The following is a 206,386-nucleotide window of genomic DNA, read 5'->3' as shown; positions in this document are numbered from 1 at the left end:
GAAAATTTTCGCCAAAAATACAAAGGGGTTAGCCTTGCTGTTTTTTTGGGCGAAAAACTTTTAGTCTCCGATTCGATTTGTATGACCCTTTTCTGACCAATTGGACCCCCAGGAACTCAGAAAACGCAGCGAAAACAGCGTGGCATCGACAGCAGAGAAATGACGAAAAAAAAAGCACCTGCTGAAAAAGGTCGAAAATTCAGGTTTTCGTTTTTTGGCCGTAACTTTCGATGCGTTGATCGCAGCGTATTGGGACTGCGCCCGATCGATTTCTCTCGCAAAATTACGTCGGAATATTGCTTGAAAGAATTGATTTCAGCACTTTTCAAAATCGCGAAAATTTTCGCCAAAAATACAAAGGGGTTAGCCTTGCTGTTTTTTTGGGCGAAAAACTTTTAGTCTCCGATTCGATTTGTATGACCCTTTTCTGACCAATTGGACCCCCAGGAACTCAGAAAACGCAGCGAAAACAGCGTGGCATCAACAGCAGAGAAATGACGAAGAAAAAAGCACCTGCTGAAAAAGGTCGAAAATTCAGGTTTTCGTTTTTTGGCCGTAACTTTCGATGCGTTGATCGCAGCGTATTGGGACTGCGCCCAATCGATTTCTCTCGCAAAATTACGTCGGAATATTGCCTGAAAGAATTGATTTCAGCACTTTTCAAAATCGCGAAAATTTTCGCCAAAAATACAAAGGGGTTAGCCTTGCTGTTTTTTTGGGCGAAAAACTTTTAGTCTCCGATTCGATTTGTATGACCCTTTTCTGACCAATTGGACCCCCAGGAACTCAGAAAACGCAGCGAAAACAGCGTGGGATCAACAGCAGAGAAATGACGAAGAAAAAAGCACCTGCTGAAAAAGGTCGAAAATTCAGGTTTTCGTTTTTTGGCCGTAACTTTCGATGCGTTGATCGCAGCGTATTGGGACTGCGCCCAATCGATTTCTCTCGCAAAATTACGTCGGAATATTGCCTGAAAGAATTGATTTCAGCACTTTTCAAAATCGCGAAAATTTTCGCCAAAAATACAAAGGGGTTAGCCTTGCTGTTTTTTTGGGCGAAAAACTTTTAGTCTCCGATTCGATTTGTATGACCCTTTTCTGACCAATTGGACCCCCAGGAACTCAGAAAACGCAGCGAAAACAGCGTGGCATCAACAGCAGAGAAATGACGAAGAAAAAAGCACCTGCTGAAAAAGGTCGAAAATTCAGGTTTTCGTTTTTTGGCCGTAACTTTCGATGCGTTGATCGCAGCGTATTGGGACTGCGCCCAATCGATTTCTCTCGCAAAATTACGTCGGAATATTGCCTGAAAGAATTGATTTCAGCACTTTTCAAAATCGCGAAAATTTTCGCCAAAAATACAAAGGGGTTAGCCTTGCTGTTTTTTTGGGCGAAAAACTTTTAGTCTCCGATTTGATTTGTATGACCCTTTTCTGACCAATTGGACCCCCAGGAACTCAGAAAACGCAGCGAAAACAGCGTGGGATCGACAGCAGAGAAATGACGAAGGAAAAAGCACCTGCTGAAAAAGGTCGAAAATTCGGGTTTTCGTTTTTTGGCCGTAACTTTCGATGCGTTGATCGCAGCGTATTGGGACTGCGCCCAATCGATTTCTCTCGCAAAATTACGTCGGAATATTGCCTGGAAGAATTGATTTCAGCACTTTTCAAACTCGCGAGAATTTTCGCCAAAAATACAAAGGGGTTAGCCTTGCTGTTTTTTTGGGCGAAAAACTTTTAGTCTCCGATTTGATTTGTATGACCCTTTTCTGACCAATTGGACCCCCAGGGACTCAGAAAACGCAGCGAAACCAGCGTGGGATCAACAGCAGAGAAATGACGAAGAAAAAAGCACCTGCTGAAAAAGGTCGAAAATTCAGGTTTTCGTTTTTTGGCCGTAACTTTCGATGCGTTGATCGCAGCGTATTGGGACTGCGCCCAATCGATTTCTCTCGCAAAATTACGTCGGAATATTGCCTGAAAGAATTGATTTCAGCACTTTTCAAAATCGCGAAAATTTTCGCCAAAAATACAAAGGGGTTAGCCTTGCTGTTTTTTTGGGCGAAAAACTTTTAGTCTCCGATTTGATTTGTATGACCCTTTTCTGACCAATTGGACCCCCAGGAACTCAGAAAACGCAGCGAAAACAGCGTGGGATCGACAGCAGAGAAATGACGAAGGAAAAAGGACCTGCTGAAAAAGGTCGAAAATTCGGGTTTTCGTTTTTTGGCCGTAACTTTCGATGCGTTGATCGCAGCGTATTGGGACTGCGCCCAATCGATTTCTCTCGCAAAATTACGTCGGAATATTGCCTGAAAGAATTGATTTCAGCACTTTTCAAAATCGCGAAAATTTTCGCCAAAAATACAAAGGGGTTAGCCTTGCTGTTTTTTTGGGCGAAAAACTTTTAGTCTCCGATTCGATTTGTATGACCCTTTTCTGACCAATTGGACCCCCAGGAACTCAGAAAACGCAGCGAAAACAGCGTGGCATCGACAGCAGAGAAATGACGAAAAAAAAAGCACCTGCTGAAAAAGGTCGAAAATTCAGGTTTTCGTTTTTTGGCCGTAACTTTCGATGCGTTGATCGCAGCGTATTGGGACTGCGCCCAATCGATTTCTCTCGCAAAATTACGTCGGAATATTGCTTGAAAGAATTGATTTCAGCACTTTTCAAAATCGCGAAAATTTTCGCCAAAAATACAAAGGGGTTAGCCTTGCTGTTTTTTTGGGCGAAAAACTTTTAGTCTCCGATTCGATTTGTATGACCCTTTTCTGACCAATTGGACCCCCAGGAACTCAGAAAACGCAGCGAAAACAGCGTGGCATCAACAGCAGAGAAATGACGAAGAAAAAAGCACCTGCTGAAAAAGGTCGAAAATTCAGGTTTTCGTTTTTTGGCCGTAACTTTCGATGCGTTGATCGCAGCGTATTGGGACTGCGCCCAATCGATTTCTCTCGCAAAATTACGTCGGAATATTGCCTGAAAGAATTGATTTCAGCACTTTTCAAAATCGCGAAAATTTTCGCCAAAAATACAAAGGGGTTAGCCTTGCTGTTTTTTTGGGCGAAAAACTTTTAGTCTCCGATTCGATTTGTATGACCCTTTTCTGACCAATTGGACCCCCAGGAACTCAGAAAACGCAGCGAAAACAGCGTGGGATCAACAGCAGAGAAATGACGAAGAAAAAAGCACCTGCTGAAAAAGGTCGAAAATTCAGGTTTTCGTTTTTTGGCCGTAACTTTCGATGCGTTGATCGCAGCGTATTGGGACTGCGCCCAATCGATTTCTCTCGCAAAATTACGTCGGAATATTGCTTGAAAGAATTGATTTCAGCACTTTTCAAAATCGCGAAAATTTTCGCCAAAAATACGAAGGGGTTAGCCTTGCTGTTTTTTTGGGCGAAAAACTTTTAGTCTCCGATTCGATTTGTATGACCCTTTTCTGACCAATTGGACCCCCAGGAACTCAGAAAACGCAGCGAAAACAGCGTGGCATCAACAGCAGAGAAATGACGAAGAAAAAAGCACCTGCTGAAAAAGGTCGAAAATTCAGGTTTTCGTTTTTTGGCCGTAACTTTCGATGCGTTGATCGCAGCGTATTGGGACTGCGCCCAATCGATTTCTCTCGCAAAATTACGTCGGAATATTGCCTGAAAGAATTGATTTCAGCACTTTTCAAAATCGCGAAAATTTTCGCCAAAAATACAAAGGGGTTAGCCTTGCTGTTTTTTTGGGCGAAAAACTTTTAGTCTCCGATTTGATTTGTATGACCCTTTTCTGACCAATTGGACCCCCAGGAACTCAGAAAACGCAGCGAAAACAGCGTGGCATCAACAGCAGAGAAATGACGAAGAAAAAAGCACCTGCTGAAAAAGGTCGAAAATTCAGGTTTTCGTTTTTTGGCCGTAACTTTCGATGCGTTGATCGCAGCGTATTGGGACTGCGCCCAATCGATTTCTCTCGCAAAATTACGTCGGAATATTGCCTGAAAGAATTGATTTCAGCACTTTTCAAAATCGCGAAAATTTTCGCCAAAAATACAAAGGGGTTAGCCTTGCTGTTTTTTTGGGCGAAAAACTTTTAGTCTCCGATTCGATTTGTATGACCCTTTTCTGACCAATTGGACCCCCAGGAACTCAGAAAACGCAGCGAAAACAGCGTGGCATCAACAGCAGAGAAATGACGAAAAAAAAAGCACCTGCTGAAAAAGGTCGAAAATTCAGGTTTTCGTTTTTTGGCCGTAACTTTCGATGCGTTGATCGCAGCGTATTGGGACTGCGCTCAATCGATTTCTCTCGCAAAATTACGTCGGAATATTGCTTGAAAGAATTGATTTCAGCACTTTTCAAAATCGCGAAAATTTTCGCCAAAAATACAAAGGGGTTAGCCTTGCTGTTTTTTTGGGCGAAAAACTTTTAGTCTCCGATTCGATTTGTATGACCCTTTTCTGACCAATTGGACCCCCAGGAACTCAGAAAACGCAGCGAAAACAGCGTGGCATCAACAGCAGAGAAATGACGAAGAAAAAAGCACCTGCTGAAAAAGGTCGAAAATTCAGGTTTTCGTTTTTTGGCCGTAACTTTCGATGCGTTGATCGCAGCGTATTGGGACTGCGCCCAATCGATTTCTCTCGCAAAATTACGTCGGAATATTGCCTGAAAGAATTGATTTCAGCACTTTTCAAAATCGCGAAAATTTTCGCCAAAAATACAAAGGGGTTAGCCTTGCTGTTTTTTTGGGCGAAAAACTTTTAGTCTCCGATTTGATTTGTATGACCCTTTTCTGACCAATTGGACCCCCAGGAACTCAGAAAACGCAGCGAAAACAGCGTGGCATCAACAGCAGAGAAATGACGAAGAAAAAAGCACCTGCTGAAAAAGGTCGAAAATTCAGGTTTTCGTTTTTTGGCCGTAACTTTCGATGCGTTGATCGCAGCGTATTGGGACTGCGCCCAATCGATTTCTCTCGCAAAATTACGTCGGAATATTGCCTGAAAGAATTGATTTCAGCACTTTTCAAAATCGCGAAAATTTTCGCCAAAAATACAAAGGGGTTAGCCTTGCTGTTTTTTTGGGCGAAAAACTTTTAGTCTCCGATTCGATTTGTATGACCCTTTTCTGACCAATTGGACCCCCAGGAACTCAGAAAACGCAGCGAAAACAGCGTGGCATCAACAGCAGAGAAATGACGAAAAAAAAAGCACCTGCTGAAAAAGGTCGAAAATTCAGGTTTTCGTTTTTTGGCCGTAACTTTCGATGCGTTGATCGCAGCGTATTGGGACTGCGCCCAATCGATTTCTCTCGCAAAATTACGTCGGAATATTGCTTGAAAGAATTGATTTCAGCACTTTTCAAAATCGCGAAAATTTTCGCCAAAAATACAAAGGGGTTAGCCTTGCTGTTTTTTTGGGCGAAAAACTTTTAGTCTCCGATTCGATTTGTATGACCCTTTTCTGACCAATTGGACCCCCAGGAACTCAGAAAACGCAGCGAAAACAGCGTGGCATCAACAGCAGAGAAATGACGAAGAAAAAAGCACCTGCTGAAAAAGGTCGAAAATTCAGGTTTTCGTTTTTTGGCCGTAACTTTCGATGCGTTGATCGCAGCGTATTGGGACTGCGCCCAATCGATTTCTCTCGCAAAATTACGTCGGAATATTGCCTGAAAGAATTGATTTCAGCACTTTTCAAAATCGCGAAAATTTTCGCCAAAAATACAAAGGGGTTAGCCTTGCTGTTTTTTTGGGCGAAAAACTTTTAGTCTCCGATTTGATTTGTATGACCCTTTTCTGACCAATTGGACCCCCAGGAACTCAGAAAACGCAGCGAAAACAGCGTGGCATCAACAGCAGAGAAATGACGAAGAAAAAAGCACCTGCTGAAAAAGGTCGAAAATTCAGGTTTTCGTTTTTTGGCCGTAACTTTCGATGCGTTGATCGCAGCGTATTGGGACTGCGCCCAATCGATTTCTCTCGCAAAATTACGTCGGAATATTGCTTGAAAGAATTGATTTCAGCACTTTTCAAAATCGCGAAAATTTTCGCCAAAAATACAAAGGGGTTAGCCTTGCTGTTTTTTTGGGCGAAAAACTTTTAGTCTCCGATTCGATTTGTATGACCCTTTTCTGACCAATTGGACCCCCAGGAACTCAGAAAACGCAGCGAAAACAGCGTGGCATCAACAGCAGAGAAATGACGAAGAAAAAAGCACCTGCAGAAAAAGGTCGAAAATTCAGGTTTTCGTTTTTTGGCCGTAACTTTCGATGCGTTGATCGCAGCGTATTGGGACTGCGCCCAATCGATTTCTCTCGCAAAATTACGTCGGAATATTGCCTGAAAGAATTGATTTCAGCACTTTTCAAAATCGCGAAAATTTTCGCCAAAAATACAAAGGGGTTAGCCTTGCTGTTTTTTTGGGCGAAAAACTTTTAGTCTCCGATTCGATTTGTATGACCCTTTTCTGACCAATTGGACCTTCAGGAACTCAGAAAACGCAGCGAAAACAGCGTGGCATCAACAGCAGAGAAATGACGGAGAAAAAAGCACCTGCTGAAAAAGGTCGAAAATTCAGGTTTTCGTTTTTTGGCCGTAACTTTCGATGCGTTGATCGCAGCGTATTGGGACTGCGCCCAATCGATTTCTCTCGCAAAATTACGTCGGAATATTGCTTGAAAGAATTGATTTCAGCACTTTTCAAAATCGCGAAAATTTTCGCCAAAAATACAAAGGGGTTAGCCTTGCTGTTTTTTTGGGCGAAAAACTTTTAGTCTCCGATTCGATTTGTATGACCCTTTTCTGACCAATTGGACCCCCAGGAACTCAGAAAACGCAGCGAAAACAGCGTGGGATCAACAGCAGAGAAATGACGAAGAAAAAAGCACCTGCTGAAAAAGGTCGAAAATTCAGGTTTTCGTTTTTTGGCCGTAACTTTCGATGCGTTGATCGCAGCGTATTGGGACTGCGCCCAATCGATTTCTCTCGCAAAATTACGTCGGAATATTGCCTGAAAGAATTGATTTCAGCACTTTTCAAACTCGCGAAAATTTTCGCCAAAAATACAAAGGGGTTAGCCTTGCTGTTTTTTTGGGCGAAAAACTTTTAGTCTCCGATTCGATTTGTATGACCCTTTTCTGACCAATTGGACCCCCAGGAACTCAGAAAACGCAGCGAAAACAGCGTGGGATCAACAGCAGAGAAATGACGAAGAAAAAAGCACCTGCTGAAAAAGGTCGAAAATTCAGGTTTTCGTTTTTTGGCCGTAACTTTCGATGCGTTGATCGCAGCGTATTGGGACTGCGCCCAATCGATTTCTCTCGCAAAATTACGTCGGAATATTGCTTGAAAGAATTGATTTCAGCACTTTTCAAAATCGCGAAAATTTTCGCCAAAAATACAAAGGGGTTGGCCTTGCTGTTTTTTTGGGCGAAAAACTTTTAGTCTCCGATTCGATTTGTATGACCCTTTTCTGACCAATTGGACCCCCAGGAACTCAGAAAACGCAGCGAAAACAGCGTGGCATCAACAGCAGAGAAATGACGAAGAAAAAAGCACCTGCTGAAAAAGGTCGAAAATTCAGGTTTTCGTTTTTTGGCCGTAACTTTCGATGCGTTGATCGCAGCGTATTGGGACTGCGCCCAATCGATTTCTCTCGCAAAATTACGTCGGAATATTGCCTGAAAGAATTGATTTCAGCACTTTTCAAAATCGCGAAAATTTTCGCCAAAAATACAAAGGGGTTAGCCTTGCTGTTTTTTTGGGCGAAAAACTTTTAGTCTCCGATTTGATTTGTATGACCCTTTTCTGACCAATTGGACCCCCAGGAACTCAGAAAACGCAGCGAAAACAGCGTGGCATCAACAGCAGAGAAATGACGAAGAAAAAAGCACCTGCTGAAAAAGGTCGAAAATTCAGGTTTTCGTTTTTTGGCCGTAACTTTCGATGCGTTGATCGCAGCGTATTGGGACTGCGCCCAATCGATTTCTCTCGCAAAATTACGTCGGAATATTGCCTGAAAGAATTGATTTCAGCACTTTTCAAAATCGCGAAAATTTTCGCCAAAAATACAAAGGGGTTAGCCTTGCTGTTTTTTTGGGCGAAAAACTTTTAGTCTCCGATTTGATTTGTATGACCCTTTTCTGACCAATTGGACCCCCAGGAACTCAGAAAACGCAGCGAAAACAGCGTGGCATCAACAGCAGAGAAATGACGAAGAAAAAAGCACCTGCTGAAAAAGGTCGAAAATTCAGGTTTTCGTTTTTTGGCCGTAACTTTCGATGCGTTGATCGCAGCGTATTGGGACTGCGCCCAATCGATTTCTCTCGCAAAATTACGTCGGAATATTGCTTGAAAGAATTGATTTCAGCACTTTTCAAAATCGCGAAAATTTTCGCCAAAAATACAAAGGGGTTAGCCTTGCTGTTTTTTTGGGCGAAAAACTTTTAGTCTCCGATTCGATTTGTATGACCCTTTTCTGACCAATTGGACCCCCAGGAACTCAGAAAACGCAGCGAAAACAGCGTGGCATCAACAGCAGAGAAATGACGAAGAAAAAAGCACCTGCTGAAAAAGGTCGAAAATTCAGGTTTTCGTTTTTTGGCCGTAACTTTCGATGCGTTGATCGCAGCGTATTGGGACTGCGCCCAATCGATTTCTCTCGCAAAATTACGTCGGAATATTGCTTGAAAGAATTGATTTCAGCACTTTTCAAAATCGCGAAAATTTTCGCCAAAAATACAAAGGGGTTAGCCTTGCTGTTTTTTTGGGCGAAAAACTTTTAGTCTCCGATTCGATTTGTATGACCCTTTTCTGACCAATTGGACCCCCAGGAACTCAGAAAACGCAGCGAAAACAGCGTGGCATCAACAGCAGAGAAATGACGAAGAAAAAAGCACCTGCTGAAAAAGGTCGAAAATTCAGGTTTTGGTTTTTTGGCCGTAACTTTCGATGCGTTGATCGCAGCGTATTGGGACTGCGCCCAATCGATTTCTCTCGCAAAATTACGTCGGAATATTGCCTGAAAGAATTGATTTCAGCACTTTTCAAACTCGCGAAAATTTTCGCCAAAAATACAAAGGGGTTAGCCTTGCTGTTTTTTTGGGCGAAAAACTTTTAGTCTCCGATTCGATTTGTATGACCCTTTTCTGACCAATTGGACCCCCAGGAACTCAGAAAACGCAGCGAAAACAGCGTGGGATCAACAGCAGAGAAATGACGAAGAAAAAAGCACCTGCTGAAAAAGGTCGAAAATTCAGGTTTTCGTTTTTTGGCCGTAACTTTCGATGCGTTGATCGCAGCGTATTGGGACTGCGCCCAATCGATTTCTCTCGCAAAATTACGTCGGAATATTGCGTGAAAGAATTGATTTCAGCACTTTTCAAAATCGCGAAAATTTTCGCCAAAAATACAAAGGGGTTAGCCTTGCTGTTTTTTTGGGCGAAAAACTTTTAGTCTCCGATTCGATTTGTATGACCCTTTTCTGACCAATTGGACCCCCAGGAACTCAGAAAACGCAGCGAAAACAGCGTGGCATCAACAGCAGAGAAATGACGAAGAAAAAAGCACCTGCTGAAAAAGGTCGAAAGTTCAGGTTTTCGTTTTTTGGCCGTAACTTTCGATACGTTGATCGCAGCGTATTGGGACTGCGCCCAATCGATTTCTCTCGCAAAATTACGCCGGAATATTGCCTGAAAGAATTGATTTCAGCACTTTTCAAAATCGCGAAAATTTTCGCCAAAAATACAAAGGGGTTAGCCTTGCTGTTTTTTTGGGCGAAAAACTTTTAGTCTCCGATTTGATTTGTATGACCCTTTTCTGACCAATTGGACCCCCAGGAACTCAGAAAACGCAGCGAAAACAGCGTGGGATCGACAGCAGAGAAATGACGAAGGAAAAAGCACCTGCTGAAAAAGGTCGAAAATTCGGGTTTTCGTTTTTTGGCCGTAACTTTCGATGCGTTGATCGCAGCGTATTGGGACTGCGCCCAATCGATTTCTCTCGCAAAATTACGTCGGAATATTGCCTGGAAGAATTGATTTCAGCACTTTTCAAACTCGCGAGAATTTTCGCCAAAAATACAAAGGGGTTAGCCTTGCTGTTTTTTTGGGCGAAAAACTTTTAGTCTCCGATTTGATTTGTATGACCCTTTTCTGACCAATTGGACCCCCAGGGACTCAGAAAACGCAGCGAAAACAGCGTGGCATCAACAGCAGAGAAATGACGAAGAAAAAAGCACCTGCTGAAAAAGGTCGAAAGTTCAGGTTTTCGTTTTTTGGCCGTAACTTTCGATACGTTGATCGCAGCGTATTGGGACTGCGCCCAATCGATTTCTCTCGCAAAATTACGCCGGAATATTGCCTGAAAGAATTGATTTCAGCACTTTTCAAAATCGCGAAAATTTTCGCCAAAAATACAAAGGGGTTAGCCTTGCTGTTTTTTTGGGCGAAAAACTTTTAGTCTCCGATTCGATTTGTATGACCCTTTTCTGACCAATTGGACCCCCAGGAACTCAGAAAACGCAGCGAAAACAGCGTGGCATCAACAGCAGAGAAATGACGAAGAAAAAAGCACCTGCTGAAAAAGGTCGAAAGTTCAGGTTTTCGTTTTTTGGCCGTAACTTTCGATACGTTGATCGCAGCGTATTGGGACTGCGCCCAATCGATTTCTCTCGCAAAATTACGCCGGAATATTGCCTGAAAGAATTGATTTCAGCACTTTTCAAAATCGCGAAAATTTTCGCCAAAAATACAAAGGGGTTAGCCTTGCTGTTTTTTTGGGCGAAAAACTTTTAGTCTCCGATCTGATTTGTATGACCCTTTTCTGACCAATTGGACCCCCAGGAACTCAGAAAACGCAGCGAAAACAGCGTGGGATCGACAGCAGAGAAATGACGAAGGAAAAAGCACCTGCTGAAAAAGGTCGAAAATTCGGGTTTTCGTTTTTTGGCCGTAACTTTCGATGCGTTGATCGCAGCGTATTGGGACTGCGCCCAATCGATTTCTCTCGCAAAATTACGTCGGAATATTGCCTGGAAGAATTGATTTCAGCACTTTTCAAACTCGCGAGAATTTTCGCCAAAAATACAAAGGGGTTAGCCTTGCTGTTTTTTTGGGCGAAAAACTTTTAGTCTCCGATTTGATTTGTATGACCCTTTTCTGACCAATTGGACCCCCAGGGACTCAGAAAACGCAGCGAAACCAGCGTGGGATCAACAGCAGAGAAATGACGAAGAAAAAAGCACCTGCTGAAAAAGGTCGAAAATTCAGGTTTTCGTTTTTTGGCCGTAACTTTCGATGCGTTGATCGCAGCGTATTGGGACTGCGCCCAATCGATTTCTCTCGCAAAATTACGTCGGAATATTGCCTGAAAGAATTGATTTCAGCACTTTTCAAAATCGCGAAAATTTTCGCCAAAAATACAAAGGGGTTAGCCTTGCTGTTTTTTTGGGCGAAAAACTTTTAGTCTCCGATTTGATTTGTATGACCCTTTTCTGACCAATTGGACCCCCAGGAACTCAGAAAACGCAGCGAAAACAGCGTGGGATCGACAGCAGAGAAATGACGAAGGAAAAAGGACCTGCTGAAAAAGGTCGAAAATTCGGGTTTTCGTTTTTTGGCCGTAACTTTCGATGCGTTGATCGCAGCGTATTGGGACTGCGCCCAATCGATTTCTCTCGCAAAATTACGTCGGAATATTGCTTGAAAGAATTGATTTCAGCACTTTTCAAAATCGCGAAAATTTTCGCCAAAAATACAAAGGGGTTAGCCTTGCTGTTTTTTTGGGCGAAAAACTTTTAGTCTCCGATTCGATTTGTATGACCCTTTTCTGACCAATTGGACCCCCAGGAACTCAGAAAACGCAGCGAAAACAGCGTGGCATCAACAGCAGAGAAATGACGAAGAAAAAAGCACCTGCTGAAAAAGGTCGAAAATTCAGGTTTTCGTTTTTTGGCCGTAACTTTCGATGCGTTGATCGCAGCGTATTGGGACTGCGCCCAATCGATTTCTCTCGCAAAATTACGTCGGAATATTGCCTGAAAGAATTGATTTCAGCACTTTTCAAAATCGCGAAAATTTTCGCCAAAAATACAAAGGGGTTAGCCTTGCTGTTTTTTTGGGCGAAAAACTTTTAGTCTCCGATTCGATTTGTATGACCCTTTTCTGACCAATTGGACCCCCAGGAACTCAGAAAACGCAGCGAAAACAGCGTGGGATCAACAGCAGAGAAATGACGAAGAAAAAAGCACCTGCTGAAAAAGGTCGAAAATTCAGGTTTTCGTTTTTTGGCCGTAACTTTCGATGCGTTGATCGCAGCGTATTGGGACTGCGCCCAATCGATTTCTCTCGCAAAATTACGTCGGAATATTGCTTGAAAGAATTGATTTCAGCACTTTTCAAAATCGCGAAAATTTTCGCCAAAAATACGAAGGGGTTAGCCTTGCTGTTTTTTTGGGCGAAAAACTTTTAGTCTCCGATTCGATTTGTATGACCCTTTTCTGACCAATTGGACCCCCAGGAACTCAGAAAACGCAGCGAAAACAGCGTGGCATCAACAGCAGAGAAATGACGAAGAAAAAAGCACCTGCTGAAAAAGGTCGAAAATTCAGGTTTTCGTTTTTTGGCCGTAACTTTCGATGCGTTGATCGCAGCGTATTGGGACTGCGCCCAATCGATTTCTCTCGCAAAATTACGTCGGAATATTGCCTGAAAGAATTGATTTCAGCACTTTTCAAAATCGCGAAAATTTTCGCCAAAAATACAAAGGGGTTAGCCTTGCTGTTTTTTTGGGCGAAAAACTTTTAGTCTCCGATTTGATTTGTATGACCCTTTTCTGACCAATTGGACCCCCAGGAACTCAGAAAACGCAGCGAAAACAGCGTGGCATCAACAGCAGAGAAATGACGAAGAAAAAAGCACCTGCTGAAAAAGGTCGAAAATTCAGGTTTTCGTTTTTTGGCCGTAACTTTCGATGCGTTGATCGCAGCGTATTGGGACTGCGCCCAATCGATTTCTCTCGCAAAATTACGTCGGAATATTGCCTGAAAGAATTGATTTCAGCACTTTTCAAAATCGCGAAAATTTTCGCCAAAAATACAAAGGGGTTAGCCTTGCTGTTTTTTTGGGCGAAAAACTTTTAGTCTCCGATTCGATTTGTATGACCCTTTTCTGACCAATTGGACCCCCAGGAACTCAGAAAACGCAGCGAAAACAGCGTGGCATCAACAGCAGAGAAATGACGAAAAAAAAAGCACCTGCTGAAAAAGGTCGAAAATTCAGGTTTTCGTTTTTTGGCCGTAACTTTCGATGCGTTGATCGCAGCGTATTGGGACTGCGCCCAATCGATTTCTCTCGCAAAATTACGTCGGAATATTGCTTGAAAGAATTGATTTCAGCACTTTTCAAAATCGCGAAAATTTTCGCCAAAAATACAAAGGGGTTAGCCTTGCTGTTTTTTTGGGCGAAAAACTTTTAGTCTCCGATTCGATTTGTATGACCCTTTTCTGACCAATTGGACCCCCAGGAACTCAGAAAACGCAGCGAAAACAGCGTGGCATCAACAGCAGAGAAATGACGAAGAAAAAAGCACCTGCTGAAAAAGGTCGAAAATTCAGGTTTTCGTTTTTTGGCCGTAACTTTCGATGCGTTGATCGCAGCGTATTGGGACTGCGCCCAATCGATTTCTCTCGCAAAATTACGTCGGAATATTGCCTGAAAGAATTGATTTCAGCACTTTTCAAAATCGCGAAAATTTTCGCCAAAAATACAAAGGGGTTAGCCTTGCTGTTTTTTTGGGCGAAAAACTTTTAGTCTCCGATTTGATTTGTATGACCCTTTTCTGACCAATTGGACCCCCAGGAACTCAGAAAACGCAGCGAAAACAGCGTGGCATCAACAGCAGAGAAATGACGAAGAAAAAAGCACCTGCTGAAAAAGGTCGAAAATTCAGGTTTTCGTTTTTTGGCCGTAACTTTCGATGCGTTGATCGCAGCGTATTGGGACTGCGCCCAATCGATTTCTCTCGCAAAATTACGTCGGAATATTGCTTGAAAGAATTGATTTCAGCACTTTTCAAAATCGCGAAAATTTTCGCCAAAAATACAAAGGGGTTAGCCTTGCTGTTTTTTTGGGCGAAAAACTTTTAGTCTCCGATTCGATTTGTATGACCCTTTTCTGACCAATTGGACCCCCAGGAACTCAGAAAACGCAGCGAAAACAGCGTGGCATCAACAGCAGAGAAATGACGAAGAAAAAAGCACCTGCAGAAAAAGGTCGAAAATTCAGGTTTTCGTTTTTTGGCCGTAACTTTCGATGCGTTGATCGCAGCGTATTGGGACTGCGCCCAATCGATTTCTCTCGCAAAATTACGTCGGAATATTGCCTGAAAGAATTGATTTCAGCACTTTTCAAAATCGCGAAAATTTTCGCCAAAAATACAAAGGGGTTAGCCTTGCTGTTTTTTTGGGCGAAAAACTTTTAGTCTCCGATTCGATTTGTATGACCCTTTTCTGACCAATTGGACCTTCAGGAACTCAGAAAACGCAGCGAAAACAGCGTGGCATCAACAGCAGAGAAATGACGTAGAAAAAAGCACCTGCTGAAAAAGGTCGAAAATTCAGGTTTTCGTTTTTTGGCCGTAACTTTCGATGCGTTGATCGCAGCGTATTGGGACTGCGCCCAATCGATTTCTCTCGCCAAATTACGTCGGAATATTGCTTGAAAGAATTGATTTCAGCACTTTTCAAAATCGCGAAAATTTTCGCCAAAAATACAAAGGGGTTAGCCTTGCTGTTTTTTTGGGCGAAAAACTTTTAGTCTCCGATTCGATTTGTATGACCCTTTTCTGACCAATTGGACCCCCAGGAACTCAGAAAACGCAGCGAAAACAGCGTGGGATCAACAGCAGAGAAATGACGAAGAAAAAAGCACCTGCTGAAAAAGGTCGAAAATTCAGGTTTTCGTTTTTTGGCCGTAACTTTCGATGCGTTGATCGCAGCGTATTGGGACTGCGCCCAATCGATTTCTCTCGCAAAATTACGTCGGAATATTGCTTGAAAGAATTGATTTCAGCACTTTTCAAAATCGCGAAAATTTTCGCCAAAAATACGAAGGGGTTAGCCTTGCTGTTTTTTTGGGCGAAAAACTTTTAGTCTCCGATTCGATTTGTATGACCCTTTTCTGACCAATTGGACCCCCAGGAACTCAGAAAACGCAGCGAAAACAGCGTGGCATCAACAGCAGAGAAATGACGAAAAAAAAAGCACCTGCTGAAAAAGGTCGAAAATCCAGGTTTTCGTTTTTTGGCCGTAACTTTCGATGCGTTGATCGCAGCGTATTGGGACTGCGCCCAATCGATTTCTCTCGCAAAATTACGTCGGAATATTGCCTAAAAGAATTGATTTCAGCACTTTTCAAAATCGCGAAAATTTTCGCCAAAAATACAAAGGGGTTAGCCTTGCTGTTTTTTTGGGCGAAAAACTTTTAGTCTCCGATTCGATTTGTATGACCCTTTTCTGACCAATTGGACCCCCAGGAACTCAGAAAACGCAGCGAAAACAGCGTGGCATCAACAGCAGAGAAATGACGAAGAAAAAAGCACCTGCTGAAAAAGGTCGAAAATTCAGGTTTTCGTTTTTTGGCCGTAACTTTCGATGCGTTGATCGCAGCGTATTGGGACTGCGCCCAATCGATTTCTCTCGCAAAATTACGTCGGAATATTGCCTGAAAGAATTGATTTCAGCACTTTTCAAAATCGCGAAAATTTTCGCCAAAAATACAAAGGGGTTAGCCTTGCTGTTTTTTTGGGCGAAAAACTTTTAGTCTCCGATTTGATTTGTATGACCCTTTTCTGACCAATTGGACCCCCAGGAACTCAGAAAACGCAGCGAAAACAGCGTGGCATCAACAGCAGAGAAATGACGAAGAAAAAAGCACCTGCTGAAAAAGGTCGAAAATTCAGGTTTTCGTTTTTTGGCCGTAACTTTCGATGCGTTGATCGCAGCGTATTGGGACTGCGCCCAATCGATTTCTCTCGCAAAATTACGTCGGAATATTGCTTGAAAGAATTGATTTCAGCACTTTTCAAAATCGCGAAAATTTTCGCCAAAAATACAAAGGGGTTAGCCTTGCTGTTTTTTTGGGCGAAAAACTTTTAGTCTCCGATTCGATTTGTATGACCCTTTTCTGACCAATTGGACCCCCAGGAACTCAGAAAACGCAGCGAAAACAGCGTGGCATCAACAGCAGAGAAATGACGAAGAAAAAAGCACCTGCTGAAAAAGGTCGAAAATTCAGGTTTTCGTTTTTTGGCCGTAACTTTCGATGCGTTGATCGCAGCGTATTGGGACTGCGCCCAATCGATTTCTCTCGCAAAATTACGTCGGAATATTGCTTGAAAGAATTGATTTCAGCACTTTTCAAAATCGCGAAAATTTTCGCCAAAAATACAAAGGGGTTAGCCTTGCTGTTTTTTTGGGCGAAAAACTTTTAGTCTCCGATTCGATTTGTATGACCCTTTTCTGACCAATTGGACCCCCAGGAACTCAGAAAACGCAGCGAAAACAGCGTGGCATCAACAGCAGAGAAATGACGAAGAAAAAAGCACCTGCTGAAAAAGGTCGAAAATTCAGGTTTTCGTTTTTTGGCCGTAACTTTCGATGCGTTGATCGCAGCGTATTGGGACTGCGCCCAATCGATTTCTCTCGCAAAATTACGTCGGAATATTGCCTGAAAGAATTGATTTCAGCACTTTTCAAACTCGCGAAAATTTTCGCCAAAAATACAAAGGGGTTAGCCTTGCTGTTTTTTTGGGCGAAAAACTTTTAGTCTCCGATTCGATTTGTATGACCCTTTTCTGACCAATTGGACCCCCAGGAACTCAGAAAACGCAGCGAAAACAGCGTGGGATCAACAGCAGAGAAATGACGAAGAAAAAAGCACCTGCTGAAAAAGGTCGAAAATTCAGGTTTTCGTTTTTTGGCCGTAACTTTCGATGCGTTGATCGCAGCGTATTGGGACTGCGCCCAATCGATTTCTCTCGCAAAATTACGTCGGAATATTGCTTGAAAGAATTGATTTCAGCACTTTTCAAAATCGCGAAAATTTTCGCCAAAAATACAAAGGGGTTAGCCTTGCTGTTTTTTTGGGCGAAAAACTTTTAGTCTCCGATTCGATTTGTATGACCCTTTTCTGACCAATTGGACCCCCAGGAACTCAGAAAACGCAGCGAAAACAGCGTGGCATCAACAGCAGAGAAATGACGAAGAAAAAAGCACCTGCTGAAAAAGGTCGAAAATTCAGGTTTTCGTTTTTTGGCCGTAACTTTCGATGCGTTGATCGCAGCGTATTGGGACTGCGCCCAATCGATTTCTCTCGCAAAATTACGTCGGAATATTGCTTGAAAGAATTGATTTCAGCACTTTTCAAAATCGCGAAAATTTTCGCCAAAAATACAAAGGGGTTAGCCTTGCTGTTTTTTTGGGCGAAAAACTTTTAGTCTCCGATTCGATTTGTATGACCCTTTTCTGACCAATTGGACCCCCAGGAACTCAGAAAACGCAGCGAAAACAGCGTGGCATCAACAGCAGAGAAATGACGAAGAAAAAAGCACCTGCTGAAAAAGGTCGAAAATTCAGGTTTTCGTTTTTTGGCCGTAACTTTCGATGCGTTGATCGCAGCGTATTGGGACTGCGCCCAATCGATTTCTCTCGCAAAATTCCGTCGGAATATTGCTTGAAAGAATTGATTTCAGCACTTTTCAAAATCGCGAAAATTTTCGCCAAAAATACAACGGGGTTAGCCTTGCTGTTTTTTTGGGCGAAAAACTTTTAGTCTCCGATTCGATTTGTATGACCCTTTTCTGACCAATTGGACCCCCAGGAACTCAGAAAACGCAGCGAAAACAGCGTGGCATCAACAGCAGAGAAATGACGAAGAAAAAAGCACCTGCTGAAAAAGGTCGAAAATTCAGGTTTTCGTTTTTTGGCCGTAACTTTCGATGCGTTGATCGCAGCGTATTGGGACTGCGCCCAATCGATTTCTCTCGCAAAATTACGTCGGAATATTGCCTGAAAGAATTGATTTCAGCACTTTTCAAACTCGCGAAAATTTTCGCCAAAAATACAAAGGGGTTAGCCTTGCTGTTTTTTTGGGCGAAAAACTTTTAGTCTCCGATTCGATTTGTATGACCCTTTTCTGACCAATTGGACCCCCAGGAACTCAGAAAACGCAGCGAAAACAGCGTGGGATCAACAGCAGAGAAATGACGAAGAAAAAAGCACCTGCTGAAAAAGGTCGAAAATTCAGGTTTTCGTTTTTTGGCCGTAACTTTCGATGCGTTGATCGCAGCGTATTGGGACTGCGCCCAATCGATTTCTCTCGCAAAATTACGTCGGAATATTGCTTGAAAGAATTGATTTCAGCACTTTTCAAAATCGCGAAAATTTTCGCCAAAAATACAAAGGGGTTAGCCTTGCTGTTTTTTTGGGCGAAAAACTTTTAGTCTCCGATTCGATTTGTATGACCCTTTTCTGACCAATTGGACCCCCAGGAACTCAGAAAACGCAGCGAAAACAGCGTGGGATCAACAGCAGAGAAATGACGAAGAAAAAAGCACCTGCTGAAAAAGGTCGAAAATTCAGGTTTTCGTTTTTTGGCCGTAACTTTCGATGCGTTGATCGCAGCGTATTGGGACTGCGCCCAATCGATTTCTCTCGCAAAATTACGTCGGAATATTGCTTGAAAGAATTGATTTCAGCACTTTTCAAAATCGCGAAAATTTTCGCCAAAAATACAAAGGGGTTAGCCTTGCTGTTTTTTTGGGCGAAAAACTTTTAGTCTCCGATTCGATTTGTATGACCCTTTTCTGACCAATTGGACCCCCAGGAACTCAGAAAACGCAGCGAAAACAGCGTGGCATCAACAGCAGAGAAATGACGAAGAAAAAAGCACCTGCTGAAAAAGGTCGAAAGTTCAGGTTTTCGTTTTTTGGCCGTAACTTTCGATACGTTGATCGCAGCGTATTGGGACTGCGCCCAATCGATTTCTCTCGCAAAATTACGCCGGAATATTGCCTGAAAGAATTGATTTCAGCACTTTTCAAAATCGCGAAAATTTTCGCCAAAAATACAAAGGGGTTAGCCTTGCTGTTTTTTTGGGCGAAAAACTTTTAGTCTCCGATTTGATTTGTATGACCCTTTTCTGACCAATTGGACCCCCAGGAACTCAGAAAACGCAGCGAAAACAGCGTGGGATCAACAGCAGAGAAATGACGAAGAAAAAAGCTCCTGGTCTGGTTTTTTGGCTGTAACGTTTGATCCGCTGCACGCAGCGTATCAGGACTGCGCTTAATCGATTATTCTCGCAAAATAACGTCGGAATAGTGCTAGAACGAAATTATTCCAGCACTTTCTAAATTCGCGAAAATTTTTACCAAAAATGCAAAGGGGTTAGCCTTACGTACTCTTCATTATTCACCCCATGCCCTATTTCACCTCACCCTACCCTACCCTACCCTCCCCTACCGTACCCCACTCTACATTACCCCACCCTACCTTACCCTACCCCATACCCTACCCTACCCAGCCCTACCCTACCCTACCCTCCCCTTCTTTTCTCTCAGTAGGGTACGGTAGGGTAGGGCAGGGTATTCCTACTCCTACTTCTTATCCTAAATTACACGTCTTCTCCTACTCCCGATTCTACTCACACTCTCACTTTTGATCCCATTTTTACTCCCACTCCGACTCCCGATCCTCCTCTTACTTCTACTGCTAATCCTATTGCTGATCCTCCTACTACTTGTCATTCTCCTTCTACCCTCGATCTTACTAATTAATATTCCAAGTATTACAACACAACACAAATATTATGCAAGTATTAATATAATTTTTTTATTGACATATTCAACTAAGATGATTATGAGAAAATTTTAAAAAATCATAGAAATCGTATGAGCACATTGATAGCTACTGAATTTGTGCTCGCGCGAAAAGTCCTCCTCGTTCACCTCGTCCTCCTTGTTCTTCGTGTCTTCCTCCATCGCCTTGTCCTCCTCATCCTTTCTTCGAAGTCGAGTTTTGCCGGGTAGCGGACCTGGAGCGCAGGAACTACGGAGCGCTTGTCCTGAATGTCAAGCTTCACCAGGTCGTGGGCCTTGAGCGATGAAATTACGGTGCGCTTGTCCTGGAATTCGAGTGTCACCAGCAAGCGGACCTGGAGCGCAGAAACCACGCGGCGCTTGGTCAAAAATCGGCAGGTCAAGATCCTGGACAGCCAGAATTACGGAGCTCTTCACCTGGATGTCAAAATTGATCAGGTCAAGGACCTGGACAGCCAGAACTACGAAAAATTAGTCCTGAAGGTCAAAACTCACCAGGTCAAGGACCTGAACAGCCAGAACTACGGAGCGCTTGTTCCGGAAGTCGAGTTTCACCAGGTAGCGGACCTAGAGCGCAGAAACTACGGAGCGCTTGACCCGGAAGTCGAGTTTCACCAGGTAGCGGACCTGGAGCATAGAAACTACGGAGCGCTTGTCCCGGAAGTCGAGTTCCACAAGGTAGCGGACCTGGAGCATAGAAACTACGGAGCGCTTGTCCCGGAAGTCGAGTTCCACCAGGTAGCAGACCCGGAGTGCAGGAACCACGGAGGTAGAGAACCCGGTACTCGAAATCTGCAGCGCGGGATTCTCATACGTCCACTCTACTGCGCGGTTGTTTTCAGACTGAGAAATTCGGCCAGCTGATTTTCGTCTATATAGATTTATGACGTCAGGAGAAAAAAAATTTCGGGTGACGTCACTTTCTGAACATCCGAAGATCCGACATCCGTACTTTGGTTTCGAACTTTAATGCTATGTATGATGTAGGATGTACGATGCCGTATGATGATATGACATGATGTATAATGATTTTAGTTTTTCAGACAAGAAATACGTACCTCATCTATTCTCCCGATTCCAGACTCAAGCGGCTGGGTCTTTCGATGTGCAGCCGTTGACTGAAGATATATTCTTCAGTTCGGGTCAGCTAATAACGCTGCCCTTCTGCGACAGTTGAATGATAAAAATATTTGGTCCTTCCTTTCAAACGTGTGTTATAATACATCCGAAGTTTTAAGAAGCTTCGTTTTATCTCTCCTTATCGAAAAAAAAATCGCCGACAATTACCTCTTAGGTCTTTCGATTCGATGCCTACGATAATTCAACATCGAGAGAGCAAATTAAAAGGTGTCGGAATAATTATGAATATTAAGGTTATGGAATACAACAAGCGCGTGTCGAATAGACTCCCATTTCGAAATGAATAATTCTTCTATTTTCATATCACAGCCGTATTATTGTAGATAATCTAGTTTGTCTCCTGGAAAATTATAAAATTTGTAGCATGCATCACGTATTAATCGTAAATGGATCATATTATATTAGTATCGTACGTGGACCGCATAATACTTCTTGGTCCCTGCATCATTATCACATCTGATATATTATTATCTATGATCTACGTCTACATTCTTCTCTCGGGTACCTATACTTTAATTAAATCACTGTTTTGCTGCGAATTTTGGAAGAAATTCATTCTCATTATTAATTTTTTATATTGCCGACAAGTCGGTAAGTACACACAGGCCAAGTACTGGCTTGGGCATACCAATGCGAAGACTGTGTTGCTCGGAAGGTGAATGTAGCCAGCATCATGTCGAAATCGGTAACCAGAGACTGCGGTAACTCTCTGATGCTTTGCAATAAGTTCTCAACTCTATCATGGGTACATTTCAGGGAGCGCAAGCGTACGATGATTTTAGGTTGTCACACCAAAGCCCATTAGGGCAACCGTTTTTATACACATACTTCAGACAACGTTGGAGGTGTTTGGCGGTTGTAGGTCGAGGAAGACGACGACGCCGAAGATGACGTCGGCGGCGCGGCGGAGCAGCATGTTGACGAGGCGGTCGAGGAGGACGAAGCTGCTTGGCGGTAGTTGGTGTGGTTGGCGGTGGATGTGGCGGTCGTTGGCGGCGGCTGGGCCCGGGCGTGGTTACGCGTCTTTTTAGGGGGATGATCGAGCTGATCGACATTTCTAAGTCGCAGTCGACATGTAGACTTACGTACTTTGACCGACTGAATCTCAAGCTTCCATACCGACATTACTTTGGCTGCTACGAATGTCGGTGCGAGCCCGTTAGGTAGAGTCGATAGAGCAGAACCCTTCTACGCTCCCAGGCCCACCTGGGCCCATTTGCCCGCCGAAAACTGGTCGGGAAAATTTACCGAGGGGTATCCATCTCTACATTCTTCAGTCAACGCTATTGATGCATGCCCATTCTCACCTACACATTGACTATCCATCCAACGGTCGTAGTTGGGTTTATGGCCGAGAGTTAGCAGTGATGAATTAAAATGTTGAGAGCTCGGGAAGTTTGGATCTTGCGTGCATAAATTGTCGCTATGTATTTTTTTCTGACTTTTAATAGATAATTTGCATACTGAATTTTGTACGTTACAACGTCTCACCAGCAAGAATTCCTTTCATGTTCCTTGATCTAATAGGTGAGTAGCCCAATTTACTTATATTCTTCTCAATGTTTCATTCTGAAACGGACTTTTAGTCGTTTGCCGGTTCGCAAATGTCAATCGTTGCAAGACTTTATCGGTACACCCTGATTCGAATGTGCTGTTCGATCTGCAGAATGCGTATATACTTACGTAGTTATTAAAAGTGTAAGTTTTCCACTGTTATCAAAGTCATATCATTTAAACCTGGCTAGGAATTTGACTGGAGTTTGTAATTTTATGGACATTTGTTTACACTTTTTTCAGTTGCAAATGCTGTATCTGTAGAATGTGACATATTCTAACTGTGGAAATAGAACAACGGGAATATAAAAATGAACTCGCCACGCACACCCCAGAAAACACTGAGTGTTGAACTCAGAAATATTATCAATGATAGGAATATTTTGACTACAAGAACAAGAATGAAAGGTAGGAAATAAATAGTTACGCCGATGGTATATATTTACACAAAAACATGAGTATAAATACTCGTAAATTTATTATAAATACAGTTTTGAGCGCCTTGGACGATATTAACAAAGAAAGCACTATTGAGAGGGAGAAAAATTTGAGAGCTCAAGCTGTCCAAGAAATTCTGATGTCTGAAGTCGCTTATTTGCACCAGCTTGAGCTTATCATGCAGGTAAATCAATTTTTCTTAACATAGGTACATATAATTTTTTTACATACTTGATCAGATACAACAAAAATTTGTTATTGGCGCGAGTGCATATATGTGAGATAGTAACTTGTGCTATTTCTGTTCAATTGCCATTAGTTTTTTATGCTCCCGATGAATGAAAAGAAGATTATCACCCATGCATCGTATATTGCACTGTTTGGGAACATTGAAACGATTTACAATGTCAATGGAGAACTACTCAGGGAGCTGAAGCAAGATCCGGACAATGTAGCGAGAGCGTTTTACAAGCTGGCTCCATTTTTTAAACTATATTCGGTTTATGCTTACGACTATAAACAAGCATTAATGCTACTGCAGGTTTGTACTTAAATTGAACTAGAGTTTTCCCTGTTTTCTTTGAAGATTCTTTATCTCGACTTTCAAAGTTGATGAATATGTATATTTCAATACAGTCTTTTACAGTAATACTGTTCACAGGGCACTCAGAAAAACGATCAGGAGGTAAGGAACTTCATAATAAAACAAGAGACCCGGCCTGAGGTTGGTAGGAAATTGTCATCTTTATTGATTACTCCGATCCAAAGAATACCTAGGTATAGGCTGCTTCTGAAGGAAGTTCTTCAGCATACTTCTACCAAGGATAAGGATTACAAAATTCTACAAGGTAAATTTAATTTAAGTTTTTTATTTGTCATTACCATTTAAAAATCTGTGAGCATGAGTTTATCTTTGCTAACGCACAAATACTCTTGTTTACGAAGATTTGAATCAGTGATTATATTTGGTCTTTACGTTTGATGCAGCATCGTTAGCTGAAGTCGAAAAAGCAGCAGCACACATCAACGCCTTGGTTGCTGAGCATGAAGATATGCAGAAACTATTGGAATTTCAAAAGCACATCAACGGAACACTCAATCTGGTAAAACCAGGTCGAAAATTGATAAGGCAAGGAGCACTGATGCGCGTTTCCAGAGGCGGTAGTGCTTCGTATCGAAGGCACTTCGTACTATTGAGTGATACCTTATTGTATTGCAAAGGAGATCCTGAAAGTTCTTTGACAGTATGTTGTTTACTACCGTTAAACAAGTGCACTATACAAAGGGTACTCAGTGGTGGGTTATTTAGGGTCACCTGCTTGCAAGAAAGCTTGTTACTCTATTCTGAAAATGGGGATAGCGAAGATTGGATTAAATCGTTACAGGAGACAGTGAAAAAGGTATTGTATATCCTTAGTAGCTTTTTGTTTTCACTGTATAGTTTTCGCATGCAAAGGTAATGTGTTTTAATTTCTAGTAAATGATTACCACCATTCTGTATTTATTTTCTAGTACATTGAATGTCGCCAGACATTGAGGAAAGATAGCAGCTCAAGAAGACCTCTTCGTAAGAATCAAATAAATGAATTCCCATCTGAAAGTATTCCTACAAAGCGATTTAAAAGAAAACGGTCTACAGAAGATAAATCAGTATTGGTAAGCTGATCAAATTGACTATTGATTCAAATAATTAAGTCTTCCTAAGTATGCAAGTGTTTCATAACAAGTTTGTAGAAAAATCGAATGATTGGTTGTTCCTTAAATTAGGAGGATCCAAATCTTTCTACTATAATATACATAAATCGCGATCGTGAGGGTGAAGGAAATAATGATGATGAAGGAGATTGCTTTTGGTTTCGACGATTTAAAAGACTGAGGAGAAACGATACTGGCAACAAAGAAGATAGAAAATCATGGATGGAAAAGCTTATTTTTAAGGAATCAAAGGCGTGTAATGTAGAGCAAGAAACGGATCCTTACTTGGACTCTCTCTATCCGCTACGTTACAGTAATTCGGACAAACCTGACATCAAGCAAAGGGTGAGTATCTGTTGGATTTTTCTCACGGCAGTCAATAATGCTCCAAGAAACAAGTCCTTTTTCACGTCAACTTATTGCTATAATATCATTAATCGTTCGAAGCCTCATTCCATATTCAGGGCACGTTGCGAAAATATCAAATAATAGATATTCACTGTTTTATTTACAGAATCCAATAGACCTTACAACTACTGCATACAGTAGTGGACCAAGACTGAGGCTCAATGATTGCGGAGATTCACTGTTGACCACAAATTTAGATGCAATCGAAGAGGTTCCAGATTCACCAACGCACATAAAAAAAAACCTTCAGTCTTCTGGTAGCAGTTCTACTCAAAACTCGCCGCAGCAAGAGTGGTCTTCCATGAAACTTGTGTCCCAATTCATATTAGGTGTTGGTTCATCCCTAAGAGATTTGTTTAGATTAAAGTAGTTCAGAAAAGGAGTTCTGCCTGATTTTTTTTTGTACAGCATATGGATAATGTCTTAATTTGATGTAATTATTTTTTTAGATGTTGAAAATATAAGGTTTGCAAGGAATGCATTTCGAAAATCCCATTTATATGCCACTAGTATGTTTCATATACGACTTTGTTTTAGCAATTACTGTTGAAATTATCGGTATTCCTATGTGAATGACTATCGTGAGAAAAAATTATGATGATAGAATTTCTTTTCATAGCTGAAAGTGTGCAAACTGTTTAAAGTTAAGCATAGCTGATATTATGATGAAAAGACTGAATAAGATATGTATTTTTAACCAACCCTGAGACTACTCGTAGATACGTAATTATGTGAGTGTACGCAAATATGTTTATAGTGATACTGCACACAATGTTTACCACAGTTTGCGACTCTGCACGCCATTATAATTCATATTATTGTGAAATATTTCAAGGTTCTCGCATTGTGTGGAGCCTCAGAAACTATTTTTTTTAACAGAAATAAAGAAAAAGTGTATGTTAAAAAATTATATATTGATTGATTTATCCATTACCATATTATTTCAAATATGAGCTGAGGTTTTTTATCCTTAACAACGTCCGCCAAAATCATCCTCGTCTTGTACGCGACCCCGTGTTATGTGCGGGTAACTGATTGTGAGAAAAACACCATTAAATACTTTCTCACAATTGAGAGTCGGCTTGTACTTGAAACATTACGATACTTTGCGCTTACCCATATCTGCAGTGCATGATGGCATCCAATCTGATCAATTGTGGGATGAACAATGTTCCGTTTAGTAAACGTGCGAAAAGATAGTGCATAAGAAGTACAAGTAGTAACAAAAAACTTGTGGATGGCTGTATTTTTCGCACCTGTAATGTTACTGACTACGGACTATGCACAATCGATTTCTCTCGCAAAATTACGTCGGAATGTTTCGTCAAAGAATCAAGTCTAGGATTTTCCAAATTCCTCTAATTTTCAACTAAAATCCAAAGGGGTTAGCTTTATTTATTTTTTGACCGAAAAACCTTTGGTCTCTGAATTAGTTTGTACGACCCCTACCCGACTAATTGGAGTCCCAGGAATGCAGAAAACGTAGCAAAAATAGCGTAGGAATAGCAGCAAATAAATTGAGAAGGAAAGACCAGCACCTGATAAATGATAAAAAATAAAGTTTTTCGTTTTTCGGCCGTTACTCTTGATCCGTTGGGATTTTGCTATCTTTTGGAAACTGCCACTGCAAATGTTCATTCAACACGTGGAACTGCAGTGTATGAAAAAAAATGGAGGGCATGATTTCTTCTTCGCTCCAAGTGTCAAAAGATCTTGTTACGGTGCTGTTTTCGATTGCTGGTAAGTTCCGTTCACCACTGTCACGACGTAGGTAACTGAGGCAGTAGCTTGCTAGAAGTTTCGTCCTTACCAGCTACCATTACATTGCCTTCTAGATTCCTGGAATCAATACCACATGCACAAAATATTATATGGAAATCCCGAGCTTGTAAATTTTGGATTGAAAAATTTGTAATTCAATAAATAATGTAATACCATAATATTTAATTAACTGATCAGGAGAAGAAAATCTCTCGAAACTCTGTCTAAACCTAATACCGAACGTTAATTGACACTATTTTCGACGAATGCATTACTCCCTTTCTCACTTCAACCGATCTCGAATTTCAGCTATTAGTAGTTTCACTCCTCGAGGATCTCGTCCTTGAGTTAGGGCGACCGGGTATCAATCCTAATTTCGGAACCGCAAGTTAATTTTAGTACACCTGAGGGTGCCCGAGATATCATGATTGATAGTGGGCGTAGATGAGACCGTTGCTACCCAGACCGCGGCGTGTCGTTTTCGGGTCTCAACCCAGGTATTCTCGATGCTTCTTCGCCCGGCCTTCGTGTCCCAGGAAATATACGAGACCTACGCGACGAGGAAGCCTAGGGAAATTGAACGCTCAAAATTTCGAATGGTGTGAAATGATTTACGATTGACGCTACGCATGCATGTTTATAGGAAAGATTCGGGTTTCACATCCCCGGAAAAATTCGGCAGTCCATTCTGATCAACTCGACGGTGGTTCGGATCGGTCGGTATATTTTCATTTAAGAACACAGTAATAATTCAAATTGACGACGTTCTTCCGATATACGAAAGGAAAAATCGAAACTGCTGTTATAGTCTCGAGCAGCGCTAATTATCTGCTACAATTTGCGAAAAACAATTTTAAAATTGCGCGATTTTCTATCTTCTGTGCTTTGCAATTTATCGAATCACGATTGCTGCAGTTTAAACCGCAGCGAAGATTATTGCAAGAGCGATTTCCTGTTTTCGTGACTCGGAGTTTGCGCCTGTGCCAAATCGTTTCTAAAACTCGGTTGTGGAACGAGCTTAGCGCCAACTTTGCGCTGCTATGTGCGGAAGATAGTTTTCTGGTCGCTTCTGTTTTCTTGTTTTTATTTTTCCCGCGTCGACTAAGTTTTTCTTTTACCTCTATCCCCTGGAAAATCGCTCGGCTTACACAGAGAACCTAGGGACGGTGAATCGTCGCCGCAATAGCGAGTGGGTGGTATACACCAGTACGGAAGCAAAGTCAGAGAACAAAATACAATAACATATAACTATGAAAGGTTGAACTAAGGCTAAACGTTGGGGGATGCAGTCAGATTTATCCGTAAAACGATCTCGATCGGTGAATGAAAGTTGTCAAACTTTCACCGCGATCCGAGTAAGTACGATCTGAATCACGAGCGGAGCCGGCTCTCGGCGTTTTTATATACATTCCAATGCAGCTGTAAGTCCGTGGCTGAAATGCAGGCTGTCGAGAAGATGCGAAGAAGAAAGCGAAACTTATAAGGCGGGAATGCGAGAGGCTGCGTAGCCTCGCGATCGAGGAGCAAGGATTTAAGCGTCGACTCGACGGCCGCGGCCAAGGCTTACGACCAAGCCCCACTTGCAACTTGCGGGGTGCGCAGGTCCGAATTCGCTGAGGGATGTGCGCGGGCGCACGTGTGTGTGTGTGTGTGTGTGTGTGTGTGTGTGTGTGCGTGCGTCGGGCGACGTCGCGGCGCTCGGCGTCGGCCCCAGCATCCCGAGAGGACCGCGCGCCCCGTGACGTCACATGCGCGTTAAGCGTACGCGAAGCCCAAGGGTGGTTTGCGGGGGTGCGAGAGAGACGGTGACGCGGGGTGGAGAGAAGAAGAGAGAGAAAGAGATCAGCCCGAAACAGAACGGAGGGTAGTCTGTGTCAGACACCGGAGCTAGGAAGATGTCGCCGGCTCCCGGTAGATTTGACCGCGAGTCGGTATCGCCCCGGAAGTTCCGGGGACCGCGACGCCGCGTTTTTCACATTGCCAATTTCCCCGCCGCCACCGCTGCAGTGATCCTTGTTTTTCTCGTGCTCGTGCCCGCGGTCACCCCCGACACGATTCCCATAGGTGAGTAAGATGCCCGGAAGACGGTACAAGGTTCGCGTAAAAAACACGCGCCAAAGGGGATAACGTTCATGGTTCGCAGGATAACGATTCCGCTACGCTCGAACATCGGTTTCAAGCTTCGGCGTTCCCGACTTCGAAAAGCTCATATTTTTTTTTTGAGCATTTCGCACGGGTGTACCATGTACTACGATACACTTTGGTTACAGTTCATAGACTATATGCAAAAAATAAATCTCACACTCGCTTCGCAGCGATCGCGATATTTAGCCTCGAAGCCTTTACTTTCTGCGAACCATTTCTTGAATTTCCAGTGATTCTCCTTACCACGGGCAGCCTGTTCTCTCTATTTTCGGCTCGTCGTTACGAAATCCCTGGACTGAGATAGAGTCGTCAGATAAAAACGACGGTGATGTAGAACAGGAGAGGCTAGAGTGAGAGGAATATTCTGAGATCGGGTGGGTGAGAAATATGAGTTGGGAACAGCAGACATGGTAAGTCTGCAAACATCACCGAAAAAAAAAATCAAGCGGGTGGACGCCGGCTGTCACGCGTAGGCTAGTAAATTATGTTATCGTGTGGGTGTAGCCGAAATCTGCGAAGGTCAAGGTTCACTCGGGGATGTCAATCACGTATAAAATGGTTCGAGGAGGTCGATCTTGCCTCCACCATCTCGAACCCTCGATTACAAGATTCCTCAAGCCATACGTTACCCGCGGACACGTTAGACGCATTGGTTTGAAAAATCAGATCACATATGATAGAAATGAAAGATGATTAAAAAACTAAACAAAATGGCCGACGCGTTCTCCAAAACGTACAACGTACGATGCCGACAACACGCGTGCATACATGCGTCTCTCTTTCGTACGTGCAAAGTTTCTCGCGAGCGCAGAGCATGACAATCTCGCCGGCAATTGTGATAGGAATTGTTACACGTAGTTGTGCTATTTATGATCGTTGGTAAATTCCCCTTGTGAAAATTATCTGTAAATCGTGTACACACGCACGTATAGGTGTGTATATGCATGCATAAACGAGCGTGTATCCCCCCTTGTATACAATATACATATTATCCTGCAGGAAATGGAATAGCGTGAGTCGCGCAAGGCGAAATGGAGTGTGAAATATTAAACGTGCTCGCGTCTGGAAGTTAACTTGTTAGGTGTATATTCGGGGGTGATATACCCGAGTAAAATTTGAGGTGAAATTTTTTCACGGATATTTATTCTCGCGTTTTCTTTTCACTGTATCGTCGCACACGTATACTTTATCCTGTACGTCGGTATAACGTATATTCCCGTGTACCAAGGCACAACGGATACGTATACCTACCTGTAATATGCGATACGAAGGAAAGAAGGCGCGCATTGAATAACGCGAAAAATACACGCACATTGATTTCGTTTGCGATGAAACCGGAAATACGCCTAACAAAATTCTTCACACACGGCTTTGCTATTCGGCAAGACGCGTTTTATTGGATATTTCGGTTGCGACGTGAGAAGTAGATTAAGCGAACAGTGCCGTACGTATTTTGGGGATGTGTATGATATTCGCAAATTTTTCGCCGAGGGTTCGACCCAGATGCCCATCGAGGGGACGGTTCTTACTCGAAGAATAAGGATGTGATCCTTCGTTACGGAAAACCTGCGTTTCTCGGGGGTCGAAAACCTAATTCCGTTTACTCGAATCGGCTTCCGGTGAGAGGAAGTCAGGTGACTTCTATCATTCAAAGCTCCTCGGTATTATACGGAGTCCGTTCGTTATTTTAAACCCGTTTCTTCAGAGATTCTCGGAAACGTTTCAAAGACTAAAAGATCTTCGGATTTAAGAGCGAACATTTCTTTCGAGTAGCCCATTCCGGACTCAACAGAAGAATTCTCCCTCGATTTAATTAACGCTTTTTTCATGCCCTATTTCTTGGAAACCATTGCCGGCATCACATTTTTACAAAACGATCATTGACATATTTCTGGAATCGATAAAATTGTCTTGACTGACTCCTGAGATTTACAACTGCATTGAGAAAAAAATCACCCAGGACCTCGTCACCTGTTTCCGCATTGCAAAGTTCGACTTAAATTAACTGTAAGATCCAAGTTTAATGGAAAAGTTCTCGTCGCGGGGACGAAAAATTGTCCGCACATAGAATGTCTGAATTGTTTTTCGGACACTTTAACCCATTTTTTGTAAAATTATGGTAATCAAAGAAAAAAAGAGTTCCCCTGGGAATGCGCGAATATTGTGTACACGCATATGCTTTTTAAATATGGGACCACCACAAGGCGAGAACGGTGATATTTGGTCAAAAGCCTTGCAGATTACCGTCGTGAAACAGATTTGAGCGCGCGGAGGCTGCGGAAAATGAGTTGAGAGCACATTGCGAGTATATATAGAGTAAACGATGAATGCCTATAGAAATGTGGCGTCTCTCTCGTTCTCTCGCCGCCTTTCCGTCTCTTTCGTATCCTCGAGCGAGATTGCGGGAGAATAAGGGAGAGAGAGAGAGAGGGGGGGCGAGAGAATCTGGGGCGAGAAGAGAAGAGACGAGAGAGTTGCCAGGGTCGTTTCAATCTGTATCCACGACTCCGCGATAGAAGCGTTTCTGCATAAAGGTAGATTTACACGGGTCGGCGGTATACCGTCGCTCGCAAACTAGGGTACATAACATATACACACCTTGGATCGGCACCCCCAACGGAATGGCATATATACCTCGTTTAAATCCCTTGTGTGTTGAATGCGTAAATGCGTGGCCGTGAGTTTTCCGAATTGCAATCCAGACGACGAGGAACGTCTTCTCCACTCGACGTCTCGCCCCTCGGCGTCTCACTGTAAACATCAATTTTTTCTTATTGTTAGAAATGGCACTTTCTTCGAAATTCACACGTTTTACATATTGCTAAATTGAACAGAGAATCCGAAATTTTTACCCTGTACTTCTTATATTTCATTAATAAGCGGCGCGCAATTGTCGAGTCGAGTATTTTTTTATTTTTTTGTTTTTCTTCGGTAATATTGAAGTATAACATTCAACCATTACGCGTATGTTTGCAGTCGATGTTAATTTCCCAGTCAATGTTCTGGAAAAACAACTCCTATGTTCGATCCAATATTCGTGTAGGTACATTAAAGTTTACGTCTGTTCCTCGATTTCAATACTCGTTACGAAGTACAATATAACAAATGAACTTATCGCGAGAATTTGATGAAGCCACATTCAAAGTTAATTCTCTTCAGCTAATCAGTATCAACGAACGGGAGTGAAACGTACAATACATATAGAAGCTCAGTTTATTAATTAGCGAAACGGAATGATGTACCTGGATCGGGCTTAAGCTTTGGCTTCGCTGCGGGGGGTTTCGCATTACACGGACCTGCAGTACCTATGCAAATGAAATTTCAAACAGCGTTGTTAGCGGCTGTGCTAAACTTGGTGTACGCTGCAGGTAGATATAAGCCCGTACCTCAATATATTGTATTTCAAATGACGTTCCAGTAAAACCAATCTAATCCTAATTACAGTAAATTATAGATCGCGGCTTATCGTTAGACGCCAACAACATGATGTCTGCCAGGTGAGAAGGGAATCGAATAGCAAAAATCACGTGTGCGATAATGCAGAGAGCCGATCTCGCTTGCCGTTTTTTTTTTTCACATCTCGATATGTAAAAATCAAACTAATAAAGTAAAATTATAAAAAAAATCTTTATTATATCGTAAAACTTTCGTCGGGACCCCAGAATCGCAGGTTGATTTTAGTTTGACCAGTAATTATTAATCTGCTTAATAACATTATAGTATATTGTATGAACACAGTATTGCTATATGTAATTGAAAAAATTGACCGGTACTATCGGGAGTAGCAAAATTGTAGTCTAATAAGACTTTGACATGGAAATTAAACGATGGTTCGTTAACGCTCGATCGCTTTAATATACGATACGTCCACGTGCGTACGTGATACCGCATTGTATGCACACACATTTATTCAATTTCACCGTAAATTTATTATACACAGCCTGCAATGAAATGGTGCGTTGCCGACGGCGAATGTTCTGCATCAAAACGTCTGTGTACTTTGTTAAAATATGCAGGTGTGGTGGTGATAAATTCGAAATTGGGTACACAGGATACGAAACGCATACTTTGACTTTCGGGAACGACAAACAACTGTGTTAACACACCGTACAGGATCGTACGTTTCAATGCGTCGACAAATTTTCGGCGAACCATCATACCTATGTCTACATACGTATGTAATATACATATCTTATACCTTATATGGGTGTCCAGAGAACGAGGGAGAGGCTGACGCACGTTTTCACGTCCACTCTTACCCTCTTAGTCCCAGAAACAACCCCCCAATGAATCGTTCCGGTATAACGCAACGTTCGCAGAGTTCCCGGTTCCTACGGTCGAAAACCGCGAGAGTCATTCGCTATTTTTACCTCGGTTTGTCGCGCCGAGACGACCGCACCATGTTTGCACGTTTCTGGTTTATAGCCTCACTTTCAACACCCGCCTGTGAAAGCGCCCTGCAGATGGACTGTTTAATAATTTTCTCAATTTTTTTTCCGGCGTTGTTTTGCACACTTATAACAACCCTCGAAAGTTTGTTTTCCGCACAGGGAGAAGCTTCGGTATGATAAAGATTGCTAATATGTCGGTTGGAAACTTTTTAGAGTAAGTATTGCTCGACTACATGCATGAATATTTCCGAACAGAGAGGCAGGAAATTAATAATACGAAGAATTATTGGTCGCGTTGGGTATATCGGCGTAGCTGGAACCCCGATCGAGATTCACCTCGCGGAGGTTGGCGCTGTTTGATTGATTTCGTCTAAGGTCGGAGGTCGGCCCTTTGTAGTTTGCGGTACCCGGACCACTCAGCACTACCTGCCGTTCGGCAAATACGATTAATGGCTGCGAGGTGCGGTAATGGCGGCGGTGAGTACGTACGTCTTCTTGGATGGTGATGCGGGATCGAGAGCCGAGCTTCGAGACGCGAAGGCCTCGCTTGATTATGATAAGCCCGAGAGAGAGAGAGAGAGAGAGAGAGAGAGAGAGAGAGAAAGAAACCATCCGACTACGTACCCAGGGAAAATATGTCTGCAGAATTCCAACCGGCAGCTCGCCTCGGTTATAAAATACGACGCGTGTAGCGCCGCTATTGTAACTCGACGAATCGATCGGTTCGCGTATTGCACGCTGCAGCGGCGCGATTAATTTGTTATTCGCATAATCCCTGCCAAAAGCGCTTTGTACGCTAGGCGCGAAAGCCTCGGAGCTGAATGAGCCCGCAAAGTAGGGCGCAGGGCGGGCTTACAGGGCTAGCTGTTTCTATAATTGATGCATCGGCCGAGCCACCCTTCCACCTCTTTCGTTTCAACGGCAAAACCACAGCTGCCGACGTTACGCCGCGGTGCTTTAGAATTATCACCGTCGACGCATGACGCGAACCGGCGGGAATACAAGAGCCGACGTTTCACGGCGGAGCCGAAAATCATCGAATCGTTGGCGAAGCTGCAAGTCCGGAGGAAAATATCCCTTCCAGATCGCATTCATTTCCTCTTCCCGTTGTTACAGGTGTCAACGGACAGGCGTCTGAATCGATCGCGCGGGCACCGCGGTCTCTAGGGAATAAAACGATGAGGCTCGAATCAACCGTTCATAAATATCACATGCGCGCAATCTGCAGATTTGAATTGCGAGTTACGCGTCACGAGCTGCCTTTTCATCAGTCATTTCCGCACTACGATTCACCAATTCCGAAGTGTGTCCCGTTTTTCCCAACGTGCCTCGACGATAATCCGGTGCACATACACCTCCTGGTGTATATCGTTGTACCGACACCGTTCTCCGGATCGCTGAATTTTTTTTTTCATTTTTTCCCAACACGGTGCAATTGTTCCCATAAAATTCTCCCGCGTCGTTTCAAATGTCACACGTCTAACACCGAGCCTCATATCTCGGGAGCAACAAGCCCGAATTCATGGGAGTTTTGGCCGCGACGTCGGCGTATATTTGAAAGGATCAGACTCGGCTATCGCCCCATCAGCAGCACAGCTCCTGGATCTCGTCTGTAACACTATGAACCACGTTGGGTTGAGGTCACGGGTTGCGTGGAACGCATGTCGGCTTCTACGCATCCACCCAACAAACACGTTATATCTAGGTACCTACACCCGGCATATGTCCACGTAGCGTAGAAACCGCGCCTGCAAACCGGAGAACCCGTATCGCGACATAATAGATCCTCCCTCCTCCCTTGTGCCTTGGTATATACTCCGAAGTTAAACCCCTCGGCTGTGTGTGCAGGAGCTCAATGTACCGGCCGCCTTTGAGTAATTAAATAATTAACATTGACGGTCGTCCTCGGGGTGCCGGAAGAGCGCGTTGAATTATTTCTTCAAAAGATAAAAGTGACAAAGACATTGAGAGAAAGAGGGCAAGGGAAAGAAAAATGTGCGCAGGGAGGGTGAGAAGCCGCGACCGTGGCTGGGTCGAGTCATTCATATTAAGCTGAGTTGGTTAGTTTCGAAAAATTTCGCAGAGCGTATTTATTCGATGTAATTATAATATGTAACGACACGAGCGATTATCTCTCGGACCACTCTGATTCCTGGAGTAGACTTTTTGTGTTACTTATCATTGGCCCGCAGAACGGGTTAGCGGCTGAGGTCGAAGTTCGCGAGCGTTTGCTGCTATTAAAGCTTTAAACGCTGCGCGTATCAACTTACAGTTGAAAGTAGGTAGGGTAGCTTCTGCTCCACGGGGTTAAGCCCGAAATTCGTAACTCGTAGGAGCGTGATTGCCGTTCGAACTTTGAATTGAGGAGGTCGGTTGGCCAGGAATCGATATTTTTTACTAATTTTATTACGAACCAATAAGTTGTCAGTTGAAAAAAATAGAAAATATTGGAATGATAAATAAAAGCTTGACGGCAATGTTTCATTTCGAATCACGCTTCAAGATTGTTGAAAGTCTCATAGATTAGTTAGGCTCTCTCTCTTAGCGATGAATAATTCTAAACAGAAGACCATTTTTTGTCGACATGAAATTTCCACCATTTTACGAAACGACGATTCTTCCGCTTGTTACCGAAATAAATCTGCAAGCTCTTCCGACGCGTCTCCTTAACGTTTATAAGTACGGTGAAAAATGTTTCCCGTATACGAGAGAATAGGCATATAACTTCTCTGCTTTGTTTATATTTCCACTGTACTGCAAACACAATCACGTCAAAGCTGCACTGGTCCCACTAATGGTGCGTTTCGGACTGCAGTGGTGCGGGTCAGCGTTCCGTTAGACGGTCTGCGCCGCGTCGCTGACGGCATGTTTCACGTTCCATTCGGGGAAATGTGCGGGTGAGTGAGACGTGATATCATAGACTCTCTTCGCGTGTGGTGCGGGTTTTGAGAGACGAGGGACGCAGGACCAAAGTGGTGGGAAAGGGAGAAAGAGAGACGAGGGAGAGAGAGGGAGAGAAAGAGAAAGAGACGGGAACAGGGGAGCGAGACAGGGGAGGACGGTCGGAGCGGGATCAATGCTCGGCTCTCTGGGAGAAGCAGGCGAGAAGCCCGCTGCTCCTCTATCCGCCATCAGCGACGACTTACACGACCGGCATTAGAGCCATTTCGTGGTTTCTCGCGGGATCCGCGACGCTGCAGGTTATTACAAAATCGGTGCGAAGCCGGGCTCAGTTTGTTGTTTGCACTTCGGCGGAGTTCCGCGGCGGTGAGAAACGACGCGAGGGGGAGAAACGGAGGGGGTCTGCATATTGTGCGGGGGAAATTCCGAAGGGTATAGTGCGGAAAGGAGATGAAGAGAGACAGAGAGAGAGAGGTAGAGAGAGAGAGAGAGAGAGACTCGATCCTTCACGGAACCTTCGACATCGTAATTCAATTATCGGTGACTGATAGGGAAAAAATTTCGAAGCTATGTCGCTGCCATTTGTCACCGAACCTTGACTTCTTTTCGCTTTGCAAATATATATATATATGAATTATACGTACGCAGTATACTAAATAAAATACCAACGAAACCCGCGTCGTGGAACGAAATACTTTGTTTCCTCATTTCTTATGTCGCGCAACGTGGCTATGCGTATATATCCAAACTTTTTTCCTCTCCATGACACTTGTCAAATCACCGGTAGCAAAAACTAGAATGCTCGAAGAGAGAAAAAAGGGTAGGTATAAGAAGAAAACCATCCTCAACACGCTTGACATTCAATGAGCGAGATAACTATAACTGTCGAATGAATGGAAAAATCGTCAATAAAAACGCCCCGGTCGTACAGTCGAAAACTTTTTCCATATAAATCTGCTGTAGGTATATTCGTTGTATATACAGGTACACATACATATGTACAATACGCGAATACTTTAGGTCAGCGTATCTTTGTCTTATTGTTAGATACTAGATCAAGAATTTCACTCCTTATTACACTCCTAGAATTTCCATTGTTACTTACATTCTCTGATAGTTCTTGATTAACCGAATTCACGGGTTGATGCCGTCAAACTTTCTTGAGCTTGCGCACAGACACGCACAAGTATGTATACACGTTATACGTAATACACACACATATATATATATATATATATATACAGTATATTATATTCATTTTGTGGTGGTGAATGTTGGAGAAGGCATTCGGTCCCTCGGTGGCGTAGAGCTGCCAGCACCGACCCGTTTCGACTGTTCAACGCAGCTCGAGGCGCCGAAACTTTCTGACGATTAGTCTGCAAGACGCAACGGCAAGGTGTATATAACTATGGTGGTGAAAATGGGGTAACCATCGTGCACATTAACCACCCTGCGGAATAATTAGCTGTTGAATGGCTTTCACGTAATTACGCATCCAATATTTTAAAACGGAAAATCAGCGCCGCGCTGAGTAACGATCGAGCCGTATTCCAGGTATAATAATTAAGGCTTACGTCTATATTAGCTGCAGCTTCGAGGGTAAGAATTTCCTCACCGTGGCAGACCGGATCTTTAATTCTCAAAAAAAGGAAGAAAAAAAAAAAGATTGAATCATAAAGGTAATCAACGTTGCCGGGTTTGAGACCGTACGGTATTGTAAAAAAATTCATCAACGCTAACTGATCGCTAATTCGGCTCAGCGACGTGGTTCGTTTGAAATTCTGCGAGACGATCCGGCCTTTGAATTACCATCAGCATAGATCCGGACCATCGGCCACGCCGGGGAGGCATCCCTTTCATTTGCGGTTTCTGCTCGCTCCGCATCATTGATAGTAATAATAATAATAATAATAATAATAATAATAATAATAATAATAACGGTCAGCGTGCGCAGATATTAGCGATTTGTTATTACTTTCGTCTGAAGTTGGAGGCGCTGAAATTTTGCAATCCGAGGAAGGTTCGTCAACCCTTCAAGACTTGGTTCTATCGTGAAATATTCGGAATGGAATCCGCCGTTTCGGCGAAGGCTGCAGAGCTTGAAGACTCGAGGCTCGCCCTAATTATAATCGTCGAAGAATTCTCGCGGCATGGGAAATTGGCGCGCGTCAGATCGCGGGCGAGGAGGAGGTACGTGACCCAGAGCGAATGCCAACCCCGAGCTGCCGGGGGAGGTGTAAACGACCGAACGAAGGTCGAGCCAAGGGCCGTGGGCGCGAGATGTTGTGGTTCCATCAAGTTCCCACCGCACCAACCCGCCAAGTGGGATTCTACGAGTCCCCTAACTCTCTCTCTCTCGTTGCTAACTCACAAACGAGAGCTCCTGACGTGAGAATTATCCGCGGGATAACGCTGTTCGAGCCTCGGCGGAACCCGGTTTTGAAACTCGCTCGGCTTAACGGTACGAACTTTGTCTAGAAGAGGGAACTTCTCGCCTGAGGTTCCCCTCTTCCTACACGCGCGTATATGCGTATGTTTGTGTGTGTGTGTGTGTGTGCGCGCTTACTACGGTATCTTTGCACACCTAAGCCTGAATGGTATGCGAGCGCGCCCGACTCGACGATGAAGATGTTTTGTCATCCGTCATTGGTCGAGATACTCACCGAAGAAAACACCCCGCGTCGTAACGACTCGATGGTTAAGGAAAATGTAATCACCGTTTAATTGCGCGATAAAGTACCGAGTTGAATTCACCGTACATGTTCATTGCAATCATCGTTTCACCCGAGGAGCCCACCTCGAATATCGCTCGAAGGAATAGAAAAAACATTTTAAAAAAGTCGTTAATCCTCACGTTTTACCGCGTGCTTTCATATTCGCGTGTAAATTTTATCAAGCTATATAATGTCGCGCCGTGAGTCGAGCTCGCGCAACGTTTATTGCCTGATGATTTATTGTACAATGTCTTATGTTAAGAACAAATCTGTTTTTCCCCTTTGTTTGCTACCGCTGCATCACTGCAGTATCTTTCCCGCACCTCTCGCTGATCCCAAAGCTTATACGGCGAGAACTAAGAACTGAAAAATGAAAGCAGGGCTTTCTATTAATTAATCAAGGAGCTTGTCTCAGGTTTTCTCTATACGTATTCATTTGCGAAAGCAATTTCACCGCCGTAAAAGCTCCTGAGAGAATATTACACTGCTCTGGTTACAAACGATCGTATAAGCCAGTAAAAGTTTTCTGCGTTTTTCTCAACGAAAAAAACACTCACACACATACACCTTTATTTGAAAAGTAAAAAGACAAGTTTTACTTTCACTGCCCACAGATTTGTTCGTAAAGCTGATCTCCGCTATTATCCTCAAGCCTGAATCAAGAATCTTCTGAGATCAAAGCAATGCCTAATCAGTTTGTTTTGTCTCTCACTGCAGCTGATCGCATTGTGAAATTGTACAAGTTTTAAAGCTGAATTAATTTTCACTACTATTCTACTTTTGTTCCGTTTGTTCTTTGTTGCCGCGCCGGGCTGCAGGGAAATCTCCGTTGCTGAATAAATAACAATTACGAAGTGAAAGTTAATAACTCTGCTCTGCTTCGCTGCAAATGAAGAATACAAAACAAACTATAAGTTCTAATGCAACGCGCACACAGTGCATCCCTTTGTACGCGGTCATTACATCATGAGTGTATCATTATTCTTCAAACTGAATTCGTCAAAATATTTACAAGTTATTTAAGGTACAAACAGCGTAAGAACACTCGTCTACCGTAGGTGATTCCACGTATAATATCATTCACCCAACTACACTAATTGTAAGTCCTAATCATTTTCCGTCTAAATGCAGAATACTACCTGCAGCTCGTCGTGGTTGATAGTCGTATGCATGCATAACGGTACACAGAAATCGATCACCCCACTTTTCCACAATTCATCTCGATCATTGTTACTATCCATATTCGCAAATAAAATCGCCGAGTCGTTATTCGGGTTAGAAAAATCGCTTACTCGAGTCCAAATTTTTTTCTTCTTTATCTTCTTCTGCTTCTTCGTCCCAATCGTCTTAGGGTCACATCTCGCGGGGCTTGGATAGGGCTGTAATAAAATCTTGCGCTCTCTCCGACCTATACCTAACCGTCGGTGAGATGAAATAAAGATTGGAGACACGGATGGGTCGGTCTTTGAATGTGGTTAACCAAAACCGCTCACCACCTGAGTGAGTTGTTTCGTTTGTACCCGGATAGCTCCGTTCTGCAAATTAGGCTATAGTCCTTAACAGGGTTAAGCTCTAATTTTGTTGCTCCTCTCGGTTAAAGTGTTTCGAAAAAAGATGTGAAAAATAAAGCGAGAACTTCAGGCTTCTGTATCCTAAGAGATAGGTAGGAGATTTGAGAAGTTTCTAATTTTTACGCAATGATAGGGAATAAAAATTAACCGCGAAGTGCCAAAAATCATATCGTAGGATTCAAATGGGAAAGTTCAAAGGCCTTGCGGCAGAAGTTAGAGTCGAGATGAGAGCCTAGGGTTTTCGCTCCATACATGTTTAAATTCATTTCGAGACATTTTAGCCCACGGGAGTAACGAAATTCGAGAATAACTACATTAAGGACTGCACAATAGGACACGCGATATATCTATATCAGTACACGAAAATCGAGTCTCAGGTACACAGGCATAAACTTGGAAACTCTCAAGTGGCGAAGTTGAAAATTATCCAGGTAACTTCTGCCCGTCGCGAATCTTCAAGAAATTTGTATCATAAGTTTTGTTCGCGCTCTATAAACTCGCGCCCTTTCTATTCCCTCTTACATTATTACAGGTATTTAGGTGTACTTACGAAGCTCCGTTTTATCATCGAATCGTTTCATTATTCGGACACGCGCCGACGCAGGGCAATGTTTTTCTTGTTTCAACTGCTTTCAAGTTCCCTCGCAAAGGCAGGCACATTCTCCTGCAGCTACTATGGGATAAATATTTTTCACCGAGAGTAGCACGCGTTTATACATCGATTTTCGATCCGCTAGGGGCGTTTCTACATCCCGCTTCAAACGGTTAACGCTAACGTACCTTCGATTATACCCGTCTCTATCTATATACACCTATCCTACTCGATGATAACGATTTGCAGGGTCGGCTGTATCTACCCTGGAAGAGAGATACGACCACGACGCGACGCCCGAAATGGCACGCGTGGGACTTCGCAATGACTTCCCACGTGTGCCGGTAATTATCCCACGGTGCAATTGACGCTTCTTTACTCCGAGGCTTCAGTCGAAATTTGGAATTTGAGGAAAAGCGAATGATCTCTTTGTTACAGGGTAGCCTAACACTCGTTATAGACGCTGCAAAATAATGGAATCGTCATGGAATTTCCCACAGCGATTTCACGATGGATTTGTTTATACTTTTTATTTTTCTCATAAATTGCAGATCAATTCGTTCGAAAAGTCCCCTGAAATTTGAACTGCGCTGTTCGCTTGCTCGGAAATTAATTAAATTCTGTCAGGCGATTCGATTTCCAATAAGGAAAGTGAGCTTCTTCTCATTTCACAGATGATGCTAGGAAACAACCGGTACACACACCTACCCTGTAATTTTCATCCGGACTGTTAACGCCGGTTCCATTTGGCGTTGGTTTTCTTGCCACGGGTTGAACGAGCGGGTATTCAGCGAGGCTCATCCAGGGAGTTGAACATTTATAGTTCGTCAATGTTTTATAAGTTTGGGTCGAGTAGCTGAGCGTTCCAAGCTCGAGGCTTAAGGCTTCGGTGGATTGCGAAATAGCTCTCCTAATGGCTTTGGGATTGAAATAAATATTGCAAGATTGTTATGGACCGGGCAGGGGCGCACGTGTGTTGGTATTTATGTTATCCACGTCCTTTACTGCACTCCATCAATTCCCAAATCCCTTCCAGCATCCCCCGCGAGTCCCGATGTTTTCCTTTTTCTACGGGAGGAATTTAATTCCTGCAGCTCGCCTCTTTCGAAGATGGCTTTAGAAACGGCGCTTCGAGTGGTTTCGGGCTTTAGCCTCCGGCGTATACTTCCCCAAAAGTTGTTCTATTTTATATCATAATCGGCATGCCGCCATTATACGGGATAACCGGCCTGATCCCACATCCTCTCACGGCTCACTTGTGCGCTCTGATCCTTGATGGATTCGTCGGAGCTTCACGGCCGTCGTTGTTGCCTGCGATATAACCCAGTTCTACTTTCGAAATCGAAAACTCGTACACACGTATACACGTTGTACGGAGCCGCGTGATCGTACGTGTCGTTTTGCCTAATTGCTTCAGAATCAGCGATGCTAATTTCCACGAAATTACCACCCCTGTAACCCCGGTCAATTCCGCAACTGAATTGAAAACACGGAATTGAGCCCATAGAAATCACCCCGCCGCAACAACCATCGTCGAAACAAATTTACAATTACATTCTCCCGCGGTTCGGCGCGCTCCGGTTCTCGTTGCCGCGTCGCAGGTATTCCAAATTGATTATCGAGTTCCTTCACCTGCGTCATTCGTCCGAAGTTGGGCCTCACCGTTCCAACTACCATTCCCGGGAACACGCCGCGACGATCGGAAAATTGCAAGGGCTGAGAATCTGTTCTTCGGCGGGATACAGAGTGGTTTTGAAAACGGAAGTATACCGCGGTATTTCCGCGACCGAATTTATCCGCTGTTGAATATTCACAATGTTTTATTCGGGCAAACAAATTTTTGAATATCCATCAACGAGGGCTGTCCGGCGTCCACCCTCCTCTGCACCTGTGCTGCAGGGTAAACATCGAATTATTCGACAGTGTCCATTACTTTGGCGATACGAGACAACCGGGGATGTGGACGCGCGTACGTACAGAGGGATTCCAGATTCCCTCTCCGACATACAGGACCGATCAAGCCCTGTCAACACCCGTTTTTATCCGTGCAGCTGAGTAATTCAATATTTTTGAAAGAGCTTTTCAGTCCACGCAGCCAAGGATTATTGTACCTACCTACCTTCGTACATTTCTGATCCACCTCTTTTTCATCCGTGACGTGCAATATCAGATTCAATTTTCACTCTCCGAGATGCGATATGGATTGAATACGGGAAATTTTTACCCTCGCGATATACGAGCGCCGAGCAGTTGGATTGTAATTTTTAGCTTTGCGGATCCGTGCAGGGGATGAATACGGTCGTCTTGGTTATTAAATTTCTATTAAATTGTCGCGCATCCGGGGTCTCAATGTACAAGGATAATTGTCGAGTAGGAATTGGAATCTTCTCGGGCAATGTCAAGCGTTCGCACGATTTGTTTCACGGCACTTTGCAATTATTGAAAGAGGCCGAACGTTCTCTTTTACGATTCGTGCCAGGCAGGCGCCGCGACCACGTCGTCGACCTCGGTTTGTCACTCGGAAGGGTTGCAATATTCCATTCGTTAAATTCCTGACCCGTTTCTTCGCGAAAATAGAAAAAAAAAACCCTTGGAGAATATATTCTGTATGCAAAGTGGGATCAGTTTTTGCTGCGTACGTTTCGCGCCGCGTTTCATAGCTAATGTGGTTTTGGCAGCTATAACTAGGAGAATACACCGGAGTAAAGCTCAACGTGCACGTTGATCTTTGTCTTCTCGTTTTTCCATCGGTCTTGATTCCCCGCGTTCCGTTTTTTTGCTGCCTCAGACCTTTGGAGACACGCGTTTTTTAGGGATCCGCGTTTCTCTCGCGCCCCAACCGTCTCGGTATTTTTTGCACGCGGTTAGAACGCGAAATGCGTTCCAGGCACGAAAAAAACATACATGATTTATAAAAACACATGAATAAAAATACATTCTCTGAAAGGCTTAGATTATGCATGAACTTGAGGCGAGATTTATGAATCATGTTTAGCCAACTATTTTCAGTCCACTGCGGGGGGAAGAAAACGCTTCTGAATTCAAATTTATCTCGGTGGGCAATATCGCCATGTTTGGAAAGGTGAACAAATAGGTTCGCAGAAAATATACGTATAAAAATCTCGAAAATTGAAAAGGCTAGGCGTGCACGCGAGCGAGGGCAAATTGTATCACAGTCGAAATTTCGTCGAAAAAACTTCTATTTTACATTATGCTACCTTTGTCGCGTGAAATTCAAACAAGATATGACGTTTATCAGCGTTCACATGGAATATTGTGTCTGTATGGTCGTTGGTCGATATTCGTTACACAAAGGACGTCGACCGAAATGGTCAATTTTTTTTCTGATGACCCTTTGATTCCCTGTGCAGAGCATCCGAGTATAAAAAAATGTATTAACTCCGAACTTTTAACGTTTCAAAGCTCGATGCGTGCCTGGTTGAATTTACATTTATCATCTCGATTGATCGAACGCTGAGTGTTATTCGAAAGAATGTGAAAATTGAACTTTCTCACAAAAAATTCCAATTTGTTGAATTTGAGAGATAATCCCGTAGTCTGGGGAAGTTGATGCGATTGCGAGCGTGATTTCGGGGATGTAACCGAGGGGTGGACGGGTTCCGGGATGTGATTAGATGCTGTATCTAGATTCGGAGGTTTCACTGCCGGGGCGAAGCCATCGAAACTCCCCGGCGTTCCTGGTCCCCTTACCGTTATTGAATGATAATTCCCGATCACTCCCTCGGGAGGATTCCGCCCTCTCTCCCACCCCCGCCTTCCCCCCTTCGTTCCGACCTGCCCAAATGCCCCTTGGCGCTAACGCCGCGTAATATAAGCTGGATCGCGTCGGTATTCCCACCCTCCGCGACTACGTCGATACATGGACAGTGGCACACGCGGGAATTTCGGCATACATGCGTATAACACATTTGCCAAGATGGCAGCGCAAGTGCTTATGGGTCAGTTTATATTCTACGTGCGTAGGCCGACGGCCAGCAATGATTTACCGTCTGGCTCGCACAAGCAGGGCCAACTTCCTTTTGCCCATCTGCGATCGAGCCTCGCTGCGTAAACGTTTTAAGTCTGTGCCAAAATTTCTCACGGCAGAGACGAGCGATGTAGGAAATATCGGATGCATTTGAAGGCTGGGGTGCGGTACGATAAAGATTCAAATTCGAGTCGAGCCACGTCGCTTACGGTTAATGATAATTTTACGGAAAAGAACAGTGAGCCATAATTTAACAGGAACATGATTCCGATTTCAGTAATCGCATTCAAATCCGGTAATATAAATCATTCGGCTTCCGATTGTTTACGAGTTTAAAACGAATTTGACGTCAACGGTTTTTTTCTCTTTACAGATTATGTATAAATGATTGTTATAAGTTTGATACATTTGTCAGAAAATTATTTTCCATCCACGAGGCTCGATGATTTTCTGCACATTTTTCTTTTCACATACAAGATATTTAAATTACACCCATGTAGATCAGCGTTGAACATCGTACTTACTCAGGTATACGCGTATTTATTACAGGCTTAATTTCCCGAGGTACATGAGCTTGATTTCCGTCTCCTTTTCATCCCTCGTTTTATTATTCCCCCCGAATCTCTCCGTCTCCCTTTTTCTCTATCTCTCCTTTCCGCTCTTACTCGGACTCCCTGGAAAGTAAATTCTGCAGCATCCGCTCCTTGAGGAATATAAAATTTCATTTCTCGGTAGTACCGATAAGGTTCAACGAAGATACTTGACTCCCTGGAGAAGCTGGGCGATTGTTTCGGGATTACATTTGCGAAGAGCGGGATATTAGGAGATTGCTTACGTGTTTTATTATTATACCGCGTGTACGTATCCGACTCAGCGACCCCGAAAATCCACCTAATGACGAGAAACACATGTTCCGGACAGGCTTCTTTTTTCCCAGAGAAAAAAACCCTTCGAGATCTGTTCTCGATCATCCTTCCCTTATCAATCCCGTGAAGATAAAAATCCTCCGGCGGACATTTCGCACCACCGCGGCTGGTGTAATTTACCGGAGTAAGCGTTATAATTCCCGCGGACGCTTTCTCAGCGGCCTCAAGAAGTCGGGCTGCGAACTATGACGTAGCAGAAGCGAGAAAAAGAACGGAAGAAAAAGAAGAAAATACGACGAGGGTAAGAACACACCCCCGAGATTTCATTTCGAGGGAAATGCTGTGTAAATAGTGGCAAAGGGTGAGGCCTTGGGGAGTTTGGGGCGTTTTTTTCTACCCTCAAATCTTGCGGGGGTTGGACGGAGAGGGGACGTAACTTCTCTCTTCGCAGAAAAAGCAATTTTTATTCTGAAATTGTAGGTAAATACGCAAAGGCCTATGAAATCTTGACGAATTTACAACGGGATACATACATGCACGACGTCATATACTTTCGCGTCTATGTTTAGACATTATACTCGTTATAGGTATAATGTAACACATATTGTTTCAAAGTTTTAACGCGCGGCTACTACGACAAAAAAATTCGGTAATCAAACGACCATCATCCACGTATAGTAGTATAATACAGGACTGAAAGTATGTTTATTTAATTTGGCGAAAGAAAATTTCTGCCCAAACCTCGATATGGTTTAGTTACATACAAAAAAAACAAAACAGATCTTATTACTAATGAAATTCGAATTTATGGGATATAGGTGAAAGATGTGTGAATTTTTAATTAAAAATTTTACTAGTGACACGAAGGTTGTTAATTGCATAGAATAGAGCCTGCACTTCGGCATGTAAGTTATACGTATAACCTGAGATTGTGCCTGAGCGTGTTTTTGTAATGAGGTAACGTGGTTTTTTATACGTGTATATATATATATACGAGTAAGTTCCTATATACATATATACCTGCTCTCTCTCTCTCTCTCTCTCTCTCTCTCTCTCTCTCTCTCTCTCTCTCTCTCTCTCTCTCTCTCTCTCTCTCTCTCTCTCTCTCTCTCTCTCCCTCACAGCTATTTGAATATTCATTCGGGTACCTCTATACTCTATAGCTATTTTGATTCTTAGCCATTTCTGCGGGCTGCACGCGTTACCGCTGCGGCTGCGATTCCGACACGGCAGTTTGGAAAGGGACCAGGAGATTTATCCCCTCGAAGCCGCGGGTTTCGCAGTCACGTTTTCCCAACCTCGCCGGCAACTTGCGGCGCCGGCTTGTCAAAAATGCCCCGTATCTCTTTGGTACATCGAAACCAGAGTTGAAAGGAATTCTCTATTTAAGAGCGTACAATTCGTACGAGTGTATGACAGCTATCAATAAATAGGAATCACGTGGGCAAAGCGAAGCACATTTTATTTTTCAAAAATTCAACCCGTCGGGTTTATTGCGTATGTGTATATATGTATGTATACCGACGTTTCAGCATCGATCATAAATATAACGAAATGACCGAAACTCAAACGCTAGACAAAAGTTTGATCGATAGCCGTGCAGTGAAGCAAAAATTATTTCCACTCTTTGCGAATGGGAAAAAAAAGGAAAATGAACGGGACGAAAAACTTATGAAAAATAGATGAAAGGAAACATTCGAAATGCTAGATAATCACAGGCGAGACGTCCCGGGTAGTATCGCATTTCCGAGTGGTCTGCTATAACGTCTGACGAGGGTGGGCAGGTCGAAAAGTAAGACAGTGTTGGCACTAGAACGATAATTGCGTCTCACTGGAGCGCTTTGAAAGCGGGAATTTAGCAGGGTCGCGGAACATCTTGAGAACTTTCACAGGGACGCCAGGATCGCTGCAGGATCCGGTCGCAAACGAATTTCATGGAGATTTCTTGAACGGTTGATCTCCGGCTGTCTCCGGTTAGCATGGCGGCAGGAATACGTTACGTATATTACACAAACGCAGCTCTTGTACAACCCGGCGAATCGAGGGGCTCTGGATCCGTCCTCCGTTTTTGTGGCTGAAAATTAACAAGTTCCGTCACGTAGCAGATTTAGTACACGGCTAGACCCCGAGCTCTCACTCAGACTCGGTTTTTAAGTCCTTTTCACCGAATCCCTCCGCGGGGTGCAATTCCGTTTCCTACGAGTTAGGCGGGCATGCCTGCGTAAAATTCGACCCCCCGATAATCGAGTTTCGACTTCGAACTCCGTTGCCTGTAAGGCACGGTGAATTTGATCAGCTACGTTACGTCTAGTTTCGATTCGTACGTAGAGCTAATCGCGATGCAGGTGCGAATTGAATTGTCTCATGGTATGCTTAATAAGCAGCGTCACGCGTCGTACGTGAAAACGGCGTTAATGGGACAGCCGGGCACATGCTTGGTAGTAATTAGCGGGTAATTTCGAAAATCGTAACAACGATATCCGCCCCTGCAGACACGGCCGGCTAATGAACTGAAAAAGACGGCGTGCCGGCGTGATTGTCTAATAACTTTTTGCCGTTTTCTCCATCCGAGCCGGTTTGGTCCGTAAGGGAGAGAGCCTAGAGCCCTTTAGCGCCCAATTAACTGTCACGCTCCTGCAATTACGTATGATAATCGTTGCCCTGATACCGTAGGAACGTACGAATAACCGGCAGGCGCGACGGCGACTTCCTCGATTAGATATTGCAGCTCAAATAGCTCGAGGCTCTTTCCTCGATAGCGAACGAGTCGAGGCTGGAAACATCCTGTCAGCATAATTCCCTGGAGAGTTGCAGAGGGACTGGAAAACGGTGATGAGGTGGAGAGGTGAGAGGAGACTTCGGGGGAAAGATTGGCCGGCTGTAGAAGACGAGGAAGAGGGAAAGGAAAAGGTCCGGGATGGCAAAAGAAAATTGGTCCGAGCTCGGGACCAGGATTATAATTAAATCTAATTACAGTGGTACGTGTGCGGTACACAGAAATTCACACGGATTTCAGCCGATCGTAGGAATTGCTGTCTTCCTTCTTACGCGAAATACGTCGTCCAACCCGTCCGAAGGTTTTTAATTGTTGGAAATCACTTTCAGGTCACGTTAGCATCGTCGTGTCCCTAGGGCAAAATCATTATCATCCTTATCGTGTTTGTCATTTATCAGAATTGAAAGTATAACATACGTATCCAGTCGGTCAATGTGAAGATTGTTTCTCGACCGTGTGTGATGAATGTATAGGGTTCTTGGTGTCATCGGTCGTTATGTATTAAAAAACACATATTGACGTTTTCTTCCTTTGGGGGGGTTGTGTGAATAGAAAGTTGTAACTTGAAGGGCCGATTAATCAGAACATAACCAGCCAGCCAATTATTAAACCAATTACTGAACTTAAAAATACACTATTACTCAACCAAGATAGAAAGAAAAGGATGGCAAACTTAACTTTACCGAAGTTTAAAGCGGCATAAAAACCGTTAATTAACGTATATGAATAAAATCGTGTTAAAAATGGTCACCAAGGTCGTCGTTGGCCAAGAAAGAACAGAGTTTGGAAAATCATCAAAATACAATCAAAAGGGTGAAAATTACCAACAATAGTAGAGAACAGCATTTATAACTTGTCTGGTTCTTTAGGCGTCGTTGCTCTTATTTTATTTAAACAAGTAACAATTTCAGGAATGAGTGTAGGAAGTCCGTCAATTTTTGCAAACGTCAATTTCGCAAGTTCACGGATTTTTATGGGGATTTGAGATACGTATCTGACGAATTACATACATTCGCTTCGTTGAGAGAGACAGCAAAGAAAATGTTTGAGAATAACATTAAATGACAAAATTGTAGAGTACACGTCATTATACTCTGATTCGCTGTATTGATTTTTTTTATCTATGTTAAGAAATCTCTCTATTGCTAGCGGTTAATTCGGCGCTGTTTGTTAAAAAATGAAGATAAAGAGAGAACATTTACAACAGATTAAAAATCCTGTCAAAAATTCCTGACCCCCCCCCGGTAGATAAATCACGGTTTGCGAGTTAATTACGTACGTATAAAACGACGAGGCTTAATTCTAGGCCGGGAGGAGGATGGTAAAAGAGAAGCAAAAAAAAAAAAAATATCGTCTTCGAATAACAGTACACGTGATTTGAGCCATCCCAACAGTTGGCTAATGTTCAAATTTAAACCACCAATTAAATAATCCCCGAGAATATGGTGGGTACGTGTCACTGCATAGCACCGGCCGTGTAATGAAGCCCATACTGGCAAGCCAAGAAGCTGGCGAAAGAGGGGCAGAAGGGCTGGGACAAGCTCCTGGGGTTTGTTTCAGCGCGTAGAAACCAGCTGGGGAAGTCCCTGAGCGGATGACTTCGTTCAACTTCGCTCCCGCTCTTCCACGTGACTTTCGTTATAACGAGCAACGCCCTCTACCTTCGGCTCTCGTCCCGACGGTGTGCTTTCGAAATACAAAATTTTGGCGAAATTGTTCACGTCGTCACGAGAAAATCTTAGTCTCGAACATGTTTCATTCATTTTACGGAGGAATGACGTTGTTCAGGGGATACACTGAATTCTCGCCACGAAATCCAACGATTTAAACGATTGTCTGAATATGTCTTGAAATGTTTCTGAATGTTTCGTTTGATATACTTTGATCAAAGATACACAAGTAAACGAAAAAAAAAAAGAAAAAAAATGAAGAAAGAGGCTTTATACCGAGTCATTTTGAAAATCCAGCAAGCACTTTGTAAAGTGGAAACGTGATTATTTCTCCATTTCACCTGTTTTGGACGAGGAAGTAATTGCCGAGTCACTTGGAGTGTAGGAAAACATACAAGTTTTCTTCGCTGAGCTGAGTTTCCTCATTCGCGAGTCTTAAGTACCTACAGAGCAGAGGATTACCCCGTTTCTGAGTACAAAACGTTGGGACGTTTCAGAAGTGCGAAGTGAAACAGTACGAAGGATCATCTTTCAAGTTCGATAATACGAATACAGTGGTTGCGGAAAACAGAAATAACGGACAAGGGACATGTCCAACTCACGTTTTCCTACGAGGTATATTTAAAGACGCAGAGATATTTCCGGGGTGAAAATCATCATCCTGCAAGTTTAAACGGCCCTGCAGGCAATCCCTCGCCCCTCGTGTACCCCACGTTGATTATCTGAGGTACGACACGTCGGCGATCGTCTGCGGTCTGGTTGATTAAGGCGTCGCCCTGCAGGGTCTTCGACTTTTCCACTAAGCACTTAGTATAATATGGCCAAGGGATTACCCGCCTAGACACACGCGGGTTCACTCGGCCGGGAAGCCCGAGTTCCAGAGAGAGAGCGAGGACGTGATATCTAGTCGCTCGATGGCATTATATAATATACAAACTTGACACTTTGGTCGATATACATTCGTCTGGTATAAACTTCGCGAAACGTGACTTGACGGTAACGGAAACACGGATTCCTCGAGTCTGAACTCCGAACCTCGTTTCATGGGAAGAAAAAACGCTGCGCCAGTTCCGCCTGGTTCAGTTTCAAAGAATGACGAGTGGAGGCGTCTGACATCTTCTCATCAAACGGACTTTGAAGCGAGTTTCAGGTGCATTGTACAGGCGCCTCGAAAGTCGTCGGTGCTTTTCAACCAGGTTTCAGAGGGTGAATTTTCTTCGGATTTGTTTTTACCGTTTCCTTTTGTTCCTACAAACGTAGTTTTATTACGCCAGTTTACTGCTGCTTTCGACGTGTAATCAGTCAAAACTCCGCGACTCCTGCGACACGCCTCTCGTAGTTAGACGTTCCGATTGAAGAGTAAAAGCCGTTCTCGCGTAATTAAATTGTGCCCCAGACCGCACTGCGATTCGCCAAATAACGTTGACAATTTTTTCGAATACATCGTTATGGTCAATTTGTGCGACGCGGCAGGTTCAAATATGCAATATGTGTGCGTTAATTTTGTATTTCTACTTTTGGTTTTCAATGTCGTTTCAATATTTGAAAAAATTATTCATTCGAGATTTCTGCACGGCGATATCGTGAAGTTGGCTTCAAAAGCTCTTTAATTAACTACGCGATCTAGATTTTGAGTTATTTTTCAACCTTGCTGACAAATCTTGGGCTGATTCCTCGTCATTCTGTTCAATAATATCACAGGTTCGAGTTTTTTTTTTTTCTTTGAAAGTTCTTCTACCAGAGTATTAATATACGTAAAAGTAGTCCTGAGTGTAATATAAAACGACATTCATATTATATACAGGTACACCACGTCACATTCAGCAGATTTAGATGAAACCGTGTTTAAATGGAAAATAGGTAAAAAATACAGGTTGAATGAAACAAAACTACCTATGTCTAAAGTTTGATGATACTGGTCAACAGTGGTTTTGTTGCCCTTGAGGTTTGAATAGTCTCAGTAAGATTTGATGTCAACGACAATAGGAGTAAGCTTACTTTTTCTAAATTGACTTTGGTTATTTATTTAATCGACATTTTCATACATGACTTAAAAAAACAATACTTAGATGCAAAATTTGACTTTTTTCCATATCTAAAGCTTGTATAAAAAGAAAGAAAAAAAAAATACTACACAGCTTGAGAAAAAGAAAATTTTTTTTTTGTTGCTTTAATTTTTTCCGTAAATTTTGGTGTCTGAGTATGTTCAAAACAACCCCGCTCCCCTCTGCAACACTACAATGACATAAAAACTAGCGCCAATTTAATATAAAGTGAACTTTCAGACTCATACCACACCGCAAGTTTTTATAGCTGCTTAACGTTTCTCGGACAAATTTTTATAATTAGGGTCTTTTACGTTGCTTAAAAATTTAGAAACTAAAGTTTTCAAGGAATTCCAGACATTTTTTCTGAGCTTGTCATGACATTCTGAAAGTCTGCACCTTCATACGAACGAAGTAAACATGAATTTACTAGATTACTACTTTAAAACTGCTAAGAATATTTATTTTAATAACGTTATTCTAAGAAAAGTATCTCTCCGTGTATGTATGAATTTAAAAAAATCACGACGTGATACGTAAAAACGGAGCTGCTATTCCGAATCAGCAGACCAAAATCTATATGTATCGTGTAGGAGTATTCAGAAAACTTTTTCATCGCCGAACTGTGTAATTGCTCGGTTGAAGAGTACGCATATAATCGGTAACCGTGCAGCGAGACAAGAGCAATTGACTGGGAAAAAATTGCACGATAGATATGCCGCAAGTACCGTCGACTATTAATTATCGCTAATATAGGAGAAAGCTGGATAGGCAGGTATACATAAAGGTGTAGAGCTTGAACGGGGCTTTGCGTTCACAATCAGTCCTGCTACCTTTTACTTTGACAGATATACACGTGAAAATGGCAGGAAACTTCTGGGTTAATTATAATTAAATTATGTTACAGTTGTCACCACGCGTTGTGGAACCGGTTGGCACGGATTTCTCTCTTCGTGGAATAACAATTTTGATGATCATCTTGACAAGCCTTGTTGTTGTACCCTTATTACGTCGAAATTCATTTCAGCATGGTTGATTTAATCAACCTATTAATTTATACGGGAATTAGAAGGTTCCAGAAATGATGCCGTTCAATTATATTAGCCGTATGGTCCCCGCAGGTATTTTCAATTATATACCGAACTATATAATGTATTATACTAGTTGAACGGAAACCGCAACGGCAAAACCGCACGGTATAGTTTCGAGCCTAAGCTCCGAACCATGTTTTATTGAATTCTGATAATTATTCAAATTCCTGTCTCGATCACGAGACTGCAACGTTGAATTCCCCAAGTTCCAGAATCAAACAACGCTGGTATGCGGCTTGAATAGGGATAATTTTTTCGTACCATTCCCTAAGGACAAATGGAAAACAAACAAATCATGAACATTTCTGCCCCGTATCAGTGAACAGCGCTCGTCGACGGAATATCGGAAATAAAAGCAGTGTCGAGCTTGAAATTCATCGTTGAAGTTTTTCATTCGTAACGTTACGCAATCAGCACTGCAGGTTTCGCTAATGGGCGCGTTGCTTTCGAGCAGATTACACGAACAAAATGACGCTGCATATTTAGTACCGTGATACGAAGAATTATCCTCAATTTCATTCGAATACGGGGAAATATATCCAGCTTGTTAACTCGCGAATTAAAACCGCCAGCATTTGAAGCAAACAATAATCGGCTTTGTCGAAACTATCATGAAGCTATACACGTAATACAAAGGATGAAATTTCATACCTGGAACGAATTTCGAACAACTACGTGCTATAACGGCGAGTATCTTGAAAAGCTTGCGGAGGGTAAAAATCTATGAAAATTCACCGGCGTACTTTATGCTCGCGTGCTGGATACGAGGTATCCGTAAGCCAGGTTTTCCCGGCTGAAGGGATTCTCGTGGGTGAAAGCGCGGCTAAGATGAATATTCCATGCTAAATCCGCCCTGAAATCACGGAGGAACTTCTCGCCGCTCCTTCTGCTCCTGTGCTATTCTTGCCGCTTCATGCCGCCGCCGCCGCTGCTGCTGCAGGAGCTGGTTTGTGCGTTCGCATTTTCCGAGAGATTTCACTTACCAGATTACCCTTCTGTTTGCGACTTTTTACGAATTCGCTTTTATACTATTCTCGTTTCGCCGTTCACGTCTTCGCCTTCTCACCTAGTTTTCCACTCGCCCGATCTCACTGCTGCAGTTAAGGAGAATGGCGAGCAGAAAGGTGAGAGAGAGAGAGAGAGAGAGGAGAGGGAGTCTGATGTGATGCCTCTGAGTTCAACACTGCAGCGCGGCATTAGAGAAATCATCTTCCTCTGTAATCAAAGACAGCTTTACCGTGTTGCAAAATTCCTGATATTTATACAGGAATTAGTTATAAAAGCGGCTATTCATTCCGTGAACGTATCAGCCTATGTTCCGCACAACGCAGACGATTTAATTAATTGGTTAGATTCGTAAAGAGTGATCGATTTTTTTTTTTTTCTACTTCTTTCCCAGCGAATGCAAATGCACTCTACACGCGATTCATTTTCCCGAGTGCTGTTTGTAGAAAAGGGTGAAAATAGACGGTAGGTGTACAAAAGAAGAAAAAGAAAGAATCACGCTTTCCGCAAAGAAGGGCGGCAGGATTAAGTCGCTCCACTGTTTAAAGCACTTTAAACTTTTGGGGCTGAGCTTAATTTCGGATAGGCGTTTGTATTAATTACTCCGGGAAGTTAACGAGACGAGGGAGTATAGTGGCGTGAGGCTCAAGTTCCTCTGCGCCGTACATGCATACATGCATACATGCGTACGTACGTAGGTGCATACACACGTCGTGCGCTATTCGATAAACCGGGCGTAATGAATTTCCTGGGTAAATAAGGAATACATTTCGGTTAGCACGTCAGTCTACTTCCAGTTCGTCAGATATATCCTTAATTAACGTCATGTCAGCTAGCTTTCGCAACAAAACAAACCAAACGAACCAACGAACGTACGCGATTTTCCCCGGCTCGTTCGACAACGGCTGCACCCTGCATACTGTCAACGTACATGGAGACCTCGGTTCGCCTCGTCGTTCGTTAGTTCCGGTTGCCGGGGTGTATAATTTCGGATTTCAAGTCTCGTCGTCTGCCGTCGCCCTCGACCACCCCTGGACATTCGTTAGAATTCGTTTTATTTTAAACCTGGGGGTATTTTATTTCCGAGGTCAGGCGGGTCGAGGCATCGTGTTTATCATCCCTTTAATCAAACGCGAATTACGATTCTCACTTAATCTCTCTCCGATATTACGGGGTTGTTTCAAATCTTTCCTGCGACACGCCGTTGACCACCAGTGTTTTTTTTTGTTTTTATATCTTTTAGGTCTCCCAATTGGAGATGGAAAAAAGTGTAGCGAGTGCCCGGTTCGAACGTGAACAAATATTCAACCAAACGTTTTGAGAGTTTTCCTCATATCTGCAGGCACTATCTATTTTTAGCGTATTTATCCAGGTGAAATTATAACCGAATGAATTTTGCCACCGCCCTGTTTCACCCCACATTGATTCCGATCACCGAAAAACGCTGGAAGCGATCATAGAGCCGAAAGAAAATCCCAAGCGTATAAACGGCGGCCATATTGATTTTGTGAAATGAAATTCGGCTGTAATATGTTTTCATCACACAAGTTTATTTTGCAATTTATTGATAAATGTTTTCGATTCAGTCTTGGCATGTCTAAAATCTGCAGTTATGCCTTATGTCTGTCATTTACGTGTACAATGGCCAGGTGAAAAGGTCGTAGCGCGGTAGGGAGCATTTCACGCAATAAGATTACGCCGCCGGGTCCTAATTGAACTCCGGGCCATTGTTTCAGGGTGGGATGGTAAATGCGGTGAAAAAAGAGGGTTGTTTCACTCAGTTCCTCGGTGACGTTAACGATTGTTGATCCCCGTGTCTACAGTCCGTTCCGATTTTTGCGAACCAATTTACCTCGCACGAAGCTGCGAGGGGAAAAAAAATTATCAACTTAATTAAATCCATTTCTCCTCTACTTTGTTTCAGGTAAGCCTTCCGAATTACACCGCATATATAACGTCGCTGATGCCTGATACGTGAGTAAAAAGTGCAGGAGATCCGCGATCCCCGCGACACGTTTTTGCTTATTTTATCTGATTTCTATGGGTTCAAGGGTAGGTTTTCATCCCTCGAAGGACTTTTTCACGCCAACTGCACACGCTAAGCCCGGGAAGATTCCTTCTTTGCGAGGAAATCCTCCTTTTTGGTTTTCATATTCAGGTATGAGTTTTTCAAGGGTAAAATTCATCTCCATAAGTCTCCACAACATCTCCTCTTCTGTAAATAAATTTCGGTTCCGGCACTTCGCTCTCGCACGTATGTGCTCGTGAGCAAATCCACTTATTCATGAGTATTTGATTTATTCAAGAAGCGGGACTCTTGTCTCGGTATGCAAAAGGTCGCGATCATGCTGCCCCCGGTAGTTATATTATGAACGGATCGCGCGTGCGTTCTAAATTCTTCAACCTGCATCGTTTCGCTGACTTCCTTGCATATCTCGCCCCGAAAAGCACTGCACTTTAATTCCCGGCAGTTACAAGATTTCCTTCGAAGGGTCACCGTTGTTATTTCTTTTCACTCTCTCCAAACGCCCCCTAGTTGTTTCCGCACAGGGATGCACCATCGAGTTTCGTTGCAAGTTTGCTTTAAATTAGTTATTCGTTTTCAACAACCTCCAGGTATTACCGGCTGGCTGCAAGTGCAGTTCACTACTCACCGTATTCACGTGTTGTACGGACAGAAGCGAAGACGTATATAATGCGTATTATGTATTTGCGAGCTCGTTAGCTCGTGCTCAATTGTCACAGGTGCCTTAAGCTGCGGCAGCTTGCTCCGCTTGCAGGGTGCGACGAGGAGCACAATGTCAAGATATGCAATTGTTACAGGAATTCATTCAAGTGGCATTGCGATGCACTTTCGACAATGTTTCGAAAAATTTCACTGCAATCGCATTGCCGATCAAATTGAACGAATCGACATAAATATTCGGTGCGTCATTTCGAATTGTGATGATTTGTGTAAAATATGACGATTTAATAAAGATTTGACGTTTGTTTATTAAACGAAGGGTGAACCGCCGCGTACGTTGAGAATAATTTCGACCACTTTGAGGCTGGAATCTGTCAGTGTAACGGGCGAGTTTAAAAACCACTTCTCATTTATAAACTGCACACGACCGTTTTCCGTTTGGTAGGTACGCCAGTGTCAACCCTCGGCTAGCCGGTGCGGCAGTGGTAGCAATTTGCAGTTAAATTCGCGTGTCCGAAATTTATTGCCGGAATAAAAATCACGCCCATTATACTTGTCAGCGGCTGCAGGGACGGCCTCACCAGCGTTTAAATTAAAAAATAGAAGGGCAGAAAATAAGAGACAGAGGGAAAGAGAGGGAGGAAATGCGGGACTGGGTAGATCCGATTTTGCTTTTTGTTTCTAACTCGAGGTTGGACTGTTTTAATCCCGAGGGATCTTAAGTTGATCGAATTCAAATTGCACGATTGCTTTAATTTCAACGCTGATCGAACGTTTTTTTTCTCTACTTCTATTTTGTATTCTTCAAGACACGGCATTTGTGAAATCCGTTATCATTGCAGGTGAAAATTAGAAGCTGAAATAAGTGAACCGAAGAAACGCAATACTCAGCAATTCTGTTTCGTCTAATCTAAAAGACGCCTACGCATCGAGACACATTGATATTTGATACTTTCGACTTGCCCTTTATTTTAGTTTGACGAAAATGTCCAAGCCTTGGAACGAGTGCGATCTTTTGTCTTTGTTACGGTTTCAAGTGAAACGTCTTTATCGCTCGGCTCGTGTTTATAGCCGAGAGACTCAAGACTCACGGCGCGTAAATGAAGTAATTTCGATCCCCTGCATAAATTCTCGGGTACAATTAATAATCCAAGCTACGTATTAATTTACGTCCTTTGCTCCAAGATTAAAATTTCCGATTCTGGCGAGGTTTCTATCCATTTACGGCACACGCACGGTTCACCCTCCGAGCCTTTGGAAATCAATGATTCTGCATCAGCCAGCAAGGGAGTCGGAGCTGACGGATACAAACGTTTGCACGAACGAACGGGTATTCAGACGCGATTTTGCCGTTTGAACAAACGCCGTTGAAAGCAACACAGGTGAAAAAAAAAAAACGAAACGCGAGAGATCGTCCGATCTTGTGTTTACTCTGTATAAAATATATAGCGACATATCGTCTGCTCCTTATTTGCTTACCAGACACTAGTCATTCCCTTTTACCGGTACCGACTACACACTTCGGGCACCAGGTGCTCTCTGCAGAAACGGCGAGTAAAAGTGTAGCCATTAAAGTTGGAAGTCCGTTACCTCGGAGGATTTTTACTGCAGCACCGCATTTCATATTCGCTGCAGTAAGCTCAAGTGGCGGCTGAAGGATGAAGGAACGAGGCGCCTCTGCTGCTTTTCATGTGAAAAGCAATGATTCAAGACTAACGGCTCGTTTATAAGCAGACGGTGAAAAAATGTCCGGCACCCCTGCCGTGCTCTTCGCCCTTGATTGTTTGGCGAAACAAGAATGAAAGTCTACACTGAATTTGTAACGATTTTGTGCTCACGCATCCATGTACGCTCAGAACTTAGACGTTGGAGTTTTATACGATTTTAAGAAAAATTTGCGGTCCAGTGAAACATTAATCGCGACGAAAAATACAACGGAATTGAGGCTAATTGGTGTGATCGAAATGCTTGTTCGCGGTCCGGTTGCCCCGACTTTCGACCGTAAATAAAACGAAGAAATGAAAAACAAAAGACGATGGACGAATTATTTTACAAGTAATCTTAATTGCGAATAAGGCGCGTTATGAATATGAAGAAATTACAAATATTGTTACACTCTTAGACGTTGATAAGATTCGAGGCAGAATATTGTGAACGGGGTAGGAATTCAGCGGAGAAAAGTGAAAAAATGTAGTACTAATGATATAAACGAAATTCGCAACGCCAACAACGATGATCATAATAACGCAAAGGTCGAAAACGTGCGTATATAATTTAGCGCTGAAATTCTTGCAAAAGAAGCTCTATCAATCTTCTGTCAGTTCAATTTCCGAGTAATGTTTTACCGGGCGGCGAGCCCGGGTGTAGAGCATCATTCATGACTGGGGGGGACAAACAAACGCATCGGAAGAAAACTCGGACTAAAAAGGAAAATAAGAAAAAGAGAGACAGAGAGAGAAAGAAAAAAAAAACAATCACGCACTGCCAGCACGAACGACTGTTTCAAACTATCAGCTTCTTTTTGCCTCAGATACTCCACACATCTGTCCCAGCAGGGGCATCTAGCCCAAAATAATAGATCAGCTTTTTGCGTACTCTTCCGGTGATACGCGAGTCTCGCAAAAAAGGATGAAAATTTTTTATTTTTTTCCGACAGTCCCTTTCTTTCGGCGTTATCTCACACCGTCAACGAAATATGAACGTTTTTAACATTTGTCGGTGGTTTCAACTCTTCCGTGCCTGGAAAAAGTACCTCGTACACACCGTGTATTACGCTATAAAAATAATCATTATTATCCGTACTGACTTAATGCCTGCAGAAACTACGAACTCGGTAGCGTTGTTTGCCTCCGACTGCCGGAAGTTTGGCGAATGTAAGTTGCGCGTTCCAGGTTCAACAATACATATATGTACTTAAGTTTGCTTTCCTCGAGACTACTTTCGCACTCACTATATCATTCTTCGTATTTTGTATCCTCTACGGGAGAAATGTTTATGCTTTGCATCGGCAAAATATGCAACGTATTTTAGTCCCGACACTTTTGAAACGAAAACCGCGCCTCAACGTCTCCGCGAGTTCCGGGTAGCAGCGCAAAGACGACGATTACAACCATTAATTCGAGGGCCTAAAGCGGTTCGCGTCCCGCGCCTCGAACCGAGTGATGAAACCTTGTTAAATACTTGCTACCGGAAAATCGTCGGGAATATTTTCATTGGCTTCGCTCACCGTCGCTCACTAAAGTCAACGCATTTAAAAAGCACTACCATTCAATTTGTTGCCGAGCTCGGGTTTCCGATTTTCAACGATTGCACGTGAGTTTTTGGTTCGCTTGACATCGCTAGACGCAACGATATTCAGCCGGTAAGCCTGAAATGGAAACGCTGAAAGAGTATTCGCGGCGTCTATAAACTCACGTCGAAAGCAGCTGACTGGAAAACAAATTCTTTACAACTCTACCGTACAGAGTTTCTCTGAAATTGAGCGATAACCCAGAAGGCTAAAAGATCACGAAAAAAGTGTTGAAAGAGTTAGGGGGAAAAAAGTTGCAACGATTCGCTGAAAGAGCGATGATAAAAATTAAGTACAAATAAACGAGACTCCGCAGGCAGCTTGACTTCTTCGCGTATAAACAATTCCATAGACCGAGCTTGACAGCAGAACGCACTTGGCAAGCAAAACTCGATCACCGTCAAGGAGCTCGTCTACCGAGACATCCGGAAGCGGCTTCGTGGTTCCTAATTATGGTCCGATATAATGGCCTTCCATGTCGTCCGCGCAACTTCGTATACCGAGTCCCAGTCGATAATATCCTGTTTAGGTACTCTGTCCATGTGCAGCGCGAACAGGAGCGAGAAGCATTGAGATATCCGAGCACGGGGACCTGAATACACCCGGAGCACTTTGCACATTGATGTCCGTAATGTGGTTGGCGAACGAGGGCCGATATACAAGCATCTCGAGTGCACTCCATTGCCTCCGTCACCGGCACCTTATCGCCCGCTTCTGCTTTCCGCGGTGCTCCGCTGCCCTCTTCTCACCTGCTGCAGCGGAAGCTGCTGGTCCCCAGCGACACGGCGGGAGGAAAGAGGGGTCGAATTTCCCCGGCCATTGTCCGCAGTCAAGAGCGAGGAGATCCGCAGCGCCCCGTTGCTCTTCTCCTATTTGTACCAAGTCGCCCCCGCCTTCCATCTCTCCCTTTCGCTCGTGGTGGAAACAATAAGCTCGGGGTAACAAATTCGCGTCGCGACCCGCAGGTTCGAGCGTCGACGGATCGCTGAGAATTGAGGCCGGTAACCGGGGACGCGCGAGAAAGTCAGGAAATTATGAGCAATCTGGCGGAAGGCTGAGGACGTTAAAGAGGGTTCGTGCGGGAGGAGCTTGAGGGACGACGAGGGTGTAGCAGCCCATAATAATCCGCGAGATGGTGTTACCCGGCTGAAGGATTGAGGTGACAAAACTGTAATCAGTGGGGGAGGATTCCTGGCCTCGCACCGCGGAGGAAAGACGCATCGACGTCGAGGGGTGTGGTTCAAATTCGCGGAGCATTCGCGAGGCGGTGGAGTCTCAGGATTTTTAGCGCCCCTTGGGAGCGGAGGCGAGGACCTCGGACGTTTGGTGTCGTCAAATTGTGCTTCGCAGTGTCGCCGACGCACTCGAGGAAGCTTATTTAAAACAGAGACAATGAGGAATGCCGTATTGTCCAGGTGGGGTAGTTAAAACTTGTCTCATAATTACGCTCATTTACCGGCTCCCCTTCTTCCCCGCTCTCGGGTCGCGTTTCCCCGAGGAACCGCGTCCAACTCCGCCTCACGACCCGGACTTTATCACGGGACGTTACAAATCTGTACCTTAGTTTAACCGGAATAAAAAGTGAAATAATTATTCTCGTTGCCACGTCGACGTATTCAGCCGGGACAACCGTAAAAGGCGAGGCCGATTTTCGCCTCCTGCGGGGCAGATTCGAAATAACGACGCTGAACAAACGGATCCTTTCGTATTCTCCGGACGGATAAGTATTAGAATTTTCTGCACCGGCATAGGTCGAAATCCAATATCCACGAGGATCGAGTTTCTTCGTCTCCTTACACCGCCCGAGTGAAAATCCAGTGAATCGCGAGCGTGGATTTCGCCCGCGGTGATCGAGTGATTATTTTTTTTCGCGGCGAGGGGACGAATGTACAGCGTCTATAGAACCAGTGTTTTCGTTAATCCAAGAAGAACGGAAAACAAATGGTGTAGCGTGACGTTGGCAGGCAAAAAACACCCCTATAATTTCCTCGCTCCATTAACTTTGTCAAAGCTCGGTTCCGCGGCGGTCGGTATATAAGGTAAGGCAACCCTCGCCTGCACGAGACTCGCCGTCCTTGGATATCCGGCCGCAATCCGCGGTCGACCAACGTCTGCGCTTTATTAGCCCCGCTTATACGTGGCAATTAATAATCGGCCTTGCAAGTGCAACACCGATATCCGCCTCCCTCGGGAATTACCGAGAAACTAAGAGAAATCTGGGAAACTGAGCCGCTAGGTACGGAACTTATTAACAACCATCGGGGGATAAAAGGAAAACCGGGAGTTCCCAGGGTAAACGATGCACCTGCCAAAGACATAAACACCGGCAAAAAGCACCGACAAGGACAAGGCCGGGCGATGGATGGTTTTAGCGACGCGCAGCCCCAAGTACAAGGGTAGATGTACACGCTGCTTCGGGATAAAACTCGCGAATTGCAGTCCTTTGGACGCTTTTGGACTTAATTGTTCTGTTGCAACTTTCGCCTCGAGACAATGACTCAATTTCACTGAAAAAATACTAAATCTGTACAGATTTTGGCGAAGAAATTTTATATTTCCGTAGGAGACTTCGACATCAGCGAAGGCAAAAACAACGTTTCCGCAGCGCGTTCTCGACCACCGTGAACTTCGTCGAGGTACGTAACCTACATCGCGTTTTACGTTAAGTTTTTACAGGAAATGGCGGCGGCTTTGCCCGGGCAAGGTGTCCTCGGGTCGGGGTTTCGGTCACGGCGATGACCAGGTTAGCTATAGTAACCATTTCCGTTATCAACGGGTTTACGTGTCGTAAGTTAAACGACCGATTTCGGAGCGGGGGGCGCTTCGGCCGGTTTGCGCGGAGCCGCGGCTGCGGCCGTGCGGAGGGAAGTTCGGCCGGCGATAAGGGAAAATAAAAATGTAACGCGGGGCGAAGTTGCCGACAGACTTCCCCGGCAGAGGGTAAATTTTTTTCAACTCTAATCGCACCCCCAGCTATGTACCCATACATAGGTATATATCCACGTAGCGACGTGGACTCCCTTAATCTTTCTCGCAAAAGCGGTTCGCATTCCGGAACTTATACGATCCGATTTAATGTTGAGTGTAAAATTAACGACCACCTCACCGAGTTATTTATCAAAGAACGTATACGGAGCGCGGGGCAAAGCGAACCCAAGAAGAGAGGACCCCTCGTTTCGACAATTATCAAACCCCCGCAGAATCTTTGCCGGAATTTAATTCCGGTTATTTACCGAATAATCCTGCCGTCGTTGCACCTGCAGGATCGACCTAAGCTCGGTCAAACGGTCCGTGATCTTTCAAGATATTACTGCCCCATTATACACTTTGCGACATTATGTCCCGTATAATAAGTTCCGGAGGTTTATCTTATAGTTCTTTCACATCTTGAGAAGTTATTGCGTATAACGTTTCACCTTCGTATCTCGCCGGCAACATCAATTCGAAGGTTATAGGATTCTCGTGCGTAGATTTCTTCGTCCCCGATCAATCGGAAGACGCGCCTTGACCGGATATGCGGTCGGCTTTAAGATGAAACGAAAATTGTCTGAACGATGACGTTTCTTTCGTCGACATTTTTGATATCTTTGCAACTTTGGTTAATCGGTGTTCTCATTTCTTTTGGAAAAGGAAAGTTTACCGTTCGCGCCAAGAAGAAATATTTCACCGTTAGATTTTGGATAATAGAGTTTTCGGATATGCCAAGTTCAATCTTTGGGAATTGGGAAGAAGTGTTTCAAGAAAGGTAAGCTGAAGGTAGAGCTTTCACCAGTATGCTGATATTTCGGTCGCCACGATTCTCGTAAAGCGTACGCGGTTCGAGGCGAGTGAAGAAGATGCACGCGAGTCGGAATTGCATTTGTTGAATTTTCATACAAACGTAATTCCGGCATTACCAGAATCTAGTGCGGGTACATAGAGAGTCGGAAAGGCAGTCGCGCATGGATTCTGTTGTGAACTAAGCTTGAAATCGCCTTAGCTTCGAGTCGGAGCATTATCCCGTTATACGGACTGTGGGATAGGTGCCCTGCAGCGTCTGGGAGGCGCCGTTTCCTCCCTTATACGCGAGCAACGCGCTGGTCGTGGAACATGTAAGGCAAGATGAGAAATGGAGAACGTAAGGGGACCAGTATCAGTTGACTTTGACAAATGGGGAAAAATACAGATCACGTCGGTCACGTTCAAGTTATTTTCCTGACAAAACTCCGTTTTCTGGAATAACGAAAGAAATCGGTGGTACAAATTGCCGTTCAGCTTTTATCAGAGTAATTATTCTTCATTAATCGACAGCATATCACCCGAAATATGGTTTCGAATTCATCACTCTTCTGGGTTTTACTTCAGAAAGGGACGGATTTTCCATCACGTGGATAGAGAAAATCACGGTACAATTTTCAGTGCCGATTTCTGGCTAATAAGTATTCGGTATATTTCGAAACTGTGATCACTCCTCGTTGACAAACCCAGCTAAATAAAACGAATTTGAAGAAACCTGAAGCCTCATTTCCATTTCCATCCATCACCTGCTTAAGGCTGAGAAATTAGGTTTCTCGGCAAATAATTACCGCATAACTCAACGCGTATTTTTCCCATTTGTCAAAGTTAACTCGTACACTGGCTCTCTTGGGCTCTAGCGAGTGTAACGCAAATTTAAGAGGCCTATCACACCCCATTCTCATCTAAATCAAGCCGAGGCCGTCCAAGATCGCGCGGGCATAAATACATGGCCGCTACAGGCACTGCAGGTGAAAGTGAAAACCTCTTGCGCTCACCTTACTTCCCGAGGCCCAAGGGCAACGCGATAGGGATGGAAAATTGGCCCATCCATTTCCGGAGCCAAGGATGTTCGGATCGTTGAATAAATGCATGTACTTCAAAACCGTTGCAGTATCGGGCTGCTGCTTCCTGGGTCCCGAACTCGACTCGAATCATTCCCTCCTTCCCGCGGCGGTTACCCCCGGGACCTCTGGCTGGTGCCAAGTCTGCGGAGAGAAATACTTTTAACGCGTCTCGGACCAGGCCGATAACTAAACTGCCGTTATAATAATATTCAAAAATCTGGCACTGGACAGCGCTTTACTTCAGATTAAGACCGTTTTGGCCGACTTCAGGGGGAGAATTCGCAGTTGTCCGAGATAGAAGGGTTGAACATCCCCTGAGAGTATAAGTTGCAATACCGTTTTTTTTTTTTTTTTGAAAATGGTGATAAAATAATGACTCATCACGATGACGCAATTTGAAGAAGTAAGTGGAACTCGAAGGGAAAAGTTCGCTCTTTACTGACCTTTTAACTGAATTTTTCGAGGCGAACTAAACGCCACACTTGGTGCCGGATTTGGGCGAAAAAAAGTGAACCAACGGTTTCTGGTTACATTTAGAATTCGTCGAGTTACAGTCGTCCCGTCGCGTAAGCCCATTTGTGCCGAGCTCGTTGTTAGTCTGACTGAAGTTCATCTCGGGCTCGTTTGCCTAATGATAATTGATTGTAGGTACGTCAGCTGGGAGTCGCGAGGCACCTAATTGACGGCAAAGGGCGAGGATCCTGAGGGTTCGTCGATCGAGTGCGGCCCCTGGCCCTTGGCCCGAGTGGCAAGTAGACTCAGACCTTTTCCACGGCAACTAATTCGACCGGCAGAACCTTCGATTTATCTCAACGGATCTTTTGTACAAGGTCCATTCCGCGGCGCCGTGGCCGCTTCCACCCCTCGCCACCCTCCAAGGGCGATCCCTGTAGCCGAGCGAATTCGAGCGCTTAGCTCTATTGGTCGAAGCCCAAGGAGCTCGAGCACGAAACGCCGTGCCGGACCATTACAGACTGATATATTATCAGCGCGAAAGTATAATCGACCGGCAGCCGGCTGGCCGTGGTTTCTCTTAATCCTTCTTCTTTCCGGCGTTGAACGGACCTTCATTCCTTACGGCGAGGAGACGCGGCATGTCGGCGGAGCTCGACGGAGAAGGAATTCAACTGCAGCGAAGTACGGAGAGCTCGAGGATCGTGCGAGGTGGTGGAGAGAAAAGGGGAAAAAGTGGCTAGAGAACACCGGCCCGTAATCGAACGACTCCTTCGCAAGGTGACTCTCCGCTCTCTATCTCTCCGAGTGGCGCATGCGGAGCCCCATGACGGCCGGAGCACTTTGAGATTGAAACATCAGCCGCGAAGGAAATGGAGCAATAGCCTGCCGGGCGTAGCATCAACCACCATCGACTGTTGGGAGTAAATTTTTAAGGGTTGTTTCACGTCGGAAGTGGGAGCCCGGCGTTCTCCGGTTGGCTGCCGTGCAGCCGGGTTAAGGCAGTGGATATATAATAGAATCGCAGGCGAAGAAGAACTCGGGGAGAATCGAACCGGCAAACCAAATCCCATTTTGCAAAGACTCGTAAACGCGAATTTCTCGCGTACAATGCATCCGCGTAATTGCGAACACGCGGGGAGCCACGTCTGCGATGGTGATACGCGAATGGAAAATACGAAAGGCCTGCAGGGAACATTTTTTTCATATTCGTATAACACAAAAGTGGGCGTCGCGGCTTGTATTTTTCCGCCAGGGTACGTCACAATCGACAACGAATTTCGCGGAGAGGTTCGGGCTTCTGCTGTGCGAGTACTCCCGGCGTAATCGATACTCGATGGACGAGGAAACCTTGTCTCGAGTTCCTCCGCCCTTCTGATCGTGTATGCTTACGCGTGTACCTACATACGCGGTATAACCGCATGCATGCTTCCGCCGGTTGATGTATTCCGCAGGCAGGTAGGCACTTTGTATTCCGCGCAGTACCCGCGTATCCGCGTATGGTTCTCCTGTCCTACCCTACTCAATGGCACTCAACACCGCGGCCAATAATGTTACCCGGTCCCGTCGCGACGGTATTCTACGAGTTAAATGTAGGGGCGGACCGTCCCAAGGTAAGAGGGCTCTTCTGAGTCCACTTCCGAACCGATTTGCTCACTCCCCAATCTGACAAACAGAGGTTCGGCCCGAGTTCAGGTCAACCGAGGGAACGTGAAATTTCCGCGTCTCGCTGCGGATGAGCAGCTTCCGAAACTGCGCCCCGCACGAAAAGTTTGTCGGTGCATTTTCTCATTGATCGTCGTTAAACTCGAACGGCCAAGGAAGCGAGGGCGGACAGTTCGAAACGGTAAAAGTCGATGGGGCATTGCGAATCCGAGAGATGGCATGTGGAGTACGAGGTGCAGAGCGGGCAGCATCCATATTCAGAACGGGCGATAAATTGCGTAGATGTTCGAAACGGTTCCATGCCTGTAATTGAATGATGGCCCGGTGAATGATATTAACGCATGGAAATGACCGGGCGGTAACGCCCGCAACCACCATCAACCAGCGGCCTCGATGCAGGGGCTGCATTCTCGCACATCGCGGAACGCCGCGTCAAACCATCCTGCGGCAGTCGGTGCGCGTCGTTGGTTCGTCATTCGAGCCGGAGGGCTCGATCCAGGAGGTTCAAGCTCCGTGGTTGGTAGGAGGCTCGGTAATGATCGCGACCTGCGAGGTTCGGCTGCGAGAGACGACGTGCTTGGCTAACGATTCGCTTCCGAGCGGAACGGACCGCACCTGCTTTAATGCATGCCAATGATAACCGCCGCAGCGGTGCAAATCTGACCTCGTGTCAGCGGGTTTAAAATAACGATGCGTAATTGTTATTATCCACATTCACGAGTCCGTGATCTGAACGGGTTTCGAGGTTTCAACCCGTATGCTCCCGGTGGCCGAGCCACACGCCCGAATTAACGCCACTGCGGTGCCTTGCAGGGTTAAACGGTGAACGCGAGCAAGGAAAACCTCGAGAATTTCATGCTCGCGATACTTCCGCTGGCATTGCTCCGATTTTGGTAGACTGTATTCACGCCTCGGAAGGTACGGCGACTGTAACGTATCGCTCAAACATTCTGGCTAAATGAACGCTACGAATGGCTGAGGCTTGTCTCAGATTTTCAATATTTTAAATTAGCGTTCGAGGTTTTTGTTGCTTGAAAATTCGAGGGACGAAACATCTCTGTGAGCCGTTTGTAATCAAGTGCAAAACGGGTATGTGAGTCACAATGCGCGTTGTGGGGGTACTGCAGGGATCGAGTAAAAAAATCCTAAATCATGAAAAGTGTAAGGAATGTAGGTACCTGTTATTTCCACCAGTAAACTGTACGTGCTCCGTTAAACTGTATTATATGAAAATTTATGCAGAGCTTGCATTCTTCCATCATGTTTCCACGAATAACAATCCGTTCACGTTTATCGTCATGTAGGTTGGCGGTCTACGCTGATGTGCATGAAAACATTATGCCTCGGTACGTACGCGTACGACAAACGGCAGAGCTCTATTCCGCGAACGTTAACGCGATGCAATAACGCTAGATACTCTGGATATGACGTAACAGAAGACGGCTGGCCGACTAGCACCTGCTATTTTGAGCACAGCTACGGTCGACTTCCTACTTGGAAGTGGAAGAACCGGAAACCAGCTTTTTCTTTACCTTTCATCTCGTCCTGCAGCGTCGAATGGCAGCCACCCTTCACCCTTGCAGGTGAAACGTGGCCTCGGGTTGCCATCTTCTGCAGGCATTTTCCTCCCTTTGTTTTCGTTTTTCTTTCACCGATCTCCTCTCTACTCAAACAGCTATAACGCACACCTGAACTCCCATCGGCCAATCGTGATTCAGCTGTTTGCAGACATCCGCAAACACTACACGCGGCATCAACGCGAGACGTGCCTACAGACTCAACCTTTATCTTACAATTAGTTCAGAACCACCGCAATAATGCGGGACAGTTATACGTGCGGCGGTAGAAATCTAGGTGAGGTAGGATCGTTTTTGAAAAATTGCTTGTTGGAATGCGAAGGCTTTAAACGTCTTCCACTTTTCACAGTATTCACGATTCACCCGCAGTTGTAGAAAATTCAACGACTTAATTTTTTATCGGTGAATTGTCGTGCAACACAAGTTTTTCTTCGTATCTTAGGAGCCAATTTCACCGATCGTGCCAGGGTCTCTTGCGCATCCATGGCTCCGCTTTGCGAAACTGGGTCGTTCGTGCGATATCGCGAACCAGGGTACCCGAGGGGAACCACTTTCCAGCTCCTATAGCTGAGCAAGGAGGCGTTCTCGAGGATTATTGGACCAACAGGACAGAGCGAGCCAGTTTGGATAGCGGTTCTATGTTTCCAGGGTGTTCGGATCGAAATATTACTGCACTTTCACGCGTATATAGATAAGTGCTCTAGTCGCGGATTGCAATAAACCGCAGAATAGCGTCTAAGACGCATTCGAAATTGTCCACCGAGTCGCTGAGTTCCTCCCGGATTACTCCCATAGCTTAAGTCGTAAATTCTATTCGAATTCGAATTCGCCCTTCCACACAGCGGGCTTCTTAAACCTCGTCCACGAATTTCTGCATTACCCTGTACACGCGGGGTGACGAGGCTCCTCGAGCGACGTCGCTAATCATCATCAATCAATCAGCCCGCCGTAACACAGACATATGCATACGTCTAATTCTATTCATCATCATAGTCCTCGCTACCATCGGCTTCCGTCCCGGCTTTGATGCTTCCCTCCGCAGTGCGGCAAAGGACGTGGCGTCTTTCGCTTCCCGTTTCCGGGGCATGACTAATTTCACCATCCCGCCACGTCTGGGCTAATTCGACAATCATCGCTGATGCGAGGTGAGGTCGAATGATCTTCTGCAGTATGGTTTCGGTTCACGTATAACGTGGCGGTGCACGTACAGGTAAACTAAGTATTTCCCATTTTTTTTAACTTACAAACGCATAAAATCGGACAGCAATATTGAGTGCAATGCTAAGCCCGTAAACCCTTACATTCTCGATCAATCCCATAAAACAAAGGTATAATAAATCTATACAACCAGCAATAACACCGCGGGTTTCACTCAACGCGTGGAGCTCGAGGGCTCAACGAAATATATGTATTCAAATAATTTCATTCGACGTACCAAGAAGCGGGGCTGTGATAAGAAAACGAAGAGCCAAGAAAGAAAGAGAAGGAAATGAATAAGATGAAGAAAAATATGACCCCAATCCTATTTAAGTTACATTTGACATTTGCGAATTAAAGTGACCTGGATATCATTGATACGGGGATTTGTGAATACATTGTATATCCAGGTAAACATACGGGGTGCGATAGACTATCGAAAAGAGCCACTTTTCCCCGGATTCGGTAATATACAAGGAAGAGAAATTCCTACTTTATTTCACGTGTACTAGATGAAACGCCTCTCATTCACTGTTCTCTTTGCCAGAATCAAATTATCTCGAAGCTAATAGTGTAATTGACAGTTTAAAACCGTCGCAGGAGCTGGATGGCTGGCGCGGAGGATTCCCGGTGGGAACGAAAGCAATTCGATGAAACTAGCTACTCTGGCAACGGGGGAGGGGGGGGGGGGGGTGATTAGCGAATCATCGCGATTTCTCAGACGAATCCACCTCGTGGTATACAACGTGCAAACGCCGCTGGTTCATACAAAAATTACCCGATCTAATATTTGTTTTGACAATTATGACAAATCCCTCCAGCTGTTGATAAATTGCGCGTAACAATTCGGGCAGAAAAAGTTTTGTCATTCCATCGGAAATTAACAATCAGCGAAATATCATCGCGGCGTGAAGTAAATTACGGATGAATATTTATGGGGGGATGAGAATTTACCGCTTGTTAGATGATTATTGAAGTTGTACAAATTCAAGGAATAATCGTACAATCGCGAGGATGAAAATTGATACGAATCCAGCATCCCTAGCCAGAGACGAGACGACTTCTTTCATTTTATGTTATTCCATTTCTGAAAATCGTTTCGCCGGAGAACCCGACTAAGTCTTGTCAGACTTGCGACGCGACGATAACGATTTCCGGGTGACGTTACTTCGAGACGGAAGAAAAGAAGGTAGGTAGGTGGCTAGGTAGGCGGGAAATAGGAAAAATGGGACGAGAACAGTTTAACGCCGGTGAAATTCGTAGATTCAAGAATAGGGAGTAAACGAGGCAGAAAATGTCAGTGGTACACAAGAGAGAGGTGTACTACGATTTTTCGGAATGTTACCCGCGCGCATATTCGTCACCACGCATACTTCCGATTTTATTTTATACTTTCTTCTTCACTCTGGTTCGTTTTCTTTGACATTTCGTCTCCCGCGATACCGTCGATCACCGAGGAATTGAGATCAGAGGATTACCGCTTCGGTGATTCAAATATACTTTGGATCCGGAAAAATCAACCCCATCCACTCGAACGCAACCGGGCTTCTCTTGTGCCGGCAAGTTTTCCGCCTCCTCGGCAGGGATTCGAGTCTGTTGGTTGGCTCTTGCCTGCCAGCTCGGCGCTGCAGGCTCTCGCTAATATTTGAACACAATTAATCTGGATTTAGGTACCCACTTCACTATTTGCACGGCGCATGCTACTTTATTAAAGAGATGCCGGCGGTCGCATTAGCAGCTCACTAATGTAACTGCCGCCGAATTTGCTCGTCTCTCAATTATTCCCTTTATCTGCAGCGATTTCCTATTTATACGTATATGGGATAATTCAGCTCCACCGGTACTTTGCAATATCGACTGCGGGGGGAAGTTTTTTATGAAACAAAACTTCCGCGTAAAATTCAGTTCTCGATATTGAATTTCCGAAATATACAATCGCGTCGCGCTGGATCGTGAGAAACGGAAGAAAAGTTCAAGTCCCGCTCTGTTTGGGTTTTCATAAAGAAATTCCAATATTCTTTAGCAATCTCCTTTCACCTTCTTACATTTTTTTCACCCAAAGTACCGCATTTCTTCGCGATTCAATTTTACGGTGAAAGGAAAACGTGGTGGTATATGTGTGACAAAGATGAAAGACGATTTGGGAGCAAAGCGTGAAACACGTTCTGCGATTAGATCGAGAGGAACCTCACGGCGAGAATATTCGAGACAATGAAGCGCCGGGGAAGGGAGAGAGGATGTATGCACGCATTGTGTAGGTCTACACATACGCCTACGATATAACTATCGAGAAACGAAGGAAATAATGTAGGGAATATTGGTACAGAACTGGTCCGATTAAATATACATCCGTGCAGCGGTGGCAGATATTTTGCATGGATTTACATAACGGATAAAATAGTCCGCGATTCTATTGTTGAAATGTTTCTACGATATATTTTCGCCCGGTGCACACACGTTATTCACATTCAAATATTTCCAGTATAATATTGTTTTAGCTGGACATACTGCCCTGACTACGTACACCGCAGGTATTCCATAACTTTACCGAACGTTCGACGAAAAATTCTTGAAATACGATTGAAATCATTACAGCGAAATTATTCTCTCCAGCAGGCGATAATCGCTGGCAAACTTTTTCCAAGTCATTTCATTCTAGTTTATAACCAATCTATCGACGAATTATCGACGTGGAATTTCGTACTGATTGATGATCGGTGGAATATCGAATGGCTTTTATTTCAGTTGGTGTAATATCCGATAGGTTGATAATCTCCACCAACTGTCCGTATTATTTGACAACGGCATTGTACGAGGATGGTAATTTTTATTATTATATATTTGGACCGCAGCTTTCAAACTTTTTTCCCGCGGTATAGTCGGGACGGCGTTTTACAGTTTGAGCAAGCAGCGCGACGCGGTCGAGGGGAAAGTTCGACGTTTTATTTCAGCGAACCTCCCGCCAGCGTGTCATGTTCTTTGAACCGTAACTTCTATGTGCAAATATCCCGCGGAATTTTCACGAACGAATAAACGAACGAACGAACGAACGAAGTATGAACGGTAGAGCGCACACGTGGCAAGCTAGTCGAGAGCTGATAAGCCGCAGGAAGTAACGCTCAAAATTTCGCTGCTCAGCTATCCGGCTGCAGTACGTATAATAATATTTGAGGAATAAATAAGCTCGGGCTCAAGGAATCGAGACATCAAAAGCCTCCGATAATACCTAATTCGTTTGGTAAGATCAAGAAAATATTTTCGCCTGCCCGTATATAAATTTACGGAGCTGCATGTTAAGTGTACTCGCCTATTTAGAATTCAAAGTCGTGGTGTTTCAAAGCTGGCGATTAACGATTGAAGAATAATCATGACCGACCATTATTTACATATAATATCCCTGAAGCGGATTCGCATTCCCTGATATCCCCCCCCCCCCCCTCCCTTCCCAGCTTCGACTTCCGCTTTTCCGTAAACGGCAGCAACGCTCTCTCCGTAATTTCCACCTTTCGTACCCCACCGTTGATCGATTTTTAACCCGGTTCCGTTATTCGACATGAAATTTGGAGGGTAGACAGGTTAATAGACGCCCGCGGCTCGGCGTTGATGCCGCGGGAATGGCGTCCCGACGCTTCCGGCAAGGATCGACCCGCGGCGCACAGTCGGAGAAGGAAATGCCCGAGACCACGGCAATCAGCAGGGTTTTTCCTTCCACTTCGGAATTCCACCCCCTTCCGCCCCCCTCCTGCGACGGGCACTTCTTTCATCCCCCCCGCATCTCGTTCCCAGCTCCTGAAACCCCGATCCCGACGGTCTCTAAGCTCTCGGCTCGTCCAAACTCAACCCCTTGTCCCATCGCTATCCGATGACCCGTGTTAAATCGGCCATTACCCAATTGCTACGGTACATCTTTCGGCCGGCACCCTGCAGGACTCCGATTGCCGTTGATGTGTTTCGCCACCAGAAACGCGATTCTCATCTTCTTTGGTATTCAGACCGCATTGATTCGCCTCATAGAGTTAGCTGGCTGGCATACAACGCATTCTCTTCCCTTTGACAACAGCTTCGGATCACTTATATGATACACGACACCGCTCGTCTCGTTGTTCAATTCAGAAATACCCCGTGTTTGCGAAAATCACTATTAAACGTTTCGAAAGTTTTTCAAGCAAGGGCAATTTTTTGATGATCAATATTTTGCTCAATGATAAAGCATCGGTATATTATGCTAGCTTTACCATTAATATACAAATATTTTTTTAGGAGCCAATCAAAAATAATTTAATGTCAAACGTCAAGCGTTTTTGTTCACAGCCCTGAGGTTTAGGAAATCGAAGTATTCAACTTCGAGCTATTCTAAATAGATTTCTGCAGCGTCGTACGTAAAGAAGATGTGCAGGCCTGATTATAGAACGAATGCGTGTATTTCGGCAGACTAAAGTAAATGCTGTCGAGAAGTTATACTGAATTTTATTATTTGAGTAATTTTGTGTTATCTTCTAAATTACACATGTTCCGGACTACATTGTCCCTCTCACAAATTATAAATTTAAAATGCATATCTAAGATGTATCAATCAACTTGCCAGTTGGCTTCATTATGCAACGAAATTATTACACTTGTGTATAAACATACCAGCGTTTGTCTACAACGGTACAATAAGGTATTGTACGATCTCGGAGTTTTTATTACAAGCGAAATGCGAGAGAAAGCTGTGTACAAAAAAAGCCACAATGCGTAGCGCAGTCGTGTATTCGAAACTGATTGTGAGATGAACGTAACACGATATAATCTGATAAGAATAAGAGGAGGAAAAGATGGAGAAAGTTCGCGACAATATTATAGGCAGATCGTAGAACGACGATCGAGGCGAGATTGCGCGTCAGAAGAGAACAATAAGAAAGAAATAGACAAATAAAAGAAGGCAAATTCTTGAAGGATCATGATCGAAGGTGGGCGAGAGGTGACGATGTCTTTCAGCGAATTTTACGGCTGGTGGAAGAGCCACACACGGCGTAATTGTTGGAAACTTGTTTTTCATGGTTATCACTTGTTTTTTGCACTAGACTCGTAAATGTCAGCCACCAGGGATCCGCCCTTGGCGGTTTTTCTCGCGTCTGTTTCCTTCCTTTCAAAGACTGCGCAGAAAAAAATACGTCTCAGTTTTTTTTACCCCGTTTCCATGCTGTCATCCTTCCCTTATTGTAAGGAAGAGGCGATACGTTTATTATCTTTGAAACTTTTCTCTTCGTTAAGATTAACCAGTTAACGCTGCTCGTGTATAGAATAATACGGTTTGCGCTGGCGTCTGGAAGCACAGTGCATCCACTTTACCATTGCGAAAAGCGTCCTCCAACTACTACTCATAAATAGGTCCAGGGTAACACTGCTGCAACAGCGGAAGAATGCTTCGCCGGAATAATTCAGCCTTCGTGTGTTTTTCGTACTGTTTTTTTTATTTACTTAATAAATAGTTCGTTTAAAAATCAACGCAATGACAGCCCGACGTTTCGACGTCGAAGACAGATTTTATTATAGAAAGAGTAAAAGAAAAATGGAAATTATTCTTTATCGTAACACAGAAATATATTTTTATATTCGTTTAATTGCCCGCTAAAGATTGTTGAAATAAATATATCGTTCTTGAATTTAACGAGGCTTTTTTCTCTGTGTGGTTAATGAAACGCACCGTAATTGCGTTTTGTTTCGAAGTTGACTTGAGAAATTTGTTGAGAGGTAAGCTGTCCCTTACTCGAGGAACTCGGCGAAATCCGAGTAAAAGTTGGCGGAACCTTGTCGATATCAATTATTATTGTTTGAGGTTATATATCCGCGGTACATACGCATATACATAAACATGTATGAGAACGCTCTCTCGGCGCCTTATATTCGCGTTCAGACTTCGAGGAGGGTTTAGTATTGTTGCGAACCGTCGTTCGGACATAACAGAGGCGCCGGCGCTCGATATTGAAATTGTAATTTCAATATCTTGTGTCCAAAACACACTCAATATCGATGCATCGATAACCGAAAGACTCTCTAGGTGCAAGATCCGAAAATCAATTTAAATAATACAATCGTATATGCCACAGAGATATAGAACGGAATAGAATTTTGCGATAGCAAATTTTTTCTCAATTATGCCAACGGTATACAAGAGAAAGTGAAAACAAATTACCTTTATATGCAAAAAAAAAAAAAACTACAACATATATTACAGTACTTATTCACGGAACGTTGAATAATAATCTAAATGCATTGAAGGTTTGAAGTGTAATTTTGTCAAATTAAACAACCGAGGGTGCGGCAATACCCTGCTGTCTGTACAGTTGCCTAACGAAAGGAAAATTAATTAACACAGAATAAATAAGGTATTTCTCGCGAAGAGGTAGGTTTGTTTAACGCTTCGCTAGTCATTTCCTCTAATGTACCTACACACACGTTCTTTACTAGGAAAAGATAAATTCTGAAGTTAAGCGGTGAGACCACTGTAAAAACAAAAGAAACGCGTTTTTTTACCCACTTTTTTTTTGGTTGGAAGAAAAGGTGATAAGATAATAATATTTAAAGAAGTTATTACGCGTATATTTAAGTATAATACAAAAAGTTATTATAAGAAAATGTTAAAAAATGGCGACACTGGAGTTGATTTTTTTTTGCATTATATTCAAATATATGCCTGATAACTTCCTCGAATCTTACTTATTACCTTTTTTCCATCCAAAAAAAAAATTGTGCATTTTTTAGGGTTTGACGGTGGTGTTACCCCTTAATTTCGCACGCTTAAGATAACGAGATACATGTCACGTTTACTCTTTTGTTGCGTGAGTATCGGACGTCACGTAAACTCCTGCTGTACTAACAATAAGTAAAAGATTACAGAAAGGTACTTGGGTTCGAATAATATCGATATTGATTAATCCTCCGTTGGCCGTGTGCTGTCTTGTATGCGTCGGTGGCCATCGTATACAAATTCATCCACAGCTGTTTTTACCCACTTAAAAGAAAAAAAAAAATACCTCCCTAATCATTTGGGTACGTATTTTGAGGTTTCTTTTTGATTTGCCGATAGTTAGGTTGAGACAATATTTAGCAATTTATAATACTTACAAAGTAATTAAGAATAAGAAATCGAGTCGAGTGACCATTTAGCAGAAAGTCAGACCGGACGAATTTGTATACGTTGGCCAGCGGAGGGCTCAAAGTAATAATGACTATATTTAACATGTTGGCATTATAATAGACAGGTTGTTGACATGAAGTTCGGACTGCTATTGTTACACGAGTGGATTGAAAATGATTGAGAATAACTGGCGAGTGAAGACGTCTGATCTGTTGAAGGGTGCGTGGAAAACCAAAGTTATTTGAAATAGAAGAAAAGCTCGAGAGAGGTAAAGGTTGTGGGAAAGGGTGGAGAATATACAGAACAGGGTCGCAAATTAGCAGGATGCGGACGTAAGAAAAAATACAGCTTGGTAGGTAATTGAAAGGTCGAACATAGCATTAAGGATAGGAAACAGAAGGACCTAAATGAAAGTTAACAGGAAGCATTTGAGAACCATATGTGTGGTTGTAAACTATCTTTTAAAATCCAGCGAGAATTTTGCGACGCAACACCGCACGCATACGCGTATTCGCATCTGTACCTAAATGCGAACGCATTCGGTGAGAATCGAATTTGGAGTATGTACGCAGGTATTACAAGATACGATGAAGCATCCGCGCGTTTCGCGTATCGAATATCAAACGAAAGAACATCAGATATCCGGGCTTCTCCCGTTAGAATTTACGTAATTGCATTTTATCAGAAGTATCGCGCGACGCTCGGCTACTCGGATATTCCAGAGGCTCTCTCCAGCTACCAGCCGTTTATAGTCCGGCGTTAACTCGTCTTGCCTCTCTTCTGAATATCCAATATCCCAGACACTCGCCGTATTATTATATACTCGGCGCGGGGTGACGCGAAACTCGGGGTCATCTCGCCAAATAATCGAGCCGGCGCTAAGCCATCGCTGAGCGAGGTGGATCCCCCCTCCCTTCGCCCCTGTTCCACGCCACTTCCGCTCCGTTTGGCTCTTCTCGAATTCTCCTCTTCGCCAGGGTGAAACACGAAACAAGGAGAACGCTTCCGACGACGTGACTCTCCTGATCGAGCGGATGGAACGTTTATCGAGGAAAAAAATACCCCGTTGTCTCCTGGGTCACTTCTCATCGGAATACGCGACGCGCCTTTGCGCCGAACGTTTTCATCCGAAAGGGTTTTACCTGCGCTGTTTTCACACCCACTTCCGGAGAAACGCTTATGGAAATTTTTTATAAAACATTCACACTGTCGGTGGAAAAAGATACATTTGTTTTTACAAATAGTGTCGTCGAACAAGATGACGGAGTGATTGTAATAGGTTCGATAATGGAATGGAATGTTGAAAGAAGCTTCGCGTCATTTTTTCGAGAGAATGCGTCTTTTTAACCCAACTTATATGACGCTGAAGGATTTGACAATTATGAAATTTACTGGTAATGCTCAAGGCTCAACTCATTAATCTTTTGTTGCGCGAATGCACTCGTGTGACATTTAGTTTACGAGTTTTTTCACGATTCTTTGTTTTAAACCTCAAAGGGTTAAAAGATTTTCCTGACATTGTCTCTATCCGCATTTTGCTGCTGCGTGGTATAAATTGATTAAAGATAATTTCAGATGAAATGGAGTGCAAATTCTGTTGTTGTTTTTCCTACCTTTACTGACATAAAGTTCTACCAGTTTCTCGATACCAAGACGTCCACTTCTTCGCTTCGCGTGGCCAAAGATCCTGTAACATAAAATTGGTTTCATTACGTACTGGATAAATTTAATCAAGGGTACGTAAACTTCAATCCACCGTACCTGGTGCTTATTTCGGTTTGCGAGATTAAGAACGAGGCAATTTACGCCAGACGAATAAAGCTAGTCGCTGGGTATGAATTGGATGACAAAAAAATGGGCGATAAATTGTTTTTCTGCCTGGTGATTCTGGCGTAGAACATTCGTGTCTTGGCGTCCCTCGATCAGACTTTGAAACGTACGTGACTTATCGGCTGTCATTGCTGACAGAATTGAACGGTTGATCCCGAACCTGACCGGATTGTACAAGTTCCGTATGAAAGCTGCCAGGGCAGCAGAAAGGACGAAAAATGTTGATCCTGAAACTGAGAGTTGGCAGGCCGGAAAAGCTCGAAGGACGCGCTTGCGAATCGGTAATTAGAAAAAATTCAACCGCGGTCAGTGAAGCTTTGAAAAACATTCTCTGTCACGGTATAAAAGGTGTTTCTTTGGTGGAAAAGTTTACAAGCGTGCCGGGTGTTTCAGGACCGTTCATTCCTCGCGCATTTCCACCCTCGCAGGTCGCGGTTCCGGAGGAACAGAGACAAGCGACAAAATTTTCCCCGAGATATTCTCATCCAGCTCCTCGCCTCGCGCTCGCTTTTATTTTATATACTTACTCTCCGGTCTGGCTGTATACGTACAAGCGCACGTATATTCTTTCGGTTTCGTACCGGGGATCTCCTAGATAAAAGCTTCGGGCATCCGAGACAAAGGCATACCTAGTGCTCCCGGGCACGTTGTAGGTTGAGGCGACGTAGACGACGCGGCAGTGGCGCTTGATGCACGCTGGCTTGGCGAGGTCGGGCGGTAGGAAGCTATATTGGATCCCGAAGTCCGCACTCTCGCATCAGGCTGAGCGCCGAGTGGCAAAAAACTACCTCATATTTTTCACCCCCTCTCTCTTTTTCTTCTTTTCTACCGAGCGCGCACTCCGGGCCAAAAATCCACCTCGCGGAATCTGCAAGACGCGGACGCGTTGCTCGGATTCCGCGACTCTGGACATTCCTTGAAAATATCTAACCAACTTTTAGAAATTCGTATACAATTTCTGTCTGTAAAATTGATAATGCATACATTACTCGACATTTACCGTAGCTAAGAAATTGAAAGCGATTGGTTGCGCGTGAATAAAAGAAAAGAAAAATATAAATCTTCCGAACCTGTTCGAGATTGTATACTTTTACAAGTCAGGCTACTGCCGGATACAATGTCGCAGGTACCTGTGCATGGGAATGATTCAAGTTATGCCTGAAAGGTATTCGCGAAAAGATGGAAAAATGGATGAACACAGAAAGGCAATTTCAACCCCCGTAGTATCTTGTGCACGATCCGCAACCTTCAAATTTACATGATACAGGAAAATACGATGGACGAGGCAAAGGCGATAGGAGCAGTTAATATATGTACATCGATACTGTACATATACGTATACATAGAGTAAGATAATTGATTGGACGTGAAGGTGGTGGGCACTTTGATAGAAGGTATAGATAGACGACAGACTAGCTCGAGGTAGACTTCAAAGTGGGTGCAAAATTTGATCAGGTACTCGTCCTGCGCCGTCTAAAAATATAATCAAACTCCAAGAGAGGGTCCGGGGGTGCAGGAGCCGTGTTGCACGCTAGGTTGACTTCTATTTTTGCCTTCGGGGTCTATGAGCCCCTTTCATCTTTCTCCTATCACCCCCGACACGTCGCATCGCGCCGCTGCCTCCTCCTTTCCTTTCCATTCCTTTCCTTTCCTTTCCTCTCCCGGCACCCGTCGCGCTGTTTTCTTCCGTGCTGTATAATGCTATACCGAACTACAAGTGTAAGTGCCACCGTACGTATAAGGTATGCTGCATATACCCGGCGATGTACCGACTCACCCTCGCGCCCCTCCAGCGAGGGGCGTAAATTGGAGCATAAAAGGTGACATAGAGGGTTGATAACGCGGGCCGCACGATAAGAAGTTTTTCAACCCGTAGGTATATGCGCATAGTTTATTCGCCCGTTCCCAGGTGTCACGTGACGAGGCAACTTTTATTTCACAACAACTTTCAACCGGCGCAGGCTTCCCTCACACTCTCCGCGATACACGTAATTCCGGAATACCCGCATGTGAGCAGCGAGGTCCTCGGGTTTTGTACTTCAAGGTCTTTACCCTTCGGTAACGGAGGGTCGCCCTCGCCCCGGAACTTCGGCTTCGAACTGCGGAAATGAAACCGTTCTCGCGAATCCCGTCGCCGTCGCGGTAGCGAAATTAAAATGAATTTTGAGGTTGCCAATAATTCAACCCCTACCGGGATGTAAAACCGCTTTGCCGAGTGTTCCGCACACCCCCGCGAAACGTTAGGAATTCAATGTTTCGACCTGAGACGTTTTCCACCATGACGAGTACATGTAAAAGAGGTAAGTAGGAGGGGCGTAAAAGAGGTTGAATCAGATCCTGGTCCTTGGGCAGATTTAAAACGTCCCTTCGCCTTCAATTTCAAGCTCAACTCTGCGCCGAGTGGCGAGCGCACACCCCCGTTTATAATGTACCCCCTCAATACTTGGAATCACAATGGCAAATCCATCCCTCGAATGGTCCGAGAAAATCTACGGGGCCATCAAAGCGGCCAAGGATCATTGTGCGGAAAGTCTTGTATTATAGGTATACGTATATCCCGCGTCAGATTTCCTTATTGCAAGGTACGCGGTCGGCAGCCCAGGGTAGGCTTTAGCGGCCAGACCGCATCCGTCACGGGGCTTTACGGGCTCTTCCTCGGTTCCCGCAATGCTTTTCAATATCAGCGCCAACCTCCTCGGCAAGGCGCGAGGAAAGGCACGAGCTTCGAGGCTTGCGACGTCTTGCGCGAGGCGCGAACGAGGGGCGGACGGGAATATCGCGGGGATGATTTTGTCCTCGGTGTTTCTCGCCCCGGTTGTTTTTAACACGAGCGTTCGAGAAATTTCAGGATCGGCTAATCTCGGCTCCCCGGAGGCGAGGCGAAGCTCTCAACAATAAGTGGCGCGGTTGACAAGTCGGGAAACTCCGGGAGGGATAAAGCGTAAGTCCGCTTAAACTAGGACTTCGGGGCAAGAGTTTCGGTTCAGTTCGACGACGAGACGGACTTGCAAATTAAGGGTCGAATTGAGATTCAAATGGTCTCTTACGGCCAATTTCGGGAGGCGGTAGGTATTGTCTGACGCTGAGTGACCATCTCAACCGCGGAACGTAACCGCCGCAAAACCGCAGTCTTAGCTGCCACAATGGTCGAATGATATCCGGTAATCCCACTCCGTTGTATAATCATGCCCGCCCAAGACTACCGCGCCCCCATAACCCGCCCCTGCTCTCCGCCAATTACAAAGCCAATCTACCTCGACCCAAGAATCTTCGTTGCCCCGCAGCTTCGTAGCTTCTCCTCGTAGGCGATAGCGGACAAATCCTGGACCGACGGCTGCACGTTCATCCTCTTCCTCTTCCTCGTTGCCCTGTCCCTCGACCCCTTATAGCTCAACAGGCAAAGTTCCCGCCTCTCGCGATATCCCGGAACGCGATTCCTCCCGTCTTTTTTCAACTCTCGAAATGACGTGACTGCTGCGTGTCTTCGGAGTACGTGGAACAGCGAAAGGATGAAAGGCGTGAATAAACTAGGTGGAAAAATGATAGGTATACAAGGTATACGGTTGCGTTTCCTCCGTGAAATGCGAATCGTGAAAACGGTGCAGTAAATTTGACAAGGAATACGGTTATCCCTGTGGCTCTGAATTGACGTTAGTGTCACTCGAGCGACCCTGTAAAATGCCTTGCAAAGGTGCGGAAAATTCGTTCTTGTCATCTTTTCAACTTCAATATAACGGTCCTAGTAATATTGGTTCGAAGGTACCGCGCGAGCCGTATACCTTAAGGGGGGGGTAACGTATTAAATTTTTTTTTTTTTCAATTTTTTTTTATTTTTCTAATTGATTGCACAATATGTCAAGAATATTGTGTTAAAATTTCAAGTCGATTGAAGCAAAATTGAGGAAGTTATGAGTAAGCGTCCGTTGCTCCGGGATGAGGTTTTATACCTGACCGACAGTTACGCGACGCGCTCACCCGGCCCAATTAAAACCGAACGGGTCTGTTCAGGTAGAGTCAAGAATATTCGAGGCATGGTATATACATCAGTTAAACACTACGCCGTGCTGAGCAGTAACAAGTGACGCTAAAATTTTGACTCTGTTTTCCTTCAATTCGTACATCGAAAGTGTTACTTTGTTATCGTTCGTGTTCGTACATCGAAAAATGCCCCGAAAAATGCCCCGAAAAATTAGCCAAAGTCTGTCAGTGGCACCGCTACAATCGTTGAAATTGCAGCTCATGTAGCTGCATGTACTTTCAATGAAGGTTCTTTTGCGTTGCTGGCCTTTATGCAAGAGATGCACATCCCGACAGGGCCAAGTTCTCACGAATGGGCACGACAAGCTGACGAGTTGCGAATTAGTAAAGCAGAGTAGCAAGCAGCGCGTGACAGTAAAGAAGAAAGAGTTTTGCGTAGACAAATGCAAAAAGATGCTCTAGACCATCTTGATGGAAGCCTTTTGCTCTACGGACCTGGCATCGACGACTCTGTGGGAGTATAGAAAAATTATCGAATTTTATGTTGAATTTTTCAGTACGCAAAACTCTAAAGCGTTTTTCTGAGACTTGTCATTTTTGAAGTCCGTGCCCACCATAACTAAAAATCTACTGGACCAATCGTTTTGAAATTTTGCACAGTGTTTCTTCACATTATTCACCAGGTATTGTCGGGAGCTTTTTTTTTTTTTTTCAATAATTATCAATTTTACAACAACAAATTAGACGTTTTTTTTAGCGAAAATCTGGTTTTTGGCTTCCAAGTGCTACGAAAAATCGAAAAATCGAAAAAAAAAAAAATCCTCCCGTGAATACCTCGACAAAGATCTCCTTTAGCAAATGCATTTTGATTTTTTCGTTTCACATGATTTGGTTGCGAGTTATGATGGGCACCGCAAAACAACTTTTTCTCGAGGCGCCTCCGGAGATTCATCGTCAGTCGCTCAATTTTTGATATTTTGCAATGAAAATTTAGGGAAATATTGTTCAGATGTTACATTATCATGTATGGATTGCCTGAATAAACTAACACCATCCGTATTGCCAAAAAAAAATCTTAAAAACATGCTTTTTTTTCACCGAATTAACCTTACCCCCCCCTTAACGGCGTATACGTGACCCGGAGATCGCTTATCGCACGCGTCTGCTATCCAAGTTGTGGATATCTCACGTGGGGTCAAAGGTTTCGAATAATCAAAATTCCGAGTGACTCTGATTCACTGAGATAAGATTCCCTCACGGTGTTGGGCTGATTCGTCTCGGAAAATTTTGAGATACGGAATCGTTCGGCGATTCAACCGTACGGACAATTTTCAACACGGCGCTTAATCCGAATGATTTACGATTGGGAATAACGACCGGCTCTTCCTCTCCCAAAATTTTAGCGACACACGCGAAAGAGACGCAAGCTCGGCGAACGAGCCCTTGGCGAGAATGGAAATCGAGTCGGCGATAGGGTGAAGCGGTGAACTCCTGAAACAAGAGTCGACAGTTTGAATCCCCGGGAGTGCCATTAGGAAGTCGTTGGTCGGCCGTTGCCTATCTCGCGTTATATATCTGGCCCATGTAAATCGCAGCGCGTCGCTAACGACAGGCTGTAGTGAAACTTTTCAACCGGTGAAACCATCGGCGGTCGAAACTCGCCCAAACGGCACTCGATAGCTCCGAGCCATCACGATGATCGCGCCAGGGGTACGTAAGCTGGGAATCCGGGGAAACATGGGTCCCGGGAAAAAAAAAAGAAACGCCCTCCGTTAAGATTTCGATACATCCCCGTGGCGGTGATATCGGGACTCCGGCCGGCGCTGCGCGCTTACCTCGTTTTTTCCGCAGACGATTTATGGGATTGCAGGACGTACGGGAACCGACTATCCCTCTCTCTGGAAGTAATGCCTCACCCTCTCTTCCTCTTCTCCCTTCAGCCAGGCGATACGCGACGATCTCTTTCGATCGCCGCTTTCTTTTCGCTGAATTTTCACCCGCCTATCTGTGCCGCACGCATGCATTATATATACACCAGACGACGCGTCTCTCCGCGCAGCAGCACGGGTTGCGGAACACCTCCGCGGCGTCGCTTAAACTTATAGAAGTTCGCCCCGCGGTACCGAGGTGTATCGCAATAGCGAAAGTAGATACCCACCTAGCCCGGAGGGAATGGCAGCTCGGGTGTTCGTAGAACGGGGACGTTTCATAGCGTAGTCGGTGAGGGGTCGGGGTGTGTCGGTGTCTCGGCGGGGATGAGGATCGGAGGGGCGAGGGTGCCGGAGAAGGCAAGACGACTAAACTAAATTACAAAAGTTACAGCCAACGCTCTCCGGAGCTCCGACCATTCCGCTCTTTTTTCGCTTTACTTTTATTGCGATGAGCTTCGCGCCGTCGGAGTGGAGGCATTTTAATATGCAAGACGCGAACGGTGCAGGACAATATGAGGGAGAAATGGATAGGAAAACGGAAGGCGAGGAGGAGGGGAAAAGAGCGGCGGAGAAGTGGTGGGAGTTTGTCATGTCCGGTGTGGAGATGACAGTTCCGTTTGTCTTAAACTTTGTTGTCTCTGTGGCGCGGTGAGGGGGGAGGGGGGGGGGGGGGGAAGATCAAGACGTGACGAAACTGCGGTATCCATTCACCCGGTAATGAGATTCACCGGCTCCTCCCCCGCCCCAAGAGTCAATATTACCACCGCCCCCCGTTACGCGAGGTCGTCGAGGGCTAGTCGCTGGAGTGGGAAAAATTCCAGGACCCGGAATAGCCGAGTCCCGACTTTGAGGACCAATTTGGCTCCTGATCGCTAAGAGCTTTATCGAGGACATGCCATATTCGGGCTCGGAATCGGGTCCGGCTGGTATATTTACCGTTGTGTCCTTGTCAAAATACGATCGGGCTCGTGAAGTCGAAATTAAACATCGGTCAACTCGACCGTGTGTCCATCGTAAAACAATCGGCTGCAGGTCATATTTGCCTTGGATCTATGGGTCTCCTCTCCGCGAGCCTCGATAAGCCCGGCTTCAAGATTAGCCGAGGAATCTCTACGAGACACGTTCGGCACATCTGGACTCGGGGACAGAATATCCCTTAAGCTGGAGACGAGATCCGCGCGAACAGAGAAAGGTGAGAGTTGGCTGCACCGAGAGGAGCGGTTTAATTGGCACCGCACTCGCGTTGCGTTGACACTGGTGAGCCGATTGTATAAGCGGTTAATTGGCGCGTCCAGAAGCCGGCTGAGATTGCGAGGAACTCGGGATTTCGAAGGCGAGCTTCAATCTTCGAGTCGCCTTCGATACGGGGTAGAAATATTCTCTCGAAAATAGAAACGACGGTTTGGATAATGTTGACATTGTCCGCGGGTCTCGATTCAAGCAGTTTATTCCTTGTCAGAGAAGTTATACGAGCGTTGCGCAAATTAAATGAAACTTTATACTGTACTTTATATATGTATGTGTTATACAGTTACGATATAACGACTGCAGTTAGTTTGCAACATTTGAACTTGGACAAAACGTTGTATCATAATTCTACGGTGAATTTAATATCATTTAAAGCTTCTGTGCATCAAGGCAAAGTCGTAAACGTATAAAAATGGGCTTCTGCCACGCGTAAAAAAACAAACGAACGATAACTGTTATTCAATTTGTTTTGAACGGGTTAAATCACAATTTTAAATCAAGTCAAATCGTTAATTATAACGCAGAGATTTAATCCTGCAAATTAAAATTAAGGTGTACGTACAAATAAAAAAATTTGAGAATCTAATTGGATTTAATGCATCTCGAAATGTGAACATCAGTCACATCCTTCTCGAGCTTTCGGTTGCAGGCAATAACGCGTTTCGGCGAAGCTTTAGACTGTGCGGTACAGGCTTTAGCCAAACGCTCTCGAGGCACGGCAGCGTGATTGCAGCCGCCAAATTGGCCGAATATGATTAACCGTTCCGTCCTTCGGGAGACGCCTGTATTCGGGAGGCAGCGAAGGCATCGATTCATCAAGTGGATTGGTTTACATCTACAAATTCATTCTGACTCGTGTTCCGTCAAAGATCGCATTGGCAATGGGTATCGGCTGCGTACAGGCAGCCTATCGATCTACGATATGCAGGCATCGGAGCCGGTCCGTAAGAAATGTCTGCAGTTTTTCTCCACCGCGCAAAGACTTTATTTCATAGAGAAATATTCGAACGGCATTCGACCAGCAAGAATTCAACGCGCACCGTTCGTATTGCAATTGATCAAGGGAACAATACCTGCAGATCGGCGGTATAACTTCCGACAGATAAGTTTTTAATTGCGAAATTATGCCCGGCAAGAACGCTGCCATAGCGATTCGGTACGTATATATATATATATTGGCGCACTGGTTGTACCTAGCTTGCAGGTATTGACCGGTTTAAGAGGGGAAATAAATTAGCGAGGAAAATCTCGGGTCGCCGAAGGCGCAAAGCGACTACTGAAAATAATGTGACATGGGACTTTAATTCATCGCGTAACTTGGCCGAAGACAAATGTTCAAAGTCGCGACCAGTGGCGAGCGGTGTGAGTTTCAGTTTTATTATCGCTGTCATATTTTCTACGGGCTTTATTTTTATTCGCTCCTTTTTTCCTTTCCGCGCCACAGTTCCAACATTTTTCATAAATTTTTCCCACACCGGGTTACAATCCCGAATCGCGCGTCGATCTTCGCCCCATTTTCACATTCTCAGAAAGTGCGATGCCGGGGATTTGATTGAGCAAGGAAATGCCTCGCGGAGGGAAAGTGTTTTGTCACATTTCCAATACCCTTCTTGAGAGATAAACGCGTTAAATCGACTGCAAGTTCCAATTTGGATTCCCCGACGATTAACCACCCCGAGGCATCAATCCGAGTCATCTATTCAATGACCCAGATCCTAATTATATATTCCCGCGGCATCCTCACTGTTCAAACTTCATTTCAAATTTTATATTGCTCCACGGGGCCAATCGAGAATCGGATATTCGCCGATCCGTCGCAAGTCCGGTTTTTCACCACGAGTTCCGAGCTTTTTCCTTTTACCTTCAAAGCTCACCGTGAAGGGACGCTGAATGCTGTTTGTAACCGCTCGATTTCGGCACGTGTCAAATCGCTGTAGGCCGAGAACACCTTTACACCTTTTCCTCGAAGTCTTTGCCGGCACAAAAGCCGATGCGAAACACGAGGGGACTTGATCATGGCTTCGTTATTTAGGCGAGAGCGCGAGCTGTTTCGACATAAATTCAGCAGGGATGTTGGGGGGAGGGGGCGCGGCGACGCCGACATGCGAAAATAACGTCGACAAGGAATTACTTCCTCCCTTTATTTCGCCTCCTTATTTTATCTTGCTCGGAGCGAGAATTAGGCAACAAACAAAAGGAAGCTCGAGGTGCTCCAGCAGGAAGGCTTCAAGAGCTGCGGAGCCGGTTGTTCGGATGTTGAACCGACAACGTTACGGCCAGGGGCATTTCACCCCTCGGTATTGGCAAGCCTTTTGGGGATGCGGAAAGGCCTGCAGGATCATCTTGGCGGGTGCGCCACCCCCGCATTTTGCTCCGCTCTATGGATTCAATGTGCAGTCGAGCCGAACAGCTAATTTGGAACGTGCGACGACTCGGAATGTTCTACAAGACGGCCCCGTACCCCGGTGGGACTTTCGCCGAGTCTCGGGGGCCGTTACTCAGCGTTGATCTTCGTTCACCCCACCCCCGTCCACCAGCCTCGTCGTCGGCCCGGTTTTCGATGATGCTCGGCCGCCTAGTTGCTATTCAATAAGCGTTCCGCCGAACAGAAGCTTCGTTCGAAACGAGCGGAGAACCTCCGCGGCGTTATAGGTACGGACATGTGTTTGTTGTTTGGAAAAACGGGCTCGTACCTCGTCCGGCATAAAATTCGTATATAAACTGTGAACGCAATAAATTTCCCACCGGATCGCTGGCGTAAGCCGGAATAAAAACAAGGACCAAGGGCAACAACGCGGGAAAAAAATGGGCGGAAGACAAACAATAAGAGCGAACGAGCGAGCGATCATCTTTCGACATCCTGACACGCCACTTCGCGGAAGGGATAGGGATGGTAGTTAATTTAGTTGTCAATAACGGTGGTTCGACTGACGGCAAGTGCCGTACGCCCTGTGTGATTTTCCCTTCCCTCAAAGAGGCCCAAACTCGCCCTCTCTCTCTTTCTCTCTCTCTTTCTCTCTCTATTTCTCTCTTCCTCTTGCTCGTCGACGAGTGGGATAAGTTCGGCTGGCTGATGTAATTCGGCAGAAGGGTTTAACTGTTCGTCAGTTCAAAGGTCAGGTTGGCTCCGCGCTGGTCGGGGAAATGCTGCGAATGGAGTGATAAGCCAAAGCCCCTTCAATCCTCCGGCCAACAACAACACGCGTCTGCAACAGGCAATTCTCGAAACAACGCAAGTCCCATTTCCCGTAACATAAGACAAAAGTTAGCTGAAATTTTCTGACGCGATTACAGGATATGTGGAGAGCGGCCCTCGGCCGTTAGGAATGAAAACCAGCTGCTGAAGTAAAACGAAGTATCACGTCGATAGAAAAGTTGCGAAAATTCAGGCTCGCCAAGTGATCATTTTATACCTGACAGATCCAACGGCCTGTTTCTTCAAGGTGTTCGGAAGAAATCTGGAGTTCCAGAAACTTTCAGGATAACCGACGTACCTTTTCCGTACATTTATACGAAAGCTTCCCCGATTCGGAGAGTATCGCAAAAGCCAGCGGCAGCGATGTAGGAGGTGGTGATAATTTTTTCCCCGTCGTTTTCGTCAAAGTGGAGCTCGGGAATATCAACCCTTTCCAATATTTGCCGGATCAAAGCCCGCTTAAAGCTCAAGTTGCAATCGCTGGCTCTTCTCCTCCAGCTGCGTCGCCATTGGCGCCATCGCTCTATTTCCCGGTTCTCTGTTTTCTCTTTCCTCGACGCGCACTCTGCGCCAAAAGATTGTTCGCACAAAGGCTACTACGCCTGTAACAATCCTCGAGTGATTTTCGAGTGGATGCAAGCCGAGGATTAATAAAAGAGAGAAAGAAGGAGAGCGAGCGTCGCGTTGATAGCTTTAACTGCGGAGTCTGAAGCGGCGCGGTATCTGTCCGTATAATTGTATTGCTATCGAATTAAACGCAGCGTGTGAATCAGAAGTGAATTATGGGAGGACTTTAAACCGGGTCAGTGGTGCACGTCTCGCTATCTTCCAATAGAGATTGATGAGAGAGAGTTCCGTCAAATGGCTTTGGGATTGGCGAGCCGAGAGCAGGATAATCCTTTAATTGTACCGATCAACTTCCACGAGAACATCGCGAAGGCAACGTGTAATATGTATGTGTCCGGGTTGCCAAGAGAGCGGCAAAGAAGCTTTGTACACTCTATTTACCCGGCAGGTATTCTTCCCCAGCTTTTCAGGGAGCCTTCACTCTTCGCTCCTCGGAGTTTTCCACCTCATTCCCTGGAGGCGAAACGCACACAAACACATTAGCCGACGTAGCTAACACAGCTGCGGGAGGTGGCGGCAGACGAGGGGACGGGGACGAGGCAATCGTGGCGGCGGGAGGGGGGGGGGGGGGGTGGGAGAGGAACGAGGAGGGGAGACGTAGCTGCCGGCGGTTTGTTTCTGATCGGCCTCGATCAAGCGGCAAATTCGATCGATGATAGACCAAGGGAAGTCGAGAGTGTGGGAGAGCGGAGGGCGGAGGGTCGACGGAGGTAACGGAGATGGTCGGACTTTCCTCGAAGTAGGAGATGACGACGAAATCGAATTAAAGAAATGAGGCGAGAGAGACAAATGTAAATGCGATTAGGATGGCCCTGTAGCGTGGAGAGGAAAGAACCCTCCGCGCTCTTTCTTTCTGTCGGAGCGAGTCCGCCGTCTAACCGTTTTCTCTCATCGCCTTCCGATCGGCGAATTCCGTTCTACGGAGAATCGAATTATTTAGGCGATGTCAAAAGCAACGGGTACGCGCACCTATGCGGTATGTATGCGATAAAAAAGCCTCGCGAGGATCAACGAACTGCAGGATTCAACCGGGCGTCTATAAATGCGAATATATGTCGATGATTGATGAAAGGGGAGTTCGTCCCCGGGGGTTGGAAAAAAAGGGGGAAAAAATGAAGGTAATTAATTCCGACCTTCACGGTTCGTCTAGTCGCGAAACAAACGAAACCAACTCCAAGTCACCGGATTACCGTACTCGCGGTGCTTAGAGTCGGCTTTCGATGGGTGGCAAGAGGCCCAGGGTAAAAGCCGAAGAGATAATATTACGCTAGAAGAGCAGTTCTCATCCTCTGTCTAAAGCCGCGCGTGAATTCAGACGCTGCACCCCGCCGGCACGAAAGCTGCGGAGAAGTGGGATATGAGACCGGTGAAAACAATGTTTCAACTCCCAAGTAAATAAGTAAGTAACCACCCAGCTCCCGGACCGGCTATAGGGTACAATCTGCGAACGTAAGGAGAAGCCAGGAAGCCAGCCAACTTCTCTCTCCTTGCCGCCTTCCGCCAGCCTGTAGCCCGCGTAATCCCGCGGATTATCTGACAGCTTGGATTTAATTCCATCCTTTTTACTTGTACATACTAACGAGACAAGGGTACAAAAAGGGGGTCTAATGGAGTCGCTTCGTCGTGATGATCGGGCGCGTGGGGTGGGAAAATAAAAATAGAAACGCCCTTGTCATCTCGGGAGAAAATCGAGATGAGTATAATCTCTGAAATTATTCTTGCCTCGCAAGAATGTTTACGTATAAGAACATTAAGCTTCTTGTTGGAGCTGAATTTTGTCTCTTGGTGCAAAAGTATTTCTATTCAAGCGTAATCTGAACATCATATCATCGGACAAAAATCTTTACCGAGCTTTTTCTTTTCTATGCCAGTATAATAAGCGAGTTGAGCCCCGCTTGAGAACAAGCTTAAGTTAGGCACAAATGTAAAAAAAAAAAATCATCAAACGTTGCCCCGTAACGATAGAGAGACTGTAATGTATTGCAGTATCATTTTACGAGATACTTTTCGAGGCATGCATAACGCAGCCGGGGGACTTTGAAGGCTGAAAAAGCTCAAAGTTCTCAGTGCGGCGACGTAGAGCGTGAATGAGGAATAAAAAGAGAGAGAAACTCGTGTTTACAATATAATTATGTCGCGAAACAAACGAAGAGCTGTAAAAAGGTAAAGAGAGGTGACCAGGAGTAGGGAAACGGGGCGAGACGAGTAACCATTGTCGCGTTGAATTTCGTGAAAGACCAGTTGAAAAACAGTACTTAACGCTGCATCGTAGGGGGGGGGCTTAGAGGTTTTATACAGCGAGGACAGAGACCCCCCTCTTCCTCAAAGGCCGACAGGGTGGTTGTTACTTCTCTAACCACCAAGAAACCTGACCCGAAACTTGCGCAAGCCAGGTTGAAAGCTCGTCGCACTGCGGCTAGTAGCTGGACAATGCCATTCCTCGTTTGCCCAATGCAGAGTCCACCTTTGTAACTACCGCGTTGAAACAACTCAGCGCATCGCCTTTTACTGTGTTCCTCACACCCGCCCGCCATGGCCACTAAAGCCCGTTGGAAACTGCAGCGATCGCTTCTTTCGCCGAGAATTACCTGCGGCTATTGCGAGAAGAGCGAGTAACGCGCGCGAAGGAAATGTTGCGATTCAGTCAAAGCTGTAAGCTCGCTTCTCATTCTTTTTTTTAACCTTCATCTCGGTTTTTCACCGGCACAGATTTTTTCTTCGAGGTGGTGGCTAGTACCGTCACTTGAATTGCCGTAGTTTCGTGCTGAGTTTTCCGTATTGTCAGTTCTGATTGGAATCGCTCCTGGGACCCCCGGGGCTTTTTCAAAATTTCCCAGATCCCCCAGCGCGTGATATTGCGGGATGATTTCGGGGAATTGTGCGTTTCGCCCCGGGCAAAACGCTGTCACGCCGGTAACGTCTCGCGGTTTTCTACACGATATTTATCGGTCCGATTTCGCGAATACAGGCGTGTGAGAAAGGTGTTACACTCGCCCACGCTCGTAATTCTTGCGGGATTTTCATTTCCGTTTTTCTCCCCTCCCCTCCCTCTATTCTTTACCGTTGTATTCCGCGTACATTTTCATCGCCGCATTCGCGCGTGTAAGGTTCGCTCTGACCGCAGGGTCAAAGGGAAAATTACAATTAATGCAAATGGTCCCGGACTTCGGTAAGCGATTAGAGAATGTACCTGTAATTTTTCGTCTCATTCAAGGACCGGCAATTTGTCCTCATCTTCTAATTGCGCGCTGTACCGTCGAATCAACCAGGTTGTCGCGTATCCGGCACGTTTACCGCGCTCAAAAGGCGGAAGGCGAAAGCCGTTTCTTACTATTTACCACGACCTTCCGGCAGCCGGTTTTCCCTGACTTTGAGACTCCCTTTTCCCCGCCGGGCCGCCTTTGCCGTTCGCTCTGCACTCCCCCGGGGGTTGAAAGGCAGAAATTAAACGGCCCGCGTCACGCCACATCCGGGGCGTCTATGCGTCTAGGGAAAAATCTCTTTGCTTGATAATAGATTCTTCCGGTCTAAGGGAAAAACTGGTTTCCTCTTTTTCCCCGCCGCCCCACCGTCATTATCCCGAATTTATCACTTTCGCGAATCTCTCTATTCCGACTACCCTTTTTGCCTCATCTTTATCGTTCCATTCTTCTGCTTCTCTTTTCTTCCCTCTTATATTCTCTCTCCCTCAACCACAATACCCTTCCGCAAACTTCGAGAATGCCTCAGGGGCTGCAGCGGCGGCCGGATGCTACAAATATTTCCACAACACTTTCGATCTTGTTACACTTCTATCTTTCCTCTCTTTCCTGATTATTATCCGATATCTCGGTAGAGCGAACTTCATACCCACTTTCGATGCGAGTAGGCTGATCCTCCTGCATTCAGCTGAGTTAGAAAAGCTCGACAAGCTTATTGAAATTTTTCATTCTTAAATTCATTGACGCACTTCGTGGCCTTATCATCGCACGAAACAATAAAGTTTTTCGATATTTTTGTTTGGCATTACATGTAGAATTGCGCTTGCCTTGGTATTTTCACATCAGTGATGTGTACGGTTTGATAATAATCAAAACGGGTGAAACTTCACCCTGTCGGTAAAGACTGATTATATGACATCCTCTTAATATGGTTTGACGAGTTTCTTGTTTTAACATTTAATATCATACTTATTTCTACAGTTTTTGTACGGGTATTATATTATACCTTTGTTCTGTTATACATAAAATAATATATCAAAATAGAAACGCGCAAAGAAATTTCACCAGCTTACAATAAATGGAGCTTTGCTTTCCCTCGCTTTGCTCTGTGAACATAACACGAAATATAAAGTACGCCCAGAATGGCGTAACGTGTTTAACGCTGCAGCCCGACTGCACTCTCCTCGCAATCCTCGCGAGTTTTCAGCGCACCGATAGATACACAGGTATACACCACCAGCCTCGTCCCGTCTTTCTCGTTAGCGTAGTTTCTTTTTTTTCTGTTTTTTTTTTTTTGCGCGTCGGTGTCCGTGTTTGTTACGTTAACTCCGTATTACTCCTGCATTTTTTTTTCAATTATTTCTTTTCCATTCGTTCAAACGGATTTTTGCCGTTTTTCCGTCGTTTTAACTTTGCGTAACGAGGTCTTGAACGACTTCTCCGTTCACCATTGTTCGCAACCGCACCGATCAAGAAAACTGCAAACTATCGTTCTTGTTCGCTTTTTTTCACACTCCACTGATTTGACGTAAGCAATTCACTTCCATTAATCCGATAATTATGAGTGTGCATCAACGTTGTTTTTCTGGAACTTTTGCAGGAACGTTCATCACAATGACTTGGAAATGTGCGTAATTCCTTTTTTTTCAAAATTATATGCCAATATTGCTTATGAAACAATTGATTTGAGCATTTTTCAATAACGGTCTAAAATTTTGAAACGAAACGATCCGAATATCTCTAGTTTTTTTTCCGTGACGTTTGGGGTCTAAGATATTTTTCCGTCAGAAAATTTCGAATTCGTAGTCTTCTCGCGTACGGAAGCAGTGATCCAACGATATTGGTTAAAAAATACCATCACGTGATTAAGAAACAGAATAACAGAAATAAATATGCCTAATCTCATCACAGTTTGCGCTTTCGAATTTTGACTGAGAGTTATAAAAGAAAAAATAAAAAAAAAAACGAATGAATTTAAACTGAATCAAGTTGGTTCTCTCTGATCCAACGTTGGTATTGTTTTTTCCTCTCTTTCCCGTTAATTTCCCCATTTGGATCGTGTGTACCCGACGCATCTTCAAGGATATCGCGTCGCACTTGACACCAGGATCGAGGTACCCGAATAAAGTTGAGTGCAAGTGGGTGCTCGAGGGTAATGATAATTGGACGTCTGGCGGCTCGAGTATCCCCGAGTAACGCGTCAGGGTTCGTTTCCATCCCTTGCTCGTCCATCTGTGACGAGTTGGGCCGGTTGTTCGCACCTTCGTGTCGCAGCAAAGCCACGCGACAGCGTGTGACCTCGCGGGGTGGGGGGGGGGAGGGAGGGGATAATCCTGGACCCGGAATACTAGCCGGGATAGGTTGCGGGAAAGAGCTTTATCCCGAACCATGTAACTGGGCAGGTATTCCGTGCGTCGATGTCGTAACTTCGCCCGGCATTTACGGGCATGGCGATGGTTTGGCTCCCGTGGGAGAAAAAGCCCGAGGTCATAACCCCGCCTTTACTTATTGTCGGACCCACGCATCTCATCCTGTATATGTCCATCCGCGCCGAGCTGCCCGGAGACAAAAGCTTTTCGAAATTTGCTGACCGCGGAAATTGTGCAGCGTAGAAATATTGGATAAGATGCATTTTTCGTTATTTATTAATCACTTCAATTTCTTCCAGAATAATCAAATATCGAAAAAATTATAGCTGTCGATAGAAACTTATTCTGTTTTGTTTTAATCGTACATTCTGCTGGTTAAAAATTGACGCGGTAAGAAGCAAGAATATGCGCATTTTTGGAAACTGTTCTTATTCTAAAGCTGTGTGCATTTTGAATTGGTACTGCCAATTTAAAGTGAATCGGTTTATGTTGGATATCCATTGAACCTTTCGAAACAACAACGATGGGCTAGTTTCCAAAGACTATTTCACGAACCAGTGTCCAGAATAGCGCACATAAAAATCTTGTAATATCATCGAACGGATGTGAACCGTTAATGTGGAGATTGTGAGTAAACGGTGAGTATAATTATAGTTTAGAGAGTTGCAAATTAATCCCAGAAATTCACCTGAGAAGTGAATCAAGGAGATGAAAGCTCGGGGTATTCGAGAGATGCAGCTTACAACCGAAGACCGTGTATCTCACAAGTTTAAGCTCCCACATGTGCAGCACTTCGAGTTTAGAAATCAGTCTTCGCAACTCTCGAGGCTATAAAAAGACAAGGAGAAGGAAGATCTTATTGTTAGGACGGGTCATAGATACCCACATCCAAAGCCGCAAGGAGCGACAAGAGAAAGCTTTTAACTCTCGATTTTATCACTTTCTAAAAATCTTTCGCCGCTGGGTGAAAAGTAGGTTATACGACATTTCAATACGCGGAGCGAGCTGTAACGCGTTACTTTACCCGAGCGAAAAAAAAAGGGGTGACATCCACGCTACGGCGACATAAATTCCACGTAGGTATACACGCGACGACGCGCGTAATTCGTACGCGTGCGACTTGGGGCACCCTTGAGAGTAAAAAGTAAATCGAAAACGGAGGCGCGGACTTTACTCTGTTTGGAAAAAGTTGCCGGTCCCGTAGAGCCTCACGCGATCCGAACCAGCGAAGGATTTGCGCCTGAATCTCGATCCCCCTGCGTGTTCACCCTGAGGTATCGAACTCCGCGTGTAGTACATCTATTAGCGTGGTTTTTCCCTGTATCTCATTTTCAATTTTCATCAGTCTTCTTCCCCCGAGTTAGCTATACTCTCAAGTCAGAACCGGCGAATTTCCACCGTTCAACAACACAAAGGCTTCCCTTCTCTCTATGATTCCCCAGTTGACTCCAATGTCTCAATCACCGCGGTCGCGGAATCAGACAGGTATTAACGTTATGTAGCAACCATGCACCATGCACCGTGTACGCTGTATACGTGTGTCGCGTTCACACCAACGGTGAGAACCCTCCGTTTCAAGCACGAGCATCTCTCCCTTGCGAATTGAGGCACTCATCGTCACAGAACCAAAGAGGAAAACCATCGCGTTGGACGACTCATCGTAAAACTGTTGTATCCATTTACCAGACTCACCAGGCACTCAACGCTTTGCACACGCCCGCCGTGTCGGGAAGAGTGCGTTCGTTCGACCAGCGTTTATCGATACTGCGGAACTTTATTTTCTCACTCCCCGTGGTATCGCTTGCATACTCTTTTACGCATTGCGAGAACCTCGGATATTTTCGTCTATTGCCAAGGTCGAATTTCGATTTGGATATTATCATCCTTGAATACACACATCGAACTACTCGGGCAGGGTTACTTCTTTCTCGATTTAATCCAGACTATCCGTGGATTACATCGAAAACTCTTGGCTATTCGAGCGTGACTTCCGTTTCGATTGAAATTTATCCGAACGAATGAAAGTTTTATGAGCTGGTTATAGTTTATTTTTACTGTTTACCGGCTATAAGGATCCGCTGTTGTTCCTTTTGTCCGTCTAGATTCGAGCAGACGAATTGGAAATTAGAAAAAAATTGTCTTGGCGAAGGATTTAACGCTCGAGAAACATGATGATAGCGATGTGTGTATTTCTCTGTGACATAACTGTACGATCCATATATACATGTATATATGTATATTTCCACACCTTACACCCTTATACTCCCTGTATTAAAAAGTTTATAACTGTGAAATAAAAGTTTAAAGAATTTCATTCAACTTTTCCAATATTCTCTCATTAGCGAGAGCTTTTCCCGGGTCATTCAATATTGAGCCGTACTTACCTTCCAGCGAGGCGATATATAAATATGAAAAATGCGTTTAATACATGAAGAGGTGAAAAGCACGAGTACCTACCCTAAAAGTGCAGCAGTTTCTCTTCGTCTTCCGTTTTTCGGGCAAAAAATAAAAGGGTCGTAATAAAACAAAACTCGCGCGTAACCATACTTACGAGAAAAGGGCTGACGGGTATCTGAAATAAATTTCGGATGCGAACGACGCGTGCGACCTGCATGGGAGAGAATATTAGCGTCTGGCCTGCGACGTTAGTTCCGCAGGGTCAATCGAGGTCATTTGACCAATCCTATTCCGAGCCCCATGTTCCGCCATTTGCGAACAACCACGCGGCACCCCGGGTATTACAGGCAGTAATCTCGGTTTTATGATTAATAACGAAAAATCCCCTCCCGCAGAGGCGGAGGTCGGGGGTCGGTGCGCTTGCGGAGGGATGGTGGTACAGAGCCGGTTGTCGGGTTGTCGGTGTTTCTCGCACCGACGGGGTACGCGGTCCGACCAACCGTTTCTGACAGCCGCGCGCCCATTCCTCGGATTAATTTATTAAAGCCCGCCACGGTCCGTCGCAACCCACCGCGACCGACGGCGACCCCCCTGCACCGGAACCAACGTCGCGGCGCTAACTCTTCTAATGAGCGCCAATGTTTGTCGGCCTCACGGACGAAGGGGTGAAAAAGTTTTTTAATTGAAAGTGACCTAGTTAATGTATGCGGAATTTATACCGTGCCCAGGTTTCACCCTCCGGGTTCGCCGATGTAACGACCGTTTATTTTATTAGCCTGCAGGGGAAGGAAAAGAAAAATATTAACGGAGACAGAGCCGCGATGATTTTCGTAGTTATACCGGAGCTTTCCACTCGGCACAGCTCGTCTAGCTAAAAGACCTGAAAACTTTCTTCGCGGAACATCGTCTAGTAGCACGGAAGGAATAGGAGACGTTTGTCGAAATTAATGTGTAACGGTGATTGATTCTGAGATTATGAAGAATATGAACTTTTGCACGGTCAATTGTCTCGAGTATATTATATACATGCTCTACGGCAAGAAAAGTCATACAAAGGTTGATCAAATCGGACCAGTCTGGTTGCAATTACGTTTTCGGGGTTGTTTCTTAATGAATTTAATTTTATCATCATTTACAAAGGTTAATATTTCTGGTTATTCTAAAATATCCCACGTCTTAATTTGTACAAAGAGTATAATATAATCGCAGTTGACGCAATATGCAGATGAGCTATACCGTTTCACGGTCTGTTTCACGGCTGCAAATGCATGAATTACTTGCGCGCCATTATCGTCCCCTCGTCAAGGAGAAAGCGAGAAAAGAAAACCCGTTGCCAAGGATAGGTCGAAATTTTTATATACAGCCTTAGTAGAGTTTAACTTGCTCCTTGAACAGCGCCGACGTGTCGTTCTGAGGCAGCTCGTACCGCGCCAATTATACTACGAAGATAGTTACAAGTTTTTTCCGAAGGCAGTACAATGAAGCAATTGAGATTAGTCGAGGTCGTAGGGAGAATCAGAGATGATTTGTTAACGGCGCCTACAGCCGGGGGGTGAAATCCAATGATAATAGCTTAGACTTCTTCACCCCCTCGTTCAGTACCGTACAAACACTGCAAATGGACTTTCGCTGGAGGGTATAGCGTAGACGTAAACGGCTGTCATATCAATGAAGTCCCCCGGTGACCCCCGGGCGAACAAGGGTGGATTTCAGCCCTCAACCCCCTCCCCCCGCTATGCTTCATCTCTCCCTCGGCAGTGACACGTAAAATATCACGTAATTGTTGGCCAAGCCATAAAATACTTCCGCCAGTCGCTTTCGACTTCGGCGTTTCTCCCTCATGTGCATGTCTAGGTATACATACGTACCAACTAAACTCCGACAACCAATCACGGCGGTGCACATTTCGGGTTGTCGTGGTTTTACGTCACTCCCGCCGTTCGGCGGCTTCTGTTACCCGCCGCCCGCCGGCATTCCCGCCAGTTTCAGTCTGCTCGCGGTCGTAACTCAGCTTCTGGAATGTCGTCGACTTCCCCAGTCGTAACTCACGCTACCCGCGTCCGGTTCCTTACCGATAAATTCGATATTGTTTCAACTTTCGCCCGGTCTTCGTCTATCCTGCGATGTGTCGATGTGTTCTGGTTACACGATTTCTTCCACCTATAAAGGTAGCTGGTAGTCCGGCTTAGGCGTAATCAGAGGCGTTCCGCCTGGCGCAGAACCCGATAGTCATTGACAGGAAAAGAAGAAGAAAAAGAAGAAGAAGAAGAAGTTATTGCCGAGGTGGGTTAAATCTCGAGAGAAATACTCGAGCTAATCGAATGAAAAATTTACTACCGAAGAAATCTTCAGCTTTCCGTTAGCTTTGATCCCAATATTTTCGGGGTGCGAATGCGTAAGGTGAGTTAGTCGACACACCGGCTATGCGGGATGTCCACCTCGTAAATATTTTATGTCTCTCAAAGTTGGCGACACGCTGCCGGAAACGTTCGACCCTTAGCGCCGGCCAATCGTTGGGGTCCAGGAGTAAAAGTTATACGGTGGTAAAGAAGGGCGCGAAGTGCTAAAGATTTAAGGATTCCCCTGCTCACCTCCCTCCCCCCCCCTGTCGCTGTACGCGATCAGATCGTCCGAGTGAGTTTTCTTTTTGCCGATGACGGTGACCGATCTGTTTTTACCATCGTTTGGATCAACTCTTCAGCTGCCGCAGTTTTACGCAACCGATGGAGAAAAAGGAGCGAGAAGGAACGGGAAGGCGGAAGACTGCCACGCGGTGCAGAGGCAGGATTAAGAAGGAGACGTCGCTCAGTCCCAGCTCAATGACGAGAGAGGTTTTTGTATCTCACGCCGTGTCGAGGACGCCCTCGCAATAATAAAAAGCCCCTCGGTGTTGCGAATCACGTCAATCCTCGGGACCCCTTCGCGGATAGAATTCAAATTTACCTCCCAAACGAATCTATTCTTCGCCGACGAGAAAATCGAGGAACCGTCCGTTTCGCCGACAAAAACGACGCTCGTTCCTCTTCGCTTACCGCCTCGCCGAAACGATCCCGCCGACCCGGCTCTACCGTTTTCTCATTTTCAACCCGCCAATGTTATGTATACGAATATTTATATAATCCATAATACAACACATATTTGGATAACTCCGTTAACTCTAATTCCGAAGTGAATAAAGAAACATTTGTTTCGGGGGATGAATTTAAGGATTCGGAAAAACGAAACGTGTCGCGTCAGATACATTATTTCATCCTCCTTTTTTCGCAGCAATTCGTACTGCATTATTCAAATTGACGGTGTTTTCGACACGACGAGGACTATTTCTTGGATTCCTACGGGATGAACCGGGAAAAGCAGCGGCGGGTCAGGCGGAGGGGACGCGCGGTTTGCGACGAGTTTATCTCGTTGGTGAATCTCACCCCCTCGCAGATACACCTCGGAGGTATTAATCACGGGAAGAAAGGTCATGTGTCATAGCTGGCTAGTGAAGCGTCTGTAACCAACGACCCGGGCTGCGCGGGCTTGTCTGTCCTCTCGCTATCTGGAGGCAACATTCATCACATAACCAGCAGCACGCGGTAGCCCACGAGCCCCAATACCAATCCGAGAGAACTGGACGACGCCGCGACGCGACGCCCGTTTCCTAGGTGTGTAAGTACAGGACGAGGGGAAGTCTCTAATAGAGTCAAATGTCCGATGGTTCCGCGTGACAGTCGTATGAGAGCCGGGAGAGACTTTTCCCGGATTTGACGGATCCCTTTTCGCCGCGGCGAAGATATACCTTGCACCATAAAAAAAAGTTCGTCCTCATTCCCATCCTCTCGGAGTGACGCCGCGGGCGGGATCGCCGTTAATGTCTTTTATTGCGCATCTACTTTCCCCTATTTCAACGACCTCGAAGTTGATACTTCCCGAAGACGCGGGGGTCGCTTTCGGTCTATCCGATGATCTGCGGTGTAAAAGCTTATGCCTTCCGGCGCTCTTTCCTATGTTCTCATGACAGCCGTGTTTTCTGAACTTCTTGAATCCATCTTGAACGGCTTTCGGTTCAACTGGTGCGGAGAGAAAAACTAACAACTTTAAAAAAGTGTCGGAGGAAAGTCAATGATTCTCAAACCTTATACACGTATAATAACTGTCATCATGTGAGGAAATATACTTGAGACTTAGGTGGAAAATCATCACCTTAGATCGTAGACTGTGGACCTGGAGATGATATTGCCAAATGAAAAGATGATATATTTGCATAAGAACTTTAAGTTTTGTATTACCAATTAACGAATACGAAAAATCGTCATTGAGAAATACCGAATAATAAGGAAATAAAAAAATATTCTCGAAGCACTCATAATTGGAGTAACTGTTATACCTCTTGTACCAGAAAAAAAACGAAGATCGTATTTCCTTTCCGTTTCAACGTAGGTATTTATAAAAAGATCCCCCTACCCGATCATTATATTTTACTTCGAGAGATTAAATTACGCTGTCTACCACGATTAGCTAAATCTGCAGTTATAATTAGGTGATGAAATAATACGACGTGGAAAGGTTAAACGAACAATGCAGTGACTTGATGGAGCGAAATACGATTTCACTCAACTCGACTTTGCAGAGAGTAAGTAAAAAATTTTTCAATTTTTACACCTCAGCGAGGCGCTTTTTCCCCAATAGAAAATTACTACAGAGCGATGAACTTTTTATTTGGTCAACTTGTGTAATGCAACAGGTTAGCCGAGAGTAAAACAATAGTGAAAATAAAAAAGCCGATTCAAACAATCTTGCAAACAAAATGCAATTCTATTCATAGTTGCAGGCAGGTCTGAGCTATCCATTCTGTAAAAATATTTATTATCTTCAGCGCTCTGTATTCACGGCTACGCTCAAACGTTGTTCATACGAGCATCGCGACTAGCTTGACTTTCGGTCTAAGCCCACCGACTAGACCATATAAACTCCAGATCATATCTGTTCCGCAATATTTCACAACGTCATAACTCATCCTTAGCCCACTTTCATAGTGCAGAGCATAGGGAAGCCGACACGGAAGCTCGGGCGGAAGATATTCCCCTGCACGAAGACCGATGCACTTTTACACCTAGGTAAAACTCACCGGTAAAGTTGCAACTTATTTTCCCCAGAGGATGAAACGCGTCGCTCTCACTTTACGCTCTGCTCATTTCTGCACATAGTCGTAAGATTGAAAATTTTTGCACCCGCCTATCCGGACTCTTGAGTTTTCCAATATGGCGCCGAACGAAACAATCAGCTGATCGTTTCAGGCTCTTGTCTTGGCTTTTAAACGCGATTAGTATACCTACCGTATTTCGTCACTGGAGACGGTGGCTGCGAATAAAATCTTGTCGGATTCAAATGCCGAAAGGCGTCGTCAAAGGGGTTTTCAAATAAATACGAGCGCCTGGATAAATCTTTCTTTCGTCACCCGCAGGCGGAGTTTTACGACCGATGAAGCCGACGCGGAGGTCGCGGTATCGGGCGCGTGCATCGTAGGACGTAAGTAGGACGTATCCGTACACGTAATATAGGCAAAGTATTTACTGGTGCGAGATGAGGCTCGGGGGTGAGCCAAGGGGATTTCCGCCGAGGTCGAGGCGGGGTGTTTACCGCGTATTAGGTGAGTTACTGCTTGAGCTCAGCTTCCCCACGTCCCTTGGGTCGTCGCGGGGCGCAACCAGACGCACATTTTTGCTTCCCTTTCGCGGCGTGTCCCGCGATGGGGGAGCGCAAAGCAGTTGATGGCGGAAAAACAATTACGAAGCTGTAAAAGGCGGCGAGGACAAGGGGCGCGAGAGGGAGGAGGATAGACGTCAGAGGACGAGGAACGGCCAAGGGGTGCCGGTGAGATATGGATTCGGATGGTACGAGCGTAACAGGTAAGTTACAGCCGATACTCCGAGGCTCTGGACTCCGGAGGAGTCGCCGATGCAGTCGGACACGCGCCGATCAGCCCGATAGCCATAAATTGAGGGATAAGTTGAGGGTGCGCTGAAGGATCGTGCGACTTCAACTGGTAGAAGGAACTTATACAGAGACTAGACGTTGGATATAAGCCTGGCGGACTCCCCGTCGCGAACGCCGAGTGTTTAGTAAAACTTTTTAGCGCGGTGAAGTGGGAAAATTTATATAAATGTGTACATGCGTAGTATATATACAATATATATATATATATGTCTCTGCGAAGACGAGGACTTCGAAAAGCAACCAGGCAAGCTGTAGTAATGACTTTCGCGATAGTCTGAGTCCCTTCGCCGAACTTTACTCGGCAGACAAAAACCGTTGGGAGTTAAACCAGCCCCGCACCTTCTCGGAGTTGGGATTCACTTTGAACGATTCAGGGTGGGAGGGGGACAAAAAATAATACAGAAAAAAACTTAACCCGATGTTTTATTTCTATCGCTATACAGCATTGCTGATGATAAATCAATTCTTCCATACTGTTTTGCAATATAAGCTATTGGACAAAGGACAGACAGTTCAATACCGTGAAATATAACGCTTCTTCGGTGAAAATTAATAACAAAGGTGTATATTTCAGACGGTCTCAAATACGAAACACCCGATTCAGTCTGTGTTTTTTTTTTTTTTTTTTAATTTTTTTTTTTAAATCTAATTGTTCATTTTTTTTATATCATCGAGTAGGTAGCCATTATTTTTTTCTTCAGGGGCCACATGTGGGGGAGGTAAATTTTTTTCCACGACTTCGGGTTTGATTGCCGCATTAAATATCGCTATGAGACGACAAAAAATCGGGTCGATAAGACTCGGGGGATTTCCTCGCTCGATACAGCGATCCGGAGCGAACGTTTAATTCAATATCGTAACTCGGAAGATTTATATGAGGGAAAATTGCGTTCGCAACAGCTGCTAGCTCGCCGTACTTACCTAGACGTTGTCTGTGATCGTGTGCGTGCACGGCGTGCCTATAAATGCTCACTCGCTCACGCACACTCCCGGGGAATACGCCATGGCTAGATATTCGTAGGCACGCTTTAGCCGAGCCCCTAGTCACGGCCCTGGGGCCGCGATAATAAAGCAATGGATGTCGGCGCGGCGTTCGTCCCAGTATGTGAGGGGCTCATTTCGGTCACCGCTAAGGATCGGAGGGTGAGCGAGTGCTCATCGCCGAGTCGGCCCAACAACTGTTTCCAACCCCTGCAGAAGCGATTCCGCCAAGGTATCGCTCAATCCGTGCGACGCACCTTTACTCGCGATTATCGAAAACTTTCGCGCCATGCGATATTTGGCCATCGCTGACGAGTGACGGTCACCTTCTTCGAAGGTAAACCAGTACTCAGTCAAATTCTACTTATACTTCGACGACGACCCTTCAAGAATTGCTACTACAATTCACTAAAAAAGCACGCACCTCGATACCTGCAAGTAGCAACGGCACCATCAGTCAACACCCTCTGAAAACTTACCCCCCAGATCGGTATACGTCTTTCACTTTCGTGCATCATATTCGTGATCGAAATCAATCCTGAATCTCGCACCACTTCCACAGTCTTATTAAGGACTACTATATATTCCTGAACCAATGGATATACATAGTACGTCACAACAATCCATTAGGTTACGTATTTTTCGTGAGAGTGGATCATGGAGCAGGGAATCAGGACGTTTCATGAATTTAATCGATTTTTTCTTTCATCGTCTAGAGTTGTGTGAGTTATGCTATGGCCAATTTGCAACGACTCTACTATAAAGTCGCGTGGCGCAGTTCCAATTCCACTTTATACAGTTCCAGACATCATAAACTCCGTCATAAATTTAAGAATGGGTCATCTAGCAGCTGCTCTCTTTCGCAGAGCTGCAATGCACCGACTCTTGCGACTCTAAAAGCGCGCGCGTCAATTCTCGAGACATTTCAGATTTTTTCCCCACGGTATAAAGCAAACGTATTGATTTTATAATATGCGATTTTCAAGCTCTGCAGGTTCTCTGTTGCCGCGGAAAATCAATTTATACGGCTATTTCTCGCGAGCCGGATACAGTGTAGGGTGAAAAAAGCTCGGGGAAAGGGAAACTGGAAAAGGTCGATCACCTCGCCGGGATGAGAAGAATGGGCGGAGGTGAACACTGCGGGTAGGGGTGCGGGTAATACCGACGGTAATATTTCTATTCCTCCGGTGTCCACACGGCGCTAAGTTCGAGGCCGGCACCGATGCAGCGGGTTCCTTTTATTTCAGCTATCGCTTATCTCCCATCTCTTATCTTTTATCTTTTATCTCTCATCCCACCATCCCATCCTCGTTTCTCCTTTCAGCTTGAGATAGGACTAACATAATTTTCTGAGATAGCCAGCTCCGTCTCATTCCCTCGCTGCACCCGTACCATTCCTCTGTTTTGTCGCTCCATCTTTCTCTCTCTCTCTCTCTCTCTCATCACTGGGGGATTTTCTCTATTGTTAGTTTTTCTCCTGTTCCAACCGCTGAAGTAGTCGCGTGAAGTCAGGTGAGCGTGATTTCGAGTTATTGTACTGCACTGGTTCCTGTTGGCTGAGATACGTGTGTATGTATGTACATACATACATATCTAACTTATACTTCGTAGAGCGGAAAGTTGCGAAAGGTTTTATCCATATTTTAACCTGCATGTATACCGAAATCACCACAAAACGTGCTAAATTGTCGCCAAGAATATAAAATAGACTGAAATACCGTGTGTTCAGAAATGTGTAAAGAGGTGGAGAAAAATTTTTTTCAGACAAAAGAAGACGATTAGAAAGAAGACGAAGAAACTGCGGGGATAAAACTTTGCGCCGACCTTTTCATACGTACTAGGAAAATTCACCGTGGAATAAACGACAGATCTGTTAAAAAATTTCAACGAAAGACCGCGAGTGTCGAATCAAATTTTATTCCCTGCTGGCTTGAAGCGATACCTATTGCTGAACTAGATGCCATTGCTTTAAATGCGGACATACCTGCAATCTACTTGTTCGAACGAGTTGAATATCTGGGATCGTCTCGTATCCTTGCACCGCGTTCGTGATGTGAAAAGTACCAATCGCCAAGCTCCAGAAGCTCAAGTTTCTCCTCAACGCGAATTCTGGGAAAAAGTTTTCTTTTGTTTTTCGATAACACGGTGATATTTGAAACGCATGAGAACTGCAGCGTTCGACTGAAACGTATAAAATTTTTTTTACGAGTTATACCTGATTTTCCATCGAACCAAAATCCTTCCGACGATATAGCAGCCTGTAGCTGATCACCGTGACTAGAAACTAATCAGCATTCGATTCGATCGAAAACAAAATCACTTCGGTTTAATCAGCTCGTCTTGTTTTTATACCCTTTCCACGCACAAGCATCCAATCAGCCTTTCTCCAGCGGTGGATCGAAGAGTTGATGCCAATGCTTTTAATTGTGTTCACCGACAGTTTTCACCCTTGAAAAATAACGGGCATCGTTCACGGATTCGATTCTCTCGTTGTCAGTGCGCGGCACGCGAAGAACCGACCTTATTTCACGTATAACGCGTGGCCGAAGTAATGGTCCGATTTGTAGGGCCGTTAATTGGTGCGGTTGACCGTCCATTCCTCTGTCCGCTTGTCCGCTTGACCGTTCGTCGAGTTTTCTGTTTTCTCTCACTTTTATACTTCATCCCCCACTCGCTCACCCTCGACGCGACGGGCAAAAGGAACACGGCGGAATGGAGAAGAGGAGGATGGGGACGACGAGAACGGAGCTCTTCGGCTTCGGGGTAAAACCGAGGGGAAGTTGTGGGCAAGTCGCGGGGTTCCACGGACATGGAAAAGCCATTTTTATATAAAGACTCGGCTCTGGGACGGTCCCAGCGTCGAAATCCACGCTGAGCCCGCATCGCCGCTCCATCTCCTACATCCATACTCCACCCCTGCTACCAGAATTTATACGTGTATTTTCTCTGTGCTCACGTCCCAGCTTCTAGCTGCTGATCTTAAAATGAGAATTCACCAACCATTCTTGAATTTTATCCAACCTTCGTAGATTCTTCGTCATCATATACACCGTACAAAAGGATCGTGATTCGCTCTGTTCTTTAAAACGATCGTAGAATTTGGCAGTCGAAAACACTCGACGATATTAATGGGGTCAGAGTCTGTGAACTTCGATTAATAAATAAAGTAGCAATTCAGATACGTTGTACGTAACTTTTCGAAAAATTGCGTTCCCTTTCGGACAAATCATTCAGTTTGCTTTTTTTTTGGATCGCGCAACGATTTTTGAAACTCTAGTCCATTATCAACGGTAGCAGTTGAATGTCGCTCTTGGTTAGCGATACCTACCGCTTGATTCCCTCGTAACGGAGAGCAAATTTTTCCAAGTTCCAAAGCGAAATAGTCATCGCTAAACCGTTATATCTGGGCAAAGCTATTAGGGTGAATACGGGAAGCCACGGGGGCTTGATAGTGAGTATTGGCAGAGGTTCAGCAGGGAGGGAAGGGCGCAGGGGTAGTGTAACACCGATAACCGTACCAATCGGTAATCACTGGCCAAATTGGTTTTCGGTAATTAACGATACAGGATCTATACGCGAATCTCTGGTCTCCCTTCGAAGCGGCGAGGTGAAACGGACCCGAGCGGAGTAACACTATAACCGTGTTGAACATGATATGACGTCGATAAGCCGATATTTGTTCGACGAATGCGAGACAACGCCCTTTACCCGCAGCCACTCACCTCTCACACTTCAGAGCCGCGAGCTTCCGGTACAGCGATACCCGTAAAATTGCGCAAAATGACAGCGTGAAGAATAATGAAAGAGAAATTTATTGCCTGGGCAAGGTTGTATTTTTAAAAAATTCTACAGGATCCTGACATCTTTTTCGCGACCACCATTTCTTTAGTCCTGAAACAACGGAAACGGCGAGACTTTTCTCGTCGTGGAGCATAGCGCACATATTGCACAACGTGACGCGATGACTTAGGTCGATGAAGAAGTGTTCCTTCCACCAGAAGTACTTGGCGTATTCTTGCGGGTTGTTCATGAGGTAGCGAAGGTGTTTTGCCAGGTGAGCAGGGCCCTCAAAGTCGGCCACGTTTATGTAGGAACCGGGGGGTGCGAATTCCGTGTAGTTCGCGGCCCCGTAGACGACTGGTACAACATCGTAGTTCATCACCTTGTACAATTTCTCCGTAACGTAATCCTGGCACAAGGAGTTCTCGAATGCGAGATAAAAGTAGTAGCGGGCCTCCAGCATATCGTAGCATTTCACGTTGTTCATCGGACAACGGCGATCGCCGCATCTCCCGAAGATGTCGACCTCGACGTACCTCCGAAGCTCGGACGCGTAACGCTCTCGAGAACTGGCCGTCCGACAGTGAGATACGAACCAAGCAGCCGCGACTCGTTTACCTGTCGTGATACGAGGAGCACAAATCAATCACGGAATTGCGGTTAGATTAGATTACGTTAAGGTCGGGCTCCGGGTCGGACGAGATGAAACTTTGGTCAAACTTAAATGACACTCAGAACGCCAGTTCGTCGTTGGGTCAACGGTAAAGCTCTCCTTTGTTCTGTTGATTAATGAAATCTCGGGTTATTTATCGTGAAAAATAATTACCCCAGAGCCAGCATTGTAACGAACAAGATTTCCCCCGGCCAACCTTATTTTCATTCGATTCAGTAAATACAAAACGAGTGAAAAAAGTCGTTGCCATGAATTGAGCAAACTCGCGATCGTTATCGAAACCAACAGGCGTGGAAAAATTTCTCGGCTAATTGTAATAATGATACGTTTCATAAGTACCTTCGAGCCTGTAGGTGTGATTTTTTGTCGAACGAAGATTCCCATAAATAACTACATTGTCCGCCAGGTCGTGCAGAGTTCCCGTTCCAAAGGGATACAAGGGTGTGTTTGTGGCGGAGTGAATAACGTATCCGTAAGGCCTAGGAATGTCCGAATCTCGGCGGTAGGTCATGGTCCAGTTGTAAAATTGGTCCGGGATGAAGGCGGCGTCCAATCCCCAATTCGCGGGCGGCTCCATAAGGACGAAAATATATTTTTGACACTGTGACCTGACCGGGGGAAGATCGGAGGCGTTCGTTTGTATCCCGTGGAATAAAACAGCGTCGAAATCCTGAACCCTCAGCGATTTCCGATCGTGAGTCGCGCGGCACGCTGATATAGGACAGTCACGAAATACGTCACCTTCACCGAAATAGAAGCTTTTATTGCCGAACATTTTTGTCCAGTATAAAACGGTCTTCAATTTCCGCTCCCCAAGGCTCGCGTTCTCTTTATTTTTTCGCAGCATCAACGGCGTTCTTGCGTCGAGAAAAAATACGCACGGTAACAGCAGGAGTGCAACAATCGTCGCCGTTAAGCATATTTTCAAGAGAATTTTCAGCGGTATGTAACAAACCGGAAACACCTTCTCGTAAAGAACGGACATGGCCGATGGCTCGAACAAGACTGAACCAATCGAGATACCAACGCTGGCGATTCATCCTCGACTCAAATCGGTACTAATGAGTTGAGCTAGCGTATTAGCAGTATCAATCAGAGTGCTGTCCTCTCCATTGACTGTGTTAGCACGTGATTTTGTCGATGTGACAATTGCGTCGAGTATAAATAGTCTTCGAGGACGCCGACTTCCTAACGGTGTTTAAATAGTTCGTGAGAAATAAACAAGAAATCGGTTCTAGTTACGATATTAAAGTGTATCTTTTCTCAGAGCAAAATAAATTCCCTACTTCCTTTCTTCGCTCCATTCTTATTTTGCGTTCTAGTTTTTTGTTCCCCTTTCCCTTTTTTTTTTTTTTTTATGGTTGACAATTAATTTTTCAAAGACTTTCTTACCCTGTAGCGTATCACATTTTAACTTACATCTCGTTAAACAGGTTTGAAAATTACGAATTTAGCTCACAAGCTACGAGCTTTTGTTCTAGTTGCGCATCTAATTTAGAAAACTTTTGTTTTCTTCTTCTACTGGCTCTTGAGGAAAGGCTGTATGAATTTTTTAACTTCACAACCTGTGCAGGCAATTATTTAACGCGTTATATATTATGCTCGTAAAAATTTGAGAAGTTGCCAACTCCTCCGCGAATTAAACTAAATGCACGCGGTAGAAGAGAGATAATACTTCGAGGGTAACTTAACGTCGGACAAAAAATTACCCACAGGCTTTTGTCATATTTTCAATTCTCTTCAACTGAGTGAAAGATTAAGAGAATTTCGGAAAAAATTAGCTACAAAATTATGTTTTAAATTAATACGAGCGTCGTAAGTGGGATTTATTATTCTAGAGGGGTTACTCCTGGATGTAACAATGACGAAATGAAAAACTGAGACGCGCCTCTTGAAGCAACGTCATTCGCACCGAGATCGGCACTTAAATAGACAACTTTAACATTAACCGCGTGCACCCTCAGACTGTACCAGGAATTTCAAATACAGTCGTGTCTCATTCCGTCTGTAGTTCCTTTCTGCCTAGTCAAGTGGCCGCCGCGTTTCCGCATACAAGAGGAAGTCGTTAGACTATCCTCTGAAGCGTCGCTAGCCTGCACTTATTGTGAATAATTAGTTTTTCTTTTTTAATTTTTTTTTTTCTTACATCGCGTCAAAAGAACACTCCAGGTATGAGAAAAAACAAAATTCAGTTACGACTACTCGGCGTTGTAGTTTTTGCGTGTTATCCTTTTTTTTTTATGCTGCAATGTTTGTACAAGTTATACGTAAGCGATTCAGCGATTGACACCTGGAAACGTGGATAGCATCTGTATTAGCGGGCATGTCATGCACGAAAATTTCGCGCCGAAACCGAGGTTAACGCTTTCCGCTGTTGTATCAACTAATTATGGAACACGGTGCCGGGTTATCATAAGCTACGTAGCTTGTAACTGTACATACCGTTACCTACACACATATGCATACATACATGCATCTATAAATGAATATATATATATATATGTATATCGTGGTGTGCAAACACAAGTTCTGACAACATGACAAACAAGACTTTGCAAACATGCCCGTATATACGCATACCGGTGCACGGTTTGCTGCAGCTGGGCCAGTCGAAGCATCAGATCCACATCATCGTCGACGAATATTACGTAAAACACTTCTAATGATGTCTTCCCCGTTCGTGAATGTGGGAATGAATATAACCGCGAGGAAATAAAAGTAGTTGATGAAGAAAATCAGAAATCGTACAAAAAAAAAACTCGAGTTTTGAAAACTGCATCCCGGAATTCCTGCAGCGTTAATCTATTTAATCCTGGTATTGAGATAGAATTTGTAGAACGGGATCGATGTGCCCGGCTTTCAATGTCCGCAAATTAGAATCACAGTCGTTGATTACGCGTCAGCACGTCATCAGTCATCGCACATTACGCGTGTGCGCTCACGCGTAATCACAGAGGTTTTAATTTTCACGGAAGGGGCTGCTATGGAGCGGGAATACCCGTTCTTGTCGATGATGGTTCATTCGCAGCCTGCAGGGATCTGCCCGTTGACGAGGGGGTGATGTTCTCCGCTTTTCAAAGCGTCCGGCAAATTCAGTCCCCTGCAGCCGTTTGACGTTTTTATCAAATTACATCAGTTCAAAAAATATTGAGCGGATATAGAGCGCGCTGCATCAGCTCTACCTGTAATATACAACCCACCGACGAAATTTTCATATTTTCCTGGGACGAAATTTTACATCTTTTTTCACCATACTACATTATACATGTTATTCGTGCTCACGACTCAATATCTGATGCAGGGAATGACGGCGCGCATGACTGATTAGAAAAATAACGACCCATCACGGTGTTCAAACGAGCGAGTATGAATTAAGTATGTTTGTAACGGGAGTATCGTAATTCCTTCCTATACATATTATCGGCCCATGGTTTTTAATTGCACGAGTAAAAATAGTTTTTCATAAGAATAAAGTGGATTAATAACGTAATACAGAATTTCTTGATCAAGCGATTACAGCTTATTTGCTACGAAGTTATATTCGCAAACAAATGATGGTTGGCTGTAATTCCTAAACTTACGATTCAAACGTCAACTTATAATGGGAAACTCGTCGACTACTCGAAACGTAAGCGAGTAACAATATAAGAAGTCTTTACTCAATGTAGCAAAAGCATGACAAAGTGAAAACGAGAGAAAGAAACGACGACCCTTGTCAGCTCTTTCGTTACAATAGATCCGATCTTTTTGCCGTTGGAAAGATGGAAAAGATTAGAATTACTCACGGTATTTAAGATTCGACTTTGTTCCCTTGTTTCCGCACGAGGGTAAAATCTTGAGAAAACGTTACTCGTACTAACCAACTTCCTACTCATACTAACGGATGTAAGGGTGTACCTATGTAGGTACTTGAGATATCGAAGGCACGTTGCCAGCCTGTATACCTATAAATGTCTATAATAAATATTTGACCAATGTCTTTAGGGGGAGGGGGTGGTGAAACTTTTGCCGCCCTCTCTCGAGCCCTCCCCAAATATCTCAGATTGAAACGGCGAAAAGACGTCCTGAGAATCATCGACTGCTACGATTTCCCCTGGCATGACGCGAGTGGAGCGAGTGGTTCGTTCGAAACCCTCCCCGAGCAACCCTCACAAATTATTGAACCACCCTTCCGCGACTTTCACACCCCGCACCTTTCTATCTGACATCGCATTCGCCTCGCCCTCGAGGCTACGCCGCTCCGCGGGGTGTGTGGAAGGGTGGGAGGGTGGAGGAGAGAAGGGAAGGAGGGCCGGAAGGAAAAAGCCGAAGAAGCGGAGGTCACCAGCTTCTCTGGGTTCTCTGTGGGCTTTGGGGTCTGAGGTTGGATATTAACATAAAGTAGATTCAATATCTGTGGTAAGAACTTAATTCAAGCCCTCGGAATATTTCAAGGGATGAAATATTAAATTACCTTACCTACCTTTATACAGTCGCGAGTCCCACTCGCTGTCGGTTAGAGTAAAACTGCGCGGGGACGAATTTGAATGAACTTATCTTGTCAGGTTGGCGGGCGTATACGTATAATATAGTATATATGTATGTATGTACTCATCTAAAGCTGTGTCTTCTCCGACCACTGACTCATCGATCAGCTCCATCGGCAGAAATTTCATCTATCGTGGTTTGGGGCGCGCTGGCGGAGGACGAAAGATGGAAATTAAAAAATGGAGAAAAATCATACTCCCGGACGCGATCGAGGTGGGTAATTATTATTATCGAACTTTCATTAAACCGGACGAGAAATTGATTGGATTTCTTATTTTTTGTTTTTCAATCACGTGATCATACCCGTTACATTTATTTTCCCGCACTTTTCGCCTCGTCTATAATAACGTAGAAAAGTAATTTCGCGACTGATCTAGTGCCGCCGATCTACTTGACACGCGTCGAAAGGTATCACGTGTCGTGGGATCACGGAGGCAGAACAGAGCGGGCGCGAATAAATTCGCAAACCACTCATTTGTCATGGAGGATGGGTGAGAAATGAAAGTTTGGTAAAAACAAATGAAAATAAACGAATAAAACAAAAAGGCAAAAATACGGTTAAAAAATCCAACATGAAGAATGGTTCAAATTTGTATTGACATGACCGGTAATATTTTCTCTGCATCGAGACCACCGATCAGTATATAAAAATTGTTCTAAGATAAATCATCGCGATACGTCTCATTCTTCTCTCTTATTTTTTTCTTTGTTTATTTTTCTTCCCTTTTCGTTGCCGTCTGCGCAAGACCAGGTTGCTGTGTTCGCGTTAACCGACTTGGCACGGCAAACACCGAGTCGAAGAAACGAACAAGCATAGGTACGTTATCTATAATATAATTGAATGCGTATGAACGACAGTTGACTGAAAAATTTTTCAAAACCAAAGAAGATTATTCCCCCCCCCCCGCACGTTGCGCCACGTTCACAACGCCTGGCCTGCATGGCTTCGCCTTGTGACTTTTATTATTTTCTTTCACCGTTCTTTTATCACATGCCCTTGGGGATTTCTTTTGATGTATTTATTGCCGAGGTGGCCCAGCTCTCACCGTAACTGCAGCCGCACCCGTTTTTCTTACTTTTTCAATTCCCTTTTTATTCCACTCCCCCCTCCACTCCCCCCATCCCCCCCCCCCCCTCCCTTTCTTTCCTCTTTCTGCGACTCGTCATTACCAAAATTGTATAAGAGCTTCGCTCGCACCGTGCCGCTTTGCAGCAAGGGGGTGAAAATTCCCCGGCCTTGGAGAGGTAGCAGCTGATTATTATGAGCTTACGGAATGCTGGCGCCACTGGATCTCAAAAGAAGGAGAAAATCGAAACATTGAGCAACGATTGCCGCTGTTCTAGTTCAACTCGATCCGAGAAAATTCGAACAACGATCGCGTAGATTGTCAAAGATTTTTTGTGCTAATCTAACGATTCGCTCGGCATCCGTAATCACAAGACTGTACTCAGTGTTGGTTTCAACATAGCATTTTAGTGCTGATTGAAATGTGTCTACATTTTTCCAGCTGGAAAAACTACACGATGGAGAAGAAGGGATGAACCAGTTTGGAAATCGATGATTTTTTTAAATTCAGTACACACAGGAAAGAGAGAAAAAAAATTCACTAGAAATTACCATTCACAAAAATGAGAACATTTTTTCAATTCCAAATTATAATAGCAAGTCAATCGTGGAAGGCTGAAAGTTATGGATTACAGATGATTGAAGGGACCTTGTCGGCTACGCCGACCGCTCAGCAAGGGTGGATGTGAATACAGACGCGCTGCAAATTTAATTAACCGCTATTGTATGTCGTGACATCAGTCACCCCGCGTAAGTAAGCTCGGGCAACTAGATAAATATAGTCCGTTACCCAACCCCTGGCTCCTCCCCTGGCTGTAAAGTTATCGCGCGATCCGGTAACGTTGGCGTCCACATAAATGTTCGGAGAAAAGTCAATGCCGTTGACAAACGGTTGTCGGTACAAAATTATCAATTTTCAACCGCAACGGAGTGTTAAAAAAACATGGAATTATTGCCATGAGGGCGAAACGTCGGTGACGTAATTCAACAGTGTTCGATTAGTTAGTGTTGAAACGTATTTTGGGCTTGGTCGATATAGGATATAAACATCTTTCCATTGGGAAAGAACAACATCTTTTCCGGCGATATTCACTGTTAATTAACATCCAACAGTTAGATCAATATGTCTGCAGATATTGCATTTTAACCTTGAATGTCCATTCTTGGAATGAATTTCGTTTGTTTTTCCAGTAAGATAGGAACGATGATGAAACAGAAATTAATCGCGGTCGGATTTTAGGTGAGAGAAAAGGGCTGGAAATCCACGCGGTTGAAACGTCGTAGCAAGAAAACAAATCGCGCTTTATATACGGGACGAGTGCGTCTTGCCATTCCTTGCGAATGTCTCTTGGTATACGGTAATTGGACGCCGGGAATAAACCGTACGAAGAGCCGAATCAATCGAGGCACGAAGCGTAGGGACGTTTGCCCGCGGGGTCCGGGGAAACGGATGCGAATGGACGAACTCCGTGGAAGCTGGAATTGACCAGCTTCACCCGGTTGACACACGCACACTTATCCCCAAGGAGTCGAAAAAATACGAATGAGCTTACGTGAGGTGAAAAAGAAGCTGTCAATTCGGGTTCGATGATTACTCCTTGATTGCGACGAACGAGGAAGATTCTCGAAGCTGCATTGCGCGTGGATCCTGCCACCCCCTCCACTTCTATCCATTCACATCTTCCCTCCTCTTCTATCCTTATGGAACGAATGACGAGCCACGCGATCGCCCACCTCAAGTAACACGACGAGCTTCTTGCCTTGTGTAATTACCGAAGTCTGACGTATAATTAAGTTAATCACGGAAGAAGCCTCTGGGACCTAATGCTACTCCATCTGTCTGTTCGTATCCCGATTGGATGACGTCACAACTGATCATTCCTTCTTCTTCTTCTTCTTCTTCTTCTTCTTCCTTTTTTTCTTTTTTTCTTATCCAATTGCTGCGCCAGACCCCTCGGCTCTTCAGATCCAGATTCCAGTCGAGCAGAGTGAACGGAAAAATATGCCAGTTAGGGGTTGGACAATGGGCGTCGAGGCACTCGGCAGGATCGAGTGCGGCGATCCTTCTTCGCCCAGCTCGTAACGGGACCACCGACACAGCTAATTCGATAATTAGGCGGTGTAATGCTGGCCAATAACGACGTGCGTCGCGAGTTATCTGCCAGTGTAGACGTGAGCTTCAAAGACTATTTCCGACACGCTTCGTCGAGGTTCCTTGCCTGGTTGAGGATTCGTTTGAAAGCTGGATGGAGAGGGCTTGCCTAGCACCTTCGCCTGGAGCGAGGGAAGGCTTAACGGCCGTTCCTCTGCAGCGATGTAGTTGTACAGAAGCAGAGCTTGCCGGGTCTCCTAAAAGAAACGCTACAAGAAACACGGAGAGAGAGAGGACAGCTATCTCCGTTTCTTGTTTGTTTGCCTAATTGAAGAACAGTATCATGCGATGGTATCAATTCTCTTGGAGCAGGGTATAGTCGAGTCCTCGGTCCGTGCACCGCCGCGCGTCTTTTTTTCGTTACTGCGCTGAAAGGGCATTACGAGACAAAGGCACGACGACGAGCGGGAGCTTACCGAGAATCACCCAGCTGCAGATTCTCCGCCAAGTGGGTTTCTTCTTCGGCTCATGCTGCCATCCTTGAGGCCCCGTGTCCAGCTGTCGCCTGACGATTTGGGCCTTCGCTGCCGAGGCACGTGGTCCCGACCGTCAACCACCTGTCTTCGTGCCAAACTTATGCTCGAAATTGGCGCGATCGTTGACAGGTGGAGCGCCGTCGCACGTGTATTGATTGGCGCACGGCATCCTCGCAACGTCCACCCGACGACCGCCGCGACGCCAGCCAGCCAGCCAGCCAGCCAGCCAGCCACACACTCGTGCTTTCTTATCACATTCGATCTCCGTCTTCGACTTGAAAGAAGCATGTGCGTTATATTTCTTTTAATCTCGTTTTTGCCTTCCTTGCTTGTCCCCTCAAGCTATTCCCTTGCCCGCGACTCTGCGACTCGGTCCTCCGCTTGTCTCTAGTTTGTCAGAGAAGGGACGTACTTTGTACGTTCGATCGACACTTTTGATCCCGCATGTACGCAGGATGCAAGATCTTCGTTGATTGATGGGCATGAAAACGAGGGATGGGAAATGAGATAAAAAGAGGGCAAAAATTGTCATCAATCGTGTTCAGCATCGCTCATGCCACTCGTCATTATTTGCCTGGTATGACGGCGCGAATGTATTTCGCTTGGAACAATATATTTCGCCTCTAATCGATTCTCCCGCGAAATTTAAGTGCTCAGAATTTACTAGCCTCTTAGATACCATGGCAATTCGATTTAAGTGCTTTGCTGGGGCTCAGTCGATTCTCGAACAGTCAAAGTCTGCGGCTGTAGGGTATAACTCGAAGATCACGATGTTCTAGGTATTGAGACGGGAAATATCACCGCGTGAAAGCATCAAGTGGTCTCTATACCAACAAACGAATAATGCGAGACGTCTTGTTTCCTTACATCAGGTGTGTTAAAGTAGAACTTACAAGCTGAGTCCACTCGCTTTACAATTTGTAAAGTTCAAGTAATCAAGAATTAACTTCTTCCCGAGCTTGGATATCACCAATCACAAAATATCACTTGGTCGTATCTTGTAGAATCTCGTTGACTTTGAGAATTCTCAAAATAGATCGCCGTTTCTTTCTCTCAAGTTCCAGGGTCGTATTTTTTGGCTCATCCCTCTTCTCATCCAGCATTCCAATGACAGCAACTTACTTGCGGTAAAATCCGCCAAAGAACTGAACATAGGGAGAAGCAAAAAACTTGCTAACATCTGTGAAACATCCGAATGCGACGCTGACATGACATATTCGATTTTTTTGCGGGCGTAGGTATATCAGAACCAATTTCCGACCCATGGTCACCCCGCTTTTTTTCACTGGCTGATACGCCGTATTCGTGCCGATAAAATTCCGACTTGCAGACCCTTCCAATTTGATTTGCGACACAGCTTTCTCAGTCGTACGAAGTCGTCTTCGTACTACGTACTCGTTTTTCAATTGCTTAAAAAAGTACTCTAATCAGCTGTATGCATTGCCCGAGTGTGCCAGATCAGAGTCAGATCAATTCTAACGAAAATCAGCTACCTCACTTTCTCAAAGGATCCTTGCCTCCAGCCATATTCATCACAACAGCCCTGATAAGCTGACCGCAGTTTAATTGGATGCCCGCTTAGCTACTCGATTCGACTTGATTTTCCCATCTTGAGTTGTTCCTTTGCAGCGTTACTTCGGGCAATTTGATCGCAGATCCATACAGTTAAACTACAGAAACGAGAATATCGGCCACTGGTTTTGATCATTAGTGTATATATGTATAGGTATAATTTTACGGTCAGGCCACGCAAATCTTTCTATCTCGTTCAACAGATTATACCCAGCATAAAAGCACTGAAGTGAAAAGCTTGGCGAAATCCTTTCTGAGAATAAAAAAAGATTGAAAAATGTGAAAAATCGGAGCTTGAATCCAGCGGGTCGCGGTGTCAGAGAGCCGAATGGACGCGTGATGCATGTCCGCGAGCGGCACCGAGAAGAATGCCACATTCCTCAAGTTTACCGCATTTAATAATAACAATAATTCTCGCGGACTATGCTATGACCCTCGAGCTTTATACTTTCGCCCTCGGTTTGGTTCTTGCCAAATGCCAGAGGGGCACTGAAGCTACGGGATGAGTAGCGGTGAAACCCTCGATAAATCGTGATTATACTTTTTAATATTTTTGCCCCGTTTTTATGAAATTCTATTTATTTACTTACATCAGTTTCTCCCTGTTTACCGATCGCGTGTCACACGGTTGGCTGGAGCCGCCCTGGCGCCGTTCGAGGGTTGGCCTAAAAAACGTGACGGTAACGCGTAATTGACGTTGTTGATAAAAGTGCAGGGCAACGTCAATTATCTCAGCGATTAAGACCGCGGTTAAAGTCGCGGTGATTCAAGTGAAATTACTCGGCGCTTCCACGCCGATGAAAGAATGTGAGTGAGTGAGCGCGACGGAGGCGTCAGGGGTAAGGTAAAAAATGAAAAGCACACCGACGGCAGGATGTATACTTTGTAACGGCGTGACACCCCAACTTGAGGCGTTTCCATTATTAAAATATAAATCATCTTCTCATATTAATCAATCCCGAAGCTCAAAGCATGCCCGAGTTTACAACATTTTTTTGTCGAAGACCTAGGGGGGGGGGGGGCGTATTAATTTCACTGTACGTAATTTACAGCTCCCCTTAACGTGTGCTGAACTATAACCTGGTGTCGTGGTTGAATGAATTATTATTTAATAGGCTAAACAAAGTTGATCAAAGCTTAATTGCCTTGAACGAACATGAGGGATTCGTCGTAACGGTCTAACTCGACTTCCTCGATTCTGTCAAAAACACTCCCCTCATCCATACCTGCAACAATATACGAGTAACGGAAACGATAACGAAACAACGATCAGCTTCACGTTATTACGTGCTGTAAATAAAACTGTTCAACGAAATAAATCGAACTGTGAATGCGGCATGCGCCTTCTTGGCGGGGAACCGATGTTGTCTTTTCGAATTCATCATCGTAAGATTCGACCCTGCAAGGGTAAAGAGGGAGAAATCAAAATATGAAGAAAAATGGACAGGTCGCATAGGTATTTGAATCGCGTGCCACTGACCCACGCCTGTAAGTTGGTATATAAGCAACCATTAGGTTGTGGCCGACGGACGGATTGTGGTCACGTATATCGTAAACGCGAGCAAAGAAGGTACACGTATAAATATATATATATATCTATATATGTCCACTCGTGGCCTCCGGTATTTTATGTGTTTTTTATTTATACCGGGCTACGTTTTCTCCGGAATCTGGATTTCGGCCTCCGTTCGTCCTGCAGGACGCAATTTGCGGCCCGCGGGCACGCTATGTTCGCCTCCGTCAACCGCGTCCGGCATTCTTCCCGAATCGAAAAGTGTCTGTGCAGGTATCGGAACACGCCAAGATACATCGCACGTCGCATAGTCCGCAGTGAGCGCATTGCACGCACGCATCAACACGCGTTATATACACGGTTCTCCGTGAAAACTGCGCCTCGCGATCGAAATCGCGGGTTCTTGCCTATCGACAAGCTACGCTACGCCTTAATACAGTTTTCCGCAAAATTTCCGCCACCTGTATGTATAGGTACAATATTCATGTAGTTCCGAATAGTTTACCACTCCTGCACGCTCGTTCGCCTCAACACCTAATCCCTCGTTATAACGAGGCTTTCGCGAAGGACGTATGAATAGGACACGAGGTCCTTTGGCAAGCTTTGTTAACGGCGTTTAATAATGCCTGCATTGTTTGCCAGTAACGCTTCGACATCTTCGTCTCTCTTCTCCGCTTCGATTAAATCCATTGCACGCTGGCATGGTCGTTTCGTTTACGATGCGCTAACCGCCCTATAACTACGGTATTCACAAGCTTCGCTGCCTCGTGCACTTGGAAAAGGATTGAACCGTACTCGTCTGCGTCGTGGTACCGAAGGATTTGCGACACAGACGTGATTAGAATAAGAATTGGTCAACTTACCGAAATCTGCACCTTCACCTAATCCCTAGATTTCATCCTCCCACGCAGTCTCTGCAACGGACTTGTTACTTCTTGCGTGGAACTTGACTGCACACCGATTGACGGTCAAAATAACAAAAATAGTTGACAATCTCACTAATATTGACACCTTCAACTTGTTACACGTTGCAAGCACTCTCCTCCGTGTCAAGCAGATTATCGATGAAATCTGAAACACATATATTTGTTTTAACGGGCAAGAATTCCACGGTAGTTTGACTAATGAATCGTGCACAGGAAAAACACGATCACATTTTAAAATTCAGTGAAAAATGGTATCAAAGGTTAACCGAATGCAATCGCTTACGATGAGTTAGAATTTGTATAATTTATTTTCGGATAAATCCAGGATGTCGAATCCAATTACCGATGCTGCGGGGATTTGGGTCTGTTGGATAGGTACAACGGCAATCGCGGTAACACTGATTCGGATGCCATAGTGAATTACTGCAGCAATTACACAGTCCATTGCGATGTTGACTGCCTGCTACTGAACCATATTCAAGCCTCGTCATTACAGGTAACGCCAGTCTACCTCGCGAAACGAGATCACGTTGTGGACGAGTTCGCCGACCAATTGAGTAACTAGCCGCTTCGGCGAACTCCGCACGTTGAATCGATGCTATCCATGCCGGTGCATAACATTAATATTAAAGTGAGAAGATATCGGCGTGTTCAGCCCGTCGTCGTACTGTAAGGGTGACAACGAATGTTCAACTGAGCGAGAGAAGTTTTCATTCAAATTTATATTCCACGCTCTCCGTCTTTGCAGCAGACTTGTTGATTATTCATGCAAATTGTGTATCACGGTCATCGCTACGAAACACTGAGTGCAGCCGTATCGTTTCGCCGAGCGTTGAACTCGGTGCATGTTTCAAGTTTCATCTATCCAGCTGCATCCCGAGACGCGAAAGTTTAATTTTAAACTTGTACGCATCGCTATGTGCCCGTCACTTTCAGCGAGAAAGTTCTTCTCGTCTTATCCCAAAAGTTTGCAGGGCATGTTTGACGTCCAAGTCTCAACACTTTCCTCGTCGTTGACGCGAGCCGGACATTAATTAAGGATATTGTTCAGGCAACGAAGCCTTTGTATCTGTCGAGTTTGGTCACGTTATTTATCTATTTCCAGGTGCCATATTCGAACAGGGTAACGACGAGGTGCAATCTGTGTTCAAATTCGCCATGCTCAACTACAACGAGAACGTCACCGGACGCCGGTTCGAGCTGCAGGCGTTTGTCAACGTCATCAACACCGCGGACGCCTTCAAATTGTCTCATCTCAGTAAGTTGAATGACCTATTTTGAAATATAGTATCAAGTATGTCAAGTTCGTATATTATTTCATTTTTCGATATAGGCGGTGTCGAAACTTGATACTGTTCTTGACTCTTTCATAATCACCCGCGATTTACCGTCATCGTGTAACTGAAACTCAAGTTTAACGAAACCGTCGAATTTTTTTTCTGCAACATTTTTGCGATAGGAATAGCAACATGATCGTGATGCTACAAAATAACTTATAACCCAATTCTGGACTGATTGAAACAGCATTCGTATACCTGGATTAAATAATATGTACGATATGTAAGTACCAGCGTAGATTACGAAAGTTAGATTGGCGAGGAATTGATGTTCGTTTGATAAATTTCATATCAGGATAGAATTATTCGATTTTTACAATCGAGCAGTCAGACAGTTTTTAGAAATTATGATTCTTTCATTCGACGAATATAATTTCTGAGCGATGTAGGTAACTCGATACCAACACAATTTAACGTCTCGTTTATCTCAAGTGATGGCCTATACGGCGCTTCTACACGATAAAACATATCATCGATTAGCTATCGTTCGCAAATAATATGTTAGGTACGTGCTGATGGTATCGCTGTACGGTAGATGAAATCGGTACACATTGACAGCGAGAAGCACGCGCGCAGGAATTTTTTATTCATAAATGTAAGCTAACTGGTATAAAAGTACTCTTCGATTCCGATGAACTGATGGCAATCGCTACAAGTGACGGACTTAAGTACGTACTGTACCAATTAAAGATTTAATCTCTTAACAAACCGGCGCGGGCCTATATACATAATAATTTTTGTTGTCAGTTCGTAAGTTCAGTATCCTAAGATGTTGGATTGACTTCAGATAGTGTTGAATCAACACTGAATAAGTCTCTAAAAGTCAATACCGAAATTCTTGCTTACAACGTGATCAGAATGCATGCGTGTAGTCGGTAAGGTGAAATTTGTTTAACCCTTTCACTCACGCAATTAAGTTTTTTTTTTTGGCCTCGAATTACATTTAAAGGTTTTCTATGTATTTTTCGACGCTGAATGCGAACCTGATGTTAAAATTTAGTAAAACTAGAGACAACCCCTAAAATAGGCTGATAACAGGGTGAATTATCAAGATTGTTTTAGACAGTGGTCTTGAATGAGATTTATACGAATATTTATTATGAGACAGTACGATTTTAGGTCAAGAATAGGTGCAAACGCCAATACTATCGATATGCACCACTAAGGAGGGTGAAAACTACCCCTATGCGTTGAATTCTGTAAATCTAATGGCTATTCTGAGATCTCTGTTTGTCAAACAATGAATTCCAAGCATTTTTAGTATATGCTTATTATCAAATTTCGCCGCTAACGAATTAAATGCACGAAAATACGTTTTTTTTTTTTTTATAGCATATATTCATTTATAACAATTGCAAACAATTATGAGCACACAAAAAATCCTAATCATTCAAAAATTTGAGTATGTTTCTACGTGAAAATGTAAAAAAATTCAGGATATTACACGGAATATGAAAGAAATGACAATAAAAAAAAAAAAGGAAAAGAAGAAAGAGTGCAACTACAGTGGCTTCTATGACTGAAAGGGTTAATCTCAGATACGGTAGCTTCAGTTCTCATAACAAGAAAGAAAGTCGTGAGTTACCAAGCTTATAGGATGCAGTTCTTTCGCCGCAGGTCTTTGCCGGAATCGTTCTACGTCGGGTTAATCGTAAGTACACCACCGGAGTTTGGGTTGATTCCAAAAGCCGGATGCCCGTATGGCATTTAGTAAAGCTGCACTAATTGTATTAATGCTGGCTGGTTTGCTGAGATCAAGGCTTCCGTTATAATCCTATGCCAAACCGAGGTCCGCGACAAATCTATTATCCTCTACGCGAAACTGCAAAGCTCACCCCTCTGACCCAGCTGTCGTCCGATGGTTTCCTCGGCCCTGAACAGTGTTGCGCTCTGCACAGTCCTGTGGCTAAAGGCCACGCTTTCCGCCCACCGAGTGATTATTGCGTTACAGTGTTATCAATTACCAGTTGCATTCAACAAGCTCGGTGTCCGTTCCGCGGCACGGACTTCCGCTTGCTGTAATTGTCGGTTCAGTACTTGATCGTGGTGCGTACACAGCGAAGACGGCCTAATGTTTACCTCCGGAATACCGGCAGTGGCGGAGTTTATTTTTCGTAATTTATCCGATGAAATTTTGCTACGTGAAAACTGATATTATACGTGTGAATTTGGATTTCAGGAAAAATTACACGGAATCTCCTCGTTCGTGTTCATTGTCCTCTGGTTCTAAATAATTTAGTTAACGTTTCCTCGTCGTGACAGTAAAATTACATTGTTTCAACATACGCGCTTGGTAATTAAAATCCTCAGTGTCCCGGTACGCTTCGTGGCTGTAAACAGCCTCTGAAAATACACGAGAATCATAAAAAAAAAGTGTGAAAATAAATAAAAATAACAGAACACGTTCCGCTAGACAGAAAAACGAGACTGAGGTCAGCTGGGGTGATAAATTTCATGCATTTCGCTCGCATCCATCACCGCACTTTTTCACGCGAAAACACGAAAGAGAATAAGAAGCGGGAGTCGTTGCAGCAGATCAATAAGGAGCATGGTTAAGATCGCATTTATGAGAAAATTGGAACCCCCGAATCGTATTCGGGGGGGATTCGATGCCGAGACAAAGTCACGGAGCGGATAACCAAATTTCGAATCATGCGCGGATCGAGCTGAATTACAACGACGTATAAAAATGGAAAGAAAAGGACCGCGTCGCTTAAACCATCCACTCCTCGGTGCAGCGTGGGCGCAATTCATCATTTTTGCTACACACACGTATATACAGCAGTATAATATTCGAAGCTCGATGGTAAATGTGTACGAAGGTAGCTCGAGAGGTTGCAGCGCTGGCCAGGGGTGGCATAAATCTGCCGAGGGCTCCCTGGGGTGGCTTTCCTTCTTCGCCATTCCTCCCCCTCGCCCCTCGGCATCGGCATCGCCCACCTCTCTCGCCGTCGGGGGCAGAGACGCGAGATGAATCCAGAGGTTCGATTCACGCCGGTTTATCCGCTGCCTCGACGTGCGAAAGACTCACCCTTGCCTTGGTTCGAATAAGCTGGCGAACTCCGGCTCTTATTCGCCTACATTGCAAGGGGCAATTACATATCGACTTTACCGACTTCATTGACTATTGAATGCTTCGCGCATTCACAGACTCGAGCTGGGATATGACGCTGGGTGATTTCGCTGAGCCGATTCGGCGTACGAATCCTGATAGTAATTTTCATCCGAGCCTTAGAGCCGGGATTAGAATTCTTTAACCATCGGTACCTCGCTACTCCAATGTCACCGGAATACAGATACTGCGGATTGTTATAAATTTTCCTTGAATCGTAGCGCATCGATTACTTTTTTCGCAGTTCTATTTCCATGCAGTATCAACAACGTCAAATCAACACCCCCAATCCGTGAATTTCATACGCGTAAAACTGCAGTCGAACACTGAAAAATGTTCTCACTGCTTGCAAGATATTTATCTCGGTTATCTTTAAGTATCAGCGTTTGTAAGGGAATGTTGTGGGCAGCTAAAGTCTTTGCTCGTTTGCAGGGATAAAAACTCTGGAAAAGTAGCATGAAGTTTGTGCTATTCGCACGCGTAATGTTCACGTACAATGTGTGAATATTTTACGACGGTCTTTGAAAACCGTGAATTTAGGAGGAAAAATGAGCTATCGCAGCAAGAAATTATTACCGACATTTAACGTTATTCTATCAGTTTCATTCGAATCAGTACGTTTCACTTTGAATTAGTTTTCTCGAACCCGTGACTTTAACTTTGATAGTTTGAAAACTCGACAGCGGTCTGGTTTCTTGGTATCCCGATAGTGAAATTGATTGCCGAAAGAGTTTGAAACAGGATTCGCGTGATTCATTATCATGGTCGTGGTTTGTTACGGTGCGTCTATTGAGATACGAAACCGGAGCAAGGTTTCCTAATTTCACAAAGGCATTGTAGTAGATAGAGTGGGAATATTCCCTTTCGGCTAACAACTATAGTTTACAGCGTAGCGTAACCGACGAGTTGGATTTATCAAAGCCCATCAAATCTCGGAGTGCAGCTTTTGTCTGTAAGTGATTATCACCAACAAGGAGCCGTACAGCATCATTGCAGAGAAGCCTCAACTACGGAGGCTATTTGTTCCATGCAATGACGGGTGGATGGAGAGACTCGAGTCGGGGATGGAGGATGGCTACATGGAAGTACTGCCACCAGCCAGCAAAGCGTCATTTCCGATTGCCATTTCTCAGTAGCACATCCCTCCGCATTGTCTTACCAACCATGAGTTGGTTAAAGTTTAGCAGTAGCGGCAGCAGCTTAAGCCGAGGACCAAGAATGTATTTCGGCTACTTATCCTTGCGCCGCTCGCGAGATACGTGCGTTATACATATTGTCGTATACATGTATGTGAAATACAATATATGACGTGTAGGGTGTAGGTGTGTACGGATTGATGAGGAGTAAGGATATTATGTTTTCGATTTAAACTTTTTAATTAGGTCGACAGAATAGCTGATACGCCATTCCGTGTTATTTCCAAGTTTTTAATCATCTCGCACTTTTCCAGAGTTTCGTTTCAATTCATTATACTTTCGCTAAAGTAATTCACGGCGGGAGCAGCGGAGTGAATAATAAAAAACATGAAGGAAAAAATAGGAATAAAACGAAAATTCATCCATTCGTCTACGCAAGCCAAGCTGCGACACACATGTGTACATATTTTCTAATTGCAGAGTTTACTCTTGGTCCGTTGTTCGGGGAAAAATTCAGAAATATGAGAAGAACCTGAGGAAAACATGAGCCAACGTTAAATCGACCGAAACGGCCTTTTGGGATTTGAACCAACATTTGAGAAATAGTAAAATGATAAAATACAAATTGAACGATTTTCGAATACGAGCGCGCATAGTCAGTAAACTTTGACGAATGTGGAGTAAAATTTGCAACACTGCGAAGCCTCACGCAATAAAAGAAGAGATAGTTTGTTCGTTAACAACTATGGCAAGAGTGAGAAAGCGACGATGCGACCGATTTACCTTGACTCAGCAGACGCATCGTCGTCTTCTCCATAAGCCCCAATATTAGTTAGGACAACCGACACGACGGAAGGCGCTGGGACGACAAGGGTTGTCATCGTAGAGGCTGCTAAGTAGCCACGGGTAGTTGGCTAGGTGGGTAGATAGTTATGTACCGTCTGCGTCGCAAATACCCACCGGTAGATACCCGCCCCCATTTTATACGTATACGTAGGCATACGTATACGTACACGTGCGGATGTACCGCGCCCTCGGGTTCATGGAAGCGAACCGCATAGCTAACAGCACCCGCGAGAGCCACCCTTAAAAATCTTCACCCCTTCGAGAACGTCGTGTGTGAAGAGGGGCGCGCTAGAGGGAGAAGAAAAAGTGAGAAGGAGAAAAAAGGAAGAAAAAATACGGCGGAACAAGGAGGGGAGGGTGGCTGGCTGGCGAGGTCGAGGGACTGTGGCACGTAATAACGATCCGATGAAAAGAGACGAAAGTTGACGAACCGTGCAGTTATAGAGCCAGAGGCGGGACAGTCTGAGGAGAATATCGTTAGCGTTACATATACACCGTATCTCGGTCAAACAGAGGTCTATTTTTATCCCTCGGCTTATTTCCGCGTTAAAGAAATTTTATTACGTTCTTTGATAAGCAAGCAGCCGACTCTCGTCGTTGATACGCCAATTTCTTACAATATTTCGCCAGAATCCGATTGGCAATGATAGTTGGAGGGGATGAATCGGGGACAAACAGTTTCCGTTTCGGTATAAAGTTGAGAGAAAGTTGGAAAATCGGTCCGCGGGTGAAGACTTTGAAAATAATACGGGGACGGCGACGACGACGATCGCGAGGATGAATAATTCGAGTCAGCTGTTTGGAGCGGGAGAATTGCTGAGTAATAATCGCAACAAGGCAAACTCCGGCCTCAATTAAGAGAAACAGGGAACGGGAACCAAAGTCAAACACTGCTATTCCCGGGCCCCGCGACTGAGCCGCTATACCGGCTTTTGACTTGAACTACATTCCGTGGCTCGACTAACCGATCAAACTCCGAGGTTCTTGAGAACTTTGTAAATTTGTACGTAGTCGAACGGTGTAATTAATATTGATGATTGTAAAGTTCTCAGGGAGTGATCAATTTCCATTGCTTTTAATTAGAACGGCTTAAGACTCTCGTCGGGTTTTCCTCCCCCTTTCTTACTCTTTCCGTCCTCTTTCTCTTTCTCGTTTCTCTCCTCTTTTTCTCGCTCATGCTTTGCCCCTTATTGTTATTCCGCCTAGGCAAAACTCCGAAAGCGCAAGGGAAAAGCCGTGGAACGCGTTGTACGCGCGGTGTTCGCGATAGTCCAGCTTTCGACGTCAAACTTGTGTGAAAAACGGTCGGTACATTAACTCGGGGGCCGAAACTCCGTTACACTAAACAGGAACCGTGAGGGTATTGTTTCGGGATTCCGTGTAGAGTTTGGCGTGGCGTGCGATCTATTATTCAATTTATTATTCACTGCATCGTTCGCTGTCAGCCGAGACCCTTCGAGAATCCAAAAGCTTGTCACTGGAAACTCGTTTGTTGAACTTAAAATTGATCGTCGGCTCAATGGCGCTTCTGGCCTATTACCATCCGAGATATTTTACACGTCGTTAAAATTACACCTCGCCGTTAATGCCGTGATGAGGGTACCGTCACGGATCGCCAGGCCCCCCATCCTGCCGTCCAAAAATACTTCGTTGCATAGTTTCAACGTCGACATTAACGGGGACCGAGTTCGGATCTATGTATCACAGTTTGGCGTAAAACGAACTACCTAACCAAAAAGACACGGGGTGTAATGATAAGAACCGTTGACGACGTACCTGAAAGCGAGTCAATTTCCGAGTTGTACAAACGTAAGGAAATCGTGGATCGAGCTGTGGCCAAGGCGAAGTCCGGCATAATTGGCTCTTGAAATATACGATCCTAAGTTGGCCAAATTTTATTCGCCTTATTTGATTACTTCACCGAAAAAAGAAACGTACGAGTTTGTTCACGGTGTATAACCACCGACAAAGCCAAAACGAAGCCAACAGTGCGTGATACCGCGTCATTCCGTTGTAGAATGAATAAGATACCCGTGTTTCTCCAAGGTTTACTGAATGTACACGTTTCTCTTCAAATAACCGAGATAATCAGCCCGCCCACTGAGACATCTCGTGAGTGTATCAACTTCAAACGTCAAGAGTGATATTAGGGGGACTGGCTGACAGACCAAGTGTACCGAAACATAAAATGCTCGGGAGAAATTCGAGTTTCGTATTACTTTTCGCCCGTAGCTGGGTGACAATGGAATTGATTCATCGTTGTTCGGAAAGTGATGAAAGTATATCGTTTTCCTCGAAGGTCAATTTTGAGACCCCTTTCCCCAATATTAATTGACATATTTCCTTGGTGATTAGAACTTCCATCTCTCACCCCTAAATATAAACCGGGTCGTTCTCCCTGCTATGTATTCATGGCTCTTGATCCTGAGGGCCTCGTCTCTTCTTCGCGAGGTTTTTGTCCGCGGTCATTAGGAACTGCCCGTGAATGTCTCCACGTGAATTCCAATGCTTGAATTCCACAGCCATGCCCGTAACGCGTAGTAGACGGTACCGAAAATGGCCAGCGGAACGGTGGAAAAGGGTGGTTAAGGCTGGCTGAGGGCTGACCGGGAGGATCGGGGGCTCTTCTGTTACGCGAAAGTGTTTTTCCCTGCATTTTCATAAGTTCCTCGTTAAAGTTAATTGGTCTACAAATTTACAATCCCGTAGGTACATACTACCCAATGAAACCGTCCCCGACGCCTACGTGACAGAGTTTCACAAAATTTGAGTACACTTGCTTTAGCTTCGAAATCATTTCACTTCGCGTCGAAGTTGCATTTTGCCTGTCTTGTAGCGGAAACTTTTCTCCTTATGTCTGATATAAAATTCAACCGTCAGCTTAGAATAGTTTAATTGATATATTATATATGACAATCTTCGCGCGGATTCATCCCGTACTTTTTTTTTTATTTTATAGACTGTCGTTAACTTTCTCAAAAGCTATTCCACCAACCCCAATCCTGTATCAAGCAGAAAAGCGAGGAAGGTACTTGACTTCGTCCACTTGAAAAGCAGACATTTTGATGGCGATAAAAAGAAATGGCATACAAAAACGGGTGAGAACGAAAAGGTGGGGAGGAATTGCGCTCAGATGTTATAATGCGGCATAGTCTCACAGGGGTAGTTAGATAGATAGTGCGCTTTGCGCGTGGGAATGTCACGACATCAAGTACCACGACGGCAGTGACAGCGGGGAAACTCCCAGCGCCACGACTTGGCTATTAGAAAGTAAAATTACTTTTATTCCTTCGCGGAAGCGCGCTGAAAAAAGGTTAACAAAACGCTGTGAAATATCGCTCGGCTGTATAGCGGTGAAAAGGAAAGCAAAGAAAGAATAAAAAAGAATAGAAATAAAAAAAATAATAAAATGAAGATGACAGAGAGAGAGAGAGAGAGAGAGAGAGAGAGAGAGAGAGAGAGAGAGAGAGAGAGAGAGAGAGAGAGAGAGAGAGAGAGAGAGAGAGAGAGAGAGAGAGAGAGAGAGAGAGAGAGAGAGAGAGAGAGAGAGAGAGAGAGAGAGAGAGAGAGAGAGAGAGAGAGAGAGAGAGAGAGGGAGAGGGAGAAACAGAGAAAAGAAAAGGGGAAAACAAACCACGGAAAAAAAGTAAGTGGATATTATACGGGGTCCTTCCCTTTCCGACTGTCGTCTGAAAGCAAAATTACATCCCTGACCCCTGCAGTTAGATGAACCGAGGGCTCGGTGCAATGCGTGCTGCGCTAGCTGGCTAAAGTCGGAAGTATGCGGCGATACAGCCATGGAGCAGAAGGAGCTCCCCAGATGTATATTGTTGCACTTGTAATTTACTGAAACGTGTTGTGCGAGAACGAGGCGAAGAGTGGAAAGCGTAATTTTACCGGAATCGGAAAACCAAGTGTGTAGCGATGGCTGTTTTCCATCCCCGACGTTCCAAGTCTTCCCTGTATCTCCCTCTCTCTTTCTCCCTCTCGTGTCACTATTTAGTGCTTCTTTGTTTCGAATTGTTCTTCGAGGAGGTATTACTTACGCGTTTCCAGTTTATTTTTATTCCTTCGAATATGGAATACTATATTACTGTACTATTTATTCCAATATTATGTGGAATATACTTTTTGTTAAATTTTTTCGTATATTTATTTTGTGTATTATGTACCTTTATGATGCCACCCAGGGGACACTGTCCCATGGTAATAAAATTCTATTCTGTTCTATTCTCACTCTGGTTTCCCGCAATCTTATCCCTGCAGCGTCTCTCATTATCTCAGGATTTCAAAGAAATGCAATTTTCCTCCTCCTTTTCCGGGTCATATTTATTTGATCGTATTTTCCTTCAGCCTCCTCGAAGGCAAGAAGTATTCCCCGCCACTCTGTCCGTTACTCAGGACGACAAGTTTCTCCTCACCGAGAACTACCCGCATGAGTTCGCGGAGTCACGCTGCTCCTCGCCAAAATGCTCGGTACTGATTTTCCCACTTCGGTGAGCTCTAAAACTGCGCTACTAACTTGAGATAAGGCAACTGAGTGAGAATGCAAATGTGGTAAGGCCGCAGCGTGGGACAATACGAGACTGACAAGTCGAGAAGTTTCCCCAGCATTTCGACTCTCGAGGAAGCAGCAGCTTCGGGCTGAGAATGGGTTGAATAAATTCACCGCCCTACCCGCCAATAAAAGTATTGCAGAGTCAATCCGAGCCGAGCCGAGCGTCGTTTCGCCGAGAATCGCGAAGTAGCTGCAGTAATGCGCAAAATCTGAGATCACGCTTGCCCTCGGAACTCGACCTTCGTCCTTGCATAATTGGCAGCTGGAGTCAATCTCGCGGGTATAACACGCGTGACGAATTTATCTTCATTCCTGTCATACGCCACCGGAATTCAACCCCGCTTATGACGTCGAATTCCTTTCGTCGCGATTAGGTAATCGACCGTTTTATTGACAAGCACTTTGTCTTTGCTTCTGTTCACTGGATGACATAGTAGTACACGAGCGGGAAAAAAGAGCACGGAGAAAACTCGAACAGCACAGGAACGTTCGACGTGGTCTGTGCTAACAGGGAGAGTGTCAAACCTTCGGATCACAGAGTCTGCTGAAATTTGAGGGGGTGTCTCTATGCCTCAAAATACGGAGCATCTGATGTGTAAATTCGTTCGTTGGACCGTTCTTTGCTGCGTCTGAAATTGATTATATCAGCAGTTTAACGAGTGGATAGTCCTAATGAACAAAAACTGTTGTGTATTTTTCCCTGAAATGTTAATTTACATTGTCCTCTCTTAAAGTTTCGATGACAAGTTCTCATAGATTGAAGTGTGAACGGATAAATAATGGTTATTTCAGAGTCATGGTTAAGTATAAACCAAGAATTTTCGACAGCTTGATATACTGTTAATTGAGCGAAGGACGGCCCAATGGATGGAACTATGCGTCAGAAACTCTATATTTTGGGTCAAGGAAACAGCCCTAGAAGTATTCGGTAGAGCCTGTGATCCGGAGGTGCGATACTCTTCTACTTGCGAGTTACGCCGATTGTGCGGAATGAATGAAAAAAGGGCTGCACTGCAAAATGAGAGCAAGAGCGAAATAACGCGAGGGAAAAGTTTTCATCATGAAAAAACGGCACCGACATGAGGTACTTCGCATCTTACCGATCTTATTCTTCTTTTTCTTTCTTTGCCTCTTTTCGCCTGCTACCTTTTATTCCGTTTCTTTCGCTGCTCCCCCTGTGTCTAACCCCCGTTTGAACGAGAGGCAAATTAAAACTTGGCGAGAAAGTTCCTGTCGCGAGAAGCGGTTTGAAATAAAACAAAAAAAAAGAACAAAAAAACAAATACCTTCATCCCTTTTCGAGCATCGCGGAGTTTCACCAGTCGCGAAACAACATTCCGAGTATAAAGAGATGTGCCAACCAGCAGTTACCACCAAGTAAAGGTGTTTTTTCCCCTCTTCTCTCGACCGGAGCCTAAAAATGTCTCCTGCTCACCGAGCGTTGCAAGACTGAGAGGCTTTTAATAATGCTAATGGTATCCCGCCCTCTCCAAAATCCGGGATTCACGGTATCCGCAAACCAACGGACGCGTATAGATGATACGAAATTTGGACACTGGTAATTATGCGAATTCGGAGCTTTACTGTATCAGGAGCCTTTTGTGAAGGAGTATTTAGACGTGTTTAAACTTTGAGCTTTGGCTATGAGTTTTATATAAAACTCTTCGTTCAAGCAATGAAGTACGACTTGGAATCCGTGTGATGCGTGAAAGCTTGGTATCCAATTCTCGATGGGAATATTGTAACGATCGGATCGGAACGAAACCCGAGAGCGAGTATTTCTGCTGATACTCATGTTCGAAATCGCGCACCGAATCGATTCACTTGCACAGCTCAAAAAACCCACTTTTGACAATTAATCTAACAATCTAGGCTTTACAGAATAAATTGCGAATTAACAGTCAGCGAGATTAATAGACGGAAAAAAATGTTTTTATCGGGAAATGCGTGTTATCAGTTTAAAGTCTGAAACAAGACTGTTTTTACAACAATGTTGGTTAACGCAGCAACCTTACTCATCTCTATGCTTTTATCTATGCCGACTACTAGATCAGAAAAGTGGGACAAAACGGGTGATTTAACCTTTTTTAACAATATTAATTGTAGAAATTGTCGATGTATCGATGATTCGGCTTTTCCTGGAAGGCAATAGTGTCGAGCGCGTCGAGCTTTCGGTGACCGGAAGATACACAGGCGGCGTTGAATCTCGTTTCGGGTGATCAACAACGCTAACGTACAGTTGGATCTAGAGGTGGAAATATAGCGGGGCACGCATCGGTTGCCGTTTAGGAGATTGCAATCTCTTTTGAAATCGGTGGGTCCGGGAAGGCCGATCGGGGTTCTCGCGGCCCTTTCGTGTCCCGTGACAGGATTTCCGCCCCAATAAAAGGATTAACCGGACGAGGGTTAATCCTATTGGAAGGACCTTCCTCGCGCCCCTCGTCCTCCCCCGCCGTCTGATTAGTCTCGGCCTGACACTCGCGTCCCGCGCCGCACCGTTGCCCACGTTCCGCATTCATTCCGGCTCGACTTCGTGTGAGAGGCGTTCGGCAACGATAACGAAAAAGTATATTGTTGCGGGGAACTCGCGGACTAATTTCAGACATTCATTGTCCCAAACCGAAGGATTTAAGACGCGGCGAATCGTTATTGAGGATATTTGTATCTTTTGGTGAGAAAAAAAAGAAAAAAAAAAAAAAAAGAAAAGTGAAACATATAAGCTCAAGAGACTCGAAAATTTCTCAGGTATACCAGCTACTGTTGTACGGAAGAAAAACGTATCGACGAGACAGCTCGTATCGCGGCGTGTATATTTTCCCATAGCCTTATTATTTTTTCAATTTTCTTATTCGCTCGCGCGGCAAAAAGGCCCGCCTGCACTTGGCCCGCATCACTCCTCGAAGGTAGGCATTGCGGGGGGGAAAAGAAGGGCTTTTCACGGGGATGGCTAACTTCCAATTTCCTCGAGTTCGCCGATTGATCCCGGGTCCAGAGAACGTGAGACAGAATCTCGCCTTTGAGTTTATGCATTTCCCGCTATCCTACCGAGGTGGCGAGGCACGGGACGTGTGATCTCGTCGGTCGCCAAGATGTAAAGTCCTTTGCACGGGTGAGCCAACAAATCCAATCTTGTCCCTTTGGGAAGACAAGGCCGGGGACGCGACGGCGAAAGAATCAAAGGATAAGAGAAGCCGGGGGGAAGCCGCGAAGCTGAAGGGAATAACGTAACCTCGTTGTGAACTGAGGAATCGAATATCACCCGTCGCGCTTAAAGTCACTCTGCGGTAGAGTTCCACTTTTGCAATTTATACTTGCCTGCATTCGTTAGATTATCGTTGATTGCGGGCTTTTACTAATACGCCGGCTACGTTCTCGGTGGGTGGAATTCTCCGGCGAACGGACTATAAGCTGCGGCTTGGCGGTTCATTAACGCGTATTTCTCGGCGGGAGCAAATTTTGACAATGGTAGGTACACACAGTTCGGCCGTATCGAGTCTTAGTCGGGATGTACATACATAGGTATGTACAGGTATACCGTTTGCTTTCCGCGAGACGTAATCGTCCTTCCCTGCGAACAACGCGAAGGCTGCAGGGTTAAGCAGCAGCTCCCTATTACTGCCAAGGGTTGGGCACGACTTGAATTGAGGTCTGCGGAATTAGAGCTTGGTTTGTCCCTTATCCCTTTCCTTTACAAGTTCGCCCCTTTGGCCAGAAATCCACCCCCGTTCTAGCCGGACATCGTCGCGGCCGCAGAGCTTGCAAGCTGCTTCGCCGCAACCTAATCAGCCGACTGAGGACCCCTTGAATTTCTCCGTGAATCAAACCAGGGTTATATACCTTGTACATACATACATATATATATATATATATATATATATATATATATATATATATATATACATATATTTATACGTGCAGATACATCCTGAAGGATTACCTTCAGGATATTCGCCAGTGTATATTCTCGCGGTTCATGGACGCCGGACAAACAGGGACGACACGACCGCGTGTCCGCCACGGTATAAAATTTTTATCCCCAAAATGTCTGCGGCTGACATACGCGGCGTATTTCACGCAGCTCGATCTTGAAAAGATTTAATTAATCGGGGTACGTATTTGAATTTAAATTTGAATCTTCTTTGTTTTCCTATTCTCATCGTTGAATCGGGTCGTTCGTTACAGAATATATTTCACCCCTGCACCGAATAACGGCGATTACGTATGCATATATATATACTCGTATATACACATACTATACATATAAATGATAACGTTTTAACCCCAGGCAGTAAAGATTTGCGGTTGGCTCTCTTATAATTCTTTTTACAATCCAGCAAAAGTTGATTTGATTTTCAAATTCTAATTATATCGTACATGAAGTCCGTTCACGCTTCGGTTGTTCCCTGCATATTTTTATCGGATAGATTCCGCCTCTAATGTGTTATACGGCGGGGAATTTTTCTCGAATTATTTTCCCCTTCTTTTTTTTTGTCGTATCTTTGAAATACGGATGACGGGTTTTCCTGCCCTGATACTTCGTCGAAAAAACTATCTCGTTTCCAACGCCGGACTGCAGCTAATGGCTAGCCGTTCTTTCAATTGTAACGGTAACCAAACAAAAGCCATTGTCGCAGTGTTCGATCCTTCCTAGGCTGACCGTTCATTTTCACAATAGGATCAATAGATTAGAAGCTTGAATAAAACTGGTTCATAAAAGGCAATGGTTATTTGAAATTTCAATCAAAAAATTGGCACCTTGTTTCTAATAAAAATAAAGGAATGATAATAAAAAAAGGAACCCCGTTATACGTGTACCAAACGAAATAAATTGGAAAAGTTGAGGTGCGTTAGAACGTGTTTGAGTTAGAATTACGTGCGGCCACCACGAGTTGGATGAAGTCGGGATTTTTATTTTTTACCTCGTTCATTTTTTCATCTTCTAATTTTTCTGCTTGTGATTACGTTCGTATCAAAGTTTCCCATACTTTTTCCACTGAACTTATGAAAATGCAGAGAAATACGGCAGTAAATAGAAGTGTATATTTCGGCCAAATATGCGAATGCAATCCCATTCAAAAATCTAGTACCACGAACGCGACGATACGAGATTGCAGTAAACAGGCTCCTAACTATAAAAAAGAAGAGACAGAGAAAAACGAAAAAAAGGGGGGAAAGAAAAAAAATAAATATATCCGTATGCGGAATGCGCAGTTGAAATGAGCAGGAAGTTTTCCGTGTTTCTCGTCCGCAAAGTTTTCGAGGCAGCTGCATTTTCGGCTGAATCAATTGTTGTTGCTGTATACCCAAGCATGTACCGTATACAATTTATTTCCGGATTTTCCTCTTCTTTTCATCTAATTTACTGTCTCCGCGCGTAACCGCAGTCAGAGTTCTTTTATTTTGTACTCGCCAAAGTTAATACGGCTACACGGCTGCAACGACGCTGCCGTGGAAAATGTTGAATTACTTTCAGGTTTTCCTGCCGTTCGTTCTCCGTTCGTTTTTTTTTTTTTCTTTCTTAAATTTCATTTCGTTTCCTTTATGCGCGAAACGGAGAAGTGCAGCCGGGTTGAAGGAATTTTAAAGGTATGAAACTGGCTCAATGGCATCGTGGCTCAAAAGGCAGAGGTTAAACCGGATAAACAGAGAAACGCCATCAGGGTGTCGGTGGAAAACCGTCGAGCGGCGTCGAGAGGCCGTCGTAAGCCCTCCACCTCGAGTAACTTAACCCGGCTCCCGTGTGGTCTCCTAATATTTGTCATTTCGTTTTTCCTCCTTTTCTTCGTCCCCGCGCCATTTTTATAAGGAGCTCGTTTTCACGGCCATTGCGCCCCGACAAAGCCACCGACTATTTCTCGCCTCGTACACTGCAGTATAAGGTACCTACACGTATACATATACCTGTACCTCCGGGTGTTGCTGCTTCGAATGCGCTGCAACCGCCTCGCGAGTCTCGCAAAGGAGGAAAACTCTTCCCGTGATAAGAGAAGCGAGGCAGCTCCTTCAATCCGCCGGTGCACTTCTCTATTTGTTCTCGCACTCCCGGGTCGAAGGGGGTGGCTTCACCCTCTCTAGGTATACATATATAAGAACGAAATTCAAACGGCGTTGGAATAAATCGTCCATATACGAATTGCTGCGCCCCGAGTTCGCCTCACACCTATCTGTGTGTGTGTGTGTGTGTGTGTGTGTGTGTGTGGGTGGCGGGAAGCTCGATGCAGTGTAACCCGAGCCGCAGTAGAATCATCTCTGTTGCTTTACGTCGCCGGGTTTGAAATGAACGAATTTGGCATCAATTTACGCGCACGACGTGCCATTCGAGAAGCTGAAAGCCCGCGGTCTGCGAGGCGATGCGCGAAAAAAGGTCACTGCGCGTTGTTTGGAAATTTTATCCAACCGCCGAAGGAGATAATAATTGAATTTTTCAAGTTGTTTCCCTTCTTGATCACTTTAACGCCGTATTTGTGAAAAAATAAGAAACTTTACACGCTGTGTCCTTCGGGCGAAAGGATATCGTATCGCTCTGGTGTAACGCGTGTAACCGATGTCAAAGTATTCAACGATCGGATTAACGACTCCAGAGGGATTCAGTTTCCGACGCCCTTTTTTTCATATCTCACTTCGAACGGATATTTATGACAAAATATTACACCCATATCAATGGTCATTTGCATTCCCTTATCCTAGTATGGAGCTCATACTTCACTGCATTGCGTTCAACCGCACGTGACCAATCAATATCTGCAATTATTATCACAGGAATACCCACCGTACAAGATTTTTTTCAACCGTACGTTTCGAACTGTCGGTCATTGTAAGTTTGGTCAAATTACAAAGTCTGCGATGTTATGCGCAGATGCGTTTCTGATACTTATTTTTTCACAACACCTGCCGATCTGACGGGGAATAAAAACGTGCCCGAAAGTGATTCTTGCGAATATCGTTGAACGGTACTGTAATTTGGTTCGTTTCTCAGATAAGATCCTAAAGCAACAAAAGGCTCTTGGGACTGAGTTTTGGAAGTGTGAATGTATACATATATCGTATATGGGCACACACCCCACTTAGTTATGAATTTTCGAAAAACCTTGGCTCTCCCGGGGGCGGATATATTTTTGTATTCTTTGCGGGGCGAGGACCCTCCATCAGGATCACGACGTCCTTTTTAAGGACCTGTCTTCTTTACCGTGTGACCCGTCTCTCGGTCGCTCCTGAACGTCTACCGCGCCAAGTACTGTCAGGTTCATGCCATTTTTTGTGGGATTTCTGGGAGCAGAAGGAGATGGAAACGCGTCATTTTCCCTCCCCTGTAAAGAGGATGTGAAAATCTTTCGGGCGATCACGCCGAACGGCGGACGAAAGTTGAGTTTGCAGTGTAGAATGTGATGTACCTACTTCCAAGTCAGAGGCGTAGACTCCAGCCAATGAAATTCCCTGTTTCGGATCACCTGGGAAAAGCGAATAATCACGCATACAGATATCTGAGATACGTCTGTATACGGAATAGGAGCCAATTCATCTTTTCAGATCTTCGAAGTAGGATTGATGTGAAACACGTATCAAATATCTGATTGTGAACGAAATTATGTCGATCTACGTACATCTGAGATTGAGGACACGTCGACGGACTCTGCTGAGTAAATTTAAGGAAACAAACCGAACGAAATGAGAAAAGAAATATGCGTTTACATTCCGTTCCTCTTACGATAATTGAAACAAGAACGACAGATGTGTAACGAGGATTGCAGATCGTGGATCGATAACATAAACAGACTGCAGCGAAGTGGTTCATGGGATTTTGCGACATGCATACGTACAATTGTACACACTCTTTCCTGATGCTCATTTTCATATCTAGCAGAGAATTGAACGGTGATGAGAATAGTGAGAAGAGTGAGGGGGAATACAATAAAAGATTCTCACTTGTCGATTTTGAGCTACCTACCCGTGTACGGCCGGCGAAAGAGTCTTCGCTGAGACACGGGAGTCGAAAAACTCTCGGCGATTCATCGATCCAATAGTAAAATGCGCCAGTCTGAAAGTGAAATCTTCACGGCGTCATCCAGATAAATGGAATTTTAATCCAGCGTAGCTTTTCAGTTCGCCCCTTTGCCGTCTCGCTCGCTCACTCTTTCATTGCATCTCCATCACCTGGCGTATTAATACGGTTCTCCCGGCTCTTCTTGTGAAATCTCGACGGGAAATCACAGCTTTACAGTTACCGTGGATCCCGAAAGCGTACCAAGAGAGATATAGAGAACGAGAGAGATATCTATGGATTTCTTCGTCTTTTTTTCTGTCACTTTTTATGCCTGCCAACTCCCGTTTTTATCCCTCATTTCTTTTTTCGTTTATATCGTCAGAAAAAGCCAACGCATTCTCGCTGATGACAGTGGCACGCATTGTTATGATCCTCGTGAAAATTCCTTAGCAATTATGCATGGACTACTTTATTTTAATTATTCTTTTATGCCCGTTCGCCCGGCGGAAAGTTGTTTTATTCGAGTTTCATACCGAACAGGCGTACAGAGATGCGGACAGACGTTACGAGAGAGCTCATTGTGGAGCTCAAGGGGGCACTTATATTCATAAGCATAATGGGGCACGCCAGGGTTGCCGGGGACGCCAGTCAGGTTGATGTATGGCCCGCTTGGTCCACCTTGGTCAGCCTCATCTCTTTATTTGAATTTTTCATTCTTTACTTTCATTTTTCGTATCCGATATTGCGAAATATGCAAAACATCGCCGGAGAACTCTCAGGATTCTTTGTATTCACTCGAGCGGTGGCCGCGACGATAATCAGGCAACAATTCAAGAAGAGGAATGAATCTGACGCGGAAAATCAAACGGATCGATAAACCCGACTTTTCACTTTTACCGCATATTCACCGAGTGCAGTAAGCATCAAGTTTGCACGCGGTTGGTGCGCAAATTTGTCGCGCAGTCCACAAGTTATCGGCTCTATCAATACTACAGCTAACCAAGTTATCGTCCGATATTACACGGGCAATATAGCAGGCAAAGTAAATTCCGTGCCTTGCCAACAATGCACGTATATAGCCAAAGTTTGTAGCCGGTGCCAACTAAAATGACAATATTATCTGAAACAATGTAGAGCGCTAATTGCGCCGTGGTCATTACGTAGGCTATAAATCGTGCGTGGAATCGAAATCGTTCCGACACACCGATCGATTCTACCCGTATGATCGAGCTTATCGTTGGAATCGTGCAGTGGAAGATTTCGTCGTTAAATTAAATCGTCAATTCGCGGATTGCGAGCCCTTCGAGTCGGGATTTTTTGACATTTCAATTAATTTTTTCCCCCCACATACCGAGACTAATGTAATCACAGCCCGGCGGGTCAGTGACGCTCAGCCGGTCTGTATTTACCAAGAATGAAGCGACCAACCGAGGGCAAACTATCATCCTCCTCGAGCCATTTAACTTCCGGCAAGTTCGCCGCTATCGCACGCGTCCTTGTTCGACCTCTGCGAGTGTGTAGCACAACCACCCCTCGAACTGTGTACAGGAGGTATTCGTACCACCGTGGACCAACCCCATCACGGCTGGTTTGCTCCCTGACCACGTACGGGAGCAGCTATCGGGTAGTGGATAAGGTTACTCGCACCTTCTCCCTCCTCGAGTAGCAAGCAACAACCCCGGTGGTGGATACATACCCGTATCTACGAGCAACCCTCTCGAAATGCAACGCAACGTGTACGATGCATGTGTGAGGGGTGATTATTTCATCGCGATAAACCTCCGACGGGCATGCATTCGCCGTTTCCATACAACCAACTCGGTACAATGTTTCCAAATGACTTTCATTTCGGAGAACTTTATAACTACTGCGGATCTTATGCGGATCTGCGGAAAAATTTGTAGGAATTGTTTGGAAAATTCATCAGGATCACGGTTACTGTAATCCTTTTTAAATTTTGTTGGGAAGAATAATTTCTACGCTGTACATGACTATCGTTAACGGAAATTGATTGGAACGCTGAACGAAAATAGCGAAGGCGATAATGAAACGGTGTAGCGATGTATGCACATCGTGTTTTTGCCGAAACTTTAGCCGGTAGCCATCGCGGGGAATCGATCATCCGAATCGAGTTATTTTAATTTACATTTTTATTACTTTGAGTAATCGAGTTCTGTCGAGGTAAAGTGAAAAAGTTTATAAAATTACACTTGTTGTCGTTTATACAGATGCACGGTTACACGCGACGAGTATTGCAGTAACGAACCAACTTCAGATTTAATTAGCATAATTGTTCTCCTCTCTTTTCGAATTGGCTGAACGATACGCGAGGCTGTTAGTCGTTCTTTTCTCTCCTCCCCAAAGGGCATCGGGAACGAACGGTAAAATGGAAATGGGGACGAGGAGGCACTTGCTATCGGTTCATGCAAGATTGTCTTTCTCCCTTAGTTGTATCCCCCTCGTACTCCCCCTCTCGCTCACCCCTCTTCACCCTGTTTCCATAGCTATCTAGGTGGTGCAGAATCGGTGGAAAGTTCACCCTTTCCTATATCCCTGGGAAACTTTTATTTTAGTTTTATTGCCAACACAAGTTTTCCCCGTGCCAGCAGTCATCTTGGGGCCTTCGCCCGACATCGATGGAGTTAGAGTTCCTAACGAAATCCCAGGGATTGCAGATTCCTCCGTCGAGACAAGTTGGACATAGCCACTGTGCTCTCTTGTGCTAGCCGTAGAACGTCTCGGTAGTAACGTAATATACTCCCTTTCGGTCATCTGTGCTACCAGCTAGGTATGCTATCTCAATCTTCCTCGAATAAAAATCCATCAATAATTACCCCCACATAATTGCGATGAGATACAGTTGAACAGAATCGCTACGCGACTGTAAACAAAATGGTTAGAGGCTGATCCTGGCGTGAGTTTAGCGAGTAAAATTGAACAATTGGAATCAATTCTTACTAAGACACCACCTCGGATTTCTCTCTAATCAATACGCCGAACTTAAAATACTTTATATACAGTATACCATGTTGTTCCGATTGATTGTTTTACGTCAAAGCTTTGTTTTACATTCTTTAACTTTGTTTCTTACCCTCATGTTGAACGAACAAAGCATGGATATCTTTGATCAAATTATATCGATAGCCCCCTACCGGCGCTGCCGCATAGCGATATTAACACTCGAATAAATAAATGTCAAATCAGCGGCAATAATTTACCTACTTATTGAAATCGGCTCGCGTGAACGTCTGAGTAATACGTGCCGGTAAACACTTGAAGTATTACATGTGTAGTTACAATTAGGTACTAATGGCACTCAAATTTGTAAACTCACCGGTTTATCATTGCAATGCGTTTTTCTTCACCTAATTCCAGTATGCAACCAGTTCAGCAGAGGCGTCTATTCCATGCTGGGCGCCGTCAGTCCGGACTCGTTCGACACTCTCCACTCGTACAGCAATACGTTTCAGATGCCGTTCGTCACGCCTTGGTTCCCTGAAAAGGTAAACCTTCTTACTGCTTCTTACACGACTTTCAATCGCGAAATCAAAGTACATGTCACGTTAATCAGACAGCGTATACAATATGTTTTGTTTAAAATTGCGTGACTGATTTCAGGTGCTGACACCGTCGTCGGGATTTTTGGATTACGCGATAAGCATGCGGCCGGATTATCATCGGGCCATAATCGACACGGTGCGGTACTACGGCTGGAAGAAAATCATCTATCTTTACGACTCCCATGACGGTAAGTGCGGTTTGCTTCTATGCATCTTTCATTCTCTTCAAGCTTCTGCAGAAGTTGGTTTGAAGGCGGTCTTTTGTATCCTTCTGGTCTCCCGGGTGCCCTTTGCTGCAGCGTAGCCGGGAATGCGTATAACCTCACTGACTCTGCAGAACCAAGAGCAAAGTACTTCTTTAAGTCTGCGTCTCACCGTGAAAGTGGTGGGGCGTACAACTTATCGTGTGCCTCGATCGCTTTCGGATCTGCAAGTAGTCTCCATGATTTGTTTGTATTTATTTCAATTTTCGTACGAGGTCACAGCTAGAGTGACTATCTATAAGCGTTTCACTGCGTTACCCATAAGTACTTGGAGGCATTCCGCACACCTACAAGACTTCGCGATTCAAAGGATCGAGGCCATGCGTACCGAGTTAAACGCCTCAGTTCGCGATTAGATATAGAAAGTTCTGTACGGTATTTTTTCTACGTCATTTTCTTTTTATTAAATAAACCACACGCGCAAATGTAAAATCAAGAAATTGTGAGCTCAAGACTGTTAAGAAATGTGCCTGGAAGCCGCTCAGTGGGTCGTTGAATGTACCATGCGGCGAGTTCTGCAGCACTGGCATCTTTCAACAGCCGTGTGCAGGAATTACCCCATAAAGATAGCCGTAGTGCTCCCAAGGGGATCGACGTCCCCGTATGTGTACAATGTACATTGTAAATACACGCTAGCTATAGGCGCGGTAAATATGAGAACCACTAAGACTTTAGCGTGTGGATTTGTTACGACTACATAGTCGTTCAAACAGCAATTTTACAGGGTGTTGCTTTCAACACTCTTGCAAAAATAAACGGGCCAAGACAATGTCGCGCTGACGGTGACAATGAATTCACGAAATTATAGTATATTACAAGGTAATTGGGGTAATTTTCCTCGCCAATTTTCTCGTTCTCGAATCGAAAGGAAAGGTCTGCGATAATGATTGATACGCGCGATTGTGCAGGAATATGAATTACCTTATCGACTAACGGTGACGCTCAAGTTGGTAGGAATTGGAGACCGAGAAGAACGAGGTTCGTGTATAATAAATTAACTTGTCCGATCAAATCTCTGGTTTCCACTCGACTCGGCCTCACGTATTTCTCCCTGTCGCATCTGACTTTCCGCTAGACCGAACAAATCAGTCATATAAAACGTCCAGATCCGATCGTCTCACTCATTGACTTTGCGTCTCATTTCCTACGATCGCATGGGAAACACCCACGTTATTATCGGATGCAAACAACGATCGATCTTCGTTTCGTCGACGTGTCGATCATTAGCGCGTTAATTGCATTACGTACCTGAGATTTTTATCCGGCATAAATATTCCTTAAATATCGTTAGTTTCCTAGCTGATTTCGAGAGATTTTACTGCTCGTTACAGTTTGCTAACAAAAAATTACAAATTACACGGTTCTTTGACGGAATGGCAAGTATCGAGAATACATCGAACATCCAAATACTCCGAACCGTTCTTGGGAAATTAAACGTACAAAGGAACAATCTGATATTTATACGTATGGGCTTTTAATAAATATATTTACCATCGATACTTTTGTAACAGAAACGTTCCGATAATTGGAGTTTTCAATTGATAAATCGGTTTTATTAACCGTGAAGCTATAACGAAGTGATTCGGAATTTTTATCAGATCGCGCAAATGTGCAGACGTATTTTATCTTTGCTAAACTTACGATCGGGTATCATGATATATCTACTACGTGATAGCATGCTGCAGAAATTTGCCCATCCGGAGGCTTATTCGTTCTCAGATGTAGACGATTCGCTAGAATCACTCAACGGCATCAATTGATCCTAACTCTGAGCTCTAATTGGCTTTTAAACGATGTATATATTTTCAAATACGAAGCATAAATCTGCAATTATCTAATCTCTTAAGTCTCGAAAAGGGAATACCTAAATTCTAACCGATATTGATAACCTTAAAGATATTGTATCCAAATGTTCGCGTTGTCGTAATGCACAATGTTCGCAAGGGATGTCAACGGATATCTCATAATTCGTTGAATGTCAGTAAATCGTTGTATTATATTTGCTAATTAGGCTAGCTTAATTGTGTCACGTATAAATTCTGGAAACGTAAACATTACGATTATGTTAGCACTCGTTCTGATAGCGTCAGAGATGCTGCTGGTTACAGTTGTATATTCTGAATTTCTGACAAAGATGGATATACCCCGCGAACGACTTTAATATCTTGAAATGTCTACACGATAAATTTTCGGTTATACGTAGATCACAATTTTACTGAATGGTCATACATCACGCGTGCTTACCCAGAAGGTGAATGATTTCAACATAGCTGCTCAAACTTTGACGGTGGTTGTTTTTCTGGTAAAGAAAAAAATTCTCACGTTTTCGTGGTACTTCGGCAGAGGATCTGATCAAAAGACTACAGAAACCAAGGCGTGTCTAGTCAGGTTCAAAGCTGATTACAGACAAACGATCAACGTCGAGACGTTTTTAACACTCGTACAATTTTAGCGGGCGACATCACGGGCATAAATTATACGGGGAAATTCTCGCAGAAGACGAGTTTTATCATTTCGTGGCCGCATTGTCTTTTCGGTTAAATGAAAATTTAATCTCGCTGGCACAGGCCCCCCTCCCCCTCCCGCGACAAACTCTGATCAAAGCATAAAACTAACTTCAAAGCTGCTTGTAGACCGTGAGATGGAAAGAAATATCGCGCCCTCGAAATTTCCTCGAATTTCGACAAATGTATAATTAGAATGGTGCTTTCCCGATACTACCGGTACACACCAGCTGTGCATGTCGATGTCTTCATATGCATTGTATCGATGATTGAAAATGAATACGAATATAGTATTGCTCGCCCATTTTCAATGTGAGGTCAAGAAAGATTCTTCGCGTGTAAAGTCGATGACGGCTTATTCAACCAACGACACAACCAATGATGAATAAAAATATATTACAGTGATTTGGTTGCGATTTCTGAGAACGAGGCACCGCCGCCCTTGAAAGCTCCGTTCAAAACTTAAACACCGAAACGTAGCGCCTGCCGCAAAGTGGACACACGAACGGTAACTCGATTAACGTGACATACTCCGCTCTTGAAACGGCACTCGATGAAACATACGAGGATTCTCGCGTGCCAGGGCTGCGTGGCGTAAAGCAACCCAGCCCGATACGACGGGGAAGCGAAACACCGGTACAGTGCTCCGATATGGTTAAATTCCACCATCGAGAGCGGCACCTGAGCGGGTGACCGCACGAGATAACCGAATTTGAGGGGCATCAATTTTTAGCGAGGGTGAAAAATATTCAAATAGGATCTGCAGCCGCACGTGCAAAGCTCAATTCGCGCCTAGAATATTCCGTGCGCTTTCTTCCATTGATAAAGATAACACGGTGTGATAATCTCAACGATCGAAGAATCTCGTTTTCATCAGTCAAGAGCACGTTCTATGACGCTTTAATCCAGATGATTTCTCTGGTTGAGTCTGAATTGGAGTTGAGCAACGAGGTATTGAGATATCGGATAACGCTGACGATTGCGATATCTGTGTCGCGCAGATTGCGTGGAGAGGCAGCTGTATAACGTATCAGCTGAGAATTGTATTCCCTTGCAACCCGAGACCGGTTGGTTGTAACACTGTGAGATATGACGTCGGAGATCTAGTTAGTATCTAGTTGCCCGGAGAGGCGTTAGTTATCCGTACCTACGAGGTCAGGGGTTATACAATTTAGGGCAGACTGTGCACCGCAAAGCGCTTGCATACCTGCGTTCCCACCTGCAGCTATTCTCCGACAACTGAACCCCCGCCCCCACCACCAACAACGATTTTGGCACACATTGTGCATTGGGAGCAGCTGGCGAATACGCGGAGCCGTAAAGTTCACTGTGAGTCGGGTTCGCTACGTGTAAATTCCCATTGTTAGCGAGAGGATCACCCACGCGATGTGCGATAAACGGAAAACGGAGGATTGTGAGCAAAACGTTGACAAAATGACGAGTCGATGCGAAACTCGCAGTTGAAGCGACGACGGTTCGTCCAACTATGACCTGCGGACAAAGTCGAGGGAGTTGGCACCTTGCGAATATCGCGGAAGAGATCCGGTGCTCGCCCTGGTGTTAAATGAACTCTACACGTGCCACGGGGGCTGAAAATTTATTGGAATTACGTTCATCATCTTCACCGCACACTCGAGGGTTATGGAGTGAAATCGTTTTTTCAGGCTCATCCATTCTCTCGACAAGGATTGATTAAGGCTGGAAAACTTCCTACGAGCATGTATTTTTACACGAAACTCTATTTCACTATCGAGGATGAAGTAAAATTCGATCATGAAATTTCACCATTGTTGCTACTCTGCGACTCGACAGGAGAAAGCGTTGATCATGTTGCAGAAAGGTCAATTTTAGTACAATGTGTTCTTCAATCAGCTAGCCAACAAGCAAATATAAACAGTGGAAATCTTAATCGCTGTAAGATAAATTGAACCGATACGCACTTGACGCAATATATCTCTAAAACGCATCACTCGTTTATCTTGCGTGTAGCAGATGTCAACGTGATACCCGTTAGGTAGTATTTACAAATCAATATTAGTTCACGAGTACTTTAAACTCCAAGTACAATTCTATTCAGCAAAGACGAAGGAGCCCGGAAATTTTTAGTGTGAAAAGAGGCCATGAATGTTTATCAACCGCGATATCGTCGCCAAAACACTTGATGCGAATTGATAGGGACAATTTTGAATGAATAGGACCAACATCAGTGAAAATTTATCAAGGGCACAGCCAAACGTACGCGCACTTTGTCATCACACGATGCCAATCACGCTACTTTCTATGCGGAGTGAAGATTGCAGATCGTCGAATAAGATTTACCCATGTGAGATTTGATCGGAAACTTTTACGAAATGATTTCTGACACCTTGAAAAATGTCAGAAATTTGACTCGAGACGAGGAATGTATTCACGCTGCATGTCGAGGAATTTAATATTTCGATCGACAATATTTCGCTGAGGCAAATTACTGCTGATAGTACGTAACTTATAAATATCAACAAAATCCCAGCAAATTCTAATTTCGTATCTTACCCCGAAAAATGACTTTGGAGTCCATAATTATATCGCGATCGTCATAATTCTACGTTTGCGAAAATTCTCGAGTTACGAGCAAATATTTCAGCAGCATGAAAAACGTGATAGTTAGTAAGCCTGGTGCACTCGTTCGTTGTTTTCAAGTTCCCCGTCGATCGATAAATTTAACTAGGTTGGATTGGGATATTCAGATACTATGTCTAAGCTCATCGAAGACAGCGATCATCAGCTATGGACGCGTTCTTAATATCACCGTTACTATTGGCGATATAATGAATGTAATCGCTACTCCAACGATAAGAATTAGTAATTGTGATCAATCAACAATATCGACTTGTCTATACCGACGCTGATTGATTGAAATGAAGTAGATAGCTCCCGGAAAGACAGATTACCACGCACCATGGCGTGCGTTAGTCGCTAAAACGTCATTCCAAGGTTAGCGATGTGAGCGTCTTCAGTTTATTTGGAAAGAGGATTTAATAACAGTGATTCAAACATTTGTGATCCATTAATTGATCTACAGCGGTTCGCTCAGCACCGCCTTATTACTGGTAGTCTTTTAGTGCAATATTCCCGTTACCTTTGTGATTTCAAATTCATGCATCTCATCGGATTATTACTGACATTGTTAAATCACGATTGCTATTTAATCAGTAATCAGTTAACCAGTTCGCCGATACAATCACCAGGTTTACTTTGCATCTGACGATATGAGTACTTCAAGGCAATCCAATTCAGTCTAAGATTCTGTCTCCATCAGTCAGGGTTGAGTTCCACCTTGATATAAGCATTAATTCGTACAACGCGTCGGAAGGTATTCCATAGATTTCCAACCTTATTATTACTGTGCCCAAGTTCGGAGATCCCGGAGCCATGAACAGTAGTTTTGTGTTTCGTCAGATGTTAATCGCAATAACATGTAAGTATGACATTCTTCGTCGTATTTCCTGCACTTGTTCACGCTTCGATAAATCACTGTTTGTTATTCAATTTGTCGTGGACAAATTCACAAGTATCTGCAATGATCTTGGAAACTTGGCATATCACAGAGAACAAAAAATAAGTCGCATTTTACGGTTGCGGGCAGAAGAAAAAAAATCGATAACAACTACTCACGTTTGCGACAGGTACACTTGTTATGTTTGACAATGGTTTCCAAGACGGATGGGCGACACCGTCCATTCCGGAACTCGAATCCGAAGACTCGAATATATCGGTGACCGGCGGTCAAATATCGTGGATCATAGCATTTCTGCATGTCGGCATAGCAGTCGGACCTTTCGTCGCGTTCTATTTGATGGAAAAAATCGGGAGAAAATGGACGCTGGTCTGCTCAGCAGTGCCGAAAATTTTGGCGTGGCTTTTGATAGCCTTTGCACCGAATTATTGGGTGCTCTACTTAGCCAGATTCTTAGCTGGTATTGGTTCCGGTATAACGCTGACAGTGACGCCAATTTACATCGGTGAAGTTGCCGACAAGAAAATGAGAGGACCGATGAGCACGACGATTGCCGTAATGATAAATGTGGGGACCTTGGTTGTCTATGCGATTGGTCTCTACGTATCTCGAATGACACTGGCTCTGACTTGCCTCTCAGTGCCGATTATATTTCTCCTGACATTCATATGGATGCCTGAGTCACCGATGTATCTCGTGAAAAACAAAAGGATCACCGACGCAGAGATGGTGTTGAAATGGTCACTCGTCAAGGAAAACGTCGAGGACGAACTCGAGGAAATAAAACGTTACGTTTACAGAGATGACGATACGAAGCAACAAAGCATTTGGAAAAATGCGGGTGAAATCGTATCGAGGCGAGGTAACAGAAAAGCTCTAAGGATCACCCTCATCTGCTTCAGCGGTCTCATGCTCTCTGGAAACGTGCCGGTCCTTTCGTACCAGGCGGAGATATTCAAACGAGCGCATCTCAACATCTCGACGAACTTCAGCGTGATCGGTGCCGGTCTGAGCTTAGTCGTAGCAGGATGGGTCTGCGTTTCCATCGTCAAGTTCACCGGCAAACGCACTCTGCTACTGATATCAGCTCCGTTCACCGCCTTCTTCTTGGCAGCGATCGCTCTGTACTTCACCCTCGAAGAGTACGGGGCTGAGGTTGACTCTGTCAACTGGATTCCGCTGGTCTGTATGGTGGGATATGTTGTATTCTACGCCCTCGGACTAGACTCAATGGCATACGCTTATCAGGGAGAAGTATTTCCCGACAACGTCAAGGCTCTATCGGCGATGATATGCTCGCTCTTCTACGCCATTTTGGGCGTCGTTACTGTCCAGCTGTTCCAGGTTAGTAGTACCTTTCTCATTTTTTCACGTTTATCAACTGGGTTTACATTCGTCGTCTGAAATTGCTGTTACGTTATCCTGGTCACGTCCGAAGGCATGATTTGAGGACGCTAATCCATAAATCTAATAATTAGCGGATAAGCGATTTAAAGCGATGTTATTTTCATATCAAAGTTATTCGTTTGAAATGTACAAGAGAACGTATATCAGATAATTAGTCAAATCTGCCAGCACTCTTCGAACTTATGTGCTCCGGTGTTTACGACCTTCGTCCTTCTCTCCCACTTATAGATTCTTTGGGACAATTACGACATAGAGGTCCCCCTATGGGTCTTCGCTGGTTTCACGACAATCATGTGGGCGATCATCTATGTAATCGTTCCTGAGACCGAAGGAAAGAGTCTCGAAGTTATACAACGGGAACTGCACGAGGAGAAGACAACCAAGCAAATTATTTCACGTGCTTCAAGCTTAATATTCACGTGATGCTTTCAGATCCTAGGTGCATCAAATTTGAGTTGTTTGGTTACACATGCATTAAGCGCGTAGATATCGAATGTCGCAGCCATGGCTTCGCAGAACCTTCGAAACTCGTGGACATCGAGTTTAGATATCTATCATTTATTGCAGAACGCGTCATCAGCGGCAAGGTGCAGTTAACTTTTTTCCCCAATGGCCTTCAGAAGATAAAGAAACCTGTATATTTTCACGTAAAACCACAAGGCTTGAGAACATTTCATCAGGAAAACGGTAACGGGGAGCACGCGTGAACCATCCGAAGGCTATCCCATAAAATAGTAGAGATGCTATCGCCATTGGTATCCTACAGTTGAATTTTTTTCTCTAGTTTGCTATTCTAAGTACGTGTATGTCGACTCTATTTATTTTGTCTTTTGTCACCGTACGTTTAATTAAGTGACGCCGATTCCAGTAACGCAACTTTATTCTCACTCGTGAACGATCAGACGGTGACGAATGAAAAATGAGGAGAAAAAAAATTGCTGAGAAAAGCGTTTGCGGAGCTTCAGATAAAACCATCTAGTTATATTATTTATCCCTACGAATAGAATAAAGAAAATGCATACACAAAAATTCCACCCGCGTTTTCGCGTCGTATTTTTTTTTCCACACTCCGTATCCTTTCACATCCCGTCTCGTTTCTTAGATGCGTTCAAGGTGATGCCGTTTTCCAAACTTCGACGTAACGCCAGACCGCGTTCATCCAATCCTACTATGCTATACCAGGCTGTCCATAAACCTTTGGGTAACAACGTTGTTTTCAACAGTTTCCTGCACTCGGTAGATGATGAGTGGAAAGAAGGGGTGGTGCTAGAATTGGAGAAGGTGTGTCAGGTCAGACTGGTTTCTGGTACTTGAACGCACATTTTTTTCTACCCATGGTGTAAGAATTAGGTTGATGAGATCAAGACAAGGTACAGGCATACCAAAGGGTAAGCGTTCTGCTTTCCTTTACTTGAAAAATGCATTACATAACTTTGTGATGCTGGTCAGATAGAAGTAAATTCTCGACTTGAGAGAGCAAACGTTAGAAATGAAATAAACGCCGAATATAGCTGACATAGCGGGGTATGATAACTCAAATTGCGTTTTCAAATACTGGAACATGTGCTGACGACATATATCAGCTATACACGAGACCTCACAACTAGACTTGAATGAACTGTTTTTTCAACCGTTCAAACAGCGCGCCGTTATCCTCACGCCTGAATTAATTTACATTCGGTAAATTTCACGAGCCAGGGTAAAATTTCGTGAGTTGTCAAATACAATTCTCACAGTTTTTCATCGCCCGAGCGTTTTCTGCCACTCTGTATACAACTCAGCATCACGCCCAGAGTAATTGGGAATTCCGAAAAGTCGATCTCACGTCGCTCTACATGTTTGTAGGTGCTAGGTGTGCGTTAGAGTGGTTTGGATTAAACAAAAAAAAAATTTCATTCTTACCCCCAAAGACGTTAGTGTTAGAAGGAAAAAAGATCCTCCCAAAAGATGAGCTCTCTAGCTCAAGTCTAACAAGTCGTTACTTTAATTTTTACTTCCCATTCATTTAATATAAGAAAAATTTCACTTTTCGTTAAAAGTTAAAATACTCTTAAACGATTCCAATTTTCGAAATTTATGCATGAGTCCTTGAAGCTGATTCTTTAAGCTTTCCAAACCTTTGTATCAAAGCATAGTTATCATCAATAAAACGCACATTACAGTCATCTGAAAACTACCAATTTTTACCAGAAAAGAGAAAATAGGTACTTCTCAGATGACAAACATTTGAGGTGGTAGGATCAAAAAACAAAAATTTTTTTTTCAACCACCCTAGTGTGCATTTGTTGATATTTACATTGATATGGTTTCGTATCTCAAGTGTTGACGTGATTAGACTTTGAAACTCTTTTCCGCGAATCATGTACCTGCAAATGGATTTAATCAATCTTATCGCGATATCAATATTTCAAAATCCTCGAATCGCGAAAACTCATGTGTTTAACTGACCAGCTGGGACCGGAGGAAAGTAGTCGATCTTCGTTGTACACTCCTTACAAAAAGAAACTTACGTCGACAGATCTGGGCGACACAGCGCTCAACAGAATGGCCCTAATTCAATCAGGCTTAGTCCATTTGCCTCAGTGGCCATGCGCGATCGAGGGTTGGTTGGGTCCATGTTGGTATGTACCGACTATATGAGAGGCTTACATACCTAAATTTATGTGGCGTAATGTGCAACGACACGGAAGTCAGACTATGGAGAATCCAAATGGAATGTCGAAGGAGCATCGGGATAATCCAAAAGTGTTGACTGGTCTTAGGTCTCATAGTCACTTCGCGCCACGTCAGAAACTACACCCACGTCGCCAGTAACTCACGATCTTATTAGATAAGTTACCTACCCGGTAAGTGAACGCAGCTCAAGACGATAAGCCGTCGGACGACGAGAGAAAGACCAGAGCCGATGTACTGCAGCATCATTGTCACCATATTACTTGACGCGAGAAGCTTTCGATTCAATTAATTGATCGGCTCTTCATGTACCGAATAGTTAGCTAGAAGTTGCGAACTATCGCTTTTCCGGCGCATGGATCAGTGAGACTCAGCTCAGTCTGGTTTTCGCCCGGTAAGTATGCCTGGTAAATTAATGTTTGCCCCTTAGACCTCGACACCCTCGCCAACCAAGATCCCGGGGCTAAGCCAAACAACCCCGAAGATCGACCACGGTAGAACCACATGATAAATGCCGTGCGAAACAAGAATTTCAATTTGCGGTCGGGCGTGACCGGAGTCGGGAACCACGGACTTCAAGGATGTTTCTCCGGACGCTTTGAAATCTGATAGAATATGTATAATAAATAGTAAAATGAGGATGAAAAACGAAATCCACCTGCAAATAACGTCGCCCTTTCCACTCCCCAACGTACAATAAGCCAGGAGCTATTTAAACATGAATATTGTAAGAGTATCACGACAGAGTCTCTCGTGTGGCTGCAAAAGTTTGAGGTTTTGGGTGACATGTGGATGTTTTGTCTCCGTATGCTCGGTATTTTTTGACCTTAACTGACACGTTATTTCGAAATTAACATAAAAAAGCTCTGTTAATAATGATGAACATTTTCGAGATGAATTGTGAAGGAGTGAAGTGGGCAAGTGATGTTTCAGATTCGCGGCTATTTTTACGTTCACAGATTTTAACCCTCGTTTTTCGGACAGAGAAATAGAGAGCATTATTCTTCCCCTCTCGCGCGGATCAACTCCCCATTAACGAAAGAGCCATTCGCTCGATTGATTAAAACAAACCCTTTGAACGTATGCCGTCGCTTAAGCCCTCGGAAATAACAACAGACCAGTTATATTTCACACGAGAGTTACTCGAATCTACCAATGGCTCTACAATAAAATTAGGCCGTCCTTTTTGATCCAAAAAATGCACATTGAACTGTCAAAATTCATGAATGTGAAATATCGTGATGTTTGAAAAACTCGCCGGGTAAGTCGAAGCTCCGCTTTAATCAACACTCTCGGAAAGCCTCCTATTTTCTCGGGGCTAAACGACGGGTTGTACGGATTCTCTAAACTTTATTCCCGCAGGGGAAGAGTGGATAGGATATAGGGTTGCTTCCACTTTAATTCAATTCTGCCGAATGTTTTTCACCAACCGTATGAGATTCGAAAGGCCAAATCCACTCCACGTACATGCCGTGAACAGCATTCCTCATTTCGAAGGTAATCCGTTACGATTACGTGAAATGAGAAAATCTTCCCTTCATTTATGTGCTATTAAAACCGAGCAAATTTTTCACGGAAAACATAACTCCACTGACTGAGATCTAAGTGATAGATCGAGACGTCGGTGCGGTGCAGTGACAAATTCACCCACTCTCACGTTTCCCGAATCACTTCGGACACGTGTACAGCACGCGATTTCGTAGGGGTAATTTTTCTTCAAGAACGTGCCGAACATTTCAAGATACGATATTCGTACATACGTCAAAAAAAGCCGCAACACACGCGTTTTACTCGCTCGCAATCAGTCATAACCGATCCGCGGTGGTCGGAATCCTCGACTGGACTTTTTTGAATTCTACCGAACGCACACACGACGGTACGTGACCGTTATTCCATTCGACACGAGGTAGTTTGAACGTTAGACGTTATCCCTCGAGGTCCCGGCCTTGACGAGCTGCCTCTGGAGAATGCAATTAATCCTCACCCAGTTTATCGAGTCTTGGTTCAATCAACAGTTGATGGCTATGCCGTTGAGCAGAATCAGTTCAAGAGCTGAAGAGATCCGAGACATATTCGAATTGATTTCTTGACGCGACTCGGCAGATTAGAAGACCTCCATTAACTCGTCGAATGTTCCGCGCAACGGCGGACGATCCTGGCTTCGGATCGAGGAGCACTCGGTGTCGAAACTTCCGCGACAACTCGCGAGGATCGATCGAGGCGCTTAGGAGCCTCCTTACCGACACTATGAAGCCTTGTTAAACGCTAAACAATACCCGGTTATACTCTAGACGTACTTAGCCAGGTCGATGTTGTCCCTAATTAAATCGCCGCCCTGATTGCCTACAGCCGTTCTGTCATCACGCCGAGATATAATCCGCGCGTATTTACCACCCTAACTTACGATTAGGACCCAGAGTATTTCAATTTCAATTCAATTATCCGATGAACGGGCACAGCGCCGACACGACTCCCGGTCGGCATACTTGCGACATACCATTCCCGCTTCGCTGTACATTCGAAAGGACGAATTCCCCCCACCCCACTGGCAGGAGTTACTGCCGCGTTAATTCTAAGCAGCAAGCTATAGGCCTAGAATATTTTCGTGGCGCGAAATGCGAGGCGTGAAACGTGCGAGGTGCAGAATTCGTCGACTAATTAAAAGGTCGCAGTGCAGATAAGCGACCGCGGACGCACCAGACGGCACGGCGAGACGTTCAACGAAGGTCCCTGAAACCCTCTTGAGACTTGCGAGAGCAGCGTTGCGTTCCTTAATGAACGCCTCTATTATACGTACAACTATGTTCGCCTGCACACGTGACGTGACTGTAAGCTCGTTGCAAGGTCCTTACACGAGACATCATAACGTTTGACGATAGATACGAGGCCATGTTTTCTCTGGTAAGAGTTACGTAACTGGGTTTTACCCAAAGATCGTCTCGTGCCGATCTGACAATCAATCGAGCATCTGAGAACGTTTCCGCTGGCTGTTAATTAACGGTTTGTTATCAACACTTTCAAGTGATAGGTTTAAGTCGCAGACAAGACATCTTGAATATAGCTGACAGCATGATTTCTGCACTCAGTTGATTATTTATCCAGCTCCGTTTCGTACACTCGAGCAACGTGTCCAACACGGATGTTCACAGACAGCTGCTCTGTTACTTTCGACGATGACGAACTTAAATCAATCGAGTAGTCCAAATTCGCCTGACACTATGGCCGATAATATAAGCCATACGATATTATCGACTGATTAAATATATATCTCACCCGCAACCCTTGACGAAGCTGGGAGAACGCGGTCATCTAATTACTCCAGTGTTACGCTCAAATTGACACATAGCATACGCCAGCACGATGTTGCACCCTCTCTCAGGCTGACCTACATCCGTTCCCTGAGTAGTATATACCTGCAGCAACGACGTCGTACCGTCGAGCACAAGGGTGATTCTGGGCCGTTGTGCCTGGCAGATAGTCTGCGAGACCTCGGAGGGTCATTTCGAGTTTTCAAGAACCGCTGGAACCTGAAAATAATTTTGTCCGTGCCTCAAGACGGTTCGGAACTTCGTAGCTATACGTGCATCGAGGCATTTTGGCGTGACATACAAATCTGAACAAGAGGGTCCCAGAGCTCGGTGAAATTGCCATTATGTTAAATTGTTGGACAGAAAATACTACCGTCTGCCGGACGACAATTGGAGAAGCCTGGATGGGGAACGGTGAACGAAAGTTCAACGAGCAGACGAGGGTGCTGGAATACTGAAATACGGGTGGACTCGCCTCTCGCGATGTCGAGTGATGGCGCTCTCTTATTGAAAGATCACACCTTGAAGCGTTGACGGATAATAACAGTGTAACAAATGAGCGTACACGCCGGCCATTTGTCTTAAGCGTCCTTTGAAAATCAAATCTCAAATTTCACCCCTTCTCGGACGTTCTGCAGTGAAATTTCGCAATGTTTGATACCCCTGAAAGGGAAGGAAGCTACTTTACGTTAATCACCGGTCAGGCAGAAAACGCGTCGGTTAAATTGATGCCATATAAGTTAACACGAGCGCGATCTCTCCGTTTGACGATGATGAGGATGATGCATCTGAATACGATAATCTCCGGAAGCAATCTCGATGCTTTAAAAATGTAATATCGGTCGAGAATACGTACACATCACAAGATGTTTACGACGGGATCCCCGGTGCTTTGAGATATCTCTTGGTATAACCATATATATATATATGACAACAGGCTGAAAGGAATGATCGATCTCTGTCTACCGTGAGGTGGGAGGGACCTTGGAGGGAGGTCTAAAGGGGTCTAGTGATAAGGGTGTTCATAACCGGAGAGTAGGGAAGCAGGTGCGTCTTTGCCGTCCTCGGCAGCCGCACGATAGAATCCCTGTGCCTCCGATCTCCGCCCGGTTCTTCTCCGTAATGCGTTCTCCGAGCTTTCCGCGTTTCAGATCCCAACTTCCATGGACAACCAGTTTATCACCGGTTGTCGTCGCTCGTCAGGATCCACCCCGGCGTATTTCATTCCGTTGCAACGCAGCATTCGATACGATGTACAGGATATTAACTGAATGAGAGAGAGAGAGAGAGAGAGAGAGAGAGAGAGAGAGAGAGAGAGAGAGAGAGAGAGAGAGAGAGAGAGAGAGAGAGAGAGAGAGAGAGAGAGAGAGAGAGAGAGAGAGAGAGAGAGAGAGGACGGTAAAATTTTCATTGCGTAGATGGCGAATTTCCCTCCGTAATTCTATGCCAAATTATAATTCGGTAACTTCATAAATCAGCTCTGCGGAAGTTTGCTCGTATATAAGAGTAACTTGGTGAAACGTGATCCTCCCCCGACTCAAACACGGCAGTGAAAAATTTTTGAATTCAAATGCGGTCGACTCCCTTTAATTCACGGAAGATGTTGAATGCTTGCGGGGTGAACGGGGAATGAACGAGGACGGAGGAGCTTTTTATTTGGCAGATATCGTTGACGCTACACCGAGGTATCACGTGATCTTTATTGAAGCGGGGAAAAGAAGACAGATTTCAATCTTTCGTCACGACCGCGACGGGGGAACGCGTATACCGTTGGAGAGAATGAAAAAGTAAAGTAAAAAGAAAAAGTAAAAAGTAAAAAGAAAAAAATCGGCGAGGGTGAGAAATGAGGGGGCGCAAGAAAGTAGGAAATTTCTCAAGTCTTTTGTCTCACCGAGCTAATATCCCGTCTTAGACAGACTGATAAGACTTCCATGAAGGAACGGCTACGAGGAGTCAGAGAATTCCGAATTGCCCGGAGGGAACACCGGGACAGTCGCGCTAATCAGTCCAACCCTCGTCTCTTGTTCTCACCGGCAGCCCCGAGGCTGGGTCACCAAGCAAATAAGGTCAGTTTCGCTTCGCTAAGGTCTAATCCGTAGACCGCGACAAAGCCGGACTGTAACTTTCATTTTTCCTCTACGGTTCCGACTTGTTTCTTTCTCTCTCTTTGCCTTTCACCTTTATTTTCTCCTGTCCGGGGGTTCGATTCATCGGCAACTACACGGCACGGCATTGCGACCGATGTAAAAAGTAAAAGGTGACTTTTCTCAATTTCCCCTTCTTTCACTTATAGAAACCAACATTTCCGACGCAATCCAATTAAAATCTAACTCACAACTTGAAAGGTCGGCGCCACTCGTAGCGTAGGAATTTGAAAATTCGAGCTAGCTTGTACCTTTCCTCCCCAATATTCAACGTCAAATAGAAAAAAAAAAATCAAAAAATGGAAATCCACAGAAGAACGGTTTTTACAAAAACTGACGAGCGTCTCTATCGGCTATATAGAATATTCCACGCTATACTTTTGACGCTCTATTGCAAATGATTTGAAAAGTCTGACCAGGAACCTTGTAAACAAGCATTAATAATGAACTGCTGGAATCGAATTCACAGTAAAAAGCTCCCGCTTTGCCATTTTTTGATGCGTGTAATGTTGAATATTTTTACGTACCGACGCGTTGGCATGGTTATGGGGTTTCAGGCACTAGACCGAGAAGCCGCAGCCCCCTTCCTACGAGACTCGAACTAAGGGCGGAACAGAGAATTGTTTACAACCCTCGAAACAGAGGGGTGTATATAAACAGGAAGTTATGCAACCGTATTACGCCGAGTTATGTATCAGTCAAGTATGTCGGATATGTTACTCGTAGTGGTGCAGTAGATTAGTTGAATAAGATTCGCAAGGACGTCTCGATGCGTAAGAGGTCGCGAGCAGATTGCCCAGTTATCTGATCGCGAGGTAAAATTTTTTCCCGACCCGAATTAGAATTTATACACCCTTGAAAATCCGCAGAGTGTAGAGGTACGCTTATAGCTAGCTTAAGAAAGTAATAAGCCAAAGTTCGGTCGATGTCGCGTTACTTTTGAACCTCGAGCTAAATATTCCTAACGATCAAATAAGTGTCCTCAGTGTGGCGCGTGGGTGCAAGGAGATCGGGAGTAACGGTGAAAATGGTCCGCGAGGAGGTCGAAGGGGGGCCGAAAAGGCGGGATCTGAACGTACCGCCGCTCGGGGATGATATACGACCTGAAAATTAATATCAATTTACAACAAAGTTGCGACCATGCCAGAGGCTGGTGCTACAGGCCTGAAGGATGAAGAAGGTTACAGCGGTATAATAATTGGCGAGGCAGATAGGCAGGTAGGTTGGTAAGAATGTGTCCACCACCTCCGGCGGTGACTTGGAACCTTGAGAATTATTATTTTTTCTTCGCGTTCTGATAAACTTGAATGATATTCCGCAAACTCGCACCCTCGAATTAAGTGGAAGTGTAAAAAGAAAAAGAGGGGAAAAAACACTTTTTCGCTCGACACAGGCAATTTATCATTTATTACAGAAAAAAAAAATTCCCCGTCTCACAGGCGTGCGAGTAATAAGCGAAAAGTTTCTTTTTTTTTTTTTTCTGTCGTTCGAAAAATTTGACGAAAAAACCCACCCTTCATATTGCCACACCTACATCTATTATCTATCAATGGTTTTGCTGTGACGAGCGGCGCAAATGCCATTGCGGGACGAAGGGCAGCACCGGGAAAACGAAAAACGAGCAGTGCCACTAATTAGCACCGCGTTTTGGTGACACGCTCGGACGTAGGAATGTTTGCAGCACGCGGGGCACGAATTAAATGTCACTGAAGTGTAACCACAGACGCATCGACCCTCAACGACACGAGGGGTGATTCACTGACTCTGGATCGCAACACCCCGCCCGCCAGTCTGTATCTACTCCCCGGGAATAGCAGCCTGCCCACTTTTCCCTTCGGGATCATTTTTTCTCTATTTTTCACCTCCCGTTGAAAACTTCCAGCGTCGTTACACTCTCATTGACAAAAGCGGTGACTACATCTCTACGCGGTGTATACGCAGCAGCAGGTACATCGGTGGCAAGTTCTTGAATGAAATCTGAACAAGAGTCGTAATAAAAATTCATGACTTATAATATATTTAATTATTCTTGTTCGAAACAACCGAATTCGGTATCATGGTACGGATGAAAAATCTATTTCCGAACAATTTCACCCTAAGAAGTCATCATTTTTCAAACCCAAGAGACGTTCTTCCTGAATCCACAGTTTTGCTAACTTAATTGATGGTCTGAAATTTCTTCTGGTCATTAATTTTTCCATAAATTACTTACACGCAGATAAATCTCATTTTCGTATGAAATTTTGTCGAACTTCGCTAACGAGATTGATCAGCCAGTAAAAAATGAATTCTAATACCGTTTGCCATTTTGCACTCCTGGTTTTGTTTGTAGTGAGATTTTTTTTACCTCTCCTGTCTGTTTTCCCTTTTTAGTTGGACGATTATTTTGAGCGAGGATCGGCACCCCCTGTATCATACGGGGCATCCCATTACCAGTTCAATATTTCAGGGTTCTGTGTGTACGTGTTGGTATAGTACCGCGGGTAGCCATCTCCGGTAACCTTCCTTTGTCGTAACTCTCGCAGAGTCCCGGGCTCTGCCGGTGTTACCCACCTATATATATAACGTTATATGTATATACATATACATATATATACAACGATCGTACCGTAACTTGCACCCTTTTGCAGACCTGTAATAATACTGATATACCACGATAACAACATTAATAATAATGGTAGTAGTAATAATAATAGTAACAGCTGCAAGGGACTAAGAGTGATTGTAAGAATAACTCAAGTTATTAATACACCATCGTGCCACCCGTATAAATTCATGTATGATATGAAGACTTGAAATATTTGAATCTTCATTTCATTCTAGTTCTTACATTTTAACAAGATCTAAATGAAGTTTTTCTTATTATCAATACATCATCGGCCCGGTGAACAACGTATCGATCTGGACGATCGATAACAAAGATGATTTTACTGCTGGAAATTGGCTGTACTCCTACGGAAAAGTCAAAAGGTGAATTGTACCGATGATTGAACACTCTATCTGGTCATGAAATGAGCATTAACAAGATCGGGCAATCCGTCAGTTTGAAACCGCGCGACAAGCTGTCACCGCAACAGGATGGAATGATTCCGAACGAATGGCATGACTACACCACATATAATGAAAATAACCACGCTTCGGGGCGAAACTCGTCGACTTCGATAACCCTGAATGCGATAATGAAAGAATAAAGAGAATAAATTGTTCGTTGATCAGGAGAGGATGAGGATTCTGGCCACATCCTTAGAAAAGTATCCTGTTTCGTCGTCCAACGTAACAGCATCGGTATAATCCCAGGGTTTAGATACTCGCAATTTCCCGATGGGAAAACACAGCCCTGCAGTTGTTTTATTGCCCGGCGTCTTTTACTGCGGTAACTGTTTAGGGCTGGAGGCCATCCGGAAAAGCGGTAGCCTGCAGAAATCCATTTTCCCCATCCACCCGGCAACCCGCCCGACTCGCCGTGTCGCACCCTTCTTATTGTTAATATATAGCGTGACATTATACTTGGAAACAGGCAAATGTAATAGAGTAAAAATTGTGAATTGCGAGTTCTAGGCTTATTGTTGTTTTCGCAAATTCATCCTGAGGTAGCGAGAACCTGGATGGTGATTGCGGGAGGTGAAGTGGGGATTACCCGAATAAAGATCTCGGGAAAAGATCGGGGCGTCAAAGAGCGCGGAACGAGAAGTGCTCGGACGAATGCGAACTGAATATTGATAGAAGGAGGACGAGTGTCTGTGTGTATGAGTGTGTCTGCATGTATGGGCATAAATACGCGTGGGCGTATAAACCGATGGTGAAAATTTTAGAGAAATTCTTAACTGCGCCGATAGCTCAGAAATTCCGAATAATTCCTCTGAGCATCGCTACGCGTGAGGAGAATATATACCTGCACATTTCGAGCAGTAATAAGCGCTCGGTCGATCGGGTGGTGAACGTAATCAAATGGCGCACGTGCGTCTTTCACCTCTGAGCAGTTTTATTTTCAATTAATACCACCAAGTCAATTTCAATCTTCTATAAGAGGTCGATAACACTGTTTACCATAAATTTCTCGGTGAAGAAATATTTAGTTTGTTTATTACCGCAGTCTGAAATTTTTTAACAAGAATTGATGTGTAATTATTAATAATACGAGACGGTAGAAGCTACGGTTAAAAAAAAAAAGAATCCAACGAAACTCGAACCCTTGACGAAATTGCGCTTATAACGTCGAAGTTGGAATTCTCTAAGATTCTAATCATTGTTAATGGATATTATTTAATAATAATCTGTGTTTAAAATTCTAGATCTCTACTTCGGCTAACATACGAGTATGTTGTTCCGGGTAGTTTCTGCCGTCTACTGACCGCGTAAAGCCGATACGGCAGAGTTTCGTGGAGCACCATAGATTCTGGGGGGATTGGAAGGCGTTTCTAGATTTGATACTACCAAATGGCGGTTTCAATAAATCAGGCTCGTTCAACACCGTTTAATTAAAGCAGTGTGCCTACGCTTTGCGGTGTAATGGGTCCTCGGCTTTCAGCACGACCCGAATTCCTGCCCACCGTAGGTACTGCGGCTCCCTCGGGCCGAGCATGCGAGGGTTGTACCGGATTTTGATACGTTCCATTTTTGGAAAGTGAAATTGGGCGAGTAAGTCGGGTTGTAGGTTTAAAACATACATATACGTACGAAAGAATAAATACACAGCTGGTAATAATACGTGATTTAAATTACGAAGAGAAACTTTCGATGACATTTTTCAGATTCCGTACGCGAAGGACACTTTCTGAGAGTAAAAAGAGAATTTTTTTACAAAGAACAGGAGGGTGGTGATTTTTTCTCGCGTCGCCCTATTAATCCCGTTTAATACATGACCTGGCCATCGCTCGTTAAAAATGGATTACTGGTTTTTAAGATATAAATTTTCGGGGAAATAACCCCCAGCACTCACCCCGCATATTTCACTTCGGCGAATCGTTGCTTTACGGGCAGACCCAGCCTGAGAAATGGACTCGACAGGGATGATGACTTTGTTTGAATAGGTCACTTTGACGGATTCACGTTTCACGTGTGTTTCGAGTCTATGTCAAACATACGTGAATTCTCAGTTGAACCGGAGCCAGAACTGCGACTGAAAGTGTTACGAGTGAAGGATTTGGAGAATTTCGCTCGAGGAAACTTGCTCCTAGACTTGACAGCGTTGTTGTATCAAAGAGCGAACGAAGTAATAAATCATAAATCCGGGGTTCGGAAGGTGCGAAAGTGTCGAATTATTATTAAAATATCAGATATTAGAGTAACTTGTCACGCTTGCGAAACTTTCACGAGCTACTACCTCGTTCCTCTGTATTGAGTCTCGAAATTTTTATGTAACAAGAGAAGTAAAACGGTATCAAAACCATCCCTTAATCAAACACGACAAAGTACCCTCGGATTCGACGGATCAATAATTGGACGATGGATACATTTACGTAGCTGTACTCGCAGCGTGGATGAAAATACCTTCAACGACCCCATCGGTTTGATTATACAGCTCAGCCTCCCGCTTTCATCCATCAGACTGAAATATTTTTACCGTTTCATTTCCATCAACTCCCACTTCAGTCAGTGTGCTGCTTTTAGTTTTTCCCATAGATAGCCGAGACCATCACCAAGTGATGATCCATTTTCAACCACTCTGCAAACAGAAGCGAAGCAGGGTAAAACCTAACGAACTCGAATCATTTTCTCTTTGAACATCTGAAATTTGGCAATAATTTTGAATTTCGAATCTGCTCTCTCGAGCCTGGGTGGCCAAGGATGAAAAAGTTCGGCACTGACGAGCGTAATAAAAATTGAAAACCCATTACAAGCATTAACCATTCGCTTTATTTGCGAACGGGGTATTCGCCTGGAATTCGATACGAGTAATTGCCTTCGCAATTTGCCTTTCCCGAATCGTAAAATGCGAAAATAGACAGATTGAATCAATAGCGTCACGCCAACTCTCGGAAGGGAGAACAATAATAATAAACCTAGTCCATCATTATAATTGAACTTACGAGCAATATTCGATCCTTCTTTCAGGTCTCCTGAGACTGCAGCAAATATACCAAGGATTGAGGCCAGGCAACGATTCTTTCCAAGTAGAAACGGTAAAGAGGATACAGAACATGTCAGAGGCGATCGATTTCCTTCGAAGTCTCGAGGAATTGAGTAGGTAAGTGAAGCACTGATTGCCAAATTGGAATGAGAATACGTTGAGAAAATTATAATGCTAAATATATTTTTTTTTCAACACAGTAAAAAACAAAACAACTTAAAAAATTCCGTTCGGATTGCGAAACGCTTTGAGATTCAGGATTCGGGGTTAAGGTTATCAAAATACGTACAGACGTATTTTATCTTGTTACAGAGACCTCGCACTTCGTCCTCCCCCAGATTCACCAATTTTTTTTATCAACTCCGCAGCACTTTCGAAACATCCATTGCTAGAAATGAAATTCGCGAAGGTGCGGCGATAGGTACATCAGTTTAAAAGTACTTACAGACGATATTTCTCACTCTCAAATCGAACCTCAATTACTCTTCCCGAAGTATCGAGAATCTCGCGACGTATGAGAACTTTTTCTACTTTCAATCTTACAAAGACTCTCGGGGAGTAAACACAATCAATAACCGCGCGGCGGTTATTGGCTCGACTTCTCTGAAAATAATAAATCCCTCCCAGCTAGCGGAAAATGATATCTATAAGTCTCCCGACTCCGGAGTGCTCGGATGTGCAAACCTCATTCGCGAGGAGCAGCGTCCCCCGAAATATCTGAATTTCGCAAGTTGGATCGCAGGAGGCGGTGGACGCGCTGCGGTATTTCAGTTTCTCGAGAATTTCAACCGCATCTGTCACGGTCCGGTACACCGGCACTTCCATGGGGGCTGCTGCCCCGGGGCTGGTCGGCTAATAACGTATATCTCTCGGACAGTGCGGCACAGGCTGGTTTATTACAGTTTAGAATACGTACCGCGGAGCGGGCGGGCGAACTCGTAGATGACCACGATCGTCCCGCAGTCCCCGAGTTCTGGTCCACCCTTGTTCTCTTGTCACCTTACGCCCCGCGTTGCTCACTGCAAAGTAGACTCCGCTCCGAGCCGCAGGATCCTCCAGAGACAAGTTTCTTGCGGTTTTCGAGCTTCGCGAAACCCAGAACGCGCGGCGAGGTTTGCGCCCGAGGCTTTCCTTCTCGGTAGGTACACGTATATATTATATGTTGTACATCCATCCATCTGCGCATAAAACGCGACTACACGCCGGGTACACGTCAAATTTCGGCCAAATTACACAGAGAAAATCTAGTCCCAGGAGTATTGCGGAACGAGATGAACGGAGGTAACGTCCTCTGACAGTCGCGATTAGCCTTTGCAGTACGGATCGCAGGAATAGCGTGAAGAAAGAAACGATGTCGCTTGTTAATTGGGTTTTTTTTTTATTTTCAATTTCAGATGGAGCAACAAATACGTGGTCCTTGATTGCCCGACCGATATGGCGAAGGACATCGTGGTCAGCCACGTCAGAGACGTAGCCTTGGGAAAGAGGACGTATCACTATCTCCTGAGCGGATTGGTGAGCACTTGCCACGGCTAACGTGCCAAAACCCTTCGTGCGTATTGGCGCGACACCTCGAATTCACAAACGTGCAACACTTTGAGAACGGCAGCGGGATCCCTCAAATTACTAGAAACCACAGAGGACTCGGCGACGTTTCGAACAAATTTAGTATACAGGCGATTACGTACTAAGATTACGGAATTTTAATTACACGCAATTCATGGATCGTGAAGGTTCTCGTTCTCGGTCAGATTCTTTAATTGCGCATACCGACTCGAGAATTTCGAAAGTCGCTCGAGCGATTCTGGCCGAGGATTCACGGAACGTAAAATACGTCGCTGTACCGCCGTGGGCTTGGCATCGCGACTAATTATCGAATTTATGCAATATTTACCTTGCACGCGATTCAGGGCCCCGGCTTTACCTCCGGTTATTCAGCGCGAATTGCAGCGTGCATACATCGCGTATCCTGATTCAACCAGGCAACCACTGGGACGTAAATGCCCCCGAAGTGTGTCAGTTACTCGGTGTTAATATTGACAGACCGTTAAAACATTAAACATTTTAAGGAAATGAAATCTGTCAACAGCACCAGGCGAATGCAAACATAATTATAAAAGATTTCCCTCTTGCCTTCGCGTTCTCGTTTCACTTCTCATCCACGTTTTCATCCTTGCTCGATCTCTCCCTCTTTTTCACCTGCCCCGTGCACCCGCCATCCACCTCCGTTCGCCTTCGTCCTCGCGCACCGGAAAAATCGTCGATCCGACAACGCTGGCGTGCGGGGAAAAATATTTACCGTTCCAGTATCAGCCTGCGCTGAAAATGCTGACGTAAATCAAACTGACCAACCACTAGAGCGCAGCGTTTGCACTTTGCACGATCAGGAACTTGATAGGAATCAAGCACGGATGTGTACGAATAACGAAGTAAAGAAGAAAGAAGAAAAATAAGAATGAACGGAAGAAAGTTGGCATGAGTAAACCTGGGGATTTCTTTCCAAAGTTGATCAATAACTCAACCGCCGTACTTGTCTTATTTTTCAAAGTTTGATTAATACAACGATATACCAGAGTCAATTTAGGCAGACATTGCTTAATATCCGATCTGCTGGAAAATAAATAAAAACGGTGCTAATAAATACCGCGCATATTCTTCTGAATGCTTGTGCAACGTTTTGCAATATAAATTTCACCGCAAGATTGCCCTCTCAGCCAGATTGCGATGTATAAATAATAAAATGCTAATACGACGCAGGATTTCATTGCCTAAAATAACATTTTATTCACGTTTATTTTGTGATGGTCATTCGCACACAGAACGGAATGGCACTTAAGGGTCGGACCGGTACCGTTCAATTTTCGAAAGCAGGGAGAATACAAATCCCATCAGGTTGTAAAACAATTGTACAAAAAACTGAACGAACGATCATTATTCAACGAAATGACTCAGTTATGCCAAATTTACAAGTTGATCGTTGGGATCTTGATTAGTCTATCGGAAAGAATACGACGATAAATAAAATCTTCATGTTTTTTCACTTAGGAGCGATTTTCTCTTGACCCTTTTAGTCACAGTAGTAAGCATCACCTACTTTATATCCATTTTTTTGTATATTTACAGAACTTTTCAACATATTTTTTTGCGGTTCTTTGCTATTTCTGATATTATACTAATTGGTTTTCAATACTTGAGAGTAATTATTGCGATACAATGTAAATTATTATTGTTAGAAACAAATTGATTGAAAAAACTCGTCAAAATTGAAGGCATAATTCATTTCCGAGAAAGTTACCCCTCTACACGTACACATGTTTTAAATAAATTACATGTTTTTAGGGTCACGAATTACGATTCTGAAATCGGATTTTAAAAATTCAACATGGCGGATCCAATCTGGCGGACAACAGTTTCAAATTCGATTAAATCCGGAGAAAAAACTCTATCCGGGAGTTTTTGGGGTCGCTGATTAGAAATATGAAACAAGATTATGAAAATTTAGTACGGCGAATCCAATCAGCGACCCTGAAAACCCCTGCATAGAGATTCTTTACTGTATTCGATCAAATTTGATATTTTCGACCACCATATTAGATCCACTATTTGGAATTTTCAAAATCGTATTTCAGATTTATAACGAGCGACCCCAAAAACCACAGAATATTATCTTTTCGTAAATGTTGTCTCGGTAGAATAACGTGTGACTCAAAAGGTTAATTCAAAAGTTGGGGACTCGTCGTAGGTCAGACGTCCGATTAACTTGTCCGATGCGATCGATAATATCGTAGTCTACACCGAAAAGCGGAAGTTGAGTAGAATTTTCTCGAATCCTGGCTTACGCGGGTTATTCCCTTGTTATGTTATCAGATAATGGACGACCGTTGGGAGAGTGAGGTGATCGAGTACGGGGCGATCAACATCACAGGATTTCGCATCGTGGACGCCACTCGACGCCATGTCAAGGAGTTCCTCTCGAAGCTGGCTACTTCCCAAGGCGCCGGTCGCGAGTCCATTTCCGTACGTACACAGCGCCTGAGTTGTCTATCTCAAGGTTCGATTTAATTTTCTCGAAAAGTTCCGCCTCGCAGGATTATAAACGTACATACCTAAACTCCTTGGACGTGAAAGGCGAAAGAATGCTTAACCGCTAAAAGCGAATAAATAAACCTCGGTTGTAAAAGTATAAAGTGTCGCAGCGTAGAAACTGCAGAGTTTACTTGTCATTTATCCGTTTTCCGCGATCACGCTTACTCACAATTAGTTTTTTCCTTTAACTGACACCGTTGACAACCCCGCAGAGCGTTGTTTAAATACCTAAGACAGTCGGACATGAGCTGCTGCATTTGATGTAGGCGAATGGAGTAACCGTCGGTGCGGTAATACCACAAGGGATAATTACTCGACGTGAAAAAAGGAGCGGAGCGCGTGTTTTCATAAAACGAACGGAGCTGTAGAAATTGTTCAATTTAGAAAAAATTATGCGAAGCGCCGCTCATTCGTCGGTTTAACCAGAATTTCCTTTCCGGTCGGTTTCCGTCGTCGTTTGTCCCTCCGGTATTACACCCCTTCTCCAATGTATTCGAGCAAATAATTCACACTCACCAGGCTCAGGCAGCGCTTATGTACGACGCCGTCTTCGTCCTCGTCGAGGCGTTCAGCAAGATGCTGCGCAAGAAGCCGGATCAGTTCAAGAGCAACGTCAGACGCAACGGCGTATCGGGGAGCGGTCATCAGGCCAACGCGACAAGGGCGCTGGACTGCAACCCTAGCCAGGGATGGGTGACTCCCTGGGAACACGGAGACAAGATTTCGAGGCATCTCAGAAAGGTAATAAATGAACGAGCGACGTGATTTAAAGCTGTTCGGAATCTGTGAGAAAGTATTGAAAAAAATGGCGAGTGTGTTTTAGAACTGGAGAAACAATTTAAAAAATCAGCAATAAAATCGGAGGTGCGGTATGTATTGTAATAGGTTTTAAACAGGTATGAAAATGAAAGAAAAAATTATTTAAAAAATAGAAAAAAACCAGGACCCACTCTGAATCTTGCGTGAAAATGTTTCAGTTCGGACACCAGATGTTTTTTTTTTTTTCTTGTTTCATGAAAATCCATTTGGGTGATTTTGAGATGGGTTTAACCCCTTGACTGTCAGTGACACACACGTAGGCAGAAAAAAGTCGTGTCACTTTTGTGTCGTGACACATATGTCGGCATTTGAAAAATACATGTTTTTACTACATCGATTTTACTGTGATTTGGTAAATCATCGTTTTTGAGGTCGCTGAATTATAGGATAAGTCTATGAAATTTTTTTTCCAACACAAAAGTGTCACGAAAATCTCATTGTCGCCTGACTACTAAGGGGTTATAAATCATAGCATAACGACGAGTGATTAAAAAAATTTGAAAATTTTTACGACAGGTTTCGCAGAGGTCGCACTAACGTAAGAAAAATCCTTGGTGAAATTACAAAACTGTCATGGTCAACCGTTTACCGAGTTGGCGTGGAATGCCCCATATATGTACATTCTTGCATACGAGGAAGCTGGTGCAAGGGAGCCAGACTGCCGCTCGACTGTTCTATGGCTATAAGACTTGAATTATAGAAAGATATCACGGTTTCCGGTGCACTGTATTATACAACTTCCAGGAAATATATCGCGGGGCCGGAAGTCTTCGACGATATACGTTACGCGAGACTGTTTCGTCGGGAAGATGCGAGGATCGCTGTTCCGGAGGTGTGTTTCGTAGCTGACGGTATACCAGCGCGATGTCTGCGGCTGACAGTAATTGCGACTTCTTTCAATTCTAACGGAATTCCTAGCCTCTTAGAAACGGCAACTGCCCGCCTGGCTCCGCTATCGTTCTCACCGAAGACCCCTGCTCTCGACTTCCTTGACAACTACCCGATACTCTCATCGGCATCGCTCCCCGAGGCTTCCAAACTTTTGGATCAGCTTCTCGACGATGTCTAAATGAATTCTAACCGGCTTTCAGGACTCGCACATCACACACGCGCGCCTGCACGTACCGCTCCTTTATGCCGTCAAGAAAGTGAAACACGCGCGCGTCGAAACTTCAAGGAGATTCCGTTATCCCAAGTATTTTCTACATCGAGCGAGAATTTGACTCGCCGTACCGTTTGATCCGAATGCCGAGTATTCAAACAACGACAGTCCGTGCAACGAGAGATGAACCGAACGAACTGTTGTGGGGAGATGAAAATAGATCCAGTTTCGCAGCTGACTACGCGGTGATTCAGGGCGTGGCGAGTCTCCGGCTGAATTCTTTCGGGATCCCTTCGACTCAGGCAAGAAGTACGAGAATTCAGGTTTCTGGATTGAAAAGTTGGAAAATCGAATTCGACGATTCCACAGACCGAAGTGGGTATCCCTCCCCGAACTTAACGGCAAGCCCCTTAGAGAATATTACAAAGTCTCCTCCGATCTGCCGCCCAAACTTTTACCGGCGAAACGATCCGAATTTTCTTATCAACGATTCTCTGCCGATACGTTGGATAGGGTAGGTAGAGGTATGCACACCTTTTGAAATAAATTTGAAGTTTGCGACGAAAAGTTTGGGCAAAGCGAGAGAGAAATTTTGGGGAGTTCGTGCTGCATCTCGAGACCTCTTTCTGTCCAACCGCGATATGTCAATAACCACCGAAACGCCCTGACTTCCATCTTCGTTCTCAGCTCCTCGACTTGGCGTACGAGTAATTAAGGCTAGTGCTTAAGTGCTAGAGAGTTCGGTTCCTGCCGGGCCCAAGTGGAGCGAAACAAGGTGCGGGCTGGCAGCCGTTGCCTGCCAACCAACAAAGCGGCGGCCTGCCTTGCTCTTCTCCAAGTTGACGTGACTAGCCCCCGGTCGGAGCGCCCGTCTTTCACCGTCGTCTCTCTCGCTCTCTTGCCCTCTCCTATTTCTACTCTCTTAAACCGTTTCGAGAGAGATCTGGTCGAAATCAGTTCCAGCCAACTTGAGCGGTCGCGTTACTTGTAGTAATTTGGGTTCGGTTTTGCTGGAACGAAACCGCGTTGCGGTTCAACGTTCGGTACTTCCACTTATGGAAATTGAAACTGCCTGGAAATCCGATAAATATATTACACCTTCAATCCGCAAGTTTATCGGCAGAATTACGGTAAGCCACGAAACAATGTGACAAGTTGTATCCGTTGCACGTGCATCTGGTGCTTTCAAAAAATACAACTGCAACGGGAATCATCGTTGAGCAATTTAATAAAATTGGTTAATTCTTGTGACGATCAATTAAATCCCGACGCTTATTAACCGTCGGAAAGTTCAGGCGTATCCCGAAGCTCCTAAGATTAATGTTTTTAGTTTTGGGGTAGAGACGTCTTCTTGGTACAGCCCTAACGAGGCGACGTCAAACTTACGACGTTAGTAAACTTAGGCTCGACTTGTGTCACATGGCGCGTGAATAATCTGTGTATAAAACGTTTTTGGTTCGAGCATATTTCGCCGTAATTAGGAACCAATGAAACCCGACAACATCGCCAAGTCAAAACGTGTTCTCGATTACAGTTTCCAACGAGCAGTCACGAGTATAATTGTCAATGACAAACTGTATTTCCAGGTCGAGATCGAGGGTCTGACGGGGGAAATTCGGTTCAACGACGATGGCCGCCGGCAGAACTACACCCTCCACGTTGTCGAAATGACCGTAAATAGCGCGATGGTCAAGGTGAGTTATAATAATCGCGGAAGCAGTTAGGGCTGACTAAGTGTGAGGCGGAGGGAAACTTTTTTCACTCCAATACATTGCACGGCTCGAGGAAGAGCGAGAGAGGAAGCGAAAAAAGCTCGGACAGGGGATGAAATATTCTACTTTCTGAGTTGGGTAAAACCGTCAAAGTTCACCAGATAGGGTTTATAAATGAGGTACACGCAGTCCGACTGACAACTGCAAGAAATACTACAACGGGTCCGGTCCACACGGGCTTACGATATTTCTGCGATATTTTGCCGTATCGCAGCTGGCTCAGCGATTCCTCGCACACAGCCTTATACCTAGACTATCGGGTGCGGGTGTGTAATACCTTGTAGAATTGCAGCGGCCATTTCGATAGGTGAATAATTGACGACCCCGGCGATTCGGGATTCGAACAGGAACGGCCGGCACCACGCCGTGCTTCCACGGAATCCCTGTCCGATCAATTCTTCGCAACACTTTTTTCTACTTCTCTCTCTCTCTCTCTCTCTCGCTTCTGCGGTGGGCCTGATAAGCAATTAACAAAATCCGCGCGTCTTCTGCTTCGAGGTTGCCGAATGGACCGACGAGGCTGGGTTCCAGCCGATAGCGGCGAAGTACGTGAGACTTCGACCCCAGTCGGAGATCGAAAAGAACAGGACGTACATCGTGACAACGATCGTGGTGCGTATAATTCGAGGGTTTTGACCCCTGATTGATGGCGCCCTTTGACGCTGGGGGGGCTGGACGACCATCGGTCATATCCCGAGAGATAAATGTAGTATTTTCGTAATACAGGAGCAGGAAAAGCCTTGAAGTTTTGATACTCGATTGCAGGAGGAGCCGTACATCATGCTGCGGAAACCGGAACCGGGCGAAACGCTAACCGGAAATAACCGATTTGAAGGCTACTGCAAAGATCTCGCAGATCTGATAGCGAAGAAGCTCGACATAACTTGTGAGTATTGTACGATGATCGATCACTCCGACACCCTCAGTGCGTCACGTGTCTCTCATTCAAATTTATAGACGAACTGCGCATCGTCAAGGACGGCAAATACGGGACAGAAAATCCGGACGTTAACGGTGGCTGGGACGGAATGGTCGGCGAACTGATTCGAAAGGTCGGTACATCGAACTCCAGAATCTTTGAATCACCGGTCGTACACGTTGCTAATAATGTCAAAGCAACTTTGCGAGCGAATTACTGAATTAATTGACAGCTGACTCGGGCCTTTGGCGGTAATCAAAATGAGCTCGCTAGAGCGCGCAATTAATTACAAATATAACTTCAATTAAATACAGGGATCGCGCTCGGCCACGTCTACGGCTGAATCGTCAAGTGCTGTACGAGAGTGAATCTAAACGGTTGCGTAATTTTTTCGTTTAAAAAGCAGGTGGTGTCATTTCGACAAGAGTATATTTTAATATTGTTTACGAGGACGCTGCTCGTTGCGAAAGAATTTTGTTTCGTAACATGGTCAGCGGGAACCTCGTTGTGCGAACTCGCGAAAGGATTTTCTACGCGGTACCCGTTGCTAAGCTACGCTTGCACCGGGTAGCTCTGCGATTATCGACCATGAACGTGGATAACAAAGGCTCTGCTTTGCCGTCCAAGCCTCAAAGCTTCTTCCCTGGCTCGTCGCCAGAGAGCTTCGAGCTTTCGGAACCGCGCACCCCTGCTGGCAGATTCGGCAATCCGCAAGCTGACTCCGACGGTAAGAGGTTCGAGTCCGAATCCGTTGAACAGGTTGAAACGAATTAGACGAGTGAATTGAATCGAATGATGAGGGTGAATGTGCTGGTGAATTTTTCACTCAAATATTCGACCCCGTGTATAACGGTTCTTATACACCTGTTATAACCGTCGGCTTCGAATAAAAGCGAGCTAAAGGTCAAAGGTAATGGCAATGAGAGGCTCTCGAAGAAGCGGCGCGACTGCGTATGATGTAAATTTATTCAATTCCCTTCTCTAATTACTTACAAGAACAGAGATGCTGAGCCTTGCCGTTTTCTGCGATTCTATTCTACGCTCAAGAAGTCTTGTTCTTCTGCCCTCTTTCACTCTACGTGTTATTATAGCCGCGCTGCGTTGGTTTATAAGTTCAGAGAGCAAAACAGGGACGAATTAATGCCGGGCAGGCCATCGTAAGGTGCTTATTAAGAAAGGAGAAAGATATTACTCCTTGACGAAGTACGTGCTTAGTGGACGCGATATCCGGTCAGGTCAACTTTAAAGTAATCTTGAAATTCATCCTTTCAGGAAGCGGATATCGCCATCGCCTCGATGACAATAACATCGGAACGGGAACGCGTCATCGACTTCACAAAGCCCTTTATGTCCTTGGGTATCAGCATCATGATAAAGAAGCCGATAAAACAGAAACCTGGCGTATTCAGTTTCCTCAATCCTCTCAGCAAGGAGATTTGGGTCTGCGTCATATTCTCTTACATCGGGGTTTCCATCGTCCTCTTCATAGTCTCAAGGTGACTAATGGAAAGTCGTTACAGATGAAATTATTTCCACTTTTAGATAACGGAGTTCACACCGTTTAACATCTCTTTCTAACTCGGAAAATACGCACATTTCATTCTTCTCCTTTGTGTTAAACGATGAATGTAACGGGATGAATCCTCCCAGGTTCTCGCCATACGAATGGAGGCTCCTTCAAATCAACGGTGGAAATGACCCAATGGCAGGGGCAAGAGGAGATCCTGGACTTCCGCATCCTCACGCCCCTCACGGTTCCCCTCACACGCCACATTCCAGCATGGCGAACGACTTCAGCATTCTCAATAGCCTGTGGTTTTCCTTAGGCGCATTTATGCAACAGGGCTGCGACATTTCACCGAGGTGAGTAAGCTGCGGCATTTTTTTTCTCTTTGCCTAACCGGATGCACAAAAGGCTGAAGAGCTTTCGAGCTACGATTCATACAATTCATACATTTCACTACCGGTTGTACCTGCGTGTGTTTGGCGAAGACTGAGTAGATCGAAGGCATTGCCGCGGAGAGGGTGAAAGGTTAGCTTTCTCATTTCTTTCGAGTGGAATACTTTACCCGTTAATTAGTAGAGTTCAAAAACATCGCGGCGCTTTTGCAACTTGAACAACTTGAATGCCTTTGTACGAGACAAGAGGAGCGTATTATACAGAGGGAACACTCTAATAGTATTAATTGGCTGGTAGGCAAGCAACGGGTCAATGAGGAAAACTGAAACCAGAAAGAGCCTTCAGCGGTACTTTGAGAATTTATACGCGGCTTATAGCTTTCCGCAAAAAGCATTTCTTGTCGATCCAGTCATCATCAATAATGCAACTAAAACTTGACAAGGAACAGCAAATATTTCAATTTTCAATTCTTTGCCAACTGCTAAGAGAGAGACCTAATAATTTACGCATGTTTCGACATGGCAATATTAAAGCTCAACGGACAACCACTCGCCTCGGAAAACTCAATTAATAAGTCAGCCCTTTGAAACCGTTCGCCAGAGAGGAGACGAATAGCCGCTGCAAAGATTCCCCCCCCCCCCCCCCCCCTCCGGGTCCGATGCTCCCCTCATCGCCGGTACGTTGCGAATCCTGGGAAAATCGACCCGCGCTTAGGACCAAACTATAATCTCAAGTAATCTAATTAGACTGGTTATTACATTAGCAGTTCATGATTACCAGGAGAACTTATGTAAATTAAGGGTTGGCGTGGCTGCCTGACCACCGTTAAAATTCTGCAGTGCCGCACCCGCACGGCTGCTACAAGGTGATTCAAGGTTTATTTGCGCCTGACGTTATTGCGACTCACTCGCAAACTTGGGCCAACGATTCCCTATATCAGCGAAAATAATTTGTACACCCAACGTGTTTCCAGAGCGAGACTGAATCGGGGAGTGGAATACGGCGGTTTAAATCAGCGCGAAACCTTTCCAAGGTCGAATTTTTGCCGGCTAATTTACATTTTGGCCGTTTGCATTTCCCGCCGCGGCAGTTTCTTGATTAATGAGTAAAAACGTTCGTGGTTTCGATATGAATTGCAGATTTTTCGTAGCCTTCTTTGTTGAAACGAAATGTAATGCGAAATGTCCGCAATACATACAGTAACGAGCAGGTCATTTTCTTCTTCTCGATATTTCTTACACATTCGATTTGGGTATTTGCATTTCTTCAACTACACCTTCGCGTGCGTAAGTGTGGCCGGATTCCCGTAACGCGCAATAAAATATAGGTCTGAAACAGCCGATGTCGCTTTTTACGAGAAATCGACAATTTATTCACGGTCGTTCGCTTGGCCTCACTTCGTGGAATGCCAATTTATATGCCTGACTCTTCGTTTTATGGTCTCATGACAAATTCTTCTATAAACCTCTCTGATTAAGAACCAAAAACACGGTAATCAACGGCGAAAATAATCCTATTACTTCTACCGCTTTCATTAATCGTTCCATACTTTGAAAACAAGCATAAATTGTATTTATGGACAATCGTATCATGTATTTAGTATTCGGTTTCTCAGCAAGTTTAACAATCGTTTGAAACTGGCCCTCGAATCCTGTCCCTAGACACGATGCATCGTTGCTGCACTGAAATGCATGTTAATTCAAGTATTAAAACCACGAGTAGGTCACGATATGAGGCTTGAGTCTTGAATCCGAATGCGAAGTAAACGAGACTATAACCATTTCTCGGCTGGTATAACAAAGGTACAAATTGTTGTATTCAATTATGATAGTCAAAGAATTTCCAACCCTTCTTTCCGCTGCTTAACCTACAGGCTAGGAATATAGATGCAGATATTGGCACACCCGTCACTCCGATGCCGGAGACGGATACTTCAAAAAAGAAACATGAAACGAATCGATACGAACCTAAAGTGGACAATTACCGTAGTCACAAATTACACAATCTTTCTCTGCATCTCAGGCACATCGAACACTGGTTTTGTTCCAGGTCAATTTCGGGACGGATCGTTGGAAGCGTTTGGTGGTTTTTCACCTTGATACTGATATCATCGTACACTGCAAACTTGGCGGCGTTTCTGACCGTCGAGAGGATGGTGGCGCCGATAAACTCCCCGGAGGACCTCGCTTCCCAAACCGAAGTCCAATACGGCACACTCTCCCACGGATCAACCTGGGACTTTTTCAGGGTAAGGAAATTAACCGGCTGTGTGTTTGTGCCTTTTCTTGTTCGCGCAGCAGCCTCGCAAAATCGATTGCCAAGTCCCCGAAGGGCCACGCGGCTCGGCACTGCTAAAGCGAAATTCACCCCGTTGTACGCCCGCAGAGGTCGCAGATTACCCTCTACAGCAAAATGTGGGAGTTCATGAACTCGCGGAAACACGTCTTCGTCAAAACGTACGACGAGGGCATCAGGAGGGTGAGAACGAGCAAGGGAAAATACGCGCTGCTGATCGAGAGTCCGAAGAACGAGTACATCAACGAGCGAGAGCCCTGCGACACAATGAAGGTGGGGAGAAACCTCGACGCGAAGGGTTTCGGGGTTGCAACGCCCCTTGGTTCTCCTTTGAAGTAAGTATTGAGTTTTGGCCACTATTTCATCCCCGGAGGAAAGGCACGACTTCATCTTCGGTGAATTTCTTCCTCGCCATGCTCGCGGTCTCTCGATAATGGTATAACGAGTTCCGTGATTTACTACCAAAGTTTTCCCCACTCTGTTCAGGAAATCCATCAGGATTTGGGAAATGTGCGCGCACCGTAACATCACTTGCGTTTCTTGCCTCCCAGCGACTTTTAAACTTCATATTACGTATCTGCGTCGAAATTACACTGTAGCACACCTACGTCAGACCGCGGTCGACTTCGGTTGAGTAATTAAAAGGTGGCTTTTTGCTTCCTCGACAACGCGCATCGCCGGCAATTAGCATAGAAATTTATCGCGCCACTCTTTCCAAGCTATTACCCCCGAGTACTTCCCCGTCCAAGGATCGGTCACCGCTTCACGCTGCACACTTGCGCGATGTTTTCTCCTCGACCAAAAACCTCTATTCGCGCGATGAACTCTTCAGCTCATTGTCAGTTTCGGTTGAAACGCCCGCCACTCGACGTTAATGCATTTTGTTTATCTGCCGTTAATCCGGTGTGAAATTTTCTCGCACTTTGGCACTCGAGCAAAGAGGGAGAGGAGAAATGGAAGTGCCAGTCAAACCGCAAGGAAAAAGAGAGGAACGGAGAGAGGGATCCGCGTTCGTCGGTAGTTTGGAGTCGAGGTTCGAGACGTCGTTCTTCCAACCCATCGCACCTCGCTTCCCTGCCGGCAGTGGTTTTCCTCAGCCGCGCGTCGCGCGACGTCGTCTCGCTTCTCGTTCTTCTTGTCGCCCGCTGATGAGCTTCCCTCTTTTTTCCCTCTCTCTCTCCTCAAGGACTAAGTAATTTCTTGGACACCGCGTCGTTTAGTCCCGTTTCACGGTAGATAAGCCAGCGAATGAACCGCGGCAAATTACACCGTCAAATCTCGATCATTCCGTGCTTGTTTCTCCTCCTCTCACAATTTCGCCGAGCACACACGCGACGTTCCGATTTTAAACTCCGTGTCTCCTTCCCGCAGGGACAGCATCAATCTCGCGGTCCTGTCGCTGAAGGAAAACGGCGAGCTGACCAAGCTGACCAACCGATGGTGGTACGACCGGACGGAGTGCAGACACGGGGACAAGCAGGACGCCTCGAGGAACGAGTTGTCGCTGAGCAACGTCGCCGGGATATTCTACATCCTGATAGGAGGGCTCCTGGTCGCCCTCGCCGTCGCTCTTCTAGAATTTTGCTACAAATCGCACACCGAGGCGACCAGAGCAAAGGTGCGGTCATTCGTTAAAAAGATCGCAGACATTGCGGGCGACGTTACCGCCCAGGCGATTAACCTTCTCACCCTCGATCTTTCCTTGCAGATTCCCTTGTCGGACGCGATGAAAGCAAAAGCTAGACTGACGATCGGCGGCGGTCGTGACTTCGACAACGGACGGGTATGTATAAAGAGTCGTCGATACGTAACGCTTACACAACTGTCCACAAACATTTGTATAATGTATATCTATATATCTCTATCTTACTCTGTCACGCAAATGTATAATCGTTGTATACAGTACTCACGGACACACGGACACGCAAACATATTTGGGACTTGAGGAGTAGCTTTTTAGTTCAGTGTCGAATCGACGTGTCGAGAGTAGGTATATTAGTTTGGCAAACTTCAACTGGGCAATAATACTTACTTGCAAGCTCTCGGCGATCTGAGAAGATCGCTTATCTGAAGTAAACTCCGCACACACCAAACTACTGATACCACGGACAGCTGTCGGTAGGAGGTTGAGTCGGTGAGGGTTCGCCTCGCTGCAGAATGCTTGCGCAAGCGACGCGATCTCGGGCCACGGTCAAATGCTACAGATGCTAGTTCTTCGTTGGGAAATGGTCCGACGACTAATACCTGTTGGTGAAAAAATAATAAATAATATATTGCCTTTAACTGTGCGGAAGAAAGCTTTCTACCGTTTAATTTTCAACAGCCGACCGATTGGCCGTCCGACTCAACTTCATAGAACACGCTTGGCATGCAATTTATAGCAGCAGTACGTTTAACGTCCCGATATAATTTCAGTTAAGGTTTGTTCGAACTGTTTGTTTCATTCGATTGTAAAAAATACATATATTGCATATCTAGGTATATTATACATCTACTCTACAAACAGATAAATAATAAATGGCTGTGCGAACGGCTGGCTGGGTGTTGCGTTTCAGTGATATGTTCGTTATCGTTTTTATACGGGAGACGTGTAGCATTTCGCATTTCGTTTCTATTTTGTTTTTGTCTCTAGTGGTACGGACTGCAGAGTTAGACGGAGGATGCATGCGCCTATCCCGGGACCATATGTGAGTACTCTCACCCTTAATTATCCCTCATTCATTCTGCTTTCGTATTAAAAGAACATTTTACTTTCGTCATTTCGCAACACCGACTCGTTTCATCTCTCAGCTCAGACCCTCCACTTGATTTCTCTAATATTCCACGTCGTTAGATTCTCTTTACTTTATTTCAACTCGACTTTCGTCTCCTTTTCACCAGTATATTTACTCCCGCTTCAGACCCGAATCCTCATCTTCGTCCCACAAATTTACGTTACAATTTTTAGGCTCATCATTTTTCACGAAGCATCCGATTGCCTGCTTGCCTGCGTTCATATAGTTGAAAACGAGAGGCATGTGGCTTTAGAAATTTACCGTTTCACGCGCAACGTATACATGTTCTTTGATTGAAACTTCAGTATAACCGCAATCACGCAAGTTGACGCGTCAATCGATGTTTACATTGCATGAGCCTTGGTACAAATTCAAAGTACGATGTACTTGCATTAAACATATGCCTATAATATAATATATACATATTACATATACCAATACGTTATTGCGCTTGTTTTCTTTTTTCTATATAATTGTAAATATACCTTTTATAATTATTCGCAGTCACGTCAAGAAGAAAAACTATGAAAACCGAACGTCAAACCCAACATCATTTCTGTAAATAATTCTCAATTTGCTTATAGATAATACCACATGTTCCTTGGCATTATTCATTCAATAGTCAGATATCCGAGAATATTGTCATTTTTTTTTGGCATCCTATTGACGCAAACCGACGTATCGGACCGCATATTCCATCCTCGAGAATTTCCAACTAACGTTCGTTGAAAAAATAAAAAAAAAAAAAAAATAAATAAATAAATTAATAATTAAACCTTAAAGACAGAAGTAGCTAAAGAAAATGTTAAAAATGGCAATTATTTTTCCAGTACTACGCGCCAGCGAATGCGATTGGCAATGCCGAGAGCGACCAGGTGCACAGCAATACTCACACGCAGGTTTAGATTCGTCCGACGCAACGCGATTTACACCCCCAGCCCCACCCCCGCCCCCGCCGCCGCCGCCACCACCACCGCCGCCGCCTCCGCCGCCCCCAGCAAAGCCGAGCAGAAGCGTAACGTTTGCTGAACCACCGCCGAAGAGCCCGAAGCCAAGACGCAGGGCGAGTATGGCTGCCCTGGAAATGGCCGTGCCCTGGATGCCTGCGCCCCAAGGCCCCCGGACCGGCGGTACTTCCGGTTCGAACAGAAAGCCGGAATACGTAACTTGAGAGGCAGAAGCCGGTTCCAGCGGTGGAAACTTGGCCCGAATCACGTGCGCATCACGTGTATCATTCAACGCATTCGGTAAATCAGAGGACTATTTTTTTATTCTCAGTGCGGGAAGGTGGAACGTTGTTCCATTGGCTAGCGATGAAAATCGATCGTTTGACGCGTTGGTTGTTAGAAATTTAAATTCGACTTTTAACGCACTGAGAATAACCATTCCCGTACGGTCGTTCAATGAAATGCGTAAACGTTTCTACGTACTTAATAATAATGATAATAATAATAAATATGTATATAACTCTAAGAAAATGAAAAATTTAAATCATAACCAGTAACGCGACGATTGAGGAAAGTGACGATGACGATGATGATTAACCGGACGACACGCTTATCGTATATTGATGATGGTCCTGGGGTGGGTGCATGTGCGACAAGCAACACAAATCTATAATTCGATAATATATATTGACTGCCATCTCGCTGACGACGAAGCACAACGCTCTGCAGTTATGTGAAGATATATATTTAATAAATATTATATATATATATATATATATATATATAAAAATTATTAAATAATAATGAGGAGAAAAGTAAAACTCTCTACTGGTGGTGACGAAAAAACGATCGAACAATCGGGTGCCACTTACGCCGAGTCGAATATTGTTCTGTACATTTGTCGACTTGAATGCGGAATAAGAAAAAAGAAGAGACAAAGAAAAGAAAAAAAAAAAAAAAACAACCAACTACTACAATATTATACATACAAATAAACATACACTGTATTGTGTGAGCCGGTGAAAGTTTATCGTGCAAGTGTGAAATTATATATTATATATGCATATATACTATATACATGTTAATCCTGTACGAGTGACTGAAAGCCCGCAGATGGCCGAATGAGTATGTGAATTTTTAATTGTAACGATAATCGTAAGGGTGCACGAGACGAGCGTATGAATCACGCGGCCGCAACTATTTATTGCAAATAAAAAATTTGGAGAAAAAGTACACGGAATAAAAGGATAAAAATAGAATAATAAATAAATAAAGTAAAGTAAAACATTGTCGGAATAATTATATTCGTATATGATTATGTATCGTGTTTCTGAGTAAAAGAGAAAAGAGAGAGAGAGAGAGAGAGAGAGCGTGATGGAAATGTTGACAAGCCTATGAGTTAATTGTGTGAGTTTACCGTATAAATATATTCCTTATAAGTATAATAACGATTTGCGCCGATCACTGAAGGCTGACCCTCCGTTACTGCGGTTTCCGGAATTGAAAACCCTGAAGAAATAATCCCTCGCCCATCGAGTCCCTCCAGCGGTTTTTTGCTGACTAATGACCAAACCAATTTCAGTTAGGTCTCGCGGCCCATAATCCGAACGGTATTTGTAAGATTACCCATTTCTTCACCGATACAATCTTATTACAGCCTCGTCTGAAGGTTTTACGCGTCTGAAATTGGTGCGGAGCACAACGATTTACAATCGAGATCATCGACCGTCGTATCGGTAAATAAATACCTCGTTTTCTCAATGCTGGAAACCCTTTTCTTATATGGTCAGCCCAGTGCGAGCCTTGTCTGTAATTAATATAGTGGCCCGAAAAAAAAAAAAACGTGCCAAAGGGCGATACGAGAGGCTTTGCCTGATATTACGAGGAAGTTCGACGACTCAATTGACTAGGAATCGCTCGACCCATGCAAAAAACGAAGTAATAAACGATGTCGAAACGCTCTGTATTATAGTACACGTGTTCATTTTCACGTAATATCAAACTAGGCCGTATTTAAGAATCCGATGCAAGCGTAACGTGTACAGCAATTAGTGGCACACGCGGATTGGTGCGGATAAAAATTAAACACTTTGGCATAAAATATGGCCAAGTTTGTTCGTTTGATTTCTCGATGCATCATTCCACATTCGTTCGTTCCGATTTGAATTCACTCATCCTTTTTTGTGCATACGTTAGGGTGTTCGAGAAAAAAATAACTTACGATTTTCAGCCGTGGCACCCCGTAACAAGTTTTTTTTTACGTCAAAAGAAAGATTCTATGAAAAGATGAGCGTTCTACGTTATTGGAAGATCGCGCTCATTCGATTTTTCCCACGATCCATAAAACGACAATGTATCATCCGTGAATCTCAGTTTCCTAAATTAAAAGTTCATATTGAATTATAACGATTTTATGAGACTGAATTAATAATGAAAAAGTCGTCAGATACATTTCTTGAACGTCGACTGAAGACTTGATATTATAAGTGTCGGTATCCTTTTTGACGTAAATTGATATTGCGATTGATGTAAGCAATAAAAAGAAATTTATTTACAATACTTCGTAAGTTTAAAAAATGTATGAAAGTGAAATATCAACTGAGCGCGACCTTCCATATAACGTGGAACGTTCATCTCTTCACAAAATTTTTCTTGTAACCCGAATGAACTTTTTAGGGGCGCCATGGTGGAAAATCGCAAATTACTTTTTCTCAAACACCCTGGTATACATATAATAATACATGTGTATATGTATAGATATTTTAAGCACCGCTGCGTGCGCCACGCTGTACACAATCCATATTAATATCATATCGTCAGTTTTTACTTACATAATTATTGAAAATAAAATATATATATATATATATATATATATATATAATACTATTAAACACAATAAATAAGTTTAAAATAAAATCAATAATAAATAATGAATATGGTGCGAAGCGTTGCAGTTAAGTAACGCGGAGATAAGACTACGTTGCTACAATGTTGACCCAGTGTGATTATTCTATTGTACTTATAATACTTCAGCAACCAAAAAAAAAAAAGAAAAATGATTAAAATATGACTAAACGATAATGTTTCACTATCTAATATTCTCACCGGGCGTTGTTAAGTTTGCGAGTATAATTATTACCATTATAAACCATTATAATTTTTTTCCCCTTCAATCCTTGATACAATTTACATTGCAGCAAGTACTGATTTCGCAGCGTTTTTCAAAGGCTTGAACTGATTCTTCTTACTTTGATATTTAAAAAGATTTCGTTGCAATGTATTGTAGATTACAATAAATCAGCCACTGCGGCAAGCTTTACGTTTCCTGGTTTTTAATATAGTATTGAAATAGAACAATAAATAAAATAAAAGGAATAAATATGGAAAACCTACAAGTCCGAATCAAAACTCAACATAACTTAAATTGAACAATATTAATGAAAATATTATTATAAAAAAATCAAAGAGGAAAAAAAAAAAGGAAAATTGCAGAATCATAAAAGAAAGCAGTTTTAAACCAGCGTCTTCCAGTCGCCGCCGCCACCCGGTATACGAATAACGAGCAAATGAACAAAACACGTATCTACACAATGTTGCAAGGTGCGGCAAATCGTACGAATCCACGATACCCGGCACCTGCACTAAACACAAACTCTTTCCTCACCCGCGTTTCGCAATGAGATACATACAACTATAATTATGTAAAACGATGTAAGCCAAATAAAATTTGCATAAATACACGATCGTTTATTTAAGTGTATCACAAGACGTATCGATTGATTCACCTGCCAGTTCCCACTTCCCCGGCAGCCGCGGCTGTCGAAATGTCAACTTTAGGTTGTTCAACTGACAGCATTGACAACTGGTCTTTGAATATGCACACGCGAAAGGAGCGAGAAACTCGTTTGAGGGTAACGTCATATTGTTGTCATATTGACCAACGAAATGGGTACGCTATCTGATTGTGAGATATCGCGCGATAAGGAAACGGAGAAAGGGACAAAGTAGAAGCAACGTATTTCGTCGTTGTGTACGAGTATGAGTTTACAGCAATGCGTAACAGGCGGACAGGAATGGTTTTGCGTGAGCGTGTTCAAGAATCCGAATATGATACATAATCGCGTGCTGTGGAAGAAATCTGATGTAAAAGGATGTATACCCGGTAGTTAACGTGGTAGGAAATAAAAATGGTAAATATATACGGAACGGAGTAGAATTATGCGCCGCTTTACAGCCCTTAACTAGTCTGCGTGAGTATTCATCACGGTGATAGACTTCCGGGGAAAAGAAGAGACCGGTAATAAAAAACGACCCGGTATTTACACGAACCCCCAAATGACTCACCTCTCCGGGGACTCCGGAGACTCTGCAGAGTCACGATAATCGATATCATTTCAACTCCGTGCATCATTTTTACACAAAAATTCAACCACGCTGGTATCGGGGACAGTTATCAACAGGCGGAATAATCATTACGCCTGCAAAGTTCCTTTTCTGAAGCAGCGTGAGTCGTGGTTTGATATTAAAGTACTCGTCGATTCGTGGTCCTTTCAACTATCCTTTCTAACAAGGATTATCTTCAAAGGTCTAGATTTTATTTGAAAGTTATACTTTGAAAGAAAAGTTTACCTGCGAGTCTAATGTGTACGATTTGCATTTGATTGCGAGTAAGATCAATCGATAATTTCAGGGATAGAACAGCGTCGTTGCAAAAACATGACTGATTGTGAGACACGCGGTTTTTTAAAATTTTTGTTGTTAAAAAAAAAAGTACGTTTCTATCGGATATCCGTACCCCCCGTGAACGGACAAGTCCGAGGGTAGTCGACTGGGTATGTATACGTAAAAAAGAGGAACATCAGTTCGTAGGGTGATAAACCCGGGCCGTTATCACCGTTTTATCAATTAACCGGTAAACAGAATTCTCCCCGCTGGCTGGGACTTGTACAAAACCATCCCGCAGGCTGGCTGATTGACATGTTGCCGCCCTCCCAGAGGATAACGGAAAAATAGGAGGGGGAAAAAAACGTGAAATGTTTCGCCATCCACAGGCACGAAGGGTGCGACGTAACGAAACGTGTACATGAGTTGAAATTTGGATATGCCAAAGGGCGGGGGGGATAGACGTCGAGGCGTAAATTTTACGAGTCAACCGTTCCGGCCCATGCGTTATACGCGGAGCACGTGTAGCCTTTGATTATACACGGCAAGCTTTCGACTCCCGTCAGTAATTATAGACGAAAATTGTGATACCGAGGGTGTGGAGCTGACGAAGCTCGCTGCACGCTGCAGCAGCGCAGTCGAACACATTTCGCCGATCGATTCACGAAGTTGCTGCGGAGATATTTTCCTGCGGGAGGCATTTACCTACCGAAGCTAAGGTTGCACACCCTTCGCCTCCCTCGGCGCTTATACGCTCGCTGCATACAAAACCGATTTATGGATCAAAGATTCTGGGCAGGGAATAAAAATGGGGAAATTTAGGTTGAATGGGGATGGGATGAGGCTTCTGCTCCCTCTCTATCATGTATTCCAATTCAAAGCAGAGACGGAATAGTTATGTAAGCCAGCGGTCCACTTTTTGCTAATCAAAGTCGCGGATACTCACACTTCGTCCCTCTTTCTCTCCCTCTCTTTCTCTCTCTCTCTCTCTATCTCTCTCTATGCCGTTGTACGTATTTGTAAAAAAATGAATATCGTTGTAAGAAATCAATGTATGTGCGGAGCGTAACTTGAAAATAGCGGTGAACGCCAAATAAAGATATTCATTCATTCATTCATTCTCTCTCTGTACCGCCAGATTCGAATTAACCGCATCTTGGCTATGATCTCGAAGCGTGAACACGATGGGAATCGCTTCTATTGATTGGCCGGACGGCAGACAACGGCTAACTACTTTTAAACATCACCGATCAACATTAATTAGTTTGAAAACTTCAAGCCGAGGAATCACCGCATAGACGCCAAAAGCTAGCTTCGGCTGAGTAGGTCCTGTATACGTATACGTGTACAATTGTACATATGTGTGGCTGGGACGTTTCAAGCGTGTTCAGAGCAATTGCGGGAAGTCCACGAAATGCAGCATTCCGTAAAGTCCTGCTCGCTAAACTTATTCCGATAACTTTCCATGCCATAACCACGGCCTGTATATATTGCAAGCTATACGCTCACTACTTTTCAATTTCGCAGCAATAACATCTACCCACTACAGAAATATTTTATTACCCCCGTGGATGTTTCAAATATTCGAACGATGTATTTAATTGAAGAAATGGATACTAGGGTGTATTTTTTCGGTACATTAAATTCAAAGATTTTCAGTTACCGCGTTTCAAAAATCAAAGACCACGATGCCGACCCGTATAGACAGTGAGTATGATTTATGCAGCAGCTAGAAATCCAGGCAGATTTTCACATTGATAGATCGAAACAGGTAGAAGGTCTCGAAAAGTCGTTAACGGATGGCGGGTCTCACCGAAGAATGAGAGAAATGCATAAAAATGTCTTGCGAGAATCTCCAGCGGCAGGAAAGAGAGAAATAAAAGTAAAATGACATGAATTTCCGCCGAGCTTTCCATGACGTATCGTTAAATTGTAATTACGGATGCAGTCTGCGCTGCAGAGCTGCGGCAAAGTTAGTTAAAAAATAGCGAATATCGGAAAACGAATGCCGCCCATCAGCTGCACCGATCCGCGGCTGAAGCCGTCGGTTAATTTCAGTAGAGTAACGGAGAACCCAGGGTCTGTAATACGATGTGAACTCCAAACTGAGGCAGAATTTGAAACTTGTTTTCCAGAGATCGTTTCACGATGGACTTGGAAGTCTGATATTTTGTACGTATTAGGTATAATCGAGTTACCCTAACGTATTTTCGCCTGTGTTGAAAGTCTGCGCAGCTATCGGCCAATGGAACGTGTAACAGGGTTTATTCAACGACAATGTCAACCATCGGGGACTGATAAGATCAATTTTCTTTGAACGGTGGTACCAGGATAAATTACGTACACGGTGGTGGCGTACGCGCAGGGTGATCGACCGTTCGCCGCATCAATTAGTCAATGTTGAAAATTCCAACGCGTGAAAACCTCTGCAGCGATGCCCAGCGAGACCGATGCAGAGGGCAGAAGGGCATTCACACCATTCGTTGTACCTAAATCAATCTATTTTTCATTCCGCGATTTCTATACGACGGGTAAAATAAAAAAAAAAAATAAAAAAAAATTCAACGATACGCGTACGTATTTACGGGGGGCGGGAGTCGGAATCGCTTACAAATATACCACGTGATCAGTATTTTCCGATCACCTGTAATGAGCTGTCAATCGATGTGATCAAATACTGCACGAAAAATAGGATGGGACGTGAGGAAGATGGGTGAACAGTTCCGAGAAAAAATATCACGTTGGGCAAGATAAACAATACGTAACGGAAAATCGAAATCAGATAATTTGATTGAGTACTTTTTTCGCCGGTAAAATGACGAATATTCTCTAATAACATCGAATGAATATGACAATGCACTTACGACACGACGCGAATGCAGGCTTACGGTATCACCGGCGAATGGGAAGTTCTTGCCGTTAACGATCAGGACGGCGTCCATCGCCTGGGAAGCGTCAGCACTGTGAAATTGAGCTTAATTTTCGGTCTATCTGAATATTTCATTTAATTTCCTTACTCCGCCTCGCCCAAGAAATAGGTATCGTCTGTACGGTAAATCTTCCGGATACAGGGGGCGTTGAGAGAGGCACGAGTTCATTGGGCCTGATACAATTCCCAACTGGAGAATATTTAAACCGTAAACGTTTGTCTTCATAAATTAATTACGATATCGATTTTATGGCTCTAATGTGCAGAGGGTTTGGCAAAGGTGGAGGATGGAGGCGTTGTTGGTTACATGTATCCGAGGCTGCAAATAACCGTTACAGATTATACGACGTACAATATTTGTATACTCCGTACGGTAATTAGGATGACAATTTATTTTGTAAATGGATATTCGATTTATCGTCGCTGCAGATTCCCTGTATTTGTATACATGCATTTCTACACACGAAGACATATCGCTTCGGTACCGCGCATAATATCGCACTTCATTGATAACTCGAAATTACATAACGATAACGATGCATATAAATGTTGATACATACGTGTACTAAATATATTCCGGGTGCAAATATTCGTTCCAATTTCGCCATCCCTGCGCGGCAGTGATTAATGAACTTTACCTCCGTTTCCTGTCATTTTCAAATTGAATGGCTTATCCTTTCCATTTTGATGTTAATTAATCCTGCACACCGGATCGATACTGCATTCGTATGTAATAACCTCCCGATGCACATGGTGTGCACGCGTCATTTCATACACCAATACGGTATCAATTTCGATGCACCAGGGCGGAGTTTTGTACACAGATGATCAATACTCGTTACCGAAGTACCGAGAGTTCGTGAAGGCTAAAGCTATCACCTTTGCACGACGAAACACGTGTAGTTATACACGAGGCATAGAGAATGTCGAACGAAAGGTTGAAAATTCGTGGGTGCCGTGCATAATTTTTTCCGTCAGTCAACGGAGTATTTACTGCGACGTAGATGCAACAAATAATTTTTCGAACATCGCGTTCGAACGCCATCGTACAATTCAGCTTCGTGCAAGTGACTTGTTATCGATTACACAAGCTCGAGGGTCGATATTCGAGCCTTGACACCGTAATAACGAAAAATGATCACCCGAGCGGAGAAACGGGGGGCAGGGTAGGTATTAAGACAGACGCGTGCCCCATTTTACAACAATCCACTAATTTTCATTTCTATGAAAACCTTATCGACCCTGCCCAGCGTGAAAGCAAAATGACATCGCGAAGCGGGTATAACGAGGGGTAATATCTCGGAGCGCGTAACGTTATATTATTGCATTATCGGCATGAATACGCGAGCGAAACAAAGCAGCGTACACGCGATATTTCGCCCATTCCTTGGATACCTAAGAATTTGAATTATCGCCGGTCATTCGAGGGTCGGGCTTTTGCCCTGCCCTAAGACTCGAAGCGAGAAAATCCCTTCGTATTCGATTCTGCTTTACCAGCGCCGACGAAGATTAACTTATACAGAGGGCAGCAGCAGGGTCGTTACACTCGCTGCACAACCTTAGCTGCAAAAACTGACAGATTCCTACCCTAGATAACGACAGGGCCTAGAATTTCACAATTACGCCCAGCGGCCGTAATCGAGAGTGAATATTCTGCATCTTGGATCAGACTCGCTATGGCCAAATACCTCACCTCCCATCCCGAGAGTACTCGTATAATCCTTGGAAGACAATGCAACAAGTAAATTATGCATCACACGGGTGGCAGATTGTCGAAGTTTGCATAAAGTTTACTGTGAAAAACGACACTGCGTGTTCCTGTCTATGTTGTTACTGACCATGAGTTAGTAATGTAATAATACATACATCACGGGAAGGGGGGCTGATTTTTTAAAAATGTTTCACCTTCTTTATCCGCGTGTAAGAAGATGGCATATTTCTCGGGATTTCCGAAAACTTACTCTCCCGTTCTCTCGCCGCACGGATGAAACTGCGCCGATGTTGAAAATACATACGTACCTACGAGGCAGATAATACATAGGTCGGCGTCGTGAGGTGCACCGCCGACGTCGTACGGCGGTGGGAACAACGCACTTCGGCGATATCTCACGGCCGCAACCGAGGGCATTATTTCCCACCCTAGTTTGCAACAATGTGAGAGAGCCGGCGTAGCACGACGCCCCACGACGCACCCCATCCATCCTGATGTTCCTGGCGTATGAGAAAGGGAGGGAAGGATGGGGGGAGGACGAAGCTTGGCGGTACAACTTGGGCCATATTTTTATCCGCACGTATGCTCAGGGCCCGTGTTCCGCCGTCGGACGCTGTTGCGGAACGGCTTCGTTACGTCAAATTCCGCAGGTCCGATTACGGTACGCACGGATACACGACGCACCTCGGACGCTCTCCCGACTTACGTACGTCCGACGCATAAACAATTCGAAATGATCCGGCGTCGGCGTCGCCCTACCTCGGGATAAAGGAGTAACAAAACAACCCTTCGCTGGCTCGTCGTTGCTCGGTCGCCTTTTACAAGTTTAACCCTTCCCTCGCCCCCTCCCCCGCCGCCCAGGGCGATGCCACTGCCACCGCCGAGTCGCGGTACTCGAAAGGTTCGCTCGCGCAGCCGCAGCTACGATGTTTATACGGTCCCGCGAGAGTTTAGGAATGGTGGGGGGTGGTTTCTAAATATAGACAGGGTTGCCGGGCTGCAGAAACAGCCGCCGCCCTTCCGAGCTACGGGGAGGCGGCGGGAGCAGCAAGGTCGCGTCATTGATCTGGCGGGGTGGCGGTGTGACGCGCCCAGTGACGTCACGGGTTGACCCGCGCGCAGGGTAGCGCCCTCCTCGACGACGATGCTCGTCGGAGGTGGTGGAGGAACGGTCAGAGCGAGAGCCTCCCCCTCTGGCGGCGTCTTGACGCGCGGGGGTCGCAGGTCCTCACGTGGTTTCATTGTTTATTTACCTACGCTCTTCCCACGCTGGTAGCGTTGCTATTGACGAATTCAGTTTCAGGTTGCAGTTTATTTCTTATTCATCGTATTCGGGTGTATTTCCACGATTCGTTTTTGTCATTCATTTATTTTTCCCCGTTTCAGCCGGATGCGGGGCAAATAGTAGACGTGGCGTGACCCCTTTTGTAACGCGTTTTATCGGTCTTCACGCGTTATATTCGCCGATTCAATTAATTTCCACTGAAAGGTCACGATCAGGTGTATCAACTGTAATTTGTACGGTTGTGCCTACGCAAGGTGTCCTCCTACGCGTTTACGCATTTTTTTCCCATCGCGTACCCGTATCGATGTACAACGCTCTGACGCGTGTAATAACAAATCGGTTCAGGTGTCATGCGAATGCGGCTGACAAAGGGCGGAAATATTATCACGCCCATTCTTGTCGTGTAACAAAGATCCTCTGTGCGTTGTATGTGTTGGTAACGTAGCATTTCGAGTGCACGTTACGAGAAGCTACGCGAACCTCAGAAGAAATCCAGAATTAGCATTTTTGCACAAGTAATCGCGGTAAATTACGAAAAGAGCGCCAAGATGGGAGTCACGCGTCCGAAATTCCGTGAGGGGACAATTTACGCGAAATCGAATGAGATTTGTTTCAGGCTTTTTGTTTCTTTTCGTTTTTCGAATTTCAACGACACCGAGCGAAAAGTGGGTAATGATTTCGAAGGAATTACGCGACAGCGGAGTGGCGCCAATTTCGAACGAAGAATGTCGAGACTCCTCCGCAGCAAGGAAGTCCAAGGTGGAAGAAAATTCCGCTGATGGCCGGCGAGTCGCAGCCTCTCCCCGCCTTTTTCCTCGCAAGTTACTCATCGCGAAATTCGGCGATTCAACTAGCGACGAGGGAGCACCTCACCCCGTTTAGCACCGGATCGCTGAGGACTTGCACAAATTACGAAATTACGATCTATCGATAAGCTCTGCGTCAAAACGTTCCGTTAGGAACTCGTCAGATTGCTGAGGAAAATTGGTCTAAAATCGATCGTTACCAACTCTGGTAATGCGTGACGTCACGTAACAGGTGGCGCGAAAAGATCCGCGTTGAGGCAGGTCGATAGATTTCGAATCATTCTAGTTCTGGCGACTGCAGATTATAGATCTTTTTCGACTTTAAGTTTCGTTTTTTCGCTTTTCGGGAAATTTACAAAAAGATGTGGGCGAAAAAATGCAAGGGAGTTGGGAGTTTTGTTTGATGGCTGATTGTGAGTAGCGGCAAGCGTTGTTTTATTTCTCGTAATCGAATTTTGAGGACAAATTAATAACGGCTTGCCGAGTACGCGTGGCCATTTTTTAATTGCGAGTTCAACATGTGCTCGACATACGTTTGCCGTTCTGCGTGCTTGATGATCGTGGCCTGAGTCGCGCGATTACGATTCGAGTCAGTTTTATTTGCAGAAAATAATTACAATTAGAATCACGGTCTCGCGTAGAATTCGTTTTATTGTAAATTATGTACGATCAAAATTCTGTCTTACTAGGTCGAGTCGCGTTAGTAGATTACTCCGTATTGTCCTTTGATTTGTTAGTTAAATCAGATTCCTTCATTCAGCAACTTCGCGTCAAAAGTACTTAGGCTCGCAAATGGTAACGGGGAATGAAAAAACAGCCCACGTGAATTTAAATTTCCAGCCGCAAGAGAACAATTTATACGTTTTCGACTCGAGACACAGCAATTTTTGACCACTTTTTTGGAATATACGCAAAAAGTTTTTTAGCTCCCGTGATTCTATATTAAAAAACGAAGGAAATGAGACCCGACCGGACTCTTAACGATATGATGTACTCGAGAGATGGAATTTACAAGATTAGGGCGTTTTTTCACCTCACGTTACCGGAATAGGTAAAAAAAAAAACATCGTTACCGTTCTAGGGTTAATATCGTACCGTCAATAATTTACCATTACAGATTACGCTAAGAGTGAAATAGTGAGGAGTTGGTTTAAGATTTGTGATGAATTTCGGATTTGTGAAAAATAGGAGAGTTAATTGGTTAGTAGCGCATTTGGAACGTGAATTAATCAGATCGATGAATTTCGTGGCGGCTATCGCCTTTTGTTTAGTTTGCGAGCTGTAGAGCATACCAGGATTAGTTGAAGAATAATTAAGTTATTTTTGTTTGTTCTGTTACGGCTTCAGATAATACAAATTCGCGAACAACGAACTTCTTCTATTCTATTTTGAGTCAGATTGTCGCAGTGTTTCGAAACATTATTGTTTGATTATTTTTCTCTTCTCGTATCGCTCAAATCCAAAGTCGTGTCGAGTGTCTCTCCCTCTCTCTCCTCAAACTACCCGTCACCTCTCCACCACACTGTGTAAGCCGAGACGTAACGAATAAACTGAGTATTAGTAAAGTTCCATTCGAAATTGGTGGGTCGATGCACCTGGCGACCAATTCAATTAGTTACAATAGAACCACACGATCTCGGATCATTGCGGGTGTCAATTATTGTCTTCGACTTGTTTCGGTGAGAAATTCCGGCCAAAGGTTGCCGTTAGCGTCAAGTTAGCCAATTTGCCTTACTTATACATCTAAAGTTAAACCAGTGGCAGAGAACCGACCTGACGGAGTGAAAAATAATAGAAGAGTTGGAAAAAAGTATCAGCAGAATCAAAGGCGAAAAAAAAGTTTTTATCGTATGACAATAATAATAATAATAATAATAATATTAATCATAAGAATGAAAAAATGTGGCAGCTAGATACAATCTCCGAGCAAACGGCGCGAAGTGGACCGAAATCAGGGCATCGTGCCTACACGACACCATTTACCTTACAGTCGTGTTACATCTAGCGTATAAGTATGCAAATATTGCCACACGCTATGTATTCCGGTTTACAACTAGGCGGTGCATATAAACGGGTCTCTAGGTATATGCTGGGCTGTATCAGCACACGGCGATCACTTAAGACAGCTTCGCTATTTCAACTTGTGTAGCTGTACGTGTACGGTGTATAGGTTGAGTTCTCGTGACTGAACTTTGTTTAATTTCTTACGGCGATTAAAATTAGAACGACATATTCAGTGCGGCGGAAAAATGTGCAACAAAACGGATAACTATGCACCGTGCAGCAGTCCTTCGTCGAGGATGACGCATAATAATAATTGTTATTTCAATGGACGTGCAAAAAGGCATCAAGATTTTCACAACGCACCTTTTCAGCTGCTCTGTTTATTGCATCGTAATTTATAAGTTGGAAAAAAATTCTATATATTATATTGTATAATATTGTCCGACAGTCAAATTACCTCTGAGACTCGTATTCCGCCCCTGAGAAGCATCTTCGGAATGTTTTCACTTCTGCAAATACTTCGGAAGCCTGTTCGTGACGAAGACGGCTGCACCTTCAATAAATGCGCGTCACACTGTCCACAAATCACGTAGTAACACAGTAAACGGCTAACGTATTGTTTGAAGATCGTCATTCCCGGCACAGACGGTTGTAAGAACTGTATCCGCACTCGTTAAAATCCGACGCCTGTAATATAGGTTAGTGTAAATACGCGTCGCGTCGCACATTATACGGATGAATGTGTCCGCGTCGGTGTCTTACCGCAGAGTGACGAGCGGATATCGAACATTGACCCCCTTCAACGGGTGATCGTTGTTGATATTCGGAATGGTCAATAAGAGAAGCAGCTCGCGCGTAGGTGACACAATAAACAACTTACACCGTACCCTCTGCGTTGTAGGTATGAAACATACGTACGAGTCGTCGTATTCCGAACGATTTATTCGCCGTAGCACGTGACGTGGCGATAGTAATTTATTTCAAGGCTGGAGGAGAACCGGGAGTATAATTATTACGACGAAGTATGCGTCAACGACCAAATAACTATCGCCAAGATTGCACACAAATTGGAGTAGGAAAGAAATTTTCTAGCAGGCTGCTCTCATCCCCCTTTGTTGGGTATTTTTTTTTTTTTTTTTTTTTTTTTTTTTTCTAACAAGAAAACACGAGGCATGTTATACAGGTTCAGGTCGCACGCTGCTGTCACGTCGTCACGCAGGTCTGACCACACGCTCGTTCGCTACTACTGAATCCTTTCAACCTAGTCCGCCGCGTTTCTCGAGTAATTGACGCAATGGTCGCGTCGTCGATCCGGGGAAGGAGACTCGGGGACTATTAGAATGTCGCGCGTAATATGAGGAGGGAAGAAAAAAGGAAAGAGAAGAAAGTTGAAGCGACCGAGCATGAAGGGGAGGAAGGAGAAGAAGAAGAGGTAAATCTGTAGTCTCGTGGTGGCAATTTAAAACGACAACTTTGTCCGACAACATTACTAAGTTTCAACCCTTTCTCTGACAGAGTCAGGTTAGCCTCGAGCCAGTGGTCTCGCTTTCTCTCTCTCTTTCTCGCTCTCTCGCTCTCTCTGACTTTTCCTTTCCCTTTCACGCAGTCACTCTCCAATGGCGTACAAGCAAATGTACCGCCGCAAACCATCCTGTCCAAAGAGTATACGAGGCATGTCCGACCTTCCGTGACGTTGTGTACGGAGCCTAACAAGCCTTTGCAGCACATAATGATATCTTATTACAACGTTATGACGCAGGCTAAGAAATATATTAAACGAACTAGATGGCGGCACGAAGGTCGAGGTAACGAGGGGGTATAATTATGTCCGCTTGGCGAATATTCGTACGTTTATTATGTTCCGCACTTTCGTTAATTCTACTTTGGATTTTTCCTCCACGCCTCGCATCGCCAAACCTTTTCTACGCCATCGGATGCTGAGCAATTTTGCATTCATCTTCTTATCTAAAACGGCTATTTATCGTCATTATTACGACCTCGGTACGGCGATAAGTAACTGGTTGTCTTCTTACTTATCAAAATTTATTCGAACGGGCGAGATTTCCTCGCACTTTGACCAACATCATTGACTCCAGGGTATATGAGGTTAAAATACCGAGCCCGAAACTGGCGACTCGGTTAATTTCAAGTGAAACGACACCAATAATGACTTAGTCGTGTTCTCCGCTGGAGAATACGGAGTTGGTACGAATAGAAGGCAGGCGGCACGGGCGGCACTCGTTGCAGGTCCATCGAGAGGTGCGGCAAGCGCTTTGTTTGAGCAGTTGTGCAAACTTGCTTATTTTATTAATTATTCTTAATTGGCAATTATCTCGAGCCGGCAGGCTGGCCGTTCAACAGGGCGAATCGGTGACGGCGAGAGTTTCGTCGAGCGATAAAAAACGCCTCATCGACTATCCGTTGAGGGATCGGCAATTTCTTTTTTCTAACGGCTAACAGTGGTGTAATTTGCTGCACGCGATACAGCTTGGACGTGGCACACTTATCAAAGTTCACGGGACGCGCGACGAGCCGAGAAATTTGAGATGAACGGTGCATCGCTGAACGAAATTTGAGAAGGACCGATGAAACGGGGAAATTGTCTCTCGGTTTACTTTCGAGAGATTCATTTGACATTTGGTGCCGGAGTTTATTATAGGTATTTATAGGGCAGTGCCGACCGCAGAGCTTGGCGTACTGCCTCGTTCGGATGGGCAGAGGAAGAGGAAAAGAAGTAGGAGAAAGAGGAGGAGGAGGACTCGCGGAACAGCTTTACCTCTAGGGACGCATGAATGAATGAATGGAGAACATATATACGAATGGAGAATAGTGGATGCGGATGAGAGCGGGCGTGTGCTCGAATAGCAAAGCTAAACATGAATAAACCGCGTCATGTCTACAAAGATAATGTCAGCTGGTATACATTATACAGTATACATTTACCAAGCCACCAGAGCCACGTGGAACAAAAATTTTCGCTTCAGACATTTGCCTTTCTAGCTTTTTTTTCTCCACTAATCATCCGCGCAAACAACCTTTTCCCCTCAAACGTGAAAGTGGCTGATTCTTCCATCCTTGACGGTAGGTCTTTCAAAATTATAAAATAACTGTGCAGTGGCTTTTAATTGATGCTCGTTATGGCGTTCAAAGAATTGAACTTCTTTCATTAGATATTAGTCTTATTGTTAGAACAGACTATCGGTAGTGAGTTTCGCATTTTCATTGCAACCATCGAACTCAAATTTTTCAGACACGCAATTTACGAATGACATTGTTTTATCGACACACGTTTGTCGCCAGTCTTTCTGATCGAATTATTCAGTGACACTCGGGCTCGGAAAAACAAACATCAATTCGATTCTTTCCTCACCCAATTAAAGCAGTGCTCGTCGCAACCTGACCACCGACCAGATATAAAACGGCAACCAAACCAAATTGGTACACGCGTGATCAACGGGGTTAATCGTTGTTGACCAATAAGTGGAGAGTTTCTGAGAATATCTTTCGTTACAGGAGACCGAAAACAAGTCTCTACGACGAGAGGATATCCGGAGAGTACCGCGAGTACGGAGACGGAGAAGCCCGATTGTGATTACGATTACGATTACTGTTACGATTACATATTAATACCCGTGTTTGTCGAGCGTGCGTATAGGAGTAACGGTTGTATTGCCGAGAATCCAAGCTCAGGAGGCGGAATCGTTTCGGTTCAGCGGAGGCATGTTGCACGTAATTAAATAGCAACCCTGTTAACCCGAATCGAATTACACGTCATCAGGTGGAGTGGATCTCCCGATGCTATTCTCCGGTAGCTAGGCAGGCAGGTGGACGGGGGGTGAGAACCTTGGCACGGCCGTGCTATTTTAAGATTCATTCACGCGCGAGCACCCGTGTGTAGGTATTATGCGAGGGTTGTTCCTTGCGCGTCGCGTCCCTCGCGGAAGCTCGACGGCGATACGCCGTATTCAAGGATGTCTCCGCAAGAGCTGCGCCGAGAAACGCCCGCCGCTCGATAATTGTGACAAGCGGATGCCCACGCGTTGATTCTGTCAATGGCAGAGGACACCTCGTCAACGGGAACGGAGATCCTTTCATCTCCCGCTTTTACCGCCGCACGCACGCGTTTTCGCGATACGCGTGTGTATTAACGCACAGCCATCGCGTGTACAATGTACGTAACATACACGCGTTCGTCGCGAGAGACTGTCGAGCTTTCGAACGAACGTCACACGTCCACCCCCGCGAGGGGTGGGAATTATTTTAAACCCAAGATGGCGCTCAATTATTCAAGTATACCCGGGCGAATCAGATTTGCAGCCGTTGATCGCTGTTCGACGGTGTACAGTTTTCGTACTCCGAAGACGGAAGTAACCGTTCGTTTGATGCGTAATACTTAAAAACATCAATTTTTCCCTCGCAGTTGCATTCGCGAACTGGTTTGGATATGCGAACCATCCTCGGAGTCGCTCTGAGACTTCCTCGGGGATTTTCCACTTTGACTGCGGGTCGTTTCGATCTTGCGGAACAACGCGACGGAGTTTCCCACCGCGATCGAAGGATGCATTTCATACGACGATGTGCAGAACGGTTATGCGGATAGACATGAGCGGTGAAAAATATCTGAGATACAGATCTGCTGACCCCTTTCCAACAAAGTTTAACAATTTTTCGCCCAAGGCGGAGATGCTCGTCTCGATACCAGCACGCGGTAGGTACAACGGAGAAAACTTGATCGTAAATCTGACACATCTATCATCGACCGAACCAATACATTAAGAATCGCGCGGGTATTCGGTAGTAAAATTAATTACTTTCCTCGATTATCTCACCGCCGCGTTGAAAAGTACTTTCAAACCTTGTACAGGGTAACTCGAGCCGGGCGCCGCGCCGCGCGTGCATCAAATCAGCAACATTTATTAGCGACAATCTCTGCGTTGCCGAGAAAACGGTGCTGCAGTTACATACCTTGATAGCACAGTACGTACGTATAAGGTAAGATAAAACCGGTTTAATTTAGCCGCGAGTATCAGAGGAGACGCGCAAGCCCCGAGCTACGGAATTACGCTGATGCGGATAACGTTTGATAATCGCTTAAAACTGCACCGTCTAATCCCGGCGTTAACGGTCCTGCTATAATTAGGCTGTGCAGGTGCGGCTACAGCTTCGAGAGCCGATTGCACGCGGCGAAATCACTGCAGGACCGGAAAGTTCGCAAGCGACGAAAGTGTCGAGGTCCCAAAACTTTCGAGTTGCGCTACAACTTGCCAATTTTGGGCAGAGGAAAATTAGCCCTGGCAATTCGCGGATTCGTTGCCTCGCAGCGCTCTCCTGCATCAGTCGGAAGAGGAGAACGTAGGTGCGATGCACGACGTAAACAGAGTCTGTCTGCATTCCGCAGACGCCCTGTGGCAGTTTGGTCCCACCGACACCGTCTATTTATTCAGTAACTATAACCACGACGTAGCGGCTCAGACGAGCTGAGCGTAAATCGAATTCTAAGCCCGACTTGGCGCGTTATTTGACTAGGAAAATTTCCCCCAAAATTAAACGGATGCGCCGCTGCGTCGAATCGTACGTTATGTCAGAAATAATAATTTCGCAAGTTTCGGAGGGGGGGGGGGGGGGGGGGGGGCTGCCGGCGGGGTTCCAAGTCTCGGCTTACTTGGAACACCGAGAGAATCTCCCGGCGCTGAATAATAAATGACTGGAGTCAGCAGGACCACTGGGAAAGGGTTCCGCAGGGCCACTGCAGGCCACAGATGCGCGTCATTCTGTACTCCGTACAGGCTTGGAAAAGGCTGCACTTTACTGCACTGCAGTTCGCGATACCTGCTGCAGCTGAGAAGTGTGCTCTCGAATTGCCACGGAAATTCATTTCTTCGACCAACAAATTACATCGTTATAAAATAATTGTCGCAGTCGTCACACCGTTGTGGAAATTACTAGGTTACGGATTGGCGCCAAATTCTTTGTTTGTCTCATTTCGGTCGATTTTCATAAATTTCCAGATTGTCAGGAAAATCGTACGATTGGTTATGAGTATGACTCCGACAGTGAAAAGAAATTGACCGATCGTACTAATTGAACCGGTATCGAACCTTACCTAAAAAATCAAAGATATTTTTGTTTTTTTAATCTAGCCATCAAAATTCTCTACGACCTATTCACACCACGAGTACCGGTGCATACGAGCGTCTTTGACGATACCTGGACTCTCGCTTGGACGGTGAAACGTGGATTTAAAGAACGGAGGAGAGAGAATTGTAAAAAGTAAAATCTATTCCATTTATCTGGGAGAAAAGTCACGCGAGGGTTGACCGCGGCCTCGGTATAATAAAGGAGCACGCAAGACGCGCCTACGGTCCGCCGGTCGGGTCCGCCTTGCGCGATAATCGGTAATACCTCGCGTTATACGTAAAAACCGGGAGAGGATGGCGGGGCGGGGAGGGGGAGGCTGACACGGGGTGTACGAGATATAAAAATCTCGTTAATGCCCGAAGCTATTTTCCCGCTTTTACATTTACATTATGACGCGATCGTAATTCGGCCGACGGTTGTAAACAGATTTGTTTTTTCTTTTTTTTTTTTTTTTTTTCTCTTCTTATTCTTCACTTCTCATTTTCCTTTTTTCTCATTCCTCCTTCCCTCAACGTCGTGCGTCACAAATCGCCCGCCCGGCTAATTCCGGCAAGGTCCCTCATCTCCGCCGCGGTATAAAATCACAACGCATGACGGATTGATACTCATCAGACTTTCACACGAGAGCCTAATCCGCTGAGTAACGTACGTCACGAATATCGGAGTGTATCAAATACTCGAGCCGCGTCGAGACATTAGGGAAGAAAATTTCCTATCTCGGTGTAAAAATCTCCGCCCATGCTCGATTGACTCCGCGGGCAGCGCGGCAGCCGAGCAATTCGACTTGCAAAAATGCGGCAAGGGTTAAAGTAATTCGAATTTCTGTATTCGAAGGTGGGGAACGGGGGTGGTTCTGGACTGACGTGTCGGGGCAGAGGCCAGGAACCACTTGAAGCCGTAATCGGTTTTATCAACGAGTGGCGAAGTAGGTGGTATGGTAGACTCTCGCGAGCACGCCACCTCCTTATTTATCGATCGCGATATAGCAGCGATAAGCTGCCATAAGCGTTGTAATTATTTTTATTGACGCTTCGGGAGAAATTTTTCTCAATTATTGTTGAATTTACGATTGTTTTCGTTTTCTTTTTTTTTCTTTTTTTTCCTCTCCGCACGGTCACAATTGTACGCAGAGCATTCACGATGCGAGATGATAAAGTTCCGAGACCAAGTTTCCCTATTGCAAAAAAATTGGCAAAGAAAGAGCAGAGCGTCACGAATCACCCGTACGCGTTTACCTACGCGCATGCATACAGTAAGCCTACCTCACGGTCCGGTAATAATTGAAAGGTGTATAATTGCCCGCTCGAGTTCCGTAATGGCCACATTTCCACCTTCGTTCATTTATTCCCCGCTTCCGTTCCGCCGTTCCTCACCCGCACCGATCGCTCCATCCCGGTGTGATTAAATATTGACAAATCTTGCCCTCCCCTTCCCGCCGCTCTCCGCCCCTCGTTCCTCGCCGTTCACCCTTCACTCTTCACCCTTTACCCTTATTCCGCAAGATACAATACACCCACTTCCAGAGGACGAAGCCAAGGCGCGCCTTCTAAGCTCCTGCAGGTTACCGCGGCTGTGCTCTTGGACGAAGGCCAGGCCTGTTGAGCGCCACGCCCTGGGGACAGAAATAGGAGACGAAGCCAAGATTCAGGACAGGTGCCAATCGGGAACCGGCTCCTGTATCACACCGCCAAACCGTATCTACCTATTCCCGCGACTCTATCCGCCTCCCGTTGCCTGTTGCTTCTCTCTAACGATCATCGCCCACGGCGGAGGAAATCGAGTCACTGCCGTGCCTCTGGATTTCCGGTCAATGCGGAGTTCGATGCCGACAACTTCGAGTCGCGGAAGGTGCGACCGCAGGACCGAGAAGCGACGGAAACGGTATCGAAACGAAGAAAGCGATCGGAATCAGGAATGTATGAATAGGCGTCGAATCAGTTTACGAGTACACAGAAAATCATTCGACGAATCTTATTCCGCTCTTGCTTGAAAGTGGTAGGCCGTAAGGGCGTAGAGACGAAATTGTGAACGCGAAGAGCGAAGGGTGTATTCTCTCTCTTTTTCCAGCCACCGTCCCCGAGGAGAGGAGAATTCGTCAAGCTTGATCTCGTCGTACTCGATAACAATTACGATAGGGAGATAGAAGCCGAAGAAAAGCTTATCCAAAGCCACAGCCGAGGGCCCTCCTGGGCGGGGATGACACTTTGGAAAGATACAATCTCCGGGGGTAGTGGAATAAGGAGGAAGGAAGCGAGGGTGCAAGGGTGCGGGCGCTTCCTCGCCTCCTCGCCACGGCTTCGTGGACCGGGAGCCACCCTCGTCAACCCTTCCCGTCCCTCGGGAGCCTCGACGCAGCCCGGATTCCTTCATTTGGTTCTTATTCCACGTTCGTCCTTATTTGCCCGTAGTTTTAACTCGCTTAAAGCTAGCCAACTTTGTAACGCAGCTGGTTCCCTCCCTCTCCCGTCGACGGCGCGGCGTTCCGTTCGGTACACGGCGTGTCGCAAACTTCGCCTTAAACTTGGTCGCGCGGTTTGTTGAGTTGTTAACGCCCGGGGGCAGCGGAGGAAAGTTCCCTCGATATCTTAGATAAAATAGTTGTTCGCCGGCCAATTTGTGTTGCCCGACCCGGCTGTAATATCGCGGCGGTTCAGCGGTGAGTAACAACTTTCTTTCGGCCCACGATTTGGAATTATTCACGCGGAGTGTCAACGCCGAGTTTCATCCCTCGACGTACGTCCCGGGCCATCGTTACGCGGTGTAACGCACGTGCGATCGAGCCGGAGGCAAAGGTACAGCCGTAACGGAATTCTCGGCGAAATTCCTGGGTCGGAGAACTGAAATTATCCGGGCAAAAGTTTGCGAGGGCATTGCTACGTCGCGTGATTTCCCCATTACTCCGAAATCGTCCCGGGGACCGAGTGTGTAAGGCACGGGATAGGATAGGGAGTCGATCGTACAAACGCGTCCAGGAGACTTCCGAGTATCGATTCGGGCACTCGTGCCTGGTGCCGATTTTAATCCGGTAAAATATTACCGCGCAAATCGCTCGTCAAACGGCATCAGCCACCCTCCCCCTCCTCCCCGTCCTCCTCATCCTCGAATGCAAGCGAAAGGCGGCGGGTATAACCGTCTGAAATAAACCGTTGATCCTTTCTTCGGGGCTGAGACGAGTAATCGAACTTGGAATTTCGCGGATTGTTGGACCCGGCTTCAGGGCCGATCTTCCTCCTCCGATAAGCCCTGCACACAGACGGCGGCGTCGTCGCCTCCGTGACCTTGCTCCCTCGGGGGTTGAAATCGCGTAATTAGGGGTCCGCGAAACTCCCGAACGCCGGCAAAGCAGTACGCCACGGTCAACACGAGGCTGCGCCTCGACCCGGCCCTCCCTCCGAAACTCCGAATTGCACGCATGTGACAAAAATTGGATCGTTTTTCATTTCTCACATTTTCGTTACTTACTTACCCACACGTATCGCTAAGTACCGCCACACTCTTTCTCTCTCGATCCTCTCTCTTTGTCAAACTTCCAATATTCCCCGCGTGAAAACTTGTCGAGATCTCGTCCCGCACCGCATGCCGCCGCCGCCGGTGCAGCATGACGCAGCGAAACGGTGTTCCCGCCCTGCAGCAATGCGTATAAGTACTATATCCGGATTTAAATAAGCCGGAGGAACATTGCGGGGCTGCACGATAGGCCGCCCGTACTCTCCGTTGTATTATGTAAAATTCCGCATGCGTTATAAGGTCGCTCGATCATCGCCTTGTAAATGCGGAACTGGTGCAGGAAAATTCGAGGTGTTGGAAATTTTGCCGAAAGACTTGCCGAGGCTGATTGCAACGTCGAAAGTGAAATATCGCGGGATGTTACCTCTTTAATTTTCCAGTTAAAGAATTTGATTTTCAGAATATTTTTGACATCCGAGTGAATACTATTAACATTTACTTTTGCCGTTTGGAAATACGGAATCTCGTT

General features: G+C 44.6%; 3 protein-coding genes and 1 long non-coding RNA gene across 7 annotated transcripts; 3 read left to right on the top strand and 1 right to left on the bottom strand.

Annotated features, from left to right (window-relative positions):
• Positions 1-22,326: 22,326 nt before the first annotated feature.
• LOC107225890 (FYVE, RhoGEF and PH domain-containing protein 3) lies at positions 22,327-25,978 on the top strand. The gene is made up of 9 exons (XM_015666507.2): positions 22,327-22,533; positions 22,804-22,968; positions 23,052-23,182; positions 23,318-23,539; positions 23,660-23,846; positions 23,986-24,398; positions 24,511-24,654; positions 24,766-25,038; positions 25,208-25,978. The coding sequence occupies exons 2-9, from the start codon at positions 22,872-22,874 to the stop codon at positions 25,469-25,471; spliced, it is 1,731 nt and encodes a 576-aa protein (XP_015521993.1). The 5' UTR covers positions 22,327-22,533; positions 22,804-22,871; the 3' UTR covers positions 25,472-25,978.
• On the bottom strand, positions 25,180-181,394 carry LOC124292752. Its single transcript, XR_006902658.1, has 9 exons — positions 181,187-181,394; positions 170,864-171,048; positions 144,171-144,331; positions 121,804-122,011; positions 79,059-79,132; positions 31,606-31,758; positions 26,218-26,940; positions 26,036-26,132; positions 25,180-25,444 (listed from the first exon to the last, which is right to left on the bottom strand). It is a non-coding gene; the product is annotated as an uncharacterized LOC124292752 (long non-coding RNA).
• LOC107216470 (glutamate receptor 1) lies at positions 28,744-186,625 on the top strand. Of its 2 annotated transcripts, XM_046730560.1 has the most exons (20): positions 28,744-28,926; positions 122,972-123,124; positions 144,212-144,339; positions 144,455-144,584; positions 166,246-166,378; positions 167,656-167,776; positions 170,129-170,278; positions 170,867-171,088; positions 173,855-173,962; positions 174,539-174,652; positions 174,806-174,926; positions 174,998-175,092; positions 176,232-176,455; positions 176,610-176,822; positions 178,909-179,107; positions 179,245-179,489; positions 180,526-180,772; positions 180,863-180,937; positions 181,787-181,841; positions 182,759-186,625. In XM_046730560.1, exons 1-19 carry the CDS (start codon positions 28,758-28,760, stop codon positions 181,805-181,807), a joined length of 2,868 nt encoding a protein of 955 aa, XP_046586516.1. In that variant the 5' UTR covers positions 28,744-28,757; the 3' UTR covers positions 181,808-181,841; positions 182,759-186,625. The 2 variants fall into 2 exon arrangements, with proteins under 2 accessions (XP_046586516.1, XP_046586515.1); XM_046730559.1 differs by lacking the exon at positions 181,787-181,841.
• LOC124292751 (facilitated trehalose transporter Tret1-2 homolog) lies at positions 149,934-153,074 on the top strand. 3 transcript variants are annotated; one of them, XM_046730568.1, is made up of 4 exons: positions 149,938-150,620; positions 150,829-152,003; positions 152,295-152,505; positions 152,634-153,074. In XM_046730568.1, the coding sequence occupies exons 1-3, from the start codon at positions 150,575-150,577 to the stop codon at positions 152,487-152,489; spliced, it is 1,416 nt and encodes a 471-aa protein (XP_046586524.1). In that variant the 5' UTR covers positions 149,938-150,574; the 3' UTR covers positions 152,490-152,505; positions 152,634-153,074. The 3 variants fall into 3 exon arrangements, with proteins under 3 accessions (XP_046586525.1, XP_046586524.1, XP_046586523.1); XM_046730569.1 differs by lacking the exon at positions 152,295-152,505 and having other exon boundaries at positions 149,934-150,620; XM_046730567.1 differs by having other exon boundaries at positions 152,295-153,074.
• Positions 186,626-206,386: the final 19,761 nt, after the last annotated feature.

This window comes from Neodiprion lecontei, chromosome 2, assembly GCF_021901455.1.
Source record: "Neodiprion lecontei isolate iyNeoLeco1 chromosome 2, iyNeoLeco1.1, whole genome shotgun sequence".
Taxonomy (NCBI): domain Eukaryota; kingdom Metazoa; phylum Arthropoda; class Insecta; order Hymenoptera; family Diprionidae; genus Neodiprion; species Neodiprion lecontei.
This window is presented reverse-complemented; position numbering and strand designations above follow the sequence as displayed.

What these genes read in the sequence shown, in the direction of transcription:
- LOC107225890 (XM_015666507.2), top strand. Translation starts at nt 22,872, where the DNA reads ATGAACTCGCCACGCACACCCCAGAAAACACTGAGTGTTGAACTCAGA. An exon ending in GGATTACAAAATTCTACAAG is followed by an intron (nt 23,847 to 23,985) that starts GTAAATTTAATT and finishes CGTTTGATGCAG; the next exon opens with CATCGTTAGCTGAAGTCGAA. An exon ending in TACAGGAGACAGTGAAAAAG is followed by an intron (nt 24,399 to 24,510) that starts GTATTGTATATC and finishes TTTATTTTCTAG; the next exon opens with TACATTGAATGTCGCCAGAC.
- LOC107216470 (XM_046730559.1), top strand. Translation starts at nt 28,758, where the DNA reads ATGTCGCCGGCTCCCGGTAGATTTGACCGCGAGTCGGTATCGCCCCGG. An exon ending in ACATCGTGACAACGATCGTG is followed by an intron (nt 174,653 to 174,805) that starts GTGCGTATAATT and finishes ACTCGATTGCAG; the next exon opens with GAGGAGCCGTACATCATGCT. An exon ending in CCCCTTGGTTCTCCTTTGAA is followed by an intron (nt 179,490 to 180,525) that starts GTAAGTATTGAG and finishes TCCTTCCCGCAG; the next exon opens with GGACAGCATCAATCTCGCGG.
- LOC124292751 (XM_046730568.1), top strand. Translation starts at nt 150,575, where the DNA reads ATGAACAGTAGTTTTGTGTTTCGTCAGATGTTAATCGCAATAACAT. An exon ending in GATGTTAATCGCAATAACAT is followed by an intron (nt 150,621 to 150,828) that starts GTAAGTATGACA and finishes CGTTTGCGACAG; the next exon opens with GTACACTTGTTATGTTTGAC. An exon ending in TTACTGTCCAGCTGTTCCAG is followed by an intron (nt 152,004 to 152,294) that starts GTTAGTAGTACC and finishes TCCCACTTATAG; the next exon opens with ATTCTTTGGGACAATTACGA.